Here is a 288,358-nt window from a genome sequence, read left to right as displayed (position 1 = left end):
CATCATCTATACCTGCTATAGGCTGCCACTGTGAGGCTATTTGAGTGTTGAGTCAAAGGGCTGAATACGTTCCAGGTATTTTTTTGTAAAATATTGTCAAAAAAAGTTCCATATTTGCTGTATCTTCCAGTTCACAGTAATTTACTACTTTATGCTGGTCGGTCACAAAAAATGCAAAGAAGATACATTGAAGTTTCTAGATGTTCAATGGTCTGTTAACCTTCTGGCATGTGAAATAAACTGCTTTCTACATGAAAACGGCCATTTGTTTCTTACTCGTGCCATTCTTCTTCAACAGATCACACAAATTTATGAAACCGAACATTAAAGTTAACAGAGATTTGGTAAGTTTGGTGTAAAACTAATGTTTTATTTCTGGTTGCAATGATTTACACAAGGGATTTTTTGGCAACAGGTGATGGTGGTCAACCCAGCTTTCATGAAGTATTCTCATGTAGTCTGGCTGGGAAAAAAAGGACGGTATCCATCCACTGGTTTCATGGCTTTTATTCTTGCACTTCACATTTGCGATGAGGTAAGACTGACACTTTTTACCAAGACCATGAAGTTCTTCTAACATACACTGTTGTTTTTTTGTATGTTTGGTTTAATTATTCATTATATTATAGAATAATTGTATCAACTGCAGAGAAATGCTAACACAACTGCATTTTTTTCACCACATGTTTGGTCCATTTTGATTTCCTCTATTTGTCTCTGTTTTCAAGAGAATAGCTCTTGTTATTATTTAAATCTTTTATGTCAGGGAGGAAAATACAGACCACTCATCAGTTAATTGGTCAAAGTTCAGGATTGGTGTCAAAACTAAGATCTTCTACACTTTTCAGTCTAAATGTAGCAATCAAAAGATTTTTTTCCTATGTGTTGTAAAACCTAATAAAAGAAGGAGAAGTAAAAGATTAGTTTGTTCTGGACGCTTTAACTAATAGTAAGTCAGAGTTTTGAGTTCAATCTTCTTCAAGCAAACAGTCTCAGAAACATAAGAGCATTTTATGCACACGCAGCTGTATAGTACTTAAATATTATATTTATATGGCTTATAAATTATGGAGTACTTAGCAATCTATGGGGGATTTTTTTGTTGTTGCCATAATTCAAGAGCACACATTTTCAGTCTGAAAACAGGATTTCATGTCTTTTGATCTCAAAACATTTATACTTACATTTTTATTTTGAAAGCAGGACTTAATGTCTTTCTTTTCAAAACTTGTAATGTTTGTACTCAGAACTTCTCGCGTTCACACAAAAGTGACTCTCTGTTCGCTTTTGAAAATACCTTTTGGCACAGTCACCTGGCAACCTCTCAGCCAACAGAATGAATGTGTTGTACTGGGTGCGTTAGTGTCCTTCTAGTGCAGGGATACCCAAAGTCGGTCCTCGAGGGCCGGCATCCTGCATGTTTTAGTTCCCTCCCTGGTGGCAATAACAACCTTTTCAGCTTGTCAATGTTCCTCTTAGGCCTCTAACGAGCCGTCATTTGATCCAGGTGCGTTAAACCAGGGAGAGAACTAAAGCATGCAGGATGCCGGCCCTCCAGGACCGACTTTGGGCACCCCTGTTAGTGAGTGTGCCTGTGTGGCTACTATTGATTGTAGAAACCTGCGCCACCCACTGACTGTGGGGAGAAACGACGACGTCAGCTTTTTGCTCCGTAGTACACTAAGCAACCGAAAGCAGTGTGCTACTGATCGCTAACAGTTACTGATCTTAGGCAGGATTTTGTTCACCCAAACAAAATCTTGCCCTTTTATCCATCTATTTATTCAAGAATTACTGAATTGAAACAAGCTTCTTTATGTTGCTGAAAAGTTACTCGCATATTAGTTTTGTCTGTTTTCACACGTAATAAGATATTTGCGCTAGAAATTAGATCAAAAATACTTGGTGAAATTTTGCGTTTTTACTGGCGCAATAAATGCAATGAATAAAATAAGCTAAATATCACACAGATGGTAAAACGTCAACTAGCCAAAGCACATGTCCATATCATGTAGGAAAAGGTCATCTTCCCTGATTATGCCTGTGTGATTTGCACACTGTAAGCAGCTCATTTGTAAGTCAAATTTCAGACAGGCATGACCATTGCATGACATAAAGGTGTATTAGTGCTGGCTTTATCTTAAAAAATAGCAGGAAGTAGGCTCTGTAAGGAATTTTCCACTTCAGAAATCAGTTTTTTAAACAAATATTTGGGGAAATTATAACCTTTTTACACCTAAGTTTCAAATTTCTGTAGTTCTTTAAATGTCCTGTGAGATGATATATTAACCCATTTATCCATAACTGGAACTTTCGATATCCAGCAAGTTATTTTCGCAATTTACTGTCTATTAAACGAGTGCTGGACTAGAGCAATGGAAAGACATGACAGAACAGGTCGTTCCTGCTTTACTCATGAACATGTTTTGTGTCTGTTCCCAGATCCACGTGTTCGGTTACGGAGCGGACCGCAAAGGAAGCTGGAGCCACTACTTTGAAGTGTTGAGAAACAAAAAATTCAGAACAGGACAGCACCCTGGACAACACGAATATAACATCATAAAGCAGTTGGCTAAAGAAAAAACCATACAGTTCTATACAGGGAGATAACTCAGTTGTTGGCTTTGAAGTTGCCCAAAACTGCCTAGTGGAATATGTTAAACCTAAAAAGAGAATTGGAAAACAAGGATGTTGCTTTTTAAAAAATCTATTTATACTAAATATTTTTGTTAAAAAAAAGTGGACATTTGTAAGATTAAATAATGTATCATAGATTTATCTTTCTGATCCCACAGAGCCTGACTGGTGACATGGGAGGAAAACGAGAAAAGTTGTGTCCATAACCATGACTTATTTTAATTAAGTTGTTCCCAACGAAATAAGTAAATAAATAAGATATTAAGTCATGGCCACACATTTTTATTCACGGGCTTCACACATCCTCCCTAAATTTTGATGCTGTATAAAAAATAAAACCACCAAAAAACAGATTTTTGATTCAAGCTTTTTTCCCTAGTGGATAGAGTTGTAGTGTTATTAGTAATCCAGTTTTTTGCTGCCGATTCTGATTACCCATGAGGGTCGATCACCGATCCTTGCTGATCACCTGGATTGGCTGTTAATTTTTCGCTTTAGGTATAAATGCTATTACATTATCTGGCAAAATTAAAAAATTATCTGGTAATAAATTCACCTAATTTAGACATAAATATGCATCATACTTGCAGGCACAATACAGCAGCTATTCAGCTGCTGAATAGGACTTTTTCAGGACTTCTGAAAAATCCTTTTGACTTTTCAGAAGCTAAAAGGACAACTGAAAAACCTGCAATCAGTAAAACAATATTTAACAGTGAGGTTCACTGCAATTGGTCTGTCTAAATTGTCCCTAGGTGTGAGTGTGTGTGTGCATGGTTGTTTGTCCTGTCTGTCTCTGTGTTGCCCTGCGACAGACTGGCGACCTGTCCAGGGTGTACTCCGCCTCTTGCCTGGAATGTTAGCTGGGGATAGGCACCAGCAACCCTCCCGACCCCACTAAGAGACAAGGGTGTTAGAAAATGGATGGATAGTTCTCACTACTCTAAATTATATATGAGTGAAATAAATCTCATAACACTGCCTATATCAAATAATATCAAGAAAAAAAGGAGAATTTCATTCAAAGTTGCATCAAAATAAACAATCCTGAGTTATTAAATCAAAACTTCCTGATAGCATGGCTAGCTGATTAATGCTGGTTATGGTTGGCTGTTTCTGACCAAATGGAGTAAATCTGCAGAACACAGGAGGATGCAGAGGAGATTGATTTTTCTTTTCAGATTATCTGTCTTATGTTAGGACATAGCGAAGGTTTAATATTTATGTAAAATCTTTTTTTTTCTTTGTTTACGTTACATGCTGCTGCTTCAAGCAGCTGCTCTGTGTGAGAGTTCCCTGCTGGGTGGAGGCTGAACGGCGCTCTGTCTGTGAAATAGTACTACCAGCAGGGGTGCGGTAAAGGGGTGAAAAGTGCTGACAATTTAAGGGGCCCTGACCAGCAGGGGGCCCTCCACAATTTAATTATTTGTATTTTGTTCATAGAAATAAAATAAAAAAATCGGGATCCTGTCAAATACAAAATGAATCATAATGTATTTTCCAAGATTGTTTTTAGCAGTAAAAATTTAATGTTGCCACCCCCAGACCAAAAAACACACATCCGTTTTTTGCCCTGAACCCCCCTGGATCTGCATGAAATGGTTCGTTCCTGCTTGGAGGGCTAGACTGTGACACGAAATGACTGTGCCAGTTACTGTGCTGCTAAGAAAAGTTATAAAATCGGGTTTTCAAAAACAAAATAGAGAGGGAGAGAGAGAACAAGGCAAGAGTGTTAATTTATAATCCAGTTTTTCTCCAAGAGAGGTGGGTAGACTGTGTGAGATTATCAACCACTTAGCATAGTTAGCTTAGCTACAGACTGCTGTTTGCCTCCATTTCACTAGCATTTAATGAATTAAGGAAAAAAATTACCAACATATTCATATACAGTATTTAATTGTTCCCTGTACCTTTCACCACCTAACAGATGAGTCAGTCAGCAGCAGTTATAACCCACATCCCTCCTGACCCGTCCTCTCCTGAGTGAAATTAAAGCTTCAGTATGTAACTTTTTCATAAATATTCTCATGTGGTGCTGCTCATTCTTCCTCCCCCTCGATTTGTGCCGTGCTGCAGCTAGAATAGCACAGAGCTGTGCAGATTCAAACTGTGAATGCTCAGTTTAGTTAGCATAGCTACCAATGATGGCAGATAAACGGTTTCTTGTAATGATGAGTTGTTTCTCCACCATTAACACATTTAGCAGTGAGTGAATGAGGCTAATTGACAGCTTTAAGAACATCCTACTAGTTCTGATTGGTTGTTTTGGTCAGAACGGTGCATTACTTTAACCAGTAATAGTAATTCAGAAAAAAGATGGAGGAGATTGATTGTTTTCACAGATTATCTGTCCCATAAACTGCTACAACATTGTGACAGCTTTAACAAATATGGAGAAAACATATTTTTTATTAAAGTTATGTACTGCAGCTTGAATAAAATGCAACTACATAGCATTTTTGTCTAGATTGCTTTATGTGTATTTTGCATGTTGCTTTTGACCGTTGCTCATTGGGAGAGACATTTCAGTAATCTGAAACTGAATAGAAAAAAAATTTAAGCAACCTACTTGCATACTGGATGTGGACTGTTGGATGTAAAATCCATGAGCAGTAAATATTGTGCTAGTATCAGTATTGGACCACAGAAAGCATGGTGGTTGAAAGCCTTTAAAATTGTGACGCTTTTTATAGGTCAAATAGACTCAAAAAATTGTAACAGCAGCTGTGCAGGGGGGCCCAATCTAATTTTTTTCAGAGGGCCCAAGATTTCTGGCGGCGTCCGACTACCAGTAGTGCGTATCGGCAGTCCAACAGCAGGAGCAGAACGAGCATCTTACACCGCCAGCTTGTTGACTTAAATTATTTTGTAGGTTATCTTTTTAGCTTTCTGACCGTGATGCTAATCCGGGTGAAAGTAGAAATGGACCCAGCACAAGAGAGAAACACATTGAAGAAATAGAAGGTGTGATGTGTCTGTACTCCAGAAGAGTTTGACAGAAAACTGTAAACCTGTAGCAATGGTAGTAATTTGTCCTTAAAGTAAACATTCATGGCTACGTTTTGATGCATAGATGATTTTTGTACAGTTAAATATGTATGAACAGCATCATTTTGTTTGTCAAAAAGCATGAAAATTTAAAAAAAACTACAGTACTAAAACTACTAGAGTGTACACTGTAACAACTGACAACAGTTGGAGAATCCCACCATAGGATTACATTGTAAACCTCAAAATGTTCAAAAATCTGCATAAACCTTAAATGAAATGAAATGAAAATGAAATGTCTGTTGACAAGAAAAGAACGTGTCTGAAATTCTATGGGTAAGAAAATTATCTAAATTTCTACTACCAGCTACTCTGAAAAAAAAAAATTCTTCTTTTGTTAAATTATTATTACCGTGTTTCCCCGAAAGTAAGACAGTGTCTTACTTTCTTTTTATCCCCAAAAGCCACACTATGTCTTACTTTCGGGGTATGTCTTATATTGGAAAAAAATTGTCGAATTTTTTGTTTTAACCATAAAACGCTGAAGTGGGCAGGAGGCGGCGCTCATTAAGATCAGAGGGAGGTGGCAGACGCGGCGACGTATGGAGAGGGGGACGGTGCGGACGTGGGCAGGAGGCGGCGTGCCGCTAGATGAGAGGTGTTTCCCCGAAAAGTAAGACATATGTCTTACTTTCGGGGTACGGCTTATATTAGCCGACCCCCCTGAAACCCCCGATACGTCTTACAATCGGGGAAACACGGTATTTAACCAATGAGTAAAACAAAGTTGGGGAGTTTTAACCAAAGCCTCATTGTTCCTCCATTATGTACTGAACAACCTGAACAAACTTCACCGAACCTATTCCTAATAAAAGCCTTTATGTCAATTTAGTGCACAGTACAAATGTTTTGTCGTTTCTGGTAGTACTAGCTAAAAGCTAAATACTACAGAGAGTGCGCAAGCATTTACTTTTATGGTGTAAAATCAACTGTGAGCTGATAGAGCTGCCTACTTTTTATTTTTAATTAAGTTTGTATTTTATTTATTGTCTGTACCTGCATAATACTTGCATTTAGGGCTGTTGTAAAGGAATATTCTAGCAATCGAGCACTCTATAGATTACTTTTACGATTAATCAGATCTCTCTTTCTCTCTCACACCAGCAGTGCTCTTCAGTTCTGGGAGGACAAAAGCTTTGGTAAGCCCAGCATCACACCAGGCAATTTAACAATGCTTACTGGTCCTCCCAAAACTGATAAAACCCTGGAAAATTTAACATCATGCTGATAGCACTTAGCAACAACTAAGGTGGAAATGAGAGCGCTCCCCCACCACAAGAATCATAATCAGAAGAATTTTATTGTCATTGTCAGAAAGACAACGAAATTGCAGTTTCAATTACAACCATCCATTACGCAACAACATGATGGGGAGAAGGGGGAATGGGATAAATAAATAATGATCCAGGTGGAACACGGTGCGCTAAATAATAAAACATAATTTAACTAAGCTTTGATGTAGATACATTTTCCTTGAGGAATTTTAATAATCGAGGTACTCAAATCATTCAAGGAATCTTTATAGTCCAACTTGCAGTGTTTCAGGGTTTCTTTCTGGTGATTATCGGCATATGAAATAGAGGGATAGGCGAGGTTCACCCAGATAGGTAGTCACGGTAACACAGAGATACAGACAGGGCACATAAATATGCACACACACTCATACCAATGGGCAATTTAGACAGACCAGTAAACCTAACAGTCATATTTTTGGACTATGGAAGGAATGAGGTGAAACAATGAAAATGAAAATTAACTTTTTTTCTGACCTGAAAATTAAAACGATCAGTCGGTACTGAGGACATAATAGGTGTGGAAACAAAAAAAAATGCAATTATTAAATGAAGGTGTTTATTAAGGTAGAAAAAATATTCAAACCTACATGGCCCTGTGTGAAAAAAATTATTTAATACAACAAAAAGTAAACCAGGAAGAGCATCACACCACTCTATGTTAGCACACTGGATTATTCACTGTTAATAATGGATAAAGCTCATGTTGTATGGTGTTTTCATATAACCATCAAGGAAGTCAAAAAATAACAACATAATTTTATAAACAGGAGGAAACATGAAGTGATGTTATAAATCAAAGTTTCACAGTTACTTGAAATTTGCCATTTAATGATGGCAAATGCCAAACAGGAATTGCAATAACATTGTTTTTTTTCTTGACTTCACTTCCTCATTTTTGATATTATCTTCCATGTGTTACCCGCATAAGAAATTACATATGTGAAAGTAAATGACTGGCTAGTTCCGACATGGGGTGTGTCATTTGGCTTTCCCACAGAAGTCGTATAATTCAAGTAGCAGCTGTACAACTGGTTTCAACAACAACAACAAAATTCCAGCCTTTCCAGTCTCAAAACCGAAAGCCATTTAAGAGTTTGCTTTAGTTTCTGGGTTTCCTATTAGTTCTTTCTTATGGCCCTTGCTGTTCTTTACTTCCTGACTCATACCTCCAATAGTTGGTTCGGACCGATACCGGTTTGTACTCAGACCTGAAGCGAAGTGCAGCAGAATTTGTTTGGAAGTGAACTGAGACCACCTCAAAATGAGGCCCGGTTGTTTGGTTCACACGAGGGCTTGCTGCAGTGTTTTCACACAGTGGGAACAAACTCTGGTCCATTTAAAGCAAATCAAATGTGTCAGGTGTGAATACACCCTCAAAGTTGAGTGTTGGATTGCTTGAACATAAACTACTGTGACAAACTCAGCTTCCATTTGGAGACAGAACCTGAACCCGCAGGACAATAAAGGGTTAATAGAGGAGCCAGCGCTAACTAGAAACAACCAAGGAGGAGGGTTTTAGTGCTGTCAATCAAGCTCTTGAATCTCCCCCTTCACTCTTTTGCACTCAGCTACGCTACACCTTCTTCCTGATAGCAAAACCTGCCATGAATCCTAAGGCTAGTTAGCATAGCCACAGCGGATAAACAGTTTTCCTGTAACGGTAAGTAGTTTCTCCGCCATTAGCACAATTAACATTGCGTACACAAGAACAACATTAGACCTTCCTCCTGGCACTCCAAACATCCCAAAAGTCCAGTGTGAAAGTGAGCCAAACTAATTGAAGGTGTGAATTTTTTTGGAAATCTCACCCAATTGAACAAAGTCCCCCTTAGGACTATGGTGCTGTAAAAACACCCTACGCATTAAAACACAGAGAAACCATGCTGACACTATAAAGCTGAGAGAGAGAGAGAGAGAGAGAGAGGGGGGGAGGCTTGAAACAAAAAAATAAAGTATGAGAGTGAAGGAGCGGCTTGTGGGTGTGGATATGTGAAACATGCAACATGCTAACAAGTTAAGCTGTTTTTTCTTCAGGTTTCATGCCAGTTTCATCTCCCTCAGAAGCCTCTTCCAACCCCCTCCTGAAGCCAGATCTTAAAACATCTCTCAACAGCTCCTCTTCCTAAAAGGCTTTCAGTACAGGAAAAAAAATATTGATATATTTAATTTTATAATATAGTAGGTTGAAGAGCTTTATTTGCCGTCAAAGTGATACTGACTGACAAGGACTGACAGCAAATTCAAATGTGAAAATGTGTAAGGTAAGGCAATTATATTTACATAGCACATTTTCAGCGTATCAAACGTGTGTGTAAATGTTGGTTTCACTTTTCAGTCCTCTTCATATAAGACAAAACCAATAAAAGCACAGAAACAGGACAGGAAAAACCAGAACAAAATCTTTGTGGCATTGTTTCTTTTTTTTTTTTTTGCATTCATGATGAGAGTGCAACAATTTGACCTCAGTTACATGACGCAAGTCTAGATTTTACTAAAATAGTTTATATATATATATATATATATATATATATATATATATATATATATATATATATATATATATATATATACACTGCTCAAAAAAATAAAGGGAACACTCAAATAACACATCCTAGATCTGAATGAATGAAATATTCTCATTGAATACTTTGTTCTGTACAAAGTTGAATGTGCTGACAACAAAATCACACAAAAATCATCAATGGAAATCAAATTTATTAACCAATGGAGGCCTGGATTTGGAGCCACACACAAAATTTAAGTAAAATGTTCCCTTTATTTTTTTGAGCAGTATATATATATATATATATGTGTGTGTGTGTGTGTGTGTGTGTGTGTGTGTGTGTGTGTAGCTTCATGTAAGAAGTGATCACCTTTACATGTGAGCTTAAGCATATGATCTTTTGTCTCTCACACAAGCTCACATGTTGTCATGCACAGATAAACTGTGAAATCAGCAAACCACACCTCTTTACCATCTGTGGTATTTCACCATTCAGAAAGAATTTACAAAACTTAACCAGAGCTCAGGAGGAGAAGGTCTCAAACTGGGTAAGTCATTGGTGAAATTCAGAAAAACAGAAATTAGACTGCAAAAGTTATATTTTATAAAGTTAAATTATTGTTGTATGATAATTAAAACCTATGTAACTAATAGATTTGATAGGTTTGAAGAAGTGACAATATAATTTGAATGTCTTTGACTATACATGTCCGAGAAGCTTTTATCTTTGGCAGGTGCAGCAGTAGGTAAACAGATGTTCAGGTATGTGAGCGTAGATGTGTGTTTTTCTTGTTCTTCCCAGACTGAAGCCCACGGAACGAGAGCTGCCCATTCAGCATGACATTTAAAATGAAGTTGCTGATTTTCCTGTTTTCCATGGCCGCCGTCTCTGTGCTCTGGAGTTCAGATTTCAGTCGTAAGCTCCAGCACCAGCTCCAGCTCCAGCTTAAGAACCAGAGCACGTGTCCTTGTGAGAGGTGTTTTTCCAAAAACGACGTGCTGCTCGGAAAACACATGAGACGATCTATTGAACCGTTTTTGACCGCCAACACCAAGCTATCTGAAGAAGATTTTCAGTGGTGGAAGGTAAGAACTTTGTAGGATTTTTCTAGGTTGTAAAACTGTGTCATCCTTTTCACTTAAGTAAAATTGTAAACCTGAACCCAGCAATAAAATATGTTTGGCTTTCTTTCCAGTGGATACAACATGAGCAACGCAATTACAGTTATTATAATGCAACGGTGCACAAGCTGTTCCAGATATTTCCCCCTGTTCCCGATCTTACAGGACCCAGCTCTCACAAATGCAGGACTTGTGCTGTGGTGGGAAATTCAGCTAACTTGAATGGATCCCATTATGGCCCTCTAATTGATTTCCAGGACATTGTTATAAGGTAAATGTCAAGAATTCGTTGGAACAAAAACATCCAGAAAAATAACATTCATGGTTAAATAAATTTGTCATTCTGTCGTGTTCAGAATGAACTTTGCTAAAATCAAAGGCTACGAAAACGACGTGGGGACCAGAACGACTCATCGTGTCATGTATCCTGAGAGCGCTGTGGATTTGGATAACTCCACTCATCTCGTCCTGTTTCCGTTCAAGATATTGGATATTGAGTGGGTCATAAAAGCCACCACGTCTACATTTTATGGAAGGCGAGTCATGTTTTCAACTTCGTCCAATTCCTTATGGACTCGTCTGTGTACAGTGTTTGGTTTGTGTCTAACAAGCATTCACATTAGGATACTGAACAAAATGGGAACTCTAACATAGTCTTGAAAATGTGTTAATGCCACCTCAAATTTAGGATACTTTCTCATGTTACAACCACATTCTTCGCTGTAGATTTTAATTGATCCATCCACTGAAAATGAGAATTTCAGTGTATGGATTGCAAGACATGACTGTTCACCTAAACTGGAGCTGCAGAGACAGACTCTAAAAAATCGGTAGAATCTGTTTATAGCATGACTACTAGTTGTCCATTGACAAATTTGTTGCTGAAAGACAGATGCTGGTCAGAGCTGATGGGATGATGGATGAAGCTGAACAAGAAAACTTGTCTGAGACAATACATCACATCTTGAGACTAGGGGTGAAGGTTGACCATGGGACCATGGGGCTGGACAACAACACGTTTCAAACTCCAATCGTCGAGTGGCAGTGTCCTGCAACTTTTAGATGCATATATAGTCCAATATCAAAAAGGTGGGGAGTGGGAAGGGGAGTAACAGAAACACGTTATTGGCTGGATTTTAATTGGTACGTTTTGCATCCAGTGAAAACAAAGATGTTAACAAATAAAGTGGACAGTATGCTGTATGTTTAGTGGTATTTTCACAGTTGCGATCTCAACTGGTCTTGAAATAAAATGCCGAGTCCTCAGCGCCCGAGACCGAGACAAGACCAAGACCAAATGCGGTCGAGTCCGAGACGAGACCGAGACCACCAAAAAATGGTCTCGAGACCAAGACCGATCTCGAGTACTACAACACTGTAAACATGTAGTACAGTTGTAATCCAAAAGTTGCAGGGTACCAGCCCTTCAGGACAGAGATGTCAAAACCCCGGCTTAGATTCAGACTCATGTAATTTAGGGTGCATTCACACCAGCTCTGTTTAGTAAATTTTAATCAGTGATATGCGGTCAGGGAGAGCAAGTGAGGCTTAACCAATTTTGATGATTTTTTTTCTTCAAAATCATTGAATTTTCACAATTTCCCATTCAAATGGTCAGAAGCACAGCTGGTGAGGCAGCAGCGAGCTGAGCCTCACCTTTGATTGCATGAGGCAATTGAAGGTGATTGCGCTAACTGCACTGGCTGCCTTTTGATGGGGAGCATGTTCTTCGTGTCTGTACGTCACTAATAAAATGGTTAAAAACATTTAATACATGAAATTAGTTTCCATAATTTAGTTTATGTATTTAATGTAGAGTGTTTTTTGTCACCAACTATGTGTGTAATGTGTTTTGTGTGCTGAGGAGCGATCATAAACGGCAGAGAACAGATTCGAGGTGAGGCAAGCAGTTTTCTTGCCTCATGCCAGAGACATAAACATGCAGGTAAATCGAGTTTGAATCAGTTTTTTTGCAACAAAGAGTTGATAATGAACATGTTTTCACTGAGGCTTTTTAAACATGTATATATTTGAAATTTGAAATTGACATTTGTGACTGTATACAAAGTAGACCAGCTTATTGCGAGGTAATGCAAAAGAAAAAAATTTCCCCATGCCACCTACAGGTCTTACCTTTACTCTGTAATAAGTAAAGGTAAGATGGCAATAAAATGTTTTTGTCTAGTTTATTAATGAAATGTGAGAGTTGTGGGCTACAGATTGTATGTGTAAAGAATGCAGAAGAAACATAACCCACAAACTGCTGTGTTAGATTCAGGTTTTGCAGGAAAGTTTCTTTCAGCTATGTCGGGTTGCCAATCTAAAATCAGTTTTGTCAAAGCACAATTTGGAGATAATAATTTATGTTCTTGCCTTTGCCCTGCGATCAGTCAGGCCTGTCTTACACATCTTCAACTCCTTCAGGATGTGGCTGCAGGTCATTCAACCGGGACATGCAAACTAGGGCTGGGTCATATGAGGAAAATCTAATATCCTGATATATTTTTGCTATATTATGATACACAGTATATGTCACGATATTTTTAAATGAGCTCCAATGTTATTTTAGGCCCTGTTTACAATGATCCAACAAAAATTTAATTTTCTATTAACCCATTAACATGAAGACATTCTAATTACAATCTTTGTTTACACTGTAATGGTACACATCTAAAAGGTGTAATGCCCTTGCCACACCACTAGTTGGTGCTAGGTTCTTTGGAACTAAGTGCACATGTGTAAAAAAATTTGAAAACGATCTACCTGAAAACCATTGTTATGTCGATTCACATTTCCCCATCAGATTCTGTTCACCCAGTATCTGGGGGAACACACACTATGTATGTGTTTGTATCCATTCAAGATATTGGATATTGAATTGGTCATGTATGAATTGTCTACACTACGACTAGATAATAAGGTCAGAAAAAAGTTTTAATTAAGAAAAAATTAGCGAGGGAAGTAGGTCAGTTGCTTGCTTTGACAAATTTAACATTTAGATGTTCTGTAGAATAGTGTGTTTAGGTTCAGCTTAAAAATAAAAATGGCGACCTACACAAAAACTGACAGATCATCAGTAAAACAGGTGTTTAAATTAGCTAATCAACCACCGCTGTGTTAGCTTGGCTAATAGCAGCGGTAGCTAATCTACCACAGCAATCACTTATTAATAAACGCAAAATAGTCATTAAGCCAAAAAACCTGAAACAGACTAAATTATCTGTTCTTTGTGTGGAAAATATTTTGTGTTTTTTGGTGTTGAATCCAGAAACATATAGTGGCGTTGTAGTCAGTTGCTATGGCAACGTTTCATACATGTGGCGGCATTGAGCCGGCTGAACGGTGAATATGGTTTGGCCATTTCAACGTCGTATTTCCTGATCTCCCCTGAACAGGTAACGACAGTCTGTTGGGTCCATGATGGTCTTTAAAGCGTTCCTCACCGTTAGTGGTCGGGTCCTGCTGTCATGGGGTGTGGCTGGTGGTGGTGAGGATGAACGCTGAGACCCAGACGATGATGATGATGATTATTTAATAAGGAGAAGCTCAAAACTGTCCAATGCAGGCAGCACGGCAGAGAGAATAGCACAAAGCTAATTACCGGTAGCAACTAATAGAGGACTGAAAAACGAGAGCTGACGCCGACACAGGACTTAACCAGTTCTACTGAGACGACTGACACTGACAAAGACAGGACCCGACAAGAGACAAAGACAACAGGTGGGACTAAATACACAGAGAGGGTAATCAAGGAATGAGACACGCCTGGGAAGCAATCAATGGGGAAGACGCAGAAACAGAGACTCAGGACAGAAACTGAACACAGAAAAACCTTAAATACACAGAAACACGGATCATGACACGTAGTGTGCAAAAAAAAGCTCAGCACTTCCACTATATAAAATATGCAATTTTCTTTTTACATTTCTGTTGTTATACAGGTCTTAAATTTGATTCATAAAAGTCTTAAAACATCTTAAGTTTGAGTTGGTGGAATCAGCAGCACAACGTGTTAGTGTTGTCAGAGGTATTGAATCCTGATTAACAAAACATGAACAAAATTACTAGACCGACGTTCAAGACAATTTGCTTTGTCGTTCAGACTCTGTATTGCAGTTTTCATACAGGACAAAATGCCCTAAACACAACGGAGTCAAGAGAGAGAAAACACTAAAAACACAAAGAAAAACTGCATTCTATAAACGTGAACCTCGCCTTTTACCAGTACATTCTGCTTTTTAGTATTACCGCAATAACATTCAGTACAGTGACATCCATGCCGCAGCCATGTATTTGTCATTGCATATTTGTCTAGTAAGCATATTTAAATAATTTCTGACAATAAATAAAGTACGCAAATCTTGCATAATTTATCTGCTATATATATGTAAATGTTTAAAAGAGTTTCTACCGTCTTCCGACTTTATGTAGCATTGTTCTGGTGCTGTTTGAGTCAGTTGATGTCATCTGAATGGTTTCAAGTGACCAAGGCAAGTTTTCTTTAAGGTCTGAGAGAACTTAACGCCCTTTGTACAGCTTTAGCTTTCGGCCATTAGCCAGGTGATGGATAAGAGCATACTCATATTGTCCAGGATGCAGTCCAGTTTTTAACTTTTTGTCTTTAAGTGTTTCCCAGTAGTGGCTCCAGTTTCCATTGCTGTCTGCTCCATACCCAAAAACGTGGACCTAGGCAAGCAAAATCAATTAGTTGCCTAGCGATTCGATCAATGTTTTTATGAACCTAACAGGTAAAATCTGTTGGAGTGATTAAATCTCGCTGTTCATTTGGGGAAGTGCAAACTCTGGTCCACCCAAAAACCTAGCTCTGGGTTCGGTTGAAGTGAACTGGTGCGGTTTGAATGCACATGTGAGTGTGAAGGGGACCGGAGACACGGGAAAACTAATTATAGTGCAAGGAATTCTGGGTAAATGTGTGCTAGCAAGAAAAATGGCTGGTGGTCTTTTACAAAAGACAAAAGAGAAATCCTCCAACTGCTAAAATCAAACGCCACTCCATGTTTGTTTACATTTTGTGAAGAAAGAAGTTGCAGTCGCATCTTCTTTGGGAGTTTTTGTGTCATTTCCTTCAGTAGTTCCTAGAGCAGCGACCCCACAGGCGAGGAGGAGAATACGTCTTTCAATAGATTTGGATCATTTGACACAAAAGAGCACCAGCTTAAGATGTAGTAAATGTTGCAATTTTGGTTCCCATTCAAACCGAATCTACTGGACTATCAGGTATAAAAACACCCTTAATAGATATCTGCCCCTGTTAGTGGGTATGACAACATGGGCTCCATTATAGAGAATATCACCATTATAAAGTTTTAGTTCAAATGTTTTCTGAATCTTCACCAACACATTTACGGTGTTGGTAAAAATGTTCCTTACTGCTTCAGTACCAGAAGACTTAGGATCAAAAATAGTTCTGTTCACAACCAACTTATAAAAAATTATAATCTATTTGTAGAATATGATAGAAAAAATCTATAAGAAATGCTTAGATGAGCTCATATGAGAGAGATTAACTATGAACAAAGTGCATCATAATACTGATCATCACAGTCAAAATCTTTTCAAGTGAAAGACTCATATTTACTTACGTCATCACAAATGTGAAGAGCAAGAACCAAAGTCATAAACCCAGTGGATGGATATGATCCTTTCTTCTTCAACCAAATCTCATGGACATACTTCATGAAAGCTGGATTTATCACCTTCACCTGTTAAGTAAAAAAAACTCTTTTTAAACTTGTGGAAAACATGATTTGTCCCTAAAAAAAACATGCCATGTTTAATACTCACCAAATCTTTGTTGGCTTTTATTCTAGATTTTACTTCAACATAAGATCTGGTGGAAAAAACAAATCAAAAGAAATATGTTAGTCTTTTTTAAAGTATCATTTGTAAAAGTACGCAGCAACAAATTGACAGCAATAACTTGGTTCACTTAGCCTGTGATTGACAAAAAAAGGTGTTCGTTTTTCAAAGTCATATTTTCACCATATTATTCATCTACTTATATATGTCATGGTTAAATTTCAGTCACAAGCTAAATATTAAGTTGTAAATTAAATATTTTATTTAATCTATAAAGTAAATATCTGGTTCCCAATGAAGTGCTTAAGGTGTCACTGATAAAATGTTGAAAATATACATAAATTTTCAGTGTAAGTTTGTTATATATTTCACAGTTGATTTTTTGCAAGCCAAACGCTAATTAAATGCAAAAAGGTTTTGAAATGCTTTTAAACTCAGCTCTGTGTTGCGGTAACGGGACAGCCGGCGGCGCTACTCCTTTACAGGATGTGAAGTATGTGACCAGATCGATCATGTTGAGAATTCCTTACATGTTTCGTTCCGTGTGAAGGTGATACGTTTTTGTCTTCTTACTTGGTTCAGCTCCCCCACTTATTTTTATAGCTTTTCTTAAGCTTCTGAGAAAAAACGAGGGCTAAAATTTGGAGGTAACTCAATATCTTGTCAATATCTCAATGTCTTCCATTCTTGTCCTCCTTGATCTCACTGCTGCATTTGACACTGTGGACCATAACATTCTCCTACATCGTCTTCATGCGGAAGTCGGTCTCTGTGAATCTGTCCTGGATTGGTTTCAATCTTTTTTTTCAAATAGGCTGGAATGTGTCTGCCTTGGCAACTCCAAGTCCCAGGCCATTAGAGTGTCCTATGGTGTCCCACAGGGGTCAGTTCGAGGGCCTATGCTTTTTTCTCTTTACATGCTGCCTTTAGGTAAAATCATTAATCGGCATAACATTCCATTTCACTGTTATGCAGACGATTTACAACTTTATATTAGAACGGGATCATCTTCTACTTCACCTCCACTTACTGCGCTAACGTCCTGCCTGGAGGAGATTAAGACTTGGATGAATCATAACTTTCTTCAGTTGAACTGTTCCAAAATCGAGGCCATATTGATCGGAACGCCTCACCAGGTTCAATCCTCGACTCTGATGAGTATTTCGTTCTCTGGACAAGACATTCCCATTTCCTCTGTTATTACAAACCTTGGAGTTCAAATGGACTCTCATCTCAAATTTGAAAATCACATTAAGCACCTGTTTAAAACCTGTATTTTTCATCTTTGTAATATTTCCAAAATTCGTTCAAATTTGACCATATCGCACCTAGTCTTTACGAGCTTCACTGGCTTCCTGTAACTTTTAGGATTCAGTATAAAATTACACTTATCACTCATCACTGTCTTTATGGAACCTCACCGGATTATTTGAAGGACCTCCTTATTTCACATTCAACTTCTAGATCCTTACGATCCCAAGCCTGTAATCTTCTCCACCTTCCTTGATCAAGACTAAGGACTAAGGGTGATCAGGCATTTGCTGTGGCTGCTCCTTGTCTATGGATTTCTCTCCCGGACTGTTTGAGAGCCCCACAATTATTGTCTGATTTTAAAACCGGCTTGAAAACTTTTCTTTTTAGACAAGCCTACTCCACTTTTAAATGACTGTCTTTTTTCAATTGTTGATTTTGTTTTTAGCTGCACTGTGAAGCACTTTGGGATTTTTGTTGATGAAAAGTGCGCTATAAATTAAATTGATTATTATTATTATTACCATCTCGCTAGGTTTGCAACATTTGCCGTTGTTTGTGCATGCGCAGTGACCTACGTAGGGGGTGGGGGCGTCCCTTCTTTTTCTGTGTTATAATGGCGGTTAGCAAACGACTAAAAGAAACATTACCACCACCAACTGGTAATCTAGTGACGGTGTGGTAATGTGACCTCTGTTTTCCTTTTTTGGAGTTCTATCTATGTTTTCCTTTATATTGTTTTGATTGCTTATATTTTGAAGTTATGCATTTTCTTAGGTTTAGTTGAGTTAAACTTTTGAGTTACTGTTTTGCATGTTTTTCTGATTGGTTATTTTTGAGGTCACGTGCCCGGATACCCAGAGAGGCCCACTGCACCGGCGCAGGTGCTATGCATCTGCTTAACTAGCATGGAGATTGGGAAGGAGACAAGACGCGGCTAGAAAAGGAGTGGACGGATTTTGGGTGAGCGCGTTTTTTTGTTGGAGCTGGAGGACAGTATCTACAGATCGGCGGACTACACGGAGAGACTGGTCGCCGTTGAGGAGCGGGCGGCCAGATCCTAGACGAGGTCCGCCAGGAATCGGAGGATTGGCCGGGTCGAGCCAAGAGGGGGCTGAACGTGGTGGAGGACCGCGCCCTTCCTTCTTTGCCCAGCTAAGGACAATTATAGACTTTCTTATTGACTGGTTGACAAGGACTGCCTGCACCTCCTTCTCTTGGATTATTGTCTTTTAAATAAAATTATTGTAACTTTACGGGTTTGTTTAGAAACTGTTCACAATTCCTGAAGTAATTTATTGGTACACCACTCGGGTGCCACAGAATCTGGCGTTGTTGGCAGGATCGGTGAAGGATTGTGAGCAGTGTTTTAATAGATTTTTTTTTTAGAAAAACGGGATTTTTAAATCTTTTTAAAAAAAAAAATGATGATGCCCATTTATCCCGGTGCCCCATGGATCCCTAAATTTGAAGGGCAAAATGACGATGCCAAGTATAGTGAATGGAAGGAGCAGATACAAGGTCTTTTAGATGCAAATGATTTGGCTGAATCGCACAAAGTAAAGATTTTGATTGGTTCCTTGTCTGGTTTACCCAGACGCCAAATTAATGTGCTCAGTGATGATGAACGTGATAGGGTGACAAAAATATTTTCCATCCTCGATGACTTGTATACAAAGAAGGTTCCTGTGTCTGTTTTACGGTCACAATTTTTTGGTTGTGTGCAGAAACCAGGCGAGTCTGTCCAGGCGTATGGGCTCCGGTTGAGAGAGCTGTACCAAAAATTACAAAAACATGATGAAACAGAAGCACCCACTGATACTCACCTTAGGGACCAATTCCTGCTTGGCCTGGAGGATGGTGCCATACTTCAGATGTTAAAGCGAGTTGTGCGCCTAGACCCTGACACAACCTTTAGAGCTGTGCAACAGGAGGCTCTTCTGTTGGAAGAAGAACAAAGTCCCAGACGGCCTGAAGTAACATGTGCTGCGGTAAGGAACCCTAATACTGTTCAATCTCACCAACAGAGTGACGTGTGGAAACAGGAGCTGAAAAGGGAACTCATGGAGGAGGTGAAGGCTCAGATGAAGGACCTTGCCTGTGAACTAATCAAAGACAAGAGATCGATGGGCCCCATGCGAACCTCAACACGCCCCAGGACCACCGCTCCACATCCCCAGGTGAAACCACACCAGAACCGCCACACCAGTTACCAATGGGATGAAGACGGTAGGCCCATTTGTAGGGTGTGCAAACAACTGGGTCATATCGCCCGATTTTGTACAGAGTCCTCAGTAAACCAGCCAGCTTTAAACTAGTGCACCCTACTGTAGAGGCCCATGCAGTGGGGTTAGGTCAACAAGACCAGAGGGCCACTACTAATTTAGTGGGGAACTGCCCCTATGTGGATGTGTTCGTGGGAGGAATTAAGTTAGAGGGACTTTTGGATACTGGCTCACAAGTGACTCTTATGCAACAGAGCCTTTTTCTCAAACACTTCCCTGACTGTCATGTTAATAATGCTCCTACTTACATCCAGCTTAAGGCAGCGAATGGCCTGAAGATCCCCTGCATAGGCTACGCCCTAATGGACTTTAAGATTGAGGGTGTTGATATTAACCAAAAAGGTGTTTTTGTCGTGACTGATGAATGCTCCACCAGTCCCCTCATCATCGGCATGAATATAATCAGACCATGTTGGCATGTGGTTTTTAATAACCCGGGGAAGCCTTTGTCCTTTTGCTGTCAGAGCCCGCGGTCCCAGCGGGCGTGGCGAGAAGCTTTTTCCCTTTGTCAGAGGACAGCTGTCACCATGGAGGATGAGTTTAAGGGATATGTCTGGCCAGCTCAGCGACGAGGGGTCAAGATCCCCGCAAGAAGTGAGGTGGTGATCTGGGGACGAGCTCGAGCAGGACCAGCAGGGACAAACTACTGCGGCCTGGTGGAAGCCCTGGAGGAGCTCAACACTGTTACAGTGGCTCGCACCCTTGCTATCGTCAGAAATGGTAGGCTCCCTGTTCGTCTGAAAAATTGCAATAATTTTCCAGTTACTCTAGGGCGCTACCAAAAGATTGGCCGCCTCTACCAAGTCGACGACGTGGATGTCCATGGAGGTCGGGATGTGGACCTGGCTGTTGATGACAGTGGCGTGGTGCAGGTCGGCCTGGTGGAAGCTGTGGATACCTTAGAGGAGGGCAATGGCTTCAGCCTAGAAAGACTAGTGGAACGACCAGGTTTAACACCTGCTGAAGCTGGTAAGCTAACCACCTTACTGCAAAAATGGGAGAAGGTGTTTTCTAAACATGACGAAGACTTTGGTCGGACGGATGCCGTCAAGCACACCATTCCAACGGGAGATGCATGCCCTACAAGGGAGAGATTCAGACCACTGCCGCCACTCATGTATAAAGAAATGAGGTCCCTACTAGCAGACATGTTGGACAAAGGTGTGATAACTGAAAGTTCCAGCCCCTGGGCTGCACCCATTGTTATGGTCAAGAAAAAAGATGGGAGCTGGAGGTTCTGTGTTGATTACAGAAAACTGAACTCTGTTACTCACAAAGATGCTTTCCCTCTCCCTAGGATTGAAGAGACTCTAACCTCCCTTTCTAAGGCAGAGTGGTTTTCCACTTTAGACCTGGCCAGTGGATACTGGCAAGTTGAAGTGGATCCCAAGGATAGAGAAAAGACTGCCTTCACTACACCCTTGGGCCTTTTTGAATTCCAGCGCATGCCATTTGGTCTTTGCAATGCACCTGCAACGTTTCAGAGACTAATGCAACAATGTTTGAGTGGTCAGATTGCTGAGTCCCTGCTTGTATATTTGGATGACATAATTGTCTATTCACCTGATTTTGATACCCACTTGCAGCACCTGGAAGAAGTCTTCATGTGCCTGTGGAAGCACGGTCTGAAGCTGAGACCTGACAAGTGCAACCTGTTCCAGAGAGAGGTGCGATTTCTGGGTCATGTGGTCAACCAGAGGGGAGTTATGCCTGATCCAGACAAGGTGGCTGCAGTTACAGAGTGGGCTGCTCCAAAATGCATTAAAGAAGTGAGGGCATTTCTAGGCCTGGCTGGCTATTACAGACGCTTCATCCAGGGGTTCTCCAAAATTGCACGCCCACTTAATTCTCTGTTAACAGGCATCCCTACTGACAAAAAGCACGGCGCCAAATTAATTGACTGGACATTAGACTGTCAAGCTGCATTTGACAAACTAAAGGAGGCATTAACCCAAGCACCGATACTAGCCTATGCAGATTATACCCAGCCTTTCAGTCTGTACACTGACGCCAGTTATCATGGATTGGGTGCAGTACTGGCGCAAAATCAAGAGGGAGAAGAGCGAGTAATCGCTTACGCCAGTCGCAGTCTACACCCTGCAGAGCGAAATGATGCAAACTACAGCTCATTTAAATTGGAGCTCTTGGCACTGAAATGGGCAATCACCGAAAAATTTAAGGATTATTTAACTGGCGCTAAGTTTACAGTGTTTACTGACAATAATCCAGTCGCCCACCTACAGACTGCTAAACTTGGTGCTGTGGAACAAAGGTGGGTTGCACAGTTGGCCTCATTTGATTTTGAGGTGAAGTATCGAGCTGGAAAAGAAAATGTGAATGCAGATGCATTGTCCAGATTCCCCAAGGTTACGACCAATATTGGCTGCGCTGTGGCAGCTGTAATAGATGCAGATGCAGAAGACACAGCTTCACTCGAACTGGGGGAGAACTGGCAGGCCCTACAGGGGGCAGATCCAGACGTACATCAAATACGAGTGTATGTGGAAAAGGGGAAAGCCCCGACTAAGACTGAGCAGGCAGCTCTAAGTGAACCAGCCAAAAAGCTGCTGAAACATTGGAAACGACTCCGCATACACAAAGGGATTCTTTGCAGACATGTGTTTGACTCCTATGTATGTGAGCCCCGTTTCCAGATTGTGTGCCCAGATTCTAAGCGTCAGGAGGTCTGGAGGAAATGTCATGAAGCTACAGCCCACGCAGGAGTGGAGAGGACCCTCTCTCATCTGAGGCGCCATTTCTTCTGGCCAGGCATGGAAAAGAGGGTACAGTGTTTTCAGAATGGGTGTGTTGTTTGTAGTCTACAAAAAAATCGTGTAGAACAACGAGCACCTCTTAAGCCGATAGTGGTGTCTTACCCTTTAGAGGTAGTAGCCCTTGATTTTCTCTCGTTGCGCCGACCAAGTGACGCTTATCAAAGTATTTTAGTAATGACTGATATGTTCACCCGTTACTCATGGGCTGTCCCTACACGTGATCAAACTGCTCAAACTACTGTTCGTGCAATTTGGTCTCATGTCATTCAACCGTTTGGCTGCCCAGCACGTTTCCATTCGGATCAGGGACCAAATTTTGAATCGGAACTTATGAAAGAACTGTGTAGCTTGTACGGCGTTTCTAAAAGTCGCACTACCCCATATCACCCAGCAGGTAACGGGAGAGTAGAAAGGATGAATCAAACATTATTAAACATGCTTCGTTCACTTGAGGTTGAAAAGCAGAGTAGGTGGCCAGAGCACTTACCAGAGTTGTTGCATGCTTATAACAATGTTGTTCACAGTGCTACTGGTTTCGCTCCATCTTACCTCATGTTTGGTCGTCATCTTAGACTCCCGGTTGATTTGAGTTTGGGTGTATTAGATACACAACCCCGCAGGGACTTGCAGGGATGGGTTTTAGAACACCATCAGAAGTTGTCTCATGCTTATGAGGTAGCCCGGAATAAGATGAGTAGTGCAGCAAACAATGAAAAACGGTGTTATGATAAGAAAGCCAAAGCCAGTGCGCTTCTCCCTGGGGAACGCGTGTGGGTCCGTGACCGGAACAGACAGGGACAGGGTAAACTACACAGTTGGTGGGACCCAGAGCCATTTGTAGTTGTAGGTGTTGTTGGGGACACAGGTTTGGTCTACCGTGTTAGGCCAGAGAAGGGTGGGAAGGAACGAACCTTGCACAGAAATGCTCTAAAGATCTGTATTGCTCCTTCCACAGAAGCGTTGAGAGAACAACCTCCTGTTGAAACACATGAACCGCCTTTAATGCTCTATTACCCTGTAATTAACCAAGAACCAGAACAAGTACTGCGCCGCTCTACACGAACTACGAGAGGACAATGTCCTTCTCGCTATAGAGTGTAAATATCGGCCGGGACTGGCCTTGTTAAAGTGTGGGGGGGTGTGGTAATGTGACCTCTGTTTTCCTTTTTTGGAGTTCTATCTATGTTTTCCTTTATATTGTTTTGATTGCTTATATTTTGAAGTTATGCATTTTCTTAGGTTTAGTTGAGTTAAACTTTTGAGTTACTGTTTTGCATGTTTTTCTGATTGGTTATTTTTGAGGTCACGTGCCCGGATACCCAGAGAGGCCCACTGCACCGGCGCAGGTGCTATGCATCTGCTTAACTAGCATGGAGATTGGGAAGGAGACAAGACGCGGCTAGAAAAGGAGTGGACGGATTTTGGGTGAGCGCGTTTTTTTGTTGGAGCTGGAGGACAGTATCTACAGATCGGCGGACTACACGGAGAGACTGGTCGCCGTTGAGGAGCGGGCGGCCAGATCCTAGACGAGGTCCGCCAGGAATCGGAGGATTGGCCGGGTCGAGCCAAGAGGGGGCTGAACGTGGTGGAGGACCGCGCCCTTCCTTCTTTGCCCAGCTAAGGACAATTATAGACTTTCTTATTGACTGGTTGACAAGGACTGCCTGCACCTCCTTCTCTTGGATTATTGTCTTTTAAATAAAATTATTGTAACTTTACGGGTTTGTTTAGAAACTGTTCACAATTCCTGAAGTAATTTATTGGTACACCACTCGGGTGCCACAACGGGATGGGTGATAATCTGACATCCATACATGATGAACTACATTAAGCAGTCCACCTTAATGTGGACTGCTTAATGTAGCAGTCCACATTAAGGTGGACTGCTGCCCTAGCAGCTCTGCTGCTAGGGCTAGCAGAGCCTTCTCTGCTAGCCCTAGAAAATTGAAAAGAAAAAGTGTAAAATATCTTGAGCATATGCAATTTTAACTAGAATTCAGTTTTTATTCTACAAACAAGTTTCTTATTGGTATTATTGAAGTTTCACTTTAATTTGTCAAACGTCAGATTCACAAATGCAAATTTTCATCATCTTCATCCTTTTTAATCTAAATTTATCCACCATTTCCAAGAGTATAAACAAAAAAGCTGTAAACACATATGTTGTAGTTATAGAATATTTTCCATATCTGTAATATCTGCTTGGTGTTTTTATTATTATTTATTTATTTTGTATCAATGCATTCACTGTAGAAGCTTAAACACCCCTGGCATTCTTTCTCATATTTTTTGTTCTATTCCTAAATTTCTCTTTGTATTTGTAAGCAATTATGTTTTCTCAATAAAAGTTGACGTGCAAGATGCTTCAAATCCTAAACCGTTGGAGAAAACATGGAACTCACATTCCGCTAAACCCCACAGTAAAGGCCTTAATGAGCCACTCAAGGTCTTGTATCTTGAATGGAAACAGCATGAGGTGAGTAGAGTTATTTAAATCCACGGCGCTCTCTGGGTACATGATGTGATGAGTTGTTTTGACGCCGACGTCTTCTTCGTGGCCTTGTATTGGTGCACCATTCATTCTAAACAGGACAGAGGGGAAATCTGACTAAGTTTGGGAGTTTTTTTTTTTTCTTGTAATGCTTTTCTGAAACAGGGGCATTTACCTTATAATGACCTCTTGGAGATCTATAAGGCGTCCATAAGCTGCTCCTCTCAGGTTGATGGAGTTTCCCACGACTGCACAAGTCCTGTATCTTACATGATTGGTTTTGGAAGTGGGTGGGAATATCTCAAACAGCTTCTGCACTGTTGATTTATAGCAGTTGAGGTCATGTTTCTCACGCTGTAATTGCTGACATTTGTTTGTTGTTAGACCAACCCAGCAAAAAAATAAAATAAAATGATAGGCAAAAAGGTTTCTACTCTAGTGAAGGTATGACAACTTACCTTCCACCAGCTAAATGCTTCCTCAGAAAGACTGACGTTTGCAGAGAGAAACAGTTCAACAGAATGCCTCAGGTGATGACTAAGCAGTGCATTAACATCAGAAAACTCAGGCTCCAACTCATGCCAGGACAAGTTTCTGTCTTCTAAGCTGGGACAGTTATTGTAATGTGACTTTAGCAGTAGCCCAACGGCAGCCGCACACAGCAGGACAACCATCGTCTTCCATTTGTTCATCTTGGAAGAGTTGCTCTTGTTGCTGCTGGAGCTTTTCCATCTGGAAAAGGTGAAACGCACGAGTCAGTTAACATTCCCACACCCGGAGAGAAGCACATGCGTTTCTGTACTTAGCTATGGCTAAAGTTTAAAACAGAAAAGTCAGCCAGCTTTCATGTGGTTCAACTTGTTTAATGAAAAATCTGTTCAAACTAATAACTGGAGATGCCTTTTGATTAAGTCAAGAAAACATAATACAATATGAGCATAATAATAATAATAATAATAATAATAATCCCTGTTACAAGAACTGGCGCATTCAAACAACACTTTCAGTTTTAAAAAAAATGTGCGTCCTTTTCTTTTGAAGCCTTACCTGAGGAGCATTCTTCTCAGGTGTGTCAAAATATTAGACAAATCCTGGGCTGACACCTACATGGCTGACTGCATGCAGCACGAGCATGATTTTTGTTTCAGAGCAGGACTCATGGTCTGTAGAGGGATGTGGTTAGGTGGTACCTGTCCTTAAAGCTACAGTACACACTGCAGCTTTAAAGAGAGAAGAGAAGTAAAACTTACAGGAAAAAAAGCTTGTTTTACAGTTGTACAAAAGCGGTAAAAATCAATTTCTGGCCTTATGTATTAAAGACAGAATTGCTGTGTTAAAGTGAGACTTTACACTGGTAAAAAAAAGAAAAAGTATTTGCCCCATTGTAATCAAGATTATTAGCTTGACAATCTAATATTCTTGTGTCAGATTATCAAGCTACTTTTATCTTTACAGATAAAGATAAGCCAAAGAATTCCAGGAGTTTTAAATTGATGACTTTCCCAGAGTTTTCCAACTAGCCTCTGAAAAGCAGAATACCTTGGATCAAATTCACTTTTGAATTGATCCAAGGTATCAATTGGATCAATTGATACCTAATCCACTAGCCACACCTTAGTTTCATTGCAACCAAATCTGCTGTCTGAAAAAAACAGAAAAAGTAGCTGTGGTGTTTGAGCTTTCTGACCCAGATTCAGAAAGCTGCTCACAGATTCAGTTCAGTTCAATTCAATCCCAAAATATTTTATTGATCCTAAAGGTAAATTAAATCTTGTTGCAACTCAAATTAAATCTTCAAAGAGTTGTTGGAGATGGGGATTTTTTTTCTTTCCATAATTTTCTTGGTTTAATGAATATTTCTTTGTAACATCATCAGCCAGATTTCTTAATAAAGTTGTCTCTGATAACAACTCTTTCTCTCTGTCTCTGCTCCCACTGTCTACTTCTCCTACTCGACACGATTATTTTACTGTAGTAGACAGAATGTTCTGCAGAGTTCAAAGGTTTCTAGTTTTAATAAGTTTCTCTTTATGAATCTTTCCAAGGAAAAGAAAACTAGTCGTGGTCATATGGGTCACTTTCCTCTGTAAAGTCAGACTTTTTATCGTCTTTACGGGTTTGCACCAAACATATGAACAACACAAAAATACAATACAAAGAGTATTTTTGTGCTAACAGCACTTTACAGTATGAGTCCAAGTTCTGTATCACTAAAATGTTTAGTGGCAAATGAAACTTAAACTGTAGCAGACATGAAAATTGCAGTATTCCAAATTAGTGCTGGTCTTTAGAAATGAGTTCAGCTCTGTGAGAGGATGAATGCCGGTCAGGAGAAATTAGAGCAGATTTGGTTGCCTTCACATGTCCATCTCGACACACAGTATATTTGCATGTCCATTTGCATGGGTTACCTTGGCAACAACAACAAGCTTGCAGAAAGTGACCAGAGTCTCTGCAGCATCAGGTCAAAGGAACAAAAACATTTTGCATAGCGATTGGTTTGGTTTAGTCATGAGAAACTGCAGAGTTGCTGAGGGAAATTATTAGCAATGTTAGTCATTTAGACCTAAATTAGCATCACCTGATTATCAGAAGAAAATAGCCAAATGGTTCTCAGACTCACTTATTGTTTATCAACACCTGTCTGATAAGGTTTCCTTCAGACGAGCAGCAGCAGTTAGCAAACACCTGGTGGAACTGAGCGTCAGCTGAGCTCATTATACGAGCTACTACTCAGAACTACGCTGGTAAAGACCTTGTTAAAGGGTTAGTAGGAAGGGAGGAGTTTCCACCTTCAAGAAATCAAGTCACCATGTTAGGTTCAGCTTTTATAAAATAAAGCCACATATATCAAATGTGACTCAAAGGAAATGTGGGTTCATAATTTAACACCTTTAAACTCTGGCTTCAGGAAGTCATCACAACATGGCTCCTCTATTAAACCTACTATAATAAGCTCAGCAGATGTGCCGTTCCACCAAGTGTTTGCTAATTAATGCTGGCTAGTCTGAAGGAGCTGAGTGGGGGAGCTGCAGGGGAAGGGCTGGAGTGTCCGCGCAGCTGCTGTTACAATATTTAAGTCTATTTGACCAATAGAAAGCATCATAACTTTAAACGCTTACAACTTGCTTTCTTTGGCCCAATACTGATACCAGCATGATATTCACTGCTAGTGAATTTTACACCCAACAGTCCGCATCCAGTATGCAAGTAGGGTGCTTAATTTTTTCTTAGTTTTAGATACTGAAATGTTTCTCCACATGAGCAACAGTCAAAAGCAACATGCAAAATAGACATAAAGCAATCCAGACTTCTCAACAAATGCTACGTAGTTGGATTTTATTCAAGCTGCAGTACATAACTTTAATAAAAAAATTTTTTTTTAAATTCTCCATATTTGTTAAAGTCGTCACCATGTCGTGACAGTTTGTTATGAGACAGATAATCTGTGAAAACAATCAGTCTTCTCCATCTCCCCCCTGAATTACTATTGCTAGTTAGGGTAATTCAACATTCCAGGCAGAAACAACCAATCAGAACCAGGAGGAGGGTCTTAGTGCTGTCAATCAACTTCATTCACTCACTGCTAAATATGCTAATGGCAGAGAAACAACTTATCATTGCAGGGAAAATATTTATCTGCCATAATTGGTAGCTATGCTAACTAGACTAAGCATTTACAACAGGCTATGCTAGCTGCAGAATAGCACAGAGCAAGGGGAGGGAGGATGAGCAGCACCACATGAGATTGTGTTTGACAGCACTAAAACTCTCCTAACACTGACTGGTTGTTTCTAGCACTGTGAGAAGGCAGAGGAAATAGATTTTTCACAGATTATCTCTCATGCCATACTGTCACAACATAATGACAGTTTTAACAAATATGTGGAAAAAAAAATATTTTTAATAAAAGTTACATACTGCAGCTTTAATTTCACTTTGGAGAGGGCAGGTCAGGAGGGACGTGGGTTAGAGAGATGAGTCAGTCATCTGCTGGCCGACAGCAGATGACTGATGTTAAGTGGTAAAAGGTACAAAGGACAAGTTAAATATATGAATATCTGGGTAATTTCTTTCCTTAATTCATTAAATGCTACTAAAAAGGAGGTGAACAGTATTCTGCAGCTAAGCTAAATGGTTGATAATCTCACATGTTTAACATTAACATAAACATTAATTTATGTTAATGTTATAAATTAACATTCTTGCCTTTTCCTCTCTCCCTCTCTTTCTTTTTTTTTGGAAATCTAACTTTATTATTTTCTTAGCAGCATAGTAACAGCCACAGTCGTTCTTGTCTTCCACTGACTGACATGCCCTAATCAGGAACGAACCATTTCATGCAGATCCAGGGGGAGTCCAATGCAAATATGGATGTATGTTTTTTGGTCTGGGAGGGGTAACAGTCAATTTTTACTGGTAAAAACAACCTTCAAAAACACAATATGATTAATTTTGTAATTGACATGGCCCCAATTTTTTTATTTTATTTCTATGAACAATAAATAAAAAAAAAAATAATTGTGGAGGGCCCCCTGTTGGTCAGGGCCCCTAGAATTGTCGTCACTTTTATTCTCTGTGTACTATGGTGGCCTAGCGTCATTTTGTTGCCAATGTCACTGTTGTGTCTTTGAACAACGACAATAAAATAAGTCTAAGTCGAAATGTATTTTACTTGGGCAATGTAAACCTGTTCATTTTCTAGTATTTCCCTATCTGTGTTATAAATTAGTTTTCTTGCATCAACTGGAGACATGGTCTTTGGCTCGAAGCCAGGTGTACGCTGCATCAGTTCTGTATGTGTGATGAAGTTTAGTTGTATCGTTTCCCTGTAGACATAAACAAATTAACTAAATAAATGAGGGAGTCATTACTGTAATCAGTTGTGATCATTAGCACAGTACTATTTGACTATCAGTTGTGTTGAGTCTTGTACACAAAAAGTGAAAACTGCAGGACTTTTAGTCATATCAGAAAATCAGTGGGAGTCTGGTTCAGCTGGAGATCAGATCATTTATGCTATATTGTTATATTAGAAATATCACTGTGTGACTGCAGTCACAAGTTATATTCAATAAATTGGATTATGTTCTGATGAGACTCATTTCTCAGATTAAAAGTATTTTTAAAAAATTGACGATCTTGATTTAATACCATCAGGTATTAAACATACACTACATTTTAAATACATTCCTGTATTAAATTTTTTTTATTGTTTTGATTTTCAAAGTTATTTTTTCATTAACTTTAGGCGCAAAATCATCATAGCTAACAGAAATAAAAGCTTTCAAACATCCATATATATACTATATTAGTGTTTCACTTGATAAAACTACTAAAATAAATGGACTTCCGGTAATATTCAAATTTATGGATGGGTCTGAACAGCCATCTACACGAGGACATAAGATTCTAGTATGTCACGCCATCTTCTGGTCAACCAGTGTAACTTCACAAAAGGTCTAAGTTACTGTGAAACAACAGCTGTAAATGTTTCTGCTATAAAACAACAACAACATTGGTTTCTTTGCAGTTTGTATTATTTTATTTGGTAATACTGTCTGCTTCTAATTAATACAAATATCTAAATCAGACCCAAAAATCAATCAGCAACAGTGATTTTACAGTGCTTTTGTTACCCCATGCTGTTGGTCATCTCAAGTTATATAAGAACTGCTTTCTTTCTTCCTCCAAAATAAGAGACTAATATAAGGGGCAACACTCAAGGCTCTTAAGAGTATAGAAAGATAAAATCATATACTGAGAGCAACTGGACAGAACTTTGCAGGACACTTCACTTTGAAGAAATATATTGTGGGATCATATGTAAGAAGGCTTTGTAGATATTAAAGTTTGAAGCTTTAATATCTACAGTTGCATGTGAGCGAAGGAGGAAACAAAGTCACGTCATTAAATATTTTAGCTAATGTTATCTGATGGAACTACATTTATTGGCTGCACTTTACAAAAGGCTTTTGTTGAGTTTGTTTGCGATTTATTTCTGCTGAATAATTTCCTTGTTACCACGCCAATGTTGTGTTTGCTGCATTAATTCGTCAGAATGAGTCACAACTAACAAAGAGCTGGTATGAAGACGGGAAAGCAGCTAAATCTGAAAATACAACAGCCTTCAGTCCTGAACAACTTTTCTCTACAGTTAGGACAGTTTCTCATAGCTTCTAAATTTATTCTGTGTTTTAATTTTTTTTTTCAGTGCAGAAATCATGCTGGTTTAATGCACTCATCACATTCTGACAGGTGGTTCTCAAGATTAATAACCGTTAAGAATAATTATCTCCAATTCCAGTACACACAGCGTGTTCAACAGGGAGGGGCAAGTTTACAGAAATAAACCAGTGAAGCAGGTGCAGCGAGTTTACAAAAGGGTAAATATTAGTCAAATTTTCACCTTAAACCTCTTCTGATCTTAATGGAGTCAAAGTTCGTTATGCATCTCACCTGTTAGTCGATGCACAGGTGACTAGATTGCAGCAAAGACTTGGAAATAGTTTGGTGGAATCTAAAGAGTTTTGTAACAGCTTGCCAAATTTTATCCTGTGTATACATAAAAAAAAAACCCGACAGATTGTCAGATTAACAGTAACTTTTGAAAATAATCTTTAAGCAGGTATTAATCATAACTTATTTTTTAGAATTTTTTTGTTGGTCTGATGTAATATTTATATATTTATTAAGTGTAAAAAGGGGGGAAAAAATCATAATTAACAAAAATAAAGGCTTTCAAACATCCATCTGTGTGTAATCTCTTGGTGAAAGTTCCTGAATTAAACTGACTTTTCAATAATATTCTAATTTGCTGAAAGGGTCAATACATAGTGTAAAAAAGGGCAGTGCTTTTCCTAACCTGATAGTGTGTGAAGAAATAATTTCAGTCCTGTGAAACGATGAATGACCTGTGATTAACTGCATTGTTTCTCGGAATGCTGAGTTCGGTAGTGACACCCAGGCTTTGTTGCTTTGGAATGAAGTATGCTAAAGCTTCTTAAAGCGTAAGACATCAGACTAGATGAAGTCAACATGCTGATTCCACTATCCACAAATGAAAAAAAAAACATGGAATAGAGAAGGCTGACCACTTCTCAGGAAAGGTCAGCCTGCCAAAAGTAATCCAAGAGCACAACAACAAATCATTCAGGAGGTAACAGAAGAACACAGGACTTTTGAAATTAGTTAAAATCAGCATTCATGATTCAGAAAAAGACAGTATAATACAGATAATCTGTGAAAAAACTGAGCTCCTCCACCTTCTCCCCGTGCTCCCAGTACTAACTGCATCACTCGGTCAGAAACAACCAATCAAAGGCAGGAGGAGTTTTAGCGCCGGCGGTCATTCACCGCGGTAAAGCTAGCCGGCTCTGACTCCAGCCGGCCCAGCACACAATATACAAGTGCGCGGTCGCTCAAGACATTATGGTACACACATTTACGTGCTGCTTTCACAATAAAAGCGCACATCCGGTCCATGTTAGAGCGACTCAAATCCGGCCGCAGCATTTGCAAACAGAAAATAATATATGCTGAGAAACTAATACAAAACTAATACAAAACTAATACTATATATATATATATATATATATATATATATATATATATATATATATATATATATATATATATATATATATATATATAAAAATTCCCCTCTCACCCTCCGTGGGTGGTCTCTTTCATCATAGACATAATATAAGGATAGACGCCTCATGGACCGCTCTCGCCTATTGTCGCTGACGAGATTTAGGGCGGCCATCTTGGAGCGGTACACCACTCCAGTCAGCGTTATGTGTTTAACAGGCACAATGACGTATCAGCGGATTTAATCGATCATAACACACTTTTTTGTTTCTGTAAACCATATTCAAACATCTATCAAAGCAACATTTATAAACAATTGTATTTTTTAAGTATGTTTTTAATACATAGTTCATCATATTTAAATATGCTTAGTGGCTATAACAATAGAATAGGAATGGAATATTCTGATATCGATGTATGAAGAGCATATTACAAAGCACACAGCCGTTCATAATGTATTTAATAAATTATTTAGTAATATCAATACATATTTATATAACTATACAAACACTAATAAATAAAGATTAATAATGGCACAAATAAATAATTAATACTGAATTATATATATAAACGTATATATATATATATATATATATATATATATATATATATATATATATATATATATATATATATATATATATATATATATATATATATATTCGGATTTTGGACTCGTCGGCTGAGTCCAAAATCCGACTCGGTTAGCTTTAGTGGCCGAGTCCCCAGACGTCTGAGTGTTTTAAGAAGGGGAGATGCCACAGAGTGGTCAAAATGTCCGTGTTCCAACTTTTTTGGGATTTATAGACATTGTGAAATTTTGACTCAACATATATTTCCTGTAAAGTGTTCCATTTACTCAGATTAAACTTTTGATCTGCCATCTATGTTCTATTACGAATAAAATATTATATGTTGCCACCTCCACATCATTGCATTCAGTTTTTATTCACAAATTATTTAGTGTCACACCTGTTTTGAAATCTGGTTTGTATATAAGTAGTACATGTATAGGAGATTATAGAAAAATCTGTATATAAAAAAGATGATTGAGTGAGGCAGCTCTTTACATTTTCTACTTATTTGTGTATATAAAAATAAAAACGTATTATTTTAAAGGGATTTAATTTTGAAATTATAGATCATATGTGTTTGATATTTTCTGGTTGTCTTGTAGAGGTGTCCCTCTGTCACCCAGAAGTGAGAGAAGTCACTGGAATCACAAAGTTTTTCAGCAATGTGCAAGGCAAATTGGTGGGAAAAACATAACAAATGACTATTTTGAAATGCTTTTATTTTGAAATTACACATCAGATCTAGTTGCCACTTTCTGGTTCTGTTCTAGAGGTGTCCCTCTGTCATCCAGAAGTGGTAGCAGTCTTTGGAAACAGAGAGTTTCTCAGCAATGTGCACGGCAACTTAGGGGGAAAAGATAAAAAAAAAATGACTATTTTGAAGTGCTTTTATTTTGAAACTACACATCAGATCTAGTTGCAACTTTCTGGTTTTGTTCTAGAGGTGTCCCTCTGTCACCCAGAAGTGGTAGCAGTCTTTGAAAACAGAGAGTTTCTCAGCAATGGGCACGGCAACTTAGGGGAAAAGATAAAAAATAAAAAATGACTATTTTGATAGGCTTTTATTTTGAAATTCCACATTATATCTGGTTGCCACTTTCTGGTTCTGTTCTAGAGGTGTCCCTCAGTCATCCAGAAGTGGTAGGAGTCTATGGAAACAGAGAGTTTCTCAGCAATGTGCACGGCAACTTAGATGGAAAAGATAAAAAATGACTTTTTTGATAGGCTTTTATTTTGAAATTCTACATCAGATCTAGTTGCCACTTTCTGTTTCTGTTCTAGAGTTGTCCCTCTGTCGCCCAGAAGTGGTAGCAGTCTTTGGAAACAGAGAGTTTCTCAGCAATGGGCACGGCAACTTAGGTGGAATAGATCTAAACTACTACTTTAATGGTCTTTTATTTTGAAATTACACATCAGATCTAGTTGCCACTTTCTGGTTCTGTTCTAGAGGTGTCCCTCTGTCACCCAGAAGTGGTAGCAGTCTTTGGAAACAGAGAGTTTCTCAGCAATGGGCACGGCAACTTAGGTGGAATAGATCTAAACTACTACTTTAATGGTCTTTTATTTTGAAATTACACATCAGATCTAGTTGCCACTTTCTGGTTCTGTTCTAGAGGTGCCCCTCTTTCATTCAGAAGTTAGCAGTCTTTGGAAACAGAGAGTTTCTCAGCAATGGGCACGGCAACTTAGGTGGAATAGATCTAAACTACTACTTTAATGGTCTTTTATTTTGAAATTACACATCAGATCTAGTTGCCACTTTCTGGTTCTGTTCTAGAGGTGCCCCTCTTTCATTCAGAAGTTAGCAGTCTTTGGAAACAGAGAGTTTCTCAGCAATGGGCACGGCAACTTAGGGGAAAAAGATAAAAATGACTATATATATATATATATATATATATATATATATATATATATAGTATTAGTTTTGTATTAGTTTTGTATTAGTTTCTCAGCATATATTATTTTCTGTTTGCAAATGCTGCGGCCGGATTTGAGTCGCTCTAACATGGACCGGATGTGCGCTTTTATTGTGAAAGCAGCACGTAAATGGGTGTACCATAATGTCTTGAGCGACCGCGCACTTGTATATTGTGTGCTGGGCCGGCTGGAGTCAGAGCCGGCTAGCTTTACCGCGGTAATCATTCTCGTGCTCACGTCTTCCCACTTCCTCTTTGCTAAGCTATGTAGTTGGCGAGCCACTACATAGCTTGGAACAAACACTAAGGCTAGTTAGCCAGAAAGGCCAAGGCTAGTTAGCCATAAAAGGCTAAGGCTAGTTACGGTTTTCCTTTAACTGTAAGAAGTTTTTCCACCATCAACACAATGAGTAGCATACAGGAGGATGACTGACTCTGCTAAGACCCGCCTCCTTTCTCTGATTGGTTGTTTTTGACCCGGAGCGATGGATTTCTTCAGACGGTAGAAGTCGAATTAAGAGGTGCTGGAGGAGCTCAACGTTTCTCCTCCCCACAGACGATCTGTCTCATGCCATTCAGTCACAACTGTTTTACTAAATATGAAAAAACATGTTTGTAAATGTTACATACTGCAGCTTTAAGGCCAAGAACTCTTGGATCATGCAGCTGGATAATACTCCAAAGCACACCAGTGTTGTACCAGTTTATTACCAGTTGTAAACCACAGCAGCATCACCATTTTGTCTTAAAGTGGACAAATCATGCAAAACCCACTTTTTTAGCCCTTAAATATGTCTTATTGTGTACTTTGTCTAGGAGTGCAAAAATTGTAATTAATTCTCTCCCAGTGCTGCATGGAGATCTTTAAATTCTTTTTGGGATATATTTTTCAGTCTGTTCATTTTTCTCTATTTGTTATTATGTCTTCTTGTTCATGTTGTCACTGCATTTGTTGTGGAACTGCAAAACAAGGTCACGACTTCTGGCTTATCCACCATTTTCTTCCCTTCGCAGCAATTTTGTAGTCCAAGCTCAGTTGTGCTTAAGTTGCAAGTAAACAAGTCAAAACGTTCAAGTCTAACATGTATTAATGCACAGGATTCCTTACATCCTTACACTGTAGTTAAACTACAGTCCTTTTTGTAGGTAGTTGGTATGGATGGAGAATGAGTTAATACAGTAAAGACACCATTGCGATGAATTCATTTGAATGGGTGGATCTGCAGGTTGTGCATCTTCTATCTCCTACTCTGGCTCCAACATGTAAGGTTGGATGGACAAGCCTTCCATTGTCGACATCTTTAATAAACTTGGGAATGAAAAGTTTCTCTGCCAGTAGATAATTGGTATCGCTGCTATCAAACTACAAAAATGGCCGAACAGGAACAAGTGGAGTTCTTTGTGACCTGGAGGGTCAGAAAGACTGCAGCAAAATGAGTTGCTCTAAAACAAGTTGCTCTAAAACGAGTTGCTCTAAAACTAGTTGCTTTAAAAAGAGTTGCTCTAAAACTAGTTGCTCTAAAACGTGCCCCAGAGGTAAACGAGAGGTCTGTGGAGATAAGACAACCAGGACTTCAGACCAAAGCATTGCAGTTCTACTTCATACAGACCATTAGTGAATGAACATAAAAAAAACCCTGAAAATAAAAATAATGTATAAATATCCCACTCAGTTTAAATACTTCACATTCCATGTGCCACAATGACTTGATAAATAATAAATAAAAAGTGTCAAGAGACAGAAGACATATCTACTCCAGTCAAAAATAAGAATAAATTCTACACTTGTACAAATACAATTATTTCAGAACAAGCATTTGTAGCCACATGCTAGCTGATGTGAATAATAATAATAACAATGTTACCTTTGAAGGGTAGCTCACACCTGGCATGCAAACTATGCCGATAAAGTTCTGTGTTCAGATCATTGCCACTTTCATAGCAGCTGTAAAGTCTTTGTATTCTATTTTCCTTTAAAGAAACTTAGAACTTAAAGTGCGAGGTTTAAGGTCTAGGCTTCTTTTTTTTTTCCTCTAACTTTTTGGGAGAAATAAAAAACTAAGCTTCACATTTCTGGAAATATTCAATTTCCTTTATAAAAGTATATTGTGTTTTCATTGGCCAACTTGTTCATCGCTGCATACTCCTGTTTTCCAGGATGAGGTCCAGTTTTAAACTTTTTGCTTTTCATTGGTTGCCAGTAATGGCTCCAGCTTCCGTTGCTGTCAGCTCCAAAACCAAACACATGAACCTGGGAAAAAAAGAACCAAAGAATATTTTATACATATGTGGTAGGCCCACTGCTAGGCTAGTATTTTTTTGTAAGGTAGATACATTATATATACCTTGCAGAGAAAAAATAGGGGAAGTAAAATCACTCCCAAGTGACAAACCCCCCAAAAATGTGATTCCAATATAAAATATATTGCCTATTGGGTGAAATAATTTTGAAAACATATACTACAGCTACAATTTTTATTTTTATTTAATTTTTTACCGTAATTGGAATTTTCTAATATAAGCTGAGAAAAAGTGATTTGAGAAGTTTGGAAGAAAAAAAATCCAATAAACTTTACAATTCTGCCAAGTTAAACAAAAAACATACCTCATCACAAATGTGAAGTGCAGAAATCAAGGTCATAAAGCCGGTGGACGGGTACTTTCCTTTCTTCCCCAGCCACTTCTGATGAACGTACTTCATAAAAGCTGGATTGAGCACCATCACCTAATATACAAGTTATTCAGCTTACAAAAACGTGACAATAAGAAAATGCTCATGAAACAACAATTAAAAAAATATATACTCACCAAATCTTTGTTAGCTCTGGGTTTTACTGGCCTGCATGATGTGGAAACAGCATCATTTAGTTTAAGTACTTCAATTAATTCATTTCAAAACAGAACAAGGACACGTTACCATTCCAGTCCTAAAATAGAAACACTTAATCTTAAATTCTAAAGTATAATTTAAATTTTACATGACAAAATATATGTTTTAACAATACAGACAGTATAAACAAAGTGTCATTCTGTCTCTTTCTTTCTAAAAAAAATTGTTTTATATTGCATTGGAGACTTTTTGTTAATGTCTAAACAAGCTTCTGACATAGATCCAAATATATTAAAAAATAAATGTATTTATTTTCAACTGTGAAAATATATAAACATTTCAAAATAAAACATACAGAAAACCCTAACAAACCTTTTAAAGTAGGAAGTATTTATGTATTTACTGTTAATCTAACACAGTGTTTTTCAACCTTTTTGAGCCAAGGTACACTATTTTAATTTAAAAAATCTTGAGGCACACCACCAACCAAAAATGTAAACAAAGATACTCTGTAGTCGCCTATATTATATATATAGTCATGCTTATCAAAGTGTCTTGAATAGGAATCAAATAGACATAAAAACGTATTTTTATCACATTTTACATTTCTTATTTCAAATTGCACGTAACATGTCCACTTCAAAAATACACCTGAACACCTGAACAGTGCCACAACAATGTGGTGTTAAATTTAAAGAAGTTGTAGAAAACCTCAGTGTTTTACAAACTAATCCACAAGCATTCTTTTAGCCAGAATACAGATTCTTATTCTGAAAGAAGCAATAATATTTGGGAAAGATTTCACTGTTACAATATGAAGATTTGCATGTACAAAATGTCAATATCTGTATATTTTACCAATCTAGTGTGAAACTTGTGCATATTTGGATGAAAACAGCTGATTTCCTGGCAGAAATTGAAGAAAGACAAAACTCTTCCTCAACAGCTCTCAGTCTCTGTTTTTAGTTTTTATAGTAACCAGGCTTGAGAAGCTCACTTCACACAGACATGTTGTGGGAAATGGACCCATGTTCTTTCCAACTACTGCTGAGCTTCTCTGTCTTTTCCATCACTGTCGTCACAGATAGATACGATGCTCTCACCCATAGACATAATATAAGCATAGACGCCTCATGGACCGCTCCGGCGCAGGACATACGGCGGCCATCTTGGAGCGGTATACCCTCCTACTTTGCTCAATCAAAACAGCAGAAGATGCCTCAGGACTGAGGGATATTGTTGTTCGGATCGATGGATTATTGATGCGAGGGCTCCACAGACAACATTTCACTAGTAAGATGGACATATTATTGTGTATATATTGTGATTAGAATATTACTTTACTGTATTTATGTCCACTTGTGAGATACCAGCTAATATTAGCTACAGTGCTTGGTGTAATACGGGTTCAGCCCCGCTATGAAGGCTAACTGAGATTCTGTACATCTAAAAAAATGTATTATTCTCCAACATTGACTTAGATTATCTGACACAAGGACCTATATTAGAAATGAAACAATATAACACATATTATAAAACTTATATTATGTGTTATAACATTCACCGGCAAAGTTTACACAGGTGGTAAAGACTATTATTTTTATTCTTGCACTCTGTCAAAAGTAAGACACATCCTAAATCTTCCGTTTTTGTTTTGAAAGTTTCCTAAAGACACGATGTGAGGAAGAAGAGGGAGAAATCTATAAAGAGAGACGGATTCACTGCAGCACGGATGAATCTCACATCGGATTTTGGACTCGTCGGCTGAAAAACATATATATATATATATATATATATATATATATATATATATATATATATATATATATATATATATATATATATATATATGTATAATTCAGTATTAATCATTATTTATGTGTGCCATTATTAATTTTTATTTATTAGTGTTTGTATAGTTATATAAAATATGTATTGATATTACTAAATAATTTATTAAATAAATTATGAACGGCTGTGTGCTTTGTAATATGCTCTTCATACATCGATATCAGAATATTCCATTCCTATTCTATTGTTATAGCCACTAAGCATATTTAAATATGATGAACTATGTATTAAAAACATACTTAAAAAATACAATTGTTTATAAATGTTGCTTTGATAGATGTTTGAATATGGTTTACAGAAACAAAAAAGTGTGTTATGATCGATTAAATGCGCTGATACGCCATTGTGCTGCTAAACACATAACGCTGAGTGGAGTGGTGTACCGCTCCAAGATGGCCGCCTTAAATCTCGTCAGCGACAATAGGCGAGAGCGGTCCATGAGGCGTACCTGTAACATTCATGCATCACTAATTCTCTTGTTTTAATGTAAAATGCTCTGAACCTACTGCCATCTAGTGGTAAGAAAAATACATGATTACGCCTCTAGCCACTACTAACCATGGTTTCGTTCACACCAAGTTTAAGTGCAGCGGCTTTATTTCTCTCCTGTAGTGCAGATCGACAGCCCTCAACGTAAAAGCTGCATCATATGAGTTTGAAAACATTTCTCCGTCGTGCCTGCTGCTAGCATGTGGTTGTTCTAAATGAAAATTAACGCGTTCTTCTTTGATTTACAATTTTGACTTCTCATGATTCACTTCCTGATAGAGAGCCCCCTGGTGGTTGAAGAAAAATACACAGAAAAGCCGCACCGGGCTACAATCCACATGGTTCAAAGTTTAGGGGAAAAAAGTAGCAGCTTATAGTCCAGAAAATACGGTACCATAGGTGAAATTGAATAATTTCCACGGCACACCTGACGATCACTCACGGCACACTAGTGTGCCACGGAACAGTGGTTGAAAAACACTGATCTAATGTATGATTTGTTCTTTAAATGATCATTTGTATTATTTTGGATGATATTATTATACATTAAATAAGCAAATAATCAAACCAATATAGTCTACTAAAAGCACAATAAGAAACTAAATCATAGCAAAGTGTTACCATATCAGGGTCTGCTGTTCCTCTCCTGATCTATTCTGTCTGGTATCGCACTTCGCCACGATGGGCACTTTTTTTTTTTAATTGCCTGTGTTCATCCTCACTGACATTATTCAGCCTGGGATTTGCGTCTTCCTTCTTACGTCTGTATCTTTACGAGAGGTTTTGCTTCTAAGGACGCTGGAGAATCGGGTCGAGGATGTTTTAAAAAGAGGCGGGTTGACAGTAGCTCACCGCAGCTGCATAGTGTCCATCTCTAGGCAACCGTGACAACAGCGTCAGTCCGTAGTGTTCAGGGGTCCTTTAGCTCCCGCAGTGAGAATGTAGCTGACCTTAATATTTCCTGTGTTTTACTTTGGTCATTATTGTTACACTTAGTGTTGATATGTGTGTGATAGGCATGTCTTTCGGACATTTATAGAAATACGGAACAAATCGCACCCCATATCAGTTCAAGAAACCGATACAGGATGCAACATTTAACAGCCAAATACGCAACGATTCCGTATTTTACGGGACAGGTGGCAACCCTAGTGGTGTTCCATACTGGATTCACTCCTTTATGTTGGAATTCTCGGTTCTTTATTTTGTTCTGCTCTTTACGTAAATATAGATTAAATCTTTATTGCTAGGTGGTGGTATTTGGTTTTGTGAAATCCGTCTGTGTTCTTTTGTGTTGTGCACTATTAGTAGCCAAGCCAGTTTGCCTCTCCTTCAGCACATCACTTTTTATCTAGTTCTTTTGTTTTCTTCAGTTTTGTTTTTGTATGTCGACTCATAAGTATTTGCCTTCAATTGAAAACATTCCAACTCCGTCTCTGCAATCTCAACCACGAAATGGTGTCATGTTGCCATGTACACAATTCAATAACAATTTTGCTTACGTTAGGAGAATTAATATTAAATTTAGATTGTATAAGTAGCAGGGTTATACCTTAAAAGTGAGAGTTTGGTTTACTGCTAGTATCTGCCTTGCCAAGCAAAACATTCATCCAACAAGAAAAGTTAGGGTAAGCAAAATCAGAAAACAACAAGAGATGTTTTATGAATGAACAATTTCAGATGAACTAAAGTTTTCCTATCAGTTTAACAAAAAGCACAGTTCACAGTAATATCACCTCTTAGTCTCTGAAGTAGTGTTTAGTTGGGTAGAACCTTTTAAGTATTTTAAAGAAAATTTCCTATAGACTTCAAATTAAATATTAATTCACAAAAATATATATAACTAAGTATAAGCTTAAGTCCCTGAAAAGCAACATGTTGTGACTTTTTTAAGTCTGTGTTTAAACACACACAGTCACAGTACTGATAAGTTTCCAGAAAATTAAACGTGTGCTGAAGGCGACGGACGCTAGCCGTCAAGGACTCGCATGCGAGTTTTAAGAATAACAGTTGCCCATTTTCCTAGTTGGTTGTGCTGACAATAAACAAGAACAGAATAGTTCACATAAAAAAGGTTAGAGCTGTGTCAGGGTTGAAGTTTCGCCAGAGACTCGTCAATATCACAGCAACGCAGTTAAACCACGTTACTCATTTATTATGGTCAGACTGGGAATATAAAATAGCTGGAATGACAATAAAACTACATAGCACTGCTTGCTATATTTAGCAGTTACATAAGGGATTAACTCCTTACTTTATTTTGTTACAGGCTTCTTTTGGAATGCGAATTTAATACATTTGTGACGCTTGCAAATTGCACAACAACAAGAGACAAAACATTGTTGACAACAATTTGAGATAAGAAAACAAATAAGAGAACTGAAGAGAAAGGATTTTGTAAGAAACCAACAGAGTCATGGGTGAAGGACGCCATTAAAAGAACAACACGTTAAAAAAAGTGAAGATAAAGAAAATTGTTTAAGTGCATTGAGTAAAGATGATAAGTTTTCAAAGTCAGAGAGAGAAAGAAGACATGCAGAGGAAGGCAGTTGGACTAGCTAATGTTTATTCTCTGCATAATTTCCTCTGCAGAGAAATGAAATGACATATTTTCATATGAAACAAAAGTCTACAAGTGTGCTGTTATGTCAGGTTTTAGAAACTTCATCAATTCATGTCTGCAATTATATTAAGGCAAATGTTCAGCAAATTCAGGTATTTACAGAAATGCAGTCAAACTGTATTATATCATTTTAAATGTCACACTATGTTTGTAGGTATAGGAAGATGTAAAGATAATGCAGCAATCCAGTTCAATTAATAAATTAATTGAACAATTAATAAAAACTTTCCCCAAAACACTTTAAAGAGTAAAAAATAAAAAAAAACCTTTCACACAGAGAGTGGTACGATGTCTATCTCTAGAGCTGCAGCATATTCCAGATGTTTTGCGTTATCAAGACGAGTGTATCCACGTCGTAAAGTGGATATAGCTGTTTAAAGAAGGCCACTTCCTAAGAAAGCGAGTTCAATGAACTTGACAAGTAAGACGGACAGAGTCAAATGATTGGACTCAAGTAAAAGCAGCAACATATTTATACTGAAGTAAAATGAAAAAGTAGCCATTTCAAAAATTACTCAAGAGTAGAAAATTAGTAACTGTGTAATCACTATACTTGATGAAAGAAATCATCGGACTGAAAAAAGTAGAAAGTTATGTGCAAGTTCTGGTATTTTAAAAACCAAAATACGAAATAACAAGGGCTGTTGATGTTAAAGGGTTAATGAAAGGGATTAATCTGATCATTTTAAAATGTTGATATTAGAATCAGAATGCCTTCATTATAATTATAGAGAAGCACCATGTAATTTCATTTAAGTGCAGCCCTTCCAAACAAAGACAAACAGCATAAGACCTGGAAAGACCGGTGCCTCAGTGCAGCCATCCTGGGAGGTCCCACCCATTCATTAGATCAGAAATGAAAGAACATGAGGTTGGAGGAGGTGAAAAAGAAATTATATTAGTAAGTTTTCAATGTTTCGAAATCAGAAATTTCTTTGTTTTTGCTAAAAGTTATTTTTTTTAAATTTCTCACACTTTGCCCCAACAGTGTAAAGGACAGAGTGGCAAAAAAACCTCTTAACAAGAAAAGCAACATATAGACAGAAGAGTGGAGCCAGCAAAGGCGGTGAGTTGAGGGGGGTTGTGTTAACCATGAAGAATGTGTGCGTGTTGAACGTAAGTCCGTGAAGGCAGCACCAGACCGATCTTCCAGATATGGACTCTGATATGTGAGTCTAAGCTTCATAATTCAGATTAATTGAATGACCCATAATGAGCTAAAAGCCTGTCTCCTGCAAAGGGTTATCTAGGTAACAGCAGCACATTGTGGGCTCGACACAAGGGGGAGCAACGAACGACAGCAAGAGGTGAAAGGTTTCCGTGACAGCAGACGGCAACAAAAGTTTAACCTTTTTAACTTTCTTACAGCCTGTGCAGGTTTACATGTGCGAACTTGACGTTTCAAATGCAAGAATTACGCCAGTCACTGGGCTGGATGAGAACAAGCGACTTCATTGCACAACTTCTGTAGGAAATGAATGTGAAGGGACGTTTCTAAATGGATGCTTAAAATGAAAACAACTTCCTTTAAACCTGAATATAAAAATCTGGAAAACTGATCATCTTCCGACATGTTTGGTTTGAGACAATAAAACGTTTTCTTAAATATTTTTTTTGAAAATGTACATACGGTGGCAGGTTTTGATATGAGCTACAAGGGCACTTGCCCAGGGTGGCATCAGTAAGGGTTCAGCCTCACAAGAACTAGAAAATAAAATGTATCTTATGTCAGTTTGCTGCTACCTTTAAGGATGTGTAGTGGAGTAAGTTTCCCTTATTTGCTGTTGATTACAGGACGATGGCCCTACCTGCTTTCTGCTGCTACAATAAAAGTAATTTGATAATTACTTTTTAATTGGTTGTAATGCAGCAGATGGAGGGCCTTGCCCAGAGCACCATTCCTGCAAGATCTGTATGCGTATTTATATTTCAAGCTTACAGTTAGGCATAATGATTAACTATGATTAATAACAATGCTAGAGTGTAATTTACAGTTTTTTAAAAATAACTAAATGACACAGGAAATTTTTACTTAAAACTCATTTTTGTTTTCTTCTAAGAGACAGTGATACAATAAATATGTTTCTTTTGTCTTGTTTTTGTTGTCTCCATTTACATCCGGGGGGATTTTAACATACTTCACCGAGGAGGTCCCACATCGCTCCCTTCCCCCGTGGAAAAGACTCTGCATCCGTCGCTGCATTAATCTATGCATTGATGGATTTACAGGTAAAGTCACAACCAATCATTTTCTATAAAATTGAAGAATTATTTTAATGGCAGGGAAAAATAAAGAAAATAAAAGGTATACTGCTTTCTGCTTCCCTAATGAAGACAAATAAATATGTATGTTTTATTTTATGAGACAAATGTAAATGGCACTGCCTCATATTTATTAGGCTGTATTTACACACAGCCTTTTATTGGGACTGTGTATAAATACATGGAGCACTGAAATATATGAGGATTAAACTCACTTTCCAGAAGTTCCTGTTGGAAAGGACCTGAGGAGCCACTTGAGGTCTCTTATCTTGAAAATAAACATTACAAGATGAGTAGAGTTGTCTAAAATTGAGCCACTCTCTGGATACATGACACGATGAGTTGTTCTCGACCCCACGTCTTCCTCAAAGCCTTTGGTTGGACCGTAGTTGATTCTAAAACAGAAGGACAGATTTTAGGTAGTTGGAGTTTGATTTGTTTGGTTTCTTACATCTCTAAAAGGCAAAAAAATTTACTATTTAGTATTTACCTTATAACGATATCTTGGAAATCTATCAAGGGTCCGTAACGTGACCCTTTCAAGTTCACAGAGTTTCCAACAACTGCACAAGTCCTGCATCCTTCAGTTTTGGGTTTTTCAAGAACAGGAGTGGGTGAGATTATCTTGAACAGTTTGTCAAGAGTTGCTTTAAAGTAGCTGAAGTTGTGTCTGTTGCTCTGTAAGTGCTGTCAGAATGAAAAAACACAGCTGCTTGTTAGACCAGTTTTTTTTTTTTGGCCCATGGATTAAGACAACATAGAGAAATGTAAAATAAATAAAAAATTCCATGGGGGTCAAAGGGGAAGGCATACCCGCCACCAGTCGTATTCATCTTCAGTGAGTTTGGTGGTTGCCGACAGAAAGGGCTCAATGGAGCGGTTCAGGTGCTGATTAAGAAACACGTCTTCTTCTGAAAAACATTTCTCACACCGACACGAGCTTGGCATTTTAAGCTCAATCCAGCCTGAGTAACTTGCCATCAAAAACATGCCGATTGTTGTGACAGCCAGGGGGGCAATCAACATTTTAAACTGAACTCGCATCCTGAGTAATGGAAAAAAAAAAAAAAAACACATCAGAATGAGGTGGAAAAACAAGTGAATTTTTAAAGATAGTTTGAGAGACGACAAAGGACTACAAACTTAAAAATAAGTATTTCTTTCTAATACATTTTACAAAGTAATACATCTCAGTTTACTTGAAAGATGTCTATAAATTTCATTGAACTTACCTGATGTGACGGGAAATCCTTTCAGGTGCAAAGCTTTTAAATAATGACAGATTATCTTGAACTGTTGGACTTTGGAACAGGTTTAGATCATGTAGTGCTGAGCGTTCAGAGAGCAGGTTTGACGTCATCTCAAAGGGGAGGGTGTGGCTTGTTGCAGCAAGGGAGACAGACTTTGCACTTAACTCAATGCATCTTTTGTTAGTGTTTAATAAACACGTGACATTCAGCCAAATGAAAAGTTTACGAATTTGAATTCCTAAAAATGTGTTGAAAGAATTACAGTCATTTCTGGTAGAACTTCAATAAAAAAAACAAAAGACTTTTGGGTGAATCAAACTGTTTCTGACAGGAAGTATGACTTGTATTCCAAAAGCTAATAAAACTATATATTTTAAGGAGGTTAATTGTATGCCTTTTTCCATCAGCACACTCGGTACCTCTTTTGTACCAATGTTTCCTCTTTTCTGGTGATTTTATGAAGAAGCTGTGTACAATGTGGCATTCTGTATTATTGGTAGTTAAAATTTCTCTTGTAATGTCCTCTTTCCTCCTAATAGAAAAAAAAACTATGTATTCTAAAATGGATCAATTTGAAAAAAATGTAAGACAATATTTTCTATTTACAGCTCACAAAAAAGAATACTAATGTGTGTCTCTGCTTCATGACACTTGACTCAAATGACTGAATGACCTCCTCTGCATGCCACCAAATGCCCACATCACCCGACAATCACCCACATAATTAAACCAAGTGTGTGGCAGAGGGGAAACACCTGAAAAGCTTTCTTTTATTAACAACTAGTTAGCTTGTGAAACAAACCAATAGGATTCTATGTCCATCACTGTCCAACGTCAATTTGAATGGTAGATTGAGAAAAACACTTGACCTTGATTTGGGGCACTTCATTTTTTTTTTGTTTTTTTGTCAGTGTGTCACTGTCAGGGACCAGACAGTACAAAGTGCAGAACACAGGTGTTGAATTCAAAAAAGGTGGGGTTTTTTATTTACCCAAAAATATGAACAAAGGTTAACATAACAATTAAACAGGCATGCCAATAATAGAGGTCAACACAAATTACTAGACTCAAGACATAACTGACATGGCAACAAACTGACCTAACTGAAATGAGACATAGGGGGATTTAAATACTGGTTTAGCTAAGCCATGTGGACACAATAGGGGAAAGCAAAAATGGCTGCCAACTGACAACTACCACAAACAATGAAATAAACCCGCTTTTACTTTTAGAATCCAAAGCAAAATTTATTGCACCGATTGTCTTCAAATTTTATTAGTATATATAAACAGTTGTCTGTGTGTAGTTTCGTCTCAGTATAATTCCAGCAGTTCTGTGAAAGAATCGGGTCAGCTTAAAAATATTGAAGCAAACAAATATGGCCAATTTCTAAAGAAACATCCCAACCTACATCCCTATAGTAAAGATTTGTCAGTGGAAAAATTCCAAGTTTAGTTCCTCTGACTGGACATTCATTAACTTGAGACTGGGATTTTTCATTGACACAAGTATAAGGCTGCCATCTAGTGGCCATAACTGAATAAAAGATGCACGGCAGCCTTTTGTACTTCTATTCAACCGTCTGATAATGAACTCCCCTGAGAAGTCAACGACTCCTACTCTTAATGTCTTCATGGCTCGTCACTTTCTGACTGACTAGATGTCAAGATAACAGTTACTTGCTCAGAATACTTGTATTTCTTTTACAGATAAAAAACTAACTTTTACTTAATGAAGTTGTCAAAGTTGTAGAATAAAATCGAATGAATTTGATTATGAAATTATATAAACTTTTGTACTGTGGCAATGATAAGAAAAAAAACAGTTGTGGTGCACTGGTCAATATTAAAGCAAGACAAGACACATTAATCTACCTTTAGCACTCCTTCTGATGCGTTTTTTTAAGATAGAGGTGGCCAGGTAGGAGTCACCAAATTGAGAATAACTTTGCATAACCTGTGACTGCAATTCAAGAATGGAACAAAATTTAGTGAAAAAAAAAGAAATCTTGCCTGCTTTAAGGATTGTTGATCATGTGTAAATGAGTTTTTAGGTTTTTTTCTTTGAAAAAACTACATTTTTTGTAATTTTTGGTAATTTAACATTAGAAGAAATAATAAACCACAGGCTCAATGAAGAAAAAACAGAGTGGCTGGTAAGCAGCTGCATAGGGAATATTTTTACTTTGACTAACATGCTAAAGCTTGAACGTTGTGCTTCGCTACCTCTTTGCCTGGTTAAAATAAATCCCAACTTGTCGCGCCTGCTCTTCAGCTGTAATCTTCACCTACGTGCATTTTTGTAATCCAGGCATTATGAAGCAGGATAGGTGGCTTTGTGTTTTAACAGAAGTCACATACACGCTTTGGGTGCAGCAAACATGCAAAAAACATTCCATTGAGCCTTTACAAACACTTTACACTTTACAAATGATTTAGGAACAACCAGCAAGAAAAAAAGAAAGTGGTAATTTTATAGTAACTACAAACTTTGTGTTTTATGGAGCAGGATGAAATGGAAAGTGAGGTCTGTGCATCACTGAATTCATTGTTAGTTTATTCTGAAATTAATGATTAGATAACTAGATAAGGTCCAAGGGTAAAACATTTCACAACTCGGTGAGAAGCTTAGATAAAAAATATAGTGAGGGAGCTAGATCAGTTTGCTAGCTTGACTTTGACATCCTTAACATGTAGATGTGCTGCAGAATTTGGTGAGTTGATTAGAAATAAGGTGACCCAAACACTAACTGAAAGCAGGTGTTTAAATTACCTAGCCAACCTTTAAAGTGTTTGGACGAATAACAATAAGAAGAATTGCAAAAGTAAACATCAAGCATGAAACATAATTCTGTAATGGACTGGATGTACTTTTCTTTGTTTGGGAAATGTTTGCACGGTTTTTGGTGATGAATTCTGGTCTGCTAGTGGAGCTGTTGTCAGTCAGTTACTATCGCTACGCTATGTGTAGCGTAGCTTACTCAAAGAAGACTTTTGATCTTAATGTATTTATAGTGAGTCTTTTCTATGTTTTCAGAAAGAATAGTTAAACTTCAGATAGACTTTCACAAGTTAACAGTTAATAGAGAAATGTTTTTAAAATATCTAGAAATGAATACTAATTACAATAATTACTAGGGATGTGCAGTATATCAGTATCAACATTATAATTATATCAGTATCAGTCCAATAAGTAGAGCTGGACCGACCTGAACAACCAATATTAATCTTCATGTTAGTGGTTTGGTTGCTTTTATACTACAAGGGGGTAAATATTTATATAGTATCAGTAAATTCTGTTAAATAACAGCAGTATCAATATCAGATATCGATATCAGCACAAATTTGCATATCGGTGCATCCCTAATAATTACTCGTCTGCATATTTATTCAACAAAAATATCAAAAACCAGCACTGACAAGATGCATCTTTACTGAAACAAAGCTGATTGAGGTGCATCAAATAGACGACACAGAATATGCCTGAAACTCACTTCTCAGATGCAAAATCGCACCTTGCTAAAAGTTTTTAACGGCTATTGACTAGCAAACTGCATTCATGGCTTGATGCTCAACAATCTGAGTATCAAGAAGATTTGCTTGCCAAATTAGCTCCTGAAAGCAGTGTTCCTGTCACTATTCCTAAGGAATCGGGTCGTATCTGCATGACAGTTTTGAAAGCAGATTTGCATTTCAATTTGCGTGGAAAACCATGGTAACAATGACATCTTTGTGGGATGTGCAAAAGAAGGACGAGGGCTTCCAACCAGTAGTAAGCACAATACCAAAATGTACTTTTCATTTTCCTTGCTGGGCAAAGCTGAACACCTGGAGGTATCCAGTATTCTTTTCTTAACTGGACTTAACTGTTCACACAGAAAATTAGACTAGACTAAAACAGTCAGATTGTCTATCAGGTTCTGCAAAAGAAAAATGAAAATATGGCAACCTACTACATTGCCAAAAACATGCCACTGAAAGAACTAGTCCTACCTTCTTGTAGTTCAATCATTGAAGCAGATCATGTGTGTATTCTCCCAATATGTCAAAGAAGTGTATAAAATCCAGTTTTTGCTGATTTTATCAATATTTAAAGCTGCCAATAACTGTAGATAACATTTTTTGAACATTTTTCTATGTTTGTTGAAACTGTGACTGTGTCCTGACAGTAGAATACGAAAAAGATGGGGAGATAAAATTTTTTAAAAGTCAAGCTGCTCTGGTTCCAGTTCCCTGTCAGACACGACCAATCAGACCCAAGAGGAATGTCAGTGTCAATCAAGTTGTTCAAGCGCTTCTCACACCCTTCCCCCATGCAACGCATGTTCTGCATGTGGTAATGGCAGAGAAACATCTTCGTGTTACAGAAAACCTGCCCATTTCTTGAGATCTCGGCAGGCCCCACTGTGGAGGAGGAGCTGTAGAGGGAGGCACCTCTGAGGCATGGCTGTTCAAACTGTTCATGTGTTCACAAATCCACAACTTCCTACGGCAACAGTACATGTAAATTTGCAGAGCCATGAACAAAAGACAATAGATCCATTGTCATACAGTACCTTTTAATTATTTATGTCAGTCAGACTTTCTTTTATTTCCATTATTTGCATTCTGATTTTCAGATACCTCCTAAACTATATACCTACTTCACATAAAAAATAAATATATTTCAGAAAAAAAACTAAAGTCTTCCATGATGACTAAAGACATCTACTGAGTAAAAGACTACATTAGAGTGCTTTCTCAGTAAAGAGATAGCTTCAGATGGCTGATTAGTCAGTGATATTCAGTTTGACCCATTGACCCTGGATATTTGGAACTTGTTTATCCCATTTAAAGTTGTGGAGTGAGTATGGACAGGTAGTTAACAGGTCAGGCAATCACACATCCTCGCAAATTAAACTGACCAGTTAAGCAAACATACTGTCTATGTATTTATGTTTTTAGAAAATATTGAATTACTTTGAAAAAAAAATGCACATGTTGATTACTCAAGACAAATCCTTCAAAGGTTATGGTGCTTTAGATTTATGTAAGGCGTTTAGTCTCTGTTGAGACAACTGATAACTAGACTAGGTTAGTATTGATGCATCTGGGCAGCGGTGGTAGGAGTTTATTCTGTAACTGGTGGGTTGCCGGTTTGAATCCCGCTCCATCTTTCACAGTCATTGTGTCCTTAGGGAATACACTTCACCTGCTTTACCTGCTGGTGGTGGTCAGATCCACCCAGTGCATGGCAGCCTCACTGCCCCATGGCAGCTATGGCTACAACATAGTAGCTTACCACCATCAGTGTGTGAGTGACTGATAGTGTGAGGTGCTTTATCTAGTCTCGATAAAGTGCTTTAAAAGTACAAGCCATTCACCATCTGAGGAGTTTAGATTCTGGAAGAAGTTTTTAGATTTTTTTATTGCAACTATTTATACAGGTAGTTCTCATTGAGATATGTGGTCTCAATTTTTAAGAGTGACTTGTTTCAATCACAATATCACCACCCTTTGTAAAGCCTGATTGTTTTGTTTTGGGCCAACTCATGTATGAGTGCATACTCATGTTTTCCAGGATGTGGTCCAGTTTTAAAGTTCTTGCTTTTTAGTGTTTCAAAGTAATGGCTCCAGTTTCCGTCGTCGTCTGCTCCATAACCAAACACGCTGACCTAGGGACACATTAAGGAAGCTTGTTAGTTCAACAAAGAAACTGTCTGAAACAACGTTACTTCTCATTTCCACTTTAACCCACATGCCAAAAAAATATGTATCTACAATAACATAAAACGTCTGTCCCTTTTGTTTCACATCGTAGATTCAAAAGGTTGTTTTTCACCTCTGAATGTCCTGTAGGCTCTGCAACAAGTTAAGGTCTAAAAAATGGGTTAAGTCTCGCCATAATTTTATTGCCATTCTTCTTTTAGTTTTTAATTTGTTTATTTGGGAGCATGTTTTGGTCACATGACCCATATGTTGTGTTCTAGCAAAGGAAAAGTGATAACCACAATTTCACAGTATTCTATCCTACACTTTAACTCCTCAGTCCATTGCAGTTGTCCAGTATATCCAGTGGGAAAACAGGCCCTAAACATTGAGCATGATGGGTCTAGTTGTTGCCAAAGAGCTTAACCTTTGTTTCACTGGATCATACACATATTTTCCAAGCCATTCACATGTTAACAGGCAATGTTGGAATGGCCGTGTACATGCGCCAGTTGTAGAGCCCAAGTAGCGGGCAATGTGAAAGATATTTACCATCAAAGACAGAAAAACTTTGGTAACATAAGTCCACATAGCGACCAATTAGAAACTATGAAAACGTTCTTGTACTTGGTACCTTAACAGCGATTGCTAAGTGTAATGGTGTTGCATAGATCTTTAGCTGTCTGGGACAAGGACTCATTTACTGATTGTTTTCTTTCTGCCAGCATCCTGCAGTTTTACTCAGTTTATCAGTTGTGTTTAACAGCTCTATGATCTTCCCCAAGATGGCGAAGAATTTGGATTGGAACAAATAAATTCTCTAGACGGTAGGCTTTGTATAAATGAGTTGAAATCAAATGAATATTCTCCTACTCTGACTGATGTCACATTTCTTGCCAATGATAATCCACAGTTTACAGTAGCAGTGTTGTGGTACTCGAGATCGGTCTTGGTCTCGAGTCCGGTCTTAAGACCGTTTTCTGATGGTCTCGGTCTCGTCTCGGACTCGACCGTATTTGGTCTCGGTCTTGTCTCGGTCTCGGGCTCTGAGGACTCGGCATTTTATTTCAAGACCAGTCGAGACCGCAACTGTGAAAATATCACTAAACGTGCAGCATACTGTCCAGTTTATTTGTTAACATCTTTGTTTTCAGTGGATGCAAAACTCACCGATTAAAATCCAAGCAACTACGTGTTTCTCCCCCTCCCCCTCCCCTCCCCACCTTTCACTCGCGCGCGGCGCTACTCCCTCCTCCCTCCTCCCCCTCCCCACCTTTCACTCGCACGCGGCGCTCCAGGACATGCGCAGTGGTTTTCTCTCAGCGGCAGAAAATGTTTGTCTAATCGTCAGTAATATAATAGCGCTGCATAAATAGTAAGAAATCCGATGGCCAGAGCTAACTCAGCAGCGCTTCGCTTTCAGAGACGATGGGGACAACGTCTAACTATTTTCGTCACTTAGAAAAGTAGCTCAAAGAAGGTAAGCCCCGTTAACGTGATGTTAGCAAAGCTAGCTGTACAGAGACACATACGAATTTGTGATGAAAAAAAGTCACTCACTGCCTGAATTATTGTGCGGAGATGTTGACTGACCTGTCGCATATATAGGACAGCTATGTCCAAAAGTCTGCAATATAGTGATGTGACATTCAGAAACAGTCGATTCTTCTCCACGGCTCTTTATTTATTAGATAGGACTGGAGTGTCACTCACTGAGAGCCGTTGTTCTATCAGATTACCATACACTGTCAGAATAGCATACGTGCAGTGAGTACCATGCCTGCGCATGCGCATTAAGAAGTCCGACCGTCAGAGGAGTTCAGTTCACCATATGCAGCAAGTTATGACGAAAATAAGTCATTAAATTGTTTTCAATGATAACTATATAGATATACATGTGTTGTCATGGTTGCAAAGTGTATTTAAAGCAGGTCTGGCTGCAGCTGGAGTCAGCTACAACACACGCCCGTGTAAAACTCACTTAACCGCTAAGTCAGGATGCCATACAACTGTTAATAACAGATCTACGTCATGATTCTATGTTCCTAGCATACATGCAGTGAGTACCATGCCAGCGCATGCGCCTTAAGAAGTCCGACCGTCAGTGGAGTTGTCAGTTCAGCATATGCAACAAGTTATGACGAAAATAAGTCATTAAATTGTTTATAATATGACATAATATGATAACTAGATAGATATACATGCGTTGTCGTGGTTTCAAAGTGTATTTAAAGTAGGTCTGGCTGCAGCTGGATGCCATACAACTGTTAATAACCAAGTGTATGATGATCTACGTCATGATTCTATGTTGCTGATTAAATAAAATCATATGGTAATGACAGCGTATGCATGTCTGAGCTAAGAGTACGACTATCTGGCAACGTATGCTGATCTGACAGAACACCGTGAGTTCGTGTTAAGCGTATGACGATCTGACCTGACAGAACACCCGTTCTTTGTTCTAGTAATGCTCTGTGTACACTGCATCATTATTTAATTATGTACGTTGATATTTAAATGAACAAATAACTAAAACACAAGAACGAAAGAGCACGCAGAGCATGCACATTGCTCTTTGTTTTTGTTCAAAGTGGCAGCTGTAATGTCTGCCATGGTGTCAGACTACCTGGCTTCATGTACTGGGAGAGAGAGTGAAAACAGTCCCGATGAGCGCCTTCTGTTTGGTTACTTCTTGCTTGTTGCTCCTTGGTCAGTGTTCATAGTTGAGTGTTATTTACCATCAGGGCATTGCCTCAATTGCTATGTTTAATGGTGCAACAGTGGTGGATTCTTATATGAGCAATATGGGCAAATTCCCAGGGTGTTATGTTTTTAGGGATGGCACGAGACCATCACACATTGTAACACAGAAATGGAATATTTAATATTGGTAAAATGTATTAAGTATTTAATATCTAGGTGTTTTTATGGGAATATGGATCTTTCAGATTATTCTGAGAAGCAATTTCGATTATATTTTACATTTTATTGTGTCATGTAGCATGGCCGCTGGTCTTGGTCTTGACTCGGTCTCGACTTTCCTCGGTCTTGGTCTTGACTTGGTCTCGGACCCTAAAAGTCTTGGTCTTGTCTCGGTCTCGATACACTCTGGTCTTGGTCTTGTCTTGGTCTCGGGTTAGGTGGTCTTGAACACAACACTGTACAGTAGATAACAGAAGGAGCTTCATAATCATTTTAAGGAAATGAGCTGAGTGTACTCACCTCATCACAAATGTGAAGTGCAAGGATCAAAGCCATAAAGCCGGTGGATGGATAATCTCCCTTTTTTTTCAGCCAAATCTCATGAACATATCTCATAAAGGCTGGATTGACCACCATCACCTTTAACGAGTTAGTAAGATTCAAAATTAATTATGATCAGATTATTATTAATAATAATAATAATAATAATAATAATAATAATAATAATAATAATAATAATAATAAAAAGAATATTCCATTACGTTAGATACCACTCACCAAATTTTTGTTGGCTTTTATTTTGGATTTTATTGGTGCATATGATCTGTTAAATCAAATGACAGAAATTACAAATGATTAATCTCTTTAAAGTGGTACAAAGACTAGTAAACATTACATAAAACATAAAAGATGCAAACGAGAAGTGGAACTCATTGATTTAGAGTCAGCACTGGGCAAAGTGAAAACATATTGTTTCAGCTGTATGTGTTCAGCAGAGTGAATGGGTGAAGTTAATAAAGCAAAAATTTATAACCAACAAAAAAATAATTTAGTGAGACTCACTGGAGGCATTATTATGCTGAATTAAATCCTGAGTCCAAAGAAGGGTTTGACTCTGTAAAAGGTTTACCAACCACATCGCCAGCATTTTCAACTCAAACAATTTCAAAACAAGCATTGCTCACCTAATAAACACATTGTAATAGAAAAACCATTGATGAGGTAAAATACACAAAAGGTCATAGGCAATCTCAATAGTGCTAGTTTAACCAAACTATTCCATGGTAAATTATTGATAGACATTTAATTTGATTTAATTTGAATTAAATCATTAAATCAGTTTTCCATCAGCCTGAAATCTCAGTTTTGTACATCACATCATGTGTGACACTTCACATGCTTTACAGCAGGTGCAATACAATTCTGGGAAAGCATATTGAGAATATTTAAAAAACCAACAACATAGAGTCGTACACTTTGCTGTTTACAACATAAAACTGACAAAAAAGGTGTTTTGATCCTCGCTACAAGTAGTAGGAAACATTAAACGTTTGTCTCTGCCTGCACTTCCTTCTTAAGTGGCTACGTGGTTGACATTAAGTTAGTTAGCCTAAAGCTGGATTGATATTTGAAATCTTCACAAACCTGTTTGTCTTATTAACACAAAAGCCTGTCATGTTCTCCTGGCTACCAGTTCTGTAGAACGAGTCTCTGTACCTGACTCATTGGACAAGAAGTTTCTGTCTCTCTGAGGTGTCAACACACAACAGAAGAGCTCAAACACAGCATACTTGAAAACCTTCAAAATAAGAGTCTTAAGCACACATACACACATATATCCTTTAAACTTCAAATAGCATCCAAGTGACTGCTCATAAGAGTTGCACAGCCAAAGACATTTCTGTATGGAGATTGTAAGTTCTTCCTGTCCATGTGGGGTCCTGTCTGGCTTCCAGCCACGATGCAAAAAACATCACTCTTAACCACTTTCTCTGAATTGCCCTCAGGTGTGCATGAAAAACCAAGGTAACTTTTATTGTTTCATCTATAGTTAATGTTTAGATAGGCCTGCTAAATACAGCAACATCTTGCTTGTCACATCAGATTATAGGTACTTAAAGTAGCATAAATTGATTCAGTCAGGTAACAAGGAAATAATTTACACTCAGAGGCAATGGATGATGGATGGATTGACAAAAAAAACAAAAAAAAACAAGATTGTAATAACTTCAGCTTGTAGCAATACTTTTTGTAGAATTTTTGTTAAACATTTTAACAAAACTATGATATTGATAATGATCAAGCAGGAGTAGAGAGTTAGTCATATTTGTATTATACAACACATTTTTCAAGATGAGGGCCTGCAGGTGTATAGTACAAGCATCACTAAAATAACTAATGAAAATATACTGTGGCATTCTTGCCTGGCTCCCTCCTCCCCTGTGTATTCATTAGCAAAAGGAGAGTTTAGTAAAAGTTGCACGTTCACTATATGTTAGTCAAGGAAATTATGTAATAGCCTACTCCAATTAAAGAGTCGATTTGATTATTTCAGCTATGGAAAGGGAAAAAAAAACAATTGTGACGGATTGGAAAGAAAGTGTGTGTTCTGATTTTTGGTTGCCATACAACCTTATTGTGCAGTCACCATGCAGACTCACAGGGGGATGTCACATGTAGTGACATGTACACTATAGTGTTGACCACTACCTAAGTTATACTGTAAAATGAAAATCATTCTGTCTGTTGCACAGCAGGTCTTTATAGCAGAACATCATATTGAAAACTGAACATGGTACATCTGTCCCCAGCATTTTTTCCACTGAGGAAATGGAGCCTGGGGACTGTGGGTCGCTCTGTCCGATCTCTGGTTCTGAGGTTACCAAGGTGGCTAAAGAAACTCCTCGGTGGTAAGGCCCTCTGAGGGTGGATGAGATTTGCCCAGAGTTCCTTAAGGTTCTGAATGTTGTGGGGGGTTTTCTGGCTTACACAACTCAAATATTGAGTGAACATCAGGGGCAGTTCCCCTGGATTTGCATACCAGTAGGCCCACTATTTGAAAAGAGGGACCGCAGAGAGAGTTCCAACTACAGGGGGATCAAACTCTGAAGCCTCCCTTTATTGCATTTTTATTGCATTTACCCATAATGCCCTGTGCTCCGGTCCACTTGGCATTCACAACTACATTTGAACCACACCATCCATCCATTATCTCACATGTTTATCCCTAGTGGGGTTGGCAGGGATGCTGATCCCTGTGATCTCCAGCGGTCAGAGGGTACCCTGGACAAGTTTCCAGTCCATCTCAGTGCCCAACCACACCAGAGTTCACTTTAACCGAACTCATACCTAGGTTTTTAGGTGAACCGGAGTTCGTGTTTTTGCACATTCACTTCTCCCAAACCAACAGGACTTTCCAGGCAAATAAATGAGAGTTCAATTAAAGCGGACTAAACAGTGCTGGTGTGAATGCACCTAAAAAAAAAATAACTATGTTGTCAACAGTGAAAGCCAATTCGTGGCTGGATACTGTCAGACTGGAAACATAAAAAATTATCCATCTTCTCATTGTCTAGACCCTCTTATACATCCAGAACCACAGGAGCTGGTGACCATCTCCAGCGGCTATTGGGCGAGAGGCTGGGTTCCCTGGACAGAGGGTCAGTCTATCACAGGTTGTGCATAAAAAGACTGAACCAATTCAGATGTGAGAGGGGAGGGATTAGGCCTGTCGCCATAAACGATAAATCAATTAATCACACGATAAATTAAACCTATCGACCTCATTTTAATTATCGGCTTTATCGTCTCTTCCTGTCTTTTTTTTCTTTCTGTTGATGACACTGAATGAAGAAAGGCTCAACTCCGGTGCTCTTCCTTAGTGTAATGTCTGGCACATACTACACGAGTTGTTGGCGGACTGTGGCCCATTTTCAAAACCTGACAGAAATCCTAGGTATAATGGTTCGATCAGGTTCGATCGGTTCGTCGTGCTGTGTGGTGTCCAGCCACATGGGCACAAAATAATGGCTACAAGTCCAGTTAACTAATTTTAAAACCAGGCATTAATCAATGCTTTACTAGAATCTACCTGTGATGCATGTGGCTAGAGTCCGCGTAAAGTCCTGACTGAATGAAAATCATTATAACCTATTTATGTCACGTTAACGAAGAACAGCTGAAAACCTACCGGGTTGCAGTAGCAATTTGGCTCCAATTCCTCCCCTTGTCATTTCTATATTCTTTGAACGAAATGTTGAATATTAATGTTGTTTCCACATATCATCTCCAATGTCCGCTGGACTTCGGGTTCAGCTGTTTGGGATTCCCCTCCGTAATTTCCCCTCAAAAAGCACGGAGGAGAATCCACGCTTTCTGATTGGCTACCGGTCACATTCAACGGGCTGCATTGACGCTTCCAGTCGGGGGAAATCCATGATTTAGATCGGAACGGCCACGACGATCCACCGTGACACACCACACACTGCAGGATGATCGGTTACGAAATCACCAGCGGCCAACGTTCTAAGATTATCATAAGGGGGAAATAGGGGGGGAAAAAATCGTGTAGTGTGAACTACTGCATTAGGTAGTTGGATGTGCCCATCTTCTCTATTTAAATCTAGTGATTACTGAAGGGCAATATAGTATACAGATTTCATATCTGCACTCTTTTGGTTGAATGCAGTATTTATTTCCACTTTGGCTTTATGTTGTTTAGCTTTTATTCAAGTACGTTTATTGTTAATGGAGACTGAGAATCCATTTTATTTTTGCTTGTTTTATTTAGTTTATCAGTTCCAGTGTTATGTGTTCTTTTGAAAATAAAGTATATCTATCTATGGCAGGAAATCACATGCATTATTAGTCATTTCCATTAAATCAGTGTCAAAAGGTCTTGAAACAATATTATTGTTTATCGCAATAATTCTTTAGACAATTAATTCCTCTGCAAAATTTGTTATTGTGACAGGCCTAGGAGGGACTAAAATTTAAGAATTTTTTACAGATAATAAAAACGAATAACAAGTATAAGGTGTGTTTTGATTACATTACAATGAGCAACTCTTTATAGTGCAGGACAAGATTTCCACAAATGAATATAACTCACCTTCCATAAAATCCTGTTGTAAAGGCCTGGATTACCCACTTGAGGTTGTTTATCTTGAAGGGAAACAGCACAAGATGAGTGGAGTTATCTAAATCCACGGCGCTCTCCGGATACATGACGCGATGAGTCGTTTTGGTCCCAACGTCGCTTTCGTAGTTTTTGATGGGAGCAGTGTTCATTCTAAATGGGATGGAGAGACAGTTTTTATAAACACTTCACTCACCTGAGAGACTAAATGCAAGATAATTCCTTTTACTGAAGATCTTACCTCATAACAACATCTTGGTAGTCTATCAGCGATCCGTAATGTGATCCTTTCAAATTGGCCGAATTTCCCACAACAGCACAAGTCCTGCAGCTGTCAGAATTTGGCTCTCCATAATCGTCAACGGATGGGAAGATCTCAAACAGCTTGTGCACTGTTGATTTATAATAACTGAAGCCCCTTTGTTCGTGCTGAATGCGCTGTCAACCAGAACAAAGCATCCTGTCAGACTGGTTTTCAAATGACATGAGAGGAAAAGAGGTTTTCACTATTTTCCCTAACCTTCCACCATCTGAAAGCATCCTCAGAGACGTTGGTGTTTGCGGTCAGGAATGGTTCCACAGAATGGTTCAGGCGATGAAGAGCCAACAGGTTGTCTTCAGACAAACACTTCTCGCAAGCACACGGGTTTTGATTCTGTAGCCAGAGCCAGTCGGTGAGATTGGACTTTAGAAACACGATGATGGTGGTCAGAGCCAACAGCAAAACCAGCAGCTTAACTTTAGATGTCCTGGACTGGTGATTGTTGTGATGGGAAGTAATTCCAGCATGGGAAGAGCGTCAAAAAAGGAAGTAAGTTGACGTAAAATAAAAGCCTTCAGTTGGTTCAACATGTCATTGTTTTATTTGATCTCAACACTTTAACTCCTTCTAGCAGCAGGATAGAAGATAGTAATGATTAGGAGCAGCAGAATTACTAATCATATTTTTTTTATATATAAATGCAGGTATTTTGTGTAATTTTTTGTTCATGTCTTACCTGGGTGCATACATTTGTCATAGCTGCCATAATTTTCTACGAATCTTCAAAATGCTTCCACTGGCAGGCGGGAATTTGACTTCCACGAAACAGGTTCCATGCGAAGACTTTGTTTAGGCTGTTTATTATTTCAGCGAAGGGAGTCTGTCTAATCCCTGAAGTGGAGAGAGAGAGGAGTGGTTTGCTCATTATGTATACCCAAGAGAAAAAAAGAGAGAGAGATAATAAGAGAGAGAGAGACAACAGAAGGGAAGGTGAACACATTCTTAGCAAAGGCTTTTTTCTTTGAACTTATTTTTTTATGTAATTTGGAACAGTATTAAATGCTATAAAATTAATTATTATGGCATACTGAATGGGACTGGTTGCTTTTTCATCTGAATTCCCTGGTCATAGCTGCTCTATAAAAATCAGCTAGTGGGGAAAATGTTGCATATTAATATATCGACCTGCAGACAAATTCTGTTGGTTATATGCAGGGCCGTCGCTAGCCATTTGTGGTGCCCCCTGCCCCAAATAAGTGCATTTCTTGTTTTTTGGTTGTGGAAAATTAAGGCTCACAATGACAAAATGTGATTAAAATTATGGAAAAACAAACTAAATGTAACTAGGATTCAAACTAAAAATTCCTATAAAGAGTAAGTTTGTTAGACTCAAACCGTGTACACACGTAGCCAGGTCTTTATAAAAACAAATATCTCCATCAGATCGTTTAAATATATAATATTCTACAAACGGAATCGTTTTCAGAAAAGGTTTCATCTACATGAACCCGCACAAATCTGCCCCTTAGTGTTGTTTTAAACATTCCAAACCTATAGGGGGCAGTGTAGCACAAAGCTGAACCCTACCCCCACCAACCAGATTGCTTCAAAACAACTACGACTTAAAAATTAAACATGATATGAAAAGGTTAATTTGTAGGTTGAACTACTTTTGAATAGCATATTAAGATATAAAGTTACTAAAACACAAAACTATGTCAATTGGGAATCTCATCAAATTATCCATGACACAATTCATAATGTGTCATGGATATAATGACACATTATTTGTCGCAGACTGCAATGTGTGGGACCCTAAATCTTTGTTTCCAGTAAGAGCCAATCATGTTGACAATGTCCAAGCTACATTTTTTAAAATAATACCTATTAGATGTTTTGCTATTACTTTCCTAGTTCCAATAAAGTTACATTAAATGACAAATTACATTTTACAAAGGAGCAATACGCCACACTAGTGCCAGAGGGGAAAAAAATAAATAAAGGAATGGTGTGACTGGTGTGGATGTGTCTATTTACACTATTTTAAACAAACTATTGACTCAGGGTAGTAATCTGTCAGTAGTACAACCTTTATTGCATATGAACTGTATTGTTAATATTGTAGAATGGCATGGACTGAATATTTTACAGTGGCATGCTTAGTCTGTAAGCGTAAATTCAAGATTTGTTTAACACACAGAAGTCCAGAAAATGTAAAAATATGAATCACCTGGTGAGGTGTGGCATTTACAGTACGAATGAAGGAGTGGTGCTTTCATAGGCAAGCCCTTCATAGGAAAACACAGGAAAAACACACTTAATGGAGAGTCATGATGTGGCCACATCCTGGATTAGCCGCTTAGCTAATAAAGAGAATAATGGCTGAGGAACTGTTTAGCAAACTTTACAAGTCTCATTTGCATCTAATGCAAATATTAATGTGTGTATATGCTCATGCTATAGAGGACTGCAGCAAAAAAATAAAAAATGTCTGCGATGGGCTGGTGGCCTGTCCAGGGTGTACCCCACCTCTTCCCTGTAGACCGCTGGAGACAGATTTGGTGCCATAGCTATATTCAATTGAACATATTTCAACTGAACTGAAATATGTCCAGAGGAATGGAGATGTAGAAAAGCACTGAAAAAGCATGTAAAGCTCTCCTGAGCTTTACATGCTTTTTCAGTGCTTTATAAATCAGCTTTAAGAGAGCTGAGAAGTGTTGAGAGAGCAGTCAGAGATGTGCCCCTTTACGCTGAAGTTGATCTTTGTGGAAGCTTTTGTTTGACGGATGATGAAATGAACCTCAGTTAAGATGGTCAGCACATAAAAGTAAACCAGTAGCCCAGCTAGAATGTTATAGAAACCTTTATAGCTTTAGTAAATCTGTTTCCCGAATGCTTAAGGATCAAACACAAAGTCAATTAAATTTTAATTGTTATGTCTGTGGCTCTGATCTTCCTTCCAGTGACGTCTGGTTGCATTGAACTTTCCTCTAAAGAACTTCAAAATTCTTTAAAACTTATCACAGAACTGGATGAAAACAGACTAATGCCATTGAGCGATGGGCTGTCCTTCTATGTTAGGACTGATAGCAGACGGGTTCTGCTTGCATGGAATGGATCTGAAAAGTGTTCACTTGACACCCCCAACCTGCATTAAGTCAGAATTACGTCCCACATCTTAACTCTGTGATATTTGCCCTAGACATTCCGTTTATTTTGTACAGAGTTATTTTTTATGGCATATTGAGGCCCTTGCAGATAGAAAGAAAAGAGTATATTTCCACAAAAATCTCAGAAATTTTTAGATTAATCTCAGAAATTTACTAAAAAATAAATAAAAATCAGAAGTTTCTGAGCTCCAGAAGTTGAATGTCTTTGTGACAAGCGGTTAAACAGAAAAGGTGTGGTTTACATACTACAAAGAATTTTCTCTATTTCTCCTGCATGCTTTACATGTTATGTTAAATATAAACTTGGACAACTGAACAAGAAAAACTTTGCAAAGAGCCAAATAATGTGAAGTAAAACATAACATTTTGTGAAGCAGTGCAGATATTTTTTTGGAGAATTCATTGGACTAAGTTCAAACCGTTCTAAATGTCCAATACCAAGCTAGATGTTCATATACTGAAGTCCTGCCACTATTGTGTATGTGGAATTCTTAACCAATCAGTTTGACTTTGTAATTTACGTTCTCTCTTAAAACTACCATTTGGATTCAATATTTGATATCAGCTGAAGTGCCTGCCTTAATCACAACAAATCAATTCATCTCTCTACATCTTGCCAAGTTGAAGTTTGTTTCTGGCAACTGCTGGTTTTTGCTCTGTAAAAAACACCCTTACTTCTTTTCTTCTGAGTCTTAATGCCAAAATAGTTATTCTTCCATAATATTAAAATTAATTCGAGAGCCTTTTTTGTAAAACTGCCCCCCCTTTTGTCAAAATGTCAAAAATACAAATGTATCATGGGAAAAAAAATAATCTTTGACAGGTTATATGACTAATTACTTTAATCTAGAAACAATGTTATTGTAATAAAAGCTGTAAACAAGTGCAACATCCTTTCATCCTGATACACCTTAAACAGATACAAAGTGAGGGAATGTGCATATCTGTGTTGTATTTTGTTGAATGTCAGATTTAGCTCGTTTTTCTTAAACATCAGCACCATATTGCAGATCATGTAATCTTGTTTTGCCAGTCACTTGATTTCCATGTAACTTCACCAAGTCAGTTTCATGCTGCTTTATAATCTGTTGTAAAAAGCATGAAGGTTGCTGTATTTAGCAACCCTGGTTAAACATCAACTCCAGATTACACAATAAAACTTGTGTCAGTTTGAAACCATCACAACAGGAATGTATTGCTCCCTGGTGAGCTATAAATAAAGTCTAAATAAAATACAAAAAATATATATTTAGATGAAAATCATTGTGTTTGTTTGGTACCACATAGGTGCCATTTGTAAAGTTACCCAGTAAAAAATGAACAATATTTTGGTTTATTTAGCCTGTAAGAAAGAGAGAAAAAAAGGGTTTCTTTACTATGAATGCTTCTTCAGACCAATTCAGATTACCTGGTGACGGTCAGTCTGCTGATCATGAGAAAATATTTTGGAGAATATAGTGTCACTTTGTGTAAACGTATTATTGTTTTTCAGTGTTGCCTCTTATGACAAAGTGTTATGATCACTTGGATAACATATTTCTGTTCCAATAAAAAGAGGGAACAAGTCTGCCACAAATGCTTCACATTTTTCTCCAATATGCGCCAATATCGTGTCAAAGAGATGGAAATGATGTTTCGCAATAAAGAAAAATAAATCATAAACAGTCATAATTCTTAAACATTGTTTTTATTTAACTTTGTTCTTCAACATTTCAGCCTTCAGTGATTAAAAAGTGCTTTTTCTGTTCACCTCGTTGTCATATACATTTTGATCTTTCCATGATGATTCTTTGGCACATTCATAAAAGTAGAAAAAAAATTCTGCATAGTTCTGAGATCAAACGTAGAAATGTATGTGCAATTCAAGTGCGTGCAACAGTTAGGTGGCTGTCATGATGCATGATCTAAATTCTGGGTAACAAAATTGCTCACAAAATGTAACAAGTCACAGTTCACAAGGTAACAGCGAGGTGTTAGAGGATTGATGTCTACAGAAAAAGCAAACCGTGCCAAGGATGTTGCTCAGTACTGCTGACTTGACCAGATCAACATGTGACACACGACATGCCACACTCACACAAGCAAATGATTCAATGTTGAGAACAAGGTCGCTGCACAAGGAATGTGTATCAACCTTGAATTCTCACAGCATTACTATCAGAGTTGAAACAGTGAATACGTCTTTATAACGAAGGAAAATAATGGTCACATATCTGCTGAATGAGATCATGTTTTTCAACAATTGTGGAAAACAGGAAAAGAGTTCCCAACATCATGAAATATAACCCAGCAAACGTTTCTGAGCCACAATAGATCGATTTGTGTGTTTTCTAATGAGGGATCCAAATAAAGTAATATACGGACAAAAGTAGCAATGCAGTGGAAGATGAATGTTATTTTGTCATTTACCGACCCCAGTATTCTGATTTAAGATTTTCTTTATCTGAATGTAGAAACAGAGGTAAAATTCTGAGTTTACCATTCAGTTTAACAAGTAACAAGTTTACTGAGTTTAACAATGGAATCTTGTGATCATTTTGTGACTCTAAGTCATCACATTTTTTAGCTTACATTTCAGATTTAATGGACACAGCAACGCTGAATAATCCATAAGGATTCAATCAGCCTCTCTTTCTTCATCAGGTCTGTTTCAGGAGAAGAATTCACACCCCAGGGTAAAGTTTCACTACTTTTTCAAAATTCAGCTTTTGTAGTATGTCATATTCCTGTTTTCCAGGATGTTGTCCTGTTTTGAAGTTTTTGTTTTTCAGTGTTTCAAAGTAATGGCTCCATTGTCCTTTGCGGTCTGCCCCATATCCAAACAAACTAATCTGGAAAAAAAAAAAAAAAAACCTCAATGAATATTTTAGAAACAATAACTTTTCAATGTGTTTTTTTTATCTTTGCTTAGAGTGCAAGTTATTTTCTAAGCTCTAATCTGCCTCATCTTAAGCAAAGAGATGGACTTTATAAACATAACACAGCCACTTTCAATTTGCAGTACTTATCTGGAAGCCCATCGGATAGGATCATGCTATTCAAAATAACAGATTATTACACAAAGTGTAAAAAAAGAAATCTTTACCTCATCACAAATGTGAAGTGCAAGAACCACAGTTATAAAACCAGTGGAAGGATAACTTCCTTTCTTTTTTAGCCAAATTTGATGGACGTCCTTCATAAAAGCTGGATTGATCACAATCACCTGGTACAAAGAAGAAGGTTTTGAATTAACGGGACTAAACTTTGCATGCAAATAGGAGTTGAATTGATTTATTACATTACCTACCAAATCTTTGTTGGCTTGAATTCTGGATTTTACTGGTGCATAGGATCTGTTAAAGACAGCATAAAATGCATACCATTATTAAGCTGAGACAGGCAATAGTATTTGGTAAATTTATTACTAATCAGCTAATATACTGATGAGAAATCCAAGACCAAACTGGACTGTCACAAACATATGATAGAAAAATAAACATCCTGCTTCTAATGATCAAAAATAAAAGGGGATTTGGTTAAAAGATGATAAACAAGTACAGTACAACGTTTTGTGAAGGCTAATTTCAAAACTGCTCATTTTTGGTCTTTACGGTCAACAAAGGACCTGGTGTATGTTAAAGTCCTGCAAAGGATAACTTTGGATATAACTTTGGAGCCATCAGGTATATCTTTAGTCCCCAAAGATTTGTCATTTAAAGATTGCCAAAGTAGGGGGTGTGCTGTGGTGGCACAGGGGTTAAGCACAACCCACATATGGAGGCCTTAGTCCTCGACGCAGCTGTTGCAGGTTCGATTCCCGGCCTGGCAACCTTTGCTGCACGTCTTCCCCCTTCTCTCATTACCCACTTTCCTATCAAATAAAGGCCACTAGAGGCAAAAAAAATCTAAAAAAAAAAAAAAGTTGAACAAAAATAGGTACATATTAACAGGATGATAATATTGGTCAACTTCTTGTCCAAAAATGTATGAGCAAAACAGACGCATATGACTTACTTTCCATGAAATCCTGTTGTAAAGGCACTGATGAGCCACTCAAGATCGAGTATCTTAAATGGAATCAGCACAAGATGAGTACTGTTGTCCAAGTCAACTGCACTCTCCGGATACATGACATGATGTGTTGTTTTGGTGCCCACATCTTCTTCATAGCCTTTGATTGGAGCAAAGTTCATTCTGATTACAAAAGAGGGGTGTATTCGTTAAAGATAATTACAGATTTTTATCAAGTTGTAAATTAAAAATGACCTGATGTACTGTATATTTACCTTATAATTATGTCTTTGGAATCTATAACAGGTCCGTACTTTGAACCTTTCAGATTAAGAGAATTCCCCACCACCGCACAAGTCGAGCACACGTTAAACTTTGGTTTTCCAAGATCGGGAATGGGTGGGAATATCTCAAAAAGCTTATGTATCGTTTCTTCAAAATAACTGAAGTTGCCTTGTTCGCTCTGTATATGCTGTAACATAGAAACGCAAAGTGAAAAGATCTCTCTTGACTATTTAAATCCATGGCTAACACATGAGGCCCCCTTCCATGTAAACACTTGCCTTAAACCAGTTGAAAGCATCCTCTGAGAGTTTGGTCTTGGCAGACAAAAATGGCGTGACGGAACCGTTCCGATGATGACCACACAACCTAGTACCCTCAGAAAAATCCAGGTTTTGCTGACTTTTATCAGCATGATCATGCTGACTATCACGCTCTCTATCGCGCTGTCCATCGTGCTGACCATCGTGCTTTCCATCGTGCTCTCCATCGTGCTCTCCATCGCGCTGTCCATCGCGCTCTCCATCATGCTGACCACCACATTGTCCATCATGCTGACCGTCATGCTGGCCACCATGCTGACTTTGATCTTGAAACCAGAGCCATTTGCTGTTAACAGACTTTAAAAACACACCCATGACAGTCACAAAGAGCAGGAACGTCAACAGCTTTAAATAAAAACTCCATCTGGCAGTGGGATTCTTATCAATGGAAAAGAGTTTCAGTCTGTGGAGAGAGTGTGATGGAACATACATTAGCATATAATGAGAAAAAAGCTACAAATTTACTGACATTATTGTACATTTATAAAATAAAAGAAGCTGAAAATACAACACTCTTATCAGTTCAGTTTATGATTTTATGTCTTACCTGGTAAAAGAATACATTCTTCTTGCCTCCAAATACCTTCCATACACCTACAAATATACCCTAAAAGTGTGAGAGGGTGAAAAAAAACAGCTTTCATTAAAAAGAGTTCATGTCAGAAAAAAAAGTTGTCAAAATATCAAAGGTGAAAAGAGGTTACAAAGCCTTGGACTGGTACGTCAGTTAGATGAGTTATGTCTGTTAAATCAAGCTAACTTCACAGCAGTAATCTTCCAACAGCCCAGGCCCATGGAGATACTGGAGAAGACGTGACAGAAAACAAAAGCCAGGGTGTCGCAGAGGACTTACAGCTAAGCTAAAAGCTAACCCTTTCAATTTGCTGCTTTCCTCCATCTTGCTTGCTAATGTGCAATCCCTTGAAAGCAAACTGGACTATCTGAAGCTGGATTTAACCACCAAAAGGGAAACGAGAAACTGCTGCATTCTCATTTTCTGTGAGACATGGCTAAACTCATCAGTCCCTCATAATGCCATCAGCCTGGAGGGGCTAACGACTTTTAGAGCTGACAGGAGCCATGCTCTTACTGGTAAATCCAGGGGAGGTGGTGTTTGTATCTACATTAATAACAGCTGGTGTAACAATGCCACCCTGGTCTCCAGTCATTGCTCTGTGGACATTGAGTTCATGATTGTGAGATGCAGACCTTTCTAGCTACACTGGGAATTCACCACCATTATCATTTTTGCTGTCTACATCCCGCCCAGTACCAACATCAAGCAAGCACCGCGTACTCTTCACCATGCCATCAGACAATTCATATACTCGGAGGGTGTTTTTATTGTTACTGGAGACTTTAACATCAAGACTGTTATTCCTAATTTCCATCAACATGTGGATTTTCCGACCAGAGAAGAAAACACACTGGATTTGGTCTACACCAATATCAAGAAGGCCTTGAGAGCAATCCCCCCGCCCCATCTCGGCTCTTCAGATCCGATCTTTCGGTTATTCTCATCCAAGCATACCAACCCCTGCTCACCAGACAAAAGCCTGTGGTGAAGAAGATGAGTGTGGTCTGAGGGAGACATGTCTGCACTGCAGGACTGTTTTGAGTGCACAGACTGGGACATGTTCAGAGAGGCCGCTACACACAACCAACACACGGACGTGGACGAGTATGCAGCATCTGTGTCAAACTACATCCAGTGGTGTATGTTGAAGGTTATAGCAACAAAGTCAATAGTCACACAGGCCAACCAGGAAGTGTAACGTAATGTTACTTTCAAATCTGGTGAAATTGACTTTCAATCTGAAATTGTAGTCAATTTCAGATTGACTACATTTCAGGTGGTCAATCTGAAATGTACCACCGAGGCAGCAAAACATGCCTACAGTCAAAAGATCCAAGGTTTCTTTCATGATGCCAGCAACACCAAACTGTGGCAGGGCATCCAATCTGTCACTGATTATAAAACCACATCTTCATCCTGCCAAAATGATATTAGCTTCCTTAATGAGCTCAACAGCTTCTTTGGAAGATTTGAAGTCCTAAATAAAACTCCTGCAAGAAAAGCTACCCCTCACCCTGATGAACAGGCCCTCTTGCTCAAAACATCTGCTGTGCGAAAATCCCTGGGGAAGGTCAACATACGAAAAGCTGCAGGTCCTAACAACATTCCAGCAAGGCTGATCAAAGAATGTGCAGACCAGCTAGCCCATGTGCTCAAGGACATCTTCAATATGTCACCGTACCGTACATTGTCTCCTCATGTTTTAAGTCAGCTATTATTATTCCAGTGCCCAAGAAACCAACCATCACGTGTCTTAATGACTTTCAAACCGTTGCATTAACATCTATCACCATGAAGTGCTCCGAGAGGGTGGTTAAGGATCACATAATCTCTATACTGCCTCCATCATTTGACCCATTCCAGCTTGCATACAAACCTAACCACTCGACTGAGGATGCCATCTCCACTGCTCTTCATCTGAGCCTGGTACACCTGGATACAGATGCTGTTTTTAGACTTCAGCTCATTTAATAGATCATTTCCCAGGACTTGGTATGCAAACTGGTCTCCCTGGGCTTCAAAACTCCACTGTGCAACTGGCTGCTGGACTTCCTCACTGACAGAACTCAGTCTGTCCGTGTGGGTAATAGCACCTCCAATGTCATTTTTTTAAACACTGGTTCCCCCCATGGCTGTGTCCTGAGCCCCCTGATGACCCACGACTGCTGTCCCAGGTTTAACACCAACCACATCATGACATATGCAGATGACACAACAATTGTGGGACTCATTTAGGACAACAATGAAGTGAACTTGTGGACTGGGGCAGAATAAACAACCTGTTCCTGAACGTCGACAAGACAAAAGAGATCACTGTCCACTTCAGAAGGTCTTGACCGAACTACACAGCACTCCTCATTAACGACAGAGCAGTGGAGATCATCAGAAGTACTAAGTTCCAGTCAACAACATTTTGACATGGCTATTTAATGTCAATTTCAACATTACTGAAACATTCTGGTAATATTAACAATAACTAATAAAATAAAATGTAACTTAGTTATACAACTTCTACTGAGCAATAGACTAATACTTGAAGTGACAGTAAAGGTAACCAAAAGAGATTTCTGAGACCTTCAGAATGAAAACCGCATACTTGGAGGTGTAGTAAGACATTTACAACAAAGTGTAGTAAATGTCACTTTACTACATTTTTGTAGTCAAGTGAATGTATATGAAGTTTCCAAAAACCTTTAAATGTTACCACAGAACCTACAGCAGGCTCTGCTACTTTGACAGAGTAGACGGTACTAATGCTCAACTTAACATCCATCAACACAATGACGTCTTACCTCGCTGTTTACTCAACGAGAGCAGCCATAATAAAATGGCTAAAGTTATAAAACCTTTCTATATTATTATTTCCATGTGAATTTTTTAAAATAATTATTTACACTCTGATAACGTATGTGTTTCTCACCGCTAGTGAAATAAACTATATTTCCAATGTGACAGCCTGCTAGAGCTTCACTGAACAAGTACATATTTCCGACACGCGGTCTCAGGAAGTAGAGACTCTCTACTAGAGAGGCTTCTCTGTAAATCGAGGTGGTCATCAGTGAAATGCCTTACCGCCAGCACCTGTTCCGTGAGTCCAATCACATATTTTTTGTCTGAGCGTTTACTCCCGCAGGATGGAGTTGAACTTTATGAGCCGCTATGAATAGTGGTTTGGGTTTCTCTTTGTAGATTGGTTGGAAAACCCGGAACGGAGTTTTTTCTTCCTCTTCTTCTTTAGATTTTAACGGCAGATTGCATTCATTATTGTTGCAGTACTGCCATCTCTTGGATCCTAATAGTTTTTCTTCAAATTATCCTAATGAGCCCGGTATTTTTTATTTTATTTTTTCCAAATAAAAAACAAACAAACAAACAAACGAAATACCTTCCATTTTCCTTCATTATTATTTAACTGAGCAACCACAATCTCAAATTTCAATTCCTTTTTAAAATCTATTTCCATATTCAGTAATCTTTGATTCACTTTCTCTCACTATTTTTTTTTTTTTGGGTAAATTACTGGATTTAACTGGCAAGTGATAAAACTGGGACTGGATTATTTAATCTTTTTTTTTAACTTAAAGGAAAAGCATGAATATGAACTATTTAACTTAAGAACTAATTATAGTATTAACATTGTTTTTTTGTGTTGATACATTTAAGCCTTGTGAAAGAAAATGTGTTTTTTTCAGGAGAACACACATTCACTTGAAGCCTTCCAGTCTGCTATATCACTTTGCCCCCAAGTCCTACTTATTTTCTTATCAGAGACAACTGTGCAGGTAATAAAATTAAACACAATTTGGCTTCTAAGAAATTCACCATTACTCTTAAATATGCATGACCCGACATCATTTTTTATTTTTTGCAGGACTGGCTGTAACAAAAACAACGACAGGAAAAACCACATTTAGGTTAAACTTTCCAAAGAGGAGGCACCTTAGCAGATAGGTCCCAATTAAACACATGGAACCACTTTAAACAGACATGACTGCAGATTGGGTGAGGTCCTCATCTAGATCATCAATTGATCTAGTTTTTCAGTGGTAACAGGACCATACACAGTAGTGGTTTAAGTTTCAGAGGTTTGAAATGACTAACCGCAAACTGTTAGGGAAAATGTCCACTCTTTGCTTCCGTAGTGAAACAGCTTTTACGTTTGTCATCAGTAACAACCTGCACATAAATGTGTTAATTACGTTTAATTAAAAAAATTAAATAATCCTCCTAAATGAAATACCTTGATATTGCATTTAAAAAAAGTAAAAAAATTTTTTAAAAAAGTCTTGTATTCTTCTATTTCCACATATTAAATATTACTGGCAAATAAACAATAAAATTGTTTTAAAGAATAAGATACAATAAAACCCTAAAAACTATCTCTAAAGGTTAGAGGCACATGTTGAACTCAGAGTTGGTTCACATGACACCCCCCCAAAAATTCACAACTATTTGTCTGTGCTAGCTTAAATTTCACAGAGCGAATGGCTCTCCATACTTCATCCGAAGTGTCAGTTGGATTTCATTGACAGTTGCATGAGGAAATTTGTTCAGTTGTATGCAGGGAGAGTAACTTAACCAATAACTTTATTCTAATGTCTAGTCAAATAAACCTTACAATAAGTAGACGATTGCAAATCAATTCTGGAAGTTGGTCCAACAATGGTCCCAAACAGCCCTTTAAGTGGGAAAACAAAACAAAAATAAGTGCCATTACTGTCTAAATGTCATAATTACAGGACAGAATTATGAGGAAAAAATTAATATAAATGGTAACACTGCCTTCTGGTGGTTCATATTTAATGTTTGTAGGGGTTTATCGAATTGTATCAGTTTGCTCTAACAGGATACTCAGATTAGGAGGAAGGTAGAGTAGCTGTAAAAGTCTTGGAGAGGTTGTGACAAAGTGAGTGAGAACATCATTTGCCAAAAGTGTAGTCCCAGTATTTCAGTTAACGTTCTAACTTGTTTTTAATTGACCTAATCTTTGTTCTATCTGCAAATATTTTCTGTCCTGGGATCGTCTAAGTTCTGCATTGTTACTGATCATTTGACCTTCATGGCTTGAATTAAGTTTGATATGTTTTGTTAAGATAACATTTTGCTTTTTGTGAATTTCCAGTAACAAAAGGAGAACTCTCTACCTGACATCCTGTATTTGTGAAGAGGAGGAAAGAGAACTGATGCAAGTTAACTTTGAAGTTTGCTTTTTTTTTTGTTTGCCTTATGATTTTATTTCTTGTTAGAGTAAAATTTGAAAGGCTACACTCTACATGCAGTTTTGTCACCAGTATAAAGTAGACCCAATAAATGGAGGTTTGTCATATTTAGTATTTACCTGTGATTTGAAAATTTAACTGCATTGAAAGAGAGAGAGAAAAAATGCTTGTCGTTTTGTTTGGTGTCTAAACGTCTCGTTCAACTGCATCCATAAAAATGCAACCAAACAAATTACATGCTATATTATAACTTGAAAGGGTCTGAGCCATAAACCGATGGAACATCTTAATGTAATACAATAAAAGATTTTTTTTTTTTTGAAAACATACTTGAATTTGCATTAGTTCTAGAAAAGGTGAAGTGGAATCATTTTGAGCAACCAGATTTTAAGCATTATGTTTATCTCCACAGGGGGAAGGCTTCAAAGCAATGAGATATGTGAGGTAACCCACATGTAGAATGAATGTGTTCAATACAAATATTTAAATGGTTCTTTGTTTTAGTCTGAGATTTTCTAAAATTAGACATACGAATAAAAGTGTTTCATTCACCAGACCTGGTGTTATTAGATCTAAAATAACCCTTGTAGACTGGGAAAAAAAATGTAGTGCATCATTACTGCTCTAATGTATACCCACCTGATATTTTTCCAATATTTAAATTAAATAAATTATAAAGTTTTAGCCAACAGGCACATACAAAATACATTTAGGTTACAATATCAAAAAGTGGAAAAAATACCTTTTTAATTGAAAATGTAAGTGAGCCAGACAGTATCTATATTTTTCATGATATTGTATTTATTCATCACATTCAACATCACACAATGTAACTGCATTTAATTAAAAATGTTGTAGACAAACAGATCAGCTCGCCAACATTATTGAGTTGCGCTACTTTGGATGTCATGAGAAGTAAAACACTGACATCTGGTGGCAGGCGACAGTACTGACTAAATGTCTTCCAACAAGCCTCGTTTCAGTGGAAATTACACCAAAATACGGACATATATATAACTTCAAGAATTTCTCATCAGTTTTTCAAATAACATTTACTTCTTTTTCATTATCCATTTTAATATTTAAACCAGTTCTTCCATCATTTACATAGATAAAGGCAGCGCACACTTGTTACAAAACTCAGTTGAAAGATCAATAAAACATCATCAGTTCATTGACATGCTTATGTAAAACACCATAACAGTTGATTTGCCACTGTGACATGATGCCACAACAGTGACTAAAGCTGCAGTCAGTACTGTTAGAGTACAAAGAAATGCATTGAAATGACCAAGTTGGACGTTTTCTGAGCCGGCCTAATCTAGCTAATTCAAACATGAAAGCTGAAATGAGGCTGCTCAGTCTGAACCCACACCAGGGCCTCTATTTATAGACGTCTATTTAAGAGGCCGACATGAAAGCTGGAACAGAAGATCTGATGGAGCACAAATGCACCTCGTTGTTCCCTTTAACTTTGGACACTTTCCATTCTGATTAACAGAAATGATCTTCACAAATGTCTACGTATAAACAAACATAATCCACGAACAGCTCAGACACTTGAAGGTACATTTTGATAACTTGGATATCCGTTTTTGTAAGGATTGAAAATTATGAAACAGTGAGCCTTCATAAAATATCTGACATTATGAGATGAAACTTGTTCTGCCTTAAAGGTAAAAACATGCACACATCACATGTTTTCTCAAAAGACTTAGAATTTAATTTCTGAGCAAAAAAAACCCCCCAAAAAAGTCCAAAGCTAAAAGAAAAGTTGTGTTCTATAGTTCTGTGTGCAAGGCCTGCAGGCTGGATGGTTTTATATGCCAGCATAAACACAGACTCTGCCGACTAGGCATGCCTCACTGTGTACTGTTCTCTCTGTTTTGCCTAAGGAGTAAAATCAGGGCAGCGCAAACAACAAAAACACAAAGGAAACAAGGTGCATCTGTGTTTATCGGCAGCTGCTGTAGCACTGTGGGTTCACCTTGTATGTGTCAAAGACTACTTCACATTTCATAATACTCTTTAAAATAAAACAAAAAGATTAGAGACCTATATTTAATGTACTTGAGGAACAGCATTTGTCCAAATATAAACTGTCAACCACACAGACCGCTGGGTTTCAGTTTTGCTCAGTCGCAGCACGCTCTCGTCCCGTTTGCCCTTGACGAAAATGCCAGGATGGCGCTCGCTTGTCCTCGTGTCCACGCGTCCCTCCCAGCCAGTGCAAGTAAACAACCTTCTCTCAGCCTCCGCTTGCATCCGATTCCAGCTGAGTGTAGGATGTTTACATGAACTGAGTTTGGGTTGAATCTAGACCTCCATAACCACACAGTTGTGGCTTACGGAGCGACATTGGAAGAACGCTGAATATTCAATTGGTCGGGCCTCGTCCGTGGCAGCTGGCAGCCGCAAACATCGGACTGAAAGCTCTGCATATCGACAGCTTCCAGTCGGGGATGTTTACAGCATCAAACTACCGATTCATGACCTCCAGAAACTATGTCACATGTGCTGCAAAAAGAAAACAGGAAATCCAAATCATGACCCAATCTTACAATAACAAGCAGCTCACAAATTAAAACTCAAAGCCTATAAATAGACATTTAATAGTGAGCAGAGCTGTTTGTTTTTGGACGTCCTGCAGCGCTGCCCACCGTCAACGTCTTCCATGTAAGGTTGCTGTTCTGGTCCTCAGTGGGGTATGGCTCAGGAGATTTAATCTCTTTCTGCCCTCATAGCAACTATGCAGTCAGAGGTGTTTAAGTTGCAGAATGGAATGCAGAGGGAAATAATCTCCCTTCACTTCATTTTTTTTTTTTTAAGAGGAGATAGACTGATCTTCTCTCTTAATATTATTGCATTCCACATCATGATGGTGTTAATGGTGTTCCGGTTCATAATACCATCGAGAATATAACACAAGACACTTCGAAAAGTTAACTTTTCATTCGTCTGTGCAATCGACCGCTATGAAGGATTTTCACTTTCTGTTGAATGTGGCCTAATCCTCATGCTGCTTCCCGAAGTAGCAGCACTCACCGTGGACTAGTTCACATCTTTCACCTTCAGAACACACATTCCCCCTCCTCCTCTTGTTCTTCCTCCGTCTCCTCTGTGATGCATGAGAACCGTGACTTGTTCAACGATGTGGGACAATCTCTTTAAGTAGCTTTCCTTAAAGATCACCTGACAAACTAATTAACAAAGCTGTCCGAGATCGCCACCGACCACTTAAGATCATGTCAGAAATAAAGTGAGCTTTAAATACCCCACTCGTTCAAAAAATGACACTAGTGATTTGACATTTTGACAGTGCATTGTTGCCTTAAGAAAAAAAAGAAAGAAAACATTGCAGAAAGGGAAAGGCGTAATGTAAAGGCAGTTCATATAGGGTAAATTACTGTAAATGACTGCCTGTAGATTTACATTAAGTGTAAATCTACAGTGAATTAAAGTAAATGAAATAATGTAAGTGAATTATTTCATTTATCCAAACCCTCATTCATAAAGCTTTTACTATTGTAAAACAAGTTTGTGTACACTTCAAACATGCCACATGCATCACAGTGAGAGTAAACTAAAAGTACAAAAAAAAAAAAAAAAAAAAAAGCTAGACTGGGAAGTGCGTGGTGGCTTTATGAATATTAAAGTGTTAAGTCATCGATAAGCGAAACTTTTGAGGACACACTGCACTGCTTTGAAAAGCCTCCCCCAGCTAGCTCAGTGTCCTAAGTTGTAACAGCTGCTGCTAAGGTTAGCTGCGACACTGCAGTTAGGAGCGCAGTTATCCGGCAGTACAGTGCAGGAACAGAGAACTGTAACACCACAAGAGTCAACTTACAGCTGGGAAACAAACACTGAAATCAGGCCAGCTACCCTGAAGCACTGCAAGACTGTGGAAAAAAGCAAACCTAAACAGCGAGATAGTCTATAGTAACAAGTGTCAACATCCGGAGGGTGCATGCTATTGCTAGTGAGCCAGTGGGAACAACTTTGTGTTGTTGGACACTCTGCCAAAGCAAGCTAGAAAACCATGGGAACTGTTAGCAGAACAAGCTCCTGTGTTAGCCAACGACCTCGGCTACAGCTAGCTGCTGTTAGCTCCTCTGTGACCCTAACCTTCTGCTGTCTGACGTTTTCTTACCGGCGGCGGGAAAGAAGCGACTGTCTCCACCAAAAACACGGCGTCTACATCCAACGCCATTATTACTTCGCGGTCTGAGCCGAGCCGCTCTTGTTTCGAGCTTTTCTGGCCAGCCTGCTAAGTTTCCTTCCGTTTTCATTCACTTGTCTTTATTTTGACCTTTGGTTACTCGACACCAACATTGACGTCATCGTCATGGCAACAGAGTCCCCTCCTACAGCGAGCACGGGCGCAGCAGAGAATAATTGCATTTCTATTTAGCGCGAGACGTGTAGCCTTTAGCTAACCTTGTCACGAGCAGCATCAGCACGTTCTTATGGATGAGCCGCTGCTGTGTGGAAAGAGAAAGGGCAGACATAGCTAAAAACGAGCTGGCAACGATAACTGGCAGAAACAAAGTTATTGGGGGCATTTTTTGCATAAAAAATTAAAGTCATCATACAGGTAAATATGGCAACAGTCATATGTATGGAGCATGAAATATTTCCGAAGTATTTTATAAATATGACATAATGTAATCAAAAGTACACATATTGAACTATTTTAGAGGCATCACTGTTAATAGTTGTTATAGTTGGAATAATAAAAAACACACACACAACAATAACAGTTCTAAAGTAATTTTTAGAACTGTTAGTTGTTTTAAAAATTGCAATAATCCAATTGAGTAAATGCCCACAATAACAAAATAATATAGAAACTCCCTTTAATAATTTAGGAAAAACATCCTGCTGTTATGTCACAGTTTTCCTGTGTTTTCTTCAAATGTTGATTCAACTCAATTCAAAAACATTGTATTGATCCCTAAGGGAAATTAAACAATAATAATAAAATATTATTATTATTATCATCATTATTAACTACATCAGTGTAGTGTTTTTCACTACACTAATGTGTAGTGAAAAATATTTCTGATGTTTTTCACTACACATCACATTACAATGCAATACATTTTAATTTTGTTTATCTCTTCACAGTCCACACAAATGCAACCTGGATATAGCGGTTTTTGGATTTATTTACTTTTTTATCCCCTCCGATAGATTTGTTTGTTATTCTGGTAAAATGTTCAGGACATGGGTCTCGAAAGTGTGGACCACGGGCCATTTGCAGTCCTTGGAATAACTGTGTGTGGCCTTTGATAGCAGGTCAAACATATACAAAGTTTGAACATCAGCAGCTAAACCTAATGCAGATGGACACTTTATTTTTTAAGATGAAAATGTCAAAGATCTATCTATCTATCTATCTATCTATCTATCTATCTATCTATCTATCTATCTATCTATCTATCTATCTATCTATCTATCTATCTATCTATCTATCTATCTATCTATCTATCTATCTATCTATCTGTTTGTCTGTCTGTCTGCGTTAAATGTAGAAGGATGTTTCATGTAACATAAAGTGAATTTCTTTTGTCAGCTGTTTTTATTTATTTATTTATTTTTTGTTTTAATTCCAACCGGGCCACAAACATGGATGGCAAAGCAATGTTTTACTTAAAAACAGACTTGAGCACACCCATCTATTTTAACAGGCTAACTACATGAAGATTTTTCAAAGACAATTCTTGTTTTTGTTGGTGGATTTACACATGTGATGGCTGCAGTTACAGCCACACAACTGTGGTAATATTCACTCTCACCACACGCAATAGGTTTATCTCACATATATTTGGATTTCTTTAAGTTTAGGATTTAATTTACAGAATAACTGGTTTTGTTTAGAAAGCAACACATCACATTGTATTCTAGAATAAGTGCGCACATTCTGGTTTATATTGTTGTGTTTTGCTTGATTTAATCTTTGTTTTGTTTCTGAGTTTAAGTGCTGGCTGCCCCAATCCTTAGGAGAGCAGAGAGGTGGAGAAGGGGTGGAGCAAGCCAGCTGAGACTGCAAATTGGTTCACACCATTACTCATCATCCAGAGGGGGGGAATGGGATTTTGTTATGTTAGTTTCAGTTAGGTTTCTGTGTATTTTCCCCTTTGTGTTTTGTATGTGGCCTGATCAGCCAGCATTTAAGTCCCCTTTTGTCTCTGTTTGTTAGGTCTGTTTTTTGAGTTAGTCTGAGTTGATGTCTGTTACTTTGACCTCTTTTATGGGCCCAAATTTTGTCATTTTTTCCTATTATTTACCCAAGTTTTGTTTTGGGTTAAATAAAAAACAATTATTTTGACTTTAAACCGGTGCCTGGCTGTTCCTTAACTGCTCGGTCCATCACAACACAGTACATTTTCTATTTGAATGTTAGAAAACATTCAAATCTGTATGCCTGTCTTTTATGAAGATGTTAACACTAGAGACCCTTACTGAAAATAACATTTAATCTTACAAATCTTTTTTCTTCTGTTTTCTGATGGAAATAATGTGAACCTTTTGAAGTGTCATAGTTAGAGTCCCAACTTGAATAGAGAATCTGTTGAGGAAGCTAAAGATTAGGGTGATGGCAAGGAGGCCTTCCAGCCTCAAAAACTTGGAGTAAAGATTAAAAAAAAGAAGTGGAAATATGCAAAAAGTTAATCTACCAAACACTAATGCCAAACACAAATATTAAACATTTAAAATAATACACTAACTTTGTTTTATGAGTTTTTTAAGACATGTACTTTTTCATTTTGTATTAGATTTTGATTTCCAGAATAGCTATTTCTTTTTAAGAACTTAGTGTTTATAATGTGAATTCAAGGTACAAAGAAGTTTCTACTGTCAGGTAAAATCTAAGGAGAAATGACAAAACTGATCAATGCAAAGCAGAGAAGTATGAGGAAACACCAACTGATAATTCCCCAAACACATAAAATAATGAACAATAAAAATCACATTTGGTAAATGCCATGTAATCATTTAGAGCATTTGCAACAACCTTTATCTAACATCTGTTCAAGTGTTTCATCATGTATAAGTACCAAAACAACATAAAAGCTGGAACATATTTTAGACCCAGTGTCTTAAGAGAGAAACTGAAATTGTATTTCTTTTTAAAAACTAGTGATAGAAAATAAGGTAATTTGACATAAAAAGCACATATTTAACACTTTGCTTTTCATCGCAAAAGTGTTTATACCATTTAAACTTTTTGACATTTTATCAAATTACAGACACATACAGGAACGCATTTTATTAAGATTTCATGTGACTGACCTGCGTCGCAGAAACCAACAACTCTGCTGGGAGAATCTGCAGACAATCTGGCTGAAATAGAAGACTGCAATAAAGATAGCCTTTGCTAAAGGGAAATCCCATAAAAAGTCCAATTTCAGGCTTGCCACAAGTCATGTAGTGGAAACGGCAAGCATGAGTAAGAAATGACTAATTGATCATGTGAAATAAAAAAATCATTTTAACCCATGTGCAAAATCAGAAAACTGACAATAACCAAGTCCAGGATGAAGCATGACGATGGTGGTCATGCTGTGGTGGCGCTGTTCTTCAGAACCGACAAGAAGGCTGATCAGAGTTGATGAGATGATTTTATCCTCTAAATATTGTGACTTTATTATTGGAATATTACGACTGTATTCTTGTATTATTTCAACTTTATTCTCATGCGAATTTGTTCTGATAAAATCATGATTTTATTCTCACATATTCTGACTTTATTCTTTCTTGGCATGGCCCTAACTCTGTTGTAACATTGAGGTGTGTAGTATCTGTTCTCTGCAGCCGGTGTAGCGATGGCATTTGATTGACTGTTCAGTCGTGGGTGAACACGGTGCACATCAGGGGAACTGTGGGGGGGCGGAGGGTGTGGGGATGGGTGGAGGGTGTTGGGTTGGGTTCGCACAGATCCCAGGGGGCTACCGCAGTAAAAGAGATGACATCTTTGATCGGTACCACCTGTGGTGTGCCTGTCAAGAAGTCCAGGATCTAGCTGTACCGCTTCATAACAAATGTGGATGGAGTTAGTGTGCTAGCAGTTCAAGCTGGCTACAATATATTCTATTTCTAAAGTCTTGAATGCAATCATAACATGCAGAAATCAGCTGCATCCTGATGCTTTAGCTGCATTTGATCCCAGTGATGAGTAAGAATTTGACAGAGAAAGTGGAAGAGGAACCTGACCTAACCTAATCAGCAAAAAAAAACTAATTATGCTGTGTGTAATGTCTGCCACTAGAGGTCAGACTAGACCCATGCACTCAGTTGCGCTCTAGTCCACTCTGACAGAAGCTTGTAAATATTCACTACTTTATATTCCGAGCAGATTTGGGTGTTATCCATTTACTCCACGGCTCAGACCTAATCTGGTCAGAGCCGTACAGTAAGCTCAGCAGATTTCAAAATTCTGAATCTACGATAATAGAGGTAATCGCTATGCTTCTGAAGAGGAGGATGCAGCGTTCAGTCTGTCACACTTTAGGCCATTTCCTAATGACTTGGATAACATATATCAAGAGTTATTTCTGACGAAAGTAGCATGCAAAGGAAAGCCATCTATAACCTAACCAGGGAAATTGATTCCCTTGTCATTTTGTGTGGTCTGAAATTGCCCAGAGCTATTATGAGAGAGACCGATTTTCTCTGTGCAGTGGAGCGGAACCGCTTCTCCCGCCAGAACCTCCTGTGAGGTGTGAACAGATTCATAAGAAACAACGCCGCTAAAGTGGCGTGTCATCCCGCGCACTCAGGCAGATATTCACCAAACCGTTAGGAAAGGCGGGCAGATGTTGCAGCCAACAACATCTGCACAGCTGCTGCAGCACACTGAGAAATTAATAAGAATTTTTTTTTTTTTTTTTCGGAAACATCAAACTTGTTCTGAACTGGAATTTACTTTTTAAATTCTTTTTCTTTCACCTCCTTTAAACGTTTGCACTAAACCTTAGCATAAGTTACCAGAACACAACAACTAAGAGAAAATTCCCCCACTACACATACATATAAGTAGTAGCAAGCTAGTTAGAGGTCAACTGACCCCGAACTAGCTGGATAATATATATTTTAGTTTTTGAACGCCCCTCCCCTTTCTCTCGCCTCTTGCCGCCCTGGGCAACTGCCCATGTCACCCATATCAAAAACCGCCTTTGTGTACACATTTTGTTTAAGATAAAGTTTTATTGTCTCAAACCAAACATATCTGAATATTCTCAGTTTTCCATGTTTTTATATTCAGGAAAGTTTAAAAGAAGTCATTTTGTTTTAAGCGTTCATTTAGAAACGTCCCTCTCCATTTGTTGCCTATGGAACTTGTCCACTTGTCCTCATCCAGCTGAGCGATCTGCAAAATTTGCTCTTACATGTAGACACATAGGTGTTCACGCGTGGCGTCCTGATGCAACACAAGAAAGCTGGAAAAATGTTAAACCTTTGTTCCTGTGTGCTGTCAGGAAACCTTTTACCTTTCACTGTCGTTCATTAATCTACTCCATCGTTACAACAATCTTTTTTCCATAAAAAACTTAACTTATTAAGACCCTCATTGGTCAAAGTTGTTGACTTCTTGTCTTTTTTCCTTACACCATATTCTTTCTAAGCTGATCCTAAAAGAAAGGTCGTCCACTCTGACTCTGGTTATTTGGGAAGTTTCTCCCTGTAACTCGGATATGTTCACTTCCATCTGTCATTGGGAGTCTGATCAACTGGTCAAATCGATACCTTTCTCGTGGTGCCAAGACATTCTGTTGAAAGGGGGCCCAGTTGTCTCTGGTACCTGGACATCAGAGCAGACCAGTGGTAGAAATACAATAACCCTTAAAATGATCATACGCTGTTTCCTGAAACCTCAACATTAACAACACAGGGAATGGTTCTGGTACCAGGAACTCTTGTCTTTAACCAGATTCCCAGGTTCAAATAGCTGTAGCGTGACAGTAAAACATCACAATAGGAAAGCATGTAGGTAGAGGCAAAAAAACTCTTAACTTTCTGTTAATCATTTTCCTGTAATTGATTGAATTCATTATTCAGCTCAATTCAAAAATACTTTACTGATCCCAAAGGAAAATTAAATAATAATAACTTTATAATAAAACTCAGTGGAACAAAAGACAGTGAATCCTGGTTTCTTTAACTGTATCCCACAATGTTTGGTCATCTCGAAAAGTAGTTGTTATTGTGTATACAATAACACACCTTTAATGTATTAAGGCACTAAGACGTTAATTTATAAACTAATAAAAGTATATTGTAAAGATTTTAGCTTACAGCTGATAAGATGTGTGTGAGCAAGACAGCTAAACTTTAATCTGTTTCTCAAGTTCTGTTAGGAGGAATGGGCCAAAATTCTAATATCAGAAGATTGAGAAAGGATCCTGAAAAAGGTTCACCAGTTTTAAAGACAGTTCTACCGTAAGGAAAATTGAGTAAACTGTCTGAATATTGTCTGAAAATCTCTTATTTAGCAATTAAAACTAATGTAGGGGGCTGCACAGTAGTGCAATTGGTAGAGCTGTTGCCTTGCAGCAAGAAGGTTCTGGGTTCAATTCCCAGCCCAGGGCCTTTCTGCATGGAGTTTGCATGTTCTTCCTGTGAATGCCTGGGTTCTCTCCGGGTACTCCGGCTTCCCCCCACAGTCCAAAAACATGACTGTCAGGTTAATTGGTTTCTCTAAATTCTCCCTAGGTGTGAATGTGTGTGAATGGTTGTTTGTCATGTGTGTCTCCATGTTGCTCTGCAACAGACTGACAACCTGTCCAGGGTGACCCCGCCCCTCACCTGGAATGTTAGCTGGAGATAGAGAACCCACTAAGGGACAAGGGTGTAAAGAAGATGGATGGATGGAACTAATGTAGGAAAATCTCTGTGACTTAAAACAGGAAAGATTTAGGTAAAAAAAGGTTATGTTGTTTTATGCATTTTATTACTACAGAAGAGGATTAGGTCCAGTGGAAAACAAAAAGTCAGACTTTTTTTTCTCATAATTATGACTATAAACTCAGAAATCTGACTATAAAGTCAAACTTTTCGGAAAAGTCAGAATTCTGAGGAAAAAAATGTCAGAATTCTGAGGAAAAGGCAAAATCCTGACAAAATCATAACTCTGAGAGCAAAGTTGGAATTCAGATTTTAAAGTCAGGAATAAAAAATGATTAGAAATTATTTATTTTTTTTTTCTAGAAAAAAGGCAATTTTTTCCCCTCTGTGGCCCTAATTGTCTTCCTTATATTTCATTTGTATATATCCATCTTTAATTTGAACCCAAAAAAGTTACGAAAGCCGGTCGCAGTTGAAACACTCCAAACTGAGATGAGGCGATGAATGTAAGTGGATACAAATAGAAGAACATTTGCGCTTTATGGAGTTTAAAATCAATTAACTGTCCAGTTTCACCATCTGTTATGGTGTTGCCATTTTGTTAAGAGACGTGATGATTTTCTTTTGGCAGTGTATGTTACTGAGTAATGGACGTACCCGCCTTCCTGTCTGTAACAGTGTGTCACTTGTAAAGCAAACTAAAGCCAGTGTTGGTTAAGCCGGAGAATAAAACACTATTATGGCTTTTAATAGGCAATAAATCAAGTCGAGTTTGTCTGAAGACTGAAGGAAATGAAATGTCTGCAATGCTTCTACTTCCAGTAGCCTCCTAAACATAGTTGACAGGGTGTGAATCATATGAAAATCAATAAGTAAAATGCCTTCCATCTGTTTTTGAGGTACAAGTCCAATGAATTAATATGTCTGTGCTCTACTTGGGTTTACTCGCTCCTCTTGAATGGCCTTGGAGGATTTATGTTTTGTGTTAAGTAAGGCTGAAGCTACTCATGTTATCTCACTCCATCAATAGCAAATACATTACCAATATCTAGTCGCTGCCAGCGCCCTATTAATTTACCACGACCTGTCCCTACAGGGGCAGAATGATTGTTGGAGGCAACAAGGTGTATCTGCTTACCCCTCTTTGGGACACGGTGTCGCTGCTTGGGGGGATCGATGCCCATTGAGCGCGCGCAGGGGGGGGAGGAGGAAGCAAGGGGAGGAGGGTGCGGGGGCAGGTCTTTGGGGGGCGGGCAGGCAGCCAAGCAGCCAGCAGGAGGAAGCCCTCCACCTCAGCTCGAGTGACGCTGTCACCTAAGAGGCCCCAGCAGGCCCCGCGGAGACAAAGAAGGATGGGCCGCCTGGTGCCGGAGCCATGTCCTCTCACACAGCAACATGGGCCTCTGTCCCTCAAAGGTTGAAGAGGACACAGGTAATGGATATTTCGAGCTCCAGTTCATGACAGGAAAAACCTGCCGCCACTGACAGTTAATCGTCCGTCCAAGACTGGAGGCGGGAAGGGGGAGGGGGGTATTTATATTCAGAGAGATGCGAGCAACTCGTGTCGGTGTCATTTGAAAAGAGGAAAGGAGGGCTTTTAGTTTCTGAATGGATACACAGTAAAAAGTCTAAACATTGAGTTTAGAATATTGCTGCAGTCTGCTGATGTGAAAGGAAAACAGAGTTCTTCTTACACAATCTGAAGAGATCCAGAAATTATGGAAAACGTGAGGAAGAGTATAGCGAACCAACTGGTATCCGCTGGGGTTAGCGACCCCAACCGCCATAGCTAAAATCTGCAACTACTCCTTCAGAAAACGCTTATCACTGCATATTTTAATAGTTCAAACACCCATTACACCTTGATATGCCTTCCATCTTAGCCCTACCGCAGAAATGAACATCCATGGTTTCCCTTAGCTCCAAACTTTGGGATGCAGCCAATCAGCAACAAGGAAAAGGAATATTATTTCTGGATTGACTGCGTTGCAAACATCAGTCAATAGAGTGTCAAGCCACCTTATTATTTCCTTTTGAATGTTATAGATATGCTCTTTGAAAAAAAAATCCACAAATATTCAGGGGTTCTCTGTATATAAATTGAAAACTAATTTTTGTATTTACTCAGCTTGTCGTTATATATATCAACGACGAGCTCAGTCGTTTTTTTACTTAATACAAAATATTGAGACAAAAAACAAAAATGGAAGAGATCTGTAATTATTAAGTCATAGTCATAACTTAATAACTCATGAGAACGACTTGTTTAATGCGTAGCCTTGATGACGTATTTATGAATTTTGTGGTAACAACTTAATTATAGCAAGACATGGCCACAAATAAAACAAGTTGTTTTTGGAAGTTATAAAGTCGTGTTAAATTAAACATATCATTCCACGAGTTTGAGGCATGGCCACAAATTAAACAAGTAAACAAGTCGTGGCCACAAGATATTAGGTCGCGGTCAGAAGAGTTTACGTCGTGGCCGCGAATTAAGCAAGTCGTTCCCACTAAGATGTGGCAATGAATTAAACAAGTTATGGGTACAACTTACACAAGTTGTGGACACAAGTTTTTTTTTTTTTTTTAAGTTTCTTCTTTATTACGGAGCCCAGACAGGCTCAGCAGACATCTTTGAATCACGCTAACATCTTAAGTTATACATCTGCTGGGACTACCAGCAACACACACACATACAAATCATTTATACTTTAATAACAAAAATGCCTTTTACTTTCTTTTTGATCAAATTCATTAGGCAATTGTGGTTGAATCTCTACCCAGAGCACTAAGCTTTACAACACAAATTTGAAGAAACACTCAAGGTCACACATCTCGGTCCCCAAATAGCTCAGAGCGGGGGTTGTCAAGAATGGTGCGTTTTTGTTTTTCCCGTTGCGATGTGTTATTTAGAGCGGAAAACAAACAGGAACAGGCTTTCAGGATTTCCACCATGTGCATTAAGAAATGGGAGTTAACACAAACTGAGGAAATCAAGCTGAAGTGTAGAAGCCCATCAGCATTCTTCACAAGCTTTTTGTCAGAGTGCAAGGAATCAAAGCGGCTAACTGGCAAAAACAACAACAAAAAAACAAAACAACAGAAGTCATGCCGAAGTCATTTTCAGACGGAGATCTAAACGAGCATGATCAATCTTGGAGCTCAGGAAAGTTGGTGTGCAACTATTTCTTTTTTAAGGACTAACAGCTTACATATATGAAAGAAGTTTTTTTTTTTTTTTTTTAATTTACGTGACACTAAAACCACACATCAACCCAGCGGTACTGATGAACTGGAGTTGTCGGCGCATTGCCTAGAGCGTCGTCAAAGTCTAAACCCGCATAAGCTGCGGCGCGTTTGACTCATTACAAAAAGGATCCCGCTGTTCCACATTTAGCAGCAGTTTGGAGGGTGTGTTGTTTCGGGCTTTTAGTGGAATTCAAGAGCCAACAAAGTAGGACTGATATCGTCTGACAAAGTAAATGAACGGAGCTTGAACAAGGTGACATGTCCTGTTTAATTTTCACACCAATCGAGGCGGTTCTAGCTTCTGCTGGCAGCAAAAAGAGTTGATAATGAAATAGTTTGCTGTGAGAGTGTGTTGTAGCCATCAAAACTTTGCTTTTTACACTGAAGAAGAGAGTGATGACAAAACTTTTTGACAGATTATCTCCTTGACTCTGAGGGATTGTATGAACAGATTGTTTTTTTAAAAGTATTTTTAATGAAAGGAAAGCAGAACTGAAATGAATTGTCACAGAGCCCAGCAAATGCAATGTTTACCTTCTGTTTTTTTCAGGGAAAGTGACAACTGTCTGTGGGAAGATGTGTTGATGTTTGCTACAGGTCTGGCAGCGCTTCCAAAAGTGGACAAGTGGTGGCTGGGACTAGTTTATCCACACAGACTGAGCCGGGGGCAGTCAGGACTGGGGTAGGAGAGGACACCGGACTGCGCCTGCCCAGTCCGGCCGAAGTGCCACACCTTAACCTAAACCCCCAGTAGCTCGCCCTGAGGCTTTTTATCATGGTGGTCACTATGACCGATCCTGTGCCTACCAGCTGGTCTCCACAGGGGGACGAAACCCAGGATGAGGCAGCTGGGGGATCAGCCGAACCTCGTGTTCTTCTCGATATTCCACTCGCTGAGTCTCCAAAGAAGTGCAGAGAAAAACTCCACCACCAGGAACGACAAGAATCAGCAGGTGACATGGATGCAAATAGGGATCTGTTTGACACTGACCTCTAGATCGATGGGAACCCCGGGGCCAAATGGAAGCATCCTGAGGCCCTGCTCAGAAAGCCTCACATCAGGTGACTGGTGGAGAAGCTTATCCTCTCTTTTGGGATAAACAACAGCTGCCAGAGGGAAAAGCGCATCTGAACAGTTTCATTTATTCCTGCCCTTATTGAAGGCTTCAAGACCAAGCGAGACGGGATCCACTGGACCTCCTCCACAGCTGCTGCCACGCTGGCCCACTGGCACAGCCTGGCAGAAAATAAATATCTCCACAAGCCAGAAATAACGGGAGGAGGGTCAGACAGTGGTAAACCTGTCTGCTCGTTTTACCTGCTTTGCAGCTCAGTTGAGCTTGTTAAATAAGGGGTTGACCTTTGTCCCTACCAACACCGACAAGTGGGCAAATCTGGAAAGCAGGCATGACCTTTAAGACTACCATAGGGGGATCAAATTGGCTCTCTTTTTTTTTAAAGCTGATCCTAGCAGGAAACCTCAGGGTTTCACTAACAGATCTATCTGGACTCCCCCCAGGCGAGAATTTCCTCCCAAAACCAAAATTCTAATCAGGAAAGATCTTTATTTATTATTTTTTAATCACAATTTCAAAATGGATCAATTTTAACCAAACCTGAGTGAAGCTGAATGTTCAGCATTAAACGAATTAATTGAGAATGACCAAATTGTTATTTGGTCAGACAAAGGGAGCACAATTGTCATTCTGGACAAGCAGCAATGTTTGAGGGAATGTAACAGACAATTATCTAACCAGAATTATTATTTGAAACCTTTCAAGTCTATCTACCTAAAACAATCAATAGTTTGCATGAGAATGATTTTATTTTTGGTTAAACAAAAGGCATATTTATTACGACCATGGGAACCCAGGCCCCGGTTATTTTACGTTTTACCAAAGGTACAGAAAGAACCAGTTAAATGGAGAGTACCTTATAAAAATCCCCCCAGATACGCCCATCATCTCGGATTGCTGCACCGAGACGTATTGGACGGCTGAGTTTATTGATTTTTATTTAAATCCATTTTCTAAAAAAATGGATTTAAAAAAAAAAAAAAAATCAATTTTTTGTCATCTTTGAGAAACACATCCAAATTCACCATCGATATCGACAGCTTACACACAGATATCACTACTGAAGAGACTATAAACGGGGTCCGGAACATCTTTTGGAAGAATCCGGATGGAGGGAGACCACACAAGGAAATCATTCAACTTGATTTCCCATTCAATGGGACGTAATTTTCCAGGTTAAAGGAACTGCCATGGGGAAAGTTCCTATGCAAACATTTTCATGGAAAAGTAACAATGAACAAGATTAAAAACTTTGGTTCAGGTAGTTTGTGTCCAAAACCTTACTATGTCCTTAAGCAGTAAATACAGTTCTGAATCTGATTCCCAGTCTTGTGGCTGCTGTAGTCCACTTCCCGCTTTTAGAGCGGTCTCCAGATAGCTTGGTGTTCACATAAGCATTCGAAACGTTAATTCCAACCAAACCGAGGCCGAGGTTTGTAGGTGGACCAGAGTTCATGTTTTTTGGTCGGGATCAGAATTTGATTACACCTCCTCAAACAAATCGGAGTTTCTAGGCAGACAAAGTAGAATTTGATTAAAGCAAACTAAGGAAGGCTGATGTGAATGCACTCTTAAATTTACCTCGGTGACTCAGTTTTCTGCTCTTGTGCACCTCTTTCCCATCAACTCTTTTACTCACCTGTGTTGCATCCAGTAATCAAGACCCAATATTACTTTTTGGGTTCAGTCATTTAATGTTAGCTCCTCCCATTGTCTTTAAGTTGGTTTCCTTGGCTCATTCTGTTTCTTATATTATTTCACCATCCTCAAACAGCCCTCTTTTCTGCATTTGGAGGCTCAACAGCATCAAATCATGTCAGTGTGCTGCACACACGGCCAATACCAAATAGAAGTAGTAGTATTGATGTTGTGTGAAGAGCTGAGTGTATCCCGACCTAGTCCGGGTCAAGCCTACAAAGTAGTTTAGATTAGATTAACAATGATCAATTCATGGTGTAATTTACTCAAATATTGCACTCAGACCCAAAAAGGTAATTTAATTTAACACAAATTAGTACAAATCTTCACAGCGAGTATCAGCAATTTGCATTCTTGTTTTTCACCCCAGCCTTTCCATCTACCCATCACTCAACTGTCTCTCTGTCTTTCTTGTTCAGTTTCCTCTGTCTGTCAATTACCAGAGAACAGGGTTTGTGTGGAAGTGTGCAGAGGAATGTGTGTGTTCTCCAAAATGTAAATGCTGTGAATCAGTTGGGGGCAGAAAAAAAAGATCTTACTTATGTCACTTTCCTGCGATGTTCAATCCCGCTGAAGCAGCGAGACTCACGCTGCGAGTCCTGAAGATGCCACAGCGCATTAAAGCAGCTTTTAGAGGAGGAGGGGCCAAGTTAGAATGTTGTACAACATCAGTGTGGGATGCCTTAAAGTTGTTCAAAACACATTAAACGTGGTTATAGACATACTACCTTCTAAGCTTCTGATGAAGCCACATAGTCTGAATAGATAGAAAAATCGAAAAGTTAACTTTAGTGCATTTATAAAAGACTGCTCTTCTCCCCAGAAAAATATTAACTTTACAATTCGACTGTTAACGCTTTGCAGAACTCTCATCTGCTGTTGAGGTTTTTCAGAGTTGGAGAGTAAAAAGCAAGGGATCTTTGACAATTTTTCTTTGTCCAGTTTTTCTAACTTGTCCAGACTCCATAAAAACTAGTTTTCTTGATAAACAGGAGCCATTTTAGAAATGTCACTTCCTCCACCAGTTCCCTATAAATCTTACCTTCTGTGAGCGTAAAACTCAATAACAGAGCAATCTCAAGCAGAACAACAACAAAAAAAGCACTACTTAAAATTTTCTGTGGTTCCTATGAAGGAGTAAAACAGACTCCATTAGGAAGACACCCGGAGCTCTACAGTAAGCGTGGATCTGGACAACAGTTATTCCGGTGGGTGGTCATCCTCCAAGAATGCTGGAGCAGAGCTGCCCAGCAAACACTTTTTGACACAGAAACATCAGACAAGCAGAAAATTGAGTCTTTGATCTGTTCCATCAAGAGGGATCACTTGGTCATATCAAAACCGAGGCTCAAAGGAAGCGTTCTGCATGCAAGAGCGCCTGGCGAATCAAAGGCAGGACGCGCGGCGCTGCCTTGATGGAAGCGGACAAACTCGACGTGATTTAACGGTAATAAATCCTGATTCTTTTCATCTTTCCTCATTTGGCCGGTTCATGAGGAAACAGCCATCTCTGAGAAGTCCTAGCGCATGATGCTGCCAGCTGCTCTCTTGATGTGCCTTTGTCTTCTGACGCTGCTCTGGAGGGGATTGAAGTTCCTCGTGTGAAATGATATTTGAGGTGATTAAAGCGAGTCGCTCAGTGAGGATGGCAGCTCTAATGGAGAGCAGAAACCGCTCGTCCGGCCTGACAGCTGCTGGAGGAGCAGCTCAGAAAGGCTCGGCTCTGGGATGAGGTGGGATGATGGATGGGATTCTTTCTTTTTTTTTTTTTGTGGCGTTAAAAATGCCCATTGTGGTGTACTTTTATGATTTCTCTTGCTTTCACGGGTTCTAAAGTTAGAAATTTTACCCCAAAGAGACTCAGAATTTGTTCCTGAATTGTATAAAATATCTAGCATCTGTTTTAAAGTCAAAGAATGTCTTAGGTTGACCAACAAAACACACAGAGCTGACTGATTCCTAGCCTTGTAAAAACCACTTCCTTGTACTACCTTCACTTCGTACAGAAGGTCAGGGCTCTCAACACGTTAGCCAATCTCTGTCCATGATGTATGTAATGTGCCACTTCGATATTACGAAGCTTACCAGAAAAAGCAAGCGCTGTAAACAGCCATCCTCCATTGCACAGAGAGAAGTGCCAAACTGAATGAGATGCCTGTTGGTGTTAATTCAACATTTGGACTTTTCCTTCACTTCCTCCTAAGCTACAAACAGATTACAATTCTAAAACAGCGCAAAAGATATATGTTGTCGTTGACGACTTCTCCTTCCGTTTGCTGATTGATGCTAACTTGTTCCCTTACGGAGTGGAGTCTAGACGTTTACAGTAGAAGAGGGCATTTACAGTATCGTTTATCATCTATCATGATACATTTCTTATAAGATCAAATCCAATTAATAATGTTTGTCATCACCACTAATTATCACTTTTATTGTAATCACAATACTACCACAAAATATTGTGAGAAAACTTTAAGTCCATATCACCCACCCCTATCAGACACCAACCACAAACTAGTATATGATAAACATATAGACTCATATCAAATGAAGCTCCTTTCAACTTCTGTCTTATTATCCACAGGTGAATGTGTTTATATCTCTGCACATACAGCATACAGCCCCCTTTTTCTACGTTTTCTCCCCGACTGCCATCTGGAACATTCCTCAACCACAACTTTGTGGAAAGAGTTCAACAGCCACTGGGAAATTTGCCAATTATAGTGGACACCCACCGCGTATTTGTGGTTCAGAATTTGTGGATCAACCTATAGGTGCATTTTACTGTGGAATGTAACTGGGGAATGGAAAGAGAGTGCCATTCGTTTACTTGGCACTGATTGGCTGAACCTCAAAGAACAGACATTTTCTTAATTTTTCAGCGCTATTTGAAAGTAATCTGACAGGAATTGGGCACAGACAAGGGGGAAAGACAAGGAGCTGAGAACTTTTGTTGTTGTGTCAAGATGATTTCCACAGTGATTATTTATGCATTTCAAGGTATAGTTGATGTTTAAAATATTAAAACAGTCATTTATTAGTTTTTTTAGCTGTGTTGTCAAGTGTTCATGGATTTTAGCTATTCGCCAGCGGTTTTGTTCCGTCACCCCTGCAAAGACCTGCGGTTCCCTGTAACTACAAAATGTAGAACTATAACTAAAATAGCCTGAAAAAAGTAAGGTGTAGTTGTGCCTTCTTTTTGTGACTCTGAGGATGGAAACGATAGTCTTAAAATATTATTTTGTTTCAGGACAGAAAACATTTAAATGGAAAATCTTCTGTAGTAGCCTGGCCATTGCATTCCAACACAATTTAGCTCGATTCTAATCTCTCCACAACTCCAGGAAGCAATCATATCTGAATAACTGAGGGTACAGTCCTCTGGACGAAGTGAAGCGTAGTACAAGTGGCTGGTTTTTACCAGGCTACCTTTGTAGTAGATTTCAGCTCAGGCTTTGAATGGTTTCATACTACCCCAAAGCGAAGAAGAACGTAGAAGCAGCACACTGTTTTACCAAAGTCTTAATGGATGCTGCCATCTATGGATCAATTTTAAAATTTGTTGAGCAATTGGAGTCGAAAGTATTATCACAAGACAAAAGGTGAAGGTTTGATTAGCTCCATCCAGTGTCAGCACTGCTAGCTATAGCCTGGATTTACTGTGTCTGGCTTCTTCTGGAGCAGAATTATGACGCATGTCTTACCTCACACCAATAATGTAAAAGTTGGATTAAATGTGACATGTCTAAAAGACGCTTCGAAAACTATCGTATGCGTATCTGATTTAGTAGCTGAAACGCCAAACCCCCGAATTATTTTTTTCTTTTTCTTGAAGTTTAAGTCATCTAATGTTATTTCTTTTCACAAAGAATAACTTCTTCCACTTGACTTCAATAGACATTAAGGTTCATATACCAGATGTAACATATCTACATCTACAATCCGACCCCTCCCCCAAATTACTACCCATTTCAGTGGTCTTCCATCTTTTTTTCCATGGCGTTTTCAGAGTGGGATCATCTAAGAGCTATGAGATTTCTGAGTGTGCTCTCTCACACGTAGAGCTGCTTGCATCTACACTTTCAAGCTCCGAGCTGCCATTACCCCTGGGGCCCAGTGCTAGTGTCAAACATTTCCACTTTAAAAGATACTCATCAGTCGTTTGAATTTGCTTCTTTGTGTCTGTCACTCACTACGGCTCCTTGTATAGCAAGCTGCCCTCCACCCTGTGCTGACGAAGACATTTCCCAGTTCCAGCAGACCGATGTGACGCTCGCTGCCTGGAACAGAACACAGTGAGAGCCAATTATACCTGTTTCCTCTGGCACCTTCCGTCTTTTCTTCTGTGGCTAACAGAGGATAATGGAGGTTTGCTTTGAAAGGGACAACAGAAACCTTTGTCCAGATTGCAGAAATGCCCCCTAGGACCACAGGAAACACCCTTCCTACCTCCCTATTTATCTACAGTTGAAATAGATCAAATCTAGGCCCTCTGGTTATGAGTCAGTATACCCCTAGAAGCACCTTATGATGGAAAATCATTTAATGTTTAAGAGTTTTTCTTCAGATAACTAGAGTCAGACATAAGAGGCATTTTTGTAATCATGTCAAAAATTACTACATATAACAAAACCGAGGTAGTGATTGGGAATCACTTTGAAGCTAACAAAGGTTTCTTTATAGATATCAAGGAAGCCCTCCTGGAAAACCCTCCTGAGACCAAACATGGCTGACTGAGTAATGCAATGGCGATAGATTTTGGACTATGTTTAACAGAGAATAAAAACAACACATCTACAACAGCCACCAGACTGTCTTCTGTGTATTTTGGGTTCCCCCTCCATGCTTACGTCACGTTCAACACCACACACGCAAAGACAGTCCAACATGTTGACTTGTCCTGATTTTAGATTAGAGCAGTTCCAATGTTCTTTCGAGCAGACCAGACTCTTAACACACTGAACATGACAGGAATGTCTCTTAAGATTGACAGAAGGAAAAAATCTGGACAAAAATTGGCACAAAGGTTTTGCTGTGTGAACTAGTCGTAAAGGAGCCATTTGATCTCCTCAATCTGGCTAGCATGTCCTATTTGGAAAAGGCACAGGCTTAGGAGAAGAGAAGTCAATGGCAAAGGTTGACAAGGTAGTTAAAAAGCTCCAAGGTGACAGGAATAGGTAAGACTTTCCCCATTACGTTGATATTTCTTGACATTGTTGAGCTGTCACGGTGGGCACGTCACTCAGATGTCATGTCCAGGACTGGAACAACCTGCAGTGGTGGATATGGGGGATGATTTCAATCTCTTCCTTTGGAAATTTCAATTCTTCGATATACCTGTCCACGAACGAGAGTTTGCTAAAGCTACACTTTTCACTACAGCCTCTTACTAATAAGAATGGGTTGATTTTATACTCTGTCTACTTTGCGAAGAAGAAAAGGATCTTCTTCGTTGACCTTTAATTTTCCTTATTTTGCTGAGTGGTTTCTCAGCAAAATATCAGTGCAGGTTTTCTATGCTTGCTGTCCCTAAGGGAAAAATTACCTAGAGAGCAGTAAACCTCCCCACACTGCTTTCCTATAAAGAAGCGTTTGGGATGTTTGACCTTTTTTTTTGCTTGTGATCTGCCCCTTAGTTTTATTTTCTCAACTGTAAATTGGGTGTCGCCCTGTGACTGGAAGAATTATTGTCCATGTCTACATTTACAGGCAGCTCAATGTAAAAATTCTGGACTGACCACAGACGTCTTCAGAGATCCTTAGCCAACCTGAGTAAGCTAGCACAACCAGCATCTTCCCCACAAACCTTTGGTCTTCTCTTGGTTTGACTCATGCTGATGAAATAATGTTTGATCGCTTTTGTAGTTTTACATTTCTGGTCAGATTTAATTGACTTATCGCATAAACAAATGTTTTCACGTGTGATTTCAATTGAGTTTCTTATTTAACAGAAACACCACGACTGTGAAACTGTTTTTTTTCCAAACTAGTGGCATATTGACAAAGTTTAGCACACATCTGTAATGGAAGTGCCGCTACTGCCAGGAATATGAAGTAGGACCAACAATTCACGGTCAAATATTCTGCCTACCAATTATTGTCTTCTTCGTCTTTTCTGCTAATAGTAGCATCCGGTTGTGGATCACGTGACTCGTGTGATGCAAAACAAAAAGTGTTTCTGTTGGAGCTTTACGAAATACTCAAATTTTGATACTTGCAAAAGCCCACCTTATCCTAGGGCAACAACTTTTTTATTGAAAAACTCTTTTTTTTTCTTGAAATTGCAGCATTTCCATTAAGCAAATTTATTTTCAGAATTCTAATTTGCACAATTTTATGATCAATGGAAACACAGCCATTGTTCTTGGGTCATATTGGGAAGAAGGCCACTCACCTGAATGCATGAATACAACGTAAGATAAAGAAATTAATGGAGGTTTTCATTCTTAGTTTCATTAACCCGTAATTAAGACAATCTAAATCATCTTATAAACAAAAAATGTGTTATAGTATCATCTATTTATGGCATTTTTTTTACACCAATCAAAGATGGCCAAAACATCTACAAGGTAGCACTAAAGAAAATATAAAAATACTGGGAATTACTGGTTAAATCAGAATGAATTAACACGATTCAGAGGTCAGAGTGAAAATGTATTTCAGGGATGGAAGACAGCTGGCATGCTGGAGGTATAAGTGAAGCTTGAGGAGTTGAGCGTGTCGCATTCAATATTTTCATGTAAACACCGAATCTCATATATCTGAGTGTCACTCACTCTATGCTGTCACGAAGTAAGCAGCTGTTTTATGATTTAGAAAAAAAATGCAGTGATTAATTTACTCCATGCTGCAGACGCTCCACCATGTGATGAGCACAAAACAACAGCATGTGGGCTGAAAAAGAAAACAAAAGTGTAGCTTCTCCCAGAAGTGTCAGGGAAATGTTGGATTCAGATTAATTCATCAAACACAATTCAGTTCAAACATGGCACAACAAAAAAAAAAGCTAATCATTTTGTTCTTTAATCATGAAATCAAAATGTACAGGTTGTGCCTTGTTGCATATCTCAATATGGATTTCTTTTAGTTTTTTCATGATCGTTTGCAGGTGGTTTTGATGAATTAGTGAAGTTTAGCTCTTGACTAATGGCTGATGGAACAGTAAAAATCTGGAATGTAGGATTATATTAAAACATTTGTGGTTTTAATGCAACCACTGATCATTTAAATTGCTAAAAAAAAACAAACAAAAAAAAAACATGATGCACCATAGTCCTACCACTTCCTGTTGTTTCCTTCGTCATTTCAGCCAGTAGTAACATCCGGTTATGGATCACATGACTCGTGATGTGAAAAAAGTGTTTCCATTGGAGTTTATTTGATAAATACACTTACTTTCAATATAGCTGAAAAACCACCTCATCTTAAAAGTTTTTTATTGAAAAACTAGATTTTTTCCCTCCTAAATTGCAGCATTTCCGTATTTTTCATGATTCCTATTTGTGTAATTAAATGCTCAGTGGAAACGCAGCTATTACCAACTATCAATCTGGAACAGGTTCCAAACCCATTTCTGAAGCATTTTCTCATTCTATGATGTCTCAGCGATTAATCAAAGTCGACTGGATCATGTTGACCTCAACTTTACAAAAGTATGAATATCTGCAACTCCTAATTCATAATAATGACTGAGTGCATATGATAGTGCAGTCTGCTTAATGAAGGCTTGTCCTATGCTACAGATGAGAAAAAAAAAACCCTCACAACACTGCAGACATACTGTATGAACTCTGCCTGCAGCGTTGTGCCTTAAAGATTTGCTCTATCTTCCTCCTTAGTTCTTCCACGGGGTTGAAGAGTTACCTTGGGGTTCATCTCAGTTCACAGCTCATGACAGCACAGTATCTAAAGAGAACATGTCGCACTGTAGTGATGATGCCCTCTGCAGAATATCAACTCTTAACTGGCCATGCCACAACAACTAAGCTTCCCTTGAGGACAGTCTGGTTGTCTGAATCCAGAGACACGTGGCTCAGAGGTTGGTTCAAACCACGTCAGGAAGTCAGCATCATTTCCTATCGATTGTCACGTTATCAGTATAGTTTGGTGTCAGGTCTCTTAATACCTGACATCAGTCTCCATGTGTTCTTTGTGATACTCTGAAGAGGATATCAAAATGCTCCTCATTTCAATTGACTGTTTTTGGTTTTTAAGGTTTATTCTCATTATCAGGCAGTGGGAGGCAATTTTATTTGTATGACACATTTTCAGCAACAAGCCAAATCAAAGTGGGTTACATTGCTAGAAGGAAAACAAGCAAAAAATAAAAAATAAAAAAACATCACAATGCAGCAAAAAAATAAGTTGAAAGACGGGGTACAGTCTAAGATGTTCTAGTTGTTATTAAAAGATAGTTTTAAACTGGTGAACTCAGTGTTTCAGCAGTTTTGTAGTTTTCTGGAAGTTCGTCCCAGATTGATGGAGCATGAAAACTGAATGGTTTTGATTCTGGGGACGCAGAGCAAACCAGACCAGAATCAGAACCAGAAGACCCGACTGATCTGGAAGGTTGATACAACAACAACAGGTTTTAATGTATATTGATGCTAAGTAATTCAGTGATTTATTAACTAATAAAATTATTTTAGAGTTAAAGAACTAAAGAACTGGGGTGATGTTCCCTACAGACAGATGAAACTACAGACGAATTTCTCTAGACCTTGTTGGGACATTAGTTCTTTTTAATCCCACAAATATTATTCAGTTGATAGAAGACTGACTTTAATTGTCTTTATGTGTTTCCAAAAGTTCAGGTCCATCTCTTCACCCAGATTTCTGTCTTGATCAGTAGTTTCTAACTGTAATACCTAAAGCTGTGTTGACTCTTAATCATTCCTCTTTAGGTCCAAAAATAATTATTCATGTTTTGTTTCTACTCAGCTGAATAAGGTAATGGCAAGTCCACGCATCGATTTGTTAGCAATGATTTAGAGTGTGTCAACCTCCAAACTGATTTTTTTTTCATACTTTTTTGCTCAATCAGTGAAGCAGCCCTGCTGTATCCAGTTCTGCTTGTGTGTGTGTATGCTATCCAGCACACACACACACACACACACACACACACACCCACACACACACACACACACACGCACACACACACACACACACACACACACACACACACAGACTTCCCTGCTTTTAAAAGTGTCAAGGATGAAAAGCAAAAACATTTGCTGCAATTTCTATTTTTATTTTCACACTGTAACTTGAGAAACTCGCACAGATTAATGCTTCCTACTTCAGCGGTGCTGAATGGAGAATTCCAGGCAGTGATTTTCCCTCTCTTGAAATGAATACACAGCACTGTATTGTAGTAACTGACTCTATTATCCAGACAGACTTGGGGTGATGAGTATTGACATGCATAGCGATCGAAGACGTGACCTTCTTGTCCTCTTCGGTGCGGGATGAAACGTTGGAGCATTAGCATTTCCTGCTGTGAATATTGCAGACCATATTAGTCCCTGGTGACTTTATGTAATCCTGCAAGTTGTCAATGCAATTTGTTCTGAGTATTCGGAAGACTTGGAGAATGAATAATAAAGCAGAAAGTTTTGCCATTAGATATTTTGTTTTTCTGAGACTGAAATGTTGGTGCTTGTCTCTACCGGTTTCACCCAACTAGATAACGGTGCTTTTGACCTAAATAGCTCCATGTCTTGGCAGGATCTCTCACTCGCAATGATATGCATGCCAGAACTCTTGAAGAAGCTGTGACATGAGAAAACAAACATAAACGAGAAAAAGTAACTGTGGACATTTAGCCGGCTTCACCAGGCCTGTGCCAAAGATCATATGGATCGATTTTTAGTACCTAGAGCTTCGGTAAGCATAAGGAGAAAGAGTCAGGGTCTCTAAGCAAAATAATTGTAAAAAGAAGGAAGTATGGCCGTGATTATTTAAGGAATGGATTTGAAGATTCTCCACGGCCACAGTGTTGTCTCCAAAGTCTCAGGAGTTTTTATTTATTTATTTATTTTTTAATCATTTTTTTTACATGACTTGACTTGCAATGAACTGCGGTCATTGCAAGTCAAGTTTATTGGCTTAGCACGTTCCAGAAACAACGGAGTTCTTGGTAAAAACGTAACGTAAGAGCTAATTATGAAACAAGCAACAAACATAACATCATCAAGAATATTCATTATCAAAAATATATTAATCAATGTTTAAGTTTTTAATCAGAGGCAACTCTAAGAAAGTGAGTTTTATCATTGACTTAAAAGAACTCAGTGTTTTGGCAGTTTTGCTGTTTTCTGGAAGTTAGTTGCAGATTACAGGAGCATAAAATATTGTATCTGATGATTTAATAACCTAAATAATGTATTAAAACAATATATATCTACTTACCTGCCTACCTATTTACTTATTTACCTGTCTACCTTCATACCTACCTACTGTAACTCCCTACCTGATCATTTACTGATTGTAGCAAGTGGAGAGAGTCTTAACAAAATGTGTTCAGGCTAACAGATCACAGTAGGAGGTGCAACCCATGCAAAACGACATTTAGAGAATATTGGAGAGCGCCGAGAGCAGCCTGGGGCTGTATGGTGCTCGCTGATGCTATCACACCATCACTGCTCTTGTGCCTAATCGCTGTGGCTAATGACAGGAAATGAAATCACCCACTGAAGACCAACACGCTTCCCACAGAATAATTACTGCTGTTGACCTTGTGTCTCTCTCTGGTGTGTGCGTGCACTGAGAACCCTCTCTGCACACTTATTCACTACATACCAGGGGCTAATGCGAGCTGCCCTATTAAACTCCAACTCATTACAGACAAATGGAAACAGAGGGGGGAAAAAAGGACTCAATGATTTTACTTTGTGTTTGGAGCCAGGTAGAAATGAAAGGCTTCCACTGCTTTGTGTTCATGCAACAAACAATTTGCACAGATGGTGTGATGATCAGCAGCAGAGCCTGATGGAGAATATGAATTGATCAATATTGTGAAAATTTCCAATAAATGCTGTTGAATTTCATTTCCCTGAAAAAATGATTGCTGACTTGTCTCGCACTGTTTCTTATTGTTTTTATTTTTAGTTTTTCAAACTGCAGTTTTTTTTATAGTGCAGTTCCAAATATCTATATGCAGTCAAAATTTAGCAGCAAAAAGTGTTTTTGAAAAGTGTTTGATTAAATTTCTAGTCATTAACTCGATTGAAATTTTTATTTGAACCTCATCGCTAATTTATGAAATAATGAAAGTGTGATATGCTGTATGTTTACTTCAGGCATTGTGTTAAAAACGGCAAGATTTTTGTTTTATGCTGTGTACAACTCCAGAAATGAGTTTGCAGTATGCTGTAGTTTCTGTAGAGCCTTTGGATATCAGCTCAGAATTGTTCTGTAAGAACATAAACATAAAGGCACAAATAATTAAGAATTATTCGAAAGTATGCATTGAGATGGAAATTATGACGAGCATTTAAGCCTTTTATGGTAAGAGATTTTCTTACTGAGGTACAAATCGGTTTGTTGATTTACAACACCTGAAAACAAGAAGAAATCAAAGTTATAGGTACCGACTGGTGTAGCTCATAAAAAATGAAACATGCAAAAAAAATCAGTGAAATCCACTTCTCCTTTCTTTTTTTTTTTTTTTTTTTTTTTTTACAGAACATGAACTTGCCACTTTTAATTCCCGCCTTCATGCCGATGACACATATTGTGCTTTCTTCGGGCAGAGCGACTTACAAAGTCAAAGTGTGTGTGTCGACCTTGGGAGAGCTGCTGGGTGCCATTGATTTGTTTACCTGTGCTCTGCTGACAGTTTCTCATTAGAGTTTCTTTTCTGCACAACCCTTCCAGGAGAGGAGACCAGAGTCTGCACTTCACAGCCCATGATATGTGATCAATACGGCTGATAGATTGGCACTGGTGAAATAATTCCGTCGAATGGATGCGAGCGCTCCATTTAGTAACAACAATAAGGCGCCCTTTGTGACTGAGACAGCTTTGTGTGGCTGTTTGAGGAAGAGAACAATGTGTCAGAGTAGGAGCCTTGTTAGAAGCACTTTGGGGGACAAGAGTGACTGCAAGAGAAATTGGGTTTTATTCTATTGTTGTTGGAGTTGTGAAAGTGTGCCGCTGCAGAAAACGCCGCTTGCAGTTTTTTTATTTTTTCCTTTTCTTTTTCTTATAGGAAACATTAATGGAGTTTGTGTCTCGCATCAAAACAAGTGGTAATAGAGTAGATTGGTTAAAACTGGGAGCTCAGTGTCATTGGAACAATTTGTTTTTGAGCTACAGATGTCAGAATTATAACACAAAACTCAACATTTCCATAAAGATTACTCTTATGTTTCTAATTTATTATATTGTGTTGCTTCATAAAGAACAAATTTGATCAGTATGTTTTCTTCATCCGCTGAATTATAACAAGAAATTGAAAAAAAACCCGACAAGATCTCCTGGATTAGTCGTTAATGTTCTCTTGCAGTCATTTTGACGGTTCGGCCATAGAAGTAAAGGTTCATTACTCTCACACTCTCACAAACATTCAGTTTGAAATGTCTTTATTACCTTGTATGTTCTTAAACTCCGAAACCAATTCCCAGAAAGCCTGAAATGGTCAGAAACTGACGTCTTAACAATAAGGTTGCATTTAAGTTTTTTCAGTGTGTGCTTTTTGTGGCGAACACTCACTCAGTCGCTTTCTGCATAAACCACGCAAAGCAAGTAAAATTGCTTCTCTTTGCCTTGAAAGTCTGTCTCTCCCCCCTCAACTCCTCAACTAGTTTACATAATCGTCCTCTCTCTGTTTGAACAATCCCACATGGTCACAAGGAGGCGCTGTTGTCACTCTCCCCACAATCACCAGCTCACACCAAACACTTGTCGGTTACACAGGACGCACCCTTCTGAGGTGTTAAGATCGCCCCTCAACTGCCAGCCCAGGGCCGACCGTTTAGGTAGGAGGTGAAACTCAGCCTCCTCACAGAATCGTGTTCCTCCGCATCATCGCGGTCTAATCACACCTGAGGTGACGAGACCCCCGCCTCACCCCTGTGCTTCAGTCGGATTTTAGGAGGGTTGAAGATAAGGCGCCAGCTTCTGTTTAAATCATTTAGCCCAGAGTAACTACGAGGAGGATCTCCGATCTTGATGTCTTGATTGAAACGAACTCAGGAGTGCTGCCAGAACACAACACATACACACACACACACACACACACACACACACACACACACACACACACACACACACACACACACCACCTGACACCCTGAGGCCCTGAACAGGCCATCTCTACCTGCAGTCAATATCATATTTAGTGGACTTGGACAGGTGACAGAGTGGGCGGCCGTTCTCCAGTGATCAAAGTAGCACTTTGTCAATGTAATGGCCTGCTGTTCGTCATCTTTTACACCCGTATCGCTGATCGCTTTGTTTACACCCATGCTGCTGCCCTTGCGCTCGGCCATGACTGATATAAAAACGCTGACGCCATAAACCATAATGATTTTCACCGCGACGAATGAGTGTCGCGGCCACTTTTACAAACAGGCCTTTCTGTCAGAAAAAACAACGAGCGTCTCGAGGAAGACGCGTCGGCCGACAACTCCACGACGACGGGAGGGGTTATTTATGAAGACAAGAAGCAACAGATGGGAAGCGTATCTATATATAAGTCGCTCTCCTGAAAGGGAGATTAGCGCGTTTGAGCCGCTTTTTAATGGTCTCTGGGAGAGATTATAAAGTAAGCTGATTCATAATGTGTTTCCTTTTTGCTGGACAGCCGAGGGGACAGGAGTGAGGGACAAATCAGATCAAGAGGAAGTCTATACGTGCTTCAAATGGTAGGTTTAGGGAAACATATCAATCCAAAAATATCGATACCAAATTGGTATCGGTATCGGATCGACGTTATCACGGTGAGTTAAATGTATTTTATTTTTGTATTGTACTTTCTCAGTGTACCAAAAAAATGTTTTGATTACTCTTATTCTTTTTTTGCACTTTCATTATTTCAGAAAAATGCACAGAAATGTGTCCTGTTTTTCTGTCGTCTCTGTTTATCATGTTGATCTGTTATTAAAGTATTTTCTACACTCCTATCAACTTTGTTCTAATTCTTTTCTGTTTTAACAAAGTAATTCCAGAAAAATGACAAACAAAAAACAGAAACACCTAAAGATTAGAGGTTTGATTATATGTCAAACTTAAGGAAAAAGTATTGGCATCAGTATCAGTATTGGCAATACGAGCCGTGTATTTACTTGGTATCAAATTGAAACGAAAATGTGCAGTATTGCAGAGGAAGTACTTGTAGGAAGTACTTCCTCTGCTGAACTTGTAAAAGTTTCCATGCCCCTTCTGATGTTCCTACAGTTCACATTACAACTAAATATTCACAATATGTTGTTATGGGTTTAAGTAGGAGCTGACTTCTTAGGCAGACCTGTGAAGACGGTAGGTGTGTTTTCATTACAAATGTGATGGAAAGAGATTGAATAGGAAACACAATTAAAATTCCACATGAATATGTTTATTCATGCAATAAAAAAATATGCCACGCCATCATCCTCCTACCACTTCCTGTCTTTGTCTGTTCCTCCAGTAATGACATGCAGTTTGTTAATGATATGACTAGTGTGATATGGAAAAAAGTGTTTCCATTGCCGTTTTACAAATAACACTCATTTCGACATGACCAAAAACAACCACCTCTTCTTAGCGCAAAATTTTAACAAAAAATAAATTTTTCTGAAATTGGTATGTTTTCATTAAGCAAATGTATTTTCATAATCCCAATTTGCACAATAATATTTTCAATGGAAACACAGCGACTGCTACAGTAATGAATGCAACTAAACTTAAATGCATGGATGAGTTTCTCTAGATCTTGCTGAAACATTAGTCCTTCAAATCTGGAAATGTCTCTGCAGATGATAGAAGGCCAACTTTGTTACTGTCTTTATGTGATTCCGGAGGTTCGGGTCTGAGTTCATCACTACGTATGGATTTCAGACCTTATTTTTAGTTTCTAGCTGTAATAACTGAAGCTGTGTTGACTCTTGATCATTCCTTTTTTATGTTTGAAGATAATTACCTCAGTTTTGCCTTGAACTGCAGTCAACCTCCTTCTAATAGAGTTATACTTAAAATCACTGTAGAGAACAGCTTCATTTGTACTGGGATTACATTGAAAGCAACTGGTTACGCTGGATTTTTATTAAGTGGTGTCAGAGTGAAGGTGTCATGTAAAATCCTAATAAACTACACTGACTGTTGCAGACTGTGGATCTGAAAATGTTCAAAAAGTATGGCTACCTTTTTGAGGCGGTCTCCACCACTTTATTGCTTTTCTCTGCTGTCTGTTCAACACCTACAGATCTCACCAGAATGTACATATTTGAGTTTTATTCATAAGAGGAACAACATTAACACCCAGAGCGTTTATTTGTGCACAAGTATATCAAAATAACAGAGGGTAAATTTGAAACTTCACGGAGGATATAAATGGAGATGAAAATACATCCAGTCCTCTTGCCTTTAGCCTCCGGGTCACATTTTCTTCGAAGTTATTGAAATAGCATGGAGCCAGAAGAAGAAGAAAAAAAAGAAAACTCAATTATATAAGCAACGCTGATCAGCCTACAGATAGCCGCCCACCTGAGGCTGCCTCTGCATCTTCCACATATATTGACAGATTTCTTATCTTTTTTTTCTCTCTGTCTCTAGATTTTCAAACAAATGTGGAGATTGTGTACAAATCATGTTTCCCTACCATCTGTTGAATTCCTAGCAAAATTCAATTCTACATATATTTTGTCCTTCCTGGAGAAAAAGTTAATTTATGGGGAGGATTTCAGAAAAAAAAAAAAAGAAAAAAAAAAGAAAAACGTCTCCAGCCTGGATAAACTCTTTAAATGTCACTGTCTGTTTTCTGTTAAAAGAAATAGAGCCTCACTAAGTAACAACCAGAGCATTGTATTACCGTGCTCCACAGATGGCAGAGCTCCTTTTCTAATGAATTCACAAACACGCCCAGGAGAAAACATGCTTGACCTGTAGGAAGGTGAATGGATTTCCTGAGAAGTATTGACAGGGTTGTCCTAACAAGAAAAAGCAACCTAAGAAGTCATGCACTCCTCTATAATTGCCTAAAAGACTAAAGAGGACAATTACCGAGCCTCCTGAGATGTTCTGTAACACAACTGACATTTGTGCTTTAGTATGGAAAATTAGGGACTACGACCATTATGTTGCTGATGGGCATGGAGTCTAATCTCAACGGAAATGTTGCACTTAAAAACATAGTGCAGCTATGTAGAACGTTGCATCTTTTGTATTTTAGTCAAATATTTAAAATGTAGATCTTTATTTCCTGCTTACATACAGGTTAGAAAAGTTATTTTGCTTAAAACCAGAAAATTACTCAAGTTGGAGTCATAATTGAAGTCTACGTGGCTGCATCCCTCGAAGGCAGCATTTGAAGGCCAATTTCGTCACAGCCGTGAGACGAAGGCCGTCCAAATTTAAAGGCTCCTCCCACAAATTTGTTCTTCTTTTTATGGATTCAATGGTCTGGTTTATCCTTCACAGCCTAATAAATCCCAAGATTCATTGCAGGTAAAAAGGGAGATTTTTAATCTTGTTTAATAATGGTGGACAAATAGGTGACACATACAAGTATATTCAAATCAGGTGAGAGAAAAAAACAACAACAAAAAATGTAGTGTTTGTGTTGTTAGGCACAGACATTTAAAAAATATATATATTTAAAATATATTGTTTAAATTAAAAAAAAGGAATAAATAAGTGATTAAAAAAACTTATTTTAATCCGAATTTTTACCATCTTGTGCATCGTGCTGTCATGATTGCTAGGCAACAGGACATACGCCGAGGTAAGGAAGACAATAAATAAGAAGGCTGGACCGTCCAATTTCATATCTGTGTCAATGATGAAGGACCTGAGTGGACCGAGATTACTGACATTATTGCTAACATAATATTACTTGATATTTGCATTTCATGGCTTGTATCTCATTAAATCAATGACATGCACAGTACTGTGTGAAACTCATTTAGTGTGTGAATGCACAGAGTAAAGAAAATGCATATGATTGTGTATCGTTACTGGTAGTTGGCGTAGTTATTGATCACAATCCTCGTGTTGAGTTTCCAATTGAGAACATTTGTGAACTGAGCTTCCTGATAAATCACCTGAATGTGACAAATGATACATGGGTGAGTCTACACATCTTGATAAAGAGGATATATACCTTAAAAAAAGTATTTTTTAAATTTTTTTTATTTGTACCACTGTTCCGTTTTTAAAGCTTGAACAGCATGCCTGGTTTTCATCAACAAAGGCCACCTCTAAGGCATATTTACCAAGAAGGCACCTCTAATAATTTCTGATTAAATATTCATCTGCTGTTTGGGTCTGTCAGTGGTTACCAGAGGTCATAGTCACGTCGGCATCTTGTGTATCTATTTTGGTTGTAATTATGTGCAAGGAAATGCAAAAAATAGCTTCTATTTGCCCTAAAACAATAAATGCCTGGTGAGTCAAAGTGTTTCTGTTCACCACTGACTTATATTCTCACTGCTATGTTTCCTGGCAGCGTTCCTTCAGATGCCCTGTGCTATCTGGAGAACATCTCCTGAATTTTACATTAAATAAGTAAAAACAAATAAGCAATACAAACTATCAAAGTATTTTTAGAGGTTTTAAAGAATGAAACCCTTTAAATTTGTTGGTAAAGAACCGTGTCACTATTATGCTTTTTTGTCGCAAAAATCTGTTAGTTTTATTTAATATTTGACAACTATCTTGCCAGATTAGTACATTTTAAAACTGATAAATGATTTCTTTACAGTTAATGAAAAAAAATAAATAAAAGAAAACATGTACAATATCATACAGCTCTTGCCCTATGACTGATTAAATCAGCCCCTCAGCCTCCCGGAGCCTGCTCCTGGATGCTCTCCCGATGAAATTAAATATTGCACTTTATTTGATTTACCCTCTAAAGTACTACATAAAATATAATATCATTCCGCATTATTACCTAATGTTTCCCAGTGGGGCTGAGATTCAAAATGTACTTTAACTGGGTTTATTAGTTTAGCTGAAATTGTGCTCTCATGGTGCACAACAGCAGGAGTGAGCCTCCATATTGTAATCTGCTGTTGATGGCTTTATGAGGTATTGCAAGGAAATGTTTGCAAACTTAGTTTTCTTTATTTAGAAAAAGAAAAAAACACCTCTGTCTACTGAATTGTCTTTGGAACTGTCCTTAAGTGTGAATGTTGACATTTTAGACCATTTTTTAGCCATCTATTTACTATAGAGGGCTATCAAGCTTTGTTTGATGGATTCTGGACTACAAATCTGAAATATTTTACAGTATAAACCTTATTAGGGTTTATGCATAAATAGGGAAATGCCCTCAAATTTGTATATTTTGAAGTTTCGCAAATAATATCTCCCCTTTGGACCAGTGATGCTAATTAGCTTCATACCTAGCTTATTGTGAATACAGCCAAAGAAGTATATGAATACCACAAATGTTGTTTTTTTACATTCCTAAAGATACAATAGGAAGTACTTTGATAGCAACTAGTGGTCGAAGTGTGAACTACATGTGGTTCATTGAAACATCACCACCAAACATAACGCCGTAATGATTTGGGCTGATAAACACAGTAAAAAATCTTAACCTCGAGCTAGATTCTGTGATAAAAAAAACAAAACATATTTAAGCTTAATAATTTAATCTACAACTGATATGTCAGAATAGACAATGTGTGACCAAAATTACAGGTTAATTCTAATTTTGGGTTTGAAGGTTTTTAGCGACGACAGGCAACTAAGGAATGAAAAGAGTAGCACTAATATTAATAGATATGATGTGACATTTAGATAACATTGTAAATTATGTGCATATATTTTGATTGCGCAAAGTTAAATCAAAGAATTACTTAAGATCATGAAAAAAAATAACATAAATGATAATGAATACTTAAGTAGACATCTAGAATACATAATTATGTAGAAGTAACTACAGAAGTAGATGAAGAAATTCAATTTGTAACACGGACTTCATATTTTAAAAAGGGAGCTAGGAGTTCATGGGACTGTGCATGAACTCCTAGCTTAATAATGAAATGAATGTTGCATTATTAAGCTGCATTTAAAATACTGTAATTTCAAAGTTTTGTTTGAGCAATAGCACCATCACTGAAATAATCAATATACTGGAGATTGAAAAGACTCTCTCATATCTTAAGTGCCTATTGGGTTTAATTAGCATTACAGCTAAATTTATACTAATGACAGGTGTAATGTCCAGGATTGAGCTAACTACAACATAGAAAAAAAAGATCCATTGCACTGGGTGCTGGATAAAAAAATATATCAACCTATAATAAATATTCACCATTTTGAAAATACTCATACCTCTAACCATGAGATATGTCATCACCTGTACACAATAAGATACAAAAGTAATGTGATATAATAAGTACAATCTGAAATAATCTCAGCAAATAATGTAGAGTAGCTGTTTAAATATAGCTACATTATTTGCTGATTGGATGTTGTTTAGTGCAACAACCCCAAGCATTGAGCCAAACCTACAATGGAGCAGTTATATGAGCAAAATTTGTGGTTTCTGGATAGCAAAATTTGTGGTCTCTAGCAGCTTTGCTTCTGCTAGAGACAGGCCGCATTAGCGTTTTAAAGAGACAATCACAGCAAAATGTGGTTCGGTTACGTTTCTCAGTGGTGCTGATTACAGATGCACAAAACACCACAAAGATTCTTAATAATTCATAAAAGGAAAATAATATTTGTTTAAACAAGAAAATGTATCGTTTTCCTATTTTATGTTTCTCGTTCACATTAAACCCCCTCAAAACATTTTGAGGATTGTGGTTGTTGTAGCAAAAATGCTCAAAAAGTTTAAAGGGTATGAATAATTTCGTAAGGCACTTTATATGATAAGGTAAGCAAACAGGCAACATAAAGAAAAGAGGCTCGAGCTTCCTTGACCAGCATGAACCCCTTCCGAGACTTTCTGGCTGGGCTTGTTGAGTGACTGATAATGAGATGCTAATGCCTCCGAACAGCACCGCGGACAGCTCCCGGCGTGGCTCCGCCCCTTTTCCACAGGCTGCGTGTTGCCGCCTCCGCCTCACTTCAGCTGCGGACACAACACAGGCAGCTTCAAAGAGCTCGTGGACCGACAGAGGCGAGGAGCGCTGTGATGTTGTGTCACTGGGCTGTGGCGTCTGAGCAACACTTTGATGGAGTAACACCCGCTGCTGCCGGTCAAAACTGATCATTTTTGGGTTTGGAAGAGAACGAGAGCGCGTGCCCACGCGGAGACTGAAAAAAAAAAAGAAAAAAAAAAGCTCTTCTAGCGCGAGCGCTGACGGGTTCGCTTCACATCAATTCAACTTTGGAGCCATTATTTGTTTCCCTTCCTTTTTGTTTCTGCTTTGGAGCCTGGAGCAACTTTTGTTTCCGTCGTGTTTTAACCTGCTGTCCGTTTGACTCGGAGCGTGAAGAGCCTTGGACGAGATGGAGAGCGAGAAGTACTTACCGGAGCTTCAGGCGGAGAAGGACTCGTTGGACCCGTCTTTCCAGCACTCCCTGCGGCTGCTGGAGCAAGGTAAGGGACCAAGGGGGTTAGCAGCTTATCGGGGGGAAAACCGTCTGTGCTGTTATCACAGGGTTCATTTTTAGCACTCTTTAAGGGACCAAATAGTTGTATTTAAAAATAATATGAAATAAAATAATAATAACAATAAAAAAAAAGAAATCCATAGTTAGAGGCATTCCAAGAATGTTCTGCTTGGGCTCCCTTACACAGCCCGGTAATTGAGCGTCGTGGCTGTGTTGCTAAAGGTGAAAAAGCTGAAGAAATTACTACACAAAGATTTTAATTACTACTTTAGTAGCCTTTATAGAGTTTGTTGTTTATTCAAATGATGAAAGTTAAAAAATGTGACAGAGATTGAACGTGTTTTTTCGGTATATTTAGTTTTTTCCAGGGTTCCTAGTTTGGAGGAGTACAAGGAATATCTCGATATGTTTTGTTTCCATAAAAAGACCATGGCTAAATATTTGCATTTTGAGATGCTATCTAAAAGTTTCTTCCACTCACTAAAAATGACTGTTTTTAGTCTTGAAAAGTACTTTAATATAATATATATAGAGAGTATATAGTGTCACGTTTTTCTCCATGCTGTCTTGGAAGATGTTGGGAAAAAATCCTCTTATTTAAAGCTATGTGTTTTTCCCTTTTTATGAGAAGTCAGACAGGACATTCATGCATTTATGAGAGAAGCAGCAGCTGTAGTTATGTTCACAGATACTCCTTTTCAATCCACATTCCCTGCCCCTCTGATTCTGAGCTGTTGGAAATTTGCAATCATTTCTTGACAAAAGGCCCTCGTGGAACCCCTCGCATTGTGAGTGGGCTGTTACATCACCTAAGTGGATCCTCAAGTACCACTCGTGGGCTTTATCGAGACTAGCAGGCCGCTGGTGGCTTTGGGAGCGACAGAAGAAGGAGTTGTAGTCTGTCAGCAGTCTTGTTGCGCTGTAATTAAGTCTCTGAAATCCCCCCCTACACGCCTCCTGTCGCCGTTATTATTCTGACAGCTGTGTCTCCTCCAGTTCTCACACATGGAGACCTCTGGGGGTCCATAAAAGGGTTCCCCGGGAAAGTCGGGCGTAATTTGAATTTAATGTTGTTTAGTTTCTGGAGTCACAAACAGAATGACTTATCGCCACGTTCCCTCGGCTGATCCTTCAGACCCGAGCCATATGGATGTTGGCCTGGCATCTGTAGCCGATGATCTCTCTTATGATCTTGTTCATTATTGCGATTAATTGATGAGCTGTCGTGTGAAATGTCAGAGAGCTGCCAAAGAGAAAGCCCCGTTCGCTTTGTCGAAGGAGTGCAGAGAACATTGTGAAGTAAAGCAATAAAAGAAGTGCTTCACACTGTTCAGAAATGAAGCAGCAATATTCAGTTCACATGTGATAAACCTTTTAGTCGAAACCTCTTGGAAGTTCAGTTGTACATCACAAAAACACAAACTCTTATCAAAAAATCTGTTTTTGTCGAGTTTCTTCTGCAAATATCTTTGACAAAACTAACGTACAAGTAACTTTTCAGTAAGATATAGGAGCTTGTTCTAAGTCAATAATTCTTCAATAGTGATGAAAAAGTATTAGTTAAACTGGTAGATTTTCTTTTGCTTGTAACATGGGAAAAATGTCTTGCTATAAGTGGAACAAATAATTTTTTAAATATAGATTCAGAAATTATTGACTTACAACAAGCTTCTATTTCTTGCTTGTAAGTCAGTTTTGTCTTATTTCAAATGTAAGGAGACATTTGCTCTAGAAACTAGGCAAAAAATACTTTAAAAGACTTTGTGTTTTTGCAGTATACAGTAGATCCGCAAAACTGACTCATGGAGACCCCCTGGGTGTGCATACCATTATCTAGATGTTAACAGGCTAAATGTTTTGTATATTTAACACATGCAATGCTTATCAATTTTTTTTCTAAATGTTGGTGTGTGAAAAGAATAATCACTAAAAATAAAGAAATAAAAATAGCACTGTTCTCCAGTACGTGACTGCGAATAGAAAAACATCATCATGACCTCAGTCATTAGTTTCGTTAGTTTGATCCGTTTTTGGTATCGCAGAATGAACTTTTTACATCTTTTTGCGCAGAAATACTTCCAGATTGGGAAAAGGTTATTTTAAAACCCATGTAATACAAAACGATCACATAAAAGTAACAAAACTCTGATAAATTGTAGTGATTGTCTATTTATAACATGATGTAACCTTTTATTATAAATAAAAAAAGTATCACTGTTGGTATTATAATAATATCACATAATGCTCTTCACTATTGGTTGACAATTTCACTCATATCAAATGTTTTGTTCTATTCACATTGATACAAAGACAGACAAGATGAGTGAGATAACACAGATGGTTACTTTGAGGGTCGTTCTGTTTATTATCTGTTCCTGCTGTACTCACTCCATTTACAAATATTTGCAAAGAGCAATTCTGAATTTCCAAGTGATGAGGTTTAATTGAAAGTGAGTCAGAAATCCAGCAGGTTGTTTTAAAAGACACTGTAGTAAAAAAGTGATGAAAGATTTAAACAGCACTTCACAAACAGCAGCTAAATATAGATATAGTTCTAAACTATAGGCGCCTGTTGTACTGAATGTATTTTAGCAAATCTTCAGCTCACTGCAAAAACACAAAGCTTATCAAGTTTTTTTGGTTTAGTTCCTATTGCAGATATTTTAGTGAACTTGGAACAAGACAAAATAACTTATTTGTAACTTTTCAGCAAGATACAGGAGCTTGACTTTAGTCAATAACTCCTTACATATTAATGAAAAAGTTCAAGCTCCATTGGCAGATTATTTCACTTATTTCACTTATAACATTGTAAAGTTAAAGTTATACATTATTATAAGTGACATAATCAACTGAAACTAGTACTTTTTCCATTAATATTAAGGAATTGTTCATAAAAAGCTCCTGTATCTTGATGAAAAGTTACTGTAAGTTAGTTTGTCTCATTTCTAGTGAAAGATATTTGTGCAAGAAACTAGACCAAAAATACTTGGTATGATTTTGTTTTTTCACAATGCAGCCTTGCAGCTTGTTGTCAATGATGGTTACTAAGCTGCAGGATCTTGAAAAGGAAGTTATTGTTTTTGTTTTCTTTCTTTTCTTTTTACAAAGAGAAAATATGAGAATTTCTTTACTTTGCCCAGTTAACTGACACTGTGTAGAAACAGGTGGGGGACAGGGGAGTACCGCTGTGGCACGGCCAGTGAAAACTGTCGTTCACGTTCTCTGACATTGAAATAAACGGGATTCAAACGGCAGCTGCAGACTTTTTATTTCTTTGTATAAATTTAATTAAAAAAAAATACAAATACAAATATCCAGTACCCATTATGAAATATGCTGCTTCACTACAACAGTTACATACAGTAGTTGCTGAACTGGAGCAGGAGAGTGCTGGTGTCCTGTGTGTTTTACATGTTTCTCTGCTTGGAGGATGACAGGAAGACGTGAACAGATAGAACTCATAACAAACTGGGGAGAAAGTCAAATACTTGATAGGTGTGCAAACTCTGCATTTACTGGAACCAACAGAGGAAAAATTGCTCACAGGATGACTCATTCTTATAATGAACATTTTTTCCACAATAATAATTAAAAAAAAGATAATCAGCCAGGAATACATATAAAAGTGTATAGAAATACAGATAAACTGAAAAAATCTGAAAAGCATTACATGAAGCTGCTCCAGATTTCAAAGGAACGTCTCTCCTCTCTGTTTGGGTGGATGCTGCAATAACGCCTCTAATGACTGTGTGTGTATCAGTCGCAGATGGGAGTCTTGTTCCAAATGACAAACTATGGGTAATGCATCTTTCAGTAGCTGATTCATTTAGAGTAAAAGTAGATTGATTCCACCCAGAAAACCACATCAAATCACTTCGGTGTTTGTTACTCAAATCTGGGTTTTAATATGTATGCTTTTGCTAAAAGCTCAGATCATCCTCTGACAGAAACGGTGTTGAAAAAAGTATCCAACAACTGCTGACAAGCCTCCAGAACAAGACAAAAAATGATCAAATACCAGGGAGCAAGTCTGATCCAGAACAAGTAAAGAAAACAAAATAGAAGAGAAGTCATTGCCTTTTTAAATTTAAAAAGTTATCTGTGACACATGTTCTTCACGCTTCTCTTCCAATAAAGTTGTTGTTCCCACTGGAGGTTTGGGCGGGGGGGGGGGTGTTCGGGGCAGACACTTCAGTTGGACGCGGCGTCGGAATTAATCCATGACATTTCCTAAAGTAAGCAGAAGTCAGAAATTTGGCCGAAAAACTGTAAATACCGTTATCGCTCTCTTACACAGCAGATGGAAGACGATGCGGCTTAATAGAGCTTCTTCTCCTGCCATCTCGCTGATGAGTTCTGGCCTCGATTACGCAATTGGCTGGGGATGCAAGAAACAGGAGGGGTGGGAGGGGACGGTAGCCCGGTTACTCTGCTAACATGTGTGCAAATAAGCAAAAGTGAGATTACCCCAGGACTGGAGAGGCTTCCATTCAAGAAAAAAAAAAAAAAGAAGAGGAGGATTGAGAAAAGTGAAGCAGGGCATTGTGTTGGGAGCTCGGGGACGAAGCATGCTGCTTTGATAAGTTCGGTGCCGTTCTGAGATCCCCTCTCCCACTTGCGGTGTATCTCTGCTCTGTGACAAGCCTCATAGAGTCGGCAGCAGGCACATGGAGCTGGAGGAAAAAAAAAATCTTAAGCTGAAAGAAGAGAGAGAGCAAAAAAAAAAAAAAAAACCCTCAGCAGCATACTAATGAAGAGCTTTCAGGTATGAAAAAAAAAAACAGTGCAGCATAAGGTGCATTAAATTAATTCCTGCCTCCATGCAGGCCTGTAAATAACATTTATATCCTCCGTGTCAACCACTGATGGTCATGCCCAAAAAAAAAAAGCTTTTCTCCACTAATCTTGCTGTTGTTGGAGGAAATAAAAACAGGACCTGACCCGCTGCACGCCTTCTTCCCCTAACTGCTAAATAAGGCTGCTGTGTTTTGTTTTCGCGCTAACTCAAAATGAACTAAATGCGGTGAGGCACGCTTTCCGATTGTGACAATAAGACCCGCGAGATGTAATGTGGCTAAAAAAACGTCCATTTGCTGACTTTGTGAAATAAGCGCCTGAAGCGGTGTCTGTGCAGAGAGCGTGGCATGCTGTGTTTCAGCAGAGCAGCATCTCTGCATATATGTATGTGTGTGTGTGTGTGTGTGTGTGTAGGTGTGTGTGCGTGTGTGTGTGTGTACGTGGGGAGGCATTCAGGCAGCTGTAGGTCACCTGCATTCATCTCAGTTGCACGCCTACAATCAGTGTCTAAAGCAGAAACGATTACATTAGATCAACAACAGTAAGCTGAAACAGCTGAAACAATCAATCGGATTAAAAGTGATTAATTGACCTAGTAATCGATTAATCGTTAACTTGAGTATACAGACTTAAAACATGCCATTAACACACAGTCAGAGCAGTAATGTAGCTCAAACTATACAAAAATATATACACTTTGCATTTAAGATAACCTTAAATTTAGTTTGTCATTTGGGCTGAAATGATTAATCAGATTAATTGGTTATTGTCAACTGACTTAGCAATCAATTCATTATTGACTTGCACATACAGTCTGAAAAATCTGTATGAACAATATATACATTTTGGATTTAAAATAAAAAAAATCCCTTCTGTAAATATGTTATACCCAGAACTCTAAAGTTTTTGCTTCACCTGAATCAAATTCTGGGGGGAAAATCTCCCACTAAACACCTTCAATTATTAATAGCAATCTACACAAAAATTATAAAAATTGCAAAAAATTATTCTGTTGCTTTTCTAACAGAAGTAATGCAACATATATGATAATGATATCTGCTATTATACAAAAGGTATGGAATGAACACAAAATTTAGTAGTAAGTGCTTTTTTCCCCAGAATGCTTTCTTCCTTTTTGTAATTGACTGTTTGCAGGGGCAGCTAGCCTGCAGGCTGCTGCTTAACAGATACGCTAATTGTAGCTTTCCAAATTTAACTTTAAAATTTTACAAGCAGAGGTCTTTCAGCTGACTATATATGTACCCCATGTAGTTGGAGAAACCCCCCAGACCCTCAGAAACTTTCTGTTGGCATCTTACTTTACCTCAATCTATAAGAATGGCATGTTGGGAAATATGAGTAACCATTGAGGAGGACCCGAATTAGGAAATGTGTTTGAATTTTCATAAATTTTTCCTTGTTATGGTATCTGGGGAAAAAAAATCTGTAATGAAATTACATTACAACTTGTTTTTTGTCTTAAAATTATTACTTATCCAAAACTTGCATGCCAATTGCACAGCTTGTCTTTCCTCCAGGCCTCCAGACTTTGATGCTCCTATTGGAGGTAGACATCTTGCGCCTAACCTTGAGAATGTTACGTAAGTAGTCAAAAAACCAATCTAAAAATATGAGCTCAGAAAATAAATATTTTAAAAATGGAAACTTTGTCACGACCCTCGTTTCCCTAGTGTCTGCCTTTAGTGTTTAGTGAAACTTCAACAGCTCCTAAAATGTTGATTAATCAGTCATTTGTTGTTGTATTTGGAGACTTTACATTATATTTTTGACATTTCTCTTTGTGACATTACCATTCACACACTTTGAATGGTAGACTTTAAATAAATCTTTAAATGGACAACTAATCCAACATTAAAGAGAAAAATAGCTCAAAGTGCGTTTGTCTGAGCAGTTTAGGGAATTAAAAAGGTTAAATAACCACTGCTCACTCATACCTCTAGTTTCTACTTAGTTTCTACTGCATATCATTTACTCACACCTCTTACTCATCTGTCCTGTCGCCTCCTCTGCCTCTCAATTTTCCAGGGAATTGTGTATCTGCTGCAACCTGCTTGATGAAACAAATTCCCAATTCCTGGTAAATGGAAGATTCAGACCTTCTGTTGCGCATTGCTGACACAGATAACCGTTCTAATCGTTCTGTATTTCTGCTGGTCTTCATTAGCTTTGTCTAAAATAGATAGAAGACTGGCTCACACAGACCATCTAAACATTATGTTGTACACTATGTAGGGAACATGTGGACCACTCAGATTCAGTCTTATTTGTGCTAGCAAACTATGATAATGCCTGTTTTTTTTGTTTTTTTTAATTATGCAACATAGCATCATCAGTGAACAGCTTCTGATTGGTCATAATCAGAACCTGATTATGAGCTTCTGATCCTAAGGTTGAATAAGAAACAGGCCTTTATAGTTCAGATTATGGACGGTTCTGTGTTTTAATGCTGCTGTTATGCTGTTGTCTAAAAATGTGCTGAGTGGGCAAATGTTGTGTGTACAAAGGGATGAAGGATGTAAAATTAACTTTCTGCTAGCATAACTCAATAAATTACCACTGTTGTCATGTTGGTGTTTTCCTTTCCCATTTTTAAAGCTTAATAATCATCTGGCTGTTGTTGGCTGACAGTTCCATGCTTACAGTCTATGGTGGTTGCCAAGTGGACTGGTAATTATTAGCTAACCTTGAATCAGAAAATAGGTCAGGCTGCCATCCAGTTGGAGCCAATGGAAACATTTAAGTGGGAAGATGTTTTTCCAGTACAGAGTGTCTGCCTAGTGTAGTTTCTGATTTTTGACTTGTTTAAAAAAACATATAGTGGTGCGCTGCTAAATTGGACCTTAAATTATTATACTGAGGCCTGTTGCAATAATCACCTGTTAAATCAAAACAAATTCAATTTTCATTTGCATGATTTATTGTTTTTCTGTGTTCTCACTTTCTACGAAAAACTGGATGGCAAAAGTCTTCAGTCTGGTGCTTTGGTCTCAACTAACCTAATTTTTTGAAGGATAATTTTCTTTAGAGAGACTTCATAATTGATTTATTTTGTTGTTTCGGTTGTTTTGTTTATTTTTGATATTTAAAATGACTCCCAGTTTCAGTATTAAATGTTCATTGGAATTTAAAGTGTATTGCTCTTTGAGAATGTGTTCTTGATTTAACATGCCTTTACCATCATTTTGATTGAAAGTGGTCTCAGAACAACAATATTATTGTTTATCGCAATAACTTCTGGGGCAATTTATCGCCAAGCAAAATTTGTTATGGTGACAGTATCAGATGAACTGAAGTGTTAGTGTTACCTAAATCTGCTTTCTGTTGTTTGCCATTGAAATACATGTCAGATACACAAGAGATTTTTGGCTTTGATTTCTGTTTTTCTGGATGTGAAAATAAACAGAATAGGATTTGCTCAAACTCCTACAGAACATTAACATTTAAGTGTTTTTTAAAAATGTGTTTCTGTTGAAGGAGAATGTCTCTACTAGGTGACAATGTCAGTTATTGCTCAGCTTTCTTTTTCTTCCCCAAACAGCGAGTGCTGCAGCTACATTCATAATAACCCTAAAGAAAAGTAGTAAAAGAAAAGTCTATTTGTGGTTATGTTTTTTGTTTTTTTAAATCACGACTGGAAACCTTGACCAGCTTCAGTTGGCAGAAAAGCACTTTACTGTGCTGCATCACTTGTGTTCCTCAACTGCTGACTCAGAAAATAGTAAACACTTGCACAAACTTGAGGTAAAAAAAATTGCATTATGTATCATCACAGTCTTAGCTGTGCTTCTTTTTGCAAGCAAAAAGTTGTCTTTTAGCTAAAATAAATGAAAAAGTTTTTTTGTTGTTTAGGAGTTGTGGCCCAGTTTGAACCCTATAAGTGAATTCCAACACGTAAGGCTCCATGTTTTGTGCTTCTTAATTGGATAGTCCACAGCAGGATTCCAGCTGCGTTTGCATTACATAAACAACATGAACTACTAAAGAAAAACAACAAATACATTGCCCCTGCAAAGGTGTAGGTACAAAAATAACCTGATAACGTTTCCATCTCATCAGCGTGTTTACCTATCAGTTTTTGCCCCTATGAGAACAAAGACAGACATTTATGCCATTGAAGCAATGCTTAGCATTGCTAATACTATGCCGCTGGGTAAACACACTTTGACTCGGCTCACCGTGAGGTGGAGGTTAAAACACACCTACAACCCCAAATCTGTCAGCGGCCGTGACCCGAGTCCCGATTTGACCTGCAGATAAGGTTAACCTGAACCTGCGAGTGAACTGTGAGAGGAGCATCTTCAGAGGCACACTTTGCATTTAGACAATTAGCAGAGCGCTGCTCAGCGGGGATGGGACCGCTGTGCGGTGTTTGCAGAGCTCTGTCTCCTTCGCAGCAGCTCCCGCTGGATTGCAGGGGTGAAGTGGAGGGCAGCGCTAATGCAGGCAGGCTCCAGCTAAAACACCTGACAGATACCCTGTTTCTAGATGCGACGAACCCTGCGATGGCTCCTTTGATTTTGCTGCTAATACAGGGTGCATGTTCTCGGTCATTATGGCAGCATGAGAGACCTGGGGAGAAAAGGGCTTCACTCATTCGCCACTTGATACAGAAGATCTACTTTTTACTGGACTGTTTCTGGGCGCTGTTTGTAACAGGTGGAAACGTTCGACTAGAGATTATGCTGGGGGAATTTTAGAAATAGTCCAAAACAGAAACTGGCCATGAAAATTGATTCTGTGATTATTGAAGTGGGGACAGGTTTTTACAAGATTTTTTTCTCCTTCCTTCTTCCTTTTCACGTATGCATTAGTAAGAGTTGTAAGAGAATGTGTTTGTGAATTAATAATGTAATTTGTTAAATTGACTGAATCAATCAAGTATATTTGTACAGCACATTACAGCAACAAGGCAGTTCAGAGTGCTTCACATCATAAAAACACAAAAATACAAAGTTATGAAAAACACCAGTCAACAACTGAGGCATCATAACATGGAGCAGGTTCAGCGACGGTGCAGTTGGTGCACCCAGTTCAGTGCCTTAACTATAAACCTAGCTTAACCCATCTATATTGTGAATATTACTGCTGTATAAAAAACTCAATTGATAATAAACAAACAACGCTTAGCCTGGTGGGGGGACAAGTAAAGCCTGGTCGCCTGCCAGGAAACCCTGCAAACCTAAAAATAAACACTTTGTTTGGTGTTTATTTCATAAATCCATGTAATATTTGTAAGCTAATCAGTATTGCCCCAAATGAATCATATTTAGCCAATAATGTGATTAAAAACATTGCTGTTTTATAGTAGTCTAGTCTTCTCCTAGTTTAGGCTCCAGTAGCCGAGGGTTCTGGAAATAATATGTTCATGTGATGGAGGACTGGACAGGTCATGTAGGGCGTTTGGCTGTAATATTCCTGCAGTAAGCAGTGGGCTCTGTTCATGTTATTTAGGCATTGTAAATATATATTTCTGTTAATTCATATAAATTCCAGGAAATTGATGGGATAACTTTGAGACTGAGGATTTCCCAGAGTTTTCCAACCTTATCTGTAGCTAAACTAACATTACTGGTTATCAATGAGGTGCTTAAATCTGGTGTATGACTGTAAACAAACCTTGAATTCTAAGTCCACCCAGATAATAAATAACTGAAATCCAAAATTGTAATGATCTGACAGATCTTCTTTTACACAGCTCTTCCGTTTTCTCTTACACCCTTAAATAATTCTTGTAGATGATTTTTTTCTTGTCTTATGAATTCCATCTGACAGAGTTATTTCATTCCCACCATTTCAACCTCACACATCTGTCATTTCAGGTTTTTACTGAAATCGATATCAGAAGTCAGTCTGACAGATAAATGTATTAAATCAGTGTGGTACCTCATAGGTTTTTAAATGTGCTACACTTTTTAATGATAATTTCCTTTGGACACTAATCCTAACAAAACTGTAAGTGAAGCAGCGAATGCAGCTTGTTAAACCAGCAGAAGTCAACAGAGAACCTTGAATGATATAGTTCTAATTTCCTAAGACTCAAAATCCAATCAGAAAACCTTTACAGGCCTTATGTGTGTTTCATAGAGCCAGTCTATATAATATTGGTATTTTTTGAAAAAGTAACTTAGAAATATGGCTTTGACACTCATATCTGATAATTCACCCAACAAAGAACAGAGAAAGATACATCTTCGTTGCACAGTGTCTTGGCAAAATATTTATACTGCTTGAACTTCATACGCTATGTTACGTGTAATAGACAAACCCAAAGTGGTGTGTAGTTTGGAACATGAAGAGATTTCCTTTGTGTAACGAAACATTGTGACAAAAAGTGAATACTTTTGCAAGCCAGTATACCTATAGGTTCATAGCCATTCAAAGATTGCTGTTCCACTATAGTTTTGAACTCGATACCACTGAGTGACTGTATTTTATTTCCATAAATAAACATTCTTCAAAGAAAATTTGTTATCTCCATTGACTGTTGTTGGCATGTGTGAATCTGATGCAAAATGGCACTCTCTGCATGTCTCTGAGACGCCGCAGGCTCTGAGAGATTGGCAGTTTCTTATGCCCCAGGAAGAAACACTGGTAACTCATCTTGTCTGATCCCCTTTCCCCAGTGTAGAGTCCAGCTATTAATTTTTTTTTCTGATTACCATCAAAGTATGCATAGCTGGAGTTTTTTGGGCTCAGTAGTTCACTTTTAAAGTAGCTGATTGGGTGGAAACAATACAGGAAAAAGTAAATTATGTGTTACTTTAAATTCATGTCAAGTGGAAAAACAAAAATGCTAATTTTGCCTCACTTCTTCTGGATTTTTAGATTTGATACTGTAGTCCATATACTTGAGAACAAATATTTCAGATAGCAGTTCTGCCTGCATGCTTGTGTTTCAAAAACTGAATTATAGTAAAATTAGCATTAAAGACCAAGTTATTCTTTTGTTCCACATCATGAAAACACGGCTACTTCACACAACACTAAAGCATCAGGTCAAGCAAGAAGGACTGACCCAGTTTGGGCATAGTTTAGTACACACACAGACCAGTGATGGGTATGTAAATAATTCACTTTGCAAGGACATAACATGTTTAGAATCTGGAGAACCTAAATATAGCAATGCATTACAGACACTCCACCAAAGTGTCTCAGTTGTGTATACTGGATTTACTCTTGTGGAAATTGTTGCACAGTGGGTGGTTGCCCTCTTACACCAAGAGGTTCCAACACTGAGCCACTGTGACATCTGTAGACCGAACGTGGTGAGCTGTTGCTTTACACTAAAACTGTGCCATGTTTCTATGAAGTATGAAGCGATGTATCTGGTGACTTTCTGTCACTGTCTTGACTGATTGTCAGATTCTCAGTTACACTAAATCCATGAGCAAAATTTCACTCAATAGACGTAGAAAAGACAACACTAATAACCGGTTAAAATATAAATATAAAATATGTATTTTTAAAAATCCACACATTAGGTTGTGGTTGATCAAATGGGTCCATGGAGTTTGACTTTCAGTATCTTGCTTAAGGCTAAGTAACAGGCTATGAAATGGAGTCGGTCTATCAGGCTCCATTTCATTGGAGTGGTTAATCTCCTAGCATTTAGTTTTTCTGTAATTCAGATAATGTCAGAATCCAAGAGCCTGCTGTGTGGGGTACCTCAGGGCTCAGTATTACAGCCTATACTCTTTATTTTGTATCTTTCCGTCCTTGGCTCAATAGTAAGTCAGTTTTCACATGTCGTATCATTTCTATGCTGATGATATTCAGCTATGTTGCTCCTTTACCTTCTGAATACCCCAAGTTGTCCGGTTTGATAAACTGCATTAGTAATATCAAACAGTGGCTCAGTGACGACTTACTGCAGGTTAGTTGTGATGAAGCTGAAATGTTAATTATTCCTCCTGACAGTCAAATAACTCAAATCAAGCAGCAACTTTAACTTAGCGTTGTCTTGATTCTCTACTTTAAAAAGGAAGCTGAAGACACATTTGTTCATTTGACTTCTATGAACAAATGTAATTTTATTTTGTTTTTGTCTCTTGTATGCTGTTTTATTTCTCCTTCTGTTTTATCTTCTGTGTTTTGATGTTTTGTATTTTGGACAGCAATCTGTAGTTTCTGACCTGTGAAAGGAGATTACTTACTTACTTGTTTGGTTGTTTACTTAAGTATGGACGCTAAGCTAAAAAAAAATCCAACTTTCTATGTGTTTACTGGGTAAATAAAGACGAAAACTGCCCAATAAAGGTGTCAGTAGACATGTGGTGTTTGGAGGAATCCTTCCACTTGTGATTCAAATACAGCTGGAGTGATGCTTTGATCCACTTATGGTAGTAAGTCAAAGCTTTCCAGAACCTTGTAAATTGAATCATTTGCATATGCAACACTGGTCTGCCTGAGGACCAAGAACAGCTAAATTGAACTATTCTTTCTGGGTGCCTAATTTTTGTTGTCGTCATTGTCTAAGCATCCTGAACAGAAGATCACAGGAACTTAAAATGTATGTTTTTACTCAAAGTATTACTAATGAGTTCCTACAAAACATTTGGTACAGTTGAACCATATATTTAGATACTCTGTCAAAAAGATATATTAAATTCGATGAAACATTTGTTGTTTTAAGTTGGCCAGGACTACCAAACTAATTTCAATTTACTGAAAATCAGAATAATTACAGAACTATGCCTTAAAACAATTTGACTTTTGTCATTTTCTTATTCACAACAGTTGAGCCAACTGGAGTCACATCTATTGATATATATTTAAGGCGACACCCCAAACACACTGCTTCCTTGTGTCACATTATGGGAAAATCATAAATCAAAAGATCAGGAAGAGAATTGTGGACTTTCATAAGCCTAGCCCATCTTGCGGTACAATTTTTCAGATAACTAAAGGTGAGCATTCATCTGTTCGAACAATTATACAATTATACAAGTGTTTATACCGTCCCATGGTATAAACACCATGGGAAGGCTCAGGCATCATACAGCTCAGGAAGAACAGTAGTTCTGTTCTCTGTCAACATCAGATCAATCATAAAACGCCATGCTGTTTTTACTACAGGTTACTATTTACTTTACTGTGCTATTTGCTGCCATCATGGACTGATTGTCAGTCAGTGAGAGAGAGAGAAGCCATTACTCCTAAAGCAACATTAAAAACTCAGTTTTGATTGGTCGTAGGACGTCACATAGCATCTAAAGACATCAGTCCAAACGTAAAGCTTGGGCACAAATGACTGTTCCGAATGGACAATGACTTTAATGATACAACCAAGTAAGTTATGGACTATAAAGTCAATGTTTTGAATCCGAGGTCTCAGTCTCTCAGAAAATGGGTGAACAGAGCTAAATAGCTGCCTGACTCGGTCACACCAGTTCTGTCAGGGATAATGGGCCATCCAGTTTAAAAGGCAATTCTCCCAAAAACTAAGGAAATGTAGGTAAACTTCTGACATTCTCTTTCTTTATTCTGGAATTTAGCAAGTAGAAATAATTTTGGTGACCCTAACTAACCTAAAGCATGTGAAGTTTAGAATCATTGTTGTATTAGACAATAGCTACGTTTCCACTGACCTTATAATTGTGCAAATTGGAAGTACAAAAATGAATTTGCTCAGTGGAAACATCCCAATTTTGGAAAAACTCATGTTTTTCGAGAAAAAGTTTTGGAAGCACACTTCCACCTCATCGTCTTGTCATGTGATCAATAACGGGATGTTACTACTTGCAGAAAAGATGAAGAAGATGACAGGAAGTGATAGGAGGATGACATTGTAGATGGAGGTGCGGCCTGTTTTCCTATGGCATGTCGCATGAACAAAGTTATTTGTGTGTGGTTTTAGTTACGTTTCGTATTTAATAGAAATATTCCAATTGTGAATGTTCTTCTTTTCATCATTGGCAAAATACTGACAAAGTTTTGCGCACATTTATAATGGAGTGAGGAGAAAGAATGTCTCTTTTTAACAGTTTATTTGAAAATCCAGTTGCAGCCGCTATTTGCAACCTGAGCTGTTTGCTCCAGCATGTTTTCCTCTATTGATCAGTGCTTCCTCACACCTCTGCCAGTCCTTCTAGCATCAACCTAAAGCAAAGTGTTCTCTGGGCTCTGCTGCCAAATTTCCGTGTTGAGCTTACAGCTCACTACAAGTGCTGCATTCATATTTCAACGCCATGAAGATGTAGGTTTTCTCCTCCTCCTCTTCCTGCATTTAGACACTGCCGACGGCCTGCTTGCTCACACCCTTCTGCTAAGACGACCATCTATGAGGAGACTCAATTAAAGCGTCCAGCCAGAGCCGCTTTAATAATGCAAACTGCACTTGTTAAGGCAGCAGAACGCTGAAAGCTGATATCCTGCCTCTCCGGTAAAGAGATCATTTAGAGATGTGGTGCATGCCAGCTCTTTGATCCACGGTTTAGATTTTTAGATTCTGGTGCTGATGTGTACATTTTCTCTTTTTTTCAAGAAAAATGTTGCATTTTATGTTGCCTTGTAGGGCCATTGTAGATAGAGGAAAAAAAGGAATGAAGTTCCACCAAAACACTCTAGAAAAAGCTTGAAAATTTCTGAGTTTCAAAAGTTGAAAATTACCAACTTTTGGAAATGTTCTCAGTTTTAACTTTTGCAACTTATAACATTTCTCAAAGGTTTTTCTGAGATTATTCTCAAAATTTCATATTTTTTTTTCTAGCATTTTTTTTTCTGGACTTTTAAAACGTAGAAATTTCCATGTGATTTTCTAGAAAATTTCTGAGATCAAGGCTAATTTATGCTGGGTTTTATTCTCTCTACAGTGACCATAAGACACTGTGATAGTATTTAGGTAAAAACCCAAGAAACACAACCACACAAACCGTTCTCGTCTGTAGAAGATGATGGATCAGATGACAGAGGAGGCCTCGACGGCACCGTCTGCTGAGATGACTTCATCGTTTTACCGGATGATGATGCGATCTGCCGCGCTGCCCAAGATGAGACCCGGACAGACCGGGATTACACCTGATTAGTTTGAGAAGCTGTGAAAAACACCCGGCCGTGTTCTGTGATCTGTCTGTTTGCTCTGGGAGAGAGACAAAGGGAGGGAGGTGTAAAAAGAAAAAAAAAAGGATAGGAGATGGTTGGTAGGAGAGTCTTTCCCTGGGGAAAGGTTGTCTTTAAGGGGATTGCACCAAAGTCAGGAACAAAAGAGGAAGATTCAACCTTGGGGGGTTGGTGGAGGTAGACTGGGAATCTTTTTTTTCTACACATTTGAAACATGTTTAATTTCCGCCCGATAAATGGCTTTATGGAAATTCATTTTAGACAAAGCTTTCCTCAGTAATTCCTACGAGCTGCAGACGTACACAAATGTCTTTTTACGATTATTTTTTAAAATGAGTGTTTGACCCAGTTCCTTTTTTCATTCCGCACAACACTCATCCAGATTTGACTTTGGAGCCCGTTTCTTTATCGACTGGGTCCTTCCCGTGTCCCCCTGCCTCACCTCCATCTGATCCCCCGCCTCTCCTCTCCACCTTCTCCATTTATGTGGTTTTGTGTGGCTGGCGGCTCTACAGAGAGGATTGCACTGGATTAGCTTCTCCGCCTTCCCAACTGATCCGATCCATTCTATGTAATCCAACTCAATTTAATTATGTTTATCGTTCCACCTCGCCGGTGCCGAGGAGCAGCGGCACACCTCTTCCCAGATAAGCCCGGGGACCTTGTGCCTCTTTGCTGGCAGAGCGTCTGTCGGCGCCTGTTGCTCTCCAAACAGATGGTGTAAGTCAGCTGTGCTCTCAGTAAATAAGGCGTTAGGTACAATATTGTGCTTTGGAGCACCCCTTAAACATCAGCATGACATGATAGAAATATCCAAGGTTGAAGATTTTTTTTTTTTGTATTTTTGTTGCTGGTAGGATTTGTACACTTTAGCAAACTCTCCGTCTCTCACATTCCTCTAATCTTGGAAGTATAAGCGCCCACTTTCTAAGCAGTCCTCTTTCTTACTTCTGTAAGTCTAATCCTAAAAGCATGAGATATCGAACGCTTCCAACAAGAGCCTGACATGCTGCGGAGTTGACTGTGTCTGAAAATCCTTTTCTTCCTGAATGCAGCATTAAATATTGCAAGATTGAAGTGGCTGGATTATGTGTTCTCCAGCCATATAGAACCATTATATAGCATAGTTACTTATATTATATACAAGTAACTATGTTAACTTTAAGTTATTCTATAAATTTGTGTGTGTGTGTGTGTGTGTGTGTGTATATATATATATATATATATATATATATATATATATATATATATATATATGTGACTTTAGTGGACTGAGTAATTATACGCATCACACTCTGATCAATTTGGATCCTGTCTGCCCTTATCATCCCACCATCTCCTTTCTTACTTCTGCAAGCCTTGGCACTGGATGCCACTCTCTTCCAGAAAAAGACTAAAACACTTTGAGGACTCGCAGATGACAAAAGAAAAAATTCCTGAATGCAACATTGAATGCAACATGATTAAATGAATTCACGGTCCTTTGGTTGCTGATGGCAGGATTGTGGGTTAGAGTCGCTCCCAGTCCAGACTCCCTACACTCTGTGGTGTCAGTGCAGTTGACCATACTGAAGCAGCAGATGTTCCAGTCAGACCAGCTGAAAGCCTTCCGTCTGGATTGTACTGTGACTAAAAACATATCCTTGCCACTTTAGCTATTTTATGCCCAATTTAAATAAATTTCTTTCGAAATGTTCAGTCTTCTCCAAAGGAACCTTGTTATTAGAGCATAACGGGTGCCAAATCTCGTTTTTTTTCTTCTCCCCGCATTCCTCCACCTTCGCTTGAAGTATTATTTTGATGTAAAGCGAGGAGGCAAAAATGTTCCCAAATGTCATCATTCTTTCATCAGTGCCTGTTAACAGCTTTAATCTTCTCCGGTGGGTTGAGTATTAAATGTCCTGCTCACCTTTTGAAAACACAGCCAGAGAGGGAGGGAGAGACGGGGCTTCGGTGACGTCGGCCATGAATGTTTAATGAGCGAGGGCACTGGGATATCAGTAGATGAAAGTTAAGTGTATTTTCTGGGTTTTTGGAGCAGGGAAGAGTTATCCTGAGAGTCGGAGGAGAGTCGGATGTTCATTCCCTCCGTCTTGTTGTGGAACGCTCTTTTAAAGCCCCGTTTTGTAGTTTTTACGGGTCGTCTCCCTCTTGTTTCTTGTCCTCGTTTCTTCTCCTGCCAAAAGCATTGTTGAAAATCACATAAGCTTCATTAGCAATTTGCGCCTTTTATTAAAAGGCAGGTTTTGAACCCCTTGGTTTTTTGATGATAACATGCTGTATATGTCGGTAAAGATCCAGCTGGTTGTTAAAGCATTCGTTAAGTCTCATAGTGAAGCCTTAAACACGAGGTCGCACAACAAGCCCCATTATCCTCTCTCTCCTCTGGTAATGAAATCTTTTTTTTTTTCTCTCTTTTTTCCAACACTCACTTATGGCTCCTTCGCCGTGTCATTTGGCAGCACCTCTTGTTAGAGGTTGACCTAGGATTTTGCTGAATGAGAGGCTTGTTAAAGCTTGACCTGGAAGTGGATCTCTCGTTTCCCCAGCTTGTTAAATTTCTGTCGCTCTCAGCAGCCATCATTAGTCCATAGGAGAGGTTTTATTATACTTTTGCTTTTTCAGTAAATACATCTAGCAACAAGAAAACAAAGACTTTCTGGCTCGCTGTGAGGGATGTGAAGCTTCAATAAAAGTAACAGTCTGGGGTTTTTAATTATACAAATCATTAATGAAAAAGGAACAGCTTGTGTGCCAGCAGTCATCCCACAATGGTTTCTATTTGTTTGGGACATAATCCAAAAAAAAAAAAGAGAAACAAAATCTTTAATATCGGAACATAATACTTGGGAAAAAATACAATTACACTAGTTGCAGCTAAGTCCCCAAACTGCTTCTTTGTTCCAAGTCTTTTCTAAAAATAATGTATTTCTCAGCAGTAAGTTGACAGATTTACAATGTGACCGTGTTTTAATAGCTCAGTAGTGAGAAGATGCTGCGGTTTGGCCTTTTACATTTTGTTTCTAGGCACACAGCAGTCACACTAACTGCAGAAGGAGATATCAGTGCAAACACTGACATCTTTTTTTTTATGGCTAATGAATGTTGGCCAGGACTGGAGTTTATTTAACCCAGAAAAATCTGTTAATAATTGCCTTTTTTTTTAGCCCAGAGGTGCTGCTTAAACAGCTTAGAAACTGTTAACAACAGCAACATCACCTTTTGACTCTTTTTAGCCAATTTTGATCTTGAGGAATAGTTTTAAATAGTCATTTTATCAGCTTTAAAAACATATTTGTCCCTCCTTCACAACTGGTTCTGAGTCTTCTTTTCTGTCATTTGATGTTGAAATAAAAAAAAAAAGAATCAAGAAGATAGGGATGTGGATGTATGACGTTCCGGCACAGTGATAAACTTGAGCTAAATACCAAAGTTTAACTGCGTTATATAATTTTCTCGTAAAACAACTCAGCTAATTACTACTTGTGACTAATTTCTGCTAATGATTAATCAAGATAAAGACTCTCATTAGGTCTCAAGTAGGAGTTTAAACAAACTGCGAAAACACTACAGAGCCAGCAGATGTGTTTAAAAAGGAGTTATTTGAATAGATCTACAGTGCCTCACAGATCTGTTGATTAACCTGGACGAACTGAATCTGTTTTTTTTATTCCACATTTTTTTTATTCCACATTTATGAAATAGATTAACAAAAAGTGGCACACGGTTGTGAAGCAAAAGTAAGATGTTCAAATTTACAAGAAAAGCTGGATAAACTTATGTCAACTTGAATTTTTTTCCAGTCCTTCCTGATGTTGAATATTCCATTTGTCCAGCAGAAATTCTGCACAAGCAGATCAACTGATGTCCAAAAGGCAAATTGAATTTAACTTTTTTTTTTTTTTTTTTTTATGAAAAGTGAGGAAAAAAAACAAACAAACTTCTTTCTAGTGCTTTTAGTACCCTAACAACCAAAGAAAAATTCACACTGTCTAAAAAATGTGGCAACGCTGAAGGTTTGGTCAGGACCCTTGGAGTCCTGTAACCCAAATAAATGGAAAAATCTGCACACAGACCTCAGAAACGTAGGCTGCACTGCAGAACTGTGAGCCTTTTGATTGGGGAAAAAAAGCATAAAACCAGATATGAAAGCTTTCAGCAAAAAAAAAAAAAAAAAAAATCAATTTGAAGAGTCGAAAGATGCATTTTGATGCATCTCAATGCCTCCCATTCTCAAATTTCTTCATGACCACGGTAATGAATACAAGCAGTTATTCAATATGAATGTCCTTTTTACAGTATTTAGTGGTTTCAGAATCACACAACTGTTTCAGGCATAAGGAGCTGCACGCCGTCTGTATCAGTTTCTGAGGAATACTTCGATATTTTCTGAGTCTTACAATTGGAAATGAATACATTACATGAAATGATTACCTAATTAGACATTTTATATTGACTTCCTGTTGAGTTTGGCTGTAGCGGACCAGTCCTGCTGGCTCTGCAAAGTGACTTTCAGACTGAAAGTACAAACTATCGACAGCCAACTCAGTCCAAAGCTGTAACAGTTGTCAAAATGTTGGTAATTATTTCCACTTTCTCCAAATTGGAGAGCAAAGTTGACGTTGCTGTACCGTTTTTTGGCTAAACTGCCAGAATGAGTGAGCTGCTTGAGACATAATAAGCTAGATCATGGTGAAAACAGAGTTATGCAGCCGTTAGATGGGTTTTAACCCTTTCCTAAGATTTCCCAGGAATAATCTGTTCACAAAGTGGTCTTTTTAACTTTATTAGGAATTCAACTGAAGGATTTCATTTATCTGCTGCAGCTTGCAAAATAGGATTATTGTTACTTACTTATCTGTTCACAGCAGCAAAAATGTTGCCAAAGAAGTACCTAAACTTTTGCCAATGTTTACTGAAACCGGTGGGGAGCTTGAGCTTAATTAGTTCCTGCTTTGATTGAAAGGAACAGGGAAATGCACCTTGCTAATGAATGGTATTGGCTCACCTATTTTTTGAATCCATTTTCCTTGATACTAGTGGCCAATATTCTTGGATTGTTATAGTCAATGAGTAAGTCTTTATATTGTTCACTGTTTAGCCTTGTTACAGTTTTACCAGTATCATCATATAAAAATGATCAGGTCTGTGAAGTTGGACTTGTTTTGTATTTATGACATGATTTACAGCCACACATTGGTATATTGAGGTTTTATTTGGGGGAAACACATTTGTGTCACATTTTAGCCAACATTTTTGTCATCAGAGGTGAGTGTTCTGTCAAGATAGTCTAAAGTAGAGACAAATTAAGTCAAAGGTCTTCCTTGACATTCTGATTTCATGAAAGAAGTCTGTCAGTGGCCCGTGTCACATCACAGCCCCACCACTCTTAGTTTCTACTGTGCGTCCACACAGACTTCTGTGCAGAAGTTGCAGAAAATGCTCCATAAAAGTCCATTGCAAAGTGTTATGAAATCTTTTTCTAGATTTTTAATGCTTCTTCTTCGTTATGAATGTTTATCTTGCTACTAACCATTGACTGGTATCAGACTCTCAAGATAAAAGTGTGACAGTTTCATGTTATTTACACAAATTAACTAAAAGCAACAAAGTGTGGTCTAAAGTGAAGTAGTACAAAACAAATACAATGTAAGATGTTGATTATTATAGGCAAAGTAATCATGTAACTTTTATTTATCTAAACTTTTCTTAAATACATACGTTTAAGCTAGAATTTAAAGTAATTGCCCATCAAATTTATAAATATACTTGCTTATTGAGGAAAGTATTAAACTTCCTAATGTATAGAGTGAGAAAAGCTAATATTAGTTGTTAGGAGTGAATCCCCTCACCAAGCAGTCATTCATCTCTGAGGAGTCATGGTAACGAGGAGTGTTGGAGAAGAGACTGGACTCTGGTACCTTCTGTAACGTCTCATTGAAACAATTAATGACAGAAAATCTACTGATACCAGTAACTATCCCACGTCTAGCCGCTGGAATCTATTTTTTGACCTGCTATCGAGGACACAGCAAACCAATACAGTCGCTATATTTTCAGAACTTTCCCTATAATTTGACTAAACAGCTGAGCCAAAAGCAAGTTCTAGTTGAGTTGTAGGAAGCTAATTCGTTTTGGAAGATTTTCCAGCATTTGATGTGCTGGTGAGTATTTAGAGCTTGTGGATGTTGCATTTAGGACTGACTCCAAAAAAAAAAAAAAAAAAGAAAGAAGCTAATCCTGAAATGGCACATGTCTCCAAGTGTTGATACTTTTATCTTGTGTAGGGATTAAAAACTTACTGATTTATACATAGCGTGATACACGGATATTTTTTATCGCTGTAATATTTGGTTTGGCTCAGTCCTGCAAACACATAGCTTGTAGATGATTCGCAGTGTTCTGCCATGGAGGCGTCTGTGAGCTAGATCTGCTGTCTGCACAGCTGCGGCTCCTTCATTAGCAACTGGATCACAACCATCACAGCTCAATTCCTCTCTGTCATATTCAATGCACCTCTGACAAAGACGACTGTAATTACAGCGAGCCGGCAGTCCACACAGGAGCCGGCGTGTCGATAGGAGGCTGAAAGAGGTGAATGGATAGAAATCAAGTTTATAGATCTGTGGTTCATGTTTGGCCCGTCCCCTCCTCAGAGGGATTTGGTGGGTTCGGGGGTGCGGGGGGATTTAATTGCCATCTGACCGGTGCTGGTACAGCGTGAAGATGTGGGGTGTTGATACAAGGAGCGAGGGAGGAGAAAAGGCTGGTTTTCTTTCTCTGTGGTTGTTGTATTGACAGCTCCTCATCCTGGAGGAGCTGATAAGAGCGCCACATCCAGGGAGACACAAGGAAGACTGGATTGCGTTTCAGAGCCAGGAATTGAAGACTTTTTTTTTGTCCCATCCCTTTCTCTGCCTGGGTGAAGGTGGGTTTGATCCGTCTGCAGTGACAGTCATATCTGACGTTTGAAGGGCACTAAAGTGGGCTAAAACATCACAACAGAGTCAGAAAATGCTGGCCCAGTGCGCGAATCCTTACGGCATAAATGAAACACCTGCATGCCGGAGGAGCATCGGATTCAGGATCAATGGAGGGAGAGTGCATTGATTCACAAAACAAACCACAAACAAAGGGGACCTCACTGCATTCTTTGTATTAGGTCACTGTCTCCGATCCGCTTTATTTACCCGACTTCTATTCAGACACATCTGTGGAAATAAAGGAGGATTTATAGCACCTGCTGGGCGTTCTTTATCATAATTTGCTGTACAGCTCTGAATTGCTGAAATGATTTAGGATGTGTGTACAGAGCCTTACACAATATGGAGTTGGATGATAATTTCATTATCATCCATAAATCTTCATAACAAAACAATCTTTACATTCAGACTTGATGGTTTTAGATGCTGCCTTTGTAGCTGCACCCTAATCCTCTAATGCGTACACAGTGCTGTTTGTAGTCCATTTTGGGATTCATGTCACGTTTATCTTGACAGGCCCTGACCAGTGAATGCGGAAATTCATCCCCTTATCTGGTTTCCAGTTAGTAAACACCTCATACCGGCGTGCACAGACGTTGCAGGAACAACACTCCTCAGTGTGGAAGTTCCTACTGTGAGAAAAACACATAGATGGATGTTTTTCAACATCAGTGGAATGTTTAAAATTTAAACCAATCCATATTTACATATGTTAGTTGCTAATGTAAGATGCACAAATTATAAATGTTAAAAAATTTGGTCACTGATAATAGTTCATAGCAGGAAGGCTACAAATATCAGCTGAAATTAGGATTGACAGGACATCAAAGCTCTACAAAAAAGATAGAAAATATCTCAGTGTTGCATCTCAAGTTTCCATCAGTAATAAAAGAAAATTGTATCTAAGTTATTGGCGCTCTGCTTAATTAGCCTTACAAACTTCAGAAATGGAAATTTCATTTGAAACAAGATTTGAATTTGCTGGCAGTCCAGCAAATTCTTGAGCATGTTTATATATTTATTAGTGTGTGTGTGTGTGTGCGTGTGTGTGTGTGTGTGTGTGTGTGTGTGTGTGTGTGTGTGTGTGTATGTGCGTGTGCGTGTGTGTGCTTATTTTTTGCCATTTTGTTTACATTAAGAAACTTTTGTGGTCCCCTAAGTGCTTTCACCTTTACAATATTTGCTCTCATGGCAAAAAGTTTGGACATAATAATTAGCTGTCAGTGAAATGCTTCCCTCTCCGTGATGATGCTTTGTCATGGTAGCCATGTTATGCTAATGTTGCCTAGAAGTGGATTTCAGTTTGATTCATTTTCTTCAAAGAGGCTTACAGCGGACTTTTTAAAAGATTTTTTTACAAACATTTGAAAGTGACTTTTACAAACAGTCATTAATAAAAATGAGAAGGATGTTTAGTAAATCAAATTGTGTAGAATGTAACGATTGGAAAGTGTTAAATATCTCTGTCAGTCCTATGGAAACACATTTCCTTAGTCGTGTTTGAGGCAGAAGGATCTATGCGGGGCATATTGCGATATATGTGTCATAGATTTCACTGTTGGTGTCACATCACCCCCACTGAGCTCCACAGGTCACCCACCAAGAAATAATTGTGACCCCCACTGAGAGGGAAGAGTCTAACTCCGATGAGCCACCCAGCTTTTGCTCCTCTTCGTTCTTCACAACACGCTCCATTCAAGCTCTTTCCTTCAGAGTTAAAGTCATAATCCTGCGCTCCTTCCTGTGATGTTTCTCTACCATGCTCTTGTCCTTTATGGCGGCTGTTACAGGAAGCAGCGGGGGCCCTCAGCGGATTTCCACTTCACTTTTAACGGAAGCTGTTCAGTATGCAGAAAAGTGCCACTTATGTAACAATCAAAACCTACGGAAAGTTTTCTGCTATTCAGATATAATCACGTCTCACCTGCTGGCTTTGGAGCAGCAGTTCTTTTACACTGAAGGGAAGAAAAGCGGTTGACTTTTTGAACATGATCTTATGTGGCGATTTTGAAATCCTCTTAAAAACAGTGCATCTGTTTGATCTAGGAGGCAAACGTGCAATATTTTATATTTGGTTAAAATTAGACTACTGAAAGCATTTTTTCTCCACATATTTCATTTATTCCATTGTGTCATGTAATAGACCAACCCAAGTGGAATACACAGGAAATATGCTTTTTAAAATGTTCTACAAATGAAAATCTAGAAGCCATGACCCGACAATATTCACAGGAGTTAATGATCACAACCACAAAACTTTTTATTGAAAGACGTGCTTTTTTTTATCTTTTAATTTTTGTGTTTCCATTGAAAAAAAATGTCAAATTATATGGTCAATGGAAATGCAGCTCTGTGGCTTTAAGCTGCTGTTTGCTGAAATTACAGTTGCAAGTCTTTTGGTGTATATCTTAACCCTTGTGTTTAGAAATGGGGTCCAACCGACCCCACACATGTAAAACTTGTATCATTTGCCTCAGTCCTCACACGCACAAGAGTTAAACAGCTTTCCACACAAAGCAACTGGAACCCACTTCTCAACGACTCTGACTAGTTTTCCCACGGTCCAATCTACGTGTGTTCTTCCCATATTTCAGGAAAACTTTAAACTGGATTTTTTATGGCTTTTTTTCAACAGTCGCTTTAGTCGTGCTACATTTCCACAACTTCCAAACTTGCAGTATATGTCCTGCCAGCTGATTCTTTTGCTTGATTAGATGGAGCCTCCATAAAATACAAGTTTAGGATGAAACGAGAAGGCACCATAAGACAGAGTTAGACTATTACATAGACAATGGTTTCTTTTGTCCATTTTCTGTCAGACTATATTTAGCCAATCACAAGTCGGTAAACTCATTCCAAGCTTTGCCGCCGGTAAACCACTTTCCACTCTCCCCACCCAACCCCTAAAGTAGTACCATTCAGTTCCAGTCCATCTAATGTTCTCTTCTCACAACGCAAGTAACCCCCTGGCTATTGGTAGTGTCTACCTCATTATCATATTTATTTAAAGTATCGTATGACCCATTTCATTTCAACATTGGTTCCTCTCGTCATGATTGAGTAGCTCCATATTTGAGGTTCGTCTCCAGAGATGCTGCTGTGCATAATGGGAACATTACTATTAAGCATAATAATAAAGCCCGTCCTTGTCATTAAAAGAAAACGAGTGGCCCTCCTTTTTCTCTCTAACTAAGAATAGTCTTAGTTCACAATTACTGGAATATTATGATATGCAAAAGCACTGCAAGCTGTGAAAGAAGGGAGCTCTCAATCTTCCCGTGGAGGGAGTGTTGGAAATTCAGCTCAGGCGATCAATGCAATGTCATGTAAGCAATATGAGATGAATTACTGCATATGTTTCCCTGTTTCTAGTGAAGTAGTGTGCAGATTGATGTTGGAGAAAGCAATGCGACACTGCCTTTTTTTTTTGTAAAGTTACCACTCTAATGGACAACATCTGATAACCAGCCATGATTGCACCAATTATACTCCAAGGAATCAGTCTGATTACTAGGTATTAACGTCAGCGCAAGCTCTAATAGTAGAATCTGTCACTAAATGTCTCGAGATTGTTCGCATTGGCCCCTGGCCTGTGGCTGCTTTTCGGAGGATTAATAGCAGGGCTCCCTCTCCGTCTTTGAGCGGAGTTATCGAATGGTTTCCCTTGGATATGTTTCTCGGGACTTGGCCGCTCCTGGGCCGCATCGATCCGCCGCTTGCAAATTTATGGTTATGTTTCTTCAATTTGCACAAAGGCAAAAACATTGTAGTCTCTGCTGGCAGATGTGGCCGGCGCAGTGCTCTCAACGTCGTCCGCTCCCTCTGTCCCAGTGGGACGGGCCCACTCCTTCTGTGACAAGTTGAATGTCACCGCTGTTACTTTATACATCTAATTGACCATAACCTTCTTATTGCTTTGCATTGAGGAGTTTTTATTGATAACGTTTGCTCTCCGGTTTCTTTAAATACCACACACACTGACATTATATACTTCTGTTTTCATTTTTAGCAATTCAGCTGATTCAAGTATTTACTGTCTCGGCTGTCATCTCTTGGGTTAGGGTCATGACTTCCTTGAAAGGATGTCTTACAAGCTTAAAACTTAAAAGTATATCTTCCCTATTAATTTGTGCCATCAAACTAGTTTCAAACCACTGAAACCTGATAGCAGACTTTACTTTCACATGCAGGCCCTACCCCGACGCAGCATCACCCTCCCTGCCCAGCGGCCCTGCTCTCTCTGGTTTAGCTTCAGTGCACAGGGTTTCATTACGTCTGCCTTAGTTAAATGGCTCGAAGCTCTGGACTGATATTCCAACTGAGACATAATTAATGAGATGTGAACGTCTGGTTTTCTCTCCTCGGAGCAAAGCACTAGTAGATGTCTGCTGGGACCAAGCACAGAAGCTAAGAGCAGAAAGGAAGAACAAAGTGTATGTAGAAACAGGATAATAAGACATTTTGCATGTTTGACAAGAGAAAAAAAATTCATGCCAAGTGCCCTCACTTTCAGTTTGCTGTTCAAGTACAACTTATTTTACATTTAGACACCCATATAAAAATACTGAGAATGGCTTTAAGCACTGGAATCAAATTAAAGGAGTAAGCTGTAAGTAACAGTAAATATCCTATTTAACCAAAGGATGCAACCCTGAAGTGTGTTTTAGCTTCAGGGTTGCTACTTTGACTAAGCCAGGAGGTCACAAGAGAACCTGTAACAGCATCTAAAGCACCTTAAGGTCATTGTTCTTGGTTCAACAACAAGAAAGGGAGAGGACCAAAATAACTCCATTTTGTTCCAAGGTAAAAACATTCACTTAAAAAATTCATACTTGAAAAGGCGTCCTGTAAGACCCGTTTAATCTCTGACAAAGAACAAAGATTAAAGGGGAAGTGAGTTTGGAAATCAAATATGCTCAGTTGCTTTTACAGATTTAGATAAGTAAAAAATGAGGAAGAACTAAAGAACGAACAAAAGGCCAAGGTTAAAAAATAAACTTACAGCACAGAAGCAAAGAAACAGGACTAAAGTAACTTTACTTTAGTAAAATTACTTACTAAAGTAAAGTAAGTATCACCACTAAACACTCTGGACTTGGAGACATGAGCAGAATGACACATAATTTCAAAAAAGAAGCAAGAGACAAAAACCCGACTGAAACCCCAAAGACATTAAAAACCCTACCTCTGTCTCTCGGAACATTTCAGTCAAGGTGTATTCAATCTGTCATCAAAATCGCCTTTCAAGGAACTGACAATTAAAATATTCTCAGTAGCATCCTTAATCTCTTCTCCGTTTAATTGGCTGATGGAGGTCGATAGCGGCTAAAACAATTATGGTTGCCTAAATTAAGCCCCGTTTTTCACCCAGAGAGGATTTCCTCCTTCTTTCCTGGAGCGCATGTTCTTTTATCTCCAGAAGAATTCACTTTGTGAGCGACTGATTGAGCCGTTGATCTCCATGTCAATTCAGAGGAAAAGGCCTTACCCTTCTCATAGCACGTAAAATACCTTGGACTCACAAGGCAGATTTAAAATAAATAAATAAAGCAAAGACTTTCTCTAACTCGCTGCAGGCGTTCACATTCAGCAAGGAACGTAGTGAAACATCCTGAAAGAGGTGGAGATGGAGAATATGTTTTTTGTTTTTTTTAAATTATGCAATGATACTTTATTTTTATGTGGGCGCCCTGCATAAGTGTCGAAGTTCTGGGAAAAATAGTTGTAAGCACAACAATTACAAGAATGTTTAATGAAGTAAGTCCTGAGGCAATGCGGTGCATTCTTTCAAACAACGGCTACTGTTTCGGCCTTGCAAATTAGTTGTCTACCACTTAAGATTCCTCAGTATTCTATGGAGTCTTAAAGATGTCGAGGGTGTTGTATATGCTTGCTATACTTTCAGATAGTGATGCAGCTGCATGGTTAATAACGTGAAACATGTGCGTGACCTTTCGCTGCCGAGATTACATCCTATTATCACCTGCCCACAGTTGTCATGTCTGCGCTTCAACACTCAGGCTTTCACAGCCGTCATTTAATGGAGGTTTTTTGCCTGCCAGCTCTCCTTCAGTCACACTCCGCTCTGCTATCTGGAAGCTGTCCAGATGTTTTTCTTTTTTCTCTTTTATTGTGTGGATTTAAGTAAGCCATTAAAACACCAACGTATTTCATGTTTGCTTCCTCGGTGAGATCTGAACTGGGTGAACCTCGATGACCGCGACGGACAGATGCTTCCTATATTCTTTGACCGCGGCGCTAATGATGTGCCGTGGGTGGCGATGCGCCGAGGCATTACTCCATGCCTGTGCCACCGTGTGAGAACGGATTCTCACTTTGGGATTGCGTCTTCTGCGTGCTACGTCGAGAAACAGTCACCCTAAAAGAGTATGCATCCCCCCACCTCACCCCTCCTTCACACTCTCCTTGTTTTTCTCATTTTCACAGCTTATTTGCTGGCACGTCTCACGGCGCAGGGGCTGACATTGACAGCACTGTCAAAGATTACTGTCAGACAATATACCCAGAGCTACATCTCTCAAGATAAAGGACACAGTGTGGAGAGATGCCTTTAACAGGAATGTCTTACCTGGCGTTTTACATGCTCTGCCGCTGGGAAACAATCCGTCTTATTCCAGCGTTTACAGTTCTGTGGTGCACGTATTTGTGTTGCAAGGAAAACCATACATAGTTTTTACCATCTTAAATAATCGTTGCATTGGATTTTTTTTTTATCTCAACCTCCCCTCATTAAATACTTCAGAGAATGTCCTTTTGCTGGTGCAGCTGCTGCTGTGTCTTTACCAGCTTTGCTCATATAGACACAAAAATGTTTTTATGTTCAATTTCAATTAGTTTGTTAAGAAAGCATCTTACACTCTTGCTTGATTTGCAGTTGGATGAACTTTGGACTCCTGCTGAGTCACAGTTCAGGTGTGAAAGAAAACCTTGAATTATTTGCAGAAAATTTGCCTCTTCACAAATTTTACCATTTAGCATAAGTAAAATATTTGAAGAAAAAAAAATGCAGAAAATTAAATTCCACTGCGTAATGTTACTAGACATGCTATTTGCTGATGCTATTCCTTGGCAGTCATTGGCTGTAGTTCCCAAGAGTAAAGATAAAAGATCATGGCAGTTGCTAGCTTCTGCAGTAACTCCAAGATGGCTTCCACTGTGCGTATTAATGCATATTAAGGTATATTTGGTGTTTGACCTATTGAAGCAGTCAGTTTTAAACATTTTTAGAGGAGGCCTCAAGCAACTGTGGTTCCTAAACCCTGGAAATACAAGGGCATATGAAGTTTGACTAGGCCATTTTAACATGTAAATCTGCATTGTTCAGGGTGATGTGCAGTCTTTTTGTGTTTGCTTGCTTTTTGTATTCACAATAGTTGGCACTCAGGCCAAAGAGTTCAAATTTGGCCACACAAAAGCACCTTATTTTGTAAATGTGCCTCTTTATTAACCACATACAATGAATGGGAAATTAACAGATTTCTGCAAGGTATAGTCATTTGAGCCAAAACATTTATATCACATTGAAGCTTCTGGTTTTAATTAGGGTTGTGACCTTAATGCCTTAATTTAAATTAATTACACCAATATTATTGCATGAAAAACTTTAACCCAATGAATGAGATTTTTTTTTTCTTTTTTACATACAAAGGTCCTGACTGGAAACTTTTTATTTGCATGTTTCTGGTACGGCAGTAAATTTGATGCACAAAGTACATCCACTAACAGAAGCGATGGACGACAAAGCTGCTTCTCTTAGCCCACTAGGGGCTCATTTTTGCTTCATAAATCTTCAAATAGTGCTAAAAGGAGTCACCCTATCATTAAAGCTATTCATGCATAAAATAGCATCTCAATGCTAAATGTGTCGCAACACAAATGTTCCGTCGTATTTCTAAAGAAGTAATTTGTCCAAGAAGTTCCATAAATAGTCAGAGCTTCCTAAAATATTTGAAAACTGAATATGTAGAATAACACTTTGTACCAATTTGATGGTTGTTTAATCTAAATAACAGATTAAAAACAATAAATATCTTTGTTGTTGAACTCATGTGTCTATTTAGTCAATGAATTGAAGATGTTGCTTTTTTCTAAATAAATATTGTTTCAGGTTAAAATTCCATTAATTGTGATTAATTACATATCCCGCAGTTAGCTCGATTAGAAATTTTAATCTAGTCCCAACACTAGTTTAACATAAGAAGCTCTGTTTACACTTTCACAAGCCACCAGTTTGTACAGCAGCTTGTTTTTTGTTTTTGTTTTTGTTTCTTCCAGTTCCAACTCTCATGCCTGAATCATGGTGCCAGTGGGTAACAAACATACAGCCAAATACGCTTAGCATGTTACAAGTGGCAGTTTAATTTCCTCTCTGTCAATCTGTGGAGCCGTTGTTTGGGTCTCACTTGCTCTGGAGGACTGACAGCTCATGATATATCAGCTTCTGCTTAGAGGCAGAGACGCGTGATTACAAAACAGAGAAAAACCAGCGGAACCCACATGCAACCTTTACGAACTGCACGTGTATGAACCATGAAGTCATTCAGATCAGTTAGCAGTTTCACTTCCTCTTCCTTGAATTTCAAATTTGAATTGAATTTTTAAAAAGAGCAAACTGTTTCAAACTCTTGCAACGACAACAACAAACAGGCTCCATGGTGCAGCATCAACAGTTCATGATAAAAAGGGAATTCCCTGAAAATTGATTTGTTTACAGTAAATCCTGCACCACCTGGCCGCCACCATGGCGACACCTCCTCTGTTTCCATCCCCCTCTGACAGCCCCCCCATACCCCTGCCGTCGCCTCTGAGAAATTGTCATAAAAACGGTGCGAGCTGCAGAGACAGCCGGCGGCGTTGCTGAGTCGACAGACCCGCTGCGTCCTGGAGTAGTCCATTAGCTCTACCTGTTCCCTTTCTCCACAGGATCCCCACAGCACTAAATGAAGCTAGGCATATTTTCATCTTCCTGACAGGCTGCTGCTGCTGCTGCTGCTGCTGCCTCTGGGAGATGGAGGTCTGTGTCGGGGCTGCAAATTCTGCCGCCTCTCTGTTGCCAGGGCCGGCCCAGATGCTGATGCATGGACAAATAAATCCCTCACACCCGAAGCATTTCCTCCCTCCACCTCTTTTCAAGCGTCAGTAGGACAAAGGAGCTGCACATTTAGTGAAATGAAATGTTTGCAAGTGCACATTCTTAAATAGCTGAAGAACCGGGGTCAACCCGCGGGGCGAACTGTGATGTCATTTATCAAAATAAAATTCAAAAAGAGGGGCCAGAGAGCCACTGTTTAAATGATAGACTGCAAATGGCTGTTTTTTTTTAAATAAAGCAAGTCATGTATAAGCCTTGTACGAATGAAAGAAGAAAAAAAAAACAGTGCGACTCAGCCAAGTTGTCCAAGTTAGATGGTTAACCTCTGAGTTCAAATAAGCTGTAGCAGCCTGGAGCTGCCGTATCCAGGCAACATCAGAAACAGCGCAATGGCAGCTGAAGTGCTTCCACTGAAGTAAGTCTTACTCCAGCGTGCGCCACAGAGGCTCTCAGAGCGGACCCATTGACTGCTCTTCTTTGTAGTTTTCAGGGATTTCAAGTGATACTTGTTTTCAATTACTTGACATAATTTTTCAGAAATGTGAAGATGGAATTATTTTGAGAGCACTTGATGTGGAACTAAAAGACCCATTGATTTTCTTTTTTGTTGTTGTTTTTGTGTGTATGGTGTAAGTAGGAGCACCTGTTGTATCATTCTGTTTTAAGTAACCTTGGTGGCTTGGTTACATAAAGGTTTCAATTTGTAGTACTCATTTTTTATAGAGTCTTTGGCCAAAGGTGGCAAGACAGACACTTAAATGAAATCAGAATTTTAGAAAAAGATTTTCACAATATTGCTAATCTGTTTTGAGGCACTATATGATTCATTTTAGGTTATGTCAAGTTTACACATTTTTCAAACTAATTCAATAGAATAAAATAGAAAAAAAAAGTGTTTCCCTTCAGTGGGGAAATTCAGGTACACCAGCAGAAAAGCGATACTCAAGTCAAAATGTGGTATAAAAATATAAAAACCCAAAAATAAAAATTAGACACTGTACGGTAAGGGCACATTTTCAGCATAACAAAATACTATGCCGTTATTAAAAATAGCATACTTATATTCAAAGCAGTGTGCAACTGAGTAGGGTTAAAAAAATACATGTGGATGTATATTTATACATACACATCCACACGCAAAGAAAAAGTTGATTTTCAAAAAAGAGAGATACACTTTTGGATACATTTCTCTGACTGCATATGGGTTTTTTAGGAAGTATATTTGTCTGCAAAAGTTGCATCGAAATTATTTTTAGTGAACAAGAGCGAATTAAAATCACATTATCCAAGTAGATCTTATGATTCTCTTGGAACAAACCTGATAAAGCTGTAAATGAAAATCAAAACCTCTCTCTGTAGGAAAACAAATTCATTTTGTGCATAAATCTATGAAGAAATTGAATCACATCCGCTTTAAGTTCCAGCTGAAGTTGCTATAGCTAATATTTTCAGCACATATTCCCATTCATCCCCTAAACAATAACATTAGTCTGAATAGGGGCAGACGATTGGACAAACACATCAATCACAGTCAAATCATGATCAAGACTTTAGCACGTTTTCCCTACATAAAAGCTTAGCTCTTCATGAATAAAACACTGCACCATAACTTAGGGCAAAGGACATATCTAGCCACATCCTAATTTAGTTTTCACAATTTTGACTTCGAAGGAATACATTGCTGTTTTTAAGAAGAAATATTCATGTTTGAATACAAATATTCACAATCCACTGTGAGACCAAGGAGGTAGATCAGATTATTTTTTACTTCAAACAGCTGCTGCATGACTCGGTGCCAGTTTGAAAGGCTGTGAACCCTCCAGAAAAGGAAGATGGAAGACAAAATATTCCACATAAAAACCAGAGATGGTTGTCTGAATGTGTGAGTTTCAGCTTTCCTGTGTTTTTTTCTTTTTTGTTGTTTTTTTCACCACATGTAATTAGAGCCATTGTTGGTGCTAGAGGTTTAATTTGAGGAGCTATGACCTCCCCTATCCTTGCTTATTTCACACTGCAAGGAAAAACTGCACAATCAGCACACTCAGTAATGCGTATTCATGTGATGACAACGTGTCAGTAGGGCATTTTTAATACTTCACTCAAAACCCGCAGCGTTACAATGCATTGCATATGGAAACAGCCTCCATGAAGCTAATGTTCATCCAGCTGTCGTCTTTCTAGTTCTATATCTCTGAGCACCATTTACGTTTTCTACAGACGCCCCTTCCCCAGCAGTAGTTTTTTTCTTTCTTTTTTTTTTCTCTCCTCTTTTCTTATCCTCACACATTCAGCGTTACCAAGCCGTCTGCCTCCAGAATTGCTTTGCCTCTGACAAATGTTTGCGGAACAAAAACTACAATCATCACAACGGATGCTGCCCCATAACGCAGCACACACCAGGAGTATTTATGTGTAAACTGAAGCTACAGATGCGGCAGGAGAAGACTTTTTGTCGTGTGGGGGAGTAGACGCAGCAGCTCAATCTTAAACCAAGCCAGCCTACGCAAAGACATCTCAAGATTTCTGCTTGCTGAAACGATGGAGCAGAAGGTGCACGGTCAAAGGTCATTTTGCTGTGCTGTATGTAAATAAACCCACTAAAGCAATGCTTTCATACTTGTTAAAAAATACTCAGTGCAGTTAAAGTCTATATACAATTTCTTTCTAAATGTATTCATACTTCTTGAACTTCATTACATTTTGTCTCCAAACTCCAGTGTAAGAAATGATAACTGTTTAAACTTTACCTTTAATAACATAAAGTTACCTGATTTTTAAAGTGCAATCAGTAATACTTTTATAACAAATTTATATCAGTAATGATTTCTTGGTTAATGTCAAGTTGTCATAACAAAGACATTTTGAATAATGTCAACTTTGTATTAAAAGTGTCATAATTTACCGAATGACGCTTTATGACAACAGTCATAAATATTCATGAAGGCTTATTCATGTTCATGACAGGTGTTATGTCATGTGTATGACAGTGTCATGTCAGCCTTATTCACCCCCCTTCAAATAAAGTGTTACCTCCTTTTTCAATTAAATACAATGTTACAACTTTCAGTGTAATACAGAAGAAACCAGGAAGAAAACATATTGAAGACTGAAAAAGACTGTAAGCATAAAACCAATGCTACAGGGGAATGGTTTAGATCTAATCAATATGTCAAAATGACCCAGATCTAAAGTCAGTTAAAAATCTGTTGTATGACAATATACCGGAAAAGAGAACTGATGTCCACGTTTGGTCCTAATCAAATCCTACAGTATTTTTCAGTGAGGAATGTGCAAAAAAGCAGAATTGAAGACCTTTAAAATAATTTGAAAACCATGTATCATTTTTCTTCCACCTCACAACGTCTGCTTGTTATTTTTCTGTCACAAAGAATCCCAATAAGACACACCGACGTCTGCAACGTGACGGACAAAAGCGAAGCCGCTGTTCAGCAACATGCTTCAACATCCTCTGTGGACGTGCACTCGGCATTCAAGCAGTCAGTCAATTGAGCTCAGACTTGTTCCGAGCACCTCTGTTCTAGCTTTTCCCTCCTGCCGCCACCATCCCCCTGCCTCTTTCAGTTACAGCTTTAATTTTCTCCATCCTGACGTTGTTTGGGAGCCGAGGCAAAGCTTGCGCGGCTGTGAGGACGCAGGTGCTGAGAGCTGAAGTGTCATCCCCTCTGGTGTGTGGTCGATAATGAGACTGGGAGAGAGGCATGAATAACTCCGTGAACTCTTTTTCATTTCCTTAATCTCTGCCCAAAGGCCAGTCCGGCAACACTAAGTCATTATTTTCCATCAGTTTACTCGCTACTTGATCACACATATCGCCTCCTATGGGGTAGGATAAAGAGGGAGGGTGCAGGGTTGGAAATCCATGGCAGAAATGAAAATCTCTCCGTAATTCAATATCTTTAATAAAGACGGTGAAGGGATCTCCTTGTTAAGCTCCAACTTGGATGATTAAATGTAGAATCCTTGCAAGTACAAGCCCAGAAGCCACTCGTGACCCTGGGGTGAACGAGACCTTCAGGAACTTCGGGCTAGCACAATGAGACTCACAGAGGCAGATTTTCTCGCCGATGCTTTTTCTCATTTACTTCCCGTTGCTCTCGTCACAAAGCTGCCTTTGCTTTGTGGTTCTCAACGTATCCTCTTTCAGGTCATTGGATGTGCTTCTCAGGAATCTGGTGAGTGCTTGGCACCGCAGGGCCAGGTGACTCAACGGACACGCAATCAACCGGCCGACACTATCGCTCCTACAGCGAAAACTCACAGCCAGGCCAAGCTCTCCATTGATTGAATCTCTTAGAATAGGAGCAGGATGTAGGGAGGCTTTACTCATATCTTATTCTGCCTTTGAAAGACCTAGCTACTGTACCTACTGTGCCTTGAAATGTTTCACATGTTTTCCCAATACAACTAAGCATTTCAGTATAGTTTGAGAGCAACACAAAAAGAAGAATCTAAAAAGCGTTACTTGCATTTGTATCCCTCCCTCTTTTATTGCTGCTTTTCCTAAATAAAATCAAGTCAACCAATTAATTTTAAGTGTTGCAGAAACACCTTCCCAAGAGTCCAGTACTGTTTTGCTTTAAGAACTTAGTTTAGGTTTTTTTTTTGTTTAAGTTTTGTTGGCTCTAGTGGCCTTTATTTGAAAGTAGTTTGACAGGAAACAGGGTTATGAGAGAGGGGGAAGACATGCAGCAAATGTCACCAGGCTGGGAATCGAGCCTGTGACCACCGCCACGAGGACCAAGGCCTCCATACGTGGGTTGTGTTTTGCCCCTACACCACCACAGCACCCCCATTGCTTTAAGAACTTAAGTGTGAATTGGATAATTTACGAAAGCAATGTTTACGCTGAAACATTTTGATTAAATTTAAGAAAAAGATGCAAAATTATGAATATGTTTAAGGGACAAGTAGTAAATAAATACAATTTTGTGAGGAATGCTACCAGAAGTTGGTCTGGCTCAATTCAGCAAAAGGTTAGTCTGGTAATCAATAAAGGGGCTTCTCATGAAGGAAATGAACAATTTTGAGACCATGGTACTCATTACTAGTGAAATTTGTGGCATTGCCCTTTACCAGTATATTTTGCCAATAAACCTAATATAAAATCAAAATATTATGGACCACTGTTGCTGTTGGGTAAATGATCTAGTTCCACTGCTCATTTTACTTCTAAAAAAACCTTATTGAACATCTAGTCTCTAATTAAAGTATTAGGGTTGCAGTGTTGGATGGGGGAAGGACGAAGTTGCTGTTTGTGTTGATTGCATATCAGCAGCTCAGTACAGGCGAACACTCTGACAGAAGCATGACTGGGGGGATTACCTGGCTTCAAAGCTTGATGAAGTAGTTCAGAAAATGTCAAGGGCTTTTTCCGAGGACTCGGTTTGTTCCTGCGAAACGCGAGGACGGCTCCTCGACATCCACCCTGTTGAGAGGAAATGTGAAAGTGCATCCCAGTGTGTTTAATGGGTGAAGGGGCTTAATTTGCACTGCTTTGCTCTTGTACACTCCCAGTCCTCATTATTTATTTAGTGAGAGTACACTCTTAAGCAGCGTGACCTTTTTAAACACAGTCCTCGTTGACGGGGCTTCGGCAGCCAAGAGAAACGCATCGGTCAGACGCAGAGACAGAGGAAGGATCGGTGATCTCTGATGTCACAACCTGACAAACCACATGCCAGGCCCTCGGCCCGGGAGTCACCGCGCTGCCAGCAGCGCTGCTAATGACAACAAAAGGATCTCTATGAAAACAATATGACCTCTTTTCCTGGCAATTAGTCTTGACTGAATCAATGAACAAGTGGATTGTCTTGTTTTTCCATCTTCGGCTTAAAGGCGATAGCGGCGTTTTGCAGGCTAGTCGTTTCAAACGGAAGAGATATCTGACTCATTTAGGAAAGGGGAGGGATCTTTTGCGGGGGTCTCTGGAATAATCCGCCTGCTCGTGGGAGAAATGTAGCCCCTGCAGATTAAGTGGCTCAGCTCCGTGTTCACCTCCATCTTTGGAGACGTTTCAATGACGATACAGGCCGAGACGTTGTTAAGAGGGGAGGGGCAGCGGTGTCCGTTTACCCAGGAGAGGGCCGGTGTAATCCATCAGGCCTGGCTGCTGCCCGTTCAGCACAGCCAGGGCCCCAGCTGCATCCTGCTAGCCACTCCTTCACCTCCCTCTCTCCATCCCTTTATCAGCATCCCTCCATCCGCCTCCACAGACTTGCTGTCCGACTAAAAGCTTCCCTGGATTTTATCACTTATCAGAGCTGATCATCTCCGCAGTCGAACTCACTCCTAACAAAACATTAAAAGTCATGCATTATAAAACACCATATGTTTTTTTTTTTTTTTTGGTAGGCAAAAGGCAACTGAATCTGAGAATAATGGTATATGTATTAATAAGGCATAATACATATACCATCCAGGGGTTTCCCTGGACGTTTTTTGTTTTTATGCTAACCCTGATGGTTTGCGAAAGCTAAAGGTTGAACATTTGTTGGAAAAAAACAAAACAAACTCAGAATGTGTGTGTGTGTGTGTGTAGAGGTTTTTGAGCGAGTGCTGGATAAATTCTAAACACGTCAAGCTTTAGTCTTAAATTAAAGGCTTAAAATTCAATAAAGAGGCTCTTTCTGATACTTCAACTGAAGATAAATGCTCAGTGTCATGCTACTGCCAACTTCCTGCCAACTAAGAGAAAAGAGTCAAATCTGCATTTTGCTTGCAGCAGCTACATTCACATAAGTTTGACTTCTACGTTTAAACTGGTGTGAAAATGTGCAGACACTATGAGCATAAGGCAATTAAGCTAAACACCACTGCTGTGGGTAGTTATGGGTAAAGCACCCAGGGAGCAACTGGGGGGGATTTGTGTATTGCTCAAGGGCACCTTACCTCACACTAAGAATAGAGCAGGACAGTACTAATCACTCACTAGCCCCATAGCGCCCTCTCTATTCTCCATTTTCCTGGTCAGGAAATCAAACCAGTGATCTACAGCTTTTAGTTTGTTTGTGTTTGGTCCCACCATTATCCAGCTGCTGATTTTGGAATTACAATAATTATCATAAGTCCACTGTATGAGAACAGAGTTTACTGAATGATGAATCGTCCTAGAAGTTATTCTGATAATATTGTTGATTTGAGACAGTTTTCAAGTAATGTAATGGTAATAATAATGCAGGAACACATTCTCAAATATCAACAAACTTTAAATTCTAATGAACATTTAACACTGGAGCTGGAATACATTTCAAATAACCAAAATAAATAAACAAAGCCACAGAAACGACAAATAATTAATTATGGAGTCTCTGTAAACAAAATTGTCCTTCAAAATAAAGGCTAGTTGAGAACAAAGCAAGAGAGAAAAGAGAACAACGCTAAATCAATCAAATGGAAATTGTTGAGCTTTATGAGGCTATAAATTGATTTATTGCTGATTTTGACAGGCCTACACTGTACATTGCTGAAAACTGATCTTTTAATTAAACTGAACTAATTAATTTAATTCAGTTCAATTTAAGTGAACTCAATACAGTCTGTTTTAATTCAGTCCATACTTTCATTCAATCCAGTTCTTTTCAATAGAAATATGTTGAATTCAGTTTGGCTCATTTTGATAATTCAGTTCAGTTCACTTTAGTTCAAGGTGATTAATTTTTATTCTGTTCAGTAATGAAGAAAACTTCACAATTTTTAGTTTATTTGTGTAGTAATAAATTCATTGCAAAAGTCATAAGGTGCTTTATGACACAAATAGGCCCAGTTCACTTCCTACTTTGTACAATCCAGTTCCTGTCTATCCAAACGGTTCATGTCGTGGTTATGAGGTATGACTTTGACTTTATTCGATACTGGACAAAAGATTTGGTAGACCCGGAACAGGTGAATAGTGCATTACATATAACATCTACATGAATCAGTGGGGAGGAAAAAAATCCAGCTTTAAATGGCAAGTCTTTCATTCCACAAACATAGACCTTTTGTATGTATTTAGCTCGACAGAAGTGCATGGAAATCCTTCAAAGTAATGCTATGGCATAATAATATTCACAGCACTTTAATTTCACAACTGCTGTACTTTTGTTAAATAAAAAGCCTGAGTAGAATAGGAATCTAATCCTCCATTTTTTGCAAATAAAACAACTTAGGGTCATATTAATGAAGCTACTTAACTTCTTACAGTGCATAATTAGCATGAATGTAATTCCACCCTTGAATTAATGATTCATGGGTAAATGTTTAGCATCTTAATTTGCTGCTACCGAGTCTCTCCTCCCTCCTCCCCTCAACTCTCCCCCCGTCTCTCCTCACCTCCATAGTTTCCTGCCCCAGTAATGGCCTGACACCTTGGCTCTTCCTGCTAAATTTAGCACCTGTGTGCCATTCTTAGTAGCCTTAATTTCCCAGAGCTGGGTGCACGGAGAAGTAAAAGTGAACAAGGCTCTTTCTGTCTGTGTGTGTGTGTATGCGTGTTTGCGTGTGTGTGTACATGCACGCCCGGATATACGAGATCACCTGTGTATCGGTTTCAGGCGCGCTCAACAATATCGCTAACTGTAATTCTATACGTTGTCATGGGATACGGCACAGGCACTGGAGGACTTTCCACTGCTGTCCAAACTGTGTCCAAGTCAGCAGTGATACAACTATTGTTGTACCTTCTTATACTTTTTCTAGCTCCAGTTCAAAACTTTACCAATCTGCCTGTTTTTTATGTATTTATTTTGAGCCTAACTTTCCTCTAGACAAACGGCACACGACTAAAAATATCTCCCAGAAGTTAAGTTATTATTAGGAAATATTAGGGCCAAGAGAAATGGTCACACTGGCTGCTTTAATATTTGATAATCCAGGAAATCAGTTTAATCTCCTTCTCGTAATTAAACTCTTGACAGTCATGTAATGAAGGCTCTAGCAAAAAGAAATGTGGGATATACATATCACATAACTATTTAATTAGTTCCTGGAGTCATTAGTGAGTTTTTTTTCTTTCTTTTTTTCTTTTTGCATATACATTGCCTATAAATGCAATCATTCATAAAGGTCATGCCTGGTCGTTTTAAGACTTAGAAAAGACAATTTTCCAGATCATAAACTGTCAAACTTAAAGGGGAAGGAGAAAAAATTAATTGCACACATACAGTGCCTTGCAATAGTATTCTCACTACTTCAAATTTACCCTTTTTTTTTCATGCGTCCATGTGGTTTACCTCTATAATCAGGAAATAGAAAAAAAAATGTGGCATACATATTATTCAGTCCGTCTTTACTTACTTCAACTTTGAGAACTCTGATGAAGAAATTTGAAAAGCATGATGCTGCCACTACCCTAAACATACGTCACCTATGGGATGCCGTGTTTCAGCTGATCATTTCAGTTAAGAACGCATCAAAGATTGAAGAATTATTCATGGATCTAATGAAGTCAAGATGACCTTCCACAGGTCAGCAGAAAAAGAATATATTTCCGTAAGTTTGCAAAGTAAAGTTGATGGGCAATTAAATAATCAAATGCTTAAAAATAAAAAAAACAGGAGCCACAAAAGGGGTTTTAGATTCTTAATGGCCCTAAAAGTGTTCTCGCACTTTATACAAAGTTCACTCAAGAGCAAAGCAAAGTAGGTTCTGAATGAAATAAAAGAAGAGAAAATGAGCAAGTTTGGAAATCTTCCCACTCACAGGAGGCGTATCATCTGTGCAAGCAGCTCTTTCAAGGAATTATGGAACAAGCCTTCCTTCTTTCGAGCCCTCCGAGACTCATTAGGTTTTCCCTCATAACTGTAAAACTCGTCATGGTCTGCTCCCCGAGCGGCAGCAGGAAGAGGAATCTTTCCAGGCATCTGGCTGGGCTTCTGAATGTCTAACCTCAGCTTAATGGAGACATTTTCCTTTTGATCCATTGTCTTATTTAACTTTGCACATATGCTGCTTGTATCACAGCAGCACATCCGCTGCAGTGTAGCAGGTCAGCGGTATATTCACACCCCATTACAGGAATAGATGCTTCCATCAGCAGAGTATTAGCAACTCACTACTAATGTTTGCAAGGTGAGCGTGGGATCATGCATTTACGTTCACAGCCATGGTTGTAGCTGACTACTAGAATTAAGAGTAAAGTACGTGGTAGGTTTATTTTTCTGATGTTATATTTTAAGTAAAGGTGCCTGCAGTTTAATATTCCAAAAGAAGATGGAAAAACAAGCACTTTTTTATCTCTACCAATAAATGAATGAGTCTGAAAAACATTTTCTCTGCTCCCTGCTGAGTCACTAAAAGGTTGATGACATTACTACATGCTGCTTGGCAGATTGTTCATATAACACTGAAGCTCATTGTTTTATTACTTCAAAACAAGGTGTTTATGCAAGCAGCTCATGTATTTTTATTCAGGTCTCTGGCAGTGTGCTAAGCTATCGGCACACATAACCAGTTCTAGTTTTTCTGGCAGAACTTGTGACACATGTCCCTATTATGAACTGAAACACTTAGAAATATTGCTTATCATGTGAAACAACAGAATTACACTTAAGAAAGTAAATAAACTAGAAAACAAAAGCAAAGAAATACACCAACTTCAGTACTTCAGATTGTCTGATTTTGCCTTGAGGTGTCGTTTATGTTCACTAAATGCTATTATGGATAAGCAAAAAATAAAAAATAAAAATCTAACAAGAAAAAAACAAAAAAAAACAACAACTGCAATTTCAATTAGGGTTTATGTCCTTAAAAAGATTTTCAATAAAAATCTACCCTTGGCTAAAACCATTATGACTGTTTTAAAAGTGTTAAATTAAACTTTTTCTTGGTTTTGTTAATTATATTATCTTCCCTTTTTGAAAAACCTTGTAAGATTCTCACCCCAATATCATTATAAATGATAACATAAGTACTTCAAGCACTTACAGTGAATAATCATTTTTGGATTTTGTGTAATTTCTGCCACCAGGAGGCGCATTGGGGGTTAAAATGCAATTAACCCCCAAATCAACTTTAGGTTTTTTGTTGATAAGCTGTCTATACAATTGGTTTATGGTTCTGTCTGTATTTTTCTGTGCAAATTTTGACATTTTTATGTAAATTTATTTATTTACAAAATAAAAATAAAAAAAATTCTCACATCATGATGCTGCCAACACGATGTCTTACCCTATAAATGTTCTGTGTAGTGTGATGTACTTTGTTAGTTCATCTATAGGTCACTCAGTGTAGGTTATTGTTTTTCCTCTAAAGTTTCCACTGCACTTAGCATACTGACCACTTTTAACAGCTCCACAAAACTCCCCTCTGAAGTCATTTTTTCAGCAGAAGTGCTGCTGCTCCATCAGCCCGTAAAAGTGTATAAAGGAATTAACAGAACATAGTGGACCAAGAAAATCTAATGTGTGACAGTGCTCTCAGTGACTGCCTGCCAATCCCTGCTACAAAACTGTCAAATGATCTGTGGCTGTAAAACAACAGAGGGAGAGTCTGAGCCGATCCCTCACAGATGATGCTGGTTTCTGTAGCCCCCTACCCCACCCCCCCAATAAAAAACGAACACTGTGCTGCTGGAGAACATCAAGCATCTCATTTCATTTGCAATATTGATCTTTTTTTTCCCCTTCAAAGGTTGAGTGAGCTCGTTGCAATCAAAGGACATGTGTTGCTAAACGCTAACACGCTCCCTTCACACCACTTTGAAAAGTCCTAGCAAACATTACGCAGGCGATAGCATCATAAACTCTTACTCTCCCTTTTCATGCTTTCCCTAATGCTCCCTGACTTAGTGTGGAAATGAATTTCTCTGTTTGCCAGTAAAAAAAAGACACACAATGTGCATGTGGCGTTTCCAACGCTTAGAAGTGGAACTTGCACACATTTCGAAGATTTGCCTCCAACGTGAACCGACATGCAGTGAGTAATTGAAAAGAAGAGAAAAAAAAACGTACAAAGCTGGTTTCGACGTTCCGCATTGTGATGATTCGGTGTCTTTTGATAATGCAGACTGAGATGAGTTCCAGATAATGGTGTACATTAAGATGTGCCGTTTTCATTTTCCTCCGCAGATCCCTCCTGCCTGCTTCCTGTCCTCTTTCAGCGTAACATTTCCATATGAGACTTCATTAGGAGAAGGGATGGAGACGCCATCTTTTTTTTTTAACCGTGGGAAAAATGTGTGTTTATTGTATTCCCGTTCTTTGATTAAACCCTCAACAAAACAAAAAACAAGTTTTGTTAAGCTTGTGGTATGATTCATTGTTAACAGGCAGATGTTTTCTGTTGATATGATCATTCTGCCACCAAAATGTATTGCTTTATTTTTCAAAGCAATGAAACGGCTTTTGATTTAGATTTGAATCTGAATGAGCAATGGACGCAGTTTAAAGTACGTGACAGTTTGGACATATTATTATGGTATTATAATTTTGGAGTTGGTTTAACGTGGCTATATCACATTTTTTCTTGACTCTGGTCTTTGACTATGACCTAAAAGATATGTCTACTGGAGGTAAGACATTGACGGCTCATTCAGTCTGAATAGATCCCCTACTTTAAACAAATCTAAACTTTTAAGCAGCAAACTACAATGGAAAATATCATTTTGTGACATTTTAGACAACACTAGACGGATTTTCTTCTAAAATATGTTTCTCACAGGAAAAACTGTACCTTGAAATCTTTTGTGCTCCAACCGTGTCAGCTTATAACCTAATTTAGTATGGAAGCCTGGAAGGAGGGTGCTAGAAATTTGATAGGACCAAGCCAAACCAAAATGAAGTGAATTTTTCATCACAGCTTTCTGGCCATGTACTCAGCTAACGGTTTATCGTTGCTTTCATTTGAGGGATAGTTGCTGCATCTTTTCCGTTCCTCCAGCATCTTCAGCGAATAATCTGCAATTCACAAACATTCTTCCAGAAATAGAGTCCTGCTGCTTTTAGGGAACTTCTTAGCAGCTTCACCCTTTTTTTATCTATTGTGCAAAAACAGAATATTTTATAATGAGAGATAAACTGAATTATGTATGGCAGAATATTATTGACCTACATAGAGCTCATTCCATATTCAGCATCTTTATACAACTTTGACTGTTTTAGAAATTTGCAGTGCTTATATCCACTTTATATAGCTGTACAGTGTGGCGTTCGAGGATATTCACAAGCACATTCAACATTTATTAAGATGCGATGGCACAAGAGTTGCTCATTTATTTCCTTCAAAATGCTCAGCAAACACAAGTGCTTTTTTAGAAGAGAAAAAGTTTGGTCTTATTAGACCATTTTTATATGCTTTCTGCAAAAAGCTAACTCCTGCCTTTTAGTTTTAAAATAATAAACCACACATTCCCTGAGGTAAACATAATTCTACTGTAGTTGGACTTTGTTTCCAGTTAGGGCAGCTGCTAATTGAACCGACTGCATGCAATGCAGGCAGTTTTTGCCACTCTCTGGTCCGACTAAACAGCCAGATTTATTTCACACCAAACTGTCTCATTTCCATTTCCTTTCTTGCTGCTCTTCAAAACATCATTTCACATTCGCTTAACTAGTGAATTGAAACTAGATAACATACAATTAGTTTTTTTTTTTTTTTATTGTTGTAATCTAACATTCATCATTTAAAATATTCCTGTTAAATTTTGAGGGTTTCTATGTCGGCATTTTCAGTGGTTGCAAATTGTCCTACATTTTTCTTCTGCTTTTTAGGTTTTCAGCCTGAATTGCGACGCACTGTGAAAGTATTGCCACGGTTCCTGAATCCTTTTCACATTTTATCACATTTCAGCCAAAAACGTTTGGCGTTTCACTGTGATTTTATGTGGTAGACCAACACAAAAGCATAATTGTCAGGTAAAAGTAAAGTGGTACACAGATTTCAAATGCTTTATAAATAAAACGGGCAAAGTGTGTTGTGCATTTGGATTCTCTCCTTTCTCTTCAGCTACACCTGCAGGTTGTTTGTTGTGTACGTCTCTACCCGATTGGCAGATCTAGAGATTAGAACTTTGGTTCTTTCAGTTCTGCAAAATAAGCTCAACTCCAGTTAGATTGCTTTTAGACTTGTTTTTAAGCATACATTTTCAAGCCTTGCTACATATTCTCTATCGGATTTATGTCTGGGCTATGACTGGGCTGGTCTAAATTTATCTTTGGCTAAAATCTGATTATTGGGGCTATTCAATCCATTGTCGTTCGAAGGCATACGCCAAGCAGATGGGAGACCGCTCCAAAATCAGGAAGTGAACTATAGCGCAGGGCATTCTGGGTTGGGAAAACACTCTTAGTTGTTGTGGTGAAAGATTCTTAAATCCAAGCTGTGAATCTACAGTTCTTCAACCATTATCAATTAATTACCATATGTTTGCCTGGACGAAGCTCCTGGAGATGTTCAAAGCTAAACATGTTCTCTTCTAAACCTAACCCTACAAAAGTCTCCACAGCTTACAGGTGGACTCTGTTTCCTTAGAGTGGGACTGTGTGCACTTAACTTATTGTTAAGGGGACTGAAAGCAAGCAGCACTCATGTTGTTCCAAGACATAACTTACAGATACAGGGTTTAGTGAGTCAGAACCTTAAACAGGTTAAAGGAGTTTGAACACTTCTGACGACAATAAGATTAGGAAAATATTTTTAAAAAGTTCTCTGTATCATCTCTGGTATTGCTGCTGGTTAATGAAGCTGCTTCTGATATCACAGATAAGGAGGGGATGAATTCAGATAGTAAATCCTGCTGCATGTTGGGAACCCTGTGTCTAAGAGAATCCTTAATTAAACCGTCTCCCGCTGATAAATGCACTCCGATGATAAGCAAATAACACCGGATAGAGGATTTCACGCCAGGCAGGAGACTGCAGCGGCCCCGGCATCTTTACAGTTTGAAAAGGTTTCCCTAAGATACTAAAAGACTAACTTAAAATTCCAGCTCATGCACTTTGAAGAACCCAGCCACCCAGGGGGTCTATAAGGAAACTTTAATGTTCTTATCCAACTGCTTGAATGAGGGGTTTCACTCTGAGTCTGAAAAGAACATTTTAAAAAATGTTTCTTTTTTTTTTTGCTGGGGAAAAAAAAATCCAGTTTTGTGATTTTTGTTGTAGTGTAGCCATTACCAATGCGTTTGGTGGATCTGGATCATAAGATCCACTTTCATAAGCAGAAGGACTTGCACTGAGAGAGTAGAGGCTGAGAGCGACTGGGTGTATTTATGACGCTTCACAGGCCAGATACTGGAATGAAAAAGGCACCACTCAAGGGGCTCTCTGTCTTAATCCGTGGACATTATCTCTACACTGTAAGCAGGTCTTGGCTCGTTACCTCGCAGTGGAGCGCCAAGCTGCCAGGGTTGAAGGCAGAGAGGCAGAAAGTGAGAAGGGGCTGCGGAGGGAGGGGAGAGAGGGAGGGCTTTGCCCGGCCGCTGAGAATGTAATCTCCAGATTAGGGGGCGAGACGAATTCCTGCTGCCAGGCTGACCTTGTCAAGGCAGTGGAAGAGCCAGAGTGAAATTGAGATTTCAGGACAGGGGCGAGTCAAGACGTTTTTCTTTTTTTTTTCTTTTTCTTTTTTTTAAATTTATTTATTACTTTCTCTTCTTTTGTAGGCTTTTCCTTTCAAACCAGGAGTTACAGTAAATGCATGTGGTCACACTCAAAGGATGTGTGCGTGTGTGTGTGTGCGTGTGTGTGTGAGGCAATCTGTTTCTGGCACTCACCGTGCCGTTTGAAAGCCTCATCACTCTCTCCATCCATCGGTCTAAATGAAACCAGCCAAATCATCATGTTTTCTTCTTACATATTTTTGACAGAATGCTTTCAAAAATGTTTTAAAGCCGCAATAGATTTAGGTCTAATCATTTAAATGCAGCTTTGTGACAATGAAGCAGTTTAGTTGACATTTTGATGACAGACTAAGCATCTCACTGTATTAACACAAGAACTGAAAACCAAACTGTGTAGCGTAATCTATTTGCTTTTATTCAAAATGGAAAAGCAAAAGAATTGTTATTCTCCTGAAAATACACTATAAGATGCTGATTATTATGGTTACAGTAATTTTATGTATTCTTAGACATAAAAAAGATCATTTTCCATGAACACAACCCACAGCTGAACTTTTTTTTCCAACTCACAATGGTGTTTCTTTACCACTGAGGTGTCATTTAATGGAAAAACACAGGCTTCCCAGTCATACAATATTCATTTGCAAGATTTTTTTTATGACATTTAAAGAATGACATTGGGGGTCTTTCAAGCTAATAGTAACTGTTTAATAAGTTGCTCTACAGGGTCACAAGTATATGTGAAGACATGCTGATAGCTTGCTAATTGTTTCATTTGGAAGCAACAGTGTCAGGCTGATTGCTTCCTCCTTCCTCCAGTTAAAAACAATGTAGTTGAGCATCAAGCACTTTCTGTATTTAGCTAAGTTTAACTCTCCCACAGGCTTAGCACAACTCTCAAGAGATGCGCGACAGATGTCACAGTCAGACAACTGTCGGTCCTGTCAGACCAAACACACACAAAAACCAAAAAAACTAATAAAAGCACATGCAGGGTTAGAACAACCTCGCCGGACCATGCACAGGGTAAAGTGCTCACAGGGTCCTTTGTTCCCTGTCTCTTAAGACCACAAGAGGGTTGATGAATAGGTGCTCTTAAGTATATTTTTTGTAAAAGTTGCAGAATTTTTAAGTCAAAAACTATCTTAAAACTTTCCAAGTTTTCACCCACCTTTATTGGCAAGTCAAATCTTTATCATTCTTGAACAGTCATTTTACACTCTGTGCTTTTGTTTTTTTCCCCCTTTAAAACAAAGCAATTCGATTATTAAACTTTTGCTTTGAAAGTTTTGTTTTAAATGTGCTCTTTTCTGGTATTTTTACCCAACTCTACCAACATCATAGTTGTTTAAAAAGGGGCTGCAAAAGCAAATGAAAGAAATACTTTTCTTTTATGTTTCTATCTTTTAATATTAATGCATTGAAATCTCAGTAATTCACTTCAGTGACTTCAAATCCTCGTTTTGTTTACATCAGCATATATGCTCTGAGACACAGAGCACAAAATGAGGAAAAACAACATGACTTTCCTCTTAGAGTATTTTGTTTATTTGATGTGCAGCAGAAAAATACTGTAGTCTTCAACAGAATCTGGTATCCAGTATCCAGATGGATTAAAACGGTGACAAAAGCCTGTCCTCCATTTTGCTCTTATATCTAAATATTTCTCTATATGCAGAGCAAAACAGACATCCTGGAAAGAAAGTGGTGCAAGTTATAACGTAGCAGCACTCATCAAATTCAAGCAAACTTTATGATTAGGAATCTGAGCTGCCTTCCCCTGGAGAACGTAACCTTAAATGGATGTATAATGTTATATTATACTGCAGCGCAATAAATGATGTCAGTGTTGCTGAATTGAATATTCGAATGTTTCTCTTTCAATTTGAAACCGAGCGCTTTCGGTTATTTTATGCTGTCTTCTCCACTTACTGCTGTTGAGAGGTTTTTCAAAGATGTAAAATATTGGAAGTAGCATCATGCATTTGTAATGTGGTTGAGGGAATACATGCAGGTTGAGCCATCACCATGAAACGGAATCATAAAACATGTCTGAAGCATGTTTTATGTACACAGACTTCACAGAGCCATTTAGCTCCACTAAATTGGATCTAAATGTCAGGTCATAAAGAGAAGCTCTGTTCACTCTCTGAAGGAAAACACTGTTTCCAGTCATGTCAATATCACCTTAACCTTATCCACAGCTTTTACTCACAGAAGAAAATAATGTAACAGGTTAACCAGTTAGAGTCTGTCTGTGTTAATGTGGGGTTTTAAGTCATAGATTGCACAAAAGACAATCAGAGTTACATCAAAATCCATGGCTGATAAATTAGCAGCTTAGTTTTCCTCAAATCTGACACAGGAGTATCCACAATCCAAAAAAACTAATAATATAGGTGCATTTTTGCAAGCAGAAATGTTAAACACAAAGAAAAGTGGGGGGGGGATACAATATACTTATATACTCCTGATCAAAATCTTAAGACCAGTCAAAAAATTGCAAGAATTTGCAAATTGCACTATTGGATCTTAAGAAGGTTCTAAGTAGAGCTTCATAATGTTAAAGGAAAAAATCAGTGCAAGAGACAAGACCTTTTGAGCAGGGAATTTTCTGAAAACTGCATTTACACTCAAACATGATTTTTTTCAGCTGATCAAAAGTTTAAGACCATAGTCTTTAAAAGCCAAAAGCTGTGCAAAAATCTGGATTCCATGTCATTTTCTGTCAAGTCTTTACACTGTCAAGACCTCCTGGTGGCAAGAGCAAAAAAGCTCACTGACTTTGAACGTGGTAGGATTGTTGAGCTGCATAAGCAAGGCCTCTCACAATGTGCCATCACTGCTGAGGTTGGACGCAGTAAGACAGTCATTTTGCATTTTTTAAGTGATCCTGAGGGTTATGGAACAAAAAAGTCAAGTCGTAGACCCAAAAAACACAATGCCCACCTGACAAAGGAGTTCTTCCAAGAGAATAACAAGAGAATAATAACTCTTTTGGACCATCCTGCATGTTCCCCGGAACTAAACCCAATTGAGAACATTTGGGGATGGATGGCAAGAGAAGTTTACAAAAATGAACATCAGTTCCAGACAGTGGATGCCCTTCATGAAGCCATCTTCAACACTTGGAGCAACGTCCCCACTAGCCTCCTGGAAACACTGGCATCAAGCATGCCTAAATGATTGTTTGAAGTCATCAACAAGAATGGTGGAGCTACTCATTACTGAGTCCTTTTGTTTTTTTTTTTGACACTTTGATTTCTGTTTTGGGGGTTTTCGGGTTTTTTGAGCTATGGTCTTAAACTTTTGATCAGCTGAAAAAATCATGTTTGAGTGTAAATGCAGTTTTCAATTAATTCCCCGCTCAAAGGTTTTTGTCTCTTATGCTGATTTCTTCTTTTAACATTGTGAAGCTCTACTTAGAACCTTCTTAAGATCCAATAGTGCAAAATGCAAATTCTTGCAATTTTTTGACTGGTCTTAAGATTTTGATCTGGAGTGTATATTGTGCTATTTTTCTTCATCAACTGACGTATTACTTTTAAATTTTTTCTTCTTGTCCTGATGCAAGAAATCCCTCCCCCTCCCAAAAAAACAAACAAACAAAAAAAAAAAACAATGTCTACATAGCATTTATGTGTAGCTCCTCTCTCAACATGGACTTGCTGGACTTAATGATCCTGTGGGCTCCGTCCCTAGCTCCACTCTGCAGCAGGCAGCCGAAGTCATGCATAATCCCACGAAATCTCCCCAGCTTATGAATTTTAAATGGCAAGGCCTAATCACAGGGCAGCTTTAAAGTGATTCCATTTCTAATAGGAAGGCAGACAGCTGGGATGGCCTCCCGTTGTGGCCTGCCATCAACCAGGAAGGTGGATTTTTAGAATATTCAGAAATGAGTGCCGTGTTTATTGCAATATTTCTTTCCATCTTCAATATGGATGATCACTTTTTAGATGGAAAAATCTGACTTCTACTTTTATCTTTGCAGTTTAGTTCTCCATGAGTTAATTGCCAATTTAACAAAAGACAATGCAGTTCCAACCTTGACTTTCTAAGTTAGTGGAAAAATATTCCGTACCTTCAGGGAAAATTTTTGTGTGCACAGAACTGAACGGAAATTAATGAAAAAACTTTTAAACTTTAAACATGTCCAAGTTCTGCTTCGGGATTGTGGGTTATGGGTTCTAAAAGAGAAGAGTGTGTTTCCTGTTCCATCAGTAAGACATGAGGAACCCAGCAGGTTGTTGTGCTGTGGGCTCCAGACTGTTGACTTTTGCTTTTAGTGTCATTATGGCTTAAGAACCAACAGGGCTCCTATGGAGCCTGGAAATGTACGGAATTGAATTGTATCATTTTCCAATAATGGATAATTCCAAAAAAGAAAACAGAGCATTTGTTTTTCCGATATATTACAACTAAAACTCTACATTTTGAATTAGTTGAGGGATTTTTCCATTAATTCCAGTTAATACCATTGACACTACAGCTAAGCCCTCCTAGATGGATGCAAACTGCATTTTGTTGCTTTGTGACGTGTTCAATGACAATAAAGTTGAATTCTATTCTATTCCAACTCATTGATCATCTTGATTTTTGAATTACTGACAGAACCGAGAGAGATGCTCACTTAGTCAAAAAATATTTGGTTTTCCTTTTTGACCCCTGTTCAATCAGAGTTTGAACTCAGTCTGGTTCAGATTTCAAACAAACCTACTGACACCTAACCAAAGTCCTTGAATTTTATATTTCCATGTTCTTGCACCACACAACAGAAATTGTACCTTAATGAATCTGTATTTAGCACAGTGAGTGCAGATCTTGAAATGGAGCTAATCTAAAAAAATAAAACTAAATATACAGTGAAGGTTCCCTTAACCAGACTGCCTAATTAGAAGCCAGCTGTAGCATCCTAAGTTTCCCCATTGCAAACAATGAAGGCTTGTTGTATTCCATTCATAAGGCTGTTTTCTAGAAGATATATTTAATATCTATCCAATTTTTTGCTTTCAAATTCCAGAATGTTGTAAAAGCTGTTGGAAACCCCGAATACAGGTCTTACAGAATAAAGTTTAAGGCGTTCTTAAAGGCTATTTTGAGTTTGTTTTGAAGAAGTGTTCTTTAAAAATGTTATGTCAGCAAGCTAACAACCAATTAAAAAGGAAGTCTGTATCAAACTGGATCCAACCATGGTAAACGAAACCCAATGTGAAATAAATAAATGCCTCAACAGCTCATACACCCATAAATCTCAAAACCAGTTTTGCATGAAATGGTTGTTTACACTGAAGAAGCCGTTGAAGGGCTGTGGATTATTGCTGAGTGACTCATCAATAACAGGATTGTGCATCTGGGATCTGTGGTAGGTACAACATGTGTCCCAGGATGCTGACAGGGATCCATACAGTAATGTTACATAAGGTGTTACAGAAGGTGATCTTTCACAAATGGGGCTTGCTTCATATTTCCACTCAACTTCAATAACATCTAGCTCACAAGTAATAAATCAGTGGGGGCCAGTGGGCATTATTAAAACGTTCCGGGCAGCAGATGTGCTTAGCAGTCTGTCAGTAACTTAACACTAAGCAGAAAAATACTGTCTACACCGTGAACAATAAAGTAAAATAAGGATTATTTTATCTATTTAAAAAAGTCACATGTAAGGATGAGCAGTCTCAGTATCATTGTAGAGTTAATTATGAGAACTGAATCTGTTGGATTTGGTGAGAATTTCAAAACAATATTCAGATAATACCTTGAGGCAGATCATAATTGTACCACATTAAACCATCCGTTTATCCATCCTGGTTCCTGCTGAGGATAGTTTTACAATTTCCTGTGGAGAAACTTTGACCTGTTCTTTGCAGAATTACTTTCATCAAACCACATTTGTTGGTTTTTGACTAACATCTGCCTCTTAAAGCTGATGCTGCATCTCAAAATTTTCTTTGACTAGGCCACTCCAAAACCTTTTCTTTGAACCAATCAGAGAGAAACTTGCTGGTGTCCTTTGGATTATTGTTCTGCTGCCTAGTTCAAGTGTGACTGAGCTTGAGGTCACCAACCGATGGTCGGACATTCTTCTTCAAGATTTTCTTGTTGTCACATGGTGTTGTTTACTGAAACAACACCTTCTGAAAATTTCCTTGTTTGTCTTGTCAGTCCACAGAGCATTTTCCTAAAAGTCTCTGATTATTAGGATGTTTTATTTTCTCGAAGATGGCAAAAGGGAGCAAAAGGTAACCCTTTTACAAAGGAAAGAATAAATTCTGGCATGGAGGCCAGATTGCCAGGTTCTTTCTCACTGTTGAATGATGAACATCGACCTTAATTGAGGAAATATTCATTCTACAGTACTACAGCTATTGCTCTGAATCATTTTGTGACTTCCTGGTTGAGCTGTTGACATGCTTAATTTATCTGATATTAAAATTAATTTGAAGATCTGAAACATAAGTGTGGCAAAAAGCAGAAACTTTAGAAAGCTGTAAGTGGAAAGTCCTCTTTATCTGCATTTTCAATGGATTTAAAGGTGTTAGAATCAGAGGTTTTGCCTTCATGTGTCTGATCTCATTCGAGCCCTCGTGTCTGTTTTATGCTAATTAAATCAGCCTTATTTGCTGCTGGCATAATGAATTAAGACTTTTGAGTCAACATATTTTAGCAGCTACTCTCCCCATCAGACTAAAAACAGTGTCTACTTACACTTCATACTCAACATTATAAAAGCTGAGTGGCTATACAGTGAAACCCTCCTGTCTCTCCAGGAAATGACCAGGATACTACAGTGTCTTTATGTTTCCATTTGCATTTGAGCAACAGATGGATATTGGCATAAAAAGCTTCCTCTCTCCTGGATTCGTTTCATTCTTCCAGTTTCTTCCCGTGTCAGCGTTGCTTTGGAACGGAGGAGTTGCAACGAGAAACGGGACCATTACACAAAAAGAAATGGTCAAGAAATAACATATTTTTCAAAGAGAACCGAATTTCTCCGAATCCAATGTAATAAAGGTTGATTTTTTTTTCTTTTTTTTTTTTGCCTCTGAAACAGACAAATGTTGCTGGAGCGGAGGAGTCTGTTGGAACCCGTAGGAGAAAGAAAAGAAACAGCAGGCACATTGTGCTTGTGTCAGGGATGTATGTCTAATCGCCTTTGTTTGAGCACATGGTAATGACTGTAAGGTGGAGGTGGCTGCCACTTTGGATCGTCACACTTTCTCCCTCATAAACCGCGAGCAGTAATCCTCTAGGAAGATCAGACTGATTCCGTGCACCGTCGGAATGTTTTTAGGAACTTTAAGGCTGAAAAATGCGCCACGAGCCAGACAAGACGAGAAGCGTTCCCAGCTAAAGCGTAATCTCAGTCACAATCTCTCAGCACATCAGAGCCCTGACTGTTTTTGAGGACAACGCCCGGTGGAGGGAAAGAAACTCCGTCTTGGCATGTTGCTAGGCGATGCATTAATATTAATGCTGTCTTTTTCCAGAACGTGTTCTTGTCTCTTCCCCCCCTTGGGAGAAACTGAGGCTTAAAGATATCTCCATCTCACTGATACTTCTTTTATCCTGCTTAAAACTCATATCAAAGGTTTTAATTACATTCTGCTAATGTAGTGCTGCCGAGCTTTGTTGAGGGAGTCGCAATTGCCCTCTGAGTTTCCGGTTGGCTCTGTTGATAAGCTCAACTTTGTTTAATTGAAAAATGTGGACTATTTTCTCGTGTTGTTTGAACCTGCGTGCAGGTTGAACCTAATCTACTCAACTTCATATCTGATTCTGAGGTAGGCTTCAAAAACCTGAACGAAGGGAGGAAGAAACAGGGCAATGGCTCTTTTTTCTTTCTTTCTTCACCTTTTTGAAAATCATTTTACCCAGAGGAAGTAAATCTGTGCTGTTGTCTGCCCTCTGCCTCACCCTTTCCCTCTGCCAAGCTTTTAGCCTGGAGTCTTTGTCTGGGACCTGGATGCTCCTCCCTGCTGCCCTCTCTGCAAAACCATTTTCCTGCCGCTGAAACACAGATGTTATCCATCTGATTAAATGTTCAAGGTTACGTCTCCCAATACATCAAAGTCCCACCTCTGCTGAAAGAAGCAGCGTGACAGCCAGTAGTTTTGGTAGCCTGGAGGTGCAAGCGCTGGTGTCCTCCCATTCATTTAGTTTTTTTCACTGACACCCTATGTGTGCTTTGAATTAAAATTTGTCTTTATGCAATGTTTTTGATTGTGCAACCAGATTTGCCAATGACAAAACAGCAGAGACAGTTCCAAAACACTCAGATCACTTTATCATTCTACAACCACAACCTTCAATGACTTCACTGGAATTTTAAACACTAAGTAGCACATAATTGGAACGTGGAATGAAAGAGACTCATGGCTTTCAAAGGTTTTTACAAAAAAATATCAACCAACTGTCCTAAGAAGGTAGTTAATAAGTATAATCCACATCTAACTGTTCTGGGAAGGTGAACAAAAAGTCAAATGAAGACCAGGGATCACAGCAGGTCAACAAGAGTATGACACAACGTCAAACCTACCAAAACATGGCTGTCCATCTAAACTGGCCAATCAATGAGAGCATTACTCAGATAAGTAGCCAAAATGCTGACGGTATATCTGGAGAAAGCAATGGAAAAACTGCTGAAAGGGCATCTAACCTCTGGGGAAGAAGAAATCTATTTTCAACTCCTGTCTGTAGTTTGCTGCAAGCCACGTAGATTGACACAACAGACGTGGAAAGATGTGTTCTAGTCAGATAAAACCACAATTAAGCTTTCTAATTTAGATCCTTAGTGCTATGGTAGCTAAAAACAAAACCTTTAGCAGTACTGTGGGAATCATTTTGTTTCTCAGGTACAGAGAAGCTGGTCACAGTTAACAGGATGATGGATGGAGCTAAATATAGAGAAGACCTATCAGATGTTGCTCAATAGCTCAGAGTTCTAGCCAGCATGTTTTCCTTAACTTCCAAATAAAATCCAGGAAATTCAATAAAATACTTTGAAGACTCAGACCATAGAGTACACCAGTACCTCAATAACTGACCAGGTAACTTGTCTTGCAAGATAATATGCAAACACCTAAACTTCTACATAAAGTGGAGTGAAGTGGAAATTAAAGTCTTGGCTCTCGAGTGATGGTTGTTCTTTCCTTTTTTCTTACTTCCAGAGATAGAAAAAATCCAGAGAGATGAGGGGAAGGAGGAGGAGAAGTTCATTGACGTTGTCATCAACAAGAACATGAAACTGGGCCAGAAAGTTTTAATACCAGTCAAGCAGTTTCCTAAGGTAAGTGACACAGCAGCGCCACCAGAGACGACTCCGACAAAGTGACGTGTACAGATGGAGAATTTCAGATTGTGTTATATTTAGATAATGAAGCCAGCTCAAGCAGGTCTGCTTTTGATTCCACCTTCTTCCCAACTGCCACTTGACACTTTCTGACGATATTTTATTTCATTAGATGCAGCACGTCTGCAACGTTGTCGGCTGACAGAACTGGGGTACAACTGAGTTAAGATGTTACTTCCTGTCTTGAAGAACTGCAGACATTTTTTTAAACACTCACATCATGTAGATACATGATGTGAGTATGTCACATCATGTCCAAGGTCATGATGTGACCTTGGACAAAGGTTTTGTTGCCCACTTTAAAGTTAGTCGACGTGCAGCTTTAAATAAAGAACAAGACTCAAAGGTGTTTTCTCGCCATATCTGTCAAGTATATTTTTTCCTAAAACTGAAACATATTTTTATAGTTTAAATAAATTAGTATAAGCTTGGTTAGCAAAAAGAAAAAAAAACCCTCCAACACAATCTGTCACTAGTAGCGGGTTGAAAATGTTCTGTTTTCTAATAACTGTAAGCAACGTGAGAGCATTTTGAGGGACAACAGTGATTTTACAGAGAGCACTTAAACCTCACTCGCCGTGAAGAGCTTTCACAAGCACTGGAGTTCTTTAGGCCCACAAGCTCATTGCATGACAGGGATTTCCCACTGGGAGCACGATGGGGAAAGCTGGTGTAAAAGTGAGAGGGCTGCTCTTAGACAGGGGACATCACTCAAGTTTTCACCTCAGTTCTCCAGAGGGTCAGACAGCAGTAACCTGCAGTATGTCAGTGAAGGGGAACGAGGAGGGAAACGACACATATGGACAAAACTCTGAACCTGTATCACTAGCTCTAGGCTAGGTCTCCAAAGTAGATATCCTCTCCTCATTATAATTGAAATAGGATGCAGAGCATAGCTATACCACCCTCAGTTTAGCATATTAGTTTGCAAAAGTTAACAATACTACAGTTGCAATAAAGTAATCGGATAACATCTACCACTGTCACATCATTGGTATCTTGCCAGGCATATCAGCAACGTAGAAAGATTAAACTGCCTGAGGTAAATTACTGCAGTATTTTTTGTCTGTCTGCATGAACACATTTTGACCACAAGCTACGCCAGCCTGCCATAAATATTATTCAAAAATGTCAAATTATTGAGTGGCATGAAAGCCGCAAGTCTTAACATTCCATGTATATCACACATCTGCAGCATTGTTGTTTATTGCATGGGAGTTACTCAAATGTCACATTAGTGACCCTATAAACAATTTACTGAACCTTCTGTAGACTATTGCGCCACTTGGTCAAGGTTGTGTATTTATATCCCAGTAATGCCTGTTGATGCATATTGTACACATACTAAGAATTAATTATGCCTCATTTCACTGCTTTGCCTCCTAAATGCCAACATTTGCATGTTTGGTACTGTATTCAAATTAACCATTACTGATTTTTTTTTTACTTAAATGGTAAATAAACTCAGACATGATGGTGCTCAGAGTGGCTCCAGAAAGCAGCTTCCTGACCTACTTTCTTTTCGAGAACATTAAACATTTGAGAACATCCATCATGTCTATACTCATATAGGCCTGTCGCGATAAACGATAAATCAATTAATCACACGATAAATTAAACCTATCGACCTCATTTTAATTATCGGCTTTATCATCTCTTCCTGCCGTTTTTTTTCTTTCTGTTGATGACACTGAATGAAAAAGGCTCAACTCCGGTGCTCTTCACTGACCCTCCCTTCCTATTTCCTTAGTGTAATGCCCTGCGCACACTAAAAGATTTGTCGGCTCATTTTCAAAACCTGACAGACCACCATTAGCCGACAGAAATCCTAGGTATAACGGTTCGATCGGGTTCGTCGTGCCGTGTGGTTTCCAGCCACATGGGCACAAAATAACTACAAGTCCAGTTAACTAATTTTAAAACCAGGCATTAATCAATGCTTTACTAGAATCTACCTACAATGCATGTGGCTAGAGTCCGCGTAAAGTCCTGACTGAATGAAAATCATTATAACCTATTTATGTCACGTTAACGAAGAACAGCTGAAAAGTTACCGGGTTTATCAACTGCAGTAGCAATTTGGCTCCAGTTCCTCCCCTTGTCATTTCTATATTCTTTGCACGAAATGTTGAATAAATATTAATGTTGTTTCCACATATCATCTCCAATGTCCGCTGAATTTTGGGTTGCTCCGTGTCAGCTGTTTGGGATTCCCCTATGTAATTTCCCCTCAGAAAGCATGGAGAGAATCTGCGCTTTCTGATTGGCTACCTGTCACATTCAGCATTAAGCTCCCTGTTGGGGAAAACCCCTGATTTAGATCAGACGGCCATGACGATCTACATCTACAGGATGATCAGTTACGAAATCACCAGCGACAACCTTAGATCGGCCAACGTTCTAAGATTATCGTAAGGGGAAAATAGTGGCAAAAAATCGTGTAGTGTGAACGACTGCGTTAGGGAGTCGGATGTGCCCATCTTCTCTATTTAAATCTAGTGATTACTGAATGGCAATATAGTATACAGATTTCATAATCTGCACTCTTTTGGTTGAATGAAGTATTTATTTCCACTTTAGCTTTATGTTGTTTAGTTTTTATTAAAGTACATTTTTTGTTAATGGAGACTGAGAGTCTATTTTATTTTTTGTTTTTGGTTGTTTTGTGTTCTTTTGAAAATAAAATGTATGTATCTATGGCAGGAAATCGCATGCATTATTACGTCATTTCCATTAAATCAGTGTCAAAAGGTCTTGAAACAATATTATCGTTTATCACAATAATTTTTTAGACAATTAATCGCTCAGCAAAATTTGTTATCGTGACAGGCCTATACAGATACACATGCAGACACGGTTAATAATAATCATTCTTAGTGACACAATACCCTCTCTTTTCTTTTCTTTGTTAATTCTTTGATTTTATTTTCCTTTTATTAATGTAATGTATCACACCATATATTTTCTACTTTTATATTAAATAAAAGTAAAAAAAAAAAAAAAAACATTTGAGAACATCAATATAAAAGGCTTACACCCTTCATCTCAATTCATGTGCACTATCCAAAATAAAGATAGTTCACATGAATTGAGATGAAGAACATACAGAATTATTGCATGATGTGATGGGATTTTACAAGATGTGTCTCAGTTCTTCATATTTACACACACATAAGATGCATACAGGGTGAGAGACAGAAATGTTTCAACAGAGGCTTTAGTCTGATCTGTTTTTCTTCCTTTTCTTTATCTGATTATTTACATAATTTATCCATCAATCCGTTTTCCATTCCTAGTTGAGCTCATCCAGGACTGGGAGGGTTGCTTTATCATCATATATGACTAAATTCAGGCACCACCAGATCATTTTATGGACAGACAAGACAAGTTTACTGTGACTTAAATGCTAGACGCTTTGTAGTTCAGTTTTATTGAAACAATGACGATATCTGACCAAACACCTGAAGTGGGTCATTTCTTTTGTTACATATAACTACAGTGATTCCTGACTGGATGTAAGCCATTGTTGTTTGAACTGTGTTAGCAACCCTGTGCTGTGTTCTGCACACTCTGGTTGTAAACAAGTCTCAAAATAGATTTTCAAAAGGCATTCGGAGAGTATGAACCTGCCTGGTATAAAAGTTATCTGCTGACAACAAACTTTAAATCCATTTATACATCAGAGGATGTCATTGCCAAAGAAGGCTTGGCAGTGTGTGACAGGGAATATGGATTTCTTTTTAATATGTATTTTTGTGTCCTAATGTAAGGTTGGTTCCTCATTAAAATGTGCTAGCCCCCTGCCAAGACTGCCATTCGAAGCTAGTAAAACTATATATGCTGTGCTCAATTATGTTGCTAAAATAGATAAAGGGCAGAAAGACTTGGGGAATTAATCTGTTGATCTTTTTTTCCTGTTGAATGTGATCCCAGCACTGTTTTTTTGGTCCTGTACTTTCATCACTGTTGGGTTGAGGACCGACTTGAAACAGAATAATTCCAAAAATATAATTTCAAGTCAACAGCTTAGTTGTTTTTTGGTGTTGATGGCCCTTTAGTCACTCGTATTCATGAAGCTCAAATTAATTGTCCGAACTAATCCTGATGAGCAATGACTGTTGCGCGACACGCAGTGTTATCTGAGGCTGATCTGGGTCTCCTAGGTTCACTGCTAACCCGATTTGCTTTGACAGCTTTGATAAGTAGGGCCACTAATACGCTGTTTAGAGCTTCAACAAGCCACCGAAGGAAGACAAATTCAATTTGTTCCTTCTGACAGGTAGCGGCGGCAAGAGGGATAGATCTGACTTGAATAGGTTTTTCTCCTGAGCTGCGAGCATCACCTCTTGGCTTCTGGCATTGAAGTGGCACTGGCATTTTCCAAACAGCCATTTAGAAGAAGTTAAATCCATCCTCTAGAAACATGGCTGTTTATCAAAAACGAAGCAGGCAAGGACACCATGCAGCTCGTGCTCGGCTGCCAACTGTGTGATAAAATAGAGAGTTGATTTTTTTGGGGGGGGGATGAATTTGTAGACTTTTAAAGACATAGGAATGTTTTGTTTTTTTTTGTATTTTATTCTAGAGTGTGTATTAAATTATTTAAACCATTAAAAAACATCTAGAAACCATTCACACTCAGTACAGTAGAACATAATCAAAAGTTTGATTTATTTAACTAATTCAACTCAAAAAGTGAAGCTCAAATATCATAGTGGCACATTTTTGTAAGCTGATATTTTTTTGCATATTTTGGTCGTTGCAGTCTATAGCTAACCCAAAAGTAAAAGAAAAATCTAAATAATACACAAGAGCAAATAAATAAATGAATAAATACACTTTTCTATACAAAAACATCTAAAGAAAATTAGGTCTTTGCAGTGTACAGCCTACCAAAACTCACCGTAGTCATCATAGCAGGTCTTGGTACTTTTGACGCCATGTGGGCAGGTGCCAAGTCCTGCTGGAAAATGAAAACAGCATCTTTATTTTGTCAACAGAGAGAAGAACGAATGTCTGCAACACTTCATGGCTGCTCTGACTACAACACACTGGACCAAAACCAGGATCTAACATGAACCAGAAAACCAGAAAAGTTGGATTGCCTCCTCTGGTTTGGGGTCAATCTGTGAAATTATTGTTTGGAATAAATAGTTCTTTAACAAGTCTACATTTGCATTCTAACCACCTTTGCAACGCAATTCCAATTTTGACTATCGTTGAGGAACTAAGACCATTTTTCCTTTTTAAGTTTGGTTGCATTGTCGGAGCATATCTACATTCCCTGGATCTCTCCTGAAGAGCAGCCTTTACACTGAAAGAACAACACGCTATTAGTGAGTTACACGGAGTCCCACTGGTTTATTTCCAGTTCAGACCGTGGGTTTTCTCTGCTCTTGGAGTGGTGATTTATCCCTCTGCCGTCACTCTGGTCCTGCTGTCCTCAGCACAATTAGTCCTTGTGAGCGCGCCTTCCTAGAGAGACGCAAAAATATATTCAGCAATTGATGAGAAGATGTCAGATGTTCTCCTTTTCTTTCCCCGGCAGTCCCACCCCTATTCAGGTTAAATGTGAGTGATCATACAGCTCTTTTAGTTTTGCCAATGTTTTTGTAATGATCTATATGAATATATGTATATATATATATTTTCCCCTGCATCCGTGTTGTTTTTCACAACAGAGCAGCAGGAGACAACTTGTGATTAAACACATCCGCTTATATTTTGGTGATTACAGAAAGCCCAATCCTCTAACATGAAAAAAAAAAAAAAATCCCTGGCAGGTTTTAGTGAATCACATAATCCCTCATGATAGCAAAAACCTAACGCATCAATCACGGCAGATTTTGATCGCTGATAAAAAAGGCAGGGATTACAGTCCTTTGTGGAAAAAAGACTGACGTGTTCGGAGGATTGTCTATAGAACAAGGTGTGTGCTGATGCTGATTTACTGGAGGATGTGTTCAAATGTTCAGATTAAACCTGCTCTCTGACATTTACTGCCATTAATCAAACAAATGCAGCGCAAATCTGCATGATCTCTTTTTAAATATCCGGAAACTGAAAGAAGCTCTTGGCAAACATCATTTCTCCATGTCACTAAATTATCAGTGAAACAAACGTAGTATTAGTAAGGAGTTGTTGCCATGGGAGATTTAACGTTCTGAAGGCACCTTATGGATAAAATTAGATGTGAATTAAAGATTCAGCCATTTCTCATACGTCACTTAGTCTCCATAAACTATATTTTATGAAACTGTTTAACCATCACACTGTCTTGTAACAGTGTCCTCGTTTAATCTCTGTCCTCTATGCCTTTGGGTTTTTGCAAGGGTGTAACTAGATCTCGTTTCAGGGGTTAAGACTCTAACATACTTCATCCGAAGTGCTAAAATTGACTCTCGTTAACGTAGACACACAATGAACGCACAACGAATGCACAACGTTTTACAGACCCAAATGACTACAACGGGAGACTCAAGGATTTCTCAAATATTCACAAAAGAATCAAAGCAAAACTCCAGGTATGTTTTTAATGAGGGAATAACATTATAATATGTCAAAAGAGTCGATTTTACATAATATTTCAGATTTAGAAGACAAAAAAAAAAGAAAGATAAAAATTAACTATGGCTATGTTTCATTGCATGTTTCGTTCATTGCATACAATGAAGGAAAAACATTGCTTAACAACAACTGTACAGCACAACCACGCTGCTATATGCGGTACACAATAACAGAGATGGTGACTGGACTTTCAGTTCCAGTTGCAAAAACGAAGATTTTTGGCCTGGACTTGAACGTCTGCGTTAAAAAACATTACACTTGACTTAGACTCGTTCTCTGAGACTCAATTTTTAATCATCTCATGTCAATAGGAGTGAAAATAAATCAGTTTATAAGCCACAGACTGCAGCTCAGGTAGGTGACAAGCTGAGCTGTGTTAATTTATCAGCCCGTGATGTTTAAAGACAGCGGACAGTTAATAACGCATAACAATCTGCTCATGTCGAATGTAAATGTAGAAGATGGTTTTCTAATCATCTGACTCAGTTAGGAGAAAAATAAAACATCTTAACTGAAGGAAGACAGTGTGAATGCATCCGTAAACAGATACTATCAAAGGAAAAGCACAGACAAAACCGGTTTTAATTTCCCTCATTTACTTTTTCTTCTTTTATATACATAATGCAGGAAATATGCTTTATCAATTCTTAAACTGATTTAAAGCAGTTCATAGCAGGTTTTGCCTGTTCAATCAAATATTAAAAGATTAAAAGATAACTGCTGAAGAACATTAAAACATTAAGGAACAAACGTTCTTTAATGTTCTTTTCCTAAGGACAAACAGAACAAGGTTTTGATTCCTAACCTGCAGCGATGCGCTGCTATAGGCTGTCTGGATTAGAAAACTCTTCCTCTCATTTAGAGACTTGACTTGAGCTTGAAAATGGAGAAAAAAAAATATTTAAACATTTCTAATCGTTCCACCATAATAATCCATCCATTTTCTTTACACCCTTGTCCCTTAATGGGGTTGGGAGGGTTGCTAATGTTCTGGGTGAGAGGTGGGGTACACCCTGGACAGGTCGCCAGTCTGCTGCAGGACAACACAGAGACACACACACACACACACACACACCTAGGGGCAATTTGGAGAGGCCAATTAACCTCACAGTCATGTTTTTGGACTGTGGGAGGAAACCAGAGTACCCAGAGAGAACCCAGGCATTCACAGGGAGAACATGCAAACTCCATGCAGAAAGAGGGCTGGGAATTGAACCCAGAACCTTCTTGCTGTAAGGCAACAGCTCTACCAACTGTGCCACTGTGCAGCCCACCATAATAATCTATAATCAATAATCTATCTTAGTCGAATACAGGGTAATAACTGCTATCATTGCCATCAACAACAACGTGTTGCGTTGCTTATTACCATGAAACATGGCATCAGCCTTTAAGTCTGTTGCAGATGTCAAAACAGCTAAAGGGCTGTATGTGAATATTTATGCGTGGCCCTAAACAACATTAAGAACTGACTTAGAAAGAATTCTTTTTTATTTTTTTTTTGATATTTTAATATAACTGCACATTTATATTCTCTTAAAAACAAAATGGTGCAATACAACGGGCCTGTCACAAAACAAATTCTGCTGGACGATAACTTGTTCCAGAAGTTATTGCAATAATCGATAATGTTGTTTTGAGACCATTTTTAAGTAATATATTTGTAAAAATGCAAGAACACATTCTCAAAGATCAATAAACTTTAAACGCTAATGAACATTTAACACCGGAACTGTGTTAAATGAAGACATTTTAAATACCCAAAATAAAAAAATAAACAATAAATAAAATGAATGATGAACAAAATTGAACAAAATTGTCCTTCAAGAAAAAATAGCTATTTAAGACCAAAGCACCAAACTAAAGACTTTTATCATCCAGTTTTTGGTATAAAGAGAGAAAAAAAGAGCTAAGCGATAAATTATGCTAATGGAAATTATTGAGTTTCTTTTAAATTGTCATGCGATTAATTGATTTATTGATTATTATCTCTCTCTCTCTCTCTCTCTATATATATATATATATATATGTCCATGTTTTAATTAAATATAACAGTAAGAGTGAGCCACCTATACACACTTTTTACTCCAAAACATATCTTGATGTCTTGGCACAGCCATTCATTTAAACGTTGCTCATTAAATGTATTGCTGAACCCACAAAAACAACAGAAATCCTTATAAAATGATTTAATATTTTTAATTAAATAAAAAAAAAAGCCCGGAGTAGATTGAACTTTGTATTTTTGGTAGTTGTTGCAAAGCGTTTCGACACCGCTGGGATGGTGCCGCAACAAGACTCTGAAATATTGAATTAGGCACCTCATTTATAAGATCAGACATAATGAACTTGTGTAAATAATAAAGTAGGTTACTCAGAGGATATCAGAGGGAGAGTTTCCCAGCATTAAAGCCAATCGCTTGGTTTGTGTAGAGTAATGAGGAACTGTGCTACATCTGACTTCAAACCGAGAGTGCTGGGACATTTTCTTTTTTTTCTTTTTTTTTTTTTCTCTTTTCCCTTCACACTCTCTGTTTTGGTGCCCTTAACAGGAAACTTATTGCAAACAGAGTGAATATCTGCCTGTGTTCCCTTCAAATTCACCATCTTTTTTTCTGTTTTCCTTTACTTCCAAAAGTGCTTATTTGTATTCCCAAGTTGATGCGCAGTTGACATGGCTCCTGCGCTGTGATGCGGGCAGCAGCACGGTGTTGCTTTGTTCTCCATCAGAAAACAAGCTTTTCTGCTTGTTCGAGCATTTTTACCCATCGGCGAGTTCGCCGCTGGAAGTCAGCAGGCTGAGATGTCTCCACAAACAATCCCAGGCACAACATCCCATCTGCAGCCTGTCAGGCGGACGGGATGCGGTGGGCAAAAAGGGAAAATAAAATCTGCTGTGGTGCGATCCAGCCCCTTGCAAACCATTGTTTGAGGATAGCACAGCTCAGCGATCAAGACTGTGTCCAGGTGGAAATAATGGATGCACTGGACATGAGTTGAACTCGGCACATTTCCTGATAACTCCTGATGCCTAAGCGCTTCTGTCTCCTTTTAAAATTTGTGTGGTGAATTAGAATCCATTAGAGGAACTACTCATTTAGTTTTTTGTGGTGATTTTAATATGACTTTTATCCCAAAAGTTGTTTCCAAAGGATGTGTGTGCCGTGTGACCTCATCCGGTCACCTGACATGGTATAATTTCAAAAGAAGAGAAAAAGCTGAAGTTCAGTCTGACTGGGATTAAAACTCAGCACTATGATTCACTGATCCACTTTCACTTCCAAAATGATACAGATATCTGAAATTTTGTGTTGGCCAATACAGGTCCAATTCAGAAGAACAGCACTGAATTGACATAGAATGTTTCTTTTTTTACATTTTTTAACAGACATACATGTACTGAATTGTGTACAAATTGATTTGATATTCTGCACCAGTACATAACACTTAAATACACCAATAGCATCAGAAATTTGATCAAACAGTTAAAAACAATGCAACTTTAATTTGTTCAGTCTGTGCAATTAGAACTAGAACAGCTAATGTAAAATAAACAATAAAGAAACCGAAACTGACAAAAACAAAAGGCTGGCCATCTTGTGCAAAGCTTCTTTCAACTGGTTCAGAAAATACAACTAGGGATTCTAAATATAATGTAAAATTAATAATAAAGCATGACGTCAGACAGATCTACCCCTTTTGACTGGGTGCACTGTCACCGCTACCCAATCTAGAATTGTTTTTGATACCGGGACCAAAACGATCAGATCAGTAAGCTCTCTCTCTCTTTCTAGATAAAATGTAGAGGAGATGTAGATGAGGAGCTGAACCAAACTGCCTATAAAAAAATACCATCTCTATAAAGCTGAGGGAAACATGAAAGATTCCTGGTAGATCAATGACTGTAGAAACCTCAGACTGCAGCTCAAGAAACTCTGATTACATACCTCTCCACAGTATATATACATTTTTTAATGAAATGTGGGGCTGTTGTTAATGATTATTTTAGTAATTTAGTAATCTATTATTCCGATGATTAATTTTACTAATTGAATAAAAACGTTTCCCATTCTGTAGTAGCTGCTTAAGCTAGTACAAGAATGAAAAAGTAAACATTTTATTCCTTAAAATACAATACAATTCAAACGTCACTTTCAATCTCAAGTTTGAAGTATGGGAAAAAAATTGAAGCATGCATTAACTTTTGAAAATTATAAAGCAAACTTAAATTGAGGCTTTACTAAACACTGCCTTTGTTATAATTCTTCACTTCCAGCATCAAGTTTGAAGTTTGAAAAATCTTTTTCATAAAATAGATATTTCTAATCTTTTTCTTTTCATGCCATTGCTCTTCTTGATAAGCAAGAATCAAACAGATACATTTTCTTGTTTGTTGTACCCAAGCGAGAAAATGGAGCTGGAAGACATTAAACAAAAGCTACAATAATAATCAGGCTGCAGAGAACAAAGTCTGCAGAGAACTGGTAAAAGTTTCAAATAATATGTGGGTTTACGTCGGGCCTGGGTCTCTACTGTTAGTCTGGTTGGATTGGGGTCGGATGTTTACAGGTTTGGTCAGGTCAGATTTATTTTAGGACCGATAAAAACTAATGTTTCCTGCTGAGATGTTGCAGCATCTAGAAGTCACTATGACTGTATCATAGTGTCACTACGTTCTGTCCGTTGTAATAACTTGGAACATAGATTCATTCAGTTTGAAGTTTCCCTGTAGCTGATGAGCTTCAGGTGGAGTTTGGCTGGCACAGAGGAAGGTCTGCTTATCAACCACCCACCTAGGGAGCTTCTGGAAGGTTAGCCCAACATCTTTATACTCCAGTTTTCAACCGAAAACAAAACGCTGACTCAGATTGTTTGCAGGACTTGCTCTGAGACAGTCCTAAGAAAATTGTACTTTTTGTCTAACCTCAAGAAAATGATCAAATTCATTGATTATCCTCAAAGAACAGTTTCTGACAACAAAATAATAATAATAAAATTAATAAGTTCATTTCAAAACCTTTTAATCTAAATGTGTGACATTTGCTTAGTGACCAAAACTGGACGCCGTTATTCATGATTTTGATTTCTTTAGTCTCAAAATGTCCTGAAAGCTGTATTAAATGTTGAATAATAACAATAATTATGTTTTCATATATAAAATAATTCACAATGAGCAGATGGCAACAAAAGAGGATGTTTTGAACTGTTTCCTGCAAGAAAAATGATTGGACTACACGTTATGTGTTCTATAACAAAAGACGGTTCTTACACCGATTGTAATTGCTTGTGTTGCAAAGTGCTGCTGGCATAAATTATAGATCCTGTAGAGACGTTTTAAAATGATTAGGTTTTTAAAACTAGTTTGAGTCAATGTATTAAAGTGGGTTAGACCAACACAGGTGAATTGGTGCCTGTACTTAATTATGCTGCTGCAATGTAAGTTATTTTCTCCGTGGGGAGATTTGTCTTGGATCCCCATAATTCCCAGGCTCCAAAACAAAACAGAGAAAAAAACAAGGAAACACAGGAAACTTGGTCTCCAGTCAGGTTCATATTCAGTGTGTTTTTAATGTACTTTATCTCTCGGAACAATGTCCCCTCACTCCCTGATGAGCCGTTTCCAAACACTTTCTTTTATTTTTTGTCCTGGTTTCTGCTTCCCAGGTAGCAGCCAGACTTCTTTGTAAGCGAGAAACACTGCTGGGAATATAACAAGCTGGAAATGCTTCAGTTTTCTTCACAGTGTCTTGGAAAAAGTCTTCATATCCTTTTTGAAAACCTAATGCAACCAGTGATCTTCAGGAGTCATCGAATTAGTTTTAATCTCCTAGAGATTTAGTGAACAAACATAGAAAGTCATAAGTAGTCCATTTCTCATGTTCGTCACAATAACAAATTTTACCGGACAATAAATGGTCCCAGAAATGATTGCGATAAACGCTCATATTTTTGCTTCGAGACAATTTTCAAGCGATAACAAAAAACAATTCAAGTGGTTTCAATATATTTCAATCCACTCTTAATGAATAGTTGTATCTTGCTAACACAGCTTAAGCCAAACATTGCTGCAGTACAAAAAGTCAATGAAATCTTATTCTGTCAGGAGTTAAGGGAAGTGAATAAGCCATAAAATACTTTTGTGCTGTTAGAGATCAGAACTGATGACAAGTGACACTAAAACGCGAAATGAAACACCTCAGAAATCCCTCCACACGTATCTTATCAAAACACAAAACAGGACAAGCAGATGAAAAGTTTTCATTAGCGTCACTCTTTTTTTATTTTTTATTTTTTGCCACATTTGACAGACAGAAGACAAACTCTGCTTTGTTTTTTATCTCAGACACACAGACTCTGATCCCAGTTCTCTCTTCTTTCTTTTTCTCCCCTCCTTTCTTTCTTCGTCTCTTCCTCTCTCTCTCTGTTGCAGTTTAACTTTGTCGGCAAGCTCCTCGGGCCACGCGGGAACTCGTTAAAGAGACTACAAGAGGACACCCTCACAAAGATGTCGATTCTCGGAAAAGGATCCATGAGAGACAAAGAGAAGGTAACCCTGAAGTGTGGTATTTCATTTTTGCTTTGACTCTTTCACCTGTACATTTCATTTCGTGCTCTGTTACCCACTCTTACCAAGGTTTGAAGGTGAGATGACTTTATGCTGTTAACTTGCTTTCCCTCAAGAAGTCTTTTTTTCTCCTTTCCAGTAAGATGTAAGCTTTCCAGTACAGCTTTTTTGGGCATATCATGCTTGTCTTCACCCTTGAAATTATACAGTAGAACATCAAGTTACGAATTCTAAAAGGTTAGAATTTGTCCTTTTCTCTATAAAGAAATGCTCTTTGGGAGATGACTGCTCATAGACCGTATGAACAATCATAGCATAATTAAAGGTTATGTATGACAGTTTCTGTGTATGAGAGCCAATACTGATGTTTCTCAATAATATCCAACTCCAAACTTTAAATATGCTAAAAATACACCTTAAATACTCTTTACCCCAGTACGCACGGACTTCACAAAAGGGAGCACATCATCAGGATGTGATGTTCTACAAAAATGTCTAATAAACTCAAATATACAAAGATAAGAAACGGTTTGACAGCAGCAAAGCAATTATCAAGTATTCTCATCTGAACTGCTGAATTGGAAAACATGTTTAGTTCAGAAATAAAACATCAAACTTAAGTCTGTTTCTCCAGACTCTCTCAAAAATATTGAGTTTCTCAAAAGAACTCTCTCTAACTTACTTAGTCGGTAAAAAAAAAATTAAAATTAAGTCCGGTTCGTTTGTATATTAAATTTCAGCATCAAGTGCTTTGCATCATAAAAACAATGAAACAATAAAATTACACTTTGTAAATGTCATCATCAAAATCATCAAGCAAAGACACATTAAATATGCTGACAAATTTTCCACTTTCTAATTGAAGAGTTTTAGCCTTGATTTAAAGGGACTCAGTGTTTCAGCTGTTTTGCAGTTTTCTGGAAGTTTGTTCCAGATTTGTTGTGCATAGAAGCTGATTGCTGCCTCTGTGTGTTTGGTTCTGATTCTGGGTATCTAGAGTAGACTACAGTTAAAACAGCTAAAATGTCAACCAGTCAACTCGTAGCAACTGTTACAAGTCAACTTTAACTTAATTAACTTAATTTACAATTCTTAATGAGAAATTGGTCTCAAGTAAATTTTAGGTCAGCATCTTTTAAATTCTGACACAGAGCATAGTGAAAATGATCCTAATTAAGTTCCAATTAGAAACTATGAAAACTTTAATAAACTTCCCCTTAATCTTCCTTATCTCTCAAGTCTGGGCTGTTTTTCATTTCCCTCCGTAACTTGAAAGGAGCCGTTCTCGACGCGTCCTTCTCTCATCTCCACGTCTCCGGTCACCTCGGCGCCTCAGATTTCGCTTGATTGACGGCTCTCAGGATCCATCGGCAACGTGTTAAGAGTTTTGCCAAAAACTGTTCCAGCTTAAAAACAACATTTCAAAAGTTTATGGAAATGAGAAGGATCCCGGGGATCACCAAACGCGCCCGACATCCTTCAAAGCCAAGCGCTCCGTCACAGAGCAAAGCGCACACAGTCAGCTCGGATACACAAAAACAACACATTACCTTGACTGATGTCTTTTTGTTGTTGTTGTTGCTGTTTTTATGTGAATTCAGACTGGGGAAGATCTTCTTTAGCACCGAGACTATAGATATTAGTCTGAAATTTCAAACACAAACCAGCTGAGTGACTTCCATCGTCTGCCATCATGTCGGCACATGAAGGAAAGACACAAAATCTTTAGCTGCAAAATTGATTGCGCTTCAAACGGTCTAACTGGGAATAAATCGACTTCCCTTTGCTTGTTGGCGTCTCCCCTCACTTCCCAACGTTCTGTCAGGAGCGATTTGCTATCATACAGCGCATTCATTCTGATTACGCTGATCGATAGTCTGATAGCGGAGATGTGTAATGACAGTACGTGGGCCCTTCCTTTTCGAGCTTTGCTTCTGCAAGATTTACGGCTGTCGTCAGCCACCCTCCCTCTGTGCAGTCGCCGATTTTTTAGGGGTGGAAGCTGAGTGATGCCCCCTGCTTTATGTTCGGCTGGTTTACACGCCGTCTGTTTTGCAGCGTCGCAGCATGTGCCCTTGTAGTTTTCAGCTTGTACCACTTCCAGCTGAGGTTAGGAAACTGGGCCACTGCAAAGCAAAGAAAGCACTCAAAGGCTTTTTTAGATGCAAGGCCGTCTGAAAGTGCAGAATACCTAAGTAAGACTGTTGCTTTCTAAGTTTCTCCTGACTGATATACTTTAATTATGAATTCTTAGAGTCTACCACTTTTCTTGGTTGTTATTGACTGGTTGAAAAGAGCTAAATGACAGTTTTCACCCTGTGAATCCCATTAGGAGGAAATATAATTGCAGACTGACTCCTTTAAAGGCACAGCACTGTATTGTTCTGCTCATTCCCTTTTGAGCTCTTACATGCCAAAGACAATTGCTTGATATAATTGCGCAAATATTTACCGCTGAGAGACCTTGTTGGTGCGGCAGCACGCCGAGGTCTAACGGCTCGTAGACGCAGTCTCCCCGCCGCGTTATGGCGGCTCGATAGTCCTGCCACTTTTGAGCAGGGTGATATAACGGCTCACTCGTTAGAAACATGATTAACTCGTCCATTTCCCCTTCCTCAGGAGCTGTGCTCCCTCTTTAATTTCCCTCGGAAAGATAAAACAATTTAATTTCTTTGTTTCATTTTTAGCAAGTCCTGCGTCAGGTTTAATTTGCAAGGTGTTTCTTTTGGAGAATTACCTCCTGCGTTTGGTAGAAGTGTCCCAGAAATCACAGGGAGTCGTGCTGTGCGCCGTTTGGTGTCAAATAAAAACTAATTCAGTTTATCATTTGACAACTCATGGGATTTTCCAGGTTAGAGTCATACGCAACAGGACGACAGTTTATTTTTTTTCTTTAGCATAAAATCTGGAAAAACTCACCACATATATTCATAACACTTACTAGTAAAACTTTGCGATGGCTCCAAGCACAGACCTCTCTTCTTATCCTCCTTCTTTCTCTCTCTTCAGTTTGACTCCAAAAATGATCACACCAACATCCACTTATTGTTGGACTGGTATCTCTGTCAAATCTGTCTGATATGATTTTGCTGCAGCAACAAAGTCAGACAATCTGGCATATTTGTGCAGTGTGACTGGAGTCGCTATGACATCATGTCACCGTGACACGTCTAGGCCCTGGGTGTGCTGGCCTTCAGACCAGTAATGGGAACTCATTACTGATCCAAGTAAGTTAAAAGACTCACTCACATCATTCACTACATCAGGGGTGACCAGAGTGAGACTGGATTTGACTGAAATTTGAGACTGAATGAAGCAAATCCTCCAGCACCAGTATTTGATGCAAATAGAAACTTTATTTTATTTTAGGGCAAAATTATCACAGACAACTTAGTCTTCCAATAAAAAGTAATAGTAGGTGCAACACAAACTTACACGGCTTTGTATCTCTTTTAAAGTTTATTGTAAATAAAATTTCACACCACAAAAATATAAAATCTTACCCAGTATGTTTGTCTAGTTTCTCATGCAAATATCTCATTACACTGAAAATAAGACAATAACAAATGTACAAGTAACTTTTCTGTCAGGTATAGGAGCTTGTTTTGAGTCAGTAACTCTTGAATATTGATGAAAAATCTAATTCCACTCAGATTATTTCACTTCTAACATGGGTAAAAATTAAACTGGCTTAATTTAGCCTTTCCAATAAAAGGTGTTGACCCAAATCCCATTTTTATCACTGAAAATAAACACTTAATTTTTTTTCAAAGGAAATTGGATGTCTGTCTTTTAACAAGAAACATGTGGAAACCATTTTAATGTTTTAGGTCTGGCATAATTTGAATGGATTTTTTAAATTAAAAATTCACATGATTCGTTTATAGTCGATTATGTATTTTCAACTCGGATTTAATTTTTCCATTTGAAACTCCATGTTTTGGTTAACTTTTATTTGATGTGATCACAAATCACTGGAGTTAAATAAAAGTGGTGCAGACACCATCTTATAAGTTGATGTCTTTTTTTTTTTCCTTTTCCAAGTAAATTAAATGTCAGATTTGAAGCTCTGAGTTACTTTGCTTAGGTTTGATGTGATTTTTACGCTACAATTGAAGCTGAATTAAATTTGTAGACGTTAAAGCTGCTACCATGTCTGCTGTGATTGAGAAAGACAATCAGTTGTCATATAAATGATTGCAGATGAAAATATCCGTCATTTGTCTGTCATTTTTTTTGTCATCTGTGCAAAATTACTTCTTCACGCCTGTCAGAGTTTCTCATCTGCATTTCTGTTTAATAGATTTAAGAAAAGGTTAAATAGATATTGGGCAGGGTGAATTTCTGGAGGTAATGTCAGATCTGTTCTCCACTGAGTTTTCTGCTCGTGTATTTTCAATCCAATGTTTAGGTCCAGTGCAAAGAAACAAATGCATGTAAGCATGTTTTCATGCTTTGTTCTTTCACATTTATTCCCCTCTGACCTGCGGCTAATTGTACAAACCAGAAATGTGTGTGGAGACTTTTTGCAACAAATCCCTGTGGCTCTACACTCTTGTTGGATCGGTTATAGCTAAAATCACTAATAAAAAGAACGCAGCTGAAAAAGAGTGCTTTAAAGTATTCAAAGAAAGTCTGACAACATGGTGGCACAGCTGCACACTCCAAACTGGAGCCTATGAAAAAGATCTGATGAGGGCAGTTTTGATTGATTGGGTTTTGAAGTCTTTTAAATCTCCTCACAGTTTATTTTTTTGGTATTATTTTAATTTTTGTCATGTTACAGTTATAATAAATGTTATTTTTACCGTAATTACACAAAAAACAGCCTAACAGCCTGTGTTAGGCTGTGTTTTAGGCCTAACAAAGCCTAAAACAGTGCTTAATTGAAAGTCCTAAAAAAAGCAGGTTTTATGTCTTGCCATAGATTCTCTATTGGATTTTGACCTGGACTATGTTTGATGCCAGCCCATTCCAGGCTAAGTGGATAAAACTTTTAAGCTTGGCACTATGGGTGTTAAGGAATATGCAACAAGAAGGCGAGAAACTTCACAGTTTTTACTATGCTTGATTAAGGTCCCCCAATGATCCTCTGTATTTACAGTTTTTTGGTCTTAAATTTCATTCAGCTTAAGACCGAAAAGGTCTTAAAAAGTATTCAATTTGACGCTTTAAATGTTTTCGTCAAAAAACATTTCAGTGGAGCTCGGGATGTGTGTAGAGTCAATAACCTCTTCCCAGTTTCCTGATACAAGCGTTCCAGAAGTGGTCAGAACGGTGCTTCTATTGTGACGTGGTGTGTTAATTTTCTGTCACACTTTGTGTTTAACCTGACGGTTGAATTCGATTTTAGTCTTATCTGACCAGAGCATAATATCCCATTTGTTTGCCATGTCAACGACATGAAGCTTTGTAAACTGCATATCTCCTGTGGCTGGTCTATCTTCAGGAGTAAACAGACAGGTTGCAAGGACATCCAATTAATGCCTTAGTACCAAGATAAAGAACCACTGATGTTGTACCAACCTTCCAGACCACTCAGATCTACTGGTTCTGGTTCTGCTCAGCATCCCCAGAACCAAACATGGAGAAGGAGCATTCAGCTTCTATGCACCACAAATCTGGAACAAACTTCCAGAAAAACCGCAAAATAGCTGAAACACTGAGTTCCTTTATATCAAGGCTAAAAACCCACCTGCTTAGAGTTGTCATTTATTCATAACTGGAGCATTTATCAATATATGTGATGTCTATTTGCTTGATTATTTTGATTATGGGATTTGATAAAATGTAATGTTCATTGATTTATTGTTTCATAATTGGTTATTGTGTTATGTGTTTATGACTTAACCCTTGTGTTTACAAATGGGGTCCAACTAACCCCACAGCCGTATCACTTGTATCATTTTCCTTATTCCTCGTACGTTTGCCTCAGTCTTCATACGCACCAGGGTTAAAGTATTTTGAACTGATTTCAACTTGAACTTGATTTGACTTGGCAAACTTTACCAGGACCAAAAAAAACCCCAGAAAATAAATCATATGTATTCTATGCATTTGATCTTGAATAACTTGGATCAGTACAGTAGGTTTGCAGTGGAACCATCATCTATCACGGTCATGGTAATAAAAATATCCATCATTAAATTCCAGTTAAATCCTTAAAGCGTAACATGATTCATTTCCTCAAAGCTCTGGCTACCAGAGCTCTGCAGTGCATCCAGAGCGCTCTGCTGCCCCGTTTCCAGGGTGAACAGCTTTTCATAAGCAGATTTACAGAAAAAAAAGTAAACAGAAGGAAGATGCTGCCAGTAGATAAGAAAAATAGACAGCTGTAATCCCTTCCCATAGGCTGCTTAGCTCCGGACACTGGATGATGGATCACTCTTATCAGAACCGAGAGTCCACAGCATGTATGAAATCTTCTTACAGAATAACATGTAAATAATATTGGCACATTTTGTTTTATCCCTAATATTCCACTTTGCTGATCACTGATCCACACGTTCAGACAGTATAAACGAAACACTGGGTGAAATAAAAAGCCGTTAAATTCCTCAATTGTCCTCATATGTATATTTTCTAGTTGAAAGAACTTGATAAAGATTGCTTTTTCTATATTTGTTCATGCAAATGCAGCACAAATTACATAAAAAACATAAAAAGGAAGAGATGAGACAGATTTCTGAGCAGTTGTCTCTTTCCAGCACCGTGCTCATCCTCCCCGTTCCACACCGACATGCACGGCTACAGCGCAGAGGAGCCCTGCATTCGTAAAAGCACAGATTTATGGGGGGAATTAACATATCATTAACATACCACCGGCTCTCTGAAAAGAAGGTTATTTATAATTAGGTGACATCAGAGATACGGGTTAGCATGCTGGTGGATGGGAGGGAGGGGAAAGGAACTTAGTGCCACCGGAAAGACCCCAGAGAAGACTCTTTCTCTTTTTTTTGTTAAAAATGGAGAAACTGGGACAGCAAACCTGTTTCATTTGTGTGATGTAGGGCTTTTTGCTGTCCTATTTCTCACCATCAACAACATAACAAAGGACTGCATCTGGTGAGCATGAGTGACCTGCGGAGACCCACCATGTTACAGCCTAAATTCATCTCAAAGGATCAAATCTGAATTTATTTGTGTGTGTTTTTAGCCACACAAAATGACTTATTTACTTAATTTTACTTTTTTAAGTTACATATGTATTACCTTATAATAAAACACAAATTTTCCAGTACCTTGAAATTTAACACTGCAAAAACACAAAATCTTACTAAGTATTTTTGGTCTGGTTTCTAGTGCAAATATGTTAATACACCTGAAATGAGACAAGACTAATTAACAAGTAACTTTTCAGCAATATATAAGAGCTTTTTAAAAGTGAATATAGTGGTGCTAGTACTTTTTCATTAATATTACAGAATTATTTACTTAAAACAAGCTCCTTTATTTTGCTCAAATGCTACTTGTAAATTAGTTTTGTATTATTTCAAGTGTACTAAGATGTTTGAACTAGAAACCAGTCTAAAAATACTTGGTAAGATTTTAAGTTTCTGCAGTAACATTTTATCATGTTGCCTCAAGAAATCAAACATTTTGCTTATTGGGGTTTTATGTAACGGAGCAACACAAAGCAGTGGATTATTTGTAAAGTAGAAGGAAAATGACAGCTTTTCTAAAGGTGGCACAGATAAGTGTGCTTTGCATTTGTATTGAGTGAATACTTTGTAGAACCACATTTTACTGCAGGCACAGATACAAGTCTTTTTGCATATGAGTCACACATTTTGAGAATTACAATTTTGTTCATAATATTTTCCATTGTTCTGTCAGATTTGACCTTCATCAAATCTTTTGTCAGAGACTTTATTTTCAGACTCTGTATGTTTAGAGTTGTCTACGTTTAACTCAATCCATTCTCCCTTAAACTTTGATCAGCGTTCTTGGGGGGTGAACACTTGTCACACGTTGCATGTCACACTGTAAATAAACAAATATAGTCATATTTCTAGCTAACATTTGAAAACTATTTAAGGATTTTCTACCACTTTATAATTATACACTAATTGTTGTTGTCTGCCATACAAAATTCTAAAAATATATACTGTTTAGTAGTTATATGATGAAATCTATAAAAGATTCAAGATCACATCTGGAAGTCACTGTAAGTTATGTAACCCTCTCTACCTTTAATTTAGGGATCAATAATCTACTTTTGACTGTTTAAGTCAAACTCCTGTGCATTCATTCAAACTGTCTCAGGAAACAAAACAAAGCAGCAACAGCTCTTTCTTTTCCACGTTAAGGATTTTTTTTTTTTTAAATGACTACCTATCAATATTGTAGCCTAGTATATTTATATCAGTACATTCCTTTTCTCACAGAGCGACTTAATTTATTTTAATGAAGTTCGAGCGATTGCAAAGGCAGATGGGCTGAAATGCAGCAAACAGAGCAGATATCTTGGTGAAGGGTATGCAAGCATGTACTTTACCTCCTCGCCACGATCCGTTATGAGGCGAGGCGGCTTTGTGGCAACGACAGCGATCAGTTAAACATGACAGATGCAGTTGAAAAGCTGTTAAGAACTGCCTGTTTGCAGAGGTTTGCCACAACACACATTAGTATTTTTACTGTTGCTCATGTAACTGCAACACATCAAGCCGTATTACAGAAAACTCTGCCGTAGATCCTTTTTTATAAATATTTCCGTGTGACACTTTTTACGTACTGTTTGTAAGTCCAAGAATTTGTTCCATTAAATCTTTTTTTAACATTACTTTTTACACTAAATAATGTCATGTTCCATCAGGAAGAAGAGCTAAGGCAGAGCGGCGAGGCCAAATATCACCATCTGAATGAAGACTTGCATGTCCTCATCGAGGTATTCGCTCCGCCAGCTGAGGCCTACGCCAGGATGGGCCACGCTCTAGAGGAGATCAAGAAGTTTCTCATTCCAGTATGTTCTCATCACTATATCTGAAACACACACACATTAAACACACTTCTGTTTTTATTTTTCCTCTTCTCAACAATCTCCTTTAGGTTCCAATTAACTAATTTGCAGTCGATTGATTTGAATGATTTTTTTTCACTTAGTCCTTGTGTGTATATGTTCTTGTTTTTATTCATCATGGAGATACAATTATTTACTTAATTTAACGTTTTTTAGTTACATATGTATTACCTTATAATAAAACACAAATTTTGCAGTGTTTCAAAGGGTACTCCTTGAGGGAGTACCCTTTGAAATTTAACACTGTAAAAACACAAAATCTTAAATAGTTATAATGCAACTCCTGAGAGTGCATTATTGGGACCTCTCGTAAACATGGGGACAAAATGCCAGTCCTGATGTTTTCATAGTGGCTTTTAAATTTGGGTGTAACAAAATCTCACAGTACAAAATTTTATGATATTACGTGTCATCATATCTCTTGTTGAGGTGAAATCTGCCTCATGAAGAGCTGTCTAGTTGCTGTCAGCAAGTGACTTTGTCTTTTCAAATAAGGTTTAAGCAGTTATTGTGATTCCCTAGTAAATCCTTTGTCCCTGTACAATGTGTTTATGTTTGAGTCTCTTGTTTAAAGTAAGACAGGAAGTAGTTCTTGAGCTGAATTGTTATGTTGACTAAAAACAACCTCTGTTCCAGCTAGACTATGATACTCTGTCTATAATTAATATCCACCACTTTTAATTGGTGTATCTGCATTTTGGTTACATGGAAGGAAAAAAATGACTGAATATTAATGGCTTGTAAATGCTGGCAGAGCTCTAACCCCGAGTGATGGTCATTTTGTTCCTTTGCCATGTTGGTTTATTCATACCTAACTTCTTCCAGTACCAAATGAACACCCTGGGACATTTCACAGCTGCTGCTACTATTGATTTTATAGTTATGTATTATTATTTATTCATGCTCTTCTGTAACAAAATAGATTTTCATGGCTGCAATAAGCATCCATGAACTAAAGAGCTATTTTGGTTTGGTTCTGGGCCATAACGATGTTTTTCGTCACAGTAACTGACCCAAATATGGATCAAAGGCAAATGAATACAAATAGGCCATAATACATTCAGTTAAGTGATTTTTGTCCTTTTTATGATAAATTAATTAAATAATTCATAAAAACCCTTGACATACAAAAAAATAGTACATGGGTACAAAATGGTTCAACATGGATGTAGAAAAGGACAAAATGGTAATGAGTAGTAAATGGGCATAGAACTGACCTGGAACCACAGAGACTGGTGTGTCAATTCTCACAGTGCAAAGTTATTTTCCTGATGTATTAACACGTTTATGAAATCAAGTTTTATAAAATTTTTGTTTTGTTCATTAATCATTATTTGTTACCTGGTTGCCTTTGCCCTTTATTCTGGTCTATCTTTTGTCATTTTTGCCTCTTTATTATTATCATGACCTGTCTTAATTGCTGCTTGCATTGTTGTTAAGAAGTTAATTCTGCAGCAAAATGGATGAATATTACATTTTCTAACTTTTGGGTAGAGCAATTCTGCCACAAATACTGTAAATTTAGACACACACACACACACACACACACACACACACACGCACACACACACACACACACACACACACACACACACACACACACACACACACACACACACACACACACACACACACACACAGTGAGATTGCATTGATTTCCATCCATTTAAGTTACTCCATTTATGCCTAACCCTACAACTTCTTTTACCCCAAATCATTGTCAGTGTATTGCTAACTCTAACCTAATCTTAAACTTAACTGAGCTCTTACACTCAACTCAAAAAATGGGGACTGCATTGAAAGAATACTTTGTCCTGGATGAGGCATATTCATATCTAGAAGGTGTGTAAATTTATCAGAAAATGTCCTAAATAGACAACATAAGTACAGACACACACACACACACACACTGCAAAATATTTGATCATCTTTGGAACTTGCTACCTTTGCCAAATGAAAGCCAAGTAATTTTACCTGCATATAATTACATCAAATTCAAATACGAAACACACGGACTGGCCAAACCTTAGCTGCACAGTTTGAAATTTCAAACCTGCAATCAAAAATTGAATTTATTTATACTTAAAAAAAAAAGATTTAGACAGACATGAGAACACGAAGATATGACCTAAGCAAACTTTTCATAAGCTGGATGTATTGTCCCATTCCTAACTTTATGGTTTCAAGATTAGCTTATTGATTGATGATCATTAGGTATTCACTTGGTAAATTAGCCAAGTTAGCATAGGGACCTAATAAACACACTGTGTCACTTGAGGATTGCCATGAAGACAGAGAATTGACGTCAGGAAAGATCGTCAGTGCAGTGCAGATGTAAGACTCAGAGGGCAGGAGGGAACCTCTTTTCCTGGGACAACCTCCCTTTGGCAGCCACCTCAGAATGGAACTTATTTACTCTTCCTCTATTTATTATTGATGATGTCTCTCATGCTCAGAGCTATAATAATTTGCATACCTTCATTTATTATCCTGCAGACCCCACCAATGACCCGTCCTCTGTTGCTGCCTGTCTCTGTCCCCCCCAAAAAAACCCATCCATTGAAAAATGACAACTGTATTTTGTGATTAAAGACCTATTTTAATATTAATTAATGTGTTCTAGTTTAGAGGGGAAAAACAACAGCGTGAAAAGATGAAGCTAAATGGGGTCCTAAGGTTTTATCAGCAGGAGATCTGAATGTTTTGTTGCTTCAGGAACAGCAGTCACGGCAGTACTGTAAAGTACATTAATTAGATATTCCCAGAGCTGTAGCCCTGGAGATAAAGGACGTAATTTAATACAGTGTAATTGAAAGCGAGTCTGTTGCCGTCGCTGTGTGTGTGTGCATGTGTTTATGTGTAGCTCTCTGGTGTGTGCAGGACTACAATGATGAGATCAGACAAGCCCAGCTGCAGGAGCTCACATACCTGAACGGCGGCTCCGAGGATGCCAAGGTGCCGTCGGTCAGGGGCAAGTCGGCAGCCCGTGGCAGGGGGACACCTGTTCCAGGACCTCCAAGGTAATCTGTTCCAAATGTACATCTGGATGCATGTTCTCCTGGCTTCAGCTAGGAAATGTGTTTTTACAATTAAGGAGCTACTGGGAAACACAAGTTGGTGTAAATGTAAAAACTATAAAAAGTATCTGAAATGATCTGTACATACATTCTTTCATAAGTTGTGTATGAATCTATTACATTGTAAATCTGAACATGCATTAAATCATTTGATTGAATCATTTTTGACTTCCTGAGGACAGAAAGAGGAAAGCAATTAAAAGGTGGATCTACAAAGTATTGACTTCAGGAAGTTGAGTTGCTAAATGTTGTGGAAAAAATACAAAATATTTTCCTCCTACTTCGTACTTATGTGTTACATTGCATTGTTGTGCCACAAGAAATCCCACTAAAATTATGTCATTGGAAGTGTGAATACATTTGCTGGGCACTAAAAGGCAATGTTGTACAAATGTTTTTTCTATTTTATTTTGATGTAAAATGAGTCCCAGATTTAGAAATAATCAAGATTATGAAAAGTATTTTTTAAGGAATTTATAAATCTTGGATTTAAGCACATTCCTGTGTCCTCACTCCCATACTTAAGATCTAGCTGCACTAGATTTCTGGAATTGTTGTAATTGTTTGGATATCTTTGTTTTACCAGGGCAGTAATAAAAGCAAAGGTATGGCTGTTGTTAAGAAAACAAGTTTTTGCCTTCCAGCCTTCCCTTGCATAAAATTTCCAAACTTTTACTCACAGATTTTTTTTTTCCCCAACTACCCCCCCCCCCCCGTTTGAAAATGTAGTGGTATAGAACTGCCTTTACTGCACAAATGAAATCCACTCCAAGCAATTTTCTTTAGAAGATGCCCAATTTGCCACTAGAGCCCTTGGTATTTCTCCTGTCTCTCATGTTCCTTTTTCATGATGTTTTCATTATTGGCAACAATGTCTGGCTGGTTGGACATTATAAAAATTATATATATATATATATATATATATATATATATACACACACACACACACACACACACACACACACACACACACACACACACACACACACACCAATATTCATCAGTCTAATAGACAACGCATTTAGTCTTTGTTTCACCAATGCATATGCATTTTGTGGAGACCCATTATGAAAGTACCCTCCAAATTCTTGTGTAAAATAATAACTCTGTTCATCTACATCTGATTTTCTGACATTTGCTGTGTTTCTGTGAATATGAAATAATTTTATCTCTGCAAGTTCATAATGGCTATTTTAACAATGACTCCATGATCCCTATACCAATCTATCAATACTGTCAGTCTAAATTGAGAAAGAAGTGTGTCATAACTCCTTTAATTGGAAAAAGCGGCTAAAAAACATTGAGACAAAGGGTTGTCTGTTTAGAGCAATGTTAGAAGCAGTTTCGCATATATTACAATAATGAATGACATCAAACGGCTTCCTCTGAAAGGCAGAAAGATGAGCGGTGTTGTTTCAGACTGTGCTGACTGGGTGCAGACTTCAGCAGGATTCACAAAGAGGAGGTATGGGGCAGAGATGATTGGCTCGCATTCAAAACAAAAGCTCTGCTGCTTACATTTAAAACTGGACTTTGACACGTTTCGCATTGGTGCCACTTCATTAAATTTATTATTTAATAAATTTAGGCAATGAGTTCTGTTCTGAATAAACCCTGAATATATGGTTTTACATAAAAGTGGGAGTGAAAGCAGATTTCCTCAACAAGCTGTACGTGACCCTGAGATTATTAATTTCAGGTCCCTGCTGTGGTCAGCTGTTGAACATGCTACATCTAAGATATCTGCTGCTGATCTTCTTTCTGTTACTACACTAAAGAAAAATAAGAGAAGAGGCACGTGTGCATGAGCTTACGGCAGAACTAGCCTACAAATACTTTTATTATCAAACTATTTTATGATGCAGTTACATTGACTTTCACGCAAATCACATTAATCACAAAAAAATCCTCAAATAATTAATCTTGGTCTCCGCTCATATCCAATATCTGTACATAAACTTTAAAATATGACAATTGTATTAAAGTAAAACAATGAAAATGTTTTCTTCAAGTACTTGTTTACACAGTTTTTTCATTGTGCAAAATGAAAAAATTGCATAGAAGGTTTCCCTCGTAGTATGAACAGCAGTTGACCGAGGACACAACCTTGAGGGACCCCAATGCTCAGATTGACGGAGTTGGAGATGTTCTTTACATTTCAGGGTGACTTTGTGATCTCAAACTCAGAAAGTTTCAAATCCAGAGCAAAGTGCCAATGTTCAAAGGAAATGAGGCACAAGTGATCAAAAGAGTTTCACTAACCAAATTAAAGAAATTAAAACACTGAAATGTATATCTTATTGAGAGGATTTGCCAACAAATGTCTGATTTTAAAATACTGAACAGTTTGCCAGGTGCTTGATTTTGTTTTTTGCTCTGATTCTTAACAGAGAGTTGGTATTTTCAAAATAAGGGATGGTATGTTTGACTGGTTGATTGATTGTGCTCTCCTTTCTTTTGGGGATGTCTGGTAATGTGTTTCCCCTCACCAAACACCACAGTTTAATGATTTCTGTTTACTTACCTGCTGTATCAATTAATCATAGACACAGCAACAAACAAAACACTGGCTTGTTAGCAACAGGAGATATTAAACCATAATCTGGATCAGAACTATGAACAGTAACACTGAAATAGATACTGCAAAGTTCTCGATGACTTGAGTGGGCAGATTAATTTAACAATCTTCCGTCATGTGGGAGGTTTTGTATGTGTGAGAAATGATTCACTCTTCCTATGTGTTTTGGCGTCCAACCGTCACCTCCTTCAAAACTAGAGCTGAGACTCAATGTAAAGTCAAAATGTCAACATTCCTGGGATGTCTTCCCAGTTATGCTTATTCGTAAAACTATACATTTTTCTATGCTGTGCATTATTGTATAGTGACATTTTTTTCACAAATAATCTGAAAGGTATGATTTTTTATAAATGTTCAACCCTCTATACCTTATTACCCTTAAAATATACTATGCAGCTTTTTCAGCCCACCGCACTGAACCGCACTGAACCCCAAGGAACCCTAAATCTCCTGGTTATTCCACCAAATGTTGTTTTCTGAACTCTTCCTCAGTTAAAACACTAGTGTTGTTGTTTCTAAATGAATATGAACTTGTTTTCTTTGCATTACTTGAGGTCTGAAAGTACTTTTTTGTTATTTTAACCATTTCTTATGTTCTGCACATAAATACAGAATTGGAATTGGAATTTTAGAGACATATTTTCAGTAGTTCATAGAATAAAAGAACAACGTTCATTTTACTCAAACATATATATAAAGAGTAAAACCACTGCAAAACTGATAAATTTGCAGTGGTCTCTTAGTTTCTTCCAAAACTGTACAATAGGGTATTTCAAAATCAATTTAAAGAAGATTAGACTTTATGGTTTTACCATTAAAGAAATGTTTAAAAAAATATATATATATATCCATCCATCCATTTTCTGTCACCCTTGTCCCTCAGTGGGGTCGGGAGGGGTGCTGGTGCCTATCTCCAGCTCATGTTCCGGGCGAGAGGCGGGGTACACCCTGGGCAGGTTGCCAGTCTGTTGCAGGGCAACACAGAGACACACAGGACAAACAACCATGCACACACACACTCACACCTAGGGGCAATTTGGAAAGGCCAATTAACCTGACAGTCATGTTTTTGGACTGTGGGAGGAAACCGGAGAACCTGGAGAAAACCCACGCATGCACAGGGAGAACATGCAAACTCCATGCAGAAAGACCGGGGCTGGGAATTGAACCCAGAACCTTCTTGCTGCAAGGTGACAGCTCTACCAACTGCGCCACTGTGTAGCCCATATATATATATATATATATATATATATATATATATATATATATATATATATATATATATATATATATATATATATATATATATATATATATATATATATATATATATATATATATATATATATATATATATATATATATATATATATATATATATATATATATATATATATATATATATATATATATATAATATGTGTTTTCCTTCTACTTTACAATTATGCACCATTTTGTGTCAGTTTTATAAAATAAAAGAAAATTTGTTAAAATTTGTAAAGTAACAATTGACGGAACAGGACTACTAGCTTTGCATCAGTTTGTATCACTGATGTTTACTAATCATCACAATTTGATATCGATATCTTGTAATTCTCATCTTTTAGTTAAAAAGACATAAAAATAAACCTTAATATACAGCTGATTATGCAAGTTAGAAAACTATCCTGCTTTTTCATGAATTCGAAACAGTTCTCTGTGGGTTTTCACCCTCTCACATCTTAATGTATCCATGGTAATTCCGGATTCTGTAAGCAGTCTAACAATTTTTCTGCTGTCTGTGTTGCTGCTGTGCTTTGAAGAAGTAAAAAAAGCAAAAAGAAGGGTTTGTTTGCTCTCCTTGGTTATGAAAGAAACTTCTCCCTCATATGATTTAGAGATAAACAAGGTCACTAAGACAGAGCGCTCGTCCCGCTCTGAGTTACAGCATAATTGGCAGTGTTTTTAATTATGCTGTAATTACCATTTACCATGCCTAATTTAAGTGTTATAACTCTGTGGTCCTGCAGGCTCCCACGCAGGAAGTTTTCACGCTCACTAATGCACGATTTAAATCAAGACAAGAGCTCTGAATGCAGACTTTCTCATCTCTGCCCTTCTTCCCGGGGCTGTGACTAAAAGGGAAGTCCTTCCTTTTAAAGAGGAGCTGCTGCTTTTCTTAACCACATCTCCTGCCGTCCCCGTTAGACATTACATCAGTTTCTCTCTTTCTCGATGTAGCTCCTCCTAGCCCAAATCTGGGATCTTTCACCGCAGACGCATGGAGAGCAGCTGAAAACATAGAAAGCAATTTGTCTAGATGGTAACCTTGGTGGTTTTCTGCTGCTGCTTCAGATCAGACGATTGCTTTCAAAAGACAGCTGAGGCGAAGAGCTCATGCAACGTTTTAATAAACCACAAGGTCAGGAGTCCTTTGATTCCCGAAAAGAGCAGTTTGCATTTGCTGTTCTCTTCATTAAAAGTGCAGGCTAGTCTGGGCTGCTTAATTTGTCTAAAAGACTGTGCCCAGGAGTGACATTATTTTGTTTACTAAAATAACGAAGACAGAAAAAAAATAAAAATAATAATAATAATAACAACAATAAATAATTCACCCCTTTACAGATTTGTCTTTTGTTTTTGCTTTTTTATACTTAGATCATCCAGGTCATCAAACAAATTAAACATCAGACAACAATGAAATGAGTATAAATAAAATCATTAGAAAATTGCCTTTTGTTTTTTAAAGGGGAAAAGAAAAGTTAGGGTCCATACCCAACTGTATTTTACTCAAGACCCTCTCCGAAATGCTTAAGAAATGCCTATTTTAATAGTTCAAACACCTAGTATACCTTGTATACCTTAGTATTCATAAGTAAGCACAGTGGAAACCTTCATACCAACACTGCTAAAGCTAATACAGCAACAAACCATTATGCCATCGATGGAGTATCAGTTTTTCTCCAAGTATAATGGAACATTTCCCGTTGTATCTCATTAGTCCACAGAATACTTTTACAAAAGTCCTGGATCATCAAGATCCAGGACTTGATGATCCAGGTTTAGAGATTGCTTTTATCAGTCTCTAAACCTGCTTTATGTTATCATGCAGGTTCTGCTTAAGATGTTTTCTTTATTCTCCAGGTCGGGCAGTAATCTGTGGGTTGTGAAATTGAACTCAATTTCCCCCAAAAATTATTTTAGTTGAAGTCAATTAAGGATTCGACATACAGAAATAACTTTTTCACATAGAGCCAGGTTTATTATGTTGGATTTTTGTTACTGTTAATAAATGACATTATGTTAAAATTGCTCTCTATATTTACTCGATCTAACTTTGTCTGATATTTTGAATTTAAGACAAAATGTCCAGAAAAATACACAAGAAGGGGGAATGTAAAAAAGACCATATTCTCATTTATAGTATTGTATTTGAATATAAAGCATTAATTCGTTCTGATATTGATGCCTTTTTAAGTTACTTTCCAACACTGAAGGCTTCACTTTTTACATGAGATGCAGACCGAACATAAAGCATATAGAAATAACAGTTTTTTTCCCCATCTACATTTTTCTTAATAGACAGGAAAGCAGTTCAGCCACAAGACATGGCGGCTTTTGAGTAATGGATATGACTCACTTTTTCTCGACTGGAGGAACATGCCCTCCGCCTGCGCTGTTCCTTTCTCTCCTCCTACACCTATAACCTGCCTGCCGACCGTATCATATTCATCGCTTCTGGATTTAGTCGAGTCGTTCCGGCCAAAGCAGGAAATCACTAACACGAGTGGAAGTAGAGGAGGCAGCAAAGGCAGCAAAATAGATAAATTAGAGAATGTCCTCGAGAATATGTGGGACGCAGTGGGTATTTCATTTTGAAGATGTGCTAATTATAACTGTAACTTTTAATGCCTTGGATACCATGTTAAGATCCCTTCGAATCATTGACACCTCTGGTAAAGATGTGTAAACAGTCTTGAAATAAATGTTTTCCTCAAGGTGGTAGTGCATTCTGACAGAAAACACATTTTTTAATTCAGTGTATTTATTTAGTGAGGGGGGAAAAAAACACGTCAAGAAATATTTGGTTTTCAGACCCAAATATTGTGGGTCATTATCCTTTTGACTCAGTTGTGACCAACCTTAGGTTTACTGCAGAAGCCAGCAGATTTTTTTTTTTAATTTACCAGCATTTCAATGAGTTATTGATGTCAAACGCACAAATAAAGGTCCTGGGAAACCAACCCAAAGCATCTTATGTCATCCATCATGTTTGAGATTGGCCTTAAATATTCAGGTCAACATCTTTTTGTTTAAAGACAGATCCATCTGGAGCTAAAATTTAGTCTCATCTGACGAATTTATACAATTCGTCAGCTATATTTCTAAAAGTTTTGAAATATAGCTTCAAAACTGTTAGACATAGTAAAGCTGCTTCCCCTCCCTCACATGTTGCTGAGCTACTAACTAAAAGAAGACAAATACATGTTTCTCTTGATATAAAAAAGACAAGTTTGGCTCTTTGGAAATAGTTCCAAGGGCATCAACATCATTTCACAAAATTTTGAAATAAAGTTGACACATTACAAGCCCATTTCTGTTAAGCTGTATGCTTCAGGCTAGTGCGGATAGCCTGAATAATAACCCAATAAACACCTAAACTTTAAAACTACTAAATTTAGCATGTTTTATTCTAATTTTCCTGTAGCTCTTCATTTGAAAGTCAAAGTAAGCATATATATGTAAGGCTAATATGTAAAATGTTATTTCAATAATAATTTCCATTTCAAATGACTAATAAATATTTTTATATATTTCTCACACTGTTCATTTTTGCACAAGGACCATGATTTTCCTTTTTTAAGGTTTTGTTACTTTATTTGAAAGTAGTTTGACAGGAAAGTGTTATGAGAGAGGGGGAAGACATGCATCAAATGTCAACAGGCTGGGAATCGAACCCACGACCACCAGCATGAGGACTAAGGCCTCAATAAATGGTTTGTGCTTCACCCCTGCGCCACCACAGCACACCAGGACCCTGATTTTTGAACCTTTTCACAAGGTTATCATACCCCAGTCATGTCAGTCATGGATCACTCACACTGTAGATGTGGATGTCTGGTTCATAGCTTTTATTCTTGTCAATTGTCTGTAGAATTGAATTATTGTTTTATGCAATATACATTGATGTGCTTCTTAGCCATGTCTCCTTTGAAAAATAAACTTCATCTCAAGAAACTTCCTGGTAAAATAATTAAGTAAATTTTTTGAAAACATATTTTTGCTGTTTCCTGGACTTGCTAGGATCTAAGATTCATTTCCCACAGTCTTGTTAGGAATATTAATAGTTGTGCCACTTATAATTTATTAAAAACAATCCACTGCTAATATGAGATTTTTTTTTCTGAGTAAAGGTTGAATTTTTGTGCCACTGCTTTAAAAGAGGAATTCACCACGGTGCTGCAGATTAATGTGGAAGCTTCTGTTTGCTTCCTCCTCTCTCCAGTAGTTCAGAGTATATCATCTCTCTGATCTGACATCTTTAATTTCTTTATTCAAACATGGAGGTTTCTGCCTGTCTTGTCAGGAGTCGTGGAGGAGTTCCACCGCTGCATGCAGCAGTTCCCCGAGGAGCAGCGCCCCGAGGATCTCCGCCCAGCCGGGCCCCATCCTCCAGAGGAAGAGGAGTCCAGAGAGCCAGAGGCGCCCCACCAGCTGCTGGCTACAGGGCAGCTCCACCCATAGTGCAGGACACATACGGTGAATATGTAAGTATTCTGACAGCCAAAATAAGCTCTGATTTTGGGAAATAGCAGCTAGTTCTACTTTAGTGCCATCACTCACTACTAAAGTAGTGCTTATTAGTATCAGTTATTATTTATGACAACAAATTAGAGCCACTGTAGATAGAAAAAAGAGGAGTGAATTTTGACCAAAAAAAACAGAAATTTCTGAGCTCCTTAAGTTGGAAATTTGCAAGAAAAAACTGAGATGTTTTGAGATTAATCTCGGAAATTCTTTAGAAAAATCTTGAAAATGTATGGATTTCAAAAATCACAAACTTCTTAGAAAAAAAACCCTGAAAATTTTAGATTAACCTCAAAAACTTTCCAGAAAAATCTTGGAAGCCTGTAAAGTTACTGACTTTTCAAACTCAGAAATTTCCCAGTTTTTTTCTGGAAAGTTTTGGATGTTAAAATAAGACATTTCAGAGTTAGTTTTTTTTTTCTCCAGCAAAATTTAATCTAGTCAAACTCAGAATTAGTTCCAGAACATGCATCTGGAAAAAATGGGGGTTAGAGTTTCTTGGCAGAAATTAACTGTTTTTTTCTCTCTCTGCAACGGCTCTTGTATGCTGTCATACTTGATCTGTTAAAAAATGTTCAAAAACCTCTTTTTGGGCACCAACAGAGAGATGTTACAGTCAACATCATCATTTTCATATTCTACACATATGTAAAGATGTGTTTAGCTGCTTTTTCTTGACATGGCATCATTGCAGTGTCATGTGAGTGAACCAAAGCATTAATTTGTTGCACTGATATTTTGATGATTTTGATGCTGGAGGTGATTTATTGTGGAAACTGCCATACTACATACAACTCATTATGAGAAACTATGTCTGTATAATGTGGGTGAAAGGTTTTCTGTAGGTTATCTATTATGAGCCAGACAGAGGTCAATTTAAAAGGCGCATGCCCCCAAACGCATCACCATATTTCACTTATTGTCCTGTTAGGTAAAACGTGTTGGATAAAGAACGTGTCGGTGGTTTTTGTAGCCGCCGTGGCGATGCGGCTTTCCACCTCACCTGCACTCTCCTGTGAACCCATCAGCAACACGAACAGTCTCCTGCTGCACTGTCAGGACGACTTCCCTGGAGAAACCGGCACCAGCGCAGCACATTTAGCAGCCAGGAGGGAGAGAGAAGGTGGCCGGCGCTGGGAAATTGCCCCGGCAGCCCAAACCTAACCACATGTGACAGGTTTATTCAAAGGGTTGTGATTCAAATGCGTAGAGGTCATAGGGAGCGACTCCAGGACCAGCTGTTTGCCATCATTGTCACAGTTGTAAACTGCATCCCCCTGACACCTGCACCTGTGTGTCTGCTTGGGGGGAGGGGCAGACCCCCGCTGTCCCCCAAAACATCTGCCACATGATAAATCTCACCACATCACTGCAAATTACTTGCTGAATGAGTTGTTTTGTGCTGTATGAATACATCACTATCTGAGGACAAGGGCTCTCCATCATATGAAGACAAATAGACTCTTCCTGAGATGCTGCTTTATTCCTCTTCCATCCTTGATTTGTCAAAGCCTAATAGCTGCTCTCATACTTATTGCTGTCATTCTTTTTTTTTTTTCTGCACAGTGTCATCGAATACAAATTCTCATAATCATGTGAAAGTGCCTTTTTCCTCTTAAAGCTGCAGTATGACCTTTATTAAAAACAAATTCTTTCTTACGCGGTTCTCACACCCTCCCTCTTCCTCTCTGCTGAGCTACAGCTGGTTCACCACAACGTAGCGTACCATGAATGCTAAAGCTAGTTAGCATAGCCACCAGTGATGGCTAATAAACTGTTTAAGCTATTTCTCTTCCATTAGCACATTGAGAAGCGTACTCGAGCATAATTGACTCTCCTCCTCGCTCTGATTGGTTGTTTCTGACTGAGAGGTGCATTCCTGCACTGGGCTGGATATAGTTGATATAGTTGTGTAATTTATTAAGCCATCCTGCTTGAGAAAAGAGATTTATTTATGTTGTGTTGGTAAAATTCAATTAAAATGTGAAGCATAAATGCAACAAAAAACATCATGTTGGGTGAATATTTTTGGTACACATTCTAGATGGGTTTGAGGTTATTAATTCACTTAAACTCAGTCAGATGTTATTATGCTGTGATCCAGACTTGGAGGCTCCCGTGAGTCTACAGTGGTTAACCGTGAGTGCAGCCAAATCTCATTTAATGTAATTCATTAGGTGCTTGAGATCTCTGTCTTACCTGCTGCTAATCCTGTTGAAGAAGGATTAAACATGATGTAATTCTCATTTTGGAAATTAGGCTGCATGACATATTACCTGTACAACTGTCAATATAGGACACGACGTAAGGGAGCAGAGGCTATCTGTAATAGAGTAGGTGTAATTTGTTTTTTTGTTTGTTTGTTTTTGTTCACATGGAAGGTTAATTCCTCAGAGTGAGAAAACCGAGAAGTGTGTGACGCACGTGGGCTGCGATTGTTTATGCTAAATCCTCCAGATATGGTAATCCTCTAAGAGTTGTGAGAATGTGCTTGACGTTGGGGCATAAATCCATTACTCCCCCTGAAGCTCTTCCCACCAATGCTCCTGTTTTGCACAGATCCCAACATTGTTAATTGAATTCATCTCTCAGCGACATTGTTCGTGATGTCATTTTAATCTATATTGGATGTAATGGTTAGGAAAATATGTTAGATAGCGTAATGAAGAAGCTGCAGCCAGTGGGTGTGGGAGCAAGACCAGCCAGTGAAGATAAGACTTAAACCTTTTTAAAATGGACAAAAGCTGGTGATTTGTAAAAACTCCTGAAAGGAATTAATTATTTTTTATCAGGATTTTCTACTAGAGCTTAGCCACTTCAACAATTTCCTAATGCTTTCATTACAGATCTTTTTAATACAACCTTTCAAAGTTATGTTGATGAATCAGCCATGAAATGTGAAAGGATATTCTCAGGATTTTCAGTTTCACTCCAGGAGTAAGTAATGATAACCTAAATTCTAATAAAAAACAAGTTGGAATACACATTTTCCTTATACATATGATAAATCTTCACTCTTGTTGACCTAACCCTAACCTCACTTTGGATGCCAGACAGTTTAATATTTATCTTGCCTGCCTCCAAATTGTGTTTTACACTTTCTACCAATGTGACCGATTGTGTGAGACTCATTGATCAGCTGCTCCTCTGTTCCAAAGTGCAGAAACCATTGTAACCATTGTAAACCTAATACTTGTTCTTCTTAGGTCTCTCTGTGATCCTGTTGGGGTAAGCCATTTCTAGATTGGACTCTTGGCCAGTTTTCTTGACCAAACACTTATTTATTCACTAGTGAAATGAAAGTTAATTGTTCGTAATTAGAGACTGACTTGGAACCAACATGGTGGCTATCTTAGTTCAGACTGTTGAAAGAAAGTCAAAGATGAAGGCAATATAATCTCCTATAGAAATCTGTCTAACTTTTTGTTATGCTACATTTGGTGAGAAAAACTAAGAACTACGACAGTTTTTGTCAAAAAAAGGGACTTTTCTCTTCTACAGACTACTATAAGCAAGAGTTTGATTCATGCAATCAACCACAATGTTAAATTACTTTCTTAATGCTAGAAAACTCTGGGCAGTCTGAACACTGACTAGATCAGGTTTCTCTAACTCTAGTTCTCAAGAGTCAATGAACTGCAGCTTTTAGACACACCTTTGCCCCAACAATCAGAATTAATAGACCCAGGGTTTCCCCCAGTGTATTATAAGCCTGGCGGCCCGCCATGCTTTACTAGCCCCGCCCCAGGCTAAGCGTTGCTTGTTTAGGAAAGGAGAAAAAAACAAATCGTTTTTTTTTTGTTTGTTTGTTTGTTTGTTTTTTAAAGCCAGGCTGCAAGCGTCTCTTTTGCTCTTAGCATTTCACTAGCAGAGCAGATTTATCCTTAAGGACAGGTTTGTAATAGATAGGTTTATAGTTTATGCATTTAAACCCGACAGCGTGGACCAATCACACCGCTGGCGCCTCTGCGCTTTGCCTCGCGCGCTGCCGCCTCCTTTCACTCAAACTGGACACAGGCTGACCTGTATGGATATTTACATCAACTTACTGTGCGGAATTACGATCCTTTGGAGAACTCTAGGTAAGAGTTTAAAACCCGCCGCGTTAGCTCTGGTTGCGCAGCTCAATGTGAACCGCAGGAATAACTTGTAGCGAATTCAGAGGCGCGTTGCGGAGCGGTGAGAATGATTTATCTTTGTGAACGAACAATTATATGCGGCATTTACATCTCAACACGCTGCCCACCGTGTGGCTCTGTGTCTGTCTTCCCTGTAAAGTTTATGTCTGTGGTCCCGGTTGGCCGGAGAGTTTGTGGATAACGAGCAGCGCTAACCTGATCATGCAGGTTCAGCTCGGTGAGGAGCTTTCGCGCTCTCCTCGGAGTCACGAATCACGCTGATTTTATATTATTTTATTATTATTATTAGTATTATTTTTCCGGTTACACGATGCATCACACCATATCAAATGCGTGTCTACTTAGAGTTAATACGGGGCCGCACGGAGATCTGAGAAACTCGTCCCATAAACTCGACCAACCGGAATAGTTTCTGTGACGCTTATTAAAAACTCAACAGACACGAAATGGAAGAGCTACTAAAGCCACATTAGCAGCATTGAATTAAATCTCCCGTTTGTTGCGCATTTCTGCGTAGTGCAGCAGATTTAACTGATCATTCAGGGCCGGTCCAAGGCTGTATGAGGGCTGGAGCAGAATCTGACTTAGGGGCCCCTTTTGTTGCTAAAAATATCAGCACCTCTAACAGCTTCGGTGTTAGATTTAGTGAAATATGGGAGAAGGGAGTAGTTTAATTGGCCAGCCTAAAAAGCAATAAGTTATGATCATAGTTTACTAATTTGTATTTGTAAATTCAAAGATTAAACTCACAGCATCAGATTGTTGCTATGGTAACAAAACAATCTAACTATGAATATTGTTCTTTGAAGTTTTACAAAGTAAACTTCCCAGCTCCTTAAAATCTTGTATTTAAATGTTAAACAATTTAAAATAATTTAATTTATGTATGCCTAAACAATTTAATCAAATTTAACAGCATTGATCATCTCAATAAACAAGTGTTACATTTATTTATCTGTGGTCTGTTTTAAAATATTAGCGTTTATGGGGCCCCTGAAGCTCTTGGGGGCCTGATGGAGCTGCTGACTTAATTTGGGTTAAACAGAAGTGCAAATTTATTGTTTTTAGACTAGTTGTGGGTTTAAATAGCATTTCACTCGAGGTCTTTTCCCGTAACATAATTACACATTAATACTTTTACATTTCCTGTCAACTTAACATCTTTTAACATAACACGGTGAACCACCCGGTGGACCGACTCGATGCCCCCACCACCGGGCTTAGCAAGTTTTCTGGGGGAAACCCTGATAGACCCTCCTGCCATTAGGTTCTGCAGAGGCCTGAGTATTTTGCTAAAATACAAGAAAGGTTGTCTGCCATCCTCAGCATGTTGTTATCTGCATCAGGGTCTGGCAGATAACCTATTTCCAAGATTAGACCGACCCTGAAAGCTCATCAGGTGGTTCTGCTCTCCTTGCACCTGCGGACTGTGCTTCTGCTCCTGCTGTCTTTGCTGTGTATGTTCAGCAAATCCCTCCTTGCCCTTGGCTTTATGCTTGTTACGAGTGTGTAACGAGCGGCTGAGGAGGAATCAGAAAACTAAAAGATCTTGCTAAACCCCCTCACTACCAATCAGTGTTGGTTCTATAAAGAATGTACTTCACAGATTGACAAGTATGATCTAAAGGACTTTTGATCTCATCACACCACAGTGTAGTTCCAGATAAAGCTCCTAAATCTTGACAAGCTACAGTTTCTGATTAGACACTACTTTCCTGCCAGAAACATGTCTAATGGCTGTCATAGAGACCCCAAGACCTAGGGTACTACACTAGCCTTATTTGTAATAGTTACACCCCTTCAAACTTTCTAATACTTCTTCCAACTGCCAAATGTAATCTATGCACAGGTGTTGGTGGGAATGCTCTTTCCTCATTGACTATGTCAGCTTGGCTAGCCCCCAGGCCTCCCTAAAGATTCACAACGCAAGACAGAAGGTGATGATTGATGCCTTTCAGTGTGCAGATGCTTTTCTGCAGGGCTAATTCATTAATGACATGGATTAATACTTGGCAGATATCAGGAGACTTTATTTACAACCCAACTAACATCAAAAGCAAAAGGCAGTAAAATAGCAGGGGGAAAGACATTTGTCAAGCATAACGCAGGGAAGCGATATTTCAGCTTGATGCATGGGGCCGGCTTTTTGCCCTCCGCGGTCTCTTGGCGTGGGTATTATTTCTACCCCTACAGCAGGAAAGCTCAAGCAAATTCCAGCCTGTTCAGCTTTTTGAAATGCATTGGCAAGACGAGCCGAATAAATGACACGTAGCTACTGTGGGGAAAATGTAGATCAAGATTGATGGCTGAGGCAAGAAACTGCTGGATTATTTGTTCTCCACAGAGCAGTATCTCATGAGGGTTGTCCTGCCCTTGTCCTTAAGTAGCTAAGAGCTCTGTTTAGCAGAGCTGTAGCGAGTTAAGACATTTCTCTTTGCGCAGATGGTGTCATTATTTAGTCATCTGGGACGTACAGCTCTCTCCTTCTCCTTTTCATTTGATTAATTTGCTCACTTTGTTTGCAATTGAACCCCCCGTCTTCCCTTTTTGAGCTTTTATCACCGACTACCAAGCGTGTGCGGTTCATAATAATACATCTATGATGTGAGGACAGTGAGTTGCTGAACTCATTTGGATTTAGCACAGGCTACAGGGAACAAATCCAGCGCCTGAAAAGCCCGCGCCGAGTGTCAGTGGCATCCTATCTGTTACAGCGGTATTGTAGAGCACAGTGGACCGGCTGTGATACTGCTGTTGTAACATGCGGTGCCAGACCCTCTGCTAGTCTTCAGCGGCCTCAGAGGCCAGTTCTTATCTTTTAACAACACGCCTCTCAGCCATGCACTGGCATACAAATGAAAGAGTCACTTAGGGGCTGCTCTCCTTCTCCCCTCTCTGTCTCATCAACCCCTCCCCTCAACCCTCTCACTGTCACAATAATCCTCTTTAGTGCTGGAAACACATTGCTGTTGCTCCGAGATATTTTGAGTAAATGGTGTCCCAATGCAAACACATCAGATGTTATAATAGCTTGGCTTGCGCCGCGGCTGTTGTCTGCGCTCTATTTTAAAATTGACTTTTTCCACGCCGTGGAAAGGCGAAAGAAAAACTTTGAATGTGCCACTGTGATTTATAAAGCAGCCATGTGTCTCTACTCAGCTTGCTTGTAACTCAATTATAGAGTAGCTGCTCACACAAATGGCAATAACATACCATTGTTAAAGTTTAATGTGGCACTTAATGCAAGCTACCCTCTTCCAATGCAACTGGACAGAACTCAGATTGAGTAACCAGTGAGACGAAAAGAGCGCTTGGATACCAGTAATGAACCTTGCCTTGCACTAAAAATTTATTAGGATGTCTACCTGCCTAACCAACACTTGAATAGCTTGTGCCGGCTATGTTTAAATGGCATATGCATTGAGGAACACGACAATATACTAATATACTACAATACAGTATTGTTAAAATAAATCTTACTCCCTCACAGCCTGAGGTTATTTATGCTTTTCTAAAAAAAAATGTAGGCATGTTAAAAATTGGCATATGTTCATAACGGTAAGTAAACAAACCATACAGTCTCAAAGACATAGATTATTTCATTGATGACAATATGTTTCTTTTTGGTCCATACTGGTTTAGAATCACAGTATTTCAAATGCAGCTTAATGGGCTCGACACTTCGCTCCCTTTCCATTCACTTCCTGTGAAACTTGTGCGATGAGGTGACAATCGCTTGCCCTGCTCCAGCCATTCAACCAGCGAGATTCATGCATGCAAAATTTGTGCACATGCGGGCTAGCAACATGACACAAGAAAGTTGAAAAATGTTCAACTTTTGTTGCCATCGCGTCCCATGTGTTGGCATAACAGTGGAAAAATCCCAACCAAGTGTTGTTCACACTTTGGCTGCTAGACAGTGGCAGACTAATCCCGATGCAAACCTTCTTGTGTATATACTACTGTGGACTCCCAGTATTTGTGGAGATTAGGATACACAAACGCTCACAAATAGTTAAATTCTCCATACTTGATACTTCCTCTAAAACCTGCCTGTTTTCATAGTTAAAACACCAAATACATTTTAATATGGATATATTCACAGAGTGGAAACCATCTTAGTAATTAGCACCATAGATGCTAATTGAGGATCAGTGGCAAGACTAACAGAATGGCTTTCAGAGCCACTCCAATCACTTCAAGTCTGGCTTTTTTTGTAGGCGAGCCACAGGATAATAACTCAAACTTATGTTGAAGTTTATGGTTGCGTCAATGTCAAAAAACGTCATGCAGTGTGAATTCTCTTGCAATGCGCCATATGGTAGAATTCATGCATTCCTCTTTTTTGACAAACATTAGTGAAACGGTGATCTGAGCTCAGCTGACTTGTGGTTTTCTTATTTATTTATTTTACTGCTTTTGAGTAAAATATGACACATTTGTAAAAGCTGAGTAACCTCGCTTCAACATGGATATTAGAAGGTGACTGAATCCGGACACTGGAGGTTCTATCACTCACATGGCGGCTGGGTAAGTCAATGACACGTATGGCCTCATTGACTTTTAAGGTGCTAACAACCTTACAGGAGGTAAATTAAAATATAAATCCCAACCAGACCTAAAAAAAAGAAGGCCTTACAAACGACTGTAGGAATGTAAAGAATAAAAATCATTAAAGAACTTAACATAATATCGCCCAGTTTAGCTCAATGGGTCACGACTACCAGTTGGAAATGTGGATGTCTTTTACTACCAAAATGCTTTGCTAATGTTGAGATAAAATCATATTCTCATCTCGTAATGTTAACTAAACTCATGTCAAAATTCTGGACCGTGGCTTGTTATGGAACATAAATTCACCCTGTAGCAGTAAAACCTTTTTTTTTCTTGTTGTGTCATGTGTAAGTGATTCTGATTTGCTCATGTTCTGATACCCAGCTATGAAGATGTGTGCTTGTACCTCTGCAGCTGTTGATTTGACACCCAGACTAAACTCATAAAACCTAGACGCACACATGAAAGCGGGCGGATGATGTTTGCTGTCTTAATCCCCGCTCCTGTCCTCATGTCAAAGTGTCCTTGAGAAAAACGGCGAACCTCAATAACCCGGGGCTTCTGCAGTGTTGTGTGTGGCAGCTTGCCACCAAACACAGTAAGCATGTCACTGAATGGATAAATGAAATGCTAATCTAAATGCTCTTTGTGTAAAAGCCCTACATAAATACATTGCAGCTTATTCTGTGTAGAAGAAATTCCCTAACACTCACTTCTAAGGAGAGACATATGTTTAATCAATTGTAGAACATGGCTATAAGTACCGTATTTTCCGCACTATAAGGCGCACATAAAAGCCTTAATTTTTTTCAAAAGCTGATCATGCGCCTTATAATCCGGTGCGCATTATATATGGATCAATATTGAGCCGCAACAGGTCTGGCAACTACGGTAAGACGACTCCATTTTCCCCGTAGAAGAAGTAGAGCGCGGTGCATACTGGGATAGCTATATAAAACGGCATTTCATTTCCATTTGCGTGTTTTTGTAAAGACCAACGCGATCAGTCACGCAGTAGAACACGGGAATAGAGCAGCAGCGAGAGAGTTCAACATTAACGAATCAATGGTGCGGAAGTGGAGGAAGCAAGAGGATGAGCTGCGCCAAGTAAAGAAGACGAAACAGAGTTTCCGCGGGAACAAAGCAAGATGGCCACAGTTAGAGGACAAACTTGAACAGTGGGTTGTTGAGCAAAGAGCAGCAAGAAGTGTCAGTACAATCACTATTCGATTGAAGGCAACAGCGCTAGCACGAGAACTTAACATCAATGATTTTAGAGGCGGTCCTTCTTGGTGTTTTCGGTTTATGAAAAGACGTAATCTCTCCATCCGCACACGAACTACTGTTTCACAGCAACTGCCAGCTCACTACCAAGAAAAGCTGGCCAATTTCCGCACATACTGCAGAAACAAGATTACTGAAAAAAAGATCCGGCCAGAGCATATCATCAATATGGACGAGGTTCCACTTACTTTTGATATTTCTGTGAACCGCACTGTGGATAAAACTGGAGCACGTACGGTGAATGTTCGCACCACAGGGAATGAGAAATCATCCTTCACTGTAGTTCTCGCCTGCCAGGCTGATGGCCAGAAACTTCCACCTATGGTTATTTTCAAGAGGAAGACTTTGCCAAAAGAAAACTTTCCAGCCGGCGTCGTCATCAAAGCTAACTCGAAGGGATGGATGGATGAAGAAAAGATGAGTGAATGGTTGAGAGAAATTTATGTGAAGAGACCGGGTGGCTTTTTTCACACAGCTCCGTCCCTATTGATCTACGACTCCATGCGCTCACATATCACTGATAACGTTAAAAAACAAGTGAAGCGCACTAATTCAGTGCTAGCCGTCATTCCGGGTGGATTGACAAAAGAACTCCAGCCGCTAGATGTTGGCATCAACAGAGCTTTCAAAGCGAGACTGCGAACTGCGTGGGAGCAGTGGATGACAGAAGGCGAACACACTTTCACCAAGACGGGGAGACAGCGCCGGGCGACATACGCCACTATCTGCCAGTGGATCGTAAATGCCTGGGCTGATATATCAGACTCAACAGTGGTCCGAGCTTTCAAGAAGGCAGGAATTGTCACTGAGCTGACAGACAACAACAGAGACACTGACTCGGTTAATGACGACTTTGATGAGACGGAGCCGGGCGTGTTGGATGCCGCATTAGCCCAGCTGTTCAATTCCGACACCGAAGAAGAAGAATTCGAGGGATTCGTAGATGAGGAATGAACTGATAACGTGAACTTTACATGTTTGTTTTTTGTGTGTTTACAGTTGAACAAGGTTGGTCATATTGTAAATATGGGCATTAACGTGAACAACATTGAGATAGCCTATTATGCTCTTGCTTTAGAGTTATTATTTGAGTTATTATTGTTATTGCTTTGCACTATTACGTGTGTTACTATATTGTGATTGCACTAACATTTAATTTACCGTAACAGCATCAGAATGTTTTTTACGTGTTTACTGAATGGAGGAAACGTTCCACTCCACTATGTGATACAAATGTTGCACTACATGTTATACCTTGCTGTTGTTAAAAGATAAACTGTGTCACAAAAATATTAATATTTTACCTCGGAGAAAATAATAAAACAGGTGTTTATTCATAATAAAGTTTGACTGACCTGCCTGTTTTGTTGACATTCCCTTTAGCGCAGCACTGTCTAATGGATGTATAAGGTAGCGCCTTATAATGCGGTGCGCCCTATATATGGAAAAAGTTTTAAAATATGTCATTCATTGAAGGTGCACCTTATAATGCAGTGCGCCTTATAGTGCGGAAAATACGGTAAATAAAATAATTTGAAATGTCAAGATTAAGTTGCAAAAATCCCCTTCATTATGAATTAAACCTTGCAAAAAGTATTTACACCCCTTGAACTTTCTCATTTTGTCACTTTGCAATGACAAATTTCAATGTATCATGTATCTGGAGAGTTTTGTGGGTAGAGTAGTTGTCTTGTGATCGGAAGGTTGTAGATTCGATTCCAGGTTCGATTCCAGCTTCCACATGTTGATGTGCTCCTGGGCAAGGTACTTAACTCCAAACTGCCTACGTATCGGCGTGTGTGTGTGAATGGGTGAATGTGACTCTAGTGTAAAGCGCTTTGAGTGGTCAAATTGATTGAAAAATGCTATATAAGTTCAGTCTATTTACTTCACTTTTTCCACATTTTGTAATGTTACAGCCTTACTCCAAATTTTATTCAATTAACCTTTCCTCAAAATTCTACACACAAATACTTCTGTATGACAATGTGGGAAAAGTTTGATTGTTTTGATTCAAGATGTTGTTTTCTGGCAGCCATTTGAGTTTTAGACTCAGTCTTAGTGTTTTGAATGAAAAATACCTTTTAGTTTTAGTCAGTGTTAATCATTTCTAGATGGGATAGTTTTAGTATAATTTTGGTCTTCATAAAGTTGGTGTAAAAACAAGAATTAGTCTTTGCAACTTGAACTGAGTAATTAGAGTGGTTCTGAAACCACTCCTTTGAGATCTTGGTCATGGGTTTGAGTCATTGTCCGGCTAAAGAATGAACCATCGCCCCTGTTGGAGGTCAAGAATGTACCTCGGCAGATTTTAATCTGGGATAGAAGGAAAGCTGGATGCCATTGCATCCAGCTTTCCTTCTATCCCGGCTTCCAGTTCCCGTAAAATATCCCCATAGCATGAACTGCCACCATCGTGCTTCACTGTGGGGATGGTATTGGCCTGGCAATGAGCCCTTCCTGGTTTCCTCCAAATATGATGCCAAAGAATTCAATCTTTGTCAAAATCAGTCCAAAGTATCTTGTTTCTACTGGTCTGAGAATCCTTTAAGACAAACTCCAGGTGGTTTGCCATGGGCCTTTTATTAGGGAGTGTCTTCTATCTGGCCACAGGTGGTGCATTGGTTGTCCTTCTGGAAGATTCTCCTCTCTCTGCAAAGGAAAGCCAGAGGTCTGACAGAGTGACCATTGGGTTCTTGGTCGCCTCCTGGACCTGTATCATTTTTCACTTTAAAGTTATGTGCTACTTTGTGGTGGTCTGTAACCAAATCCAATTAAACTAAAGTTTGTAGCTGTGATGTGTCATATTGCAAGAAAGGAACTCTTCTATATGGCATATTATAGATATGGAGTACCTAAAGGTTAACACAAACATGAGCGAAAATTGTGTTTTTTCTTTTATCTTTCCTTTAAACATTTTTCTCTTAATGATGCTGTCATTAGACGAAACAAGAAAAGTTTGTGTTGTGACAATACACACTATTTCAGTAAATTACAAAGACATTGCTCGCTGCACAGGAATGTAATAACGCACATATGAAACAGTCACATTTGATTAGGTTTGTGTTTTTTCTTTTTTTTTTGTTTTGATTTTTTGCTGCTGTGGGAAATTGATTTCATTGCGTCCAATTTAAAATCAAATGAAAGCTGGCAGTCTGAAGGCGTAGAAACACTACCTTTGTCGCAGGACCCCTGCTGGATCCCCGCCGATGACCTGATACTCGGACCACAAACTTGAAATAGCTTGCCATTAGAGCTGAGATGAAGGTTCCTGATACGAGTGGCTCAGGTTGGTGGACTGACTTCAGCCCACGCAGCTCATTATTTTTAATTAGCCCCACCTTTTCAGCTCGTCCGTTTTTATGACAGAGCGTCATTAAGCACCCGAACGCTGACTTTTAAATACAATCAGACGTTTGATGTTGAGTTTAACACATCGACTGACGTACATCTGCAGCCAAGGAGCACGGTTGTTAAACTTTGCGATTGTCTTTGTAAAGTTTGCTCTCACTTATTGTTTGGACAGACTGGAAACGTCATATGTTGTCACTAATTGTCTGTCTTAAAGCCTCTTTATGTAAGGATAAGGTAATGAAGCAGAATAACTTTTACATCTAATGAGCTGTAGAAACGTGACATTACTGTTGCATTTTTTAAAGTAGTCTATTTCCATACAGAACTTTGGCCACTTCTCAAGGCTCGCTGGTCAATTGTGAGTGATTTTATGTGCTAGTTATTCACTGACTTGCTTATTTAGCAGACACTAGAACTTTTATTATATTGATAAGTTACATATTAGTGACTATTTTATGCCTCTAAATAAATATAGAATAGTGATGGGCCTATTGTTTGACACAAAATGTTTTGAAACAATGACTCATGGAAGTTTTAAAATTCAGATTTTCTAACTTCCTTCCTAAAATACTGCTAATGGATTAGCAGTATTTTAGGAAGAGAGTTGTTTTTTTTTGTTAAGTTGTTGATTATGTTTGTCCTCTGTAATATTGCCACAGCTAGAGACTCTAGTTTTTACATTTTTGTTTTTTTGCGTTAAAAAGCACAGAGACGTTCAGTATCGGCTCCTTTGTCTGGAAAATGTAATTAAAAAATAAAATACGCCTACAGTAACACAACCTTACTTTTTATTCAGCCTCTGTGATTCCTATCTTTCATTATTCACAGCCATGCTTACTGGTTCCAGGCTGCACAAGGTATGGTATAATAGAGCTGACTTTAAAACAGATTGAAACAAGGCACTTTTTAAAGGAGATAAATAACACCGGGCATACCTTTGACAAAAACACACATTTTAATTCCACATGGAATTACATTTCCGACACGAGACAACAGATTTGAACCATTTTTCAGTTTGATATTTTGTAGCATTTTGTTATAATTTTTGCATCAGAAATATCTGCTGCTACCTCTACTTCTGCAAACTTAATGCGTCTTAAGTCGATTTCAGATATGGGATGTGGATTATTAATGGTTTTGACTTAACATGGACTTTGGCACATTTATGATGTTGCTCTTCACAGCCTCAACTGTAGTTCATACTGTACAGTTAGAATCGAATACAAACACAGACACACACACAAATAATTGAAGCGGGTGAAGGTCATATAAAAACAAGTTATAATTATATAAATTTAGCCTGCCTACTTTGATTCCAGATTTAGTAAAGTCAATCACACAATCTCCAGATAGACGTTTTGTAGAGCAAATATGCACTGGCACATCTACCAACCATCTTCTCTATGTGGTATACCTGAAATTCCAAAAGGCAAGACATGTAAGAAAGAAACAAAACTGCATATGACGAATGTTTTTCACCCAGGTTATGTTTCTGTCACCAGTCAAATGTTTCTGAAGTGGCCGTAGACAACATCTTCCATGTTGACAGCACAAAGTCTCTCAAAAAGACCTATATGAAACCTCATGCAAGCCTTTATTTTTGACCCATCCAACACTAAGCTGTTCTAAGACAACATGGTTAAAGTATGGGTTTGAATTGTTCAAAGTCATAATTCAATGGATAAGGCTCTGAACATAAAAATAATTCAGTTTTTAGAAAAATCTCCATTATCATCATCAAGAAATTGAAAAAGGAAGTTCACACTCAGCTTTAATACAGTTTAGAAGTATGACTTGTAAATGTTGACTTTATGACCAACTCTTTAGTCAAAATGAAAACTTTACATATAGCTAACATTAGCTTTAACAAACTACTTGGCATGTAAAAGGTGAATGTTAGCTTGATTGAACAAACTCATTATCTAGTGAGAACAAGCTTCATTAACACAACCTGTTGACATTGATATTGTTATACGGCATCATCTTATCATTTCTTGTTTTATTTTGAGGAACAGATTCAGTATTACAATTATTTACATTGCAAAAGCAAAAAAAAAAAAGCAAAAAAAAAGATAAATAATAATATAAATCATCTCGTGACTTCCGAAAGCAAACTACCCAGTACGACTGCCAAGTCGTTTAAGCTGGTTTCTAGATAACAGACTACATGAGGAAGCCATCTTCCTCTCCAATTTGAAAAACAATATCTGAGCAACTGTTGAACCAAGTTACACTACATCCGGGTTCCACACACTCCATTTTTAGAGGATTAAAGATAAAAGACTGGATTCAAATGCCTTCATTTGCCAAGTGCATGTTTCTAATCAGGAATTAGAACCTTTGTAAAAAGTGAGTGATGAACAGTTTCTCCTTCTCGCTAAATCTTATAGATATTTGCTTTGAGGATACAAATAAGGGGCAGATGGAATTAGCCTAGAAATGAGAGCGGGGTGGGGTATGAGAAATGTGTCACTAGGGGTCGATGTCTTTTTGTGGAACACAAGTCCCATTTATCCCAAATTACGGCGGGCGCATGGCTGACTTACTTTGATGCTCTTCTTGTTGGAGTGCAAAGGGATGAGGGTGACTGTAAAACCATGAGCCAACCATGCTGCTAGCACTTCACAACAACTGATAGGCAGAAGTAAGAGCCTGGATCAAATAATGATCCATGCGGAACATGGTGTGCTACATAATAAAACATACTTTAACGAAGCTTCAAGGCAGAGAAATTTTCCTCAAGGAATTTTAATAGTCGAATCACTCGGGGAATCGTTTCAGCCCTAGTCAATACTTTGTAGAACAGCCTTTCAATCAACAACCCTTCCCAATGATTCTCAATTCCAACTTCTTGCTAAAATCAGAGCCATGAGTGGTGGGATTGTGATGTGAGACACGTCTGTGAAACTGACTACATTCATAATGTCGTAGTTATGATTTTATTTTAGTCAACGTTCACTTCCTGTCTGCCTTTTTCTGGCACAGAGTCATGATGTATGTCTCACGTCAACAACATAAAAGTTGAATAAAATTTTACATGACTGTTCACTTTGAAAATGATCACAGTGAGTTTTTTGGGGGGTGAGAAGATCGGAATTCAGACTGTTGTGAAAAATTTGGACACGGGTTGCTAATGAGCAAAGATATTTTATTTATCCATTACTTTATCCATTCTATTGTAGCCCAGGTCAGATTCAGACTCATTCTTCCCTGATTTCCAGGTAGTTAGCTCTAACAATCTAACAATGTAAAACCCCCGGTGAAGAAATAAAAAAAGCATCCCCACAGCATGATGTTACCACCGCCGTGTTTCACCATGGTGGTGGCGTTGTTCAGTTACATTTCCATCACATACCAAATATTCAGAGCAAAAGTAGAATTTTAGAGCAGAGCGCCTTCTCCTGCGTGTGTCACGTTGTTTCACACACATAACCCTTGCCTTCAGATTCTCCACAACTTTACCCCTGACCTGTCTGCTGCATTGCTTCATGATGTGTTTTGTTCACAAGTGTTCTCCAAAAAGCCTCCAACACCTTCACAGAACAGCTGGGCTTATAATGAGATTAAGTCACACACAAACAGACTCTGTTTATTAATGAAGGGGTTGAACTTTAGTGCTCTGCACAATTTTCAGATTTTGAGTAACTGGTTTATGGGGGGTGGTGGGGAGTGAAAACCAAGAATTATTATTAATATTTTTGCAATAATATTTTTTATAGATATCAGTTTCTATAAATATATTAAAAATGCAATTAAATTATTTATTAGCCATAATTTTAATTGAAGGCAGAATCTTAAGATATGTCAGCGTTACATTAAAAATAGAATTAGATGCAAAGTGACACAGCTGTACATGTACCACTGCTGTCACTTCTTTTCACTCAGATGGAGATTTGAGCTTCCTTTCAAATCCAGGTTGCTGTTTTCTTCTTCTTCTAACTAAGTCAATATTGTTTCTGTTACCTCAGGATTATGACGACGGCTACGGAACCGCTTACGATGACCAAGGGTATGAGTCTTATGACAACAGCTACAGTAATCAAGGACAAAAGTAAGTTGCTGCATTTTTTTAAATCAAATTATCTTCATTATAATTTGTTCTGAGGATGTACAGTTAAGTCCAAAATTATTCACACTTCTGGTGGATTTTGATTTATTCAACAAAGAGGTTTGTATCTGAAAGGAAACTAGATAAGAAAAAAAGTTGCAAAGGGAGCTTAAATTAAAAAAAACATTTTATATTGTATTGAGAATGGCATATTGAACAATCATTTTTATCCTCTTTAATACTTAATTGAAAACTCTACACTAGTCAAACCTTTTCTGAATAGCTTGTATTCATGTTTTAAATGGTATATTAATGATCTCAGCTTTGGTGATCAGCTTTAAGGAGGCTGGAAGGCCTCTTTGCCATCACCCTAATCAGGTTCAAGTAAAGAATCCAACTGGGTCAGCTCCAAAATGTTAAAATTCCTTCCTTAAATCTCTGCATTTCTTTAAAAATCCCACATCAAATATCAGATAACTTGTTTGACGTCTATTCAGTTAACATGAGTTCAACTATAGAACATTTTACCTGCAAAGGCATCTTGCAAAAGAAGTATTTTAGCTGCACAACACATTGACAGATTCATGTAATTTCAGAGCAAAGAATAGAAATGAAAACTGACTTTTATATGCTAGAAAGAAAACATAAGACATCTGGCAGCCAAACTATACAATAAAATAGTCAGTTCTGTCAAAGTTATGAGGCTGTTAAAAAGGATTTAAAATTGGAAATCTAAATCACGGTTTCTTCCAGTAAGCGCTGAAGCACTTTTTGCCTGCCAGCCGCAGTGCAGATAAAAAAAAGAAAAGGTTAAAAAAAAAGACTTTAAAGTCACCTACCTTTTGACTTTCACCTAAAAAATATTTGGCTTTATTGAGACCCAAAATTTCCCACTGCTGGTACTGTCAGCTTGTACCACACCTGGTGCTGCACTGCCAAAAACAACAGTTACCTGAGGTATTCCAGCTAATAATAATAATAATAATAATAATAATAATAATAATAATAATACATTTAATATGTATAGCTTTCCTAAACACTCAGGCACTTTACAAGAATCAAGTACAATTAGAAACAGAACACCAAATAAACCAAACAGTCATAAATAGAGGAGAGAAAAGTTGTTGTGTGTTTTTAGATGTGATTTTGAATGTTGATAGGTTTGTACAGTCAAGGTCCTGGCCAAAATTCAAACCAGAAACCTTCTATCCTTCTGCCACCAAAACCTGACGTCGAATGCTGGTTTTGTTTCATGGTTTGCATATTTTGCTTTTTAAAAGAAATGCCATTAACTTTTTCACATTTTTTCACATTAAAGTCAGAGACATTGTTGTATTTCCTTAAGAATTTACTGCATCATTGTGAAGTGGAAGAAATAAGGTGGTTTTGAAATTCTTTTGCTTATAAAAACAAAAATGTAAATATGCCATCCATTTGTTTTAACCCTCCCTAAGTTTCTTCTGGAAAACCATAAACATAACTTTTTATGGCCTCATTCATGCCACTCCTTTCTAGTATATGTTGCTATACGTTTTGCTTGTAGGCTGTAAACAGATTTAATCATCCCTGAGTCTTTAACTGTATCCAGAAGTCATATTTTGTCCTCTAATCTGTCACTTAAAACCCCAATTAAATGTATTGAAGTTTATGGTTGTAATGTGACAAAATGTGAAACATTAAAAGGGCATAGCTAATTCTGCTAATTCTGCTAAGAACCACATAACCCCATACCTAGCAGATTTGATTTCCTAAATTCATGGTTGTTGTTTTTTTTCACTCTGATTTTATATGAGGTTATTTTTTGTTTTGTTTCTTTCCTTCTGTGTATTAACTTCAGTCTTAAAGAGTTTCTAAACAGCCTGAAGGCGCGCACTGAATCCTCATTCCGGTATACTTATGTGTCTCAAAGGATGAAGTGTTTTATTGCAGATCAGTTTAGGGCAGGGAGTTTTATTCATTCATGGCATTTAGCCTTGAGTGAATAACAATGATCACGTAACGTTGATATTTTAAATATAGTTTCAAGACTGTTAAAAAAAAGAGAACACAATAGAATTCAGTTGGTGACGTACAGAAACTATGTGTGTCCTTTTGGGTGAAAGTTATTAAGAGTTTTAGTCATTTGTTTTCATCAGCTCACAAAATAGATGTTCACAAGTTCTTAAGTCTTTGAGAGAGAAGTGCAAGTCAAGTCTCAAGTCTTTTAAAGACATTCTAAAATTGGATTTATGACACTTAGTCAAGCTAAAACACTGAACTGCTGCTGAACACTTTTTTTTTCTTTAGCCTAAATTTGCCAATAAACCCTTTAGATTTTTGTTATTCTGGATATTTAAATAACTTCTCAAAATTATGTGCAAAAATTAATTCAATATGTCGTTGAAACCACTAAAAGTATTCATATTTATTTACCTTCAAAGAAAAATTATAGATTAACTTAAAATCAGTTAATCCTAGTTTTATTTTTGGAGAACAGGGAGGAGCCGTCAAGAAACATTACAGAAAACCCATACTGGCTTATTGTTTCCGTGACAACCAGTCATTAGTATACCCTACAGTGACTTAAATAGGGAAACATTAATCATCTAGTCAGATAATCAACTCTTAGCAGCTCACTTTCACCCCGGATTACGCGAGATAAAGATTGTTCATTGGACTCAAGTCCCAGAGCCGAAGTCCTAGTCAAATCAGAAATCCTTGTTTTAGGAGCAAGTCAGAGTCACAGATTTTATCTTCCAATAAAAAATGAAATCTTGCATTGTCACCTCACACATCTGAGAAAGAAAGAGGTTCAAAAAGTTGAGCTTTGTTGCTACCAAGAAGCTAAAATTTGAATTTAAATGAAAAATCTAAGTCAGTGATGTGGTCACAGCTCGGCTCCTTCTCATTGTGATCAAAATATCCTAACTTGGATCACATTTAAATGATCCGACTTGAGTTGCATTGTGCTTACCGTGTTTGGCATGTCATTGTGAAATAAACTACCACAATGGGATGCGGTTGCTTTTAACACAGGGCCGTGCGCGGCTAAAAGCAGAATATCGATCTGTCTTATAACCATGCAGCTATCACACTCTCCAAGCCGCACAAGGTCAGAGGCTTTTGTCTCTTACTGTATTCTATCAGCACACAATGTGCTGGACATTAACGCACGCCAGTCTATAGGACGTCAAAGAGAAGAATGCTTGTTGCCACATTTACGATGTTAAAAAAATAAATAATAAAAAAATCCACCTGAATTGGCAGCAGCTGGTTTTAGAAAAGAAAAAAAAAATGTCTCCAGGAGGAAAACGGCAACATCATTCTGTCCCTCTGGCTTTTGTTGAGGAGGGTGGTCGATGTTTGCTTTTGTAGAGGTGTCAGGTTGTATGTCACCCAGGCTTCATCCATCTTTTCTGCCATCTCTCCTTTTTTTTCTGGTCAATATCACACACACGTGCATGCGCGCACACACACACACACACACACACACACACACATGCAGCCTTCCGCCTCCCCGATCGGCGAACTTTTTTTCTTTTTTTTTATCTCAGAAGTGTCGGTGCTGGGTTGGGGTGAGGAGGGAGAACTCGGTTCCGCCTCGGGAGTCGGCAGCTATTTTCCTTTTTAAAAAGCGACCCCGTGAATAACGACGGGCTCTGCCTTGGTTGCCAGGTTGGGTGAGAGCTCAGAAGGGAAAAAAAAGAGAGAGAGTCTGTCATGTAGATGCTGGAGGCTGGGTGGACTTAAAGAGATTTTCATGTCTGTTGTCTGGCGGGAGACGAAGCGACTAATAGGGCCCAGACATAGAAGCTTTGGCCTCCAGAGACGACTGATTCACTTACTTCTTCTCTTATTTGTGTCCTTTATCCTGGATTTGCTTGGAAAGCTACTGTTACTGCGGGCTGACATTGAGCATGTGCGCGTCGGAGGCTTCATGCAGTTTTGATGAGTGGAGATGGAGTGATCACATTACCTTTGTTTACACAAGGCATTTCTAAACCTATAAGCGGTGCCATTTATTAATATTGTAAAACATGCTAGTAGTGCCGTACAGGGACGTTAAAAGAGTATTTGCTCCCTGACAGGTTTCTTCTGATTTTGTATTTATATTTGATAAAAAAAATACCCCAAAATAAATTTTGAAAAGCTGTTTTTGAATAATGATTTGATTTATTGAAAGCACAAACCTGTCTATACTAACTTTGATTTGTGTGAAAAAGGTAACTACGACACTACATAGTTCCTTCTGTGTTTCTGAGCCGTTCACTTTCTGGAGTGATTCAGTTTTGTTGTCCGACTGCATTAACCCAACTGTGCCTAAGCTTGAGGTTTGACTGCTGATTTTATGTTTTGTTGCCTTTTAAAAGTTCTACTTCTGTCTTGTCAACCCACTGGAGATTTTCCTGAAACTCTTCTCTGTTTGAACTGGAGTGATTTTCACATTTGAATTTTCACACATGCACCACTTTTGCCTCCTATTCTTTTAGTGCTAAATTAAAAAACTGACCTTAACTGAAGTCAGTAGCTTTGTTTCTCTCCAATAGTCAGGTGAATTTTTAACAGCCTTTTAAAATGGGGCAAAAAAAAGAAAAAGAAAACGTGAACAAGGCGTGTTTCCATCTACTGGATTGGAGTGGAGATGCACCAATCTGATATTAATATCAGTATCTTATATTTAGAATTCCTAATTGCATTTTTGGAACCATTTGAAAGAAGGTTTGTTGCAGTTTATTTTCATGTTTGACCAATGTAGTCAACCTATTGTTTATGTCAATTTCTTTATTATTGTTTTAACATTGACTGTTCTACTAATAATTGCACAGACTGAACAAATTAAAGTTGCTTTTACATGTTTGACCAAGCTTGTGAAGCTGTTGCTGTAGTGAAGTGCTGTACTGGTGCTGAGTTATCAGATTAAGTTGTAATTCAGTACAAGTCTCCGTATTTTAAAAAGAAACATTTAACTCTTCATCTGTTTTCTGCATTGGATCAGTGTCAGCCGGTGCTAAACCTCAGATATCTGAAGTGAAAAAAGTGGATCGGTGCATCCCTAGACAAGACATAGCACAATCTAAAAGTGAGAATTTGCATTTTCATGGCAGTATGCTTTATGGAAATAGTATTCTTGTCTATAATTCTATTAAAAAGAAAACTTTGAATCCCTATAGATTCACAGCTGTTTTTAACTTTGCGACGGACAAAGATAGACGTCATTTTCTCTCCAAGCCCAAGCACAGTCATAGCAGGTCCCATCTGCAGCAGGGCCCAGAAGAGAGTATATATATATGTGTGTGTGTGTGTGTGTGTGTGTGTGTGTGTGTGTTTGTGTGTGTAGGTGAGTGTGTTTGTGTGTTTGTGTATACGTATGTGGACTTGAAGTCTCCTAACAATGTTTCTGGCAGCCTAAGGAGCTCCCAGTCACCAGCCTGAGCTCCCGACTGTGTGGCAGGATTTCACTTGCCGCAGGATAACAAGCTGAACAATTTACAGTCTCTCTGTCATGGTATTACCCTGGTGGCTCCCGCCAGGAGCAGGCCTGCCTTTTGTGAGCAGGAAGGAAAAAGGAGAAGGCTGAAGGCTCGCAGGCTCCCCAACTGGTTTTGATGCCGCACCAGATACGATAATTAACTGGAAAAACATTTGTGTTGATGTAAGGAAAGCAGCTGCAGAAGGGTGATGTGTCGTTCACTTTCAGATCTTCAGTACAATCCTGCTACATGCGGTGAGGCATTATCTTTCTTAGATCTATTGATTCAGCGTAGCAGAAATGCATTTCATTGATTTTTATCCACTATTGTGCCTAAAAATGTCGACAACTGATTCCTTGCTTTCCACACACATTGTTGGTGCTCTGTGCTCATCTGACCGTTTTCACTCTGGGAATGAAATATACCAAATACATTTTATAACAACCTGAAAAATTCTCATTTATTTTTTGTTTTGTGTATATATTAATTTTGTCTGATTAACAGATTACAAATTAAAAGCAAACTATCAAACATATAAAAAATGCAATTTTTTTAGGGTTTGACAGCTTTGAAAAGTCCAGAAAAGAAAATTCCAGAAGAAGTTTTGGCACCTATTTTGAATTACCTCAAATTTACTGATTTGTTACCACAATAATGTATATCACTTTTTCTGCATACAGTAATATACTAATAACTTCAGCAGATTTTGCTTTGCTCAATGTACATCAGAAATTTAAAGTTTTTTTTTCTTGATCTCATTTGGTTCACTGGAAGATTTAACTTTATCTTTATTTTATATCAGAAAGGAGCTATAACCCTGTAGCATTACCTATTCACAACTATAAAACATAATTTAATGTTGATATTTGCTCAGTGGGTTTTTTTTTCCCAGTGGAAGAATAGAAAGTTCAATTGTCTACCATTGAACGCACCGTTAAAAATCTGATTTTTAAAATGAGCATGAAAGCAACTTTTTATGATATTAGCTTCTAAATGGATGTTCTTACAATCAAGTTTAGAGTTTATGGAGCCAGTCTATGAAATGAAAATAATAGCTGGGGTTTGGCTGTTGTTTTACCCACCAGCCATTGCATTGGAGTCAAAGCTGTGTAAATGTTTATTATTATTATTATTATTATTATTATTATTATCATTACTACTATTCACTAGAAATACAGCTGGTCACATTTCTCTTGTCTAAGATCAGTTAAAATTACCAATAACATTTCTGTTTGCAAAATACCAAAATAATGAAAGAAAGAAATAGAACCAACTTTATCCATTAAGTTTGTGGGCACAAACAGGAAAATTTACTTTTGCTCACAATGTAGCCACAGTCACAAACAGGAAACTACAGTATATAATGAAAAATACTTAGTGAGTCAGGACTAAGGGGAGAAGAAGGAAATAGAGCAGTATTTAGAACATGTCAGGAATTTCTTTATTAATGTCTTCACAATACAAAGTTTAAACACATTTTCTCAGTATTCTGTAGCATTGCCTTAGAACAGTATGATTTTGGTCAAAGGTTTTGAATATTTTTTCTACAGTCTTCTGACCAGTAGTTTTCTGGGGTTCTGGTCCAGTTCTCATGACAGAACTTGCTCACATACACCAAAACATTGACTTTGTTGTCTTTTGCTGATTTTGCTCCAGCAGTGAAACAAAAAGGTGGATGTGTCTTTTATTCGTTGGATGTCAACTTCTGGTCTCAAATGTATTTAACCTGCAAACTCTTATTTAATGTGATTTGCTTCTATTTGACATACAAACAGCAGTTCTCCTCCCAAACAGTAGGAGTCACTATTTAAATGCCTTTAGTCCTGCAGGAGTTCATTTAAAAAAACATAACTTCCATAATTTCTTGGAACAGATCGGACTCTTGATGTCAACCTTTAAAGCACAATAAGTTTTGATAGTTTCCTCTGTCACTTGCTCATTTAGGACATATTTTTGGTTGTGGATTAGAATAAATCATAGGATTTTTGCATTTTTATAACCTACAAAATCAGGTTAGAAGTTGTTCAGCACTCAAATAAACTGCACTCTAAACGCCTAATATGAAGATGAGTTGTTTGCAGGGCAGTGGATATGATTTTGGTTTGGTTTTGTGATTGTTTTATTTGAGAGAAGTGTCGCCATGAGCTAATTTATGTCTTATGTCCATTGTGTTGGGTTCTTTCAAAGCATGTGAAATGATGTTTCATGAAGACACCCACAGAAAGATGTCTACTGATGTACGAATATATAAACATAGAACCTGTTGTCTAGCAACATCCAGTTTTTTACGAATTTTCTTTGGGGGGGGATAAATAAAAGGACTGACCAGCCTTCAGACATTACAGTAAGACCTCAAGAAATTGAGTCGACACCTTTAAAATATTCCATTTCCTTTCAAATACCTCCATCAATATTTATATCTAAAAGTGTCACGCTCTTGTGAAATAAACATCCTATGAATTTTCCAATAAATAAACACTCCTGTCTGTAGAATCCCTTCTCACAACAGACCTGTAATGTGTCCTGTATGTGGTTCATCATTGGTGCATACAGTGTCATGTCGTACAGTACGTCTATTGCATGTTTTCCAACTTCGATAATGGTAAAATTATATCCTCTGCTTTTAACATTTACAAAAGGTTCTATGACACATCACGGTCTGAAGAGGCATGAGGAACAAACCCTGACAAATGAAACGAGACAAACTATGCACTGTACTGTACACATGGTGTCAAACAGAACAGCCAAGCTTGAGTCATTTAGACGTAATTAAATCTGAAAGGCAAATAAGGCCCTCGCAACATTGAGACATGAGACTTGAGCTTACAGGCTCCTTTTAGACGCCCTAAAGACATTTCACGACATTTCCATTTTTCAGAAGAGCGCCAGGCGCCTCGGGGAATCTCTCAGAACGTTACCTCGGCGTGACAGCCATGGCAGGCAGACCAAGAGCTTCCACATCGCATCCTCATCTCGCTGTGCTCGTAGACGAAAGGCAGCGGAGAGTTTTAGTTTGCCGTAACCAATCAGGTTCTAAGGTCAAGCAGGCTGGAGGGCGGTCTCTGGTGTAGGGAGCGTCTTTAATTTTATTAGATGAAGGGAGGATGCCTCTGTAGGGAGGCAGCAGCGGCAAAGGACACTTGGAGAGGTCAAGATGAGGGGACCTCTCAAAGCACAGGGGCGATCAAAGCATTATTTCATACTTGACGCTTTAAAAGATTCCTCGTGGTTCTTGCTTTGCGATGCTACCCTGGAGGCTGCATCTCAGAGGTCCACAGGCAATGTTTTATAAAAGAAAGATGAAACACGCAGAGGCATTAGTAAACCCTTGAGCAGGAGACGTGCGCAGAGGGGAGTGGCATGGTTTCCTAACTTTCATCATGTAGCACAATGGAATCACCTCCAAAACAAGCAGCGCTGCCAAAACAAAGCTCCCATAATGTCGTTTTTTCCTTCCTGCTGTTTCGAACAGGGCGGGTGATAATACGTTTTTCTGAAAGCAGAGGATCTGAGGTGAAGAGCATGATCCGTCTTGTATGCGTATTGCTTTCTTTGTTTTATGATGTTCAGCAGGATATGCAGTTGTGTTGGTGGGTTTGCAGGTCTGTGGGATTCCTGCACTTTTCTATATTTTCAAAACGGTTCTAGTCATTTTGTTCCTTTGCCCTTTTGCTGTTTTGGCCATTTTGTACCTCAATGTTCTCATTACAGAAAGCACCCAAAAAGTAGGATGTTTTGTAGTAACCAGTTATTATCCACAAGGATAACATTTCATTAAAACACATCGGTCTATTTTATTATGTTTTTGTACTTCAAGTCTGGCTGGTCTTCTGAGAATGAGCACTGAAAACAGTGTTCAAAATAAAAGATCACAGCTTCCTAAAGGTTGAAAATAAAGCTGGACCACAACTAATCATTTTAATTTGTTAGTTTTTTGTTTTTTTTGGTTGCCCAGTGTTAAAGTTCAATTTCATTACACTGAAAACAAACAACAAGGAAAGCACAAAGAAACAGTCAACAAAGCGCCAAACTTAAAAAAAGTAATAAAATAAATTATAAGGCATTAGAATTCAAATAAAATAAAATTAGTTAAAGTAGAAATAAAACACTCAAGAATGGAAAATATTTCAACTTGAGCACAATTTCTTTGCTATGATACAAACATTTTGGCAGAAAAATGCCAAATATAGGAAGGTAGAACAAACAGATTTGACTGACCCAGATTATAAAAGTAAATTATCTGATTGTTTGACCTATTAATAAACTGATACTCCCTGTTAGATGTATTTTAAAGTTTATTCTCTCCTTTTGTTTTAATGTTGCATCAAAGGACCTCTCACTAATGTCTCCGGTTTGAGGCTTTTCCTATCACTCAGACACAGAACAGAAATGTCAGTGATAAAACAACTGAAGTCTTTGTAGTGTTTTACTGCGGCATCAATAACACAGTCTAATCGTTTTGCTTTTTTTTTTTTTTTTTTTTTTTTTCAATCTTGTCATTTTAAGATGAACCTTTTCAATCTTGCTTCTGAAGGCCTTGTGGTGCCTTCACACACACATTGTGTTTTCAAGGTGGACAGCTCATAAAGATGAATGATGGGTGTTGTGGGGTAATTAGCCAATCTGAGGTGATGGGAACAGATGTACATAACTCTGTAAATTAAATCTGCATGGAGAACAAGACGAGTCCCCTGATCTTCCAGATTCTTTGGCAGAGGGAGTCTTTTTTTCCCCCCTTCAGAGTGGATTTCATTAAGTTTCCCAAAAAAAACTTGAAATTACACAATTCTTCTAGACAAAGCTGGAAGGGAGACTTATTTTGGAAAGTCAATTCATTTGCAATAGGCCATTTTGTCCCTCTTTGTGTCTCTCCAGTAGGGGGTCAGCGCTGGAGACAGCCCGGCAATCAGCCAGCACACCGAGCAATCACCAGTGTATCCATAACGAAGGTTTTCTTTGGAAATTACATGCGCTTCATTTCAGGCAAAATTGTGAAGGGGAATAAACTGTAGCATTCTTTCTTTCTTTTGCCTTTTTCTATTTCCCATTGTAATGTTATCTGTGGCAGAAATCACTGAGCTGGTATAATCAGAGCATTCAGTGTGGGGCAGTTTTCATCAGCATTTTACTTCTCCAACATTTCTGCTGAATGAATAGAGGGGAAAAAATATGATCACACAGGAAGTGTCAAGGAGATATTTTTGGCTTCAGGATTCATGGGGATGAGGAGGTAAAGTGTGTAAAAATGCAGAAAATGGGTTAACAAAATAGAAGCTGCTCTCGCCGTGTTAGACCAATCCTACAGTACACCTGAAGTCTCCCGTAAATGTCCTGCTAGATTTCTTCAGATTTCTCACAGAGGACTGGAAGAGTAATGAGGATGTTAGAAAGCAAAGTCCGTGAGGGATGTGCTCTACATCATTCAGATTTAACACCGCCATCTGTTTCATGTTTCATGGCGCCCTTCAACAGCAACATCAGGGCTTCAGATGAAGCATTTACCTGGATGACAGATGCGCTACCTGAGGAAAAGTTGGCCTGGACTTAACACGTCTGATAAAGGAGACACACATTTCTAATAGGTATCGGCTTTTTATTCGTCGTGCTGGTTTCGACCAATCTTTTTTTCTTTTTCTTGGCCTGGGGAGACACAAAGCAGCAGACTCCTTCTGGTAATGAATGTCAAATCAAAAGCTGACCTATTTAGAAAGGCAAAGCTCTTTCACACCTATGACAGGATGATATCTCTCCTGAGATCCACCACAGGCGTCTCTCCTCAGACAAGTCCGTGCTGCTGGCTGTACTCCATTAACTTGTTAATTCATCTATACTGCATTGTGTGCTGTGTGAGAGTGAGACATTTAGGTGGTCAAGACTATTTATTTCTTCTAAGTTTTTCACATAGTTTGTGGGTATGCACACATATTTGCTCGTTTGTTTTGCTTGTTGTGGTTATTTGTGCCAGAGTATTTTGTGCCAGTGGATGGTCAGGTGTTCTGGCAGTAGTTTCTTTCAGTAGAAAAACAGCGAAACTAAAAATGTACGCAGACGACTTTCAGTTTGCAAAGGAGGAACTCATCACAAGTTCATTGTGAGTGATAGAAGGACTGACCAGGAAAATGAAGGATTGTCTTCTGTCAACAGGTCTAGCATGGTGAAGAGAGAAGGGAATCAATAAGTGAAGTTCTTGATTTCCCAATCTGTCTGTTTTAGACCTCACATATGGACCATAAGACATCATAAGTCATTGGCTTATGACTGAAAGAACAAGATCATAGATACAGGAGGGTTAATTGAGCTTTCGACATAGGGTAGCTGAACTCAAACATGTAGATAAAGAGTTAAGTGGAGAGGATAGCCCAGGTTTGCCTCGGGTTCTCAGACAAATGATGAAGCTGAATTAGCTTGCCAAGCTATATTAGCTTGCTGTTTTGCTGTGTCTCTCTGCGGCCTATCTCAAAGTGAAATGTATTTACATTTTTATCAACCATTTTAAAATTAGAATAACATCAGACACAAAGTGAAAGACAAAACATACTTTTCTAAGCAGAAACAACAACTGATATGGTTTGAGCAGCTAAGTGTACAGCAGGTTCTCAAATTAAACTGTAAGCTTTTAGCTTCCCAAAGCAGGTTTTCCAGGACTCTTTGACCTTCAGGATTCACCTCACAACTTGTAATTGAAAGGAGAAAGTGGCTATGCCGAGAAGTTATGTCGCAATATTGACAAAATGTCACCTCAGAAATTAGAGGGGCCTAACAGCTTCTGCTGTTCGCTTTCTTGACAGTTAGAACATGTCCAGACCTGAAGCTCCCAGCACAGCCATTACTGACATTTCAACATGCAGGCCGAAAAAAATTATTTCCTCACAGGAAGTTAGGCTCCGTTTCTAAACACGGCAAAATAAATGATGTACAAATGGCAGTGTGGTGCAGCATCTTGGTTTGGATTGCAAAATCTGGATCTCTATATTATAGCTTTATAGAATGTGACAGAGGTGTAGTATAGAGGAAAGCTGAGAATTCTCCAATACGTGTGTGCAAGCACCTGTGAATTGCAACAAATTGATTTACTGTCGCTCATGAAGATGATGCTCATTTTAATGACTACTCTGGAATTTACTCCATTTTAGCTGAATGTGAGGTCTAATTGTTGAGCATCCTGTCAGGTCTCGTCTCTGGGTGAGCAGCGTGATGAGCTGAAACACACATTTACATGTTTCTCCATCTCTACCTCTCCTGTCTCTTAAAGGAGCCTCGGGAGCTGGTCTTGTTTTTTACGATGATACCTTGGCAGGAGAACAGCACTCTGTTTTTACCTGATTCACATCTTTAGTTCTTGAGTTCAGTGACCTATGTAGGATCTTGCATTATAATTTATTGAAAGATGACAAAAAACCCTGCTGTTTTATGGTGTTATTTGGTGCTGAGCTTGTTTTTGTTTCGCTAAGCAAATGTTGGAACCAATGTGGTGATTTTGCCCCCATTTGGTTCCTGCTGCTGCCATTTTATTCCATCTTAATTCCTTTTGAAACTATGAACTCATGTACTGGAGCTTTGGGTGTACCTTTGTCTCTGTTTTATGAATAATGATCGTAAATTAAAATGAAATGCTCAAATCTCATATGTGATTTAATGAGGTAGCAGCATCAGAGCAAATGACTAAAAGAAGCTTCACAATCTGCTAATGAAGGCTGGTTTTGTTCTGGACACTGCTCTGGAAACTGGAGATTTTTTCCAAATGAAAAATATTACTGACAATCCAGAGTATCCTCTTCATGAGACTGTTATACAGTGTGTCAGTCAGAGGCTTCTTCAGAACCGCTGTAACACTGGATGCTACAGGAAAGCCATGCTGCTGCCCACAGACATGAGTCTACAAAAATTCAAAGAAAATTCAATAACATGACATGCAGCAACATTTAATTTCCCCTTTGGAATTAATAAAATATTTTATATATGTGTTGAATTAAATTGCGTACCATTAATTTATATTACACTTAGTTGATTGTGATTCTGATGCCTGTTTGGACTAGTTAGCTCTTGTCTAGTTTGAAAAAATGACCCCTGATTGCACAGAAGTAACTCCTGTTGGTAGATTTTAGTTATTCAAATCACACGACCGCGTTTCAGTTCAGCAGTCTGTTAGCAAACAGAAACAAAAGACTGGCATTAAAAAGGTGAACAAAACGTTCCACAGTCAGGTAACAATTAACATTTAGTGAGCAAGAAATATCCTGCGGCTGACGGCGTCAATGTGTCCCACAAAGCTGGACACAAAAAATTCTTAAATTGCAAAAGTACTAGGGTGTGCTGTGGTGGCACAGGGGTTAAGCACAACCCACATATGGAGGCCTTAGTCCTCGACGCAGCTGTCGCAGGTTTGATTGGCGACCTTTGCCTCATGTCTTCCCCCTTCTCTCATTACCCACTTTCCTGTCAATTAACTATCAAATAAAACCCACTAAAGCCAAAAAATATTTTTTTTAAAAAGTACAAAATGTCCAGGACGTAGTGTTTGTTCTACTGTAAAATGTAATTTTTAATACATATAATAATTTATTGATGAGCTAAGTAAGTGGGATTCATTTTGAGTCAATAAACTTTAGATGAGGTAAATGGCGGTTCCAAAAATTAATTCAGTGACATATTTACACAAATACCAACATATGAAACATGGCTGTTGTGAAAAATGCCTTCACTTTGTGGTTCATTGATTAGAAAATGTAAATAACTGGTTTTGTGTTTTGTCAAACACTAGGGGTGCACCAGTTGAAATTTTCTTGCTGATTGCCAATTTTTGATCTTTAAAACGCCTGACCTGCCGATTCTGATTTTGGCCGACTAGTTTCTTTTGTCTCACCCCAAACTCACCCCACTGAGATGCTAACAGTTGGGTGACTATTGTTAACCAAAGCAACAGAGGACAGTGGTTGATTTTTAGACATTTGCTGATGTAGATAAGATCGGTGGAAAAGATCGGCTTCACATGTAAGCATCGGCTGATCATTGATCTCCCAAAATTAAGGAAATCTGGGCCGACAAATTGGTTGGCCAGTATATTATATATTTCACTTATGACGTACAGATGACGTTCAGTTCTCACACATGCATTTCCAAATAAAAAATAAACCTGCAGGAGAAAAGCAGCTTCTCTTCAGCCTCTTATTGCCGTTTGGCCTTTCAGGTTCACAGTCCTAAAAACAGCTACTTAACCGTGGAGGGAGGAGAAAAATAATAATTTGTTAGTTCTGTGGTGTCACAGCTGTCACCTCTTTGCCCTCAGCAGTCAGCCGGTGTCGACTTGGCGTTTGGTGGGTTTGGGGGGGAGGGGGTTGAATGACGCTTTCAGCTCTCTAATCTGGGGAGCAGAGAGGTGCTGCTATCGCTGACAGTGTGACTGACAGGCAGGCGGAGAGGACCCAGCTGTGATGGCTGCTGTCGGCTCAGTGGCAGCCTTATGATGAATTGCCTCTCCTGAATGATAGCACTGTTACCGAGTGATGTCGACGCAGGATTGTTCTGTCACTGCCTCACCGACGACCGCAAAAATGAAAAAATAAAATAAACAAGCAGAGAAATAAACCGCTATGCAACTCGTGCCCCATCTCTTTTTTTTTAAACTTTATATTAATGTTGCCACGCCTCATACGTCTCCATAAGTAGCAATATGGAAGTAGAAGCTTATGGGGGAGGAAATTGTCTTGTACGTTTACAAAGTTTTAAGTGATGTAAAGTAGTTTTTTTTTTTTTCTTTTTTTTTTATGCAGCTGCACAATTAATTATCCTCATAGTAAGGGAAGATGAACATTATTTGTAAATTTCAATATATTACATTTGTTCTGCGCCCTATTTCCTGATATTCACCTCCATTTCCTGTCTGCTTCCAGCTCAGATGACTACTATGAATATGGACACAGCGGGGAGTCATATGAGTCGTACGGTGAGTCGCAGAGCTCCTTTTCCACTGTATATATGCATAACAAATATATATATAGTGTCAATTGTCAGAACAATATCTCTTTTCATTTCCTCACTTGAGTCTGCTGGCTTTATCTCAGTTGCCATAGCACCTGGCTAATGGAGTGCTGTTTCAGACACATTCAGACTGAGCGTGTTTAAAAGTCATTTGTCACTAATCAGAACCTCTTCAGCTCATTTAGATAATTAGGTGGAAGCAGTGTTGCTCGAAATTAAAAACAATTACCAAGAGTGGAGGCTTAAGGTGCAGGAGTGTATATTTATAACCGCGGCATTGTAAATATTGACTGACATTTCTTGCATCACTCCAGCGTCTCTTTTGAGAATTGTTTTGGGGGGAAACACGTGAGATAAGGCCAAATCACTTCTCTTACCCGCAGAAGATTTCCGGGGGTTAAATGCTGATTTTCTTTTTTTCCTCAGCTATGTAGAGGAAAACGTCAAAACAAAAATAGAGGATAACCTTTACATCATCCCTAATCCTTCTGCAGTTACATGAGGAAATAAATGAGCAGAGTTTACTGGTTTGTAGAAGGTGTTTATATTTATTTGCAAAAGGATTTTTACAAATTGGGCTTTTTTTTATATTTAGTCATGTTGGAGTATTTTCTTCTATGAGTACAAAAGCTGAAAAGTGTGGTGTGTAAAAGTTTTATTCCTGAGTCAATATGTTTGCAAAACTACTTCCACTGCAAATTCAACTTCAAGTGTTTATTTATGTTTTTGTATAGGTCTGTATGAATCTGGCAATTCTTTAAAAAAAAAAAAAAGAAGAAGATTTCACCTAATTTTCTGTTTTTATAAAAGCTGCATAATGTAGCTTTAATTACTATATGTGGATTCTGAATATTAAACTAGTTTTACATGGTTTCAGGACAGTATTAAACACTTTTTGCGTGTTTGGTACACATTTTTGACGTTGACTGGTCGAACACAACTAAACTGCCAGATTTGGCCTGTGGGGAGCCAAAGGCCAATATTTGTTTTATGTGGACAACTTGTGTCCCTTATTTTATGCAAAGCTGCTTCTGCTTCACTGCCATTTACATTCCTCAATGTTCCCAGCCAAAAACCTACATATCACTTCATTACCGTGACACCGGTTTCAACCTAATTTGCTGGTCAAAACGAATACTTTAATGAACTTCTTCTCGCTTCTGATTTGGAACGATCAAATCAGAAGCAAGTTTGGACCAGCTGAACTTTCTGCAAACTTCTGGCAGAGCTCAACCTCCCCGAGGCAGTGTTCAGCAAACCTATGTCAGCTTTCTGACATGATCGGTAAGATGTGGGCCAAGGCCAGATCTGCTGCCGACTGCATTCATATGACAGCGGAATTACAGCGCTGTAACCGCGCAGCTGTGGAGCAGCAGGTCGATGCATCTTTTATGTTGTGCTGTACATCTGGCCTTAGTGTGAACTTGACTTGTTTTGGAAGCTGCTTGTAGTCAGTGCAGCCTAATTCTCTAATACTGCAATATAGCAACGCCGTGTTGACGTTCTGTCCTGATCCAGCTTTTAAACTGGATTATTGAAATGTATTATTCATGATACAGGATGCAAAAAAAGACAAATGTTTCAATTAAACAGATGCCAAGGCAGAAGGATGCTTTCAGTGTCAGCAGGATTAGACAAAACCTACGTGGCTAAGTTTAATAAAAAAATATGGTAGGATGGTGGAAAATAATGCTGCATTGAATTATAGTGAAGTTTTTGATACATAGTTCCTTCCAAAAGTATTCATACCCCTTCAGTTTTTTTCACATTACAACAAATTTTCAATACATGTTATTTAAACTTTATGTGACAGACCAACACAAAGCCACTCTTAGAATAAAACTGTCCCTCACTGGGGAAACCTATCAGATGGGTAATCTGAAACATGTACATCTACGCTAAAATCAAAGCACAAAAAACAAACGTAATTTACAGCACAAAGTCTACAAAGTATGCACAGACCTGTTATAACAAATTTTGTTCCAGAAGTTATTGCGATAAACGATAATTTTGTTGTTTTGAGAACATTTTCAAGTATGTAATGTAAAGGCATGATAATGCAATAACACATTCTCAAAGACAAATAAACCTTAAATTCTAGTAAACATTTTACACTGGAACTGGAAAACGTCTTAAAAATTAAAAAATAAAACATCAAAAATAATTAATACAATGAATTCAGAAGTCTCTGTAAACAAAATTGTCCTTCAGTAAAAGTTGAGACCAAAGCATGAGACTGAAAACTTCTAGTTTTTGGTAGAAAGAGATAAAATAGAAAATAGATACATAATTTCTCCTTATTATGATGATTTTCTACTTACATCTAATGAATACACAGTTAAAAATTAGGATATTACATGAGACCAATAAAAAACTATTTTAAAAAGCAGAAATGTGGGCTTCATAAAAATATGTTTAATACTTGCTTTAAGGTGAATTTCAAAAAGTGCTTTTAATCTGACAAATGAGACTCTTAGGGACATATATTCTAATTTATTAAATATAGATGTATAATTTTCTGTCCACCTACCAGTTACAATTTTCTTTATGTTGATTGTAACAGGACATGAATACATTAGAAAGGTGTTGTATGTAGCAACAGAGTGTATATATTTGGTTGTGTATTTGTTTAGCTGAGAAGCTAGAAGTGAACCTGGAGAGGACAGTGGAATTCACTTCAACTTTACGGAATCTCCTTTAATTGGGTTGAGCTTCTGCTGGAGGTTTGTTGAAATTCGCCCTTTGTATGTTTGGCTGTAAGCCTGCTGACAAACAGAGTAATGACACCAAAAGCCGACCTCCACCTTAGCTCAGCGTTAGCCGGGTAAAACCGGCAGTGATCCATGACGCGTATTCGTTTTTGCTTTTCACGCGTTTATTCCACGAACGTGCTTTCAGAGGCAAGTCAAAGCCATTAAAACTTTCTAAACTTTTCTGACTGTGCCAGTGAAAGAACAAGCACCCTCCACTTATTAGACTGATGCCGACCTGCGAACATGAAACGCTAATAATGATAATAATAATAATCATCATCATGCTGCGCGGGTTGCACAGACTGGAAGGCAACAGCTCAGAGAAAGCAGATAAACAACACTGACGGGCTTTCTTGTTCTCAAAACACAAGGTTACCTTGGTGTGTTTCTTCAAAGTGAGTGTCAGTGGAAGGGTGACAGGTTTAATTAAGGGGTATTGGCTATGTGCTGGCAACAGAGAGCCTCCACACTGGGGGGAAAAAGGAAAAAGAGAGAAGCAGCCTTTGTTAGCTCCAGCTCCGGGGAAGTCTCAGCGCTGGCTGGAGATCAGACAAAGGGTGCCGTCAATAGCAGCACTTTCACATTGATGCTAGCAGGGGGGTGAGCAAGACCTGATTTGAGCTCATGGTAATTGTGACCTTTTTCTCTGGGAGTCGCTAAACGGGCCCTTTTCAAGTAGCCATTTGATCCTCACATTCAATTAACCTGGATGGATTCTTCCAGGTGAAAGCTCTGACGGAGCGGGAGCTTTTTGTTTTTACAGGCAGATCCAAATTCCTGCTTCAACGTCAGCAGAGGGAGAATGTTTACTGAACACCTCCGACACGGTCAGGGAAAGTTTGGAAAAGTTTTTCATCTGATTTAATTATTTAGTAGGGAGGAAAAATGTGACATTTGTCTGATTTCAAGTATATCACTAGAAAATAGATTCTTGGTTAGATTGTGTTTTTTTGCGTTGTACAGAATTTTTACATGGAAAAATATTTAGGAAGTATTTGCTGCGTCTGCATGTGTCGTTTCAATTAAAGTGTGGCGCCTCTAATCGCTCTCCATCTGTTTATCCTGTGTTCTCCCCTGATCAGGCCAAGAAGAGTGGGCAAACAGTCGCAGCAAGGCTCCGTCGGCGCGGACGACCAAGGGAGCGTACAGGGATCAGCCATACTCCAGATACTGAACTGTTTTTACGAGCCGCACCCCCCCAAGGCCCCATGGTGGTTTCAACCCAAGTAATGGATTTTTTTATGGACGCTCCCATCTTTTTAGAATTGAAAACCCGAATCTGCGACATAACACACAAACAAAACTCTGAACTGAAAGTATTATAACATGAAAATCATACTCTTGATTTGGAAAAGGAAAAAATCGCAAAGCAGTTTAGGTAAGCTATTCGCCCTCTCTGCAGTAGAATTGACAGAAAGTTAAGGCTAAAAAGGAAAAAAAGACTCCATAGTACATTAAGTTTCTCTCTCAGCTATGTGATTGTGAAGAATGACATTGTATCAGGCTATTTTACTTGGTAATGATTAGTGAGCCACTGTAAGCTGTTGGATACAATGCTTCCACACAGCTGCCAGTGCAACTTAATTTATCACCCTCTATTCTTTAAACCTCTGAAATGTTAGTAGATTAGTTTCTAGGAAAGTGCAGTACTGTAGATACTTTCTCCTGAAGGATAATTGGTGAACTTTGTGTCCCTTGTAAATGAAACATTTGCAAACTGAAAAAAAGAAGAGATAAGTCATTCTGTATACACATTGTATTGCTGTTTCTTCCTCTTTTTTAATGTAAAATAACAGTCCAGTTAGTGTTAAAGGGCTTATAGAAGCATGGTGTGCAACTGTGGACGTTACCAGCTGTTAAAAGAAGCCTGTGTAGTTGTGACCATTGGTTTTGCCCCCAAACATCTCCTTAAGTCCATTCAGAAATAGCTGCGCCTGCTTTCTGTACGCTGATCCACCGTAGCTGCCAAACGCTTTGGGAGCTTTCAAATGTCTGCCTTTCTTTTCAGATGCTCCTGCTGAGCATTTGTGATGCTCCTCGTTTTTATGCTTTTAGAGAATATGAAACGTGATACAGTGCTGGTAAAAAGTTTACATTCCCTCATCTTGGGCATGAATGTCCTAAACTATGATGAATTTGAATCAGTCTTTTTTTCAAGGTGTAATGAGAATACAACATGATTTTGAGGATGCAAAAATTTGAGTTTAATGGATTTACTCCAAACTAGATCAAAGGTTATACAACCAGGCTCAAATGGTTACAAATACTTCCTGTAATTTGGTTACATTTAGATTTACAGGTGGTAAAGAACCTGTAGATGTTCTGCCACGATTCTGCCTGAACTTGTTTCTGGCACATGAGGTAGTGGTGCACTGGGTGCCCATATACACCGGCTGACCTTGTGACCTTTACTGCATGTCTTCTTCCCTTTCTCTCTCTGTCCATTTCCTGTTTGATTACTACAAGTAAAGGTCATTAGTGCCTCAAAAAAAGAAAAGAAAAAACTTGATAGGTTTCTTGGGACTGACCTGGCTTTCAAGCACAGTCTGCAAATCTTGAATAGGGAAAGGTCAGGGACATGTTAGCCTGCTTTATCAGCTCCAAAATATGGTTTGATGTGTGTTTGGGTTCATTGTCCTGCTGGAACATGATGTTGTGCAAGAAAAACAAAAAAAATAAAACAAACAAGATTGTAAGATTTGTTTTCTTCACAAGGCACAAGAACATTATCAGCTCAGCTAAAGTCTAAAACCTAATTACAGGTACTGACCCCTGACAACAGATATTGTCTATGTAGTAAACAAGAACAGTTCAGACTCTTTGTACAATATCTTATGTTCACAATACCAAGATCTGATTAGTAAATTGCAAAAAGGTTTGTGTAATTTCCTGGCTTTTGGAGATTTGTTCTGCTGTGCTGATCGACTCTGTGAGATTTGATTCAGCAAAACACACAATAGACCGGTAGATTTGTCTTGATTGGGGACCAAAGTTGCAAAATTTGTTCCATTTTCAGCTGATGATATTTTCTTTCACACTGCTCTGTGTCAAACAATCCAAACCAATTGAAAAACCTGGTCCCCTCCTCGCCTGTGGTGGCACTGCACCGAGAACCACTGAGGCAAATGAAAAGCTCTAAAGAAGACACAGAGTGCAACTGCTTTCTTCAAGAAATGTAAACAAAAATGGAGTGGCAGGAGATTTTAATGGTCGTAGGGTTTCTCTTTCGTCTTTGGCGAAAGAACACAAACCATTTCTCCCTCAAGCCTTAGACTCACACATTTGTTTTGGTTGTATTTACCCAGAATGCCCTGTGTCATAGTCCACTTCCTGCTTTTGAAGCAGTCTTTGGTTCACTTGGTATTCACATATGCATTCAAACCGAACAGAGACCTAGGTTTGTAGGAAGACTTGAGTTTGTTTGCTTTTTTTGGTCCACATCAGAGTAGGGCTGAAACGATTCCTCGAATGATTCGAGTACCTCGATTACTAAAATTCCTCGAGGAAAATTTACCTGCCTCGAAGCTTCGTTAATTTATGTTTTATTAGTTAGCGCACCGTGTTCCGGCCAGGACTTCATTAGCGTTGCGCGGAGCTCTCACTTCCGCCTCTGAGTTGTTGACAAAAGCTAAGTCTCAGCGGCATAAAGTCCAATCTTCAAGATTGGCCCGTGGGGATTTTATTGATTGATGATAATGCCCGACTTTTTATCGTTTTTGGGGAACCAATAAGCATCCTTAAAATGACTGGGGGAATGCCTGGAGTACGGCAGCATTTCTCCTCCGGGGCTGCTGGTTGAAAGCGAACGGCGGGAAGAGCGCTGAGGTGAGCGGATAGACTGAACAGGGCGGGCGGCTGAGTAGCTGATGCTTACCGTGTAAATGTAGCTTTACCGACGAACCGCACAATAAATTTCATATCCCGGTCTGAAGAAACGGGTGGCGGAGCGCATCGTACATGGCTGGTAGATGAGTTTCTGAGTGTGACCAGTGCAGGTGTCGTAAATATCCCGTATTGCTTCCCCCCGTGTTCGTCCCCCGGTCTAACGGTTCGTCAGTCCGCTGGTCTATTTCCTCCCCTCCACCCCATGTTCGTTCATTCGCCCTCTCCTCCCACTGCAGGCGGCATTTCCCGTATTTTCAAACCCAAAGCGTGACAGGTTAGGTGGCAAGGTGAGTTTAATTAATCTATTAAACTCACTGAAGATGAATACATAAACTAAAAGCTGGATTGTAGACATTTTTTATAAGCATATTTGTGAGCCTGCCTCTTTGTTATTAAATTCAATATAATTTCAGATTTTTCTATAACTTTTCTTCTGGTTAACTTAGAAAGTGAGCTATTATTGTTACAGGTTAGTTTTCTAAACTACAAAAAAAACAACTGTTAGGGATGCTCAAATATGAAAAATTGGACTGATATTGATATCTGATAGTAACACTGGTATTATGCCAGATTTACCAATATTTCATTTTATATTTTTTTTTATCCGATTACTCGATTAATCGTAAGAATAATCGATAGATTACTCGATTACTAAAATATTCGTTTACAACAGCCCTACATCAGAGTTCGATTACGCATTCCCACCTCCCCAAATGAACCCGACTTTCTGGGCAAACAAACTAGAATTAGATTAATGCAGATTAATCAGAGCTAGTTTGAATGCACCCTATATCTTAATAAGTAATATTGAGCCAACAGCGTGTCTAAGTTTGATCCAAGCAGCTCCTGTCAGATGGAAGAATGTTAATTTGGATGTTCAAGAAGATTATGAAGCCAATCATGTAGTATGTGATGGAATCTTAATGTCCACAATAAAGGCAATTCTTTCATGAACTTAGAAGAATCACTTCACAGTTGGCCATATGGACAAGACAAAGGCTGTCTGGAGAAATGTTTCATGGTTAATAACAAGAAGTATTTTTGGAAGAGTCAATGTGATTCATTCAAAACAAAGAAAACTTTACAAACTGTTGTACAGACTATGTGGAATAATAACGGCTAAACACAACTGACAAGTTCTTCAGTTTCAACTCGGCTGCTACATGCTTGAAACTTGGTCATAGTTGGTTGTTGGAACAGGACAATGACCCAAACAACTATTAAGCTTTGTATTGGCCCCTACCTTTACCACATTGAAGGTGATTTATGAAATGTGCTTAAAGGCCAGGGCAGGGCAGGGCAATGGCGGTAATCAGAATGAATTCAACCAGTTTAGGCAGAATTATGCCAGAAGCTTGAACACAAAACTGTGTAGTTTCTCTTCCACTTACTATGACACATTTAACCAAATCTAATGGGAGTATATGGATATAATTAAGCTTTTATGGGTAACTTTAATCACACGTGGATGAGGGAAATTTATATTTGTGCTCCCAATCCTTCTCAAAACTCAGTGAAGTTGCAGCTATCCTCATTACAACTGGACAAAAAGAGCAGGCAAAAGTAATCACAATTACGACATTCATTTACGTAATCGGTGTGTGTAAACTTTTGACCAGAACTTTACCGTTACCTTTCTCCACACTTGTTTTTGAGTTTCAATCTCATCACCCACCTTTCCCCCTATCCTTCTGGAGATATGTTCAACACTATGGATTGTGAGCTTATGTAAGCCCTTTAATAATTCTTTCTTTGTTGATGCTAATAAACATTTTGAAAGAAAACCTTTGTGTTGAGGAGAATAATTACGCACTGCTAAATGCGCTTTATAATTTAAACTAAACCCAATGAAAACCCCTGATGTTTGAAACATTTGCTCCACAGAAAAGCTCAAAATGAACTAAGCGGATCTTTTACACATTGATAACATTACAAGAGCTTAAACCGTCATATGTTCCAGATTTTGAATTTAACACAAATATCAAGATGGCATGACCAGAAGTCCAAACAAATACAAAATGGCCGCTGGCGACCTTGCAGACGGTCTTGGTCATCTGATAACGTTTTGCACCAATTTGGATTCAAACATTTTCATAGTGGCGTCTTCCACCGAGACGCAGAGGATTTAAGCGATAACTCTTGAAACTCGTATTTGCTGATAAGATTTGATGCACCTGATCGCGTCACGCATCATCAGTAAACACACAATAACGTCTCTGAGTGTTTACTCCCCGACAGACACGGCTCATCTAAAGCCTGCCCGACCTGCCACGTTGGCTTCAGCATAAAAAAAAAAATGGAGGATTGGTGGGGTAGAGTTCTCTCTCTCTCTTTCTTGTCTTCCTGTTTTTGCTCTTCCTGCTCATGTGACCCTCTCCCAGTCGCTTTAAAGATCCTGCCTTTACCCCGCACGTTAAATTGAACCCAGCTGACCTCCGCAGAGAGAGGACGGCAGTAGCTGTTTAAAAAGACCGCCGCCCCACAAGGTAAACACCCTAACGCAGTTTAACCTCACCCCCCTCAACATAGTTACTCATAAACAAATTCTAAACATCAATGAAATGTTTTCCTGTAACTTTGAAGTTCGTAATCCAGCCACGAAGCTAGAATTAATTAGATTTCTGGAAAAAAAAACAAAGCTAAAAAATGTTAAATAGTTTTAATATCTCAACAAACTGTGAAATCATTTTGTTCTAAGATTTTAATAAAACACGCAATGCTTCGTTAACTGGACTAAAAACATGGCTTATGTTTTCTGATGTTGGTGGAAACGATATTGCTCATGGTGTTTATGTTTTTCCTTCAGGCTGAGGTCACAGCTGAACACCGCTGTCTGTCCAAACACGTTCCTACTGCTGAAGGTGTGTTGCTGGCTGCACTGTGCATCATGTGTGGGCTTGGGCTGGTATAAACTCTGGTGATATTACACCTTTTAGCTAACCTAGCACAGTCTCTCTGTGTTATAGTATGAAAAGAAAAAAATTAAATAAATCAAATGAATTACCCATTGGTAAAAGAAGGTTCTGTGAGCTTACTGTCCTCAGTAGTTCCCTATTTGGTTACAGAGCTATCCTTTATTTCTGACCAGTCAGCAGAAAAATGATTTTTTAAAAACTATGGATGCACCAATCACTTTTTTCACTTTCAATATTTGAGGTTTAGTATAAGCCGATATAAATCTGATACAGAAAACAGTTGAATTGATTTAAAATGTTTTATTTTTGAACACAGTCATAAATGTACGGAATGATAAATGTTTTTAGTAACTCAGCACCAGTACAGCACATGTAAACACACCAGTAGCTTCACAAGCTTGGTCAAACATGCAAAAACAACTTTCATTTGTTGGCTGTGCAATTAGTAGTAGAACAGCCAACTTAAAATAAATAAAGTTGAAACTAAAGACAATAGGCTGACTACTTTGGTTAAAGGTGTAAAAAATAAACTGCAACAAACATCTTTCAAATGATTCAGAAAGTGCTACTAGGAATACTAAGTGTAATGTAAAATAAATAATAAAGCATTACGTAACTCAGAGCACAAAGTTTACAATTAGACTGAATGGACGTTGCCACCAATACATAATCAAGAATTTTTTTAAAATATCAGGACTGATACAGATATCAATATCAGATTGATGCATCTCTAAAGAAAAACCTGAGCTGATCAGATGATCACCTCCATGGGATGCAGTGTCATATTAGCAGATAATAAATATTTGCACATTCACATAATGTTGGATGAGCTGAACATCGTCCATAGCTGCAGTCGACAGCCTCACGCATTGTAACTTTAGAGCAGAGATATGAACATGGTTTGGATGAGAAAGTAGCAACAAACTGAGCGAGCATCTCATATGAAAGTGCAGACAGTTAATATTCAGAAATACACTGATGTATCATATTCAGTCTGAATTGCTTTCAATTCTACAAATTTTAACATAGAAATTACATCTGTTCTTCTACATGTAAGCTTTTATTGATACCAACTTTGATGGACCTCACTTCAAAATATCCAAACTGTCCCTTTAAAGACCTACTATGGAGAAAATCGAGGCAGTTCTTTGGAATTTAAACAGGATACACGTCAGAGCGAGTCCACGGACATTTTGTTCCTGTGCACTTCGTGTTAACTTCTTTTGATGATGTACTGGAAGTTAAATTGGTGTGAAATGAAGGCAAAAAAAATAATTTTTTGATCTTCAAAGTAAGACTCCTTTAAAAGTTTCAGAGATGAAATGAGCTATAACTTCAACCGTCACCGAGAGATTTAATATAAACTATATGGAGTTTAATCAAGGAAATAAGGGAGGATTTTTATTTTCTTTTTCCATAAACAGTTTAAAGTATGTTTGTAAAACATCACAGATAAGGATCTAATGCAGTGATATATTCCATTTAGCAACCTTAAGAGTGATAAATACAACAAATCAAATATTAATGTGACTTTGAGGCGACCTGGCATTTTCCAAATGGATGTTTAAAGCTTAGAAATATTTTCCCACAACTTTTGAAATCCTTCCGAAGCTCGACCTTCATCCCCCCTCCATCCCCCACCGTAGATTTCCACAATGTCCTCAGGGGGATGCTGGACTCTCTGCATCTTTGTGCAAATGCAATTATTGTGTGAGAACATTCTGTGTTATCTGAACCACAACAGGGTCTCCAACTTCTCTACATTGTGGAGATGACACCCTCCGCTTGCATTAAGTGAAGAAATGCAATGCCTGACTGATTGCATTAGCTAAAAACATGAACAAAAATGTCTCACAACGTTCTCTCGCTTTGTTTTGTCTTTACAGGACTAAGAACAACGGACACGTCTTTCTAGAAGCATTGTCCAATCGAATCGGCGTCCAAATCCACAGAAGATCTTTGCTTGACCGTTTGTTTTTTTTACATTTATAACGTGGACTGTGGTCATTACTTCATGGCTTCAAAAAAAGATGGAAAGCGACTTGTTTGGAGACGCAGAAAACAGAGTTGGAAGCTACATCACATGAATCACACCTCATCGTTCTCCGGAGAAAAGAGCAAAAAAAAGCTGTGAATGGACTTCAGCATTCTCTGGGAAAAATTCTTTCAGAGCATCATTGACTCTTCGTAACTTCTTCACACACGGAGAACTGTTCTGGATCGACTGCGAGCCTGAACCCGTCTCTCCTGTTTGCAGTAGAGAAGATGTGTGAACCTTTTATGGTAGACGTTAACTGTTGCCTGCCTGGATGGATGAGTTCATGAATAATGCAGCATGCCAAGGGAGGAACGTCGTCATCCTAAAGGGATTTTCTGTTTTCGTCTCAATGTTGTCAATAATTTCAATCCAGTGTGCCCAATTGAATTAACAACTCAAAAAGTGCCTTTCTGTGACAGTTTTAGACATTTTTGAGCTAAAGTTCAGCTGCCAGAGCTAACTGTTTTCCTTTCTACTGTGTGTCACCACAGTGTTAGAAACTCCTTCCCGTCCTCACAGAAGACGGCGCTCCATTCCAGATGCATCGCTTAATCACGCTCCACTTCGGTGGATATTCCAATTCTGAAATAGCTTTTCCGCCGATACAGAGAGAGCTCCGTAAGTCCAGACGGACTCATCCCTATTCCACACACTTGTAAGTTCTCAAAGGCAGACAATAGTTTTCCATTAGAGGAAGCGATTGTCGGCGGAGCCCCGGGTGCAGCCTCAGACAATAACATGGCGACCCAAAGCTCACATGTCGGCCTGCTGGAGTCAACTCTCATCACCTCCAGGGGCTGATTCCCACTCTGAAGTGGCTTAAAGACACAGGCTTATCTGAAGTTAGCTTGTCCGAGTTAATAGAGAAAGAACAGCTTATTTGATTAAGAATGCATACAAAGGAGGATGTAGTGATCTGTGGCTAGGAGACGAGTCAATTTCAGCTCCAGAGTACAAATCAATGTGTCTCTAACAGACCATAAGACTGCTTAGCTCAGCAATGAAATTAGACTGAGGCAAAAATGCTAAAGCAGTGATGAACTTGTGAATAAGGGACAACTTTTGCTGAAGATGTTGCCCTGTTGTGATGGTGTTTGCTTGTTTTCTTTACGGTTGTGAGTCAGATATGAACTCATCTTTACTTCTCCATTGCCACATGAAGTAAGATGTTAAAAAGGGCCATCTTCAGCTGGTGTAATTGCTTTATAGCCAACTATTAATCTGACTCGATTTAACAGATACATAATCCTCCAATTGCTAGGTTCCATTAGGTTCCTCTACTGCAGGGTTTCATTTTGGGCCATATCTAGATCACAAATAACTTCAAATTATTGAAAAATGTACGGAAAAAACTACATAAAAGCAAACTGTTCAACCATTAAAGTGGTAGTGTTATCTATTTTCCACTCATATAATACCATTTTATAGCACAATCAAATAATGTTAACTTCAGTTTTTGTAGATATGCTTTATGTATCAAAAATGACTTAAAAGAAATTTGACTTTGTATTTCTATGACTTGAAGTTGGGCCTCTGTCTCTTTAAGAAACTCTTGGTCTTTCTGAAACTCCGCCCCAACAGGAAGTGACACCTGAAAAGCTGGACTGGTCAGGGTGAAAGGTCTTTATTGTGTTCATCACAGAGCCAGCCTGGGGGAAGAAACTGTCCCTGTGGCTGCTAGTTTTTGCAAATAGTGCCAAAATGAAGGTTAAAGTTTAAACAGTTTGTGTCCAGGATGTGTGGGCTCTGCAGGTATTTAAGCTTCCTTTCTCCTGACCTTAGACTTGTACAACAGGAAAGGTCAGCCCTGATTCCAGAGATATAAATATCTGTCATTATTTTATCGTGCTACATTTAAGTTTGTGTACACATGAAAAATTATCATGCATAATAGTATTGTGCTGTATTAGCCTCTGAAGCTGTAACTCATACAACATCATACCCCAAATGACATGTTCCAGTTGTTGCCAAGCACACTTTTATAAACAATAGGAAATTACGTTTTTATTCACGTTTTAAACACAAATGGAAAATGCTGATTGGGGATGAAACAAGACTCATGATATTAAAACATGACAGTGTTTCTCGTCAAGGTAAATGCTATCTTGTTAGCAATAACCATTCGCCTGATGTTTTAGTAGAAGTTGCCCAAACTACTCTGAAATCATTTGCTTGGCAGCATTTTAGGTTTCCAGTAGGAACGATTAATGGGAACAGATGGAGAGACAAGACAGGGGCACAACTACATATTATTCAGGTGGATGCGAAAACATAAATCGCCCCGTGAAGGAGCGCAGAAAACATACGGTCGCTCTATCCGTATGAGCGACCAGATGTTATGAGTGACCCCCCCGAGACGAAGACACGTGAAAGGTAAAACTCGCTACGTTTACATTTACATGTGCGCGAGGTAAAGGAGCGTAAGGGCGCAGTGAAGTGTACGCGAAGGCATCATCGGGGCACCGCCCCCTCCAGACGGGGTTTTGATGCCCCCTCTGGTGCAGCGCCCCTATGCGTTGCATGCGCTGCATACTCACTTTTTGCGCCACTGAGACAAGACATGAACAATATATTAGTGCCACAAGTTGTTCAGACACTGAAGGAAGCAGAAAGCAACACCGTAACAGCCAAGGGTGGGACGTCTAGCAGTGCGTGGAGATGCATCATGATCACAGAGAACGTTGTCAGTAGTAACTGGTAAATGTTGTTCTGCAAACCATACAAGTTCTGAAGAGATAAAAAGAAATCATAAAAAGACAGACATCTTGTTCTGTCTTGTTCTCTTGAACGCAATATCGTGTCTCGTCTTGTGAGTTTTAGGTATTGTTACACCTCTAATGTTCGTAAATAAATGTAATACTAAACTATAGTTGTAGCCAATAGACCCAAACCTTCAGAAATACAAAAAAAATATTTCATTTTTGGCACTTTCAGCCAGATGCATTATACGCATGGTGGCCATATTTGACTTATGATCAAAAGTTGAAGATTTTCTGACATGAACATTTTAAAGGTCCTACTTCCATGGGGAAATAAAATTTCCTTAAAAGTGCCAATTTTTTCTGATTTTTGTTGTTGTAAAATTACATCATTATGTCATAAAGATAGAAAGTTGAGGTTCATCCAGGTTAACACCTCTCAAATCACACACCATGGCAACAAACAGGATTGTGTGGGTGCATATTAATGTATGATTATAATCATACATTAAATCTAAAATAAAAATAACTAAATGGATTAATGTAGTACTACATTAATCCATTTAGTAATTTTTATTTTTTGTTTTCAGATAATTCTTAATATGTATTAAGGGAGAGACTGCAAGTCAGAGTAGATTTTGTTCCAGGAGAAGACAAAGAAAACCACTCCTGTATTTTAATTCTTTGACTTTTCCTTTGAGTCAGGCTCTGAAGCAGACACCTCCTGCTTTTTGGGCCGTAATTAACCAGAAATCTGTTCATCAGGCTGAGATTCAAACACGGGCAATCGATGGTGAATCCTTGTTGAAAGCCGGTCCTAACGTGAGCACAGGTCAGCATGCGCCACCTCCAAAGTGGCTGCTGAGATTGAGAGGGATCGATCACTACGGGACTTCTAGTCAACAGGCCCGATCAATGGCAGCAGCACAGAACACGGATATCTGTCCAGCTCATATTTGATACCATTGAACAATTCCTGATTTTTCTGGGAAATAGATTTTTTTTTCTCTCCACAGATCAAATCAAAAAAGTGCAGAAAATGAATATAAATGTATCAGAATAGAAACGTTATTACAATAAAACTGTGTATGCCAAGTCTATGATTAGATATCTCTGAACCGTTCATGTAATGAGCTGTCTAAGCTTTGAAAATAAATTTTTTGCTTGTTTATGTGTTTTAGCAGTAATAAAGTTCCCATGCCTGCTGATTAAAAAGTAACATTGTTCTGATAACGGTGTGTCACAATGGGGAGCAAATAATAATAAAGATTTTTTTCTGTGTGTTGAATTATTGGGTTCTGACAGTTCTTAACAAAGTCTGCACTAAATATAACGGCAGTGTTTCCCCCCCTTCAAACTCCCTCTGCTGCATTGATATTATTTACCTTGATACGCCCTTGGAATAATAGTTGCAGATCAAATGAGTTTGTGTAGCTGAAGCTGCCTCCGTCTCCAACCTTTTAAATATTGCATGTTCTCCCTCCGCCCTCCGTCTTGGATGCGGTCCTCTCATGTAAATGCTGCCGTTTCTTTACGTCTTCGGGCTTTTCTTCTTCTTCTCTCTCTGCTTCCATCCTCCAGGCCGTTCCGCTTTGATGTTTTTTTTTCCCTCGGTCGTGTGAAATTCGAGATTAAAGTCCGTCTGTCGGAGCCCCAGCCGCCGATACGTACGCAGATAAACAAAAACAGACACAAGAAGTGTTTTGTTTTTGCTAGAGAAAGCAGCTAGGACTTTACTTAAAAATTAAGAATTTGTTTACATTTTGAAGCCGCTGGATAACTTAATTTCACCAGTTTCGGTTCTTTAACGGCTCGGGAAACGGTGCGGCTTCAGTCGGCTTTTGTTCTCCAGCTCTTAAACACTGTAAACAGTCCTCTGGGCTCGTAAAGGCTTACCTTCGGATTGTAGATCTCAAGTGGGGGTATAACTTGCTGTATTCTTGTGCTAAAGCTACTCTGAGGATGTGTTAAGAAGAAAAGCTGGGTACAGTTTGCTCTTTATTCCAGTCATAAAAGCAGAGTTGTAGAGCTTTCTGTGAAACGGAGCCAGTCGGCTTTACGTCCTACCACAGAGGCTGTGCACATTAAAAACTAACCAGAACTGTTAACCATGATTTTGAACTGGTATGTGGGAATTTCTTCTGGTGACTTTTATCCATCACTTACCTTTAAATTTAAGCACCAGGTCCAGACTTTTTTTATAAACAATATTTTTCTCAGTATTTCTAAATAGGAATACCTATGCTAGTACAGAAAGGCTTTGCATAGGCATGGTGATAACTTCAAGTCCAGCTACATTTAAATTCAAAGGAAGAAGATGGACAGTAGGGCTGAAACGATTCCTCGAATGATTCGAGTACCTCGATTACTAAAATTCCTCGAGGAAAATTTACCTGCCTCGAAGCTTCGTTAATTTATGTTTTATTAGTTAGCGCACCGTGTTCCGGCCAGGACTTCATTAGCGTTGCGCGGAGCTCTCACTTCCGCCTCTGAGTTGTTGACAAAAGCTAAGTCTCAGCGGCATAAAGTCCAATCTTCAAGATTGGCCCGTGGGGATTTTATTGATTGATGATAATGCCCGACGTTTTTGGGGAACCAATAAGCATCCTTAAAATGACTGGGGGAATGCCTGGAGTACGGCAGCATTTCTCCTCCGGGGCTGCTGGTTGAAAGCGAACGGCGGGAAGAGCGCTGAGGTGAGCGGATAGACTGAACAGGGCGGGCGGCTGAGTAGCTGATGCTTACCGTGTAAATGTAGCTTTACCGACGAACCGCACAATAAATTTCATATCCCGGTCTGAAGAAACGGGTGGCGGAGCGCATCGTACATGGCTGGTAGATGAGTTTCTGAGTGTGACCAGTGCAGGTGTCGTAAATATCCCGTATTGCTTCCCCCCGTGTTCGTCCCCCGGTCTAACGGTTCGTCAGTCCGCTGGTCTATTTCCTCCCCTCCACCCCATGTTCGTTCATCCGCCCTCTCCTCCCACTCCAGGCGGCATTTCCCGTATTTTCAAACCCAAAGCGTGACAGGTTAGGTGGCAAGGTGAGTTTAATTAATCTATTAAACTCACTGAAGATGAATACATAAACTAAAAGCTGGATTGTAGACATTTTTTATAAGCATATTTGTGAGCCTGCCTCTTTGTTATTAAATTCAATATAATTTCAGATTTTTCTATAACTTTTCTTCTGGTTAACTTAGAAAGTGAGCTATTATTGTTACAGGTTAGTTTTCTAAACTACAAAAAAGCAACTGTTAGGGATGCTCAAATATGAAAAATTGGACTGATATTGATATCTGATAGTAACTGATAGTAATCTGGCATAAATCTATTATGCCAGATTTACCAATATTTCATTTTATAATTTTTTTTTATCCGATTACTCGATTAATCGTAAGAATAATCGATAGATTACTCGATTACTAAAATATTTGTTTACAACAGCCCTAATGCACACACACACTCACACCTAGGGGCAATTTGGAAAGGCCAATTAACCTGACAGTCATGTTTTTGGACTGTGGGAGGAAACCGGAGAACCTGGAGAAAACCCACGCATGCACAGGGAGAACATGCAAACTCCATGCAGAAAGACTGGGGCTGGGAATCGAACCCAGAACCTTCTTGCTGCAAGGTGACAGCTCTACCAACTGCGCCACTGTGCAGCCCAACACATTAACAGATTTTCATTAAAAATCTAAATTCATTCACCAGATATTCTGACTGCATGTGGACACAAGATGGAAATACAAAAGACAAATCTTAGTTTGGAAAAAAAAAATCTTAGTGTGGACACGAGCAAATTACTGCCCATGTTTTAGGAAATATAAAAGCTCTAATTCTGATTGAGATTCTTTTATTGATGGTAGAAGATTAGCGATATGTGAACATACGAACAAATCTGTTGGCACTCTCTACTTTCAGCACACTGCCATCCTCAAATCAAGAACATGATAGTGTGAAGACTGCTGTCGTCCTACTGCTGCAGTAATGTGCTTTGGCCAACCAACACTCCAGGTAGATTTGGTTGGAAACAAACTAAAGATATCTGAGAAAAACACCTCATGTTGGCTTTTAAGCAGGGCATGAGGCTGCACTCTATTGAGAACCTGAGCAGGCTAAAGAGAAGAGAGAATAAAAGCGGGATGCTGTTCTAACAGTGGCACCAGCAAGCAGTGAATTACATGAAACACTCCAACTAACAACCCAGAGCCTACCTATTACTGCCACTTAGAATATCAGCATAATGACACAGTTTGAATGGACCGGCCTTAATGACTTCTTGTTGTGCCCAGTAGTAGCTCGGCGTAGGCGCATAGCTTCAGTTCAATGTTAAAAGGTAATAAATGGTCAGAACAGTAGGTTTAATACTGGCCAAGGAGCTGAAGAGGGTTAGCAGATCTCCGATCCCAATAAGGAGCAGTTCATATCTGATGAGGAGCGCATCGTCCAACCAGGACTGAATACTCCCCTCAGAACGCAGGACGTTTATGAATTAGCCTGCGAGCTCTTCTAAATCTACAACTGTTACAGTTAACGAGGGGCGCTGAGGAAATAGGGACTTTTGTAGTAAATTACTACATTTAAAAGGTCAGTTAAAGGCCAATGGTAATGTCTGCATTAACAAATCCCTCCTTCCTGCAGCACAGAAGAAACATTTTATGGTTGTGGGCTGTTGGGATACTCTAGTTTGAGGGAAGCTGTGCTAGCAGTCACTGCTCCTGGATAGCTCACCATCCAATTACAAGCTAGCATAAATCATAAACCATGCATGCACACACCCATTTAGATTAGATTACCCTAATTTACATAATGTTTAATTCAGAAATCTAGCTTCAGAATGGGGTAAAAAAAAACAAAAAAAACATGTACAGTAGGAACATGCAACTCTTCTGAGAAAGACCCCAGCTCAGAGAGCCAATGGAGCTCTGGCTGTGAGGCAACAAAGGTCAGTAAAATCACCTTTTCACAGCAATTACAGCAGCAATTCTTCGTGAGTAATGTATGTACATACCAGCTTTGCACATCTAGAGACTAAAATTGTTGCCATTCTTAGCTCAACTTCAGTCAGATTAGCAGGAGAACATATATGAACAAAACATTTTGAAGTCTTGCCCCCCCACTGGGTCATTCTGACCCATGAATATGCTTTGATTGCATGGTTGGACCAGCTTGTCCTTCTGAAAAGTGAACCTCAACGTCACTCAAGTTTTGACTGGTTTTCTTCTGGGATTATTCTGCATTTACCTCCTTCTCTCAACTCCAATGGGAAGAAATCATCAGCACAAACTTAGCATTAAAACTATTATTTTCCCCCAAGTTCCTATAACTGCACAATTACTTTGTGTTGGTCAATATGATAATGGGGGTCAAATGGGACAGAATTGGGCCTTCCAACAACATCAAATTATGGTCAAGGTTTTAAATTTTTTTTTTCAAAATAGGTCTGTTTGTGAATAAAAACGTAGGCTTGGTAATTTAGCTTAAAATTGTTTTTATTTTGTTATCTGCCATTGTAGTAATGAGAAAACAAGACCTTGTATAAACATTTTTTTTCCCAAAAGATGCTAGTTTTAAAACAACATATTTTTGTGAAACTATGCAGAGCTTTTCCCAGCAGAGCGATCGATCTGTGAGTTAAAGCTCTGAGGATCCGGTGGGATGAGAAGTGCCGACCTGTTTCTTTTCTCTGTACGGTCAGCCGTTTCTGCCGATCGGAGCGGCGGGTTCTGATTCTGTCTCAGGATTTGGGTTGATCCCCCTGGAGCCCAGCTGAACACACCTCAGTTTTAGCGTTTCATCATCTAATCTTATTCTGATTTAGCCGTCAGTGCTGCTCTCCTAGCTCGACCTCCAGACCTCTGGAGGTCGTCTTCTTTTTTTTCAGTGATGGCAAAAGGTTTAATGTCCCTGCTGTCCTCCGAACCCCTGAGACCCGTTTCATATTCTTTTTTTTCCTTGTAATTTCTGCTCAGACTGATAATGCTGCTGACTAGATGATAAATTAAAACATAAAATAATGCAGCTTGTACATACTTTGACCTAAAAAAAAATCTGTCCAGTCAGACACAGTTTTGTTCCCCCAACAACACACTTGACCTATATTTAGGACCTTGACTGCTGCCCGGTGCTAAAACTGTTAGCAGTGCTGCTGCGTAGCAAGAAGGTTGTGGGTTCAACTCCCAACCTGGAAATTTCTGTGGTTTCTGCATGTCTGGCTTCGTTCTGGGTTCTCCAGCTTCCTACTGGCTAAATTGCCCTGAGGAATGAGTTAAACCTTGGATGAGGTTTCTTTATAAGTCTTGGGGCGTGCCGCTCTAGCAGATCTAAAGTAACTTTAATCACCGTTGTTTCTATGGGAACGCGCTACAACAAACCTGCACATTTCATTGGGATTTTATGTGCCAGACCCACAGAACGTAAGATTGAATCTATTTTTTTTATTATAAAACCTATATCAGTTACTATGAATGTTGTTATATATTGAAGTATTACCAAGTTGAATAAATTAGAATGTGTTGCAATTTGGCTAATTTGTCAGATTATAAATGCCATGAATGTAACAACTTTTAAGCGGGTAATCACACTTACTTTTCATTAAACCCATATTTCTGAATCATTTATGTACTGGTCTGATGCAATGTTTAATGTTAGCTCTAAGCAGAAAATTATCATAATTCATTCTTTAAATGTGTATGAGCAAAGGTTTACCACTGTGCCACTTTTAGACTGGAGTTGTTTTAAAATGGTAGAAGTTCATTTTGGTCTCTGTTGGACAAGCTAACGGTTAGCTGCAAATGAAGAGTGTAACCACTGCTGGTGAGATATAAGCTTATTATATTCTGATAACACAACCTAATTCAAATACCTCACACTGTCTCTTTAAGAACACACTACAGTGTGATCTGGGTTACCTTGGTAAAACACGCTAGCCAGATTTCACTGCAGATGTCTTTCTCTCCCAGGATTCTGTTAGATTCTGGCATCAGCAGTCATAAAAACGCTGATATTAGCTGGGGGTTAACACACAGCATCAGCAGGTCACTTTTCATTCACAATTTCACACTCACCTGACAGCAGAAACATGAACACATGTGAACGAGAGTAGCTAGTGAGAACTTGGTGTCGGGGCAGCTAATGTAAAAAACGCTGATTGAAGAATCAGATAATGAACCTGAGATAGTTCCTCCTTTAAAATGATCTTGCAGTTGACTAAAAGGTTGCAGTACAAATAAACTCCTTATAGATAATGAGATCCGTACAGGTCAGATTTCGGCCAAAACCAAAGCGGTCATTCAGTTTTAGTTTTAATTAAAAGTTCCAGTGTAAGGAGAACCGTCCGGCCGGCGCGGCCCCTGTCCGCCCTGGCCGTAGGACTGAGGAAGTGACATTAATCAGCCTCCACCTGGAAACAACGCTCTGATGTTAATTTGTCACAAAGCTTTGTACACACGCCTCCCCCGCTGCGCTGCGCTCTGCAGCCGTCACCGTTTAATAAATCACTCAGGGAACAAAAAACAACTAAACTATCACATCTCCAGGGAAACCTGAGACAAGAAATCTTCCTCCAGAGTTCCAGCGAGGGTCACGCTCAAACACGAGTCTGTGAAATTAGCTTCTTTTTTTGTTGTTTTTACCCAAACATTATTCACGCCGAACAAAAATAGTTTTTTTCCACAGTGACGTCCCTTAACACCAGGGTTCAGACTCAACACTTAGTTTCTTCAGGAACAACTCCCTCGTAATTTTACTCGTTTTGTTTTGTTTCTCGGATGCTTTGACAGCTCAGGGAATTAAGCCACAATTTTCCCCAACACCGTAGGCCTTTTCACTTCAAACAAGTCGGAACAACAAGAGGTACAATTTAACCACACCGCTACAAAAAAAGAAAATCCGGCTTGCAAATGATACAAAGTGTCAATAAAGTGGGTCTGCCATACTTTTTAAATTGGAGCGGCAATTTCTCCGAGCAAAAAGCAACTCTCACTCTCTCTGAGGCAGTTCTAGAACCTTCTGTCTGCCTGTCTCCGTCCAGTCAAATCAACGAAAAGGAAAAAAAAAAAGAAAAGAAAACCATTTGACTGTTTCATAAAGGCGATGTTTGTGTCGGGGCCAGCTCCCTGTCATGGTGGCAATCTGTGTAACATTTTCAACATGGCAGTGGTCAGAGCTCAGCGCTGTCACATAAAGGTTAAACAGGAAACAAGATGGACGTTCTCACCTTCCTGGAATAAATATGTCAAATGATAAAACAGGAAATATCAGACAACCATTGATTTTTGTGACATTTATAATGTTTATTTAAATGTTTTGGGATAGAAAAGACATATTCAGCGCGAAACATACACAGTCGGACCGTCAATATTCACAGACATTAGGTACCACAGCTGCCGATTTTAATTGTTTAAACACTAAATACCTTTATATATAATCCATATTAGCACTACTGCAGAAGCTAATATGCTCTATACAAACATCTGTGTATAGGTGAATTTTCTACAAATAATTTGGAGTTAAGGTCTACAAAGAAATCTGAAAAGGTGGGAGTTCACTATGGTAAGGATCCATTCACACCAACCCAGTTTAATCCACTTTAATCAAACTCTGGTTCGTTTGTGTGGTGGCCATTTATGTCTGTTTTTAGTGGCGATCCTTTGCATTTTAGATCCTTTCTTAAGGCTTTTGAGCAAGGAATAGAAACTAAGACAGACAACATGCAGGACAGGCTTTATTACTTGGAACAGTTTACCTCAGGTCAGCCAAGAACTTTAGTGAGAAGTTGTATGCACATGAGTCCAGAAACTGCTTATGTAGAAGCCAAAAAACAGCTTGAGTGGAACTTTGGTAACAGAGCAAAAATAACATCTGCATTTATAGACAAAGCTCTGAATTGGTCAGTTTTAAAGTCTGATGATGCCACTGCTTTAAGAGCTTATACATTATTTCTAAGAAGTTGTTTCAACACAATGGATGAAGCTGGTTTTATTGATGAGCTTGAAAACTCAACCAATATGAGAATTCTTGTTTCAAAGTTGCCTTTTAGACTTCGTGACAAATGGCGACTTATTGTGGTTGACATAGCAGAAAAATACGATCGTAGAGCAAAGTTTAAAGATCTTCTTGATTTTTTGGAAAAACAAACAAAAGCTGCATTAGATCCTGTTTTTGGAGAAAGTCAAAATGCAAAAGAAAAGATGGCTTTAAAACCATCAAAGGTTCCTTTTAAACCTAAAAGCAGCAGTTTTGTCACTTCTGTTGCTGTAGTTTCTAAACAAAGCAATGACAAACAGGTCCAGTTTAGTCATAAAGATGTAAAGATGACTACAACTCTATGCTTGTTCTGTCATGGAAGTCATTGCATGGAAAAGTGTGACTCCTTTAAGAGGAAAACCAACAAAGAAAAGGTGACATTCATTAAAAGTAAAGGTATATGCTTTGGCTGCTTACAGAAGGGGCATACAAGTAAAAACTGTCCACAGCGTTTAACATGCCTCACCTGTAATAAAAGTCACCCTACGGTTCTGCATATTGAACCAGAAGAGCAGCAGCATCAAACAGTTAAGACTAAGGGTGAAGAGTCACCAGTCTCAAGTGCTCTTGTATCTTTGAATGTTGGTAGCTACACTGGGGCCGGGTCTAATGAATGTGCTCTGTCAGTTGTCCCAGTAAAAGTAAAGTTGGAAAAGGGGACAAAGATTGTAGAGACTTATGCCTTTCTAGATCCAGGCAGCTCTGCAACATTTTGTACAGAGGCTTTGATGATGCAGTTAAATGCGTCTGGAAAGAGAGTGGAAATCATGCTACAAACCATGGGTCAGGAAAAGCCTGTAAGTAGCTATAGACTATCTGGTTTGGAAGTAGCTGCTTTAAAAGAAAATGAGTACTTGAAGTTGCCTAACGTATATACTCAACAATCCATTCCTGTCACTAAAGAAAATATCCCTAAAGAGGAAGACTTAAGAAAATGGTCTTATCTAAAAGGTGTTGAGTTGACGCCAATAGATGCTGGCATTGGGCTGCTCATTGGTGTAAACGCTCCTAAAGCATTGGAACCTTGGAAAATAATTAACAGTGAAGGTAGTGGGCCTTATGCTGTGCTAACACGCCTTGGTTGGGTTGTTAATGGTCCGCTCAGTCAGGGTAGTGAAGAAAATGGACATGTTGCTGGTTCTATCCAGGTGAACCGTGTGTCTATAAGTAGTTTGGAAGAGATGCTGGTCAGTCAGTATAACCAGGATTTTGTAGAGCACCAGTTCAATGAGCATGCTGAAATGTCTGTAGAAGACAAACAGTTCATGGACATTATGTCAAAGTCAGCGGTGCTTAAAGACGGTCACTATTACCTGAAGTTACCCTTTCGTAATCCTGAAGTAAAAATGCCCAACAACAAACAGGTGGCCCAGCAGAGGGCGCAATGTCTGTTAAAACGATTTCAGAAGGATAAGCAATTTTTCAAAGAGTACAAAGAATTTATGCATAATATTGGTGTGGAAGAACATTCAGAAATCATTCCACAAGATCAAGTGGAACATGAGGAAGGAAAGGTGTGGTATGTACCTCATCATGGGGTCTACCACCCCCGCAAGAAAACACTGCGGGTCGTCTATGATTGTGCGGCAACGTTTGCTGGAACATCACTGAACAAAGAGCTGTTACAGGGACCAGATTTGACTAGCACCTTATTAGGTGTGCTCATTCGTTTTCGGAAAGGTCCAATAGCACTTATGACAGACATTAAAGGGATGTTCCACCAAGTCAGAGTTGCTGAAGAACATGTAAATTACCTACGTTTTCTCTGGTGGCCCAACGATGACATCACAAAAGAGCTTGTTGAGCATCGAATGTTGGTCCATATTTTTGGTGCAGTCTCTTCCCCTAGTTGTGCCACATATGCACTTTTAAAGACTGCTGATGACAACGAACATCTGTACCCAGAAGAGATTATTAATACAATCAGACACAGTTTTTATGTAGATGACTGTCTCAGGTCTGTCCAGACTGTTGAGCAGGCCATTTCTCTTTATCAACAGCTCACTGAGGTGTGTGCCAAGGGGGGATTTAAGCTCAATAAATGGGTGTGTAGTGAGCGCTCTGTCCTCTCTCAGATCCCAGAGGAAAATAGAGCAACAGGTGTAAAGATGCTAGATCTTAGCCGGGACCAGCTTCCCACTGAAAGAGCCCTGGGGGTGCAATGGGATGTTGAACAGGATGTTTTCACCTTTAGCATTGTAAACAAACACAAGCCACTAACGAGGCGTGGTATTCTGTCCATTGTCAGCTCTATTTACGATCCTTTGGGTTTCTTAGCTCCAGTTATTCTCCCTGCTAAACAGATTCTTCAACATTTATGTAAACTGAAGTTTGGCTGGGATGAGAGAATTCCACCGGAAAAGGCACAGATTTGGAAAAAATGGGTCGAAAACTTAGTTCTTCTTGACAACTTTAGTGTCAGAAGATGCATCACACCCAAAGAATTTGGAGAGATAAAAAGTGCACAGCTGCATCACTTTTGTGATGCCAGTGAAACTGGGTTTGGTGCTGTGTCTTATCTTAGGGTATCTAATGACAAACAGGAAGTGTGTGTTTCTTTTGTTATTGGCAAAGCAAGGGTGGCACCATTAAAACAAGTCACCATACCACGACTTGAACTTGCGGCTGCAGTTTTAGCTGTGCGTCTGGACAAAATGCTGTCAGTTCAACTTGGACTCAACCTGAGCGAATCAGTTTTCTGGTGTGACAGCACAACCGTCCTGCAGTACATTGCAAATACGACGACACGGTTTAAAACGTATGTAGCTAATAGAGTGTCCATCATTCGTGATCTTACAAAGGTTACTCAATGGAGATACATTAGCTCAAAGTTAAATCCTGCTGATGCAGCCTCTCGAGGCATGAAGATTAGCCCTTTTTTAAAGTCTTCCACCTGGATCAGTGGACCAGAATTTCTCGTAAAACCTGAGATTCAATGGCCAACAGTGATCAAAGAAAGACCTGTCCATTTGGAACCTGATCCAGAGGTTAAAGATCAGATCCTGACATGCGTAGCTTTGTTGGAAAAGGTGTGTCCCACTACTAAGCTGCTAATGTACTTTTCCAGTTGGACAAAGCTAAGAAGAAGTGTAGCATGGATCCTGAAACTAAAAGAAAGGATGCAAACAAAGAAGTTGCCAACCAGACACTGTGGAAATAAAATGTGTAATGATCAGGACAACAAAATGGATGTTCATCTTACAACTGATGATCTCTTCAAGGCCGAGGAAGCCATAGTGAGCTTTGTGCAAAGAAAACATTTTGGTGATGAAATAGCTGCCCTGAGCTCTGGTGCAGTGAAGAAGTCAAGTCATCTGTACAAGCTTGATCCTGTTGTTACTGATGGTGTGTTGAGAGTAGGTGGCAGACTGAGCAAAGCGGCATTACCTGAAGAAACAAAACATCCTGTAATATTGCCTAAAGAAAGCCATGTTTCAAAGCTCATTCTTCAACATATCCATGAAAAGGTTGGACACAGAGGTAGAAATCACATGCTTTCTACTCTTCGACGACAGTACTGGATCCCACATGCTAATTCAGCAGCTAGAAAGATAATCAGAGACTGTATGGTGTGTCAAAGACAACGACGAAAGCCAGGTGAGCAAAAAATGTCAGATCTTCCTATTGACAGACTCTCAACTGATCTTCCACCATTTACTTATGTTGGTGTTGATTACTTTGGACCGATAGAAGTGAAGAGAGGGAGAACTACTGTTAAAAGATATGGAGTTCTCTTCACATGTCTAACCTGTCGTGCAGTTCACCTGGAGGTGGCACATTCTCTTGACACAGATTCCTGCATAAACGCCATCAGGAGATTCATCTGCCGCAGAGGACAAGTAAAGGAAATAAGGTCGGACAACGGAACCAACTTTGTCAGCTCAAATCGTGAGTTAAAGCAAGCCGTGTTGGAGCTAAAACAAAACAAAATCCAAAAATGCTTAGCACAAGATGGCTTAAAGTGGACTTTCAACCCTCCTTATGGAGCCCATCATGGTGGCGTATGGGAGCGCCTGGTGCAGGAAATAAAAAGAGTGCTGTGCTCCATCACAAACCAGCAGGTACTAGATGATGAAGGCTTGCACACAGTTTTTTGTGAAGTGGAGGCTATATTAAATGATCGCCCGATTACACCTTCTTCTGAAGATTCCAATGATTTGGAGGCTCTTACTCCAAATCATTTGCTCCAGTTAAAGGGTAAGCCTGTGCTACCGCCAGGTTTGTTCAAGAAAGAGGACCTGTACATTCGGAGACGTTGGAGGCAAGCCCAGTACATTGTGGACCTGTTCTGGAAACGGTGGGTGAAAGAATATCTTCCTTTGTTGCAAGAGCGACGGAAATGGAACAAGACTCACAGAAACTTTGCCATTGATGATGTGGTGCTTGTTGTCGACGAGGCTGCACCGAGAAATTCTTGGCCTATTGGACGCATCACAGAAACCATGGCAGATGCAAGTGGATTAGTTCGACGTGTTCGAGTCAAGACAAGAACAAATGAGCTGGAGAAGCCTATCAACAAGATATGTCTCCTGCTGGAGGCTGTATAGAGACAACAATAAATGTTTGTCTCCAACTGAGCTAAGTTCTGGAACCTCTGGCTCTACATTTACACTGATGCTCATTTACTGACATGCTGAACATCACATTCTGCTACATACACCTTTTTATACATACACAGACCATGCACATGGACAAGACAATAACTTGGAAGTCATGGAACATTGACTGTTTTGCTTTTTCATTTTTTTCAAACAAAAAAAAAAAAAAAAAAAAAAAAAAATTGTGGACTACTGCATAAATTGATGTTTAAATGAATTTTTATTGATACAGAAACATTGAAGAGTTAAAATTCTGCTAATGTTAATATTGATCTTGTATTTGGTAATGGCCTCGTATGCAAATATTATAATTCTTGTACATGAATTAGGGGCCGGGATGTGGTGGCCATTTATGTAATGTTTGCAACTTGTAATTTCTACTAATTTAGTTTTCTATTTTTGGAAGTTTAGAATTTATTTAAGTTAAGTTTAGATCCACAATCTGTAGATAATTTGTATATTTGAATTGATTATGTTAATTGGTTAGACCCTCCCATTAATTTAAGTAATTAAAACACACCGGGTCCGGGGTGGATGGATGGTTTTGGCAAATGTTTGGTGTGTGAATGGGAGGTTTTGTAAATGATTTTTTGACCACTTTTACCTTCATTTTTGACTAAGTTGTAGGACATTTTTTGGTAATTATTTTGTCGCTATTTTTACAAGAAATAAAGAATATATTTTTTCAAACAAATTAAGTTGGAAGTGCGTTCTAATCAGAAACCACCTGTCAACACCCACGGCCTTTGTTGGAGTATTGTTTTTTGGAAACTAGAAGGCCGCGACAGTTTGCCTAGAAGGTTTTGATTGGGGAAGTGTGAACTCTGATGCAGATCAAAAAAGTAAACTCTTATCTGCCTAGAAACGTAACTCTGGGTTTGGTTGAAGTTGACTCTGGTGCGATTCAAATGCATATGCGGATGGTAAACGGACCATAGACAACACCAAAAACAGAAAGTGGACTATAGCGCAGGGCATCTGGGTCAATGTGACCAGAACAAAGACATGACTGTAGAGCTTGTGGTCCTTTACCAAAGACAAAAGAAAAATCCTAAAAGTGCTAAAATCTGACGCTACTTTGTGTTTGTTTTTATTCTGAGGAGAAGGAATTTCCACTCAGCATCTTTTTCAGAGGTTTTTATGTCGCTTCATTCACTGGTTCTTGGTGCAGCGCCCCCACAGGTGAGGAGGTGAACACGTTTTTCAAAGGGACATTTGCTTTAAATAAAAAGTTATTCAACATATAAAAATAAAAACCAATTATTTAAAAATCTTATTCACAGTATGTACAGAATGACATCTCAGAACTGCTTCCAAAGCTTCTAGCATGTCTGTAAAATATGAACTACAGTATCAAACATTACAAAATCTGTTTCTGGAATATTCTATTAATTAAACGTATTCACTAACACGAGAAAAAATAGTGGAGAATGCAGTCAGAGAGATCTGATCGGTAATATTCTCCACTTGAACTCCAGCAGCAGAGTGCTACGCTCTGAAATCATATTCTGAATAGTTTACTGCTTTTCAGTGGAGAAAAACAGACAGCCGAACACTAACTTTACAAAAGGAGAGGGGAGAAAGAAAAACAAACTGAACTATGTTCCTTTATTCTTTGATATCAGCGGCTGTAGCCTGAAACTGGTTGGGAGCCAGTCGACGAGTGTTGAAGACGGCATGTCTGACTGAAGGCGCTTTCTGGGAGAGGCGGTTGTGTAAAGCGTAACCCCGGAGGAGACGGGAGCTCTGGCAATTGTATGATCTCGGAGTGAAGCGGGCTGAGTTCTGCTCCGCGGGGGTCTGACTTAATTCAAACACATCTATCACGGAACGGAGAGGAAAATCAAATGAGAAAACATGTAAATTTATCAGGGGGAAGAACTCAGAACAAGTCTTCCTCTCATGCTCCTCCGTAGCCTTTCATCAGGAGACATAAATGCTTTTTTCCTCTTCATTTTCTCTTATAATGTTTTGGTCAATCAAAGAGGTTTGACATCATGACCCCCCCGAGCACAACATGTCTTCTCTCTCAACCTCCTCACCTGTAAACTGCTTCCTCTGTCAGGATGATGCCTCCATCTTTCTCAAACTAAGGAATTGCTCCACAAGATGCACCTTTTTCCCAGTAATCTTTTCTCCAGCAGGAAGGTTCCTGTGCCTCATGTGATCCCTACGAAATTGGATTCCACAAAAATGCAATTACTATTAATGCCAAAGAAACAATTGACTTCCCTCACATCTAATTATATCACAAAAAGAGCAAAATTGCCGACGAACAAAGCGCTGGGAAGATTGACGGGGGATCGGACCCACAGAGAGTCTATCCAGAGGTTTGCGTCCGGGCTGAATAAGAGCCGGTCGACGGAATTTGATTGGACCGCTATCGTCCGTCGGTAATGAGAGCTTTGTCTTCTTCCCCATGTATGGGAAGTGGGCTTTAGAGCAGATCAAGTTCAATTCCCTCATCTTCTGTCAAACAAAAGGAAAATGAGCAAAGAGGGTTTGAAAACACCAATTAAAAGAAGTCAAAGTGATTCAATTCAAGGTTTGTTAGTGGCGGCGGGGTTCTGCTGGTGGGTGCTCACCACTGATAGATAGGATTGACTCAATGCAAAGCAATATGCGACATCACGTCACATATTGCTTTGCATTGAGTCAGGAGTATTTATGGTCAGGAAAATAACGCAAAGAATCTGACAAAGGAACACTGGTTTACTGTTAATCCATCGAATCGGCGCCTAAGGCGGGAACGCCAACGCCAGGTGTTTGGTAAAGCCCCCCTCCCGTCGCCCACTGCAGACTGGCCTGCTGGCTAATCACTACAGGACTCCAGCAGAAACGCGCCGTCAGACGGAAAGCGCTCTGCCAGGACAAACGCAGGAATAACAATGAAGCTTTCTCAGCATGTCGGCTCCGCTTTTAACCTTCGTCTCTGAAATGTTTTGCGATGCCATTTGGCTGCCTTTAGTGCTGTCCTGCATCACTGAGTGAGTGCTTGATAATGCCAGTCGGGTTGGGGGTGGCAGAGGGCTGGGAAAGGGTGGGGGGGGAGGGTGCGTGGCAGGTGTGTGTGCAGGTTGTGTGTGAGCGACGGGGGCGGGTTGGGCTCGGACGGCAGCCACACAACCAGAGCTCCAGGCCAAGCAATTACAGAGCGGTTCTGTATTGATTGGAAACCTCTCGGACACATTATGACCGTCTCGCCTGGCCTCAAAACTCCAACCACGTTCCGCCTCTTTGACTCGCACTGTTCCTAACCTGACCTCAGAGCTGACTTTAGAAAGCATTAGCATGAGTCCTGAAGGGGCCGGAGAGGCAGGCTGGTATCAGGCTGCCTATATTTGGTGGCGGAGCGACGAGGCCACAAGCTGTCCCTACCAGGATGCTTTCACACTGGATAATTGACAGCACAGATTCTCACTCCTTCGCACTGCCAGACTGCTGGCCATAATTCAACTTGAGACACGCTCATTAACATAGGTTGGGAAGGTGCTGTCAGCCAAGTGCCCTGCCATCATGGACATGATGTTATATATAATGGGAGAAGCATAAACTGTATTTTCAGTCGGTGCGCCATAAATGAGCTGTTGAATGACGAGTTAAACAGCCAGAAGCAGACGAAGCCTCTAATTAGACCACTGCATGTTTCCTGTAATTATCTGTAGCTTAAAAGATCAGGTTTATGGCACAAAGTTATAATATCCATATTTTTGTCAACGGTTTTCGCTGTGCTCGTTTTGAAGCATCTTATTAGAAAAATGGTGAATGGCATTTTGAAGTGTTGCGTTAGAAAAGGTTGAACGGAGATGGCAGGAATTCAAGATATCTTTTCCAACCAAGGTTTTACGCTCGCTTGAGATGGTTTTATGGATTTCTGAAAAAGAAATAATGCGCCAAAGTGGAGATGAAAACACATTTGCAAATTGAGTTCTGGCGTAGTAAACGTTCCCCTCCAGCAAAGAGGGGAGGACTGTAGCCTGGAGTGGCCAGGTGAGAGGCACCGCAGGCTGGGATGGGAGGGGTAGAACAGATCCATAGTCTGGAGGGTCTGGGTCTTATCACAGGCACCAAACTCAGACACATTTTTAAAGCCCAACCCTTCAGTTAAGAGGTTTAGAGATTTAGAGGTCTCCATTTTCCTGAAATGTGTTTTAAATGCTAGTTTGAAGAAATGGCCATTTTCATGGTCTGGTGGATTCGTTCCAAAGCCGAAGACAGACACACGCCTGCTTGTTTTTTTTGTTTTTTTGCAACATTTTAAAAGTTTGCTCAAAATTTGTTAGAGAATTGGATGGAAACATAGCTAATGTCAGAGATTTTTGTAGAAGTTTCAGATTGTACGGTATGTGAAACTAATTTCTTTGCTTTCATTTAGAAATAAGAGTAAAATTCTGTTTGTTATTATGCTTTGACATCAACCTCCCAATGGGACTACAGGTGGAAATTTGCCACTTGGTTATATGGGGCAAGGCAGCATTTGGTTTTGTATTGCTCTGGGATTTTCTGGACCTACAAATCCAGAATGAGGCGATCAGCAGATGATCTTCAGATGATCTGACATCCGTTCTGTGGCTGATGGGGGTTTTGTCCTGAAGAGTACAGGTGATAAGGACTAAAGGAGCTCAGGTAAGCATAGTTAGATAGAGAAGTCACAGGTAAGAAGAGCAGTGAGAAACTGAAAGCAATTCAGAGAAACATGAATCATGACAGAACAACACTGGATTACAAATAAATATTTTTTGGAAGATGTCAATGTTTTTTCAAATGAATTATGACTACTTTGTATCACTGAATCCAAAATTAACATTCATTTTTCTCATTAGTTTTTATTCTAATTTGATTTAGAGAAATCTGATCTTCGACTTGACTAAACTGATGACATTTTTGTGACATCATCAGTTCATTTCTGTTAATATTTCTCAGCCATAAAAGGTTTTAGGAGAAAAATAATAGTTTTCTAAGAGAGTGTATTAATTAAATGTTACAAACTTGGATTTCTGTAAATTGTATAACACTGATAAGGGTAAAAACATGTAGATTGAACATTATGTCTTCATCTCTCCTGCTGCTCTTCACTCATTGATCAGATCTTCAGGAAACTGATCCAGATGTGTGAACAAGTCCTGCATTTTGATGCTAATGTGGCTCCGTAGTTCAGAAAGTTGACCTGATTGAGCAAAACCAATGTGATATTTGGATTCAGCTCATCAACATGAGCCTGAAACAGCTGAACAACCCAGACAGTGTTTTGGTTGTTGACCAGGGTCATTAGTGTTGGGTATTCCTGCTCTTTGAGATGCACACAGATGAATCTGTTGCGTTGGTAAGGCTAGCCATGCTAACTCTGCTCTACATGATGTTTAAAGATACATTTCAAGATGATGCAGGTTGGGTCAGACTTTATATACCCAGTAACTATGGAGACAGTCGAGGTGTACTGTTAACCACAATGACAAACTGGTCAATGCACAATTAATATCTAAGTTTTAATATTTAATATTTAAATATTGGTGTATGTGAGGTATTTGTTTTGTAAAATGTTAAAACAGCAGAGCCAGAAGGTTGTGGCCTGAATGTGCTGACAATCCAATGAAGCTGAAGATGGATTCCCTGTGATTCCTGTTCAGCAAATACACATCCTGGAGCTAAGAAACGCTCTGCTGGTTTCATCATCACACAAGACAAATCTGTTATTCCCTTTATTGATGGAGGTAATACTACAGTCTTATTGTTTTTTTTTTGTCACATTCTGTGTTTGTAATTTTTTGGGAGCATGGATTAATGCTGCTGTTCTTAATCCATGTCTTCAGATGTCTTCAGCCTCCTTTCAGCTGCCGCGGATCAAATCAGGACAGAAACAGAGTTTTCAAACTGATACACTTAGAAAAAAGAAAAAAAAATATTCAGATAAATCCTTGGTCTTTAACTTTTTTTCACTTTTGTAAACAAATTCAAAAAATATCCTAATCCATTCCATGTGTACAACCTTGTGTTAAAGACTTGAATTCTACTAGTGGAAATACTTGCCTGCTTACAGATTATTTTTTGTTACAACTAAAGGTTTCAGATGATCACAGTTTATTATCTGACAAAGATAAGCATGTAAATACACAAAGAACTTTAATGCTGAGTAAAACTAACCAACCTGACCTGAAGTGACAAAGTAACCAACCCTTGTTGAATCATAAATGAATTTTTGTTAACCCCATTTTTAGGAAAGTTTGACTTTAATTTGCACAGCCATGTCCTGGCAGCTCCCAGAGCTGAACGATACACATATGGAGCATTCACACCAGCTCCATTTAGTTTACTTTGACCAAACTCTTTATAGTGTAGTTAGTTTGTGTGTGTGAATGCGTAGTCAAACTAAAAAAAATTAAAATTAACTCGAGTCCACCTACAAACCTCGGTCTGGGTCCTGTAGACGTGAACAAGGTTCAAATACATATGTGAACACCAAGTGGGCCGAGACCACTCCAAAAGCAGGAAGTGAACTAAGAGCAGGGCATTCTGGGTAAATACAACCAAAACAAACGCTTGTGTCTAGTGCTAGCAGGGGAAATCACTTTGGACCTTTTTACCAACGACAAGAGAAATCCTCCAACCACTAAAATCCGACACCACTCCGTTTTTGTTTACATCTCATGAAGAAGGAAGTTGTGTTCTGTTTCTTCTTCAGAGGTTTTTGTGTCTTTTCCGTCAGTGGTTCTTGGCGCAGCGCCCCCACAGGTGAGGAGGGGAACAGGTTTTTTCTTGAGGAAACTTAAGAAGGTTTTGACAAATAAAGTCAGCATGTGGAGAATTTCTTTGAAAATCCTCCAATGTGCAATTAAACAATTACGCAAAGAGGACTAGGGGTGAAAACTCCTCCACAGCGATATGACAGACTCATGAGTTATTGTTGCCAAGGGTGACACAGCTGGTCAATAGCTTTGGGTGGGGGGGTTCCAGTTTGACACAGCCAAGTTAGTTTTGATAGTTTGATATATGAAAATTGTTACTCGATAAATGCTTTTTTGTTTTGTATTTCTAAGTAATCTTTAAGTTTTTTTTTATTTAATGGTTTGAAACTTATAATTGTGACAAAAAAAAACTTGTCACAGCAGTGGAGAAATAATTAACAAGTAAGACTGAGTCAAAATGTGACCTCCTTTTTCTCCTTTTTCTCACCACCAACCACGCCACAAGCCCAAGTCTGTTGCTATGGCAGCGTCAGATGAAAGTTTGACAAGGATGGCATACATTTTTAAAGCTCTTATTGGCAATGCCTCAAAGGTAGCAGCTCCTGCTGCCCTCCCCTTCAGCTGCTGTTCAGCCACATCAGTGTCAGGCCGCCGGCTCCCTGGAGGACGGCTGCGGCGGCGGAGGCCGGCTGCGACTCCAGAGCCTAATTGGGGCCCGAGGACGGCTCCCTCTGCTGCTGCAGCTGTGCTGCTGCTGGCTCACAGTGCCATCACAACCTCTGTGACTAGCCAGAGGTCAGGGGGTCTGCGGGTGGCTGCCCCACCAGAGGACGATCGGACCGGGATGGCAGCGCCGTCCTTCAGACCGTATGAAGGCTGACTGACGCCCTCAGCTGCTCAGTCAGCTTCTGGTGCAGGACATTTCAGCAGAACGGCAGTTGATGGAGACCGGGCTCCCCGCGTGGACAGCGAAACTATGATACAGCTCCTTGATGAGAGCAGATCAACTCGAGGCCAAGAGGCGAAAAGTCCTCAAGGTTTTTGTTCTGTTCCGCCATCACAGGAGTTCCAGATCAGATGGGATTTATTGGAATTATTCTGATCAACTAAACTAAAGAAACTCAGAGGGTTTGGAGACTGAACCTTTTTATATATTTGGGATCATTTATATCAACCTTAGTTTGGTCACGAGCTTATAGAGCTCGGAATAAAACAGAGCCCACTGCACTGACCCCTCTGAAAACCTCCTGGTTATTCCACCAAGAATTGATTTCTGAACTCTGTTTGTTTGTTTGTTTCTAAATTAATATGAATTGTTTTTTGTTTTTTCATTATTTGAGGTGTGAAAGCACTGCATCTTTTTCATTATTTTGACCATTTCTCATTTTCTGCAAATAAATGCCACATTTTTGTTAGAAATTTCAGAGACATGTTGTCAGTAATTCATTGAATAAAAGAACAATGTTCATTTTACTCAACAATCTGAGAAACTGATCATTTTAAATAGACTCTTCATTTTTTCGAGAGCTGTATTTCAGAGTGTTTTGCATCACTTCAAATAATCAGAATGAAATAAACATACGATTATGTTTTTCCGTTATCACAAACAAACCTGGAGTGTTGCCTTGATTCTTTCATTCATGTTTGAGAAATCCTTTAATCTCCAGTTTTCAAACCTCCACCCCACAGAGCAGCCCTGCCCAAGACTCCCCCAATCAGCTCCTTCAGACTAGTCAGCAGCAATTAGCAAATATATGATGGAACTGTAACTCAGCTGAACTGATTATAGGAGCTACTTCTCAAAGCAACACTGGTAAAAACGTTTTTAAAGCTCTAATAGAGGAGCCATGTTGTGATAACTTCCTGAAGGCGGAGTTTCAGAAAGAGCAGGGACTTCTTAAAGAGACAGAGGCCCAATTTCAAGGCAATAAATTGCCATAGCAAATATCTTTTAAGTTGTATTTGAGGTGTATGACATATTTATAACAGCCAAAGTTAATATCGTTACTTGATTGTGCCATAAATTTCAGTATGTGGCTGTAATGTTTCATGCTGTTAAGAATTTGAGGTTTTCTCTGTGAAATAGAAAAAACCCCAAAGAAAATAAACTAACAAGAATTGCCCTTAACAGCTGCCCATCGACGGCCATGATATTTAAATATCAGAATTGTCCGCGAAGAAAAAAAAATCTAAGAAAAAAAAAGAAATCAAGAAGACAAACTAATTTCTGTTGACTTGATGTTGCAGGAGATTCAAATATAGAGACACATTTCGCTCCATTAGACTGAAGCAGATGAGCGGATGCAGGAAGCTTAGAGTAATGAAAACATAACCACCAACATTCACATACTGACACATCAGCAGCAGCTCTTACCAGAACAATTTCCTCCACCTTATCATATTGGCATGACATGAATTAATGTTAATTGTTGAATCAGAAAGACTAATGCGCCCGAAGTGTTTTTACCGCAGCGCTCAGCGTTTGCTGTTGGACGCTGACGTGTGAATGCAGACGGGAGCCGGCGCTGCAGAGGACTTATGACTTGTTTTGTTTGCCCTGTGGGCCTGGAGCGCACCGACATGTTTTAAAGTAAAAATACGGTTTTCAGACTAATGTCATTTTAACTGCAGGGTTGGAGGTAAACTCATCGCCTCTGGCCACAACGCTGCAGCTTCCAGCAGAACATCTAGACCAGCTTTAAACTCATCAACATTCAAGAAACGGAAACAAAGAGGGATCAGTTTTCAGGTTTAGTTAGTCTTACTCAGGTCCAACATCATCATGTATCCATAGTGATTCTAGCCAGACTCCAGAGTCTCAGTACAATAAGCTCTCAGCAGTCAACTGAACTACAGAACTGGAGGTTTTTCAATCTAATATTAGTCTATCAAAGATATTAATCCATTTTAATCAGATTTATGTTATTCACAAATACATTACAAATAAATTATATTCATGCTCGTTTTATTCTTCTAATTCTTGAGTAATTTTTTTTCCTGTTTTGCTTAGAACTGCAATAAATTTGTTGCATCTGGACCAGGAGTCTGCAGCTTTCACAGCCTACAGGAATTTTGTTTTCATCAGCCAAAAGAAAGTCATTTAAGGCCGATAAGAAGGCAACTTATGAATTTAGATACATATTTACTGTAGGAAATGTGTTATTCAAAAAAAAAAATACTATTTAATTTCTATTTTCAGGATTTAAAATAAAAAGACAAACAGATTAAGAAAGAAACCTGAATTCTGGAACAAAGATTCAGTTCTAGTGCTTTCATTGTAAATGTTAATGTTCTCTTTTAAAGGTTACTTGGAAACACAGTTTTTTTGTTTTTGTTTTGTCTAAGAGTAATATGTGAAAAAAAACACAGTTATTGTTCAACAAAATAAAATATATTTATTATCATTATGGCTCCACTTGAAACTTTTTTTGACATGGTATATTATTTATTGAACTGTTATAATGTAACACTACAAAAAAGTCAATTTTACATAATACTGCCCCTTTAAATGACTGCAAACTGTTGTAATAAATGTTTTGTATAGATATATAGACATAGATATGTATATGAGAACATGTCACCTTGAACCAGAGTGTGATGTTCTATTGCTCTAAATGGAAAATGTGTTACTTTGACAAAGACATCCTGTTTCTCCAGAATATTTAGAATGATAGTGTGACCACATTTTGGCAACACAGAAAATGAAAAGAAGGCGCACTTTTACTTTTACTTTCTTTTTTCTTTTAAAGTCTTGTAGATGTTGTGTTCCCTGTTTCCTCTCCACTGACTGTTTTTTGTAACCGACATAACAGCATGGGTCTGGGATCTGATTTTCTTCCGTTTCTGGTTCGACTTGTGATGTTGCTGTTTAAGGTTCTCTCCTCCTGGCTGAATTCAGAGAAATGGATAAATGAAAGAAATTTCCTCAACAACAGCAAAGATAAACATTAGAAAAATCAACTGAGAAACTTTTATGTCTCAACTTGTTCCTGTTCACGGACTCTCCTGACCACAGAGCCGCTGTGTGTTGCCTCTCTGTTGGCCTCAGATAAGGTCAGGTCCAGAGATCTGCGAGCCGTTTCTGCTCAGAGTTGATCCATGACGTCCTCCTGGGTAAACCGACTTCAGGTTTCATGTCTGGCTGCAGAGCCAGAGAGTCGCCTTCCAACATCTGACCTCATCTGGCTTCACGTCTCCTTCCAGCAGCTCTGAGATCCCAACAAATAAAGATCACAGTCCCGGTTTCTTCCTGTGAGCTTTAAACATTTCCCAGACACAATAAGTTTGTACTTCAGGAGTTTACAGGACCATGATTTTATTTATTGAAATGTTTGTTTGTTTTTTTTTCATAATCTGTGTTTTTTCCAAAACAGATGGAATCAGTCTGAAAGACAACCAGAGAGTTTAGGCCACCACTTTTTAAGAAAGATAATAATATTTAAAAACAGAAAAAGCTCTTGGACTTATTAAATTTAAAATATTTCCTTAGGTTAGAGATTAGCAGATTTAGGTAAAATCAATTTTTGTGTTAGCTTTGCATCATGTTTTAACGTTATTCTCTCATCAAAAACACACCTGCAGTGTTACCTTCATCCTTTTATGCATGTTTGTTTACAAACACATGCTTTATATACACATGTTTGATGTATTTCAATATATGGAAAGCAGCAATCATTTGTATATTTTGCAACATATTTCAATTTATTACACAAATATATAATAGAATGTATAATACATGTATAATTCAATGTATTTACAACATATAATAGATTTGAAAATATGTTGGGAAAGTAATATATTAGAATAAATTACAATATATTTCCAGTAATACATTGGTAAATATGTTTCCCTTTTCTTCTTCTTCCTCAAGAAAAAGAAAAGGAAAGAAGAAGACAGGAGAGGTGAGATGTGAGATCTGACTGAGGGTGAGGTTCAGTTAAGGGCCAAATAATATATATATATATATATATATATATATATATATATATATATATATATATATATATATATATATATATATATATATATACAGTTGTGGTCAAAAGTTTACATACACTTGTAAAAAAACATAATGTTATGGCTGTCTTGAGTTTTCAATAAGTTCTACAACTCTTATTTTTCTGTGATAGAGTGATCGGAACACATACATGTTTGTCACAAAAAACAGTCATAAAATTTGGTTCTTTCATAAATTTATTATGGGTCTGCTGAAAATGTCACCAAATCTGCTGGGTCAAAAATATAGATACAGCAACAAAATTTGTCAATTTTGGTGATGTAGCGAGTTGTGTCAATCAAATTAGCTTCATGTCATGGCCTCTTCACTTCCTGTAAGTGATTCTGATTGACTACAGCTGTTGACTTCTCATGAGCCCATTTAAATAGGGCTCATTTGACCCAGTGATTAGACTCAGCTACAAAAGCTACAATGGGAAAGTCAAAGGAACTCAGTGTGGATCTGAAAAAGCGAATTATTGACTTGAACAAGTCAGGGAGGTCACTTGGAGCCATTTCAAAGAAGCTACAGGTCCCAAGAGCAACTGTGCAGACAATTATACGCAAGTATAAAGTGCATGGAACAGTTGTGTCACTGCCACGATCAGGAAGAAAACGCAAGCTATCACATGCTGCCGAGAGGAGATTGGTCAGGATGGTCAAGAGTCAACCAAGAATCACCAAGAAGCAGGTCTGCAAGGATTTGGAAGCTGATGGAACACAGGTGTCAGTCTCCACAGTCAAGCGTGTTTTACATCGCCATGGACTGAGAGGCTGCCGTGCAAGAAAGAAGCCCTTGCTCCAGAAAAGGCACCTTAAGACTCGGCTGAAGTTTGCTGCTGATCACATGGACAAAGATAAAACCTTCTGGAGGAAAGTTCTCTGGTCAGACGAAACAAAAATTGAGCTGTTTGGCCACAACACCCAGCAATATGTTTGGAGGAGAAAAGGTGAGGCCTTTAATCCCAGGAACACCATGCCTACTGTCAAGCATGGTGGTGGTAGTATTATGCTCTGGGGATGTTTTGCTGCCAGTGGAACTGGTTCTTTGCAGAAAGTAAATGGGATAATGAAGGAGGATTACCTCCAAATTCTGCAGGAAAACTTAAAACCATCAGCCCGAAGGTTGGGTCTTGGGAGCAGTTGGGTGTTCCAACAAGACAATGACCCAAAACACACATCAAAAGTGGTAAAGGAATGGCTAAACCAGGCTAGAATTAAGGTTTTAGAATGGCCTTCCCAAAGTCCTGACTTAAACCCCATTGAGAACATGTGGACAGTGCTAAAGAAACAGGTTCATGCAAGAAAACCATCACATTTAGCTGAACTGCACCAATTCTGTCAAGAAGAGTGGTCAAACATTTGACCTGAAGCTTGCCAGGAGCTTGTGGATGGCTACCAAAACCGCCTAGTTGCCGTGATAATGTCCAAGGGACATGTAACCAAATACTAATGTTGCTGTATCTATATTTTTGACCCAGCAGATTTGGTGACATTTTCAGCAGACCCATAATAAATTTATGAAAGAATCAAATTTTATGACTGTTTTTTGTGACAAACATGTATGTGTTCCGATCACTCTATCACAGAAAAATAAGAGTTGTAGAACTTATTGAAAACTCAAGACAGCCATAACATTATGTTTTTTTACAAGTGTATGTAAACTTTTGATCACAACTGTATATATATATATATATATATATATATGTGTGTATGTATGTATGTATGTGTGTATGTGTGTGTGTGTGTGTGTGTGTGTGTGTGTGTGTGTGTGTGTGTGTGTGTGTGTGTGTGTGTGTGTGTGTTTGTCTACAGCAGGAAAGTTTTTGGTCATTTCCCCCCCCCCTGTGTACAAACAGCATGCTCCATGCTGCTGCCCTGTTCAGGTACAAAAGGCCCAAAGAAAGTCAGTCTTCACTATTGAGAAGAGTGATGTTTCAGTCTTTTCTTATTTTCTCACATCTCACTGCAAATCAAAAACTTGGGAAAACCGGGAGCATCCTGTGGATTCTCCGCTTTGTGTGAAAATCTGTGAAGTTGATCTACATGTCTAACATAATCGCTCCGTTTATCAGAAAACGCCACAGGTTTACGTCTCTGCTCGACTCGATGGATAAGTTAAATAAAAGCGAGGGTCAGAGTCGTTTGGTGACAATTTAACGGTTCTTGCTGCATTGATCGCTGGGTTTACAGAGTCCATGAGCCGGATCAATGCGGCCCAGCGATCACATCCGTCATAATCCTCAGCGGCTCTCAGACGCACAAATCTGCCGGCGTGCTGGGCGAACGGGGAGCCGCTGGGAAGCATCCGTCTTTGTAAACAACATAGATTCACCTAAACAAAGTATCAATAAGCAGATAAACCTGAAGAAGACGCTTCAGCTGCTCATTTATCCCGGGGCTGGAAGCCGAGCTGAGCCTTCCACTTACAGGCAGTGATTACTCCATTGACTGGGTGCAGGAGAGGGGCCGTGATTTATTTTTGTTTATTCGAATAAACATTGTCACCGGAGCGGTCTATGACAAACAATCTATTGAACTGCTGTTATATTAAACAAGTTATTCCTCAGACACCTTTCTTTTCTTTTTTTCAGATGAGGCTGCTGAAGCGAACACCAAATCCATTCCATGGTTCCATGGATGAACTCAGCTTCACCCCAACAACAAATACTGGAATTATCAAACAAATGCTCTTTATTTGTTATTTCTGTATTCATATACTTGAATGTGCAGTTTAGCTACAGACTCATCACTTAATGTGACGTTTATGCCACAGCTAACGTAGCAGGGATATTCGCCTTCAGGTAGTCAAAACACTTTTATCTGAATTGTTTGTGGTTCAGATTTTTATTTATTAGCCAATTTATTGTCATAATTGCCCAATACGTTTCAACATTTGTTCCATTTTCAGCTGGTGTGGTTCACTTTCACACTTCACTGTGTCAAACGAATCAAACTGTTTGAAAAACCTGTTCCCCTCCTCGCCTGTGGGGGCGCTGCACCAAGAACCACTGAAGAACACAGCACAAAAACCTCTGAAGAAGAGAGTGAGCGCCACTTCTTTCTTCATGTCCTTTTGTCTTTGGTAAAAAACAACATTTCTCTCCCTAGCGATAGAGATGCCTGTTTGTTTTGGTTATATTTACCCAGAATCCCCTGCATTATAATCTACTTCCTGTTTTTGGAGTGTTCTCTGATTCCTTTGGCATACACATAAGAATTTGAACCGATACTTAGCTTTGTAGGCGAGAGTTTGCTCTCCAAATGAGCCTGACTTTTTATGTAAACAAACTAGAGTTGATTAAACAGGTCTGGTGTAAATTCACCCATAAAGGCAAAAAAATAAATAAATAAATAAATACATTTTTTGCGATGTTATGTTAAAACTGAGAAATATATTGTACTTATCTAGGATGCAACATTAGCACTGGACTGGTTTAGATCATCTTGGTCTGGCAGGTTCCAGGTCGGCTTTGGTCCTGATAAATCTTCTCACACCGTCGTTACTAGTGGAGTGCCACAAGGCTTAGCACTTGGGTCACATATATACACACTTCATCAGCTGTAATGCTGAAATGTATGCTCCAATGTAGCCAAGTTAAGATCTGCAAAGAAGAGCAGGCCAGATTTTCTCCTTAGCGATGCAAAAGACTCATTCATTCATTCCTTCATTCATTCATCTCAAAAAATCCCTGGTGGTTTCTATTTCATCAAGAATCATAGAAACAGGGATTAGGTTTAAAGGCTGCTACCTTTTCACGGAGGGCATTCATGTGTCGGACTTGTTCTGCTTAAGGTCGGGTCAAAATACTTGTCTCAACATTGTCTGTTTTGAAAACAGCAGTATATAACTTTGATAAAAATTATTTTTTCACATTTTTGTTGAAACTGTCAACATGTGACATACGGTCGCTCATACGGATAGAGCGACCATATGTTTTCTACGCTCCTTCACCCTTACGTACCTTCCTTTGGGGGAGAGGGGGGCGGGGCGCCGATTTATGTTTTCGCATCCACCTGAATAATATGTAGTTGCGGTCCTGTGTGGGATGGATCTGAAGGGAACTGAAGGCTCACCATGAGAGTTCCCAGTCCCCTCCTGGTCCCAAACGTTGGCAGGTAAAAGATATTTACAGCTAATGTGAGTCTAACTTTCACAGAAAACAATGACATAAAATGTTCTTGCAGATTTATTTCCTCCGTTTTATGCTGTTCGTCCTTTTCCAAGTGAAAGTGTAATTCCCACAAAAAAACAAAACAAAACAAAACAAAAACAACCCCCCGCCCCCCCCCAAAAAAAAAACAAAAAACAAAAACAAACAAACAAAAAAAAAACTATTGAAACCGCCTTCCTTTATGTGCGGCAAAGGGCTTAATGACGGAGCAAGCAGGCATCTGAGAGGAGACATTATCATCCAGGAGGACGAAAGAACCATTAGAACCTGATTAGGTGGAGGAGAGCCGGACGGAAATCACTCCGGAATCTTTTTTTTAAACCGTTAATTAGCGGTTCTGTCGGTGCGCTTCATTCTGCGGGGATGACTAATGCGCCGCGCTCTCCCACTGCTCGTCAGGACCAGTTGCTACATCGCTGTCTCATTTGCATACGCGGCTCTGACAGCAAAGAAAAACCCAACCGCCGATTAACGTAGCCGGAGCCGAGCGCGCGCCGCGGCCTCCGTCTGAAACCAGACGACATGAAGCTAACAAGATGGCCGGACAGAATCAGTAATTGGCTGATTGTGACACGACTTGCAGTAAGTTATGCTGACATGCCAGTGAATGCGGAAGGGGGGAATGTATCAGTTTGCACCTCTAATGCTGCTCTGAAACCAAACGGAGGTTGTATCAAACTTCCCGCTCGGATTTAATTGAAGGCTGAAGAACGGCCTGTTTCACATCCTCTCTTCCAAATAAACAAACCCCCTCTGGGCGACGGCTAAGTTATGAGCACATATGGGTTTCTGAAGAGGTGCTCAGCAGCCTAGTTCCAGTGAAATTATAGTTTGACCTCAAATGCACCTCACTTTTACCGCTGCCCAAATATTTGATGGAGAATTTGTGGCAGGCTGCTCTGGTGGGGCTCATTTCATGTCTGAAAAAGGTTCTCACTGATGTGTGTTTTGCTTCATCATTTTCTGTATTTTTTTTTTTCACAGTATGTTTGACTTTTATTAAATTCTATTAAAATTCCTTCCCATCCTTCCCTGCTGCAGCTTTCTTTAGCTTCTTTTTTTTAATACTGTGGAAACCTTTTCATAAGGAATGAGTTGGTTTGGTAGCTAAGTGAGATGCAGAAACTCCAAAGGAGGTGAACAGGATTACTGATGACATAAAGTGCATATATGTGTAAAAACAAGGCAAATATGAACAAATGTACCAAAAGGTGAACGTTAATTCCACGTGCACAGTAGGAAGAGGCTTAACTATTGATTTAGGATGTTTTCCTACCTGGTAGTTTGGTAGACTTGGTTCGATTGGGGGAAAAAAGTTGCAACAGCAGTTCTCCTTTTCACCTGTTGGTGGGGCTGCACTACTGAAGGAAGTGAGATGAAAAAATCTGAAGAAGACACTGAGCGCAACTTCCTTCTTCACAAAATGTAAACAAAAATGGAGTGGAGTCAGATTTTAGCAATTGTAGAATCCATGAACCATTTCTCCCGCACTGGTTTGTTTGGGTTGTATTTACCCAGAATCCCCTGCACTGATTCCACATGCACACCTGCTCATACAAACCAGACTTGTTTGATTAAAGCAGACTAAACAGAGCTGGAGTGAATTAACACTTAAACATGAGTGGATTTAGCTGAAATGTGCCATTTGAAAATATCACATTAACTGGATAAAAAGAAAAATCAGGGCAGGTTAAGTAAGGAAAATAGTATCTTATAGCTCTTGATATGTGTGAATGAGTTGATGTGGAGTGAAATGGGAGGGCATTTGGTCCTAAGCTGTCATTATTTCTGCAAACTGTTGTTGGAATGCTTGGAGCAATCTAATTTGCTGTGAAGTTTAGATGTTCATTATTTCTGAAAAGCGGTAAAAAAAAATTATGTCGACACCAAAGCAAAGTCGATTTGCAGTAGCAGTGTATGGAGAACTATTTATTGACCCTTTGTACATTTGTACCCATTTGACCACTCCATCATGACAGACATCTAAACAAACTCCTGTAAAACTTGTAAAAAAAACCATCAACAACATTTGGTTGCCTAATATTACTTCCATTGACCTGATTTCCCAGTAAAAATGACCAGAGGGCGCTGCGTGGTCTGCTGAACAAACAGACCAGGATGCAAACCAAGCTTGTCATTTCATCGTAAACCTCAATCATACGGATTGGCAGGTGTGAAAACAGCCTTACACACATCCTGTTGTCCAGTTAGGGAAGAACCAGAGGCAGAAAGGTGAAGTGAACTATTACTAATAATGAAAAGTAAAGTCTCAGAGAGATGTGATGGTAGGAACTGGACACAACGGAGAGTCCAGCAAGGACCAAATGGAGACCAGCTTAAATACTGAGGCAGAGGTGGAAAAGAACTGAGGGAGGGAGACTAATTAACACAAAATCAGCTGAACTCAAACGGAACTACAAGCCAACAGAGAAAAGACCAACAAATCTAAGAAAGATAAACCCAAAAGCCAAAAGAACAGAACACAAAAATAAGCTACGCTAAAGCCTTCTAATCATTACATAAACTAAGATTTATGTCTTTCCGGAAAACTCATGCAATTTGGAATTCAGAATTTTATAATGCACAAGGATTTTTCCAAATATTATTCCAGCCAAATTACATAAGAGCATCACATTGATGAGGAATTCTTCCTGTAACTTTGCTGCCAGCACTGTGTGGCTCCAAAGCCAAAATGTTAATTCAACTGATACAATCTCAAAGGTTTTAATAAACCACATCGCAGTTTACCACAGGGTAAGTTAGGCAAAAGTCCATTCAATTGATCAATTTCAGTTTTTCTTTCATTTTGAAGTGATAGATTACATCAATTGATAACATTTAGTAATGTCTCTGCTACAGAGGTAATTATACGCACAGCTAACGATGTGACTTTTTCTCTTGGAGTCCTGCTTTGCTTTGTTCTGACTGGCTCCTTCTTGACCAGTGGCGATAATAAGTCAGCAAACCCACAGCATATCGATTACTGACCAAATCAGACATGTGGGCAGTGATCTAACAGTCTGGAAGCCAGCTGTGATATCCATTCATCCTCCACAACCACGCTGACTCAGAGACATGGAAATGTTTTTTCATTATTATTATTATTGTTTTATTGCTTAGCCATTAATATTGATACCTGTATGCAGAGGTTTTTGTTTGTGAAGCCAAAAACATGCCAAAAATATTGATTGTGTGAAATTCTTGTTTTTACTCAGAACAGATTTTTGACGCCATTCTCCTTAGAAGACTCATAAACACAATGTAACCCTGAACTGTTGGGACTGAGTAACGTATGAACTGCGACGGCATGTAAATTTATATTTCACATTTACAGCAGATCTGACAGTAAAATCTAACTAAATGAAAGAAAACAATCATAAGTAAGTATGTGTCTCCACTAGCCTGAAGCTGCATTTAAACTAGATTAAAATAACTGATGTTGAAAACCCCCAGAATGTTGTTGGCTATGTGTGACAGTTAGTTCACAAATTGTTCTGAGTTTTCTCAAAACTTCCATTGCTTTGTGTGTGTGTGTGTGTGTGTGTGTGTGTGTGTGTGTGGGTGTGTGTGGGGGTGTGCGTGTGTGTGTGTGTGTGTGTGTTGCTGAGGGGAGAGGCAGTGGGTTCCTGTTGGGCAAAATTACATAGATGTGGAGCAACAGTAATATAAGCTTTTAAAGCCAGAAATGCTACCTTGTACCACACACAGTACTCTGTAGAAGAAATAAAGGATTTCAGAAGGACTCTCTTTAGTCCAGAGGAAAAAGGGCCGGTTCTCTAGCATCACATTTTCTTAAACATGTTTTCAAAATGTGCATTTTTATATTTTCAAGCTTACATCGTTAAGCATAGTGATTAATCTCAGCACTCAAGTGTGGTTAATCTGATTAAATCAACTAACATTATATTATATTATATTATATTATATTATATTATGTTATATTATATTAACTATGTGCCTGGATATTGTCTGTTTTCTGTATGGGATCAATTACTCACATTTATTAAGTCATCTTAAATTCCTTAAATAAAGATTTAAAGGGGCAGTATCACATAAAAATGACCGTTTTGAGCATTACATCATGTTGTAAGTTATTCCCTCATCAAAGCATACCTAGAGTGTTGCCTTGATTATTCCATGCTTATTTGAGAAATACTTTAATTTCCATGGCAACCATTCAGCTGAGCCAAATGCCGGTTTGGACATAGCTCCGCCTTCGATGACAAAGCTCCTCCTCGGAGTTGCATTTTCAAAACTTCCAATCTTCCGCCTCACAGAGCAGCCCTCCCCCCACTCAGCTCCTTCAGACTAGCTAGCAGCAATTAGCAAACACCTGAGCTCAATATGCTTGCTACTTCTCACTGTATTGCTGGTAAAAAAAAAACGTCCAATGGTTCATAGAAGAGCCATGTTGTGATGACTTCCTGATTATGGAGTTTCAGAAACAGCAAGAGATTTTAAAAAGACAGAGACCCAATTTTAAGGCATTAGGTTATGAAGTCGAATTTCTTTTAAGTCATATTTGACATAGATAGAATTGAAAGTAACACATTCACTTGATTGTGCTATGTGCCTGGAAAATACAATATTACTGCCCCTTTAAACACATTATATGCAAAATATGAACATATTTAGCTGTTCAGGGAATAGTTCACTATAACAATAGACAGACTGACCCCTAAACAAACCCTGCACAACCACAATTGATCTCTCGTGTTTCGCCTCTGGGCCTGCATGTCCGCCTGGCCCCACCTGTGAGGCTCCTCCCACACAGAGACAGCTTTATTACGACCCAGAGAGCCGTTGGAGAGAAGCCGGCTGCTGTCACACCCAGGTAGAGCTGACGGCCCTGCAGACGAAACAGACAGCCTGAATACCTTCCATCGCCACCTCAACACTCCCTCTAATCCCAAACTTACCTCCCGCTTTAATATGGAAGGCATGCGCTACAATACATTCGCGGTGCTATGACGGTAGCGAGAGATTTATGGCACACAACAGGCTATTAAGGAGCTGTATGTGGTGAGGTAATCAGGGGGGGAAATGGGCTGGAAATTCTCTTCTTCATGCCACATTGATTCATCCTTCAGTGGGAGAAACCTCCCCATTATGCACACCTCATCGAAAAAAAAAAAGAGGGCCTAAAGATGATCGCTGCAGACCTGCACCACAACTGATCCCAGGTTGGCTGGAAGGTCAACAAAGTTCCTCCCTGCAGCATGCAGGCTCTCAGGAGGATGACAGAGCAGCTTGATGCATGGACAGTTGGTAATAAGGCTGCTCTAGCAGAGGCTGCGAGATGCAGGTGGATTACACCCCATGTGTTCATGGAGAGCAGACCGGACTCACAGCGAAACGTTGTCCCAGCAGTGCTTTACTGTATTTAATTTAGCTTCATTTCATTTATTTGGTTGGGACAATGGACATTAATTAACATTTCTGTAAACGCACAAGGATTAGCCAAAATGCTACTTTTCACCTGTTGTAATTGGATAATGTTCAGTTTGTCTTGCTGCAAACAAACGTTAAAAAGACTTAGCCGCACATATTTTGTCAATAAATACAAACAATAAATACAAAACAAGGAAACTTGAGCACAATTATTACAAAAAGTATAAGAAGTAATTAAGACTAAATCTAAACCAAATCATTAATTTATTGTCACAGATTATCTGTACCATTAGTAAATCTTGTAGAAGACTTTAAAACATACTGTAAGCTGTATTTTTATAATTTATTTTTAGTAGAAATGGTCTGAAAATGGACATTTTCCAGTAACACACCACTCTAGTGTTGGAGAATGATTATTTAGAAAAAACGTCTCCTCGTTTTATGGGGTTCCACTCGGCGATACAACTGAAAAACGTATCACGATATGAGTATTTTGTATCAGTTGATATCGATAATTACTGATTAGTTTTTTACTTTTCAATATCTGACATACTGCCAAGCTAGTAGTGAGACCTTCCCTGTTTTATCCACGCCATTTTTTATTTTTAAGCAGTTATGAGGCAAGGCGGCAAAACATGAAACTGCTACTACGCACTCAGCAGGTTGTTGCTAGGTAACCAAAGAGTGAGTGAGTTAGTTGATGCCTTCCACCTAGCTTAGCTGGCCATGAGAGGGGGAGTGGTTACAGCCTTTCCTCTACCTACATCTCCCAGAATGCAGTGTGGCTCTGGACAGGAGTTCAGTGAAATGATTGAATATTCTATCTATCAGTTGTATTATCTATTATCTATTATGTGCTGATATTGATCCTTTTTCTATCACTGGTTTATTGTTTAGGTTCCACTGAAAAGGACTGAAATATCAAGTGAACCTGAAGGCAGAGATGTTCACATAAAGTCGATTTTAAAGGAAGAAGATCAAAAACAGGGGAAAAATGTCTTGTAAGTAAAATATTTTGCCAGTGGAGCTAGTTTCTTTAAAAAAAATCAATATTAAGGAAATATTGACTTAAGACAAGCTCCCATGTCTTGCTGAAAAGCTGCTTGTGAGAGAATTTTGTGTTATTTCAAGAATACTAAGCCAGATCTTTAACGCCGTTTGAGTCCTAATTGGACAGGAACTGAACCTCCTCCTATATTTTACCTGTTTGTCTAAATGTTTCCGGTACGCCGTGCAGAGCGAAGGATAATGGCTCGGCGATGGGAGCGGACAGATTTTGCTGCAGGAGATGATGTAAAGCCTGTGCTGATTGGCCGAAGGTTACCCTGAGCCGACAGCAAACACATTTCATCACAAAGTTTTAAGGTCAGTGGGAGAATTTGTGAGAAGAAACACAGATTAAGAAAGTAAGGGAAAAAAAGGAAGAAAATATTTCTACTGTGTGTTCACATTATGATGTTGGCAGAATGACAGGTAGAGGTCAGAGGTTCAGAGAACCATCCAGAGGCGAGGCAGAGTGAATGAATGATGACAGATTGATGGAAAGAAGTGCAAGGACACATTTTGATTTTAAGGATTTTTCTTATTTTCCTAAATCATCTACTGTTTTTTGGGGTTTTTTGTTTTTTTCCCCTTAACATGTACAGACATTAATCCAGCAATTCACTTTCTCCCTTCCCGGGGTACAAAATGTTCTTTTCCATCAGTTATCTAAAAGTGCCCGAAGTCTTCCGTTCTGCCTTTGTACAGTATAGTGTTTAACAGAAACTGTCTGCAAGCCGGAGTCCTGTTAAATTACAGCCTGCAGAGAGCCGGGCCTCTAAACCACCGGGGAGCCTTACAGCTCCAGAGCAGCTTAGCCAGAGACATTCTGCACTTTTCATTTACAAAAACGAAAAAAAAAAATCTTACCAATTCCTCTTTTTTCTTTTTAAAATGACACAAAAAGAAAAACAGTATCTTCCAGATTTAAATGACAGAATATCCAACAGCTTTACACAGTTTGTTGCAAAGTAAGCTGAGAAAAATAAATAAATACTATTAAAATAAATAAGTAGTAAACACGTGATTGTTTCTGTTAGCATATTTCTAATTAAGCCGTTGGGGGTAAAAGTGTAGCATCACGTAAAAATCAACTTTTTTTGCTATTTTGTCATCAAAAACATACCTGGAGTGCTGCTTTGATTGTTTCATGAAATCCTTTAATCTCCATGGCAACCATTCAGCTTGGGTGGGCCTAGCCCCACCTTCAAGGATGAAGCTCCTCCTCAGAGCTGCAGTTTTCAAGCTTCTGTCTCACAGAGCAGCCCTTCCCTATGAGTCCTCCACTCAGCTCCTTCAGACTAGCCAGCAGCAATTTGCAAACACTTGGTGGAACTGAGCATCAGCTGAGCTCATTATAGGAGCTACTGCTCAGTGAAACTTTGGTAAAAACGTTGTTAAAGGGTTAATAGAGGAGCCATGTTGTGATGACTTCCTTAAGGCGGAGTTTCAGAAAGAGCAGGAGTTTCTTAAAGAGACAGAGGTCCAGTTTCAAGGCGTTAAATTACAAAGTCAAATTTATTTTAAGTCATATTTGATATATACAACATTTTTTTTAATAAAAACTGAAGTTATCATATAGTTACCTAATTGTGCTATAGAATGGCAGTATTTGACTGGAAAATACCCATTTGTAGAGGCACTACGTCAATAACAAACTACTCATGCAAAGAAATCAAATCAAATAAGATCATATAGTATTTGTAATAAAGCTACACATGGAATGAGCATTGGTCCTGCAATGTAATCAGTCCATTTTTATTCCATATGGAGAAACTAATTTTTTAACGTCAGTTTCCACATAAACTGTTGTCAGGTCATCCAGATTAGCTCTGCTATACGCTCTGATTTCATCTTCTTCCTTTAGGTTTTCAGCTGGATTCAAATCTTCTGACTGAAGAAGCCATTATAGCAACTTTATTTTCTCCTTCCCAGCTGATCTCTCCATCCTTGTTTCATCTTCAGATTTTAATCAAAATGTCCTTGTTCATTTTTCAATTCATCATTTCTCCTGCTATAAGTCTATACCTTCAGATTTTTCTTGGAGTATTTTACAGGCTGTTCCAAGTGATTCATTCACATTAAACTTTTAAAAAGCTTCAACATACTTTTTCTGGCACAGTGATCTCTCCAGGTCTGGGGCTTTTGGAAGGTCTCTGTGGGGGGTCCTTGATCTTGGACAACTGTTCTTATTATTCTTTTGACTTAGAAATCTCGTGCAGAGCTCGTAGTCATGGTGACTTACATTAAAATTCAACTTTCAAATTTCAGCCTGTGGTATGCAGCCCCAAACGTGCTCAGTGGAACCTTTAGAAGTTTGGAAAAAAAATGGAACCTTGAACACGTTTAGCAATTCAGTTCAGTTAAAAATACCTAATTTGTCCCAGAGTGAAAATAAATGTTGTAACTCAAATTATCAAATTTTCTTTAAAGAGTTGCTGTATATGGTGACTGCTGTAAGCAGTCTGTGTTACAGTGCCTCTGAAGAAGCCTCTGACTGAACACTCTCCTGTTTCTGCTGAATTCTAATTGCTGCAATTCCATTACAAATGTGCTAATTTATTTTCAAAATGAACTGATGGGTCTGATGGGAAACTGAACGGAGAACTCAGAACTCAAACCTCCTCAAGAATGCAGCCTGCTCAGTCCCTGGATGTGTTCAGGTTCACCTCCGAATCTCAAGTCCAGCTTCTTGATTATATATTTCTACTCTAACTTTCACTTCTTCTCCCCCTGTTGAAAGTAATATTGGACATTTTCTTCTGAAACCTACATTCACCTGCTTTGTTTTGTTCACATTCAAGATGACATGAGTTTTCTCACACCGTGCCACTGCTGCTCCTGTCTGGCAAAACCAGCAATAATGTCTGGGAACTTCCTGTTAGTTTGGTAGTGAAAACTCCACTTATAGGGCATTAATATTAATATGGTGCTGTATTGTTTTCTAAATAATGACAGATTTTCACTCATCCTTTGGCCTCCTGAGCCATCTTCAGTGATGCTCAGCTGTGGATTTCCCCTGTAGTGCAAATAACTCAACTTATCAACTAATCTGTTTTGAGAATTTGTGAACTGCTTTGGTGGTTTACTGACATCTGGTGTGACTTTCATTTCTAAAGACCTATTAGAAATGTATTTACTGTGACAAATGATGTGTTCAATTCTTAATTCCCCAGCTGTATCTAATTACATAGAAATATACAAGGAAAAAAAACATAGAACTTCTTTGGAAACTGAACTTTAAATTACCGTCTGGGAGATATGTCCTCAGAACAAAGTGAAATAATCCCAAAGTAACACGTGGAAAGTGATGATCT

General features: G+C 38.7%; 8 protein-coding genes and 1 long non-coding RNA gene across 9 annotated transcripts in view; 4 read left to right on the top strand and 5 right to left on the bottom strand.

The window, feature by feature from the left end:
• The window catches only part of LOC148156371 (CMP-N-acetylneuraminate-beta-galactosamide-alpha-2,3-sialyltransferase 1-like), a 12,229-nt gene extending 9,239 nt beyond the window's left edge, over positions 1 to 2,990 (top strand). Inside the window, exons 5-7 of the mRNA XM_088010090.1 lie at positions 299 to 344; positions 416 to 535; positions 2,443 to 2,990. Coding sequence (XP_087866216.1) covers positions 299 to 344; positions 416 to 535; positions 2,443 to 2,610 — 334 coding nt within the window. The 3' untranslated portion in view covers positions 2,611 to 2,990. The remainder of the gene's footprint in view (positions 1 to 298; positions 345 to 415; positions 536 to 2,442) is intronic.
• Positions 2,991 to 10,001: 7,011 nt separating this feature from the next.
• Positions 10,002 to 12,688, top strand: LOC148156370 (CMP-N-acetylneuraminate-beta-galactosamide-alpha-2,3-sialyltransferase 1-like). Its single transcript, XM_088009902.1, has 3 exons — positions 10,002 to 10,569; positions 10,680 to 10,876; positions 10,962 to 12,688. The coding sequence occupies exons 1-3, from the start codon at positions 10,321 to 10,323 to the stop codon at positions 11,257 to 11,259; spliced, it is 744 nt and encodes a 247-aa protein (XP_087866028.1). The 5' UTR covers positions 10,002 to 10,320; the 3' UTR covers positions 11,260 to 12,688.
• Positions 12,689 to 14,504: 1,816 nt separating this feature from the next.
• Positions 14,505 to 26,734, bottom strand: LOC148156369 (CMP-N-acetylneuraminate-beta-galactosamide-alpha-2,3-sialyltransferase 1-like). The gene is made up of 7 exons (XM_088010089.1): positions 26,274 to 26,734; positions 25,685 to 25,958; positions 25,402 to 25,589; positions 25,138 to 25,317; positions 16,411 to 16,456; positions 16,209 to 16,328; positions 14,505 to 15,291 (listed from the first exon to the last, which is right to left on the bottom strand). The coding sequence occupies exons 1-7, from the start codon at positions 26,282 to 26,284 to the stop codon at positions 15,124 to 15,126; spliced, it is 987 nt and encodes a 328-aa protein (XP_087866215.1). The 5' UTR covers positions 26,285 to 26,734; the 3' UTR covers positions 14,505 to 15,123.
• Positions 26,735 to 35,999: 9,265 nt separating this feature from the next.
• Positions 36,000 to 46,736, bottom strand: LOC106911823 (CMP-N-acetylneuraminate-beta-galactosamide-alpha-2,3-sialyltransferase 1-like). Its single transcript, XM_014978642.2, has 7 exons — positions 46,598 to 46,736; positions 46,179 to 46,410; positions 45,856 to 46,052; positions 45,581 to 45,760; positions 38,119 to 38,149; positions 37,916 to 38,035; positions 36,000 to 37,561 (listed from the first exon to the last, which is right to left on the bottom strand). Exons 1-7 carry the CDS (start codon positions 46,723 to 46,725, stop codon positions 37,394 to 37,396), a joined length of 1,056 nt encoding a protein of 351 aa, XP_014834128.2. The 5' UTR covers positions 46,726 to 46,736; the 3' UTR covers positions 36,000 to 37,393.
• Positions 46,737 to 51,156: 4,420 nt separating this feature from the next.
• Positions 51,157 to 61,327, bottom strand: LOC106911824 (CMP-N-acetylneuraminate-beta-galactosamide-alpha-2,3-sialyltransferase 1-like). The gene is made up of 7 exons (XM_088010088.1): positions 61,141 to 61,327; positions 60,663 to 60,896; positions 60,384 to 60,580; positions 60,116 to 60,295; positions 55,783 to 55,828; positions 55,525 to 55,644; positions 51,157 to 52,268 (listed from the first exon to the last, which is right to left on the bottom strand). Exons 1-7 carry the CDS (start codon positions 61,168 to 61,170, stop codon positions 52,101 to 52,103), a joined length of 975 nt encoding a protein of 324 aa, XP_087866214.1. The 5' UTR covers positions 61,171 to 61,327; the 3' UTR covers positions 51,157 to 52,100.
• A 3,918-nt stretch (positions 61,328 to 65,245) lies between these two features.
• On the bottom strand, positions 65,246 to 72,154 carry LOC148156368 (CMP-N-acetylneuraminate-beta-galactosamide-alpha-2,3-sialyltransferase 1-like). The gene is made up of 9 exons (XM_088009935.1): positions 72,138 to 72,154; positions 71,825 to 71,897; positions 68,723 to 68,782; positions 68,134 to 68,472; positions 67,846 to 68,042; positions 67,574 to 67,753; positions 66,867 to 66,912; positions 66,663 to 66,782; positions 65,246 to 66,408 (listed from the first exon to the last, which is right to left on the bottom strand). The coding sequence occupies exons 1-9, from the start codon at positions 72,152 to 72,154 to the stop codon at positions 66,241 to 66,243; spliced, it is 1,200 nt and encodes a 399-aa protein (XP_087866061.1). The 3' UTR covers positions 65,246 to 66,240.
• Positions 72,155 to 74,750: 2,596 nt separating this feature from the next.
• Positions 74,751 to 78,325, bottom strand: LOC148156367 (uncharacterized). The gene is made up of 2 exons (XR_015764604.1): positions 78,122 to 78,325; positions 74,751 to 76,488 (listed from the first exon to the last, which is right to left on the bottom strand). It is a non-coding gene; the product is annotated as an uncharacterized LOC148156367 (long non-coding RNA).
• Positions 78,326 to 110,888: 32,563 nt separating this feature from the next.
• On the top strand, positions 110,889 to 238,892 carry khdrbs3 (KH domain containing, RNA binding, signal transduction associated 3). Its single transcript, XM_088010087.1, has 9 exons — positions 110,889 to 111,540; positions 168,255 to 168,373; positions 181,434 to 181,550; positions 190,384 to 190,530; positions 193,468 to 193,607; positions 201,809 to 201,989; positions 219,329 to 219,411; positions 234,749 to 234,801; positions 238,672 to 238,892. Exons 1-9 carry the CDS (start codon positions 111,450 to 111,452, stop codon positions 238,761 to 238,763), a joined length of 1,023 nt encoding a protein of 340 aa, XP_087866213.1. The 5' UTR covers positions 110,889 to 111,449; the 3' UTR covers positions 238,764 to 238,892.
• Positions 204,692 to 212,960, top strand: LOC148156366 (pogo transposable element with KRAB domain). The gene is made up of 2 exons (XM_088009923.1): positions 204,692 to 204,709; positions 211,671 to 212,960. The coding sequence occupies exons 1-2, from the start codon at positions 204,692 to 204,694 to the stop codon at positions 212,958 to 212,960; spliced, it is 1,308 nt and encodes a 435-aa protein (XP_087866049.1).
• Positions 238,893 to 288,358: the final 49,466 nt, after the last annotated feature.

This window comes from Poecilia mexicana, unplaced genomic scaffold (genome assembly GCF_051168715.1).
Source record: "Poecilia mexicana isolate PSO_F unplaced genomic scaffold, ASM5116871v1 scaffold_11, whole genome shotgun sequence".
In the NCBI taxonomy this organism is placed as follows: Eukaryota; Metazoa; Chordata; class Actinopteri; order Cyprinodontiformes; family Poeciliidae; genus Poecilia; species Poecilia mexicana.
This window is presented reverse-complemented; position numbering and strand designations above follow the sequence as displayed.

Excerpts from the sequence above, each read along its gene's own strand:
- LOC106911823 (XM_014978642.2), bottom strand. The coding sequence starts at position 46,725 with ATGACGTCAAACCTGCTCTCTGAACGCTCAGCACTACATGATCTAAAC. Across the intron at positions 46,053-46,178 it reads ATGAATACGACTGGTGGCGG|CACTTACAGAGCAACAGACA; the intron begins GTATGCCTTCCC and ends TCATTCTGACAG. Across the intron at positions 37,562-37,915 it reads CACTTCACATTTGTGATGAG|GTTCATGTGTTTGGTTTTGG; the intron begins GTATGTTTTTTG and ends TTTTTTTCCCAG.
- LOC148156370 (XM_088009902.1), top strand. The coding sequence starts at position 10,321 with ATGACATTTAAAATGAAGTTGCTGATTTTCCTGTTTTCCATGGCCGCC. Across the intron at positions 10,570-10,679 it reads AAGATTTTCAGTGGTGGAAG|TGGATACAACATGAGCAACG; the intron begins GTAAGAACTTTG and ends CTTTCTTTCCAG. Across the intron at positions 10,877-10,961 it reads TTCCAGGACATTGTTATAAG|AATGAACTTTGCTAAAATCA; the intron begins GTAAATGTCAAG and ends TGTCGTGTTCAG.
- LOC148156369 (XM_088010089.1), bottom strand. Across the intron at positions 25,590-25,684 it reads AAGCATTTAGCTGGTGGAAG|CAATTACAGCGTGAGAAACA; the intron begins GTAAGTTGTCAT and ends AACAAATGTCAG. Across the intron at positions 15,292-16,208 it reads CTCTTCACATTTGTGATGAC|GTCCACGTTTTTGGGTATGG; the intron begins GTAAGTAAATAT and ends TTGCTTGCCTAG.
- LOC148156368 (XM_088009935.1), bottom strand. Across the intron at positions 68,783-71,824 it reads TCACGGAACAGGTGCTGGCG|GGTATATTTGTAGGTGTATG; the intron begins GTAAGGCATTTC and ends TCACACTTTTAG. Across the intron at positions 66,913-67,573 it reads ACAACAGGATTTCATGGAAA|ATCCTATGCACCAGTAAAAT; the intron begins GTAAGTCATATG and ends TGTCTTTAACAG.
- LOC106911824 (XM_088010088.1), bottom strand. The coding sequence starts at position 61,170 with ATGGCAGCTATGACAAATGTATGCACCCAG. Across the intron at positions 60,581-60,662 it reads ATGCTTTCAGATGGTGGAAG|CGCATTCAGCACGAACAAAG; the intron begins GTTAGGGAAAAT and ends TCTGGTTGACAG. Across the intron at positions 60,296-60,383 it reads TACCAAGATGTTGTTATGAG|AATGAACACTGCTCCCATCA; the intron begins GTAAGATCTTCA and ends CATCCCATTTAG.
- khdrbs3 (XM_088010087.1), top strand. The coding sequence starts at position 111,450 with ATGGAGAGCGAGAAGTACTTACCGGAGCTTCAGGCGGAGAAGGACTCG. Across the intron at positions 168,374-181,433 it reads CAGTCAAGCAGTTTCCTAAG|TTTAACTTTGTCGGCAAGCT; the intron begins GTAAGTGACACA and ends TCTCTGTTGCAG. Across the intron at positions 219,412-234,748 it reads TACAGTAATCAAGGACAAAA|CTCAGATGACTACTATGAAT; the intron begins GTAAGTTGCTGC and ends GTCTGCTTCCAG.